This window comes from Carassius auratus, chromosome 16, assembly GCF_003368295.1.
Source record: "Carassius auratus strain Wakin chromosome 16, ASM336829v1, whole genome shotgun sequence".
NCBI classification, from domain to species: domain Eukaryota; kingdom Metazoa; phylum Chordata; class Actinopteri; order Cypriniformes; family Cyprinidae; genus Carassius; species Carassius auratus.
Window position 1 is genome coordinate 1791464 of NC_039258.1, and position 247198 is coordinate 2038661.

General features: G+C 34.6%; 12 protein-coding genes and 1 long non-coding RNA gene across 17 annotated transcripts; 6 read left to right on the top strand and 7 right to left on the bottom strand.

Annotated features, from left to right (window-relative positions):
• Nucleotides 1-1988: 1988 nt before the first annotated feature.
• On the bottom strand, nucleotides 1989-116082 carry LOC113115704 (thrombospondin type-1 domain-containing protein 7A-like). The gene is made up of 30 exons (XM_026283256.1): nucleotides 116043-116082; nucleotides 107086-107631; nucleotides 68512-69355; nucleotides 60947-61195; nucleotides 56322-56503; nucleotides 52866-52934; nucleotides 50123-50278; nucleotides 48243-48446; nucleotides 43439-43633; nucleotides 37025-37256; nucleotides 31263-31378; nucleotides 30928-31063; nucleotides 30419-30522; nucleotides 28384-28578; nucleotides 26704-26967; nucleotides 18003-18181; nucleotides 16022-16027; nucleotides 15114-15247; nucleotides 14880-15033; nucleotides 13529-13670; nucleotides 12012-12127; nucleotides 10609-10726; nucleotides 8566-8711; nucleotides 7185-7359; nucleotides 5873-6046; nucleotides 4847-4927; nucleotides 4185-4267; nucleotides 2892-3105; nucleotides 2382-2469; nucleotides 1989-2240 (listed from the first exon to the last, which is right to left on the bottom strand). The coding sequence occupies exons 2-30, from the start codon at nucleotides 107216-107218 to the stop codon at nucleotides 2099-2101; spliced, it is 5031 nt and encodes a 1676-aa protein (XP_026139041.1). The 5' UTR covers nucleotides 107219-107631; nucleotides 116043-116082; the 3' UTR covers nucleotides 1989-2098.
• A 3320-nt stretch (nucleotides 116083-119402) lies between these two features.
• LOC113115705 (serine/threonine-protein kinase Nek6-like) lies at nucleotides 119403-122940 on the top strand. The gene is made up of 5 exons (XM_026283257.1): nucleotides 119403-119477; nucleotides 120491-120636; nucleotides 120721-120859; nucleotides 121553-121660; nucleotides 121962-122940. The coding sequence occupies exons 2-5, from the start codon at nucleotides 120491-120493 to the stop codon at nucleotides 122691-122693; spliced, it is 1125 nt and encodes a 374-aa protein (XP_026139042.1). The 5' UTR covers nucleotides 119403-119477; the 3' UTR covers nucleotides 122694-122940.
• A 14256-nt stretch (nucleotides 122941-137196) lies between these two features.
• Nucleotides 137197-138456, top strand: LOC113116795 (uncharacterized). The gene is made up of 3 exons (XR_003294069.1): nucleotides 137197-137305; nucleotides 138050-138113; nucleotides 138294-138456. It is a non-coding gene; the product is annotated as an uncharacterized LOC113116795 (long non-coding RNA).
• Nucleotides 138457-157962: 19506 nt separating this feature from the next.
• Nucleotides 157963-169502, top strand: LOC113115706 (RNA-binding protein MEX3B-like). Its single transcript, XM_026283258.1, has 2 exons — nucleotides 157963-158686; nucleotides 161217-169502. Exons 1-2 carry the CDS (start codon nucleotides 158275-158277, stop codon nucleotides 162320-162322), a joined length of 1518 nt encoding a protein of 505 aa, XP_026139043.1. The 5' UTR covers nucleotides 157963-158274; the 3' UTR covers nucleotides 162323-169502.
• A 447-nt stretch (nucleotides 169503-169949) lies between these two features.
• LOC113115707 (ras-related protein Rab-11A-like) lies at nucleotides 169950-179063 on the bottom strand. The gene is made up of 5 exons (XM_026283259.1): nucleotides 178666-179063; nucleotides 176316-176511; nucleotides 175151-175344; nucleotides 173302-173382; nucleotides 169950-172075 (listed from the first exon to the last, which is right to left on the bottom strand). The coding sequence occupies exons 1-5, from the start codon at nucleotides 178703-178705 to the stop codon at nucleotides 171936-171938; spliced, it is 651 nt and encodes a 216-aa protein (XP_026139044.1). The 5' UTR covers nucleotides 178706-179063; the 3' UTR covers nucleotides 169950-171935.
• A 1664-nt stretch (nucleotides 179064-180727) lies between these two features.
• LOC113115709 (ras-related protein Rab-25-like) lies at nucleotides 180728-187551 on the bottom strand. 2 transcript variants are annotated; one of them, XM_026283261.1, is made up of 6 exons: nucleotides 186829-187551; nucleotides 186547-186693; nucleotides 184432-184627; nucleotides 182145-182338; nucleotides 181122-181202; nucleotides 180742-180965 (listed from the first exon to the last, which is right to left on the bottom strand). In XM_026283261.1, the coding sequence occupies exons 2-6, from the start codon at nucleotides 186581-186583 to the stop codon at nucleotides 180838-180840; spliced, it is 636 nt and encodes a 211-aa protein (XP_026139046.1). In that variant the 5' UTR covers nucleotides 186584-186693; nucleotides 186829-187551; the 3' UTR covers nucleotides 180742-180837. The 2 variants fall into 2 exon arrangements, with proteins under 2 accessions (XP_026139047.1, XP_026139046.1); XM_026283262.1 differs by lacking the exon at nucleotides 186829-187551 and having other exon boundaries at nucleotides 180728-180965; nucleotides 186547-186818.
• A 247-nt stretch (nucleotides 187552-187798) lies between these two features.
• On the bottom strand, nucleotides 187799-189447 carry lamtor2 (late endosomal/lysosomal adaptor, MAPK and MTOR activator 2). The gene is made up of 4 exons (XM_026283263.1): nucleotides 189268-189447; nucleotides 188597-188759; nucleotides 188226-188315; nucleotides 187799-188140 (listed from the first exon to the last, which is right to left on the bottom strand). The coding sequence occupies exons 1-4, from the start codon at nucleotides 189333-189335 to the stop codon at nucleotides 188084-188086; spliced, it is 378 nt and encodes a 125-aa protein (XP_026139048.1). The 5' UTR covers nucleotides 189336-189447; the 3' UTR covers nucleotides 187799-188083.
• An 869-nt stretch (nucleotides 189448-190316) lies between these two features.
• LOC113115708 (ubiquilin-4-like) lies at nucleotides 190317-196868 on the bottom strand. Its single transcript, XM_026283260.1, has 11 exons — nucleotides 196722-196868; nucleotides 196021-196172; nucleotides 195736-195896; nucleotides 194880-195142; nucleotides 194534-194692; nucleotides 194175-194397; nucleotides 193760-193899; nucleotides 193580-193663; nucleotides 193371-193486; nucleotides 192424-192622; nucleotides 190317-191553 (listed from the first exon to the last, which is right to left on the bottom strand). Exons 1-11 carry the CDS (start codon nucleotides 196866-196868, stop codon nucleotides 191401-191403), a joined length of 1797 nt encoding a protein of 598 aa, XP_026139045.1. The 3' UTR covers nucleotides 190317-191400.
• Nucleotides 196869-197856: 988 nt separating this feature from the next.
• Nucleotides 197857-201374, top strand: LOC113115712 (uncharacterized). Of its 2 annotated transcripts, XM_026283264.1 has the most exons (7): nucleotides 197857-197951; nucleotides 198332-198559; nucleotides 199557-199673; nucleotides 199786-199842; nucleotides 200134-200352; nucleotides 200796-200915; nucleotides 201025-201374. In XM_026283264.1, exons 2-7 carry the CDS (start codon nucleotides 198386-198388, stop codon nucleotides 201085-201087), a joined length of 750 nt encoding a protein of 249 aa, XP_026139049.1. In that variant the 5' UTR covers nucleotides 197857-197951; nucleotides 198332-198385; the 3' UTR covers nucleotides 201088-201374. The 2 variants fall into 2 exon arrangements, with proteins under 2 accessions (XP_026139049.1, XP_026139050.1); XM_026283265.1 differs by lacking the exon at nucleotides 200134-200352.
• Nucleotides 201375-206514: 5140 nt separating this feature from the next.
• On the top strand, nucleotides 206515-210332 carry LOC113115713 (uncharacterized). 2 transcript variants are annotated; one of them, XM_026283266.1, is made up of 11 exons: nucleotides 206515-206788; nucleotides 207087-207288; nucleotides 207434-207523; nucleotides 207722-207808; nucleotides 207897-207992; nucleotides 208374-208415; nucleotides 208532-208612; nucleotides 208766-208822; nucleotides 208899-209096; nucleotides 209195-209314; nucleotides 209391-210332. In XM_026283266.1, the coding sequence occupies exons 2-11, from the start codon at nucleotides 207115-207117 to the stop codon at nucleotides 209451-209453; spliced, it is 1008 nt and encodes a 335-aa protein (XP_026139051.1). In that variant the 5' UTR covers nucleotides 206515-206788; nucleotides 207087-207114; the 3' UTR covers nucleotides 209454-210332. The 2 variants fall into 2 exon arrangements, with proteins under 2 accessions (XP_026139051.1, XP_026139053.1); XM_026283268.1 differs by having other exon boundaries at nucleotides 206516-206788; nucleotides 207114-207288; nucleotides 209391-210331.
• A 2765-nt stretch (nucleotides 210333-213097) lies between these two features.
• tmem176l.1 (transmembrane protein 176l.1) lies at nucleotides 213098-216793 on the top strand. Its single transcript, XM_026283269.1, has 7 exons — nucleotides 213098-213238; nucleotides 213779-213996; nucleotides 214113-214226; nucleotides 214831-214887; nucleotides 214977-215174; nucleotides 215469-215588; nucleotides 215692-216793. Exons 2-7 carry the CDS (start codon nucleotides 213823-213825, stop codon nucleotides 215761-215763), a joined length of 735 nt encoding a protein of 244 aa, XP_026139054.1. The 5' UTR covers nucleotides 213098-213238; nucleotides 213779-213822; the 3' UTR covers nucleotides 215764-216793.
• Nucleotides 216794-222093: 5300 nt separating this feature from the next.
• On the bottom strand, nucleotides 222094-244107 carry LOC113115716 (uncharacterized). 2 transcript variants are annotated; one of them, XM_026283272.1, is made up of 3 exons: nucleotides 244001-244107; nucleotides 225267-225327; nucleotides 222094-224360 (listed from the first exon to the last, which is right to left on the bottom strand). In XM_026283272.1, the coding sequence occupies exon 3, from the start codon at nucleotides 224330-224332 to the stop codon at nucleotides 223163-223165; it is 1170 nt and encodes a 389-aa protein (XP_026139057.1). In that variant the 5' UTR covers nucleotides 224333-224360; nucleotides 225267-225327; nucleotides 244001-244107; the 3' UTR covers nucleotides 222094-223162. The 2 variants fall into 2 exon arrangements, with proteins under 2 accessions (XP_026139057.1, XP_026139056.1); XM_026283271.1 differs by lacking the exon at nucleotides 244001-244107 and adding an exon at nucleotides 227098-227318.
• On the bottom strand, nucleotides 240623-243689 carry LOC113115715 (uncharacterized). The gene is made up of 2 exons (XM_026283270.1): nucleotides 243379-243689; nucleotides 240623-242383 (listed from the first exon to the last, which is right to left on the bottom strand). The coding sequence occupies exon 2, from the start codon at nucleotides 242337-242339 to the stop codon at nucleotides 241158-241160; it is 1182 nt and encodes a 393-aa protein (XP_026139055.1). The 5' UTR covers nucleotides 242340-242383; nucleotides 243379-243689; the 3' UTR covers nucleotides 240623-241157.
• Nucleotides 244108-247198: the final 3091 nt, after the last annotated feature.

A 247198-nucleotide genomic window follows, 5' to 3' on the forward strand; every position in this document is an offset into this window, starting at 1 on the left:
TTGTCTTCGCTGAGGTTTCTTTGGCTTTTTGCTGAGGAAAAAGGAATGATGCGGTTGTCACTCTCAAAACCTTGCAGTGTGTAGTTTATCTTACACATTTTATATTACACAAACACAGTATATATTATATATGCATATGCATGTTATGACAAATTATATGAAAATGAAATCATGAAATATGTGAAAAAAAAACAATGAAAAATTATGATGATCAGTAATGACTTATGATGAAATATGATCGGTGCAAAATGACGTGTAAAGCAGTTGGACTTCATTAAAGACTGCACTGGCCTAATTTGTTTACAGCATTATTGCAACATATAATCATAAAAAAAGTTGCTGCTCCAAAACCTAGTGAGCTGCCCCCACAGGAAACATTTTCAGGCATAATAGATGCAAAGTCTGTTCCAAAATGTAGGAAACATGATAATGCTGCCTATTGAAACACCTCATTTGGGCATAATTCAAATGTATCCATCACAGAGAAAGAATGCAATCCCCAAAATCATTCCGGAATATAATAATGACAGACAAAGTGGGTGAAATGTTGATTATGAATCAAGATAAAAATAGTTTACTAGAATTAAAAAGTAGGCAATTTGTGGACTTTCACTGATATACTATACATTTTATTATATTACTATTTATGCTATTATTTAACTATTTCATTTAAATTACATTTTTTTATATTTTGTTTTCATTTTAATTTTAGTTAAAAAGAATTCTATTTTGTTGTATCTGTGCTTAACATGTGTTTATAAAGGTTTATTTTATTTAGTTTTAGTTATTTTAATATTCCAACAAACTAAATGAAACTAAATGAAAATAAGAAATGTTGCAACTATAGCAGAAATAAGACATTTTTATTTTATTTTTTTTAATTTCAGTTAACATTTATTTTGAGCAGTGTTAATTTTGTTTTAGATTAAGTCTTCATTTTAGCTCTGTGTCAATTATTATTATTATTTTTTTTATCATATTAAGTCAACCTATCCTGTTTTTTTTTTTTTTTGTCAAGTTTCAACAGGTTAAAGTCTAAGAATTTTATTCTAGTTTTTGTCAAGGAAAATGTCATATTTTTGTCATGCTGCAAAATGGTTCAACAGATAATAACAAATATTTTTATAAAAAAAATCACAATCCTGACTACCGATCATAATTGTTGTCATTTGAGAAATTATATGAAAAATGTATTTCACCTACAAGCACAAATAAAGTGAAGTCAACTCCTACACATGGTTAAATTTACCTCATCTAGTCTCCTGATTTATTCAGTTATCATATAAATTTAAACTCTCTTCAGTCCACATTAAGAAAACTAGTCAAATTCAAAGCTTCTATTAAAAGCTAAAGCAGCAAAATTCCTAATAATAATTACAATATTTATAGTCAAGCATATATATAAATATATAAACACACACACATTTTCATTATTGTCTTTGCCAGATGGTTAAATCCCCTTGTCAGAGCTTCCACTTTAAAAATCCATAATACATAATACAAACATGGTCCATAATACCACAATAACACAAACATAGTCCAATCCATAAACATAGATCACAACTACAAAATTGTTAGCAAAGCAAACAAGATTGCTAACAATCTGGCAACCACAATAATGAAAATGTGTCTATATATGGATATATAGAGGGTTTTTTTTTTTGTTGTAAAATTTACGGTACATTTTGTCTTCTCATGCTTTTTTTTTTTTGTCAACTATGTTGCATGTTGATATAGTCAGTGTTTAATGTCAGAGTTGTCTTTACAATCGGAAAGAAAAAAAAAAGTTGTCACCAAATATTTTTGTTTTATATAAATTAACACTACTTTTGAGTAACTGACTGTTAATAATTGTAGTTTTAGCTACTGATAATAACCATGCTTAGAAGGCAGTATGTAGGCAGTAGGAACCAATTCAGCTCACTAGGATTTGAAGATATTTTGTTAAACCCTTTTCTAAACCAGTAAACCATAAATAAGCAGCCTACCCGGGCAGCTTGATGCATTTAGCATCAGAACGTAAGGCACAGACTGAGGAGGAGGCACGAGGCAGAGGCGGCTGAGATGTTAGGACATCAGGAGCCTGTTTCTCCAGCCTTTAACTGGCTCTTGACTCTTGACTCGGCTGCTGGCACTCAGGGCAGGTGTAGGTCAGCTCATGGGCATCTTGGCCCATCCATACCACCGTACCATTGGCAGAATCTGGCGTCCCGAGAGACCGCCGCATGGCACAGTAACTGCTGCTCATGAAGGTGAGGGAGGCATGGATGAGGGTGGGATACGAGTTAAAGAAAAACAGAACCAAACGAATGCATGGAGTGAATGAGAAAATAAAACGAGTGATGATGAAGCGAAAGCGTTGAAAGGGTTGTCTTTCGTACCATGCGAGGTAAATCATTGACACTATAAATACCAGGAGGACAAAAACACCTGCCGCCACGCCATACACCCACGTCTTCAGCTTTCCATCTAAAGAGGTCAAAAATATTTAGCATAGGACAATAAACAGAAGCAAAATGCAAAACTATATTAAGTTGGTTTGTATCTTAACGCAAAAGACTACAAAAGAGAAATTTCAAACAACTAACTCTGAGTTCTGGCAATTATAGTACTTATTTTTTAATTTTGAGGTGGGAAAAAAAACCTGAATTGCAATATGTAAACTCAGAATTCAGTGCAAAAAATAAAATAAAATAAAAATTGTTTTGTTTTTCCATGACAAAAAACAAACTTCAATAAAAACACAATTGTCATTCAATAAAACAGTGTTAAAAATTATTTACATTAAAAGTTTTTGCAGAGTAATATATCTTTTTAGACCTTTCAGCACAATTACATAAAATACATGTTTAAGAGAAACGGGACTAAAGAAATCGAAATGTAACGTTTACCTGGTCCAAAGGGTTGCAGGTACCAGGTGCGCCCGACACGTCCAGGCTGTACAGTGGAGGGCAGGGTGGGGTTGACCGCCCGGCTGGTCTTCACATCAGATTTTTTGTCCCCTGCGGTGGGGATTTCGAGCACAGGGATGGGTGTACACTGCTCCAGCATCCCCTCAGCCGTCAGCACCTCTGTATAGCCCTCCTCGCACATACATACACCCTCCTGCAGGGGGCAGCAAAGGCACTTAAATACCGTCACGCTTTCTGCTTCCTCTCAAAGCTTGTGACCCAGTTCAGTCCTAAAACAAAAATATTTCTGCACTCTGTTCTTAAAGGTCAATGTTTTTTTCAGTGGGTTTTTGGTTTAATGCACCTGAAATAAGGTCGGTGGTTAACACAAGCTCATTTTATTCTATGGCATAAAATATATCAGTAATTCGGCATGTCTATTTTTGTTGCTGAATATGACTACAGAGTTTGTCGGGGACATTAAATGTCATCACACTGAACAGATAAACTCATCTACTCATTAGCTGATTTAACAACGTTGCTGCACTTATAACCACGCTCTTGCAAACTTTCCAACATGGTACTTTTTTTAAGTAAACACAGAAGTAGCTGTTGAAGCTTAATTAATGGTGGAGTCGATGAAGTTGTGCAACTGTGGTGTAGTTCATTTATAGCCTAACTTTAGCTTTTTACTTCTGCTGATTGAATTTAGGCTTCACAATTCATAAAAGTTGTGCTCCTTTGTGAAGATCAGCTTGATGAACAAAACGTGTAAGATTCATAAACCTTTGCTAGTGGTCACAGAGATCATTTTCTGCAATAATCCAAAAGCCAGTGGAAAAATAATGCTGGGTTTTGGTTAAAGGAACCAGTGTGATGTTAACTTCTGGTTTGGCCTACAAAAAATATCTGAAAATAAATGTTATAACCCAACCCTAGTGAAAAATAGAGAACATTCGCACATTTTTTTTTTTTTATGTGTAAGGGGTTGTGTGTAAAATTATCCCCAAAACAATGCATGCTTAAAAAATCAACTAAAAGTATTTGTACAGCTATGACTTTGTATGCACTTCTTTTCTTAAGCTGATTAAAATGGGTCTTGCAAACACATAAACTAATTGAGCATGCTTCAGAAATATAGAGCAGTTGCATCCAAAAATAAAACAAAAGTACAGCTTATGACCATGATTTTCTGTTGCATTCATTATGATAATTGCAGCTGTAGCAACTGTCTGTAGTTACAGACTTTCAGGCTCAGAACTGCAGTAATCCCACAATCCTCTTGTGTCTTACCTCTGAGCAAAATGACTGTGGTTTGTCACAAGGTGGATCACATGACTGGTCCGTCCCTGGCAGTAGCGCTGGAGGGCATCCACCTGGAAGAAATAACAGGGTAGAGATCATTTTCAAGCTTTTGACAACAACTCGGCTTAGGACATTTAGAAATGTGCATACATATGCTAGAAAAAGGGCATCTTTTGCACAATATACATATTACACTATATACTGCATTCTGTGTGTATCATATGTTCTGTAGTGCGTGATGATAATATACACCATCTAAAAACACTGTATTTAAAAGAGAGCTCACATAATTCGTTTTTTAAATTATTATGCATGCAGCTTTCATGAGCTCATTTATTCAGAAGCTACAAAAATTCATTTGTCACACCACAGGACTATTACAGTAAATATGACCTCGTGAAGGCAAAAAGGCATTTAAAAGTGGCAAAATACCAACAGAACCTAAGATGTACTCATTGTTTTATACTGTACATGCATACATATTTTAACCTGAAATCTTGAAATTGATTGATGCATACTAAGTCTGTTAATTTTTTTAATGACCCATTAGCAAAGTGGCTCTGATGGTTTGTACTGGTATCTGTTATTCCTCACTGGCTGCTTATTCATGTGACGTAAAGAAACAGATGTGAAGCGGCGTAGTACAGCACCTGTGACGTTTATTCCATCCGAGCGCTGACACCAGATCAGCTGAGGATTGCCCATCCACTGGTACTCATAACACTCCCCATCTAGATGGAAATCAATAAGTAATGATTGATTTGAGTAAATATACATTCTGCGGCTGTACACTTTTAGACAGCTGTAGAGAGACTCGATAAGGGTGTTTTCATACAATCTTGTTTAAAAAATATATATATATTAAGATGGACCAAAATGTGAATCAAGTGCATGGTTGACGGTGGCCAAAGTATAAAAAAATAATACTATGAAAGTCTATGCATACCGTCAACTGTTTGGTTGCCAATATTCTTCAAAATATCTTCTTTTGTATTTGACCGAAGAAAATAACAGGTTTGCAACAAGTATATTGTGAAAAATAACAACACTTTTTTCATTTTTGGGTTAAACATCCCTTTAAAAGAGCATGCATTTGCATTTGTAACAAATCAACTGTATTTCATGTATAATTCCTAAATACATGCACATAAATATATGCATGCCCTTGTGAAAAGGAAGTATGTATAATTGTATTTAACGTGCACTTATAGTGCAACTTTAAATCTTAAAAGTATATTTTTGAAAACTGTACTTGCAGATAATATAATATTACTGCAATAAAAGGCACTTTCATGACTATATTTAAAGTATATTTTAGTTTTGCATAAATGCTTCATGTAATTATGAAATTAGATACAGAGATGTACTTAGATTCTACTTACATGGATCAAAAAAACTCTTACATTCAAATAATTGCATTTCATTTAAATTTAGACTATAATCATGTTATTACAATTAACATGCAATTAAGTATCCTGAAAGATCACATCACAAAGTATATTATTTCCATAACAAGTACTATTTTTAAAAGTATTCCAAACAAGTGAAGATGATGCCACTATAAAACAAATGATGTGTGTTCTAAAATGTTGAATTAATACAATTCTTCATGTTGAATAAAATCAAAAGTAGAGCAGAGTGTTTATTCCAATGAGATAGATGAGCATGTGTCTCACTGCTGCAGGGCCGGGTCTGCCACTCCAGATCGGGACACTGAGCGATGTTCTCCGGCTCCTGAGCGATGACGGCACGTGAACGGACCTGCACCGGAGTGAAGTCCAGACGCTGGCCCTTCACACACACACTCTGACACGGGCTCCAGTCGGACCACTCCATCAGGTAACAGTCACCTGAACAGATCAACACCAGAGATAACCAGCTCACTTCAGCATGAGAACAACAGAAGCATTGGAGAAGCTGTAAAACTCTAATTGACATGTAATAATTCACTTATAATTTAAAGTAGGTCAAATGTAGACATATCTACCATTTTAAGAATGTTATCTACAATAGAATTATATATATATATATATATATATATATATATATATATATATATATATATATATATATATATATATATATATATATATATATATATATATATATATAAATATAAATATGTATATATATATATAAACATGCTGGGAATTACATTGAAGCTATTAAAGGAAAAATATTTTAGATTATATATTATAGAACAATTCTCAGATATCTATATATTGTGTGTGTGTGTGTGTGTGTGTGTATATATATATATATATATATATATATACACACACATATATATATTAGTACTGTCAAACGATTCATCAAGATTAATCGCTTCCAAAATAAAAGTTTTTGTTTACATAATATATATATATGTGTGTGCAATGTGTATATTTAATATGTATATATAAAATCACACACATACAGTGTATATATTTAGAAAATATTTACATGCATTTACATGTATATATTTATAGAATTTATATTATATTATATAAACAAAATTTTTTCTTAAATATGTACATGCATGTGTTTGTATTTATATATACATAATAAATATACACAGTACACACACATATATTATGTAAACAATTGTTTTTATTTTGGAAGCAATTAATCGTGATAAATCGTTTGCGAGCACTATCCAATATTCAAAAGGAGTAAATTGAGATTTCAGGGTTGGGCTGCTAAAAATTCGGTATTGAAATGACAGGACTATATTAAAAAAAATGTATACATATATTCAAATAGAAAAGTTATTTTTAAATAGTAAAAATATACTGTTTCTGTGGACCAAATCAATGCAGGCTTGGTGAGCAGAAGAGACTTCTTTAAAAGAAAATTACTGCTAAAATACTTTTAACTGGTAGTGCATTCATTCAATATTACATGGACTTTATATTAAAAATAAAACCAACAAATCTATAGGGTTGCCATTCTTGGGTACTGTTTTTTTCTTAGTATTTTATGCTGTATGTCCCAATAAGAGTCTGTTACCAGGGCAGGGTAAGGTGCAGGTCTCCTCCAGAACAATATTCTTATCTCCATCAACGGCCTGCTCCAGTCCAGCACAGAGCTCTTCCTCTACAGTGCTGCTCTTCCCATCGACAGAGCCGTCTGATACAAAGCACGACAGGTTCCGGAAACGCAGGCCCACCCCACACACCACCTCCTACAACACACACACACATATACACACACGTTCAGATGTGAGCGCCGAGCAGTCATAAACACTTCCTAAATCCAAAGATCAAAAGCAGGATTGAACCGGAGGAGGATCAGAGAGAATAATAGAAGAGAAGACGAGGTTGACAGCGAGATTGGAAAACAAGGTGTTGGAAGAGCGAGGAGTTCCAGCGCGGGTCGTTAACGTATTCAGAGCGTGTGCCGTTGGGCGACTGAGGTGTTTCGCTCCAACCATTGTTCTGCTGTACAATACAGTTCAATAAATACTAAAACTTTCAATTTCATGAGTCACAATGGAGATTAGTAGAATATAGAAACTAAAGCAAAAGATTAGATGATAAACTTGTCACAGATTAGGGATGTACACAACTGTTCAAAAGTTTTTTTTTTTTTTAAGTAAAATTTAATTGAGCAATGGTGCATTATATTGTTTAAAAAGGGCATTAATATCATTTTAATGCAACGTAAAGAAAAATAAAATAAAAAAAAACTAATTTGTGAATAAAATTGTATAAATTCAATTAGGACAATTGAAAAATTTTGATGTAACCAGTCACTAGAAATTTTTGAGTTTGGAGAGTTTTTTTTTTTTTTTACAGTGTATTTATATTAATTTCTATCAAAAATATTAATCTTCTGAACCTTATATTCTTCAACGAATCCTGAAAAAAATTATAATTTCCACAAACATATTAAACAGCACAACTGTTTTTAACATTGATAGTAATAATAGATTTTTGTTGAGCAGTAAATCTGTATACTAGAATGATTTCTGAAGGATCATGTGACACTGAAGAATGGAGCAATGATGCTGAAAATACAGCTGTGCATCACAGGAATAAATGACATTTTAAAATATATTCAAATATAAAACTGTTATTTTAAATAGTAACATTATTTCCCAATTGTATAGTTTTACTGTATATTTTATAAAATAAAAATCACCTATGAACGTGGTACTATTGTAAACCTTAGTGTGGATTGTTTGACTTTGACAATTAAATGTTTTTTATTATTATTTATGAATGGTGAAATATGGTCTTGCCCTAGAACCTTTGCTAGTTCACAAAACATAGATTTTTTTCTTTGAATGTGAATGCATTTTCATCTTGCAGTGCTTAGGTTCAGATTTGATGACCTCGGATCTGTGAATTTACATTCAGCCGTTTGATCTATAAGAACTGAGAAAGACCTCGACACGGCACTCGGACCACGGGCCGTACTGCCATCTGTAGCAGGGTCTCACAGGACACGGCTTCCACTGCTCCATCTGAGACGGACACGGCCTGCCGTCCCCCTGAGACGCCTCAACCACCGTCCGTCTGCGATACATCTTCCCTGAGGAAGTGAGACATAAGACAGAGAATTGAGTTTGAGCTTCAGTTCCACAGAGAGCAACACCATCTAAAGATATAGCTGACCTCAAAAATCCTTTTCTATACCACAGTAAGAATATGCTAATATGACTTTTTATGTTGTTAAAAATACTTCACAATTATATCATTGCAAAAAAAAATATTATATATATATATATATATTTTTTTTTTTTTTTGCAATACTTTTAGAAGAGATTTTTCACACTACCAAGCAAAGGTTTGAGGTAAAAAAAAAATTTTTTATTAGAAGGCCCTGTCAACAAAAATGCAGTAAAAATTGTGATATTTTGAAATATTATTACAATAAAAAAAACTAAACAGTTTGCTATTTGAATATATTAAAAAATGCAATTTATTCCTGTGATCAAAGCTGAATTTTCAGCATCATTACTCCAGTCTTCGGTGTCACATCATCCTTCACAAATCTTTTTAATATGCTGATTTGCTGCTCAAGAAACTTTTTCTCTTGTTATCAATGTGGAAAACAAGTTGTGCTGCTTCATACGTTTTTGTAGAATCATGATACTTTTTTTTTCAAGGTTTCTGGATAAATTGAAAAGTTCAAAAGAGCAACATTTATTTGAAATAGACATTATACATGCCATTACTGTGACTTTTGATGAATGTGTTGTATCCTTGCATGAATAAAATGATTAATTTCTTTCCAAAAAAAATAAAAAAATTGCAGACCCCAAACTTTTGAATGATAGTGAACATTACGAGAGTGAAAAATAAAGTCACAACAGTTGAGATTTTTCAGAGTGAAATATGACCTGATCCTGTTTTTGACAGATTTGGTGCTCTGCTTGCGCACACACACACACACACACACACACACACACACACACACACACACACACACACACACACACACACACACTCATCTTTCAGTGTCTAGCTCAAGGCACGGCAGTCTCAGATAACTCTCTAGCTCATCCCACATGTGTTTAGCATAGAACTGCACACAATGCACCGCCTTCTGTCTCGCTCTGCTTTTTCTGTCTTATCTTGGAAGTGTTTGGCAGGCAGACTGTCAGTTTCTATCTAGCGCTGCCTCCATCTGTTTTTGTCGAACAGTACCTTCTCAAAGTCCACCATTTCATCTCCTGTTTCCAAATTCTAGCTCCATTCTTCTATGCTTCCTTTTTTCTCTTTTTCTGCATGCTCAAATTTACAGCCTACTGTACATACGTAACTAGCGTCAAACAGGTGAGCATGGCACCAACGACACCAAGACATTGTTTTGCTTTGCTTCTCTTTACTTTAAAGTTCCACTTAAGTCCGACATTTTTATTTTGAGCTTGCTACAGTGTTTGTGTTTTCCAATTTTGTGTTCAATTTATTGGGCTTTTTTTTTATTTTTATAATTGTATTCAGCTCGGATGCATTAAATTAAAGACAGATATTTATAATATAACAAAATATTTCTATTTCAAATAAAATCTGTTATTTTGAACTTTCTATTCATTAACAATCCAAAAAAAAACAACAAAAAAACATGTGGTTGTGGTTTCCACAAAAAATATATATTATTTGAACATTGATAATAATAATAATTATTATTATTATAAATTCGTCTTGAGTGGCAAATTGGTGTATTAGAATGATTTCTAAAGGATCATGTGACGCTGGAAAATTTAAATTCAGCTCTGCATCACAGGAATGTTAACATATATTAACATAGAAAACGCTTATTGTAAATAAGAATATTACTTCATAATATTACTGGTTTTTATGTATTTTGGTCAAATAAAATCAGGCTTAAAAAAATCGAACTGTCCCCAACCTTTTGAATGTGTGTAGCTTACAATTACCAATACATTTAATACAGCAGTAAGAATTCATTTTGTTGGCTTTACCTTCAAGACCACAGGTCTGTGAGCAGTCGGACCATGCTGACCAATCAGAGAGCTGGCAGTTGACTGGACACTCCACTGTACAGGAAGCATTCATCTGCCATTTCTTCTCTAAGCGCAGCTGTGGAATGAAATAAGCATTCATGAAATTTCGTCTTTTTTTTTTTTTAGTAGTTGTGTTCTACACTAGAGAGGTTTGTAACCCTGATATAAAGTGGGTTGGTTGAAAACTGGGTTACAGGGTTAATATGCCATGCATGTGATTTATCGCCCACAGGGTGCAATTAAAATGACCAGAGCTGTCGGAATTTGACTGATCTTTCGCCATCTCTTTTCACATTAACCTACAGTTTATAAAGATAACCTTGTTTCTTTTCAACTTGATCTCAAATTTATATTAGTAGATCATAACTGATTAAGAGACTTTAAACATTTTATTACATTTTCTTAACTTTATAAAGAGACTGAAACATTTTATTACATTTTCTTAATTTTTTATGTTTTATCAGTGCTAGCTACAAGGCATACAGTATTTTTTGAGGAATATACTGTTTACAAGTTTTGGGTCAGTAAGATTAATTTGTTTGATATAAACTGAAACTTTTATTTATCAAGGATACATTCAATTGATCAAAAGTGACAGCAGAGACATTTTTAAGTTACATAAAAAATTATATTTCACATAAATGCTGATCTTTTGAACCTTCTATTCATAAAATAATCCAGAAAAAACATACCACAGCTTCCACTACAATATTAAGTACAACTGTTTTCAGATTGTGCAAATCAGTATATTAGCATGATTTCTGAAGGATCATGTGACACTGAAGAATGATGTAATAATGCTGAAAACTTAGCAGAATACATTTTAAAATATAGTTTTACATTTAAAATGCAGCGATATATATAATTTTTATTTTTACTGTACTTGTGATCAAATTAACAATTAACACTTAGTCTTATGAGCAAAAGAGACTTATTTCAAAAACATGAAAATAATCTTCCTGAACCAAAACATTTGAATTGTATTACCTAATGTTATATACACAATTTAATATATATATATATATATATATATATATGTGTGTGTGTGTGTGTGTGTGTGTGTGGTTGTGTATGTGTGTGTTTATATCTATATATAATTACTATATTAGAATATTTGCATATATATATTAACATTGCACAGGTTTTTGCTTAACAACATAAAATAAAGCAGACACTGAGGGTTATAAGAGTCATGAAGCTTTTCATTAACACAGAATCAAAGTGCAAAACCCAAACGTTCCTAAAACTTTAACGCTATTCTCTTGTTGGTACTGGAAAAGACAACTCTAGCTACGCTACTTCTACTGAGAAGACAGTAATAATATTCACAAGAGGCAGTGTCTGTACATAAATGCACAAACCTCCTCGCAGTATTTGAGGTCAACAGATTTGCCGTCACTTCTAACGCAGTCCAGCATCCTCGTCTTGAGACCGATTCCACACACAGCGCTGGCACTTAATTGGCAGGTGCTCCAGTCTAAGTGAACACACACACACACACACACACACAGAGATGTCACCCTGCGGGCTCTCATTAAACTACACGTCTAGGTCAGAGGTTGCTTGCGTCCTCGTGAGCGGATGGTTTGAGGACACCGTCTCCACCGCTGCGCTTCACTTTGACGCTGTTGGAGGGCAATCGTGAATGAAGTCTGAGCAGATGGAGGAAGCAGCTCCAGTAATGATCCAAACTCTTGAATGATTCATTCATGTGAACGCTAGCTCAAAACAGTAAGAGAAAAGGAAGTGCCCAGACTACAAGAACTAAAAAACAGCAGGCAGCCAAAGAGAAGGACGAAAGTGTTCAAGTCAGCAAGAAACGGCATTCACAACCACCTTTACTGCAGTACTGTGGTGTATTTTTAGAGAGAAACAGGATGTTTTATGAGGTAAAAATACTGATTTCATTTATTGGTTTGGATCGTTAATGTCCCATTAACTTTAGAGAGGATATAGTTGGGCAAACCATTTGGGAAATTAAGACACAAATAAATCTGACTCTTTTACCATTTTAATGTAATATCAAATATAAAACTATTATAATTGTTATTTTTCTTAAATACCTGGTTTTTTATTTTTACAGTGAAATATTACAATACTAATATTTCTGGTTTTATATTTTAATAAGCAGTAGTAGTAATAATAATCATCGATTAATCAATTAATTTGTAAGGTTTGTAAGGTTGCACATGGCCTATATATATATATATATATATATATATATATATATATATATATATATATATATATATATATATATATATATTATATATATATATATATATATATATATAAAATGGCCTTGTTTTAGTGCTGCAGAGTTTGGCCAATAATAACAAAAACGAAATTATTACATAATAATAAGGATAATAATACTAATTTTTATTATTATTATTATTATTATTATTATTATTATTATTATTATTAGCCATGTGTGCTGTTTTCTTAAACCAAAAATAATAATAACAACATTTTTATTTATTATGATTATTGGCCATGCATGCTGCTTTTTAAAACTACAATTAATAATAACCACATTTTTAATTATTATTATTATTATTATTATTATTGGCCATGCATGCTGCTTTTTAAAACTACAATTAATAATAACCACATTTTAAATTATTATTATTATTATTAATATTATTATTATTATTTTAAAGCCATGTTGTTATAAAGTGTAAGCCAAAATGTTAGCCAAATTGTGCAGCCTACAAACAAGCACAGGAAACCTGGATTTTCTTTTTTTTTTATCATTTTCTTTTTTTTTTTTTTACATATTTACTTATTTTTCTTTATTTATTTGCATTCCATTCTATTTTTTCCTCAAATGAAGCAAACCTGTTTGGGGAAACACTGTGCAGTTCGGTCTCCTCACCAGTGATGTTGTAGCTGTAGTGAAAGCAGTTGTGGTTCAGGAGACAGGGCTCGGTCTGCATGCTAACTGGACAGTCCTCTCCCTCTTTAGGCAGACGCAGTGCAAACGCCGTCCTCTCTCGATCTCCTCTTCCAGAACACGGCTTTAAGAGGCCGATAAAACAGACTGCTGTTCATTCACGTTAGTGAGCTCATAATTCTCTCATATTTCTCCTCAAGCTGCTCACTTAATGTCTAACAAGTGACCTGCTCTCATTTTTTATGCCACTATTTATGCCTTAATGCAAGTTGGCTCTAACTGAAATATAATATCAGCCCAGGATAAAATGATGTCCCTGTTAGCAGAAGCCAAAAATGTTATTGCTCAGAATACTCAAGGGGTTTAAGGGATTTCTCAGATGTCTCAGAAGATTAGGAAAATAAAGAAATTATAAAAAAAAAAAAAAAAAAAAAAAAAAATGAATCAGTGTTGTTATTGATAATCAGTGTTGCTATTATTTTGGGGATTTAAATAAAGCTGTAATAAAATATTAATATTTTATTAAAAACGTTAACTTGAAACTAGAAGAAATAATGTATTTAAATCATTAAAGCTTAAATTTTAACTAAAGAAATACATTTATATAATAAATTAAACTAAAATGAATTAAAGATAAATACAATACTCACAAAAATTACAGTAACTAGCTTAAAATATTTTCCCCCGAAAAAAAAAAAAAAAAAACTACTAAAACTGAAATAACTGAATTAAATATAAATTAAAAAAAGAATAAAAAAAAAATGACAAAAACAAATAACTAACTTACTAAATTACTAAAAATAAGTTTAGGTTTGTGAAGCTGAAGTGGGAAAAAAAATCTGATGGAAAACTTAGAAATATTGCCTTCACAACTAACAGAAATAAACTGTTGTAAGTTGTTTAGTAACTATTACAATTCCTAAAACTAAATAAAAATAAAAATAACTCTAAACAAACTTAAAACTAAGAAAAATGACAAAAGCAAATAACAAAAATACTAAAACCTAAACAAAAAAGTGAGTCTTGAAAATGTAAAAATAAACGCCAATTCTAAATATTGCACATAATGCTAAAAAGATATCATCATACATATAGTGTATGGTAGCCAAGTTGTTTGTTCTGAGAAATGTTTGAGTTTATACTGAGATCTTTTGATTGAAGACTTTGCTCTCTTGGCAAATCTGATGCACTGAGACATTGCTGAGATCTCCTCTCAATTGTGACATTACTAGGGTCTTTTCAAAGAAGAAGTGAAATATTACAGAAATCAAATCATTGTGGAGATGCAACCCTAGTGTGAACAGGATTAAAATGAATTAGTGATAATCCTGACCAGGTCACATGGGGTCCAGGGGCTCCAGTCGGACAGCACACAGTCCTCGGGACAGGGCAGACGGCTCTCCCTCGTGCCCTGCGGCATCTCCTCTGGATCACACAGATAGTCCTCCACCGCATCAGAGGGACCGTCCACTGTGTTCAACATACACCTGCAGGACCATCAGAGATGAGCACAGTGTGATGTCAGTAACAGTAGAGTAATGTAAGGAAAGACATCTCTGACACTCACCTGACTCTTCTGGTCTGAACGCCCTCGCCACAGTTCTCCTTCAGATCCACGTTACTGACCTTCCACACGCTCCAGGGTTCAGCTACCCAGACATACTGACTGCAGTCACTGACGCACGGGACCACCTCATACACCTGCAACACCAGACCATATACACTCACACACTATCCAACACCTCTCACTGAAACAGATGAGACGCTTTTGAGAATAAGGAGTATAACATGTTCAGTGAAAGGTCAAACTAAATATATGCTTTATTTCCTATTCTACATAAACCTACTACATTTAATATGAATAATTGCAGTTTTTGGTGCTACTAAAATTTGGGAGATATATAAAAGCAGTTTAACAACCTGATTTCTGTGATTTTTTTAGTATATTAAAAATATGTATATATATACACATAAATCAATTAAAGTTAATAAAAATAAATCAATTAATTAATAATATTACAAATCAAAACAAAAACACTAGAATATTAAGTCAACATAATGTCAATTAGATCAATAACTAAACTGAAATAATTTTATATATACTGAAAGAATTGGGAAAATAAAAAAAAATAAACCCAATGGAATATTAATTCAACAGATGGTCATAAATAAATAAATACACATTAAAAGAAATAAAAAGCTAAATGAATACAAAAAATAAATAAACAAATCAAAGATGAAAATAAATAAAAAGGAAATGAAATACAATCAGGATATTCATTCAACAGATATATATATTTTTTAAATAAATAAATGCTAAAATAAAAAACATTATTGATTCAAGTGCACCAGTTGCCAGTGCCATATCTTTAATGTGGATTTTAAAAAATTTAAATCAACTTTGGAATGAGAAATGTAAAAATAAATAAAGAAAACAAAGAAATACAGAAAAAAATGAGAAGAAAGTGTTTTTACCTGTGCCTGTGGCCGAGCAGCGTTATTGGAGAGTGGGAGAAAAATGTCATTAGAACATCTGCGTCTAGAGACCAAAGCACCATAAAACATCATGTTCAGTTAAAAATGCACTTCTTATTGTGGTTTCTTTTTAAGAAATGCCATTGTTTAAACAGTTCACAAGACCAGAGATTTATGATATAATGAAAATAAATAGGTAAAGTTTTGATCTCTCATGGACAAAGTACAAAAGGCTGTGTAATTTCTTTCTCTAGACATGTTCAAATTTGTTTAATGTAATACTAAATGACCTCCCCCCTAATAATCTCTTAATTAATATAAAAAAAGCACTAAAGCACTAAGATTAAACCAATATCAAGGATACATATTTGACAGGAGCAAAGATCTCAGAAACACTTTGATGCGGTGTCATATATTTCTAGTAAATCTCAGTAAAGAAAATACATAAAATAAAAATAGAGATGAAAAGACAAGTACCTCTGAATAATTTAAGATTCACTTGGATTTTAAGCATGTGATTTTTACTGAATGATCAGAGTCAATGGTTCCAGAAATTGAGGGAGACTTTGTAATCGTTCCAAAGCCTAGTGAACTGCCTATGTAGGCAGTATTTTAAGATATCACAGGTGTGCTCCTATGCCTTAAGCAATGTCAAATCAGCATGCTTGCCTGCTGATACCTTCTTTTGGACAAATTTTAAGGTAGAACTTCATGTATCCTCTGGCAATCCCACAGTGCATTACAATACACTCTATCCAAACTACACCCATCCAAAATGGGGGATGAGGAAAGATAAATGATTTTAAAGGGGTCATCGGATGGCCATTTTCCACAAGTTGATATGATTCTTCAGAGTCTTAATGAAAAGTCTATAAGATACTTTGCTAAATTTTTTTGCTAAATGGTAGTGTAAAACAAAAACCCTTTTTACCTTGTCAAAATCAATTTTGTTTTAAGCAAGTCATTTTAAGTCCATGTTCCTTTAAATGCTAATGAGCTCTGCTGACCCCGCCCCTCTATTCCATGGAGTGATGAGATGTTCTCATGAGACTTTAATTAACTCGCTAACTATCACGTTATTAGGAAAAGCTATTTGCAAAGATTCATAAAAAAACTTGCACTTACTACTTCTGAAAGTCAAGCTGGATTATGAATGATTCACGCAAACATAAATGCATTTTGGTAAATTGGGGGTGCAATCCTTAAAAAATAAAAAAATAAAAACATACTCCTCTGCGTCTTCAGTGGCTCAAATGTCGGGAGTAAATGACAACTGCTATGTCCATTATTACATCCAACAACAGAACACACAACATTTTTTTTAAGTAAAATTGTTGAATCTAAATAAAAATGCACTATTTAATACATCATTTGCATATGATGTGTATCTTTTAGTGTTATTTGAGTGTCAAAGAAAAACTCTACTATTAAATATTTTGTTAATATTTTCAATTAGATTGTATTTTTTGTTGTCTTGAATTACTTTTAGATTTAGTAATTTAGTTTTTGCCATTTTATGTTTTTGGCTTTTATTATTGCTTATTTATCAATTTTAATTATTTTAGTTATTTTAGTACTTTATTACTTTTACTATATTTAAAATATAAATATAGTAAAATTTGAATATATATAGTCACATGTAATGTGAATCTGTATTGTAGGTTTCCTTTCAGTTAGTATGCTGTCTATGAAGACAGATGGAGTTGGAACAGAAATAGCAGGTACTTAATGTAGAATATATAGAACAATGTACATTAACACCTAACACCTTTAAAACTTAGTTTTAAGAGTTTTATTTAGCAGATTTATTATTTGAAACCCCTGAACCTCAATGGACTGTATAAAATGGACTGTTAAAAAATAATTTAACATCTTTTAATATATATATATATATATATATATATATATATATATATATATATATATATATATATATATATATATATATATTTCTCCATGCATATGGAAGTGTGGTGTTTACCTGGTTAAGGTGGTCCAGTTTTGGGCAGGGTCTTCCTCCATTGTAAGGCTTTTCTCTGAGCCATTTTGAGCGAACTTTGACCCCGCTGCCACAGGATTTACTGCATCGTGACCAGTTGGACCATTCGCTGAGTTTACAATCAGACGGACAGGGGACGATGCAGGCCTCCTCGATATACCCTAAAAACAGAATATATAAATATCGTTATTTTTGATGACCTGCAAGGGTGTAGCTTTGATTTTGACATTGGTGGGGACAATCAATATTACTGATAGGGACAATTTAGTAGGATAGTTGCTGGATTTGAGAACATATAAACAGAAATCTGCCTCTAACCCTCTTTTCTTTGTTTAAAGTGATCCAGACAAGTATTTGGAAACTATCCAAAGTTAGGGTAATCCTAAAGCAGTGAAAACGGCATCTCTATATTTATCCTATGTGTCCTCTCAAGGTGAAAAAACTAAACAAAACAAAAAAGCATGGTTACTACAGTTAAACCATGGTAACTACAAGTTAACCCTGGTTTTGCTGCAATAACCATATATTAACCATGGTATTTGCACTGTGGTTACACAAAAAAGGTTTAACATGGTTACTACACTTTTACTACAGAAAAACCACGGTTAATTTTCTTTTGTTTATAATTTTTGTTTTGTTTTTACTTACTGTACTGCCTTAATGGTTTGATTTTTGTGCTGTCTAAATAAAAAGAAATCAGAAAAAAAGATTTGCAAGAAGCATTCCTAAGTCCTGATGTGAATCAAAAGATTCACGAACACAGAGTCGTGAACAAAATCAATTGATTCGGTTTCTGCACTCAGAAGTCCCAATCTGAATAAAAAAAAACAAGCACGAACCCGCTCTGTTCGAGTCCTCCGAAATCAAACGATTCACGCTCCACGCTCTGAAGTCTCGACCTGAATCAAAAGGTTTGTGAACCATCTCTGAAGTTCCAATCTAAACCAAATGATTGGCGAACCATCATTTCAGATCAAGTTGCACCTCAAAATGCATGTCAGATGGAAACAATGTGCATGATTGAGTTTGTAGACTAATCCACTTAATAGTTTTATTCGTGCAGTTCAGTTAGAGATAGTTCATCTCATTAAGTGAATATTCAATTGATCAGCACTGTAATAAATATTTGTGAAATTATTTTTAATTTAGTTAATTTTAATGATCTATTTGTATTAGTCTATATACAGTGACAGTCAATGTAAAAAGAGCAAATGAGAGAAGCATTGAACTGTGCACATATGTCTTAAACACTTCCGATACCTTTTCAGTTTCCTAGCGTATTTTTCAGGAAATATCAATGGAATGATCTATTTCAGATGCAACTGAAATTACAACAATGGTTACACATATATTTAATTTTTTTGATCAAAATGATTGCTTGGGACAATTTAGAAGTCACTTTTTAAAGGGACATATCTCAAGCATCCCTACTAAATGATATGCCTTTGCTGGTTTAGGCCAGTCAAGGATAAACATGAGACTAAAACTGCCAGTAGGTGGCAGCAAGTCCCTGTCTTAATGAGTGATTCATTGAATCATTTATTCAAACTAATCTTTCAAAACCGTTGAATCATTTAGAAGCTCACGCACTAATATCTTACTTTACTATATAAATAATAAAAAAACAATTATTTCATAATTATAGGGTAATTCCTACTGCACTGTAATAGGCTTCATCATGCAGACATTGCTTAAAGGCTTTTAAGATGGGTTTTTGTTGCTTTCTTTATAAACGTCAGTGACATAGTCTATGCTTGATAACATCAGCTCGCACATCGTTAAAACAACAATTACGATAGTATTGCAGTCGATAAATATCATACAAACCCTTACTGAGATCTTTCTGGACAAAATGCTGCTCAAAATGTTCTTTTGTAACATCATAACCTTGCTAACCCAGGATCTTAGCAGCTTTTAACATTCCGTCAGCTATATATATTTAAACTAATATCTTGTACCAGCCAATGACCGTAAATAAGCATCCAGAAGCTATGCAAAACAAAGTACCATCAAACGTAGCTGGATATTCCTGCAGGGTAATGATAAACTGAACAGACTTGATGATTAAACATGCCGCTTTGAAGTGGTTTAAATCTTGATTAAAAATGAAAAGCAAGCTTGTACCTTGCAGAGAACATTATGAGGCGCATAAAAAGTGTAAAAGCAATTGGTATAAATAGGTATGTTTGGAGCGTTGGAGAGTTGGCTGCGGGGTCAGAGAATGTGATATGTTTTAGCAGCTAATGCTGAATTTTATTACTGCTTTTTGCTCAAGCCCTGTGTACTTCCTACTCATTTGGCTCAAGAGGATCTGCCTTTTCCAAGTACATACTGCAGGTCCAATAAACACGCATACATAATGTTGTCTCTGAGCACCATATCCTTCACAGCAGCCTTTCAAGAGCGGCCAACACTTGGCTCAAATGAAGAAATCGCTGCTTCCAAGATACTCTGGTAAATAATACATTATAAAAAGGATGCTTCTGGAAGCTGATTGGTCAGTTCAGTGTTCCAGTCATTCACAAGCACACGATTAAAACAGCTATGATGTCAAACATATGTTCACAATATCACAGCACAACACCCACAGAGATTATTAACCTCAGCTAACATGACGTGCTAAATCTTTACATTAATGTTGTAATGTATATTTGTCTCCCTAACATTTTAATTATTCACTAAGCATGCTGTATTTTAATACAGTCACACATAAGAATGCATATATACACAAACACAAATATAATGTTGTAACTTTGCTTATTGGGTGTTGAGTGCTACAAGCTGTGTTTTGATACAAAAATAAGAGAAACCTTGTTTTTGTTTCCTCAAAACAACCAATTGGCCAGTTTTTTTTATTATTCCTTGCCAAAACCAATTATTACAAGCATTTGGCACTTGCAAAGTGTTCTTTTTGGACTCTGCATGCAACTGTGTGAAACTACGGTGCTAATGATGACACGAGGATCATGCATCAGAAGAATTTAATGAGCAGACTATTCAACAAAATAACAAAAGAAAATGTTTAACTTGAAATCAAAGGGGAATTTATATATATATAGAAATTATGAAAGTAAATGTACATTTAAAAATGCATATCAAAAGTAATATAAATATATGAATCATAATAAATTACACGTTTTTCAAGACTTTTTGACTGACGAAAATATCAAAAAATAAAAGAAAACTTTTTTTCTAAATAAAATTGTTTCAACAATTATTAAAATAATATAAATAAAATTCTGAATTGAAAAGTCTTGTAAAGAAATTTACTCATGTTAAATTAATGTCACTATGCAACACATTTCAGAACTTAAAAGATCCTAAAAAAAGCTGCCAGTTTCCTATACATAACATAACTTCATATTTCTTTCTTAGTAAGAATAACCCAGACATGTTCTAGACAAGTTTTTTTCAGATTCCCTCAAATACCTCTCTCCTAATTTAGCTGAATACTGTTAAAAAGAACAACGGCAGTTCTACCTGACATTGAAAACTGCACATCCTGTGCTTCTAAAACACAGTTCGAACACAAGCCATAAAACGTGTACCTACAAGAGCTTCTAATTAAAAAATCAAAGCAATTATTCAGAGATGTCTAGGGTGGGTTTCACAGCATCGTGGTCGTCCACCTAAAGGATTGACCAGGATCTGACATGGTCGTGATGGACCGGAGGAAAGAAATACTGCAGCAAGCCATAATACCCTGCAAAGTCACAATGCATCTGTATAAAGCAGCTCTCCCGTCTCCTCTGCCCCTCAGTGTTAAGACATGTCAGGCCTGTTGCATGGCTAGCACAGAATAAAACAAGCGCTGACCCTTTGACCCAACAGGCAACGCTCTCGTGCCCTACAGCCAGTTCAGAGGTGGCCCTGCCTTCACCAAACATGGCACATCCCGTGTTACTCTTTTGTGCCTGTAGTGACCTCATTCCTTCAACACATCCACATCCTGTCTGAGATCTGACCCCTAAACAGCAACAACCACAGAAGCACACTAAAGGGTGAGTCATCAAGAGAAAAACAAGTTAGTTGCACAGTTTCTTACTCTGAAAGCTTCAGGGAATAGTTCAATTCTGCCAAAAACCGCCTGTTCCTGTAGACTTGGAATAAAGTGCACTAGTCATAAAAATATGGACTCATTTTATATCAAGTAAAGTCCCCTCTATTTCTATTATTTAGCTCATGTTCAGTGTTGTTCATGCTATATGCTTTCATTGTAATATGGGTGTGACAGTAAATAATTAGACAGGAGTTTGAGTAAATGTATGTACAGTATGTTAATTCTCCTGAGAACCAGTCTTTTGAATCAGACTCTGAAGAGTAAAACATGAACATTAGAAACCCATGGGAAATATATATATATATATATATATATATATATATATATATATATATATATATTAAAGCTTATATATACAGCATTAAACATTCATGCTAACAACATATTAAAACTTTATTTACAGTAAGTTTCAGGAAGTTTAGGGTTGGTAAATTTGTTAATGTTTTTGAAAGAAGCATTTGTTTGATCACCAATATAGTAAAATATTGTGAAATATTATTATTATTTCAAATAAGGGCTTTCTATTTTAAAATGTTATTTATTCCTTTGATGAAAGGCTGAATTTTCAGCATCATCACTCCAATCTTCAGTGTCACATGATCCTTCAGAAATCATTCTGACATGCTGATTTGCTGCTCCAAAAATATTTTTTATTATGATCAATGTTGAAAACAGTTGTTCTGCTTCATATTTTTGTGGAAACCATGATTTATTATATAATAATAATAATAAAATTGGGTAGTACATTTTTTTATTTAATTTTATTAATAATTTTCATGATTTCATTATCTATATCAATATTTGTCCAGTATTTCATAATTTACATCACTATTCATAAAATTTTTCTTGGATTATATTGCATTTCCTAATAGAGTGACCGGTTTTACTTACTGAAAGCCAATTTCTTAGCAAATAAGTATATTCCTAAAAATACTTTTTACAATGTTTTATAAAAACAGCGAATAAATATGAATATTTAAACACATAAACTGATATTATAAATAAAAGAATAAATATATAAACACCTTACTGACCCTTAAGTTTTGAACGGTAGTATGCGTACAAACAGATGTAATCACCAGAAAATGGGACACTCACACTTATACATGTGTTGCCTTCAAATTAAATGTCAGAAAACAAGCTGAGAAATAAACACGTATTTATGTTCTGCCTTCTTTTGGAGGAGAGAAGTAAGAGTATTTAATGATTCACTTAGTAGCCTGAGGCAGCATGTAAGACAGAGATTTCTGTTAAGAAGAGCTGAAGTGATTAACCCAGAGAGAAAGAAAGAAAGAAAGAGAGAATGGCTCCGTTCCAAAACCTAGTGAGCTACCTTCTTAGACAGCATCTTAACTGAGATGGAACGTCATAAGACGAAGTGACCGATTTTGAATGTTCTACATGACGTGTTACTCTAATAAGCATAAAAACACACCGCACACACAAACTGAGTAAAGTATTACATTTTTTCATTATATTTCATAGTCTGTATCAATAGCTGTGCAGTGTTTCATGAATTACATCACTTTATTTAGAATCAACATTCAGTTGTAGCATCTATATCGAGGCTGTTGTGAAGTATTATGAGATTGTCTTTTCTGTTGAAGCTGAAGAAGCTGCCTTTGGGGATACCTTTAAAATGCAGCCTATGTAGGCAGCTCACTGGAACAAAGACAGAGAGAGTAATGAGACTGAGGATGAGGGATCTGCTGATGACATCACAGAGCTCACGGAGGCTGGTGAAACTTCATCTTTCGTCTGATTTCATGTGAAAGTCCCCGGGAGGGCATTCGTGATGCCAATGACGGAAGTAGAGATCAAATTACGAGTGGGATTTCTGATGTTTTCTGGAAAATTAATTTGACTTAAATCAATTGTGGAGTCAAATTCTCAAGACTTTAAACTACTGGGAAATAAAAGCAGAGGAAGTAACTGAATAATACAAAATTTGAGCCTTTTGCCAAGATTATCTGAAGCCTAATCACATTTCTCATAAAAATCCCTTACCTCTACTTTTCATTTGACAACTCTCATCTCACAGTTTTGAAATGTGGGAATAACATCAGATCATCATTATTATCTGTATTCATTATCGATGTCTGCCCAGTCATGCGATACTATTAATATACGGCAGCTCATAGTATCATATAACTCATCTAGTAAAGAGATTCTGTTGCAATGTAAGTCTTAAAAATAAATCTATATGGCATTTACCTCAGAAGGGTTAGACATTCTGTCATTCTTCCAGTTCAAATTAAATCCTTTTTTTATGTTGTATTTCCAACTAAAAGTTACTAGTTACTGTAACTGAAAGAGACTGGTTTCATGTAGTCATCCATTTTTTTTTTTTACATAATTAATAACTTATACTTAATAATAAATATACTTAATAAATACAATAAATATATAAATAAATAAAATGTAAATAAAATAATTATATATATATATATATACACACGCACACTTTACATCTAAAAACACCTGTAAATCGATTAACATTAAACTCTTTAATTATACTTTTATTTTGCAATAATTTCAAATTCAATTTTTTAATTAATGTAGAAACAAGAAAATATATTTTAATATTTGCTTAATGCCATTTTTTTTGACTGAACGTAAGTATCACTGATACCAGCTGATGTCTCTATGAATTTTTTCCTAATATTTAACCATTGACAATAGTCATTCAACATTACAGTATATTTGAGAGCTATCAACGTTTATTAGACTTAACTTCTAATTTAAGTGAACTTTAAAGAACCTTCACATAAACCCATTATTATAAATGTCATATAGCTACCTGTGCCATTCAGCAAGAAAATATAGCCTAATTTAATAAAGATCTCAAACACTAAATTATAAATTATGTCTTAATTAATTAAATTTATTGCATTAGATGAGCTCGTAAAGATGTTCTGCGACTGGATAATCTATATATAATCATTTAGCAGTTGTGAGTGAGTTTGATTTTGTTAAATATTTTTAATGCGTTAAACAAAAAAAATTAATCGCCTAGTTAACATGCAAATTTTGACACCACTAATAAATACATTTACATTAAGTATGAAAAAAATTTATATTACAAATATAAACATTATTTGTATTACAGTATCAATTTCTAACCCTGATATCATGAAAATCATTCGTACATTCAAATAATTTTTGGAAATGTATTCGGCCTGAATAAGAACCTGTTCTCGCTTCCCAACCTGCAAGGGCTGGTCGCTGTAAAAGCGAGAGTATCTGTCAGAGGCTAATGTCAGCTCTGATTAGGCCGGTCCCGGGACAGCATGCGGTCTGTAATGAGGGCCAGAGATTTATACCTGCAGATCAGCAGGCCGCAAATGACACTCAGACAGAGGACGAAGTCAAGCGAGCAGAGCCTGGCACTCGTACCAGTCCGATCGTCATCCAAATAACAAGATTAAGTGAGCAATGCACCAAAAGATTCACGAACAGAGAGATCAGCTAAAGACAGAGGAGAGGAAAGGTCACGAGAGAGAGAGAGGAAGCTGTAGACAGAGACAAATTAATAGGGATGAAACAACACATGATCAATTGAAGGTGTGATTTATCTGTCCTTAAATGTCACAGTTTATAGCCAGACAAAAGCTGCAATTTGGACTTGACATTGCACTCATTTTCTCATACTTTTTTGTATACAACAATCTTTTTTATTTATAATAACCATGCTATAAAACAAAATAGTTTAAACCATGACTTAATTACAGTTTTATTTTGTATGGGTTTTTCATAGCTATGGAAACCTAATAAAAAAATCTTCAAAAAGCAGCTTTTATTTTTTAATTAAAATTAAACAAATACAATTATTTGTAAACATTAAGAAAAAAAAAATGCTGACACTTTAAATATTTCAAGCACTTAGAGTATATTATCAAATTTGAAAAAAAAAAAAAATATTATTTATTAAGTTTCAAAAGCTTAATTAAAGCACTTATATTACCAAATTAAATAAATACATACCATATTAAGACTGGTAATAAAACAAACAAGAAAGTAAAATATAAAGTTTTTTTTTTTAAGCTCCAATTTTTAATACGTCAAGCACTTATATGATCATAATCATTAAATACTATATTAAGACTGAGTGGACTGTGTGTATAAATACAAACATGAAATATAATATTTTAATGATTATATTATCTTACATTTTTTTTTATCAAGCTCCAGTTTGAAATGCTTCCAGAATTTATATTATCAAAAAACATAATCACTAAAATATATATTAAGACTAGGAATATTGTTTTATACAAAGTATAATATATATATATATATATATATATATATATATATATATAATGAAAATATTTATTACAATGCAGTGCCTTTTTGCTATTTTTTTTTTTTTGTATACAAAATACATGCTTTTTATATGTATAGCTAGATATATTTTCATAAGCAATATTTAAAATTGATATATTTTCAAGATTTTTCAAGCTGCTTTTTAAAACTCTGTGCTTAGTACATCTGCAAGGCCATACATTTAAACCCTCAAATCTTCACAGGTTGGGATTTTAACCCACGGCTTGACTTGTTGTCAGCTAACTATAATTAAATCTTGATGTCAACTCTATGCTCAGAGTCACATGATGAAGATCTTACCGTGACTGTTACAGCGTGAAGTCTCCACGAGCCTGTTGTCCTGGTCGTAGCACACCATGGCCTGGTATCGGTAGCCCTGTCCGCACTCCTTCACATCCCCCTGCACCTTCATGCCTGCGGCGTTCTCCACGCGGCCCTCGGGCAGGATGCAGTCAGACCAGTTTCCCACCGGCTGAGCGTTGTATTTGTCACAGGGGCAGTACTGGGTCTCGCTCAGCGGGTACATCTGGCTGTTCTTACACTTGTCCTTCTTCTTGCTTTTTCCTGTAATCAGAGGAAGTATGTGTTGATTACGGCGCTAATTAAACTCACTAATGAATGAGTCATGAGCGCTGAGGTCACCTCTAAACCTCCGCTGTGTCTTGCAGCTGCATGACTGGCTGGAACTAATACTTACCAAAATTATAATCACATTATCATGATTTTTGGACATGATATGAAGCAAAAACATGCTGTGCTCTATCAAGGTAATACCTCAGGTGGGGTTTTATATCTAATATTCATGAAGATGATTAATTCATTATTTTGTATATTTGAAAATGTTATTGTAAAAATAAACAGGTTTATAATATACCGCATTTTCTTCAGAAAATGTGTTGTTATATTGGTGTATATGAATAAAAGGGACTGAATAATTTATAATACTCGGTATATGTTTTTACAGAAATTAATACTTTTATTCAGCAAGGACACATTCAATTGATCAAGTGATAATTAGGTGATAATGAATTTATAAAGTTACAAATATTAATTTATAAAGTTACAAAAGATTTCTATTTCAAATAAATGCTATTATTTTAAATGAACTGAAAATAAATAAATACATAAAACTACACAAATCTGATATTGTACATACAATTCTGTGTTATAGTCATGATTTTTCTAGATTAACTTTTACTGCTAAATTATCCAATAACCTAGTTTATAATAGCATTTCTGTCATATATTATGATTTTATATTATGATTTGCTATTTTTCATTAAAATGAAGTTGTCTGTATTTAGCAGACTGTGTTCAACACACAAAAGATTGAGAATCAGGGCAACAAAGTAGTAGATAAATTCAGCATTTATTGTAAAAAAAAACAAAAAACAAAAAAAAAACCTGCACTGTTATTGGATTATATTGGTATCGGACAATATTCAGAATTTTCTGGATTGGATCTGATCAGTTCTGAAAAAAAATATCGTTGCATCCCTAGTTTTTGTTATTTTAGTACATCATTAAAATGAGAAATAGAATAATTGTAAAAAATTATATTTTAATTGATTTTTTTTTTACGTTTACTTACTAATATAACTACACCTTGGTGAGCCTAAGGGATTTCTTTAAAAAGTGTATATAAAAAATATTTCAACATTTTATTTATTAATTTATTTTAATGAATATTAACAATTGTATAAACATAATGAATACTGATAAAAATGTGTGTGTGTGTGTGTGGGGGGGGGGGTATATTGCCCAACCCACTAAACACATTTAAGTACTGTATTTTATGGCCTATGATAATGTGAAGTATATCAAATAATATATAATGGAATATATCCATATGCATTCAATAATGCCTTGTACTAGAAGTCATTTATCAGTTAGTGGAAATACCTCACTCCATTCTGGGATGGAACCAGCAAACTTTCATAGCTCAAACCACAGTGTTAATGATGCATATGTCCTAATTACCCACGAGAGCTCTCCTCCGTGTACGGACCCCTACACAGTCCGAGGTGCAAGGAGAGAACTTGGACCAGTTGGTGAGCTGGCAGTCATCTCGGCAAGGTAACTGGCAGGGCTGGCTCATAACCGGCATGCTGCTGGTAAACTTCAGACACTGAACCACATCAGCCACCGTACCATCCAGCTGCCTACACGAGATAGCTGCAGATCACACACACAAACACAGCGCTGAGACTCCTGCTGATTACACAGAGCACCAGACACCAGAGAGAAAAGGTGAACAGAAGATGCTTATTTATAGAAATGACAAGCGAGAGAGAAAGGGAGAGAGAGAGTCATGCTGTTCACTTTGATCACAAACCAGTTTAAATTATGCATTACATTTTTGTAGTTTTTATATAATACAATGATTTTTTCCCCCCATCTGTTCCGGATTACTATTATATATATATATATTTATATATCATTTTTTAGAGATTCTTGAGGTATATCTGCATAATTGGTATCCATTAAGACAATATCTAGCCATATCTTTATTATACAGCATTACATAACTATTTATATTCACTGTAGAATGTTAAATACATAATAAGCTATGGGCCCTACTTGTCATGCTTATATATATATATATATATATATATATATATTCCCAAACATATCATGATATATCAAAATTCTCAAATATGTTTTAGTAAATGCATTTTGCATCTTTATAGATTATTATTAATAATGGGCGATGGGCAATGTATCCTAATAGTGTAATCTATTAACTATGCATAAATACCCTGTGTGTCATGCCAGAAAATATTTTTAATATGACTGATTTTGTATTTAATGTAAAGTTTATAAAAAAATAAAATAAAATAAAAATGCTTCAAAATAAAAAGGGAAATTACATTAAACTCACGAATACAAAAAAAAAAGAAAATACAAAGAGCTAATAACTTTCTTAACATATGATTCATTATTTGACACATTATGTACATTTGTGTAAGAGACAAAAATATATAAAATAAATTATTGCAAAAATTTTAAATGCTTCATATTTTTTATTAGAAATTATTCATTATATTTAAATAATGTAATGATTAAATACTATATTAGGAATGTCTGGTACAAAATAAAATAAAATAAAATAAAATAAAATAAAATATATTTATAAGCTCAGTATTTGCACCACTATTAAGCTAGTTACTATAACTCTGTTTAATCTATTAATAAACAGTTACACTATCTCACTAATGTGTTCAACATGAGTGGTTCAGAAAGCTATAAAGACAGGCCTGTTAAGCTGTTGTCATTCCGGTCAAGCTGTGTAATCTATTAAGACACAGTCACATTGGTAGTGACGTGAAGACGAATAAACTGGAACCATCAGGTCAAACTTTAGGCCACTACAGAGTTCAATATGTGATGACGCCAACACAACAACGTCCTTCCGTGCTGTCAAGAGCAATCAGATCAAGAGTTTGAAGGATTGCTTCTACTCCTGACATGCACTGAAGGGCAAATGTGAAGTCTAGTGTGATGGAAGCCCCTGTCAGACCAATATCTAGATCAGGATAATACATAATAAAGTCTTTCACAGCCTCAGGAGTGACAGGAATGTCTAAAAGAACAGGACAAATAAAGAAAACAGCACCTAAAACAATTATGAAAACACTTCAACTGGAAAACTGAAAATAATAATACGTTTTTGAAAGCGACAGACTCTGAGGAATAAAGTAGAATGCAAATGAGAGCAAAGCAATCCACAGATTCAAGAGGAGATCTTGGATCAGATATTATACCAAATTTATGACCGTTGCATACGATTTCACAGCTACAGAAACAGCATTTGGACAATGTGCCCGGAAGTCACTAAGAATAAATTGTGCACACTCTGCCTCAGTTGCTTTAGCATCCGATTAAAGGAATTATGCAAATATGCATAAATTCTGTGTAGAATGCATTCTGCGCACTGTAATTCTCGACTGTGGGTGGCTAGTGAATAAGACTAGTGTTCAGTGACTGTGAGTGTGTAACATGACAGCTGATGTACCTCTAGTTTGGACTCCAGCTCCACAGTTCTCCTGAGCTCCTTTACTGTCTCTGCGGATGCTCCATGGGACCAGCTGACATTTACGCCACTTGTGTGTTTTCCACCTGCAATTTCAAGCGATATCATTGTATTTATTGGTAGAGGTTGATTGGTTACTGCACTGGAAATCCTGTGGAAATCCTTGAAAAAATATCAGTAAAACCTACTGTCTTGGAAAATGAACTCCTCTGATTTAACCTTCCTAAAATCTGATAACTGCTTTTTAATTAGGATTAACCATTTCACTACCAAAAAAAAAAGAAGCTGCGTACAGGTTTTGAAAGCTAAGAGGTTGAGCAAATGATGACCGAAACTTCATTCTGGGGTGAACTATTCCTATAAGTGAACACATCTTTATTTACTTGAGAAGGTCATTTTGAGCAAAAAATCTATCCTGAACGTCAATAAATGTGAAATCCAGCACAGAATAGCTGACGTTGCAGAGGCAGTACTCATGGGTGAAGCTGTACCTGTATCCCGGACACACAGATGGAGTCGCACAGTCTTTCTCTTCATAAAGAACGTCTGGACACTCCTGACCTCCATTAGCTGGCATCTGGATGATCACTCGATAGCGAAACTGTTTATTCTTCTTCCCATTCACACCTGTCGTTTTAAAAACAAATTTAACATCATGACAAATTATACTAGATAGAGTCGTTAGACAAAAAAAATGAACAAAAGACAGACAGACAGACAGATAGATAGACAGAAATATCCTCTTCTGTTCGACTTATTGTTAGTCAACTATTGGGGCAGCCCTAAAAACCATAGATATATGGATGGATGGACAGATGTGGTGTACCTGCTTCACAGGAAGTGGGGCACTCTGTCCAATCACTGAAGGGTGTGATGATACAGTCTCTCTTGCAGGGCAGCAGACAGGGTCTCACTGACTCCGGCCGAGGGGCTTCAGGACATCTGAAACATCAGCAGGACACTCAACACAAGAGTATCTGATGCACATGTGTTTTGATCACAGGAAGCAGGTGGGTAAAGAATGCCATGTGTCGCACTTTCAACCAAAGGCCCAATCATCTAAATGAGACTTAACTACTGCGGGTCACCTCAAACACATCAATTTAAACACTTTTACTTTACACCAGGCCAAAAAGCTCTTCTAATGGATGTTTGATAGAGTTATTTTTTCCCCTCTGAGTATTAGTCAAGGTTTTCACAACATTTTCTGCTGGTCCTCTCTTAACTTTTATAATGAAACAGGTCATTACTGCTGTGCTTGCACCTGTATCTTTGCATATGAAATGAGTAAAGGAGAATTCTTTTTACAATGTTGAGATCCAACTTGGCTTTCATACTGTACTATGGACAGATGAAAATAAAAATAATATAAACAAACAGGCATTTTATTCAAATATCTTGTCAATGGTATTCATTTTGTGGTGAACTTTCCATTTATGCCAACTCAAATCACATGCATACAATACATAAATAATGAGATATATATAATCAAAAGACTGGAAAATACCAAGATGCATTTCCAAAGCCTTCCTAGTTTCAGCTTTATTGGTTTTAGTTTTAATGCCCGGCCCAACTCCACAATGGATTACATCAGAATCCTTGTAGAGCACAGCTCAGCAGCATCTGTATCACAACAATGTTTTGTTTTTTTTTCTTTCTCAATCGTATTTTCCCTGCTCCACGGCTGCATTATGTACCAGCCAGACGAGGCAGATAAGGCCTCACATCCTGTTACAGTAGTCAGTCACTGGGTAATACTCTTCTTTTATCACTGCTACAGCTCCTCAATTTAAGATCAGGGGTTAGCTTTAATCTGCTCCTGTATTTTAAGCACCGCTCCGACTCGGTCGCATTCCCCGGGATAAAGATAAACAGGGATGCAGCAGTCCAGCAGAGCGGCATTGGGTAATCTGATCTCTGATCAAATCCTCCGGGCTCTGGTGCACTGGGATGCTAGCCGCCATGTGCTCCATGTTTCATGAGGGTTGCAAATCTGCCACAATATAATAAAGTAGTAGATATGTAAGGCTGATTCATTCGTAATACCAATAACAGAAGCAGTAAATCCTACCAGAGAAAAAAATCCGGTTTGGGTGTGTAGGGCTCTCCTGGAGATTGGGTACATTTCTGACAGAGTATTAGCAACGTTTCAAGACAGGCACTTGCTCAACTGTTTAATGCCTAGCCTGCTACAACTGGTTAAGAGTGCAATATCACATAAGGAAATGACTCATTAAAAATTTAAACTAAATTTGTTATTGTTGTGAACAGAAAGGATTAGAGGAATAAGGCTTGGTAATGTTCCAACAGCACCATTAAAAAACAGCTCATACATTTAACCATGAGGAAGAACAAATGCATCGTTCCCTTGCCCTCTCGAAGTTGCCATTATTTTTCAATTAGGATTAGCTGTCATAACTACCAGCGTGAAGAGAGGGATCACATTTCCTTGAAGGTTTTACTGAAGTAGCTCATTAGAGTTTCTGGAAATACTATTATAACGCTGTCGGGGCACTGTTAATCACTTCTAATAGGATATTCTTTTAAAGCACAACTTTTTTGACCTGATAAGCAAATAAAACAACCAGAACAATCTTGGAAGCAAGTCATACCAGTACAGCTCCTGTACTTCTTAAATGGGAGAAAAAAACTGTTTGCCACATCAAATCAGCAATAATATTTGACGACGAACCAATGCAGCATCTTCATCTTCAATGACAAGTGGATCCAGTTAATGCATATGCTCATTCTAGTCTTATTTTAGTTTTATTTATTATATAAAACATACATTTTAATTTTCTGAATTAGCTTTAATTTTTATAATTTCAGTTTTAATTTTAGTCTAGGTTTTTATTCATTTGTTATGTTTGTTATTTTTAAATGTAGTTTTCATTTATTTATTTCAGTTTGTTTGTTTCGGTTAGCAAATGCAGCATTTATGATATGTTTTCTAATATCTAATATTTAGATTTTATTTATGATTTATTTTAAATCACTGAAAATTAAGTTTGAGTTTTTGTTAGCAATAAAAAACTAAAAAGCTGCATGAGTGCAAATACCCCCCACCCCACCAAAAAAAAAAAAAAAAAAAGCTAAATCTCATCTATTTGTCGAACATTTTCATTGTTGTTTTAAATTTAGTTTAAAGTAAGTTGTATTTCAGTTTTAGTTCCAAAAGAGAATCTATTATTAATTACTTATTATTATTATTATATTATTATTATTATTATTATTATTATTATTATTATTATTATTATTATTAATTACTTATTTCAGTTAGCCAAACTAAAACTTACAATTTCTGTTTGTTATTACAATTACTGAAAATTAGGTTTAGTTGACAATTAAAACAAACTAATTGCAGTTTCATAAAAAAGCAACATCTCATTTTGCTGCTGATAAAACAAAGTCTATCTTGTGTGAAAAAGTGTTACAAACGCTCTTCATTATTGCAGTGTCTGTGTTGAGTGGCAGTGCACATTCTCTTGACGTTTGTTTCCAGCTCTTTGCTCACTATATACAGTAAGTATCCTAAAAACAACTAGCTTCTCTACGCTGCCAGAGTGAGAGATAAACCTGAACGGCAGCAGCAGTTGTCAGTTACTGTGAGGCGCATCAAAGGTCCGGGCTCTGAGCTTTAACATCACTGTCTGTGTGTCTGTGCGTTTTCTCTCAGTCTGACGCTGTGAGTGACACAAAGTGGCTCAGGGCAGAAAACCAGCGTAAGCTCTACCTGCCCTGTGCTTGGGCAGAAACATGATTTATGATTTACTGCGATCAGGTCTAGACGAGATATTCAAAATGAAATGCAGGTCTGAGAGAGGATGTGAATTTTGATTTTGTTTTGGGTCACATTAAATGCCTCTGAAGCCACGTAAACAACACAATATTTTGGGGGTGATGACTGCATACAAATGAAGTCAAAATGTATAATTTTAGTTTTGTATACACATTTCTGATCTTATATGCAATATAACGCATGCTATTCTATACAGAAGAAACAAGATTGTGATCATAATCATTCATCAAAATATAGTACCTCAGAATCTCTCTTTTTTTTAAATTCCACTTCCAACAACGTGAATACATACTAGTATACAGCATAACGCCCATTTATCACAATCCAGTCAATTTCCAAAATATTTCACAAAAGCTGCATGTTATAAATGAAGCACTGTGAAATATAAACGCACAAACGCAAGAAAAAAAGTAAGAAGTGAGAAAAAAAATATAGCAATTTCCTTTTTATCTCATGGCAACAACAACAAAAATGTTTAGATATAAACATGTAATTGCAAGATATCAAAGCAGAATTGTGAAACATAAACTTGTAATTCTGAAAGAAAACAGTCTGAATTGAGATATAAATTTTGCTAGTTGTCGACCGATATTTTTTTTTTTGTTTGTTTGTTTTTTTGTCAGCCGATGGTGATTAAAAAAGAAAACAATGGAGTTGTGAGATGCAAACACAGATTAAAAATTAGTTTTTTTTAAATGGAATTGTGAATTTTAAACAGAATTCTATGTAAAAAGTCAGAATTCTGAGTTTAAATCCCATAATTCTGAATGTGTAATTAACAATTCTGAGGAAATTGTGAGGAAAAAAGTAAGAATTGTGAGTAAAGTCAAAATTACTTCACGGTGAAAACAAAAAACTGAACTGTGAGATATAAACTCAAATTCTCAGTTTTAGATATAAACATGGAATTTCAAGATATCGAGGCAGAATGGTAAAGTATAAACTTTTAATTCTAAAAAGCATCTGAATTGTAAGATATAAACTTGCAGTTTCACAAGTCTGAAATAATTGTGAAATAAAAAGTAGAATTTTTTTTTTTTACTCTGTGGCAGAAAAAAAAACTGTTTGTAAATTGTACAAATTGTAAACCCAGAATTAAAAAAGGGAATTGCAAAATGTAAACAGAATTCAGAAATGTTTATATGAGTTTATATCTTGCACTTTTGAGAATATTACAAGAATAAAGTCTGAACTATTAGATAAACAGTTACAATTACATCATTTATTTTTGTCGCAGAAAAGTTCTTCCATTCATAACAGAAGTAAAACTCAGTAAAAAAAAATGACTAGTGTTTGAAAATTATTTCTTTTTTGCAGTCCTAAAATTTGACACTTCATCAAATTGCACTTTTGCAACCTATGCCGTCTAGACTAAAACACAACTTTCTGCTCCTTGAAGTGGTAAAAAGCGAGGGGAAAATGCAATATAATAGCTAAGCCTCTATTTGTCTGTGCCAAAAAACAAACAGAAAAAAACAACACTGCTATTGTTTTACAAAGGACTGTCAGGAGGACAACGTCTAAGTGGATCAATGATGTATTTTTAGGGGTTTGTTTGTGCTGAGCCTCAAGAGGCCCCTCATCTAGTGGTGATTAAATTGCATTAAAGAATCAAACCCTCTTAATTACCGCTATTATCATCAATAGGAAATTAGGCAGTCTGAAAATGACTGTGCTAATTAGCCTGTTTGTGACTCTGTGTTTATTGGGCTTTCAGCAGCTCGTTTGCCTGCAGTGGAATGATAGGGTTTGTGAGCACGCAGACATCTGTAAAGCAATTACAATCTGCCACTCAAACATAAGCAATCCATCTTCTTCTGAACAATTCTCCATCACCGCTAACCGAGACACTTGAGTCGAGGTATGATTCGTGCCATATGTGATAGATGGTAATATTGCATAACGAAATTGCAAAACATTAAGATTACATTCATGTCATGAATTCGGTCTTCAATATGTCCAGAATATTTCCAAAAGTACAAAGCAGAAATTATATTGTGTAAAAAGATTAATAAAGACTATCTTAGGACCAACTGAGCACCTATATATTTAATGGGTGAGAATTAAGCATCACATTGTAATCATGCTAACAAAACATTCTCATTACTGTAATGCAGAAAAATAAAATTATGCAGTACAGTTTTATTGTACTGAATATTGCTGTTTTTTTCACTGCCTTTAATAATTTGATAATTTAATAATAGATTTTATTTTAAATAAATTATTTTATATCTAAAAAAGAAAATGCTGCAACTATATAACTATATAATATGCAGTACATATAAATAACGAAAAACAAAAAAAAATTATACATTCATACATGACATATATGGGAATTTGTCATGAAAATAATGCCACATTAAAAAAAAAATTATGTAGATGTGTAAAATATGTGTATTATATATGTATTATGTAAAAATATGTACTTAATTGTTAATGTCATTTAACATTTTATTTCTTATGCACTTTTGACAATCTAAAAAAAGATGCACTGCCATATTAAGGAACTTCTCAACCATAAGTACAATAACATACAACTTGCCCATTTTTACATATTAACAGCTATCCAATGTTCTGAAACTTAGAACAACACCTCTGTAAAAAGGAAGTTGTTGGAGGATTATGCAATGCAAATTATATTAGAGCCAACAGCAAATCCACAGCCAGCCAGATTGTTACTCATTCCACATGCAAAATGATCATTGAATCATAAGAAGAAATTAACATACAGAATTCTACAAAGTAGGGATTACAAATAAAAATGGCCTAAAACGTGCACGCAGACTTACTTTTTTGGCGGCACCTGTCCGACGTTGACTTTTACGCAGATGACCTTGCGCGTTTGCACGCCCATGGTGCAGGTGGACTTGTCTGCGCTGGAGGAGGTATTGAGGGTGGATGTGGTGGTGTCCTCCACGCACTGTCCCCAGGGGCCCGTCTGCCAGTGATACACGATGCAGGGATGCTCATTACAGTTCCGCACCTCCTGCAGGGCGCTGGTGTTCGGACAGCTGGAACCTCCTGCAAGAGTGAGAAGACGTGCATTAGGTCTGACACGTGTCTACACTACACTTCATGTCACACCACCACAGCTCGAGGATCTCCACACCGGAAGTGTTCAAGATGCACATCAACTCAGGAAAAGAAACATAACAAATAACAACCAGAAATTCATGCTTCGGTAATATTTTGTATGTTTTCTCAGAAGTGTCTTATTCTCATCAAGATTGCATTTATTTGATAAAAAAAATTAAATTAAATAAAAAAAAATTGCAATTGAGAAATACTATTAAAGTTTCAAATAAAAGTGTTCTATTTTAATATATAGTAGTTTAAAATATAATTTATCTGCATGATCAAAGATGAATTTTCAGCACCATTACTGCATTCTTCAGTGTCACATGATCTTCAGAAATCATGCTAATATGCTGATTTATTAAATATTTTGTTAGAACCTGAGACACATTTTTCAGGATTCTTTGATGAATAAAAAGTTAAAACGAATAACTGGAAACGTTAAAATACATTGACATTAAAAATGATTTTGCATAGGCCATTTTAGTGTAACAAATGCATGTGAAAATGTCTTTTCTTCCTTGTTTTTTACTTTCTCGCTTGCGTTCTCTGGAGCGAGACGGGTCAAGTGTTCATTTTCTCAAATCTCAACATTACGCCGTCATCTCCAGTTGCTTAAACTTGTTGTAAATTGATTAAGATGAAACACTCCACATAATTGCCGCCTCCTAATTCCTCACGAGGGGCAGGTAGTCGATGCAGCCGGCGGAGAGCGGCGCGGTGTGTCTAAATAATTGCTGACATTTACAGGTTTGCAGATGACAGAGCAGCCCAGTGGGCCTGTGAATCAAAGCGCTCTCATTCTCAGAGGACAGCAAGAGCTTTATGAGAGGAAGTGAGCGAATATGTCTGCCTGTTTAAACATTATAATGCACACGGTATAGTTATTGGAGCTGACTGTCAGATCCATTAAACAGGTGATTATTGTGTTTATATTGGTCATTGAGTTGAAGGGTAATAATAGGGCTTTTCACACTTTCTTTAACTTTAAGCCCTAGGCAACCCAGGCTCTTTCTTATAATTTTGTGCCCTTATATGTGATGCCAAATCATATATGGATGATTCTTCAGTTCAAGGCACCTTTGAGACTTTGAAAAATCATACTTCTTTAAACCTGTTAAAACATTTATCACATGTCCTGAAAAAAAGATTTGATCATGGCTTTGATGTGGTCTCCAGGGTTATTATTATAAAGTAAAACTAATATGAAATAATTCTGATGAACCATAAAACTGATATAAAAAAGAACTATACAGATATAAAAATCCTAATAAAAATGACAAAACACTATGAAACTACTAATAAATAAACAGTGGATAAAAAGTAACAGATGAGCTTTTAACTTTCTAACACGTGGCCATCAATAAATTTCAATTCATAAAAACAGTGATTGATTTAAAATTCTCTAAGTGGTTTTGTAATGAAATCCAAAAATGCTGCTGACAGATTTCGTGATTTTCATGGCACAAACAATATTGAACACTGATGGCAGAGATGAGCTTATTGAGCTCCACTGTCACTTTTCATTTTCATCACAACCAAGTTTAAACATCTTTGGAAATATATGTTTGCTTTCTAAGATGGTAAAGGCCAATATATCAAATGAATAAAAAACAAATGAATCAAGTGTATATTTTTCTCATGAATGCTTTCAGAAAATCTATAAAAATAGAGATGAAGAGATAAAGAAAGTGAGGGTTGGAGATTTTCTGGCAAATGTAACCTTTTAAAAAGCGGGAAGAATTAAGCCAAACTAAAGCTACTGTAAACTAGATTTTAAAGCTATAGTGCATTCTTTTTATAAAAGGATTTACTGTAAAAGAAAATAATAATTCCACGGGACAGAAGAATTACGTTAAATGAAAAATGTCCCATATTCAGTATGGAAGCAATGCAGTTTAGCAACAGACAACCAATCATAAACCACCTCGGTGCTTAGCTCATAAAATATTCATGCACTTTGCATAGCTGCAGTAAGTAAAACTGTTCAGCATCAGAAGTAAACTCCTAAATCAATGTTATTAAAGTCATAAATATGCAGGGTTTACAAAAGTACCGTGTGAAACTTCAATGACCACTACCAGGGTTAAGTACAAAGAGTGTAAAACGCTGAACAAACACTAACGGTTAAGAATGAAAAAAGCAAAGTGTGAAAAGCCTAAATGAGTACTGTATTTATGGTCTTCCCACAGAAACACTGTGAAGCTTAACAAACGCCTCCACACAATCTTGACATTGAGCTTTTCAGATGATGTTCTGCGATCAAAGAAAACACGTTCTAGTTTTAGTGCTGTGAGTGTTTTTAATGAATTGATTTTTCATGAAATTAAACCTCATGGTCAGGTTTTAAGCCAGAAACACAAAAAGCAAATTATGCAAACATATATGAAAATGCTGGTAAATTAATTATTGTGCTACTTTTATGCTAACAGCAAAGAAAATTAAGAATGCAAATAAATCACTATGTGGGTTTTGTGGAATAATGGTCTAAAAAACAGAGACAAATAAAATATATGTAATTATATTTATGAGTGAACATACATATCCAATCAGACAATAAAGAGACAATATACTGTACATAACTAAAAACCATTTATTTTCACTGGCTATTGATGGCTTTTAATATTTTATTTGTTTCCATAATTTTTCCAGAAATACAAATTGCAGTTTTGTTTCTTTATGTATTTATTTAGAGGTTTTCTGCAATAAAATCACATTAAGCTGACCAATGTAGAAAATGTGGACAGTATGGTAGACAATAACTAAGGTGATAATTCATAAAAAAAAAAAAAAAAAAAAAAAAAATTCAAGTTTTGAATGTTTTTGAGAACTTCAATAATCAGCTTTAAAAAGAAGTTTATATTTAAAATCTAATTAAAATGAAAAAAAAAATGATTGTCCACCTCACGTTACTGCTTTAAAATGCCTGGACCATTAAAATAAATAAATAAATACAATACACACATAGTATATATATATATATATATATATATATATATATATATATATATATATATATATATATATATATATATATATATATATATATATATATATATATATATATATATATATATAATTTAACACAATTATTAAATACGGTATTAAGAATGGCTTGTGAAAATACAAAAAATACATAAAAAATGTAAGTAAATAAATAAATAAACTGTCAACCTCATGTCATTGCAATGCCTGGACCATTATATATATATATATATATATATTATAATTCTAGTAGCTTGATAAAAACATGTCAACTTCAACAAACTCAAGATCAGTTTTATTGCTCCACGATAACAGTTTTTGACCTGAAAGAGAAAACTGACCACAGAAGAAAACAGCTTACACTAATGTCCGCAATAGTGACTCATGCTACAACATAACAAAGCAATGCATACACCGCACTATGAACTGCATTCTGAATGCTCTCTCAACAATATGCTTATACTGTAAGTTTGCATAGCAAGAAGTGTTATTGTTCACATGCTACTGTACGAGTATGTTTCTGGCTTTTTGCAATGTGCTATATCAGTTTCATAAGAGACCCAGTCGACTATACATTTCATGTTTACAGTATGAGTTTTATCATTCTGCTGACTTCTTCACAAATGGATTCTCAAGGACATGCATAATTTACAAAGTCCCGCTGCATGAACGCTGCATTTGGCATCTTACGTCAGACGTCAAGCTGATGTCTTGCAGAGAAAGCATGGTGCATAGACTCATCGTCACATAAATCTATCCTCCTCCCAAAGGGCAACGCTCAACTCATCGCTCAAAAACGCAGTAACTTTAGTGGAAAATGGTGCTTAAAGCAAATGCATCCAAGCGAAAGATCTCACTTTCTTTATTTATATTCTTTGCAGATGCAACATTAAACTTGTAAAAACAAGACTAAGAATAAAAGCCTCCGCTAGCACTTTTTTAACCCCATACAAACTCAAACACAAGCTATTTATTGCACATCTAAGTCTACAAACTGCACACAAAAGATGAAAATAAAGCAATTATACCATAGAGGTCAGGAAACTTTGGAACCCTTGTAAGACCTTGAGAAAAAGCAAAAGTTATGAGCGCCTTCACATTTAACTTTAGTGAAGCAGTGGCAAGAGAGTTAATATTTCAGGATCTACTTGACTGGTTTGACATATTTGAGAAATGATAAAATAATCAACAGTGAGAAAAGACCAGACTTAGCGGCTACTTCAAACCATCCAAACAAATCTAAGAGGACTTCTACAGGAAAACTACTCTACAGGCCATGAAAACATCAGATGTTTTGATGTGTTACCCTCCATAACTGTAATCCATGCCACTACCATTGACGTCACTGTGGAGAAAGCACAGCAATAATTCAATATAGACTTCTCTGAGGAGTATATGCTACACAATTCACAAATGAGGGGAAAATGTGCAGCCTTTTTAACTTTATCATATTTAATACACACATTTCTAAAACCTCTAAATAATAAGCATGATCAAACCTTTAGTGAAAAACCTGTTGCACACAATGTTGTCGGATTGATTGTTCATACTTTCTTAACAAGCAAAGTATCCTTTTAGAATAATTGTAAAAATGTCATTGAAAAAACCCTCATCGTTACAAAGTAAACGCAAGAATAACTTTTATTCTGTAATTAATATTTCAAGATGAAAACTTACAAGGCTTACTTGATTATCCATATATCATTTTGTAGCAAAACTGTGCTAAAATGTGAGTATCAAATATAACGCATCAAGGTTTAAATAAAAACATTTATTTGTCATCTCTCAATAATCACTGTATTGGACTGCATGCATTACATGTTTTGCCACTCACAATAAAAAATACAAAGCTTTGCTCATAAAACTAAGCATTTCAATACCATCTTACTAAAACATTATTGGGAGACATAGGGTGAAAGCTAATATTTATATGCATTATGTGTCAGTAGTCTGCTATACTGTTATAAATCGTATTGATTTACACTGCAAGCTATCAGAATTTCATATTACCTTTGGGCAAATAAATATCAGCAACAGCAACAGTTTGCATATTGTTGCTTAGTTCGGGCTTCTGAATAACACTGAGCTGTTTTATTTTCTCTTCCTTGAATCTGAATTCAACATTTTCTTATATCATACTCTATGGGCGATAAAATATCAAATATAATACTCAAAAACATAAAACCAAACTTATATATAAATATATAATATATAATATATAGGTTCCATAAGCTAACAAACCAACCCACTAACTAAAGAAGATTTCTTCTGACAGTTATTTTATGCCATGGTCACATATATGGTTAAACGTAAACTAAAAAACATACTTTTCCATACTTTTAATGATGACAGAATTTTATTCAGACCCCTTTTTTTTTTTTTCACCCCGGCATGTAAGACCTACTTTAAACAAGGCTTTTAATTCCTGATGGATAATATTCACATTTGATGAATCTGTATGACATCTGATTACAGAAGTGAAGTTGTTTGTGAATTGTGTTTCATTTTGACTGGAGCGCTCTGTAGCCCCACTCATGTAAACTGACACTTGAGCCTCGCCGGAACAGATAAAGTGGATTTAAGAGTCTCGGAACACTGACTGTCGGTGATGTCACAGCTCAGGAGTCATCCATCAGAATCTCAGACAGTTTTAGGTTGAAACATTCCACCCTTCAAACTTTCCTTGATGGTTTCTTGTCAGCTTATTTAGGCTAATCTTATGCACTGCAGACCACAGAAAAATGCAGGGTTTTTGCATGTCGGCCCCAAAATGTAATTAGAAATGCATGAAGGTCATTGTGTTAGATACAAAATATGGCATGTGCAAATAAATGATACTAGAGCTTTACTCATGACTAATAAATATGGTAACACATAAGATTAGGGAACACTGCTTATGAGTTATGTTTAGGTGTTGGGTAGGGTTAAGGGATCTAGAATATGGTCATGCATTAATGTGTGCTTTATAAGGACAAATCAATAGCCAAAATGCTAATTTGCAAGATAATAAGTAACTAATTAATAGTGTTCCCTATTCTAAAGTTCAACCATATATATTACAATTTTATTTTATTTTTACCTAAAATGTGTCTTTTAAATCATTGTTTAGCAAGGTGTTTAGATTTTGATTGAATCTTCTGTACCTTCTCCTGCATTGTAAGCCAGTATGGCTCGGGTTCTCATCTGCTTGCCTTCTGCGGTTTTACTGGAGCAGGTCTGGGAGCAGGTGGACCATTCGGTCCAGAGGCTAAGAGCGCAGTCTTTAGGGCAGGGAACCACACAGGGCACAGAAGAAGGGTAGTCCTCATCCACACACATCTCCTTCTCCACCTCGCTACCTGAAGCACAAAACATTTGTGGGTTTACAACGTGCTTCTAGTTTATTAAGCACCATTTGCATGATTATTTTTATTGTACACTAGGCAAAACTTATATGTTGATGCATTTAAAGTATAAGCTGATTAAAATGTATGTATGCTTGTAAAACAGTATTTAAAAAATTTATACAGAGTCAAAGGGGGTCTTGACCTAACCCTGACCCACTTACAAATTCATATTTTACGTAATACTAACATCTGTTGTAGTTTCATTTGATTTCATATCTAGGTTACATACAGGCTGATGCAACCTGTCAAGCACAAGTCTGGGTCATAATTCACCGAAAATATCAAAAGAAGCAAGAAGGCAAAACAATCAAGCCTTTTTGTAAAGACTTTTTAGATTTTTTGCATGCATTAATTGCATCACAATTAGGTACATTTTTCTCATAATTCTTGCAATTCTACTATATTGCAATAAAGTAAAAACCTTTATTTTAAGTGTTTCCTGTGTATTATTATCTACTACATTTTCCTTGTTACATGTTTACATATATTATAATAACAATAGATTATGCATAATTACATGCAACTAGCCCTAAACCAAACTTTCATTCTAACAGTACAGTAAGTACAGAAGATTATTAATATTACTCAGCACTTATATGTATAATTACACAGTAACACAGACACCTTAATCACTTTAATGCAAAAAACACATATTTCTTATTTGTTCATACACCAAGGTAGTATCTGTTGAATTGCCTTTGATTTTTGATTATTAAAATTATTAAATATAATTTTTAAAAAAATGCATTTCAAACCACTCTGTTGCCCTAATCTGAAATGGTGCCATCCTAAAAACAGTAGAAAGCAATCAAACAGATGGTTCTGAAGGACAGGCAAAAACAAAACATGTGCAATTGTTATCAGCGTGTCCGTGTTTGGCAGCGTTCATCACCACGCACAGCCTCTCTCAAGGGTTTTCATCACATCTTTTACTTTGAGCCAAATCTGATGAGTATCAGCTTGTGTTTTGGCTGTAGCTCAGTGACACGCTGTAAAGAAAAAAAACACACACACTCTCTGCTTGAACACTGAGCCACAAACACCCAATAAATATTTCCATCAAAAGCAGGGACATTCCAAGTTTTCCTTGTAGCAGACAGCGATACAGTATTTACATCGATCTGTGTCAGAACCGTGGCCATTTGTGAAGCAATATTGTACGCGTCACTTGCCGAGACAGTCAGAGTGAAGCAGATGCCAAGTCTGGCTGTAAAAAACAACTAGCAGATCAATTTTAATCAGTGTGTGATGAAATCAATCTGCCAAAGCGTACGGCTACAGAGAGGCAGGTCATGGCAAGACGGGGGGCATTCGATTGCTCACACAGCAGATGCTAGAGAACATTATTGCACGTTATTATTATTTCATAGACGTCATATCACACGGCCACACAGCAGACTGTGAGTAACAGTGATCACGTGACAGAGGGATTTCTCGAAAACAGCAGATGTTTCCTTGGAGAGGCTGTGATGGTTTATCATTTTCAGACTTAATGTGGCAAAAGTTTCATCTGCAGTTTCTGGAAGCTTCCACTGTTATTAGCTTCAAACATTCATTACGATATTTTTAGATGAGTCTGACATAAAAACAAGCTCTTTTTACCAGCTTGCTTTGACACTAAGGGTTTGCAAGTTACCAGGTTGCTAAAACTGAATTTAGATCAGGGGTGCCCAAAGTCGGTCCTGGAGGGCCAATGTCCTCCAGAGTTTAGCTCCATCCTGCCTCAACACGCCTGCCTGGAGGTTTGTAGTCTGCCTAAGAGCTTGATTAGCAGGTTCAGGTGTGTGTAATTGGGGATGGATCTAAACTCCAGCACCCCTGCTTTAGAGTAAGAATTAATGAATTATCCAAATTTTCCCAGATTAGAAACATTGACTATTTGAAAGACACTGAATATATTGAGTTATGTCTATTGCTTTGGCAATCAGCTATTGCAAATAAACCTGCTTTATTTGCAATACTGGTTAACTGGTTACATTAGTCAGACACTTCATGGCCAGAGAAAACTGAGATTTTATGCACTTTTAAATATGAAAACTGTCCATCAAACATTATTTTTTGTTCCCCCACATTTCTGAGTTTTTCCAGATCAATTGCATAAAAATAATACAAGAAGCTGTCAACTTGGATTATTTAGCAGGACTAACAAGGTGTTTTAGACTTGAGAAACAGGGGTGTCAAGTTGTCAGAAGTGTCAGAACACTGTGACCCTGTGTCTGTCAAAACATTGCTCTGTTTGCTTTAGCATCCTGACACAGCAACTCTTACTCATCTGTTTACTCAGCCAGAGGCAAACGGTGGGAAACCAGTCTGAAAACAGTCATTATTCTCTGTGGAGTCTATTCTGTGGTGCAGAAATTGCATACTGATGATTTGATTGATTTTTATAAAAATTATGATTTATGTTTTACTAACCTTACAAAGAAGCATTTTTAAATTTCATTCAGAAATTATATAAAAATAGAAAACATTTATCTTTTTTGAGTTGGACATTACCTACAGTTGTCATTCCATTTGATTCAGTGAGCTCTGAATCGATTCATCGACCAATTCAGACTCCTACATGTGATTCAAACTGATTTGATTCAACTGATCCATTAAAAACAACTAAACCAATCAAATCTGACAGCACATTATGAATTTCATGACATAAAATAATACAATATCAAAAAAAGTACTAGATCTTTCTCTCAAAACAAAAGCGGCCTCATTAAGAGTTTTTTTCATTTATTTATTTTTTTTGCATTAATTACATCAAGTTGTTTTAAAGTGTCAGTTTGCCGATATACATAGACTCCAGTTTAAAAGTTTGAGGTCAGTAAGTTTTTTTTTTTTCTTTGAAAGAAATAATTTTTTCATTCAGCAAGGACACATTCAATAGATAAAAAGTGAAACCAGAGGCATTTATCATGTTAAAAAAAGATTTATATTTCAAATAAATGCTGTTCATTTTAACTTTATATTCATCATTCATCCACAAAGATATTATGCAGCCAGTTCAAATCAGCATATTACATTTATTTCTGAAGGCCATCTGAAGTAATGTTGAAAACTCAGCTTTGATCACTTTATTAATCACTTTTGATTGATAAATTAAATATTACAATACGCTCCTTTAGTAAAAGTTACTTTAAACTGCAATAATATTTCACAATATCACTGTTGATATTTTTTAAATAAATCAAATAAATGCAGACTTGGTGCACAGAGATTTCTTTTTAAAAATATTTAACGAATCTTGGCAATTTTTTTTTTTTTTTATTGGCAGTGTATTTTCCTAAATAGCGCTGAAGAAAGGCATCTCATCAACATGCTGCTGCTGAAGAGGCTGATTTACGAGCAAGTGCAATCTTTAGCTGGTCAAATATACAAGTGTCTCTCCAGGCACGGCTGAGATTGTCTTTATTGAGTAGCTGAGCTGTAGGAGGACACGATCACCATTAGCAGCATGTTTACACTCCTCTGCTCTCTGCAGCATTAACCCTGTGAAGAGCTCCAGCTGAGAGGGAAAATGTTCCGGACACACCAGCTGAGACACAAGATACGGCTGCCCTCCGCCAGGATAGTGTTTGAATTCCCAGAGGCTAATTACCGGATTCAAAATCAATCCTGCTTTTTAAAGACATCCGCCACAGAAGCTGTCAGAACACAAGTGAGGATCTACTGGCCTGCATTTGCGCTATAATCATTTGGCAAGCTTTACGCAAGAGATTTTAGCATTTTTTGGAAAAAGACCACATGCTCCAGTTGCAGTTTTCTTAAGCCCTATTTGGATTGGACTAGTTTCCCCTGAAGAGGTTTCACAGACATACGTGACTGTAATCCAGTTTAAACATGATTCATGATGCATCAATATAAAGATCCCAGTCCCATCTGAATCAACAAATGATAGACGTCATATTTTAACAACTGTAACTCAAACGTTGTTTAGGAAAGTAATCTCATCCGAATAGTGCTTTAGTGCACAGTAAAAAAGAAAAAAAAAGAAAAAGGCAGTCAAATTTACTTAAAAAAATAGCAGCGGCATGAAAAATAAAGCGAGCAACATTTTACGTTTTACAGACTGAAATTTACAGTAAAACAATAAATAAACAAAAAAACAAATAGGACTATAATAAATGAATAGGATTATATTAAGTAAACATTTGTTTAAATAAAATAAAAATTTTATTAAAATAAAAAATAACAAAATAAAATAAATAAAATTGATTGTGCTAACGTACTGATGCACATAACTGAAAAAATAAGAAGAAACAATTATTCAAATGAAAAACCATAAAATTTGAAAATGTTTACATTTTTTACATGAAAAAAATGTAATTTACAATTACGTTTTTTTTTCAATGTTATCTGTTAAATGTAAAATACTATTAAATGCACTATTTTTTTTTTTTTTTTTTTATCTTGAAATGACATTCATGGTCCCATTAGATCTATAACAGTTTTTACAGTAAGGTAGCCAGCTGGTTTGTACTGTAGCATTTTACAGTTTTTTCTTACTGTTAAAACTACAAATATAATAGTATTTCCAGTGTAAACCGGACTGAGATGTGTTTAATACCTTGGCTGTTGATGCAGCGGACCTGTGGAGTCTGTGTTCCCTCTCCACAGTCCATGTCTTCCTCTGGGATACACTCCTCTAGTTTGACCAGCTGCCAGCTAAAACAGCTGGGATCATCACACGGGATGGCCTCCACCAGATGAGGACAGTTTCCCTCACCACCCGTGGGGTAATTAGTGATTGTGCGTCGTCTGAACTTGAAACCTGCAAATAAACATGACACAAAAGGGCTATTAGTTGTCTCTATAACAACCTCTGTGAGTCCCAGTTAAAAATGCCACTGGATTAGAACAAAATATCAGTGACATCACTTTTGTCATTTTTAAATGACATTTTACCCAATTACTTTTAACCAACTTGTCCTGGGGTGATTTTTGGTGGATGTGTGACCTTTCATTGAATTTATTATTTTATAGATTTTTTCAATGGATCTCACACAACCCTCAAGAACAGGTCCAATTCACATTTCAGTCCAAAAGGAAAGCAAAGAAATGGTTTTCATATATATATTCATATATATATATATTAGGGGTGTAACGGTACGCAAAAATCACGGTTCGGTACGTACCTCGGTTTTAAAATCACGGTTCGGTTCATTTTCGGTACAGTAAGGGAAAGAAATGCAAACATTAAACTGCAGGTTGTTTATTACTATAAATTTCTTTTAACAATTTGTTTACACTTTTTTTTTTTTAACTTTTTTCAATAAAATATGTATAAAATTAAAAAAGAATAAGAAATAAAATACTGCTGCAAAGTTCTCCACTAAATAAAATACTCTCAGTCTCAAACCAATATCATATAATAAAATATACTGAAAAATATAAATAAATAACTATGATTAAAGTGCAGCATTGCCAATACCAGATTGTAGGTCTGCTCATATTTAAAATATATATAACTTTTCCAAAGTGTAAAGTGCAGCATGAACAGTTTCAGTTTTTAGACCTGCTCAGATTTCGTAATTGCGTTGGACCGATCGGAATTAAGAGCAAAGGTCTGTTTAAATGCAGACAGGAGCTGTGTTTGAATAACAATCGTTTTTTTCCTAGTTGTAGTGATGTTCACACTCGCGTGATGCCTTTTGAAAACCTTAGGCCGGTGACACACTGGCATATTGCACCTGTCAAACATAGTTTATTTTGCCGTCAATACTGTTGACGGTGTCCTTTATCAGTAGGCTTTATATTTATGCTCAACATGAAGTATAGATATTGTTGTCGTGAAGACAAGATCCTGGTCTGTGGACGGACTATCTCTATGTTACCTACAGTAGCAGCAGCGCGCCAGTGCCGCGTCAGACACGATTCTGGTGTGTAAAGACACGGAAAACGCGAAGCAGCTGTCACGCAACTGACACACAGCAGAAACGCCACGCTCCTGACACACAGCCAGTGTGTCACCGGCCTAAGAGGCTGCAGGGCGGGATTTGTGCTGAACGCGGAGACTTCCGCCACTTAATATGTTCGTTTGGAAACATGAAAATGTACCTATGTTCCGCACACAAAATATTGCATTCGGTACACACATGCACCGTACCGAAAGCCCTGTACCGAAACGGTCCGGTACAAATACACGTACCGTTTCACCCCTAATATATATATATATGTGTGTGTGTGTGTACAAATATCTAGGTTATAATATATAATACATAATATAATCAATGTAGAGTAGAGAAATATTAAGTCATCTTTAAAATACGATTTCAGTTGATATGCCATTATGCAGCATCTTGGAGAAATTATTTACGATGGTGGTTAAATCAAAAGGAAATATTCTACTCTGGCTGTAAAACAGCTCTATGCCTCAGTAAAATATTGTGTCTCAGTATTTGACACTTCCTTCTCAGTGAATATATTATTGGTTTATATTATTTTTACCTTTCTTCACCACCCGTTCATCGCAATTCTCAAAGGTGCAGGGCCCCCAGGCACCCCACGGGGACACTTCACACTCCACAGGGCACGGGATGTGACACAGCTGCGTGGTACTCGGAGTCGTTCCCTTGCAGAGCCGAATGTCTATGGGTCGTGATGCTACAATGCAAACACACGCATTAAAAGACTGAAGCAAGACTCCCACGTGAGCACCACACATGATGGACAATTAGCTTTATGTAACTGCAGGAAACAACAAATGGCAACATTAAACACGCTCTGAAGAATCCTGATGCCCTTTTGCATCACCGCAAAGGAAAAAACAGAATCTCCTGAGATTTCAGCATAATTTGAATGCACATCCTCAGCCCGATGTTGGTTTATTAAATACTTGGACTAATAAGTTCCCAGTTATAAAGAATCTAAAATACAACATATAATGAAATAAAATGACGAAAAACTGTATACATTAAAATAATAGGCATAAAAAAAAAGATGTATAAAATTAAGGCAAAATTGTTGTGTTTCGTTACTGGTAAATTTTGGAACTTTTTTTAAAACATGTTTTTTTTTTTCAGTAGAAAACATCCAAAATGAATTGACATACATTAAATACTTTTTTTTCTTTCTTTTTTTGTGCTTATTTTACTGCAATTTATATGGCAGTTTTATTTACAGTACTTATCTTTAAAGTTTGATTTTTTAAATTGTTTTATATATATATATATATATATATATATATATATATATATATATATATAAACATTTTAAGAAATCTCCACTTTCGATAACACTTAATCCCCCCAAAAATGGTCGAAATTATTATTATTATTTTTTGGTTATTGACAGTATTTTCTAATATATAGAGTTACAAAAAATGTTTGCGATGCCTAAATGTCGTAAAGTATGGTGATATCTATTAGGTGAATTAGTACACTGTTTACCTGGAATACAATACAATACAATAAAATACCAATTGTGAAATCTATGAATTACTCCTGTCCTCCTATAAGTCCTGTCATAAGAATAGTCCTCAGATGAGTGTAGAAAATGCCTATGGAAAAGTCTATGGATCCCGTCTGGGCCCAGCATGTGTGAAACTGAGATCTTTTTTCCCCTGGAACTATAAAATACTAAATTCAAAAACACAAACAAAAAGCAGTGCATTAATGTTTTAACACAGGATTTTGCTGTCGGCTTGATGGGTGACAGGTGACATGACTGCTGCGTTTGCATCAAAGCGAGGTAAACTCTTCTCGTGGAGCTCTCCATGCTGATATGTGGTGAGTTCTGCTCTCTAGAGATTTCCAAAACAAAATGCTCTCCACATGCACAGAAGACTAACTGTGCCAAAAAAAAAAAAAAAATTTGATTGAACTCTGGAAATGGGCACGGGAATGACAGTTCACCTCGTTCAACTCTTCTAGCGCCGCATGTTCCCCAAATTAATGGAGAGACAGATTTCAGTGTAATGCACCATCATCTAAGTTAACATAATACAGCACAGGTTGTCCTTGTTTACGTGCCAGATGGTCTAGACCTTCTGCGAAAACTTTCTGTCTAATAAAAGTTTGCGGTGTGTGCCTGCCTTGACAAACCCAGGCGGACAGACTTGGCTTCAAACATGAGAATGAGCTGGTGCTCAGAAACAGATCAGAAACCTAACGTGGCCCTGCTATTTATTCATTTACTCTACCTGTCAAAACTTTATTGTGTATGTTATCCTCACTAAAGCGGAATGATTTTAAAATAAAAAAATAGAGTAAAAACAGTAATATTTTTAAATCACTTTACAATTTTCTATAAGAAAATATTTTAAAATAATTTATTCTTTTGAGTGCAAGGCTGAATTGTTCAACAGAATTGTAATTTTTTATTAGGTTTTTAATTCATAAGGTCTTGCCCATCAGACAATTCTTATTATCAAAGCTAAAAGCCTGCTTCTTAATATTTCTGGATGAATAGAAAGTTGTAAAAGTTTTAAAGAACAGTATTTATTTGAAAATGCATATAAGTTCAATTGTATACAGTATACTTTACTTATTGAATACTTATCGATTTGCTCCATGTTAAAGACTTCATGAAATAAAAGGCAGAGGGGTCTAGTTTAAAAGGCCCTAATGAAGCAAATACAAACAAAATGCTTCTTTATTTCTTTTGAGGACGAGTGTAAAGTAAGGAGCTGTCAGAATGACTGTCAGTGTCAATCAATCTCTGTCAGTTGTCTGATGTGTGAGTGTTGCATCAGTATGTACCCTGGTAATGAGCTCTCCACGGACACAAACACTTATACAGAGAGTAAACAGACTAAGCAAACAAAGAATGTAAACATGCTTTAGGCAAAGAGATTTGATCAAACAAAGACCATTATGTCAGACTTAAAAGAGAAAGAGAATAAAAAAAAAAAAAAAAACATGATAGAATTAAATTGAATACTTTAATACAATTAATAAAACACATAAAATATGAAATATATTAAATATAATTGTTAAAAACTAATAAAATTATCAAATCAAATATCAAATAAATATAAAATAATCAAATGAAATAAAATTAAGATTATAAAATTACAGAATTAAAATGAATACAATATAACATAACTAAATATAGTATATATTAAAAATTATAAGTTAAAATGTAAAAAAACACAATAAAATAACAGCTTCTCTTTCGAAGATATGTTGGTGTATTTACGTTGAGGTGAAAGATTCCCAAAATATTCCTTTTAAGGGGTTAAGCATCTTACCTGAGATCTCATAGCTGATAGACAGGAGGGGAGGGACACTAGGCATCTGGCCGTTGGATGACTGACCTTCTACGAAGCACACAAACTACTGCTAGTAAACATCGTTCAAGGGAAAATTCAGATACAGTCACTATGAGCTCTATACTGTGACTACTTCGACAAAATTACAGCTTTAAGGGGTTAACGCAGGGCATAAACTGGTTAGCTTTAACTATCCTGAACTGTGATGTCAAAAGCAGCAGGCAAGGGAAAATATAACCATTCAACCTTTAAAGAGTCCTTCACAAAATGAAATAAAATGATATCCGTTTAATCACAATGCACAGGCACTCTTGATGTAAAATCATTTCCTGTCATTCTGATGGACTGGGTTGTAAATTTGCCGTCATGCTCTACTCTTACCTGTCAGTAAAATATGAAATACCTTTGTTTCTCTCCTTATATTCTTACTCACACCTCTCGCAGTCTACTTTAACATTTTATTTTCTAATTTTTCTTTACCCAATGCAATAGGCCAGACAACTTAATTCTATATCTGTCAAAACAACACAAAGCATTTTGAATTATCTGACAATGTTTTTACAATTTGGTAAGTGACAGAAAAAATGTTCAGTTAATGCAACCTCTGGTTATATCATTTACCAGCAGGGCCAAACTGCTCATGATAACCAGCCAAACCCATTGGTTTGTAAAGCCATAAATGAATCGCATCTGTCACATTCGCTTCTCCTATAAAGCAGTCATTTGTTTCATAGTAGACTCCAAATATAGCTCTGTCCAATCGAATGTCATGGCAGTTTATTCAGTGTACATCGCCTTCATTGACTTTCATTCAGACAGTAATGTGATAATGTGAGGTATAAGCTGGTTAGCTTTTACTTGCACCCAGATCTCAGCCAGTCAAAAGCCGCAGGATTCCTCCTACACTCTCAAAATCAAGCTTCTTCAATCGATTTTTGCAGCACTTCAGTAAAGAAATCTCTTCAAGAATCATGGTCATTTTCTGCATCATATGGAACTCAAGGATTCGCTATAAGGGACTATATTAAACTTAAAGATTCTCTAACAGCATCAAATGGGCTTTGAAATTATTATCTTATGGAATCTAATGGAACTTATAAATATTCACTTACAGCATCATAAGGAATTTACAATGATTCTCCTATATATCAAAGGGAAATTAAATAATCTTAAATAACCTTAAGGCATCATTTGAAGTTTATACGGAGTGTTTTATGAAATTAAATGGAACTCATAAAGATTATGGAGTCATGAAATTTACAGTAGAAAGTTTCTGTTATAGAATTATTTATAGTATTAAACTTAAACATGGAGCCAAATTTAACTTATAGATTGATTTGTGGAATATGATATGAAACTTACAAAGATTCTCTTGTGGATTCAAATGGAATATATGAAGATTCTATTAGGGAATCAAATTACATTTATAAAGATTCGCTCATGACTTCATATGAAACTTATATTCTCCTATGGAATCAAATAAAAATGATAAAGATTTGCTTTTGATTATGACATCATATGAAACTTTTAAAAAGTGTTTTATGGAATCATATGGAACTTTGAATTTTTTTTTATTTTAGAATCAAATAGAAATGACACAGATTCACTTACGGCATCATATGAAACTTATAAAGATTCTCTTATGAAATCAATTGGGAATGATAAAGATTTTCCGAAGGCTTAATTGGAAACCTAATAAGACTATTTTTTGGAACAAATGGAACATTCAGAATTGCTTATGACATCATATTTAATATTTAAAGGCTCCTATATAGAATCAAATTGGAAGTTCTCCTACGTCATCAAATCCTTTTGGAAACACTTGGTTTTGAGACAGTGAAGCCAGCTGAGGGAAATATCGTTCTGTTTGTGCTGTGAGTGTTGTGTTCTTAGAAGGAAATGTAAATGAGCATCACTTCCAGAAAGATTTGATGAAGGTTTCATCACATCAAAGAATCTTGAAGCTGACAACATCCTCCCAGGGCGAGAACATCACGACTCCATCAGTTGACTATTTTTCTCTTTAACTTTCTGCACTGTCTGCGTTCATGTATCTGCTGTTGGCAGAGCAGATTAGCCCCCAGTGAAGCGAGTCGTCTCCTGCACCACGCTGATAAGGACACAGATTTCCCAGCATACGCAGCTCCACCAGTGGTCTGTTCTAATAGTGCTTCTTTAACTGGAGCTTTTCATGCAGTCAGCGCTCATCTGCTCTAATGTACGGAGACATGTGCGTTACGATAAGTTTCAGTGTGCTCACCCTAAAGTTCTGAGCATCAAAAGAGCAAGCAGGAGGGAGAAAGATAAAAAAAGAAGGTATTTTCCATGAAGACGGGTGGGCCATTAATTGAGAAATGTTGTGTGTGTGTGTGTAGCATGCAAAGAAATGCTGATGCAATATATACAGTAGAGTACGAAATTTGTTTTAAGAGATGGACAAGGAAAAAGCTAGGAAAGAGGAGAAGCATGACGAATAGATCCAAGTATTTTAGGATTTACATTGTTCTGAGAGGTACAAAATTATTTAGCAAAGCAACATATAAATCACAAAATGTTATTTTATTATAATAGATACTTTGTAATAAATAAATAATTGATTCAATGTCTTTTCTCATAATAAACTGTTTTCAATTTCAGCATCACATGGAACTCTTCAATGGCATTATATTAAACTTAAGGTTTCTCTTATGGAGTCCTATGAAACAAATATTTGATTATGGCATGTTAAGGAACAAAGATTTTGTCATCATATCAAATGGAAACAGTAAAGATTTGTTTAGTGAATTAAATGGAATTTAAAAAGATTATATTATAGAATCAGCTTGAACTTATAAAGATTCACTTACAGTATCATACGAAACTCAAAGACTTTTGTAGAATCATATGAATCAAAGATTCCCTCTTAGCATCAAAAAGAACTATAAAGTTTATAGTTTATATATAAATATATATATATATATATATATATATATATATATATATATATATATATATATATATATATATATATATATATATATATAAGTTTATTTATTTAAATATATAAGTTTATATATAAATATATTTATATTTTAGTTTTTTTTTATGGAACCAAATGGAATTGAAAAAGATTTGCTTCTGGCATCATATGAATTTTATTAATATTCTTTTAAGCAATCATGTGAAACTTAAAAAGATTTGGAGGAGTGAGTGAGTAAGTGAATGAGTGAGTGAGTGAATGAGTAAAATCAATCAATCAATCAATCAGTAATCTTTATCACAGCTCAGGATAGTCACTTTAGTGAAGGGTTTGGGACTGAATACATTTTTGTTGTGCTATCAGCCAATCATGTTTTTCAGGTGACTCGCTCAAAAGTTTGTCCAGAACTGAATGTCTATGTAAAAATGTCATACTTCTGATTACTATACACTACACTGTCAAGCTGATACCTGTACCTTGTTTGTCTTTGTTGTTATTGATGTAGCTGAGCAGTTCTGCGTTGGCTTGGGCGCAGTACACTTCTCTGCTCTGAACACCTCCGCCACACAAACCCGTCTGATTCCCTCGCCGCCGGTCCTGCTGGCTGAGCAGCGCGTCAACACGACACTCGCTCCATTCAGTGCTCCGCCAGGCATAACTGAAATCAACATCAAATACAGGCTATTATGTTCTAAACCTGTTCTTTGGATCAACAATACTGTTGTAATAAACCATAAGAAACATTTACAAACAACAATGTCATTCCATTTGGATTGTGTGTCACGGTCATGTAAATTTTCACATTAAAAATGATAAACCAAGAGTGTCCAAACAAAACAAACAATAAAATGGATCTTGGAAGATTTTGATAATAAATGTCTGATATCACAATAACTAAACTTAAATGCATTTTAATTCTTCTTGAAACTGCAATAAAGATAGCAGTTCAGTAGCCTGTTTACCTACAAATTCAGGAATTTATTTGGAAAATAAAAGCATTTTGACTGGCGGACGGAAGGATGGACAGATATACAAGTAGACATGCAGGTGGGTAGGTACATTCTTAGATAGAAGGATGAATAAGTGAATTGGTGAATGGATAGAAAGTTAGATAAGCAGTAGGATGGATGAATGGATAATAGAAAGGTGGATAAATTGATGGATGGAAAGGTATATAGATTGGTAGGTTTGTAGGTAGGTTGTTGGATAGATGAATGGATGAATAGATGAATTGGTGAATGATAGGAAGGTAGATAAGTAGGTGGATAGATAGGCTGGTGGAGGGATGGCTGGCTGGATGGATAATAGGTTTGTGGATGGATGGATGGATGGATGGATGGATAGATGGATGATGGATGGATAACAGGTAGGTGGATGAATTGAAGGATGGATAGGTATGTAGATTTATTTGTTGGTGGGTTGTTGGATGGATGGATGAATGAGTGAATTGGTGAATGGATAGGAATGTAGATACGTGGGTGGATAGGTATGCTGGTGGGTGGGTGGGTCTTTGGATGAATGGATTGGTGCATGGGTGGATAGATCTCTTAAACCTAAGACATATTTAATTACTGGGGTATTTTATAGTCTGAAAAGACTTCAGAATCTCTAGTCAACCTCCATTTAACCTTATTTCTGTGTTGGAAAAAAATAGCGATATTATAGATGTCATTTGTGATTTCTCTTTCCCACTTTTGCTATAGTGCGAAACAGAATTGCGAAAATCCATTATCTTCTCGAGCTGCCTGTTCATAGTACATGGGAGACTCAGAAAGCATTGTGTGGCCTGTGACAGCATGCCAGTGCGGGCCATCTGTGAGAGAACGAGATTAGAGCAGCGTCACCGAGCTCTTAAGATCACTTCCATTTGTCAGTGCATCTATCTTGGCTCAGGAGCACAGAGCAGCCCGATCCGTCTCACCCCGTCTCCATATGCTCATGTGCTGACTCTCACTGGCACCACCGCTCACGCAGAGCAGGGGTCAAGAGGCTCCCGGCAAGGCCTCCCGCTCCACGCCGGCAATTCTCCATGAAGAGCAGAAAGCACTACTGTTCGTCATGCTGAGACGTGACTTCTGGGTTGTTGTTTTATTGCATTTGTTTCATGTACATGCCCGCAGGATAGGAAAATCCCAAATGAGATCTCGTTAACATCTCAATTTCTTCTCCTTGACAACAGAAGATTAAATTGATCGCAAATTAGCTTAGAGTGTTTCCCAGTTACACAGCTCTCCTGCAGCATGTGATTCTTCTAGAGATTCAAAGGATTCAAAGGAGATCTCGTCAATTTGTTAAGAAAACAATAAGAAATTTCAATATGAATTCAAATGCTATCAGACCAAAAAGTGGTCTGAGCTTCTATTAAAATTCATTTTCAACCTAAGCTGGAAAAATGTTGCAATTGTGCATCAGTATTATTTTAGCATCGCTGAAATACCATAGTTTTTAATTTCAGTAATTTTGTAGTGTTATGTCATTTTGCTTACAAAATATTTTATTATAATCTTTTATTAAAGGGGGGGTGAAATGCTATTTCAAGGATACTGAGTTTTTTACACTGTTAAAGAGTTGGATTTCCCATGCTAAACATGGACAAAGTTTAAAAAATTAAGCTGTACGTTTGAAGGAGTATTTTTGTTCCAAAAATACTACTTCCGGTTTGTCAAGTTTCGGAAAGTTTTTTTCGAGTATGGCTCTGTGTGACGTTAGATGGAGCAGAATTTTCTTATATGGGTCCTAAGGGCACTTCTGCCGGAAGAGCGCGCGCTCCCGTATAGCAGAGCAGACACATTCACTGATCAGAGCGAGAGCGTCACGAAATGTCACAAAAGGAGTGTGTTTTTGGTTGCAAGGGCAAGACAACCCTGCACAGATTACCAAAATAAAAAAACATCAAGGGACCAGTGGACGGAGTTTATTTTTACAGAGCATCAACGGAGTTGTGCAAGTGTTTTTGTTTGTTCCCCTGCATTTCGAAGATGCTTGTTTTACAAACAAGGTCCAGTTTGACGCCGGATTTGCACATCGTTTATTTCTTAAGGATAATGCAGTCCCAACGAAAAAGGGACACGATCGTGTGTTGGAACCGCAGGCGGTGAGTAAAACTGCTTCAAATATCTCTGTGTTGTTAACTTAGCTAACGGCGCGTAAGCACATCAAGTAAACCTCTTGTACACCTTTAAAGAAAAAAAAAAGACGACATAAAGTGGAACTTAGTCATTTTCCAAAACCAAAAGTGTAACGGAGGCCAGCGAGTAAGTTAGTGCTGTGCAGGTAAACCTCCCTGATCTCAAGAGACGCACTAGCAACAGACGCCAGTGGCTGTAGCCATTTAGCCTCCTTGTTAGAGGAGACCCGGGATCGAGCCCCGCTCGGAGCGAGTGCGAAGAGGGTCAGAAAGGACCCGGGAGAGAGGGGTTACATAAGCAAATATTTACAGTTTCAATACATACCACATAGAGACGCTGTTGAAGTTGTGCTGCTGCTGCTCTCGTTCAGTTTGAGCCTCTGGATCATAAATAAACGGCTGAATCTGACTGTTAGCCATGGTTTGTTTTGGATGATGTTTTTTTTTTTCCTCAAGGTAATGTCACAGCTTCCAAACGCTCTCAACGCAAAAGCCTACTCGCGCTCGTGATTCTTTAGCTACGCCCACATGTCACGCCTCCAGCGGCTTGTGTTTTTCCGGAAAAAATCAGCACAGACTATTGTTCTCTTATAAATATAATAAAACTAAAGACTTTTTGGAGTTATGAAGGATGCAGTACTATTCTATAGGTACTCAAGATTAACAGGATATTTAGTGAAAATGAGGATTTCACCCCCTCTTTAATGTTTTAATTATTCTTCAAGTGAAAATAAATAAAAATGTACATTTAAAATTAAATTAAGTTAAATTTAATTTAATTAATTAAAGTTTTGAAAGATTTTCCAGTGTGCCTAGGTTGTTCGTTTTATTGCTCTGTACTTTTACTGTATGTCAACGACTGTCTTAATTTGTTTTGCAACACAGCAGTGGTCTCTTACATCTACCACCAAGAAGCTCTGTACTCACGCCATTTATACAAACTAGTGTACCAGATTCTAGTGTGGTCCCAGGGAAAACTCCTCTCACTGAGAGAAACTTCAATGACAGGCACTATTACTAGGAACCACATTTTATCATTTGAGTTAAAAAAGAGAAACTTCTGAGCAACAATGTTTCCTCTGGGGTTGACACATAATGAGATATGACAAGATGACATCAATTTGTTGGTGTAACTCTCATAATATCATCACTCCAATGATGTGATGCATTTTCACACACAAAACCTTGAAAATGGAAACCTTTGATCCCAAACAGAGATATGACTGACTGTCATGTCTAAATAAGAAAGTGTTATATCTGCAACTCAAAAGCACTCACTCAAACTGACTGTATGAAATCAAGATTTTTTTATTTATTTATAGTCTGACCCTGTCGAGCCACTGGTTCATGTTTTACTCACCCTGCCAACATTTTTACTGACCCTGCAGCAAAAATAAAAAATAGAATAACATGCATATTTTTATACCAGTCAATCTCTACATTTGCAGTCTGACTAACCAGCTCTTTCCAATGAAAATAGTAATACTGTGAAATATTATTACAAATTTAAAATACCTGTTTTGTATTACAGTATATTTTAAAATGTAATTTATTCCTGTGATTTAAAGCATCATTACTCCAGTCTTTAATGTCACATTTTTATCAATGTTGAAAATAGTTGCTATGGTTAATATTTGGTTGGAAACCATGATAGTAATTTTTTTCCAGGATTATTTGATGAATTAAAAAAAAAAACTACATTTATTTGAAATACAAATCTTTATAAAATCGTATTATTCTTACTGACACTTTATTGAACAGTAGTGTGTGCATCTCATATAGTATAGTATGCATATAATTGTAGAAAATATATCAGTGTCTAATAGATATGTATTGAATACTGGAAAATTACACTTAAATTTTTAGTCTAATATAGCATGAGATGCAACCAGGGAATTTTTGAGGCTTGAAAAAAAACACATATTTGATGAACAAATGTATAATGTAGTGAGAACACATTTCTGTGGTACTTACGCAGCGCAGGGTGGAACCCCGTCCCCTTCAGGTTCACAGGCCTGGCTCTCCTCCAGCTGGGGACACTCGGACCCTCCTCCGGTAGGAAGTCGCATCAGCTGTCTGCTGCGGGAGCGGGAGCCCTGAGGAACACTGGGGTCCAAGCAGGTCTTAGAGCAGGAGCCCCACAGGCTCCATTCACTGACCAAACAGTCTTTGGGCATCAGGCAGGACAGGTACGTCTCCGGCAGACTCCAGTGGGGACACTGACTGATACAGGACAGACAAGTAGAAGGACTGGTCAGTTAACATCACAATAGAACAATTTTACAATTATCAAGTAGTTTTGTTCAGTTTCAATTGAAGTATTAAAATAACTGAAACTTGATAACCTAAAACTAAAATGTAACAATAATTACAGACATTTAAAAAAAAAGACACACAAAATGACTGAATCTTTGACCAAAATCAAAATGAAAACAGAAAATATAAAAATGTAGTATTTCAAAATAAAAATTCTATAACAGTATATCAATGCTGAAAAATATATCAAAAATGCTGAAAAATAAAATGAATGTATCTTGAGTAGAAATATTTTTTATTGGAGTGTTATGCAAGAGTTGTACCAAAAATGACATAAAAATATATATTATAATATACAAATATGCTTTTTAATTCATAAACTATTTTAAAGTCGTTTTTTTTTTTTTTTTTTTTGAAAAACAAATAATTACAAAATTCAATAAAATTAAATATGACCAATACTTAAATTAAATTAAATTAATTAATTTACATTTAAATTTAAACACAAAACTTCCAGGGGCTCAACTGACAAATAAAAAGCTGAGAACCCCTGATACCATCACATTACAGTATCACCGCAGTATTTTGTTTTTTAATACATTGATCACATGCTTTTGTTAACAAACTCAAATCGCAGCTGAACAGCTTTTGTGATTGTTTCAGTGGCCGGTAACTTAATGCTGATCAGTGTGAATGCACCAATTTCTCTTAGACTCTCATTTTCTCTGTAGGCAATGCAGCTGACTAGCTATTACAGCTAATCACAGGCTGCTTCCTTTCCAGCGTAGCTTCATTTAGCAACCGCTCATTTAGGTGCCGCGGCTGCCAAACTCACCTCAGGGCAGCACGGACTCTTAAACACATAAACTTCAAAGCTGGCACTGTTTTCCACCCACTTTAAACCTAGATTAAGACGTCTCAAAACCATTTAAAAATCTGGCAACATCATGACACCATATTGCAGCACAATAACTCTTCCTGAGGTCTAAAAACGATAGTAGCCATAGGTAAACTGTATTTGGCAGAAATAGAGAGCATGTCGGTCTGTTGCTGGAATAGCAGTCGTGTGCTATAAAATAAATGGGGCTATTATCAAGATTGTGACTAGGGCTGAGCAAAATTAAATGAATTAACCAAGCCAAGGAAAAAAGCTAAAAAGAAGTAACAAAATGGTCACCCTAAAAGTACAATTTTTTTTTTTTTTTTAAATGAACATCAGTGCTCATTTATATTCACCAGAGTAACCAGGCATGCCTGAAATCAGTGGCAATATTTTTTTTTTAAGTTGTAAATATTTAAACATATTTTATACAGGGTGAGTATAATAAGACAGCAGGTGCAATGCATACCAGGTTTTTGCTGAGGAGCCGAGCCGGTGAGCTGGTGAGCCGGTGACCCGGTGGCCCAGCGGTGGTACAGCAACCGTGGCGACGAAATTGGGATCCCTACCAAAGCGCCATGGGTGCTGCCCCTTCCAGTGCCCTGTGCGAGCCGCCTGCACCCCTATTAGGTGTAGGTCCACTCACCATTGTCAAAGCACTACCGTACCGGGTGAGACTGGATAAAACTGGGGAAACATAAGCATTACGCTTGGAACAGGGATGCTATGGAAGCCCCATCCTTCCCGAGTTTTCGGTGGGAAATACACATATAGCATCCATTTAAGTGTATATGGAGAAATTAGAGGTGATTAAAACCCTCTTAGAAAGGCAGAAGTCTGCTGGGGAAACAAGGGCTCTAAGGCTATACCATGGACTATACACATATGAGTACCCTCAGGTCTCAATATGGAACCCAGCCTTCCATGGTTCTCAAGGATTAATCATGAAGGCCTGGCACCGGACGTTCCGCTCCGTCCATCTCCCTTGGGTGTTTAGATCAGCTGGCAGTGAGAGGTCTCTGAAGAAGCTCCGAACCTCCAAATCAGCTGGCCCATCAGGGGATGGAGTCGGCATTCTCCCGGGAGAATTGCTCGAGACAGCTCGTCGTTGTACAGTTGAGCAGGCCCGGAATGTGAACATCACGAATGATGACATGACGGGGGCCAGGACGGGGGCCAGGACGGGGGCCAGGACGGGATATATTTATATACAATATTTAAAATTATAAATTTGTATATATATATTTTACAAATAATGTAATTTTAATAAAATGTTAAAATAGCCATTTAAACAATGTTTTAAAACTTTTGTTGTTATATGGGGAAGTCTTGGCCTAGTGGTTAGAGAGTTTGACTCCTAACCCTAGGGTTGTGGGTTTGAATCTCGGGCTGGCAATACCACGACTGAGGTGCCCTTGAGCAAGGCACCAAACCTCCAACTGCTCCCTGGGCACCACAGCATAAAGCCCACTGCTCCGGGTGTGTGTTCACTGCTGTGTGTGTGCACTTTGGATGGGTTAAATGCAGAGCACAAATTCTGAGTATGGGTCACTGTCATTGAGTATGGGTCATATATATATATATATATATATATATATATATATATATATATATATATATATATATATATATATATATATATATATATATATATATATATATATATATATATATATATATATATATATATGTATAAAAACAGATTTCTGATCTGATAGTTTTTGATGGGTTTTTTAAATGGAATTTATTAAATTTGTATTTATTTATGAGAATTAATAATACATAAGTGATGTTTATTAATTAATTAATAAATTAAAAGGACTGTGGCATATTTATTGTATTTATTAAATTTTATTAAATTATAAATGTACACTTTTGACAATTGGAACTGATTAACAGAAACAAATCACACATATCAATGCCATGTTTGCTAAAGTTTAAATTTCACATAAAAAAAAAAAGCTTCCATATCTTCCAAAATGTGATGTATATAATAGGATATTAAACAAGAAAATAAATCTATGGTAGATTTGACTTTTCCCGAGTGTCAAATTGGTTTCAAGCAGTGTTGTTCTGCTGAAATATGCTTTACTGTACCTCAAACATCCAAATATTACTGACATGCATTGTTTTTATGCACTGTGTTGCATATTCTTGGTAAGCCGTTATTTACAGCTGATCGATGGAATGAGGACACCATCATTTCCATTTAAATGAGAATGATGTTTCTCCTTTAATGTAAGAATAACTCAATTGTGGAAATTCAGGAGAGCTTCACTGCGGCAACAGGAGCATTATGAAGAAGTCCATCAAATTCTAAATAAAATTAGCAGGAAATACTCAATTAAACAATGCTATTGTATGCATAACACTGAGCAAAGGCATATGATTTACGGTCTTTGGTTTTTGAGGGCTTGTGTAAAGCCACAAACACAGATAATATCTCTGGGAAAATATTACACTAAGTACTGCTGGGTTTACTATACTGACAAAAGCAAAGTAAAGAAACAGAATGAGAATGGTGTGAACTGTTTGTTTGTGATGGTCCACTTGCTGATCACAGAAAAACTTATTTTTCACTTTCTTGAAGAAACAAAACAGCTATAAATATTTCAGGAGCAAGGAGAAGATAAATATTTATTCACCTGGAGGTATGATGGTTATTTTGCAATTCCATACATTAAATATACAAGGGTATATTTGTAGCAATAGCCAAAAAAACTTTGTATGTCTCAAAATTATTGTTTTTTATATATAATATTAAGTAAAGATCATGTTCCATGAAAATATTTAGTAAATTTCCTACCACAAATATATCAAAACTTAATTTTTGATTAGTAATATGCATTGCTACCAATGAATCTGGACAAATTCAAAGGTGATTTTTTTGCACCCTCAGATTCCAGATGTTCAAATAGTTGTATCTCGGCCAAAAATTGTCCGATCCTAATAAACAATACATCAATGTAAAGCTTATTTATTGATGTATAAATCTCAGTTTGGTTTTGTGGTCCAGAGTAACATTACCGTTCAAAATTGTGCGGTCAGTAAAATTCTTTAATTTTTTAAAGAAATTAATAATTTTATTTAGCAAGGATGCATTAAATAAATAAAAAAGTGATGTTTACAATGAAAAAAAAAAAAAGAAATTCAGATAAACGGTGATCTTTTTATCGATCTATTCAAAGAATCCAAAAAATTAAATATCATGGTTTCTACAAAAATAGCAAGCAAAACAACTGTTTCGAACATTGATAATAATATGAAATGTTTCTTGAGCAGCATACAGTATTAGAATGATGTCTGAAGGATCATGTGACACTGAAGAAATCTGCTTTGAATCACAGAAATAAAGTACATCTTACAATATATTCAAATAGCAAACATCTCACTTAAATTATAACAATATTAAATGCTTTAACTTCATTTTTAATAAAATAAACACAGCCTTGATGAGCATAAATGACTTTAAAATGTTTCCAAAAAATGTTGAATCGTGTATGTGACTTTGTGTATTATATGTGACTTTGCTGGGTTGCTTTAACCTTGAGGTTGGCTATTGAACTGTTTCCATGAACTTAACTTTACCTGCAGATTCCTCAGGCGGAAACGCTCTGAATGTTTTCCTTTCAACTGTTTCCATGTTCCTGAGCTCGAACGAATATCAAAGGCTAAACACTGTACGCCTGAGATACACAGACTATAAGGCTGCACCCAAAACTTTTCAAATAACTACAAAACTCTTGAACATTTAATACTCGGTGGAAAGTGCTGGCACAGATTCTTGCCGTGTCACACAATCTGCTGCTGGGGAATATACAGTTGTCATTTCTACCATTGAAAATAGACATCAAGCGTGGGAGAGCTTTGACAGCACAGCGGAGACCCAGACGAGTCACGCAGCCGTCATCCTCTTACTGTCAGCGGCTGACGGAGAGCACAAATACGCCGGGATCCCTACACTCATTTAACCGTTATTAGCCTGAAAGCCATTAGTGGTACAACAAAAGAGATGCAGCTCAGGAGAAACTAATATTAATAGAGTCTATTTTAACACAAACAGAAAAATTACCAGGGTTTTTTTTTTTATATTAACGGACAAACTGAGAAAAACTGCTCAGCCTTTGTATGACAAACTTTTTACAAGTAACAAATAATATCCTTCTTAAACTATCAAATAATTTTGAATTATAAATTTTTTTTAAATCTATCAGTCTAACTATTTATCTGTCTATCTATCTATCTATCTATCTATCTATCTATCTATCTATCTATCTATCTATCTATCTATCTATCTATATATATATATATATATATAAGGGCAGTTGTAATAAAAATAATAATTGCTTAAGATTACTAATAATTAATATGATGAATTAATATTGACTTAGTTATATGTATTACTATAAATATCAAATTTTTGTAGAGTTGCACAACAAGACATTTTATATCCTAAATTAATGAAAAGAAAACATTAAAATAAATGTTTAGCAATCCAATATGAAAAACAAGCTCATCGTAGAAGAGGTGAATCCAAGTCATTGCACAAATAGCATTTTTAATGCATTTTTTAATAAATGAATATATGTTAATTATTATTTAGATAATTGTTTAAATATAATAATATTAATATAATGATATTTATTAATTCATAAACTCTTTAAGTTTTGGAGAGTCGCACCATATAACATTTTACATCCTAAACTAACAGAAAGGAAATTAATATAAAAATGAATATTAACAATTCTAACATGCTCATCATAGAAGAGGTGTCTCCTAGGTATTGTACAAATTGCAATGTTTAATATATTTTTAAATACATTTTTATGAATGTTGATTAATTATAATAAAAAATATTTATTTTACAATTCTTTTCTAGTTCCCAGCATGCTTTGTGTAGTGATAGACCAGGAGAATAAATGTTGAAATTAAGTGCTGTTTAATCGGTTTTTGCTAAAAGGAAAGACATTAAAGTTTGTTTGTTAGTTATTTTTGACATTTAAAAGAGTTAATGTTTATGATTATATCTGAGGTTACCATTATGGTGAAGTATAGACTTTGTAGTTAGGGTATAGGCCACATGAGCTGTAATATACTAATGTCATGAGAACATTTTTACTTGTTCATTACTTGCATGCTACAAAAATTGTACTTAGTGTTATGTTGTACTAAACAAGTGTTATGCTGGCTGTTACATTTTCATAAGAATAAATATGAGAAGAGAAAAAAAAATCAGTTTGAAAGCCAGCACATGATTTACACCGTTTATACTGTCAGCATTTCTACCCTTCACAATCAAACTATCATAGAACATTTACATGTGTGTATGACACCTATTGACAACCTAAGCTCAAGCTCTACTCTTTACAACAATGGTAACCAAATAAACAAAAAAAAACATCCTTTATATGTTGTCTGAAGTCTTTTAAATGTTCAAAATAACTAAACATTAAAACTCTAACATGCATTTCCATTTTCATAAAAATGCATAAAACTCACGCAATTCTGCACAAAGGCACCAGTCTGAAGAGCAACAACACTGCTTGGATTAAAAAGAGTGAATTATGTCCAGGGAAATTGTTGTGATCTCATTTATCATCAGAAAAATATGGAGTGCCACAAGGATCCATCCTAGGTCCCCTTCTATTTTCAATATACATGTTGCCCCTTGGTAATATTATTAGAAAATACGGAATTAGCTTCCAATTTTATGCTGATGATACTCAGCTATATATCTCAACGAGACCAGATGAAACTTCTCAATTATCGAAGATAACAGAGTGTTTTAAAAATTTTGAAGATTGGATGACAAATAATTTTAACTAGAATTACACAAGCTCCAGTCTGGATCCAGAACACCTGAGAAGAGATGATGCTGACCCCTCAGAGGACCCCAGAGGATGCTAACCCTGAATCAACAAACAGAACTAACAAATATTGCTACAAGTGTGACTGCATCATATAATAATTATTAATTAATAATATTAATACTGTTCATCATCTGGCTGACTACGTCTTGTATTAATTTTAAAAAAAAAATCCTGTCAAAAGTGCACAAACTGACAGTTATTAAGTTCAAATAAATCCATTTAAATGTGTGGAAATGTGTGTCATAATTTTATTAAGTTAGACCAACAAGCTATTTTTTGAGGGCAGTAAAGTATTTAAGAAATAGATAGGGGAAAAAAAATGATCTAGCCGTTGACCTGTCAACAGATATGAGGCTGTTATGTTAACGGTGTTTACTTTTTAACTCTTGTTTAAGATACCCAGTGGGCAAAAAAAATCCAGAAACTATGTTTGTCAAAATTAGTTAGTTGGTAATACAGTTCACTGAACAGATCAATCTTCCGCCCCTCACAAGCTCATTGTTATTTATGCCAAATAAATAAAAGTCACTAACCTGAGTGACACCGTGCTTCCGTTTCGATGCACACACACCACTTGCCGAGACTGGTAGCCTATTTCCATATTCCAGAGGTCGTCCTCTAGTCGATTCAGCCTGTTGCGGTTCCTTTTGCTCTTGATGAGCTCTCGCATCTCCGGATCACGGTTCCCTTTCCTCTCTTTGCCTTTCCGCCGGCGGGCTTGGCGGGCGGTGCGCGAGGGGGCAGCCGAGGAGGCCGGAGGTGAAATTAAAGAAGGCAGCTTGCACTCGCTCCATCCACCCACTTTCAGACTGAACACCGTCTCTCTGCCCTCGCAGGCCCTCGGCACGCACGTCTGGAACTCCGTCAGATTGGGGCAAGGAAGCCCGCCGAACAGCGGCGGTGCCACGACGGAGCGGACGCGGTTCTGCAGACCCAGCCCGCAGGTCTTGGAGCACGTGGTCCACGGGGTGAACTCGGTCACCACACAGTCTTGAGGGCAAGGAATTAAACAGGCTTGTTCCTGTCGGGGTTTGGGCTCAAAGTACTCACAGATGGCGTGGTCCGCAGCCGAGCTGTCCGCCTTGAGCACACAGTTCACCTCCCGCGTCTGGATGCCCTCTTCGCCTTGCAGGCAAACGCCCGTGCGGCCGGTGCGCAGCGATATGGGAACACACTGGTTCCACCTGCCCAACCGCCAGTCATACAGATCCCTGTGCCAGTCGCAGACACGGAAGCAGCTCTGTTGGTTGGCCGGCCGTGTGGACTGAAGGCAGTTGGTGTGAAGGGTGGTCCAGCCTTCCACATGAGCGCACCACACCGCCCGACTCTGACTGCCTCCTGGACCGCACTCGCTGCCCATACATCTGCCCCACGGACCTGGGGAAAACACACCAGTTAGTCCCAGAGGAAATGCAACATAATGATGCTGCCTAATAAGATTCTTTTAAAAGTTAATGCCATAATGCAACAATAGATAGAATGATAGAACATTTACATCTATTCATTTAGCTGACGCTTTTACCCAAAGCAACTTACAATTGCTATATATGTCAGAGGTCGCACGCCTCTGGAGCAACTAGGGGTTAAGTGTCTTGCTGTGTTGCATGTGTTTTATCCACTGCACCAACACCACCCATATAGAACAATATATACAACGATATACTTTTGAAGCTAATTAAACTGCAAAATGCAAACTCTTTTGTGAAGTGCTATTTGTAAGTTGCTGCCTATGTGTGATGTTCCAAATCATTCTCTTATGAGACACCAAACCCAGTTTAGACGCTGCCTCTGAAAGCAACTGTGTATGTAGGCAACAGACAGTGAGTACTGAAACAGAGCCAGAGTGTCAGGTTTACACACTTTGAAATTTGAATAGGTTCACTTTTGTACCTGACTGATCCTTAAGGTGATGATCTGAGTGTTGGCCTAATTAACTATTTGGCTGTGAAGCAATTAGGCAATGCAAACGAGTTAATCATCACTCAGTACCTGCTGCTTTGTGCTACTGTGGCAGCATCAAACTCTAAATAGAGAACATCATGGGCTCTAGTTTTGGGATCACATCAAATACAACAAATTGTTGCCAAACATATTCTAAACAGACTATGAATAAATGCTTAACATCAGGCAAATGAAGAAATAAAGTACCAATGACATGGAAAACTGAAAAATAAAAGCTTATGCATCACAGAATGATCTTTTTAACATCTTAACCACAGCTTGAAAATTCCCATTTGAGGTTTAACTATTAACTTTGAGAAAATAGCTAAAAACTTCAGTAAAAATAGGTATGTCTATTAGTAAGTTTCTGTATAATCAAAAGAGAAAAGAAACTTACTTACTGCAATTAAAGGGTCATTACATTCATTTCACCTCCAAAAGCTTTTTTTATTCCTTTTTATGACAGTTGTGACTAATTACCCATTTTTCTGCCGTAATAATACATGAAATGCAAGCATATATAGCATATTGTACAGGCTGAAGAATCAGTGGTTTAACAAAAGCAGCTTAAACCAAGAATCCAGCGGGCGCAGACAGAAAAGCATGACAAATAGAGATCTGTAAAGACAACAAGGACCGTGATTGTGCTTCAGGGGCTCAATCTCACAGAAAATGAGTCTTTATTACCATTAATTTTCACTGTATTACATTAGCTGTGTCACCATAACAGAGTTTCCATCTCACATTCCCCACATTCAGCACCTCCTGCATGATAAATAGTGCTCCATGTAATGAGGCTAAATAATAATCCATCTCAGAAGGTTCTTTCAGCAAATGCATCGCATCAGGGCTCATTGTGTTAAAAAAAGAGCAGAGAGACTTTGTAAGGCATAGTATAAAAAAGGATTTGACAAGATTTAGCCATTTTCTGACACCGGTGTGTTGATATGCATTCAGTAGCTACTGCGATATTGGTGTTTACTTACTGACCCAAATCTGAGATTCTCTTCCTTTGTTTTTTTGTTTTGCCAGTTTTATTACCTGTCAGGTGAAATTACTGTAGTAAGTGTGCTTATTAACAAAAGTAATAGCACATATCCTATACAACCTGGAGTATTATTAGTTTCCATTTCAAAAATAATAATGAGGAAGAAGGACGAGTATCTTCACAAACATTACTAATAACATTATATCATAAAACCAACTGACCAACCACTTATTCCACCCACTCACTCGTTCTAATTAATATCATCTGATGAAGAGAGTGGGTGGCCAGCCTGTGTTTACTCTGCAGGTCACTATGTTTCATTCCGGCTTTTGAAAGGCAAAGAGAATGTCACAACAGTGACGCTATTGTTATCTAAAGCTGAAACAAAACATGAAAAAAACGTTTCAAGTTCTAAAATTACTGAAACTGAAAAATGAATGATTTAGTTACTGTACATAAAAACATAAAAAGAACAGTAATAATAAAATATTATTATGAAACCTATACTAAAACTCAAATAAAATCCAAAATTAAAGATAATTCAAAAAGACCTCAAATGTTATCAAAAGTATATCAAAATTACCAAAGCTTTACTAAAATGAAAACTGACAATATAAAAATAAAAGCTTTGAATCAAAATGCTATTATAGTATATAAATAATAAAATAACGGTAAGGACCAATTCTCTGTATTAACTATGCTTGTTAGCATGCATATTACAAGCATACTGGCTGTTCATTAGTTTTTATAAAGCACATATTAATGCCTTATTCTGCATGAGCATATTTTTGATCCCTTACCCCATACATAATCTTAACATCTACCTTACAAACTATTTATAAGCAGCAAATTAGGAGTTTACTGAAGCAGAAGTTAGTTAATAGTGAGAACCGGTCCCCAAACTAGACTGTGACCAAAATAACACTATTCTCATCAAGGTATCAGAAGCACATGCCTGACACAATCAGTACACACTAGGCAGAAAACTGTGACGCCTTCAGAGAAACCTTGATTTGGCCACATGCTAACATTAAAGGAGAAAGAGGGTTTGGAGTTGACATGCATTTAACACTGAATACAGTTCCGTGTAATTAAATCTGAATATTTCTATCAATATAAGCGTGACTCTATGAGGTGGTAAAAGTCACTTACTTTACTAAATTACCAATAACATCTAACCTTTTCAAGAAAGACTGAATACATGCTCTGAGGTGATGTTGCAGTTCTGTGTGAAGAAATATGTAAAACTGGGCAGTTGCTGTCTTGCAATCCACTGTGAGATGAGTTTCTCAGAGTGCTATTCGTGAAACATCTGAAGCTCCTTTATTCATGTAGAGCATTTCAAATCAGTCACTTTTCAGTTCCACTCCACTTAGGATGCTGTCTTAGATGGCAGCCGTCTAAGTAGGCACCTTATATGAAGGTAGCTCACTAAAAAGAGAATTACAGTGGTGTCTGCAGAGTTAAAATAAATCGTAATTTAATGCAAATAAGCAAACACTGTTCACAGAGCTAAAGAGAGACATATCACAGCATACATTTCTCCAACTATGTCACAGACTTAATGACTGTGTGATGTGCTTCCTCCAACGGTGGGAGGGAGCAGAACTGCTGTCGCTTACCAAGGCTAATCGTCTTTGGGAAAAGCAAGAATACACACAATCCCTACACAATGGCTTCACCGAAAACAACAAAACATTTCACTTTTATGTCTCCGGACTCCCCCGCAGGTTACAAAAGAGGATTTCAAGAGTGTCTGGGTCTGCGAATGTAAAAAGCTGTGACATGAAAAACTCCATAATATGCTATTTTAAAGATGCAGCAGGCCGTTTTGTAAAATACGTGTCTTGAGAAATTACATCTTGATTTTAGACTCCACAAATCTTAGAATTAAATAAGTTTTAAAAATGTGTATTTAAAAAGTTTTTTTTTTTTTTTTTTTTTTTTTTTTATGTGTATGTGTGTCAATATAATGGAACTTAAAACGACTTTTAAAATTAAAATCAAATTATTTTTTGCTTAATCTTCCTTGAATTTCCAGAGAAGCAACTCATTTGTGATGTAATATTCTGGTGATACTACCATCTGGCCAGACTGGGGTCATCGTGAGAGGATCAGGATTGATCAGTATCTCACACATCATTATCTCCTGTGCTCGGAGGAGATGCCAGCTGTCATGATAAAAGGTAATTCTGGCTGACAAAGAGCTGGTCCATCAGCGTCTGACAGGCGTGTGGGAAACAGAGTGCAGACAATTCAGACTGTCAGTCAAACGGACCCACAGCCCAGTTCATAGAGAGAAACATTTGATTAAAATACATCACCGCTTAAACCATTAATAACATCGATGTGATCATGAATTTGAGATAAATAGGTTAGGGATGAGAAAACAACAAAATAACCTTGATTTAATGGTGCTGCAAATGTAATGGTGCACAGAAGAGTGGCTTGTAGCCAATCAGAAACAATCTCTGTCAATTGATTCTGGTGTTTGGGTTTGAAAGGGCCGGGTTTTAAAGAGAATGCATGTGAAATAGTTAAAATCACTTGCAGCGCCATTAATATAATTAATGTTTCAGCAACTTTAGCAATTACTGAAAGCAGGAGTTGCTGAGATGCAACAAGCACGTCTGGTTAATAACCCACTGCACCACTGGAGACCAACAAAATGAGTTCGCTTATCTCTGATATCTCAAGTGTTTCTTCTAAACACCAAAGAGAAGAAGCTGGAAGCAAATGCCAAATGGAGACGTAAAATATATTCTAAACAGGAAGTATTTGTCTGATAGATAGACGGATGGACGGACGGACGGACGGACGGACAGATGCATAAGACTCAGCTGATGCATAAAATGAGCCACAACTGAGAACTCCTGAGCTCTGAATCTCTGATCAATTGTGCTCTGATCAGTCTGTTGAATAAGAGCAGGCCTTCATTAACAGCTCTGTGAAGTGATGCTTTTGTCTGATGCACTCAGAAGACAACGTGTGTTTGAGTGCAGTGAACCACTACATCACAGATGCTAGAAAAAAACTACATTAATATCCATAATCAAAATGTAAAAAAAGAAGGAAAAAAATCCTTGATTTGTATAACGCACTGAACTTGCACTAGGCATCTCTGATAATGTCTTTTAAGTCACTTTACATGAATATATTCCCCAGATCAGCTGCTCTTTGCATGTCGAAATGAAAAAAATACATACGTTTATTCTCCCTGTTCCAGTCAGCTTCAGAAGTCAGTCAATCAAATGCAAAAAAAGTGACCTCCAACTGTGAACTTCTTAGGACGTTCTGAAGATAAATCCAGTCATCCATGTGCCTTCAGCCTTTCAACATCCCGCGTTTGCACATTTCAAAGTAAATTTCCACCAGAGCAGTCCGATAGTGACACTCCAAAGGCAAAACTCACACATAATGCTACAAGATATGAAAGCCATTTTTATCCATCTTCATTTAACATGAGCTTTTGCCCTAACTAGCCACAAAGAGTGACATTTTCTACTTGTCTGTCCCTTCATGCCTGCACATCTCATAACCGCATTACACATCAAATGCACTTATTTTTGTTTTAAGTGAGGTCCGAAAAATTTCTAGTCACATGAAAGCGGTTGCGTCACTCCTGGTTAGGATGCGGTCTTCACACTGTGGCCATTTTTCAGCACTAAAAAGCTAAAAACACTCATCTGCCAGAAAAAAAGATGAGGGGCAAGACTGAGAATTTACAGTAGGAAGTCTGTATTTTTCGCACTTTCACATCCAATATTTCCTGATCGGCACTCCAGCAGTAAAATATCAAAAGGTCAGCGCGTAGCATTTGGTCTGTGTGTGCTCTGCAGGGTTGTAATAAAAGGTCGAGCTCCCAGGAAGTGAGCACCACGGGAGAACATCATAATGCAGTTTTACTAGCTGTATGATAAAGAAGGGGTTTTCAAACCTTTACTACAATATAAACCAGCTATATATTTTCATATTGTATACTGCTGAAGTTATGCGAAACTCTAAAGAACAATCATATCTTTACCCAGCATAAAAGACATGTAAATCATTTTCGCAGTATTCAAAGGAAGCTTTACAGAAAATGTAAAAAAAAAAAAAAAACATGTATTTTTTATAATTTTCATAAAAGAACTAAGGCTTCATTTATTTGATCAGTAAAACCAGTAATATTTTGAAATATTATTACAATTTGAAATAGCAGTTTTTTATTTGAATATATTTCAAAATGCAATTTATTACTGTGATAAAAAGCTGAATTTTCAGCATTTGCTGCTCGAGAAACATTTCTGACTATCAATGCTGATAACAGTTGAGCTGTTTACATATATGCTTATAATATTGCTTAGAATATATTTTTGGAAACCACAATACTTTTAGGGTTACCTGATGAATAGACAGTTCAAAAGAACAGCATTTAAAATATTTTTTTCTCTCACTTTTGATTAATTTAATGTGTGACTGCAGAATAATAATATACAATAAAAGTGTATATACTGTATAAATATAAACAATTAAAAGTATAAATATATATATATATATATATATATATATATATATATATATATATATATATATATATATATATATATAATAAAATATAAAAAAATATTAATAAAATATTAATTTAAAAATCAATACTATAAATATATGGGGCATCTGGCATGGGTAATTGTAAAATTGTCTATGGACCCCCAGTTTCTGATTTAGTAGCCACTCAGACTTTAGTAAACTAGGCCACTACACTATAAGAGCTGTATTCCAGACCACTTATAATAAGTGCTGCTTTCGTCAGTAAACAAGATCAGATTGAAATACTCAGGGCAGGAAGCCCAAATAATACGGTTTTGACAGGCCAGAGTATAATATGCCTCATGGATTTATCTGGCAAACACTGCGAGCAGCACCAACCTTCAGCACATCTCTCCAGTGTCACTGAAAGATTTATACAAGCCAATGTGTTCTACAGCACATGTTGTGATGGATCTGAAGGTGGGGATGTGGATTTCTCTCCGCATCACTCTGATGCATTTACAACAAAACTGAAAAACACAGGCTAAAAATCACCTGACTAGAAAAGATATTCAAAGACGTGTTGTGACTTCATCATTCCTTCAGCTACAGCCTTAAATGGAAATTACAAAAGGAGAAAGCAGATGAAGCAAGAACATTATGTTGACGTGGGAAAGGAGATCGGTTCCTTCTGGCTCTGCCAAAGCTCTCAGAGGAAGTTCATTTATTCAGCATGGCAATGAATCCACACTCAGCAGGTGAAATCTACGCTCATTTTTACTCTTTGATGAATAGAAATGTTCAATAAAAAGAAACATTAAAACAACATCAAAGAAACCCTCTGCTCTCGAGGCTGTAGATCAATAGGGAGGAACACAAGCAGCATGACCCATGATAGGAACATGAATCAACCGCAGCTTAGCTTGTGGAAAGAGAAAGCATTAATAGCAAAAACGAATATTAGAGTTTAATTCGTTTCAGGCATAAACACTTTAATGCTGTTTTTCTTTATTTTGCCCACAGGCAGAGATGAGAAGTCACAGCAGGACCTCGCTCCCCTCCGTACAGAAGTTAATATGAATACGGAGCCTGTGTGCAGCGCTTTGTTGATGGCCATCTGACATGCCACCTTCATGAGAAGCCTCGCTTGGGGCGGATGGGAAGCAAAAAGAGGTTTTACTGCCACAGAAGAGCCAGACCTGACCGTTGTGGCTTTTAGATAAAAGACTTTAAGTCTTGGGTCTGGAACGTGAGTGGCTTTGACTCGTAAACAGTGAGAAGATGCTCTGGGGGAGAATGTTGCATCTAAATAACAGACAGACCTGCAGCTATAGGACAAGGTGCAGCTTTAGTGATCTCCACCCAACTTTAAGTGTAAACTAGAGCCTCAAATATGTTGGATTTACTTATATATATATATAAATATAAAAAATAGTTAATGATAAATAGTTATTCAGAATTTTAAAAAGCTGTTTTAAATCTTACTTTAATCATTTTTAAATAAAAGCCATTTATTTTTCAGCGTTTTTATTTTATTTTTTCATTTTCATTTTCATTCAGATCAACACGAAAAGACCAACAAGTGATATGTTAGCAATATGCTAATGTTTCATGTTGATGTTAACATTTTTTTTTTTTTTTTTGATGATGATTTTAAGATTTGCTAAAGATTAAATTTAACAATCACTTGTATTTTAAACATTAACTGATTTGAGCTCTAGAGGACAGGAGATGTAAACAAATTGTAAAAATACATAGAAATATGTATGCAACATTTAAATAACTAATATAGTAATAAAAAAAAAGTAATTAAATATGGGTTCATTTCCTTGAAAAATAAAAGTGTAATGTTTTGAAAAAGTTTTTAGTTTGTTTACTACCTGACCATCCCTTCAAAGCAACACTCACTCAACTCATGGATCGAGTTTGTCCAGTCGAGCTGTTTGAAAGAGACATTATTTTCCCAATTCCATCTGGTGACGCAAAAAGTTCACCTTAAAGCAACCTCAGCCCAGAGCTGGAGAGGGAAACCAAATCTGATTGAACACTTGACATAAAACACACAATATAACCAACAGATCAATGGCTAGCTCTTCTCCAGAACCTGTTATAAGACCATTTCACCTGCTAGCCTGATTTACGTCTTCCTGAAGTGCCTTTAGGAGGTTAAAGTAAGGATAAAGCAGTCAGGCATATGGAGGTCTCCTATCTGCTCAAGTTATTCACCTCAAAGACCACATGACAGCTGGTAAAAGCAGCTTTGGGGCTCCTAAATAAGACGACAGATTTCCCTCAGGAGACGTTTTAAGGACAACCATAACACAAACACGCAGAGCAGGTACTTTTGGGTAGTTTAGTGTACTTACAGAGCATTATCTGGCAGATGTCAGGAAACCGTTCTTCAATAAAACAACACCATAATGCTGAAATGCTGAGGTCTAATACCTATTCAAAAGTCACGCAGGACTCAAGCTAAGGTCAGAAGGTATACAGATTACAACATCCTCTGGGAAATAAAGCCCAAGACACACTCGACACAAGCACATCAGCACAAAGACTATATGAGGAAATGTTCTAGACCACCACAACTCAAATTAAAATGACTAGGTTACACTTTTTAAACATATCTAGAAACTGAAAGCCAGTTACCAATGAAAATCTATTAAAAAAAATTTTGGTCAAATCAAGTATTTGAATATTTCTAGTTGTGCATTTTCAGTAAGTTTCTAGCCTAAAAGGCTAGACAAAAGATTGTCTAATTCACTCCGACCTGCTTTAACTGAAAGGTCACGGAGAACTTTTTAATGCGAGTCGGTGTGATTCCCTTTTCAGCATAACACACTGTTGATTTGATTTCAATACATGTATACACACATAAACGCACACACCCTGGCATTTGCAAATAGTCTTGTATAACTCTGCCATTTTTATTACAGAGCAATAAAACATACCTCAGTAATTTAAGTCTAATACATTCCTTGGCATTTGCAAATATTTTTAATCCAGACATTTTTTTTTTCTGTAACAACACAGCACACCGCAATAAACCAGAAAAATACACACAAGCCCGGTGACAGAGTGTGTAAATAGGGCACTGCTGTGCTGACTAAGAATGAGACTCGCAGGGTTTGTGCTGCAGTCTTCAGGCCAGCGGGGAAATCTGCTCGGCTGCAATGCAGAACCACCGACAGGGATGTGAGAACGGATGGAAACGGAGAAACTCACCCTAGGACTGCCGGCACGGAAAGCCAGAGGCACAAGTGGGTCAAGATGGAGGGGCTGATCACATCCGATTAGAGCGAAACAATCACAGCTCTGGGCTGAACTTCTCTGATCGTCTGACACTTCACATCAGCCACCGTTTGATTTTCAGTGCGGATGTAACATGACATTTTGAGGGAAGATCATTCACAAACCAGCCCAGAAATGTGAATCCTTTTTTAAAAACAAATGTCTCTTGCTTTCATGTGTTGTTATTTAATGCAAAGACATTTTAAGCATGACTTAAGTGTCTGAATATGTTTTTGGCCAATTTAATATGCAGTGTTTCTGTAAAAATAGCACACAGAGATATTTCTAGGCTGCTTTGAATGATTTCCAAATATTATGGGGTCACAGCATATTTAAGGAATATTCTGGGTTTAATATTCTGGAGTTAAGCTTAACCAACAGCACTTTTGGCATAATGATGATTTTTATGATGGATTTCAACAGTACAGCCACAAGACATCAATAATATGGGTTTTTGTTAACATGATTTTAGTGTGGAAAAACTGTGTTACTAACCTTTTCTGTGTAAAGTCATTAAATCTTACAACTTTGTCACTCTAACATCATAACACTGTCACCAAAAAATAGTAAAATGACAGCTCAAATAATGCATGTTTTAACAGAATTAATGTAAGTGCTATAAATTATAAATTATAAGCATCACATTTCTGCCTTTAAATCTTTTAAAATGAACTTGTTTACAGATCAGATAATAATTATGTATTATTTTAATATTTATTTAATAATTAACCATTTTATGCTATTTGAATATTAATATTAAATAATTAGTTTAATGATTGAAATGTGAAAACTAATAATTGCATAAAATACAAATTAATAATTTCAGTTTTCTAATTGTTTTGTTAATTAAATTCAGTTTTGTTCTGTAAAAACCAGGGGTGAATAAAAAAAATTGTAAACAATATCATGCTACAAATATTAAATTAAATTATATTTAATAATATATTATTAATTTGGTTTAATATCAATAATTTAATTTTATAAATAATCATTTAATATCTGTAATAATTGTTTGAAAAGTCTATTAAAATATTTGCTTTATAAATACATCATGTCACACATATTAAATTAAATGGAATCATCTTTAAATAATTAACATTTTATATTTATAATTTAATAATAATAGTTATTATTATTTAATATTTTGAATAATTATATTTCAAGTTAATTACTTGAAAAATTACTTAAAAGAGACTCAATGTCATTCTATAAATGCTGTTGAATGATCTTAACTTGTACTGAATCCAACATTTTCCTTAAAATTATGATCAAAAGAACTATAACTACAACTACAAGACAGCTTAAAACATTTATGCAATGAGACACAAAGGCAAAACACTCCGTGCTTGACTTCTGAAAAGTCTAAATAGCTTTGCAAAAGATGAATCTATGTGAAAGGTTTTACTTTTATCACTTAAGACAGTCTAAATTATGGGGAAAATGACAGTAATTTAAGGATTAGTCTCTCATCAGCCGTGTCAGTGAGATAAGGCAACATTTCCCAAGCTTTCCCTCTCAAACAGAGACAATCACACCGGCTCACGGGGATTACTGAAGACACTCTGTGCCTTTGAGCGACACATTTAAAGGTCAGTGCATTTCAGTCAGTGACTTTACATTTATATATACAGTACATAATATTAAAAACAAAATCTCACATCATATCAGATTGGCGTCACTGCGTGAATGTGAATGTATATCAATGAATGCCAGTGCATATATACAAACTGATTATAAATTCATACTGTGATATACACCACGTCTTCTTGCATTAGTGCAATCATTAGTCACACTTGCTTAAGAGGAAAAATAAAATAAAAAATTTGAATGCATTTTCTTCTCTCCCAACTATAGCATGTTCATCATGAATTGCTTACTTTACACAGTGCTTACTTTACATATACATTTAATCGTTTAGCAGAGGCTTTTATCCAAAGTTTATATTTTATCCTGCATATTATTTTTTAATAAATAATTAGTGAAAGTATACACAGTATGAAACAATGCATGCATGCAATGTAGTTGGGCCAATTCAGCATGCTAGTGATTTATACAGTTATTTGGCATTTTAATCTCATTTTATGAAAAATGGCTGCCATAGTACTCATACTTTTACTGCAATATGCAATGCACTTATGTATGCATCTACTCAATGATCTTTTATGTTACTCAAAAAATTCAGTACATAACAGAGCATACTGCGTGGAATCAATTAACTGGACCTTTCAATTCCAGTTCTTGATTCATCAGAATTAAGGCATTTTTACACAAAATCGCATTTAAAATGCATATAATAAAGTATTTTCAACTTGACATCTGGATGTCACTCAATGATAAACATGCATGCAAAGTCATGTATGGAAACCTGTTTCTACCATGTAATAAAAAACCTAAGACGTTCATGGTTCCATAAAAGATATAAACCATGCACACTGAACATTTCTGTACATATAGAAGGTCACATTCCCTACATTGCATACATACATAGTATACATTTGTCATATTGCAAAAATAGTATGAGAACTGCATGTTTGTTTACAGTCATCTCTCACATCAAAATAAACCAAACCCCAACCTGCACAGGGTTTGCTATTCTGAACAGCATCACTAACAGAAGACACAGAGGACCATGGTGCAATATATTAATGTCAAACACTGAAACAGAACACAATGGGTGAATAATTCATAATTGAGTGCTGCCGTCTCAATAGCTCATGAGTTCTGGAATGAGTTCTGGAATGATGAGTATCAAACCAAACTACTACGGCAGAAAGGTCAACACCAAATGTTGTTTTACTATTGCAATATGTTGCATTTATGAGTAAAACAGATTTATCAAAGAAATAAACAAGTGCCTGAATATTGATTGATCCATCAACAAAAATTTTGGAACACAAAAGCTGGATGTTAAATATTAGAATAAAGTTTTATATTTTCTTTGCAATGAAGTGCACCAATAAATAATATAATGTAATATAATATAATCATACTACACATTTTTATTTTGCAATTTTAGCAGGTTTCTAGCATAATACATTACTATTTCTGCAATTCATGCACAATTGGAATATTATGCAATTTTTCTGTATGCACAGAATATCAGCCAAAATATGAGTCAAACACTGTATAACACAATGCATAATACACAATTTTCCATTTCCTGTTGGACAAATGCATTGCATGTAAAATCCGCTTTTTAAAAGATCCTTTTATTGATTCACTGTGTGAAAGAACTGCCAAGAGTTAGAGCAATTCACCATAAAATTGAAACGGATAACTGGATATTTATTAATAAAGTCGATGCTAAAGGTCAGGTTTTATTTCATGTTGACTTTAAGCTTGTTTGAAATAGATTTACTACCCATATCTAGATCAACTAGATTTTAAAAAAGAAATCAATCTCTTAAGCTTAAAAGTGCTAAAAATGAACATTGATTCATTTACGCTTGTGCTTGGCAAGAAATAAAACCTGAAACACCTAAATGTCAAAAAAAGCAGCTTATTATTCCTTGCAGTGAAATGTTAAATGCTCCTGCTAATTTAAATCCAGAACGTGTTTATGTGTCAAATAAAACTGTGAACTTCGAACACAGCGCATCTGGTGATCAAAGCTAAATTAAGATGAGCATCATGCTTAAAAAAAAAAGAAGGAAACACACGCACGTTTCTTTTATCTTCGGGGGGCTCAGTAGAAATTAGTTTGAAGTGCATGACAGGCCTGTGATAAGCAGAGCAGATAAAAATAGCATCTCTGGAGAGCGTCTGGTGTTAAGATTGCGAGGTGGAGATCTGGTGTCTTTAGCCGTGTCCTCACCTCCTCTCTCCTAAAGAGGATGAAGGCTGATCAGAGCCGCTGACAGACACTCACCAGGTTCTTTCAGTCCACACTCAAATCTCTTCATTTGTCTCCAACGTATTCAGCTAGAAATGCACATTTATGATCATAATGGTGATTATGATTGGTTGCTTTAGCCTGGAAGAAACGCATTTTGGGAAATATTATGTCAATTTTCAAGAATCTATACAAACTCATTCAATGGCACAATCACTCCCAATTTCTGTGTTTAAAAAAATTATTTTTACATAATTATTAATTAATCACACTGAATTAACTTGTTAAATTTTTGCATATTTGATCCTGTTCCAGTAGTGACCATATGATTTTGAGATTGTCCTTTCACACTGACAAAAAATAAGGTAGTCATAGATAGGGCCGTCACTTTTATTTCGAAAATCGATCAATCGATCGGACCAACCAAAAAAGTTTCGTAAATGAAAATAGGGAATCAATTTTAACCAAATATGTGCACTATTAATTTTTAAATAATTAAACAATAAACAAATATAGATGTAACAAAACTCACAAGCAAGCAGAAAAAGAAAATAGAGAATTCCAAAAGTGCAGTATGCATTGCATAAGCTAGACAGAAAATACCAGCAATTTTACGCGCCTTTAAGACCCAGTGACGTCGAAAGCGACCTCTCTGCGTTCACACCAAATGCGAATAGAGCGTCTGGCGCGAATGATTTCAATGTTAAGTCAATGTAATGACACGTTTACATGCGTTTGGAGGTCTCGTGGCGCAGTAGACGCGAATTCTCCTCATTCGCGCATCTAGTTACAGGAGATTCTGAGTTATGAAAAGGACCATTGCAAGCTGACAGCGACCGGCTTTTGTGATGGAAAATTGGCAGTAATACCCCCACCTTGCGCAGCTGTACCTGAGTGTCCCTGGGACATCAGTGCGGTCGGAGCGCGTTTTCTTTTTGAACAGTTGTTTGAAATGGATTGAATCATTATTTAAAATTATCTTGGAGATTTTTGAATTGCCTAAATCATAAATGCAGCCGGGTTGAAGCCTGCAGTGATGTTTTTCTTTTGTTATGGCAGCCGCCCACTATGCATATATATTTTTTCGAGAATGTTGCACTCCTGTTGCTGTTTGTTATTCTGCACGAAACTTCATGCCAATAAATAAGAAATATTGCTCACTTGTGCGTTTCCAGCGCTCTCTTCACGTTCGTCCGTTATTTGACGTTGAAAAAGGAAATGTCTTTTTTTTAGACATGGAAAATCGATTTTACAATCGATTCAATGAACACTTATGTCTTAAAAATCGAAAATGATTTTTTCCCAAAAGTGACAGCCCTACTCATAGATAACTATTGCAAATGTTTAAAATATTTACTGATGCCCCAGAAGGAAACACAATGCATTAAGAGCCGGGGGGTGAAAACTTGTAGAATTTGAAGATCTAAATTTTAAGTAAATTTAAGAGTAAAGTAAGAGTAAATTGGACTTATTTTGTCTTCAAGTAAGCATATTTTCTTATTTTTCAATAAAATCTTCATTCTGTTCAAAAGTTTTCACCCCCCAGCTAATGCACTGTGTTTCCTTCTGGAGCATAAATAGCTGTTTCCATTTTTAGCTATTTTTATGCACATTTTGGAATATTGTAGTTAAAAAACGCTGGATTTAAACACCCATACACATACATTCGAAAAATGCACATAAAAACTTGTAAGCACAATTGAGTAGGACAAACTTTTTATCCATTAAGAAAAAATGTGCATAAACTATGATGTAAACATAATAAATTCAGTCATGTGATTTTGCGCTATGAGACGGGATAACTTGACTAACCAGTGAACCGATCTGTATGTTGATTTGGTAATTCTGAGATGCCTAAGAAAAGTCTGTCTTCAAAGTATTTGTCTACAATGACTGCTTGCTCTGAGGTGCAAGTAATTTATTATATGTGACAATTATTATATTCAGTGTCTGAATTATATATTAAATTTAGTGCCAGTTTATCAGGAAGTGATGATTTTCTTCTCTTTGTCTTATTGGATGGAAATGGTGCTTTATTCGCAAATGTTTTATGAAATGTACGGGTCCTCCAGGTGTCCATCTGTAAAAAAGCTGAATGAACCCATATTTACCGAACATCAGACCGTTTAACTGTTCAGGACCAAAGGACTCATGATCAACCATCACAAATCAAAACAGACATTACTCATCTAGGTAACAAAACACAGTTTCAAGCAAATGTAAACTTTATAAAATTAACTTTTACTTTGTCTTTTATACATCTTTTATGCAAAATATCTAATTCAGGACAGTGTTAAATTCTATTATATATATATATATATATATATATATATATATATATATATATATATATATATATATATATATATATATATATATAAAACAATGTGAGGTATATATGATAATATATATGATATGAGATATGATCCAGGTTTTGAATGACCATTGTAAACCAGTAAGGACAAAGTCAAAGGCTAAAGGGATACAGTTGCATCTTCCTTTGTAACCAATCCCCCTAAAAATACAATATATCCAGGAAAAGAAAGATACTGGAGGTCAAAATCAGCCTGTGTTTACGGTAGACTAACACAGTGCTTCAAATCAAGCACAACTTGAGTCATTGTAGCTGAAACACACTAATGGATGCGTCAGGCTTTCAAGTGCTGCAAGGGAACAACTTGAAAGAGAGAACAGGCATGTTGGGGGAGATCTCAGGTTCATAACACGCACGCCTTCCAATGTGTGCGTTCACATCAAATGAATTTGGCGCAGCTCTCGGGTTTTAAATCGGCTAGATTTCAGCATGATTTACATTTGAAAAGGGTCAGTATAGGGACTCTTCTTGCGCTCATTAATGGAGGAGTTTCGCACCGTTGTAAACAAAACACTTTGTTTTTCCTCTCCGCTGCGCTAAAAGGATTCTTGCATTCGATGATGAGATTATTACATCAGAGGGAGGCTCATAATCGCTTGTGCATCTTCATTATATTTTGGCTGCACCATCAAACTCCTCCTGACTTCCTTTGATTCTACAAGCTTTGCATTAGATTTGGTCTCATTCATCATCTTGTCTCATCATGTATCATGTTCAACGTGGGTGTGACAAACTGAAGGAATATTCCAGATTAGGTACAACATAAAGTTTGCCATTAGCAAACCATAATACTCCTGGAATCTGATATATTTCAATGTAAAAAAGTGCAAGTCGGGATTTTTTGGGTGGTAAGAATGTGCAGGTTGCCTACAATTGTGCATTATTTTTATATTTATTTCAAGTCAAGTTTATTTGTATAGCCCTTTCAACCATGCATATGGTTTCAAAGCAGCTTTACAGAAAATGAATCCCTCATTCTGTAAGTTATGAGGGAGATATTTTCAGAAGTGTTGCTATATTTAATGTTACTTATTACAAAAACATAAAAAAATGAGAGAGAACAGAGTATATGAGATTAAAAATACAGAGACGCATAGAACTGAGCTCAGCAGGCGAAAACATCTAAGACGCAGAACACCAGGCAGTCGACAAGAACAATAACAGGCTAATTATACTAGCACTCGTGACTCTATTTCAACCCCTTGCAGCAAAGCAAAACGTACATTTCATGCTTTCAAGAGCACAGGTAATCAACTACTGCTAAAGGAAACCAATCTAATTTATAGACTAATTTTCAGAAGTTTATATATATAATAAAAAAAAAAACTTGTATTTACCAATAAAATTCATTAAATTAATAAATGCATTAAATTGATCAAAAGTAACATTATTTACATTAATTTGTTATTTTCCTTTTTATAAATGCTGTTCTTTTGAACTTTCAACTTTCAACATAAAATGGTTTTCACAAATATATTAAGCAACTGTTTTTAAAATTAATAAACTTAAGAAATATGTCTGATTTCTGAAGGTTCATGTGAGTTATGATGCTGAAAATTCAGCTTTGCATCACAGGAATAAAACCTGAGAGAAACGACCAACGACAAGTGCTACTCTACACCAGCGGTTCTCAGTTCCAGTCCTCACGCCCCCAAGTTTTGCATATTTTGCATGTCTCTCTTTGTTAACAGACTTGATTCAGATAATCAGCTCGTTAGAAGTTAGCTTCGTGCATGAACTGTGTTCCAATTGACATGGTCCCTACATAGTGTTCATTGCTCCCTACTGCTGGAGCAGGGGAAATCTGTTGAAGTTTACCTCACTTCGGAACAGTCGTTCACGGATTTGCACTGCGCAAATACAATATAAATTCACGTCTTGCACACTTCAATGTACTTTGAATGGAACATATGTTCACTTCAAACTGGAATCATGGCAGAATATCCAGTGATGTCCACTTCGCAGGGCACTTACATTCGAACACACAACTCAAAACACTTCAGTGGCCACATAGCAACGCCCTAACGATTACCCACAACACCACTAACATTTTCTTCAGAAAGCCTAGCCTGAAATCAAACGTCCTGAGCTTTAAAGAGACACATGTGCAGCTCGCCTGGAGGCTGGCTCTCCTCTGAGATGACACGGCCACTGGGCTGTGATCACAGCGGGCGGGGGCACAATGAACACTGCCGTGTTCTATTAGCAGGAGGGCAGGATGAACGAGCACACTTCTCTTTATTTTCCCATGGCCTGTGATTGCTCTTCTCCTCGAGCCCGGGCAAACACATTTGAGGAAAATAAAGACAGAGTTTGCGCAGATAACAGGCCAGCTTGTTGCATATGGAATCACTGGTTTGGTAAATTATTTACATCCGGAAATGAGCAGAAGATAATTATGCTGAAAAGAAAAATACTACTAGTTCTTTTGGCACTCTATACTGCACACGCAGCTCTTCGGCAAGCAAACCGAGGAAATAATCATACAGACTTTGAGAGAATGCCTTGTTTTCGCGCTCATATCTTGCGCTGGGAAGTCCAATCCATTTTAATGAAGTAAATGAAGCGGTTCAAAAACACGACTGCCTGATTAAATCGAGTTCATTTTTTTCTACTCTTCTAGCTTGGCTCTAATTTAACTACTTCCAACCAATGCGGATTCTCTCAGAACTAGGGATGGAAATCATAAGGAATCATCTGGTTCAGATTCTGTTTATTTCCTTAATGATTCCATTAACAATTCTATTTATGCTTCAAGAATAATTGTTCCAAATGATATATGGTTCTAAACAAATATATGACAAAACAATAAAAATATGCTCTGAATGCATTTGGCTCTGGCTGCATTTATTTGGTCGAAAATACAGTAAAATTTTCAATTACTGTTTTCTATTTGAATATATATTTTATAATGGAATTTTTAAATGCAAAGCTGAATTTTCAGCATCATCATTTACTGCGATAGGTTTTTGTTAAATTTTTTACTTTTATTTTTTTCTTAGGTTTTCCAGTCTTCTTTTTATTTGTTTATTTGCAGTAAACATCTTTTGTAACATTATAAATATCTTTCCTGTCACTTTTAAACTATTTTATGTATCCTTGCTGAATAAAAGTATTTGTTTCTTTTTAAAAAATTACAAATAAATCTCACTGACCCACTTTTGAGCAAAATTTTTATTTTTACTAATACACATTTTTATATGAACAAGTTCATTTCATAAAAGGTCTCACAAACACAGTAAAAGTTACCAGTTTACAGAAATATTGACTCAGTAAGTGACTATAAAACACAACAAACTAATTAATGAGGCTTTATGACAGATTCTTTATAACACATAAAATTCCTCTTTTTATATCTAAAAGTGATACTGGTTCTAAATAAGGATTGATTCTCAGTTCCCAATACACTTTCGGACAAATTTAAATCATCTAAATGGAGCCCTAAAATAGACCAACAGGATTGTGATACTTCCCGCAGATTAAATTCAATCCAAGAGCCTCATAAACATTCTGGGCTCAGACGCTGCGAGCCGCCGGTGATCAAACGATGTAATCTGACCCAACACATCGAGCGGGCAGAGAGAAAGAGGCAATCAATGAAGCACAGCGGTGGAAAAGCAGGGATTTATCTCAACAAACACACACCTCACATCCTCTGCAGCCATCCCGACATCTGGATTTCTCCGACATTTTTCCCATTTAATCGCGCTTAAAGGTTGAATGAGTGTTTGCTGAATCCGCCCGGTTGGGATTAGAGCTGTAATCGGGATAGGAGGGGCTCTGTGATGGTTGGGACACAAATCAGGTAAAGCACAAATCTCTTCATGAAAACTCGTGTTGAGTCACTGTCCTGAATAAATCTCATGATAGCTACACTTTTAAAAGCAGAGGTCACACATTTTGCTTGGACCCTGCAATCAAAAGTCAAAGATCACAATCTGAACTGTTAAACTTCTCATCATATTCTCCCAAAAACAAATGATCTCAATAATTGTCTGATTCATGGCTAAATGGCTAGAATTAACTCAATAATTGTCTGATTTTGGTCTAAATGTATAAAATATTTAAAAATTTTCAGATTTGTGTATTAATGCCTAGAATTATCTCATGTGTGTTTCATGGGTGTCTAAATGCAAAATGAAACACTTAAGTCTTCTGAGCAATAACATTTTCCTCTACAATGCTTTCCACCTTCTCATAAATGAAACTAATATCTCAATTGCTTCTCAAAGACAGAAATTGGAGACTTTTGCTTATGATCTTAATGTTTATAAGCATACATCTATTGTAATGTTAATATTGGAGTAGATCATTTAAAAAAAAAAAAAAAGATTTGATTGAATTTGGCTGAAATATCACATTAAGATCTTAAGCAAAAGTCTCCAATTCTGTATTTGAATCAATGGTTCCATGAAGAACATTTATACATTTAGCAGACACTTTGGATAAGCGACTTACAGTGCATTCAGGATATTATTTTTTCTTTTTATCAGTATGTGTGTTCCCGGGGAATTGAACCCAGGACTTTTTGCGCTAATGCTAACGCAATGCTCTACCACTGAGCCACAGGAAATGAAGAACAAGAACCTTTAACATTTACGGCACCTTTCCATTCCACCAATGGCTCTTTATAGTGGATTGTTAAAAAGTTAATTTCTCTAACAAAAAATCCTTCTTTTAAGGACTGTTCACTGAGGGGATCTTTGGGGAACCAAAAATGGTTCTTCTGTGGCAACACAGTGAAAACCCTCTTGTGGAACATTGGTTTTTGCAAGTGTATTTTTATTTCTCCTGAGAATTTTTGAACTGAAACATCTCAGACAACACTGACACTTCATGAAACATGTCTGAAAATGTCATGAAGTTTCTTGAGTTATAAAATATATAACAAGGAAGACTAGAGTATAAATTATGGAAGTCCATTTCCGCCAATGAACAAAAATAAAAAGATAGTTGTGACTTTTTATCTTAATTCTGACTTTTTTCCTCACTATTTTAAGTTTACAAATGTGATTTTTTTTTTGCTTCTCAAAAATGCAAAATATGAACTCAAATTAAGTTGTAAAGTCAAAATTGCATGATATAAAGCCATAATTCTGTGTTGTAAATTCAGAATTGTGAGACATAAGCTGAGGTGCTACAGCGATCTGTCATGTCACATTTAAGAGCCACAAAATGGCATTTACATTATTTGAACTTTACAAAATTTGACAGCTTAGACTTTACCTCATACCAAAAGTAACCTGCCCTGTCACGTCTGTCGGCATGTTGTCAGTTTTTTCTCTTTGCTCCGTGATTTATTTTTCACTGCATGAGAGCATGATGTGCAGCGTGAGAGTGCTATCTCTTGCTGGACAAAGCAACAGTAATGAAGGGGGATGGGACAGTTGCGAAAGAAAAAAGTGTTTAATATTAACTCGCAATTCTGAGAAAATAAAAAAAATCACAATTGCCCTTCTTTATTTTTTCAGTGCCGGAAACACACTTCCATATAAATCTCTGTATAAGACCCTGAATGTGCAAAATGTCGTCCTGTTTTAAGCCTGAAGGTCCTGCAGATGATTATGGAGTACTGGTGATCACCAGGACAGTTTATCTGCAACAGAAGATGGAGCTCATCTGTTCTGTCTCTGGAATTGCTCAGACACAGTTTGTGGGGTTTATCTCTAAAGCGAGACGGATGGGTGTATGTCGTCCTCGGCTCTGACGGGTCAGCAGACTCAAATCCAAAGAGCTGTGTTCAAAGACCACCCCAGCAGGAAGCGCATCAAAAGAACTCAACCACCGCCCCGTTCCAAAGAGCATGTTTTCTCCAGATCAGACACTGACGCATCCTCTAGTCAAAATGAGGGGAATTGGAAAAACATGAAGCTTTTTTTATTCCTCTGGTCAGGTCTGATGTGGATTCAAAAATCAGTTTACATTGTGAGAAATGTGGTTCAGAACATTGTTTTCAGACAGGTTTCTCATACTTGCACATATAATAATAATTGCATATAATATAATAATTGCATGCATTAAATTATAAATTATTTAAGACATTGCTTTCATATTTTTCACTATAATAAATACAATAAAGTGTTTTCATTAAATATAAATGTAAATATAAAATTTCCAAATAGCTTAAACTCTGTGGGACTGCAGGGTTGTTATTTATATATAAAAAAAATATATAATATTGTTCCAAACTCCAAAGATTTATTATTTTATGACAAATGATCCTTCAGAAATCATTCTAATATGTTTCTCAAGCAACATTTCTTATTATCAAAGTTGCAATCAGTTGTGCTGCTTCATATTTTTGTGAAAAGCATTTATAGAACAGTATTTATATAAATGATTTTTTGTTACATTATAAATGTCTTCACTGTCATTTTTAACTAATTTATTGCATCTTTTCTGAATAAAAGTATATATATATATATTTTTTTTTTTTTTGACCCAAACTTTTGAATGGTAATGTATTTAATTTGATTTAATAAATAAATAAATAAACAAATAAAAGACAATTAGTAGCAGCAGCAGCAGCAGTATTCTATATATTTATATTACACATATTGTACCACGTTTGGCATTACATTTATAGTTATCGGCAAATAAACACTTCCAATCTGCCTCATACTCTCATAAAAACTTTGCAGGACAAACTTTTCTGCACTTGAGATGGTGGTCTCACAGCAAGCTGAATGGGAGGACTGAAGAACTCACTTCTGTCTCATCCCTCCGCATGCTATCTACTGGCCAATCTGTGCTCATGTAAATACCAGCTGCCTCGGTTCTCTGAGCCATGGCAATACACACCCACACACTTCACGGCAGTCACATGATGCCACATTCAATGCATTAATCATATAAATCTTTCAAAAACTGTCACTAGCTAATGCAAGATTCCATCTGTAGCCTTTTTCACACTAGTTACACCAGCTAGCAGAGATAGTGATGCCGTGCAAGACTGCTGGGTTTATCAGAAGGATAGCGAGAGAGCGGACTGACCTACATACAGCACAAGCACACAGACTCACAGTCAGGCACGTGGCTCCACTACTGCAAATACTCTACGCATTAAAAAAAACATACCTAGAGCCATGCTGTTTCCTGCATGAGCTATAGTATATTGGAAGAAATGGAGAGAACGGAGACACCATCCACATTGTTTTCAGCATAACAATGTGCTTCCTCCATGTATGGAAACTGTAACAGGTTCAATATAACAAGAGATCATGTCAGGATACACTAGGGCTGTACGGAAGGGCGGTTTTGACAGTGCATACTGTACAGTATGATGCTAGAAATGTGTCAGCTGGTAGATTTCTCTATAACCTTAATACTTCTGTAACCTTAGCTGTTCATTTGTCACACGTGTGAAAAATGCCAAAGTTTTACCAAGTCAAGACCATATAAAACTTTTGACAAGAAAAAATAGGGCAAGATATAGATATAGTCTGTTCAGAATGTATTGGATTACAAAAAAGTGTGTGTTACATGGAGCCAGTCCAAATGGAGCCAAAGCTATTTAGCAATGAGATCTTATGGCATAAACAAAGTCAGAAATAAAGCCATTGAAGGTGCATTTTGATTGAAGCGATTACAAACTTTTTCCTTTTTTTTCTATTAATAATGTGCACTAATACTATACAGTCACAAAAAAAGGTAATTAAAATTTATTGTTGACATTGCTTTGCCTATTTATAATAGCTTTAATAAATTTTTGTAAATTTCACAAAAAAATTTATTAAAAAGAAACAAGTCACACTGAAGTAGTGAAAATTTGATAGAAACAGTTAAGTATTTTTGCAACAAGTTAATTTCTTGTTAAAATGCACTCAAATATTGTTTCATTAATTACTATATATATATATATATATATATATATATATATATATATATATATATATATATATATATATATATATATATATATAATTTTTTAACTCTATAAAAAGAATAATTAAATTAATTTGTATGATTTTTCTATATATATATATATATATATATATATATATATATATATATATATATATATATATATATATATATATATATATATATTATATAGAAAAATTATACAAATTAATTTAATTATTCTTTTTTATGGAGTTAAAAAATTATCTATATATATATATATATATATATATATATATTATTTTCACAGTGTATTCGTTTCCACAAACCATCTGATGCAGTAAATTTTACCCCAACACTGATAATAATAAGAAAAGAGATAAGAATTTTTTCAAAAATAAAATAAAAATGCCAACCGGAGAAAAATAACTTCTTTTGAATGAATGTGTACTTTTCCCAAGCATAATTCAGAAATCTCAATTATGACTGACCTGTTTTCAGTCTTTTCAACCCTAGTGTTTCATAATGTGAAGCTATTTATTTTTCCATTTATTTAATCATATCTTTTGCATCTACAACGGGGAAACGATCGAATTTGAATAACATTTTATTTAAATTTTCATGCTTACATTGTATTCAACTGATACATTTAATTAGTTCATGCATAAGGAAATCAAACTCATGAACTTCCTGTTGCTATAGCACCAAACACTCTGCACTGGAATGATTTGTAATTTCACAATAAAAAATAAAACATCCTGATGATATATACTGTTACAGTGATCTTAAATGACTCACACAGGATTTTAGTCACACCGCCCACCCCTAATAACAAAGTGCTTCCTCCACATAAGGAAACTGTGTAACACGCTCAGTTTAACAGAAGCTGGTGTCAGGAACCACTGTAGAAACACATTTAAAGGAAGCAGATGCAGAGTACCAGAAGAAAGAAGCTCAAAACGATGCTATGCCTAATATAACACCGTCGTCACGGCGTGGTTGCTATGGCTGCGGTTGTCAGCATGGCACAGGGGGCTCGTGCCATGACTGACAGCTGTGACAGCGATGTAATCCAATCCCCTCACTGCAAAAAACAGTCTTCATCAGAGCCCGACTGCACAGAGATCTCGACATGAACTGAGTGGGAGAGGAGCGCGTAGGCATCACAGTGGAACGCCGCCCGGTGCATGCAATCATATTCTGATGGAGGAGAAATTCATGAAGAAGAAGAAATGATCTGGTGGGATGTGAGGGACAGTGACATGGCAAAGTATCCAGATCAACAATATATGATGACAAATACACTTAAATATGAGTATGGCCCCAACAGTGCTCACTGGAATGTTCAGAAATCCAGAAATCCTTCTGTAACCAATGCCATCAGTATGTTTTGCGTAAGGTTATAATAAGGTTGCGTAGGTCTTGAGAGAGCTCTTTGCTCTTACCCATCATGAAATGTTTCTTGTGTGACACGTTGGTCATGAGACACCTTTTTACAGGCCATCAGTTGAGACTGAACCAACTAATATTAATTTCCACTGACAAGGGGCAGGATTGTTTTCTAATTACCGAAAGATTTCAGCTGTTGTCTTGGCTTTCCATGCCTCTTTACACCTCCCTTTCTTTATGTGTTCAACACTTTCATTCCACTTTGTTACACAGAACTACATTTCTGAACATATTTGTTTTTTTTTTGTATGGATGGATTACTTGCGTGGTTACCGACATCTGGTGAAAATTTCATGTCAACATAGCACCTTAAATATATTTACTGAGAAAAATCTCTGACCTTAAATCTGTCCAAAATAAAAGTCGGAATACAAATTCTCGCAAAAATGTGAAACAAACCTAGAATATAGTGCACAAGCTGCATGGACTACTTTTAAGGTTCTTTAAAGCAGTAGTTCACTTCCAGAATGAAAATTTACTGATAATTTACTTTATTTAGTAATGCCCTATGACATCCAAGATGTTCATTTTGGATTAAAAAGTATTTAAAAAATTATTTTTCTTAGAAAATGACTGATCGTTTTACTAGATAAGACCCTTATTCCTTTGAAGCTGCATTGAAACTGCAATTTGGACCTTCAACCAGTTGGCCACCATTAAAATTCACTATATAGAGAAAAATCATGGATTGTTTTCCTCAAAAACCTTCATTTCTTTGCGACTGAAGAAAAACATGAACATCTTGGATGATATGGGGGTGAGTAAATAAATGATCAGGAAATTTTCATTCTAGAAGTGAACTACTCCTTTAATGTTGTTTTGTAGCCCTTGTTGGAGCGTTTGTAGCAACTGTTGTTGTCTGTAAACGAGACACATGAAAATTCTTCTTTTATGATCCAAGGAAAGAAATAACAGCATATGGGTTTGGAATGACATAATGAGTGAGTACATAATGACAGAATTTTCATTCTTGCAATCTAGAATATGAAGCAGATGCCCACCTATATGGGTCACAGAGATAGTAGCCCTCAGCCCGCTGCTCTCGAAAATATCAATAGCTCATCAGCACAGTGTCAGCACACTCCACTGACGCACGCGGAGCTGAAAACATGTCGTTCTGACACAGGAAGGCAGGTACTGAGTAATGAAGTTGAGTAATTAGAGAAGATGGAAGACATCAGTATTGGCATTGTGTCAGTAAATGAAGTGAACTATAACGGGAGGTGCGACAGAGCTATAGCTCACGCCCGCTGTGCCTTTAGAAGAGATCTGAAGGCGTCTGTGCCGGGGTGTAAATGTGGAGGTGCTGCCACAGAGAGAACTGGCACTGCAAACAACACCCACATCAGAGGACAGAACTAAATTACTGCACTAATTAAGTTTTACACAATGGTACAAAACTGGAAGGGGGAGAAAGAAATACATAGAATATTTTTAACAGATCTCAGTGATTTTTCTGTTATACACAGCGAGGAGATTAAATAAAGACGTTTGGTTAAGGTTTTTAGAATCTCATATGAGGTTCACTCAACAATGTTTCAAACTAAGCTCATAAAAGGTTTTATTTGGATAGGATGAATTAAATTGATCAAAAGTTACAGTAAAAACATGTATAATGTTACAAAGGATTTCAAGCAAATGCTGTTCTTTTGAACTTTCTACTAGTCAAATAATCTTGAAAAAGATGCATCATGGTTTCAACAAAAATATGAAGCAACACAACCGTTTTCAGCATTGATAATAATCAGTAATGTTTCTTGAGCAGCAAATCAACATATTAGAATGATTTCTGAAGGATCATGTGACACTGAAGACTGGAGTGATGATGCAGAAAATTCAACTTTACATCAGAAAAATAAATAGCACTTTTTAGTACTATTTAAATAGAATACTTATTTTAAATAATAATAATAATATTTCACAAGATTACTGTTTTGCTGTATTTTCTGATTACTACATCAATACATCCTTGGTGAGGATAAGATACTTATTTAAAAAAAATGTCACTCTTGAACGTTAGTGTATCTTTATTCTTCAATTTTCTAGCTCTAAACTCTTACTTTAGGATTACAGTTGTGTCTTTTAAATGAAACCTAAAAACCTAAACTCATCAAGCCTCCCGAGCTATGAATGAGTAATCTCACAAACTCAGGTTTGATACTGAACACCAAAGACTAGAAAAGTTGAGAGAGTTGCAGGAAATGAGCTGACCAGCCTGCAGCCCTCAGATCCAGAAGCCTGTCAAACATGATTATCTGTAGTGAGAGGCTTTACTCATTGAGTTTGACGGGGAAAGTTCTGGTGAATGTGCTTATTGATGTGTTGCTGGGTGCAGGTTATGTGAAATCACATCAAACCAAAACAACAAGCTCCTGGAACAATGTAACCTAATCGTCCAGACCCTTACCTAACCCTAAATTCAGAAGACAATGATGATTTCAATTCATGTTTTTATTAATTGTTCATTGGACTCTCATTGGAAAATGTTCTGTAAATTTTCTGCCATTAATTTAACAAACAATGAAATAAAATGCAATGCAGAGTAAAATTTATAATACAGGCAAATCACCTGTAAAAAATAAATAATAATAATAAAAAAAAAAAAAATTCAAATACAGAAAATTCCTTCGTATTAATACAGAACATTATGCCCTTTTTTTTTTTTTTTTAGCATATGCTTCCTTTGCCCAATTATCCACAGGAACAATGACTGCATTTGCCAACTAAATGTCACTGCACTTACAAACGGAGTCCATTTCAATCAATGCTCTGAAAAGCTGTTGCTTTACGAAGATGAAAGAAGAGCTCTTGAGTGTACATTGTTGAGGTGCTCAGGGCTGGTTTTCTCTGGGTGAACACAGGCGGTCTCTTTCATTCGGCTCTGGAGAGTTCAGAAAGCATCCAAAGCAGGGTGCATGTGAAGTTAGCTGACCTCTTTCAGTCGGTATTGTCAGAGTATTAAGTATTTTCATCCTCTTGCTGAGAAGACACTTGAAAAGATTTGAGTCGTTCGGTTCAGCCTTAAAAAAATCTATGTATATGCAGATAATCCGGCTCCGTTATAAAACCTAATGAACTGCCTTCTCAGAAAGCAACTGAAATGCTCTACATAGGCATACAAATATCATTCATCACAGGAAGCGCACATGAACAGAATTTACTCATATTTGATTTTAATAAAATTTGGGGTGATATGAGTTGCTAAATATTATGGCACATTATGAATATTGTTTACTCTGGATTAAAGCATTTCTTAAATTCTTAAACGTAAGTTAAAAGCACAATAATCTAATAAGCATAAAAATCACAGCACATAAATACTGTGTAAAATATGGCATTTTTATTTATATTGATCTGATTCCTTTAGATATCCTTCAGTATTTAATTAATAATTAAAACATTGAATATTTTTAACTGAATAGTCTTTATTTTAATCTAATTAAGATACTATTATAGTTTAAATATTTAAAAAATATATATATTTTGTTTTTATTTTAAATGTTAGTTAAAATTGTATTCATTTTATTTGTATTTATTCATATTTTTTTATAAATCTATACAGATTTTATTACAATTTAATATAAATTGTAGTTGTTTTAGAACAAGTTAAAAAAAAAATTCTTGATAACTACCTGAAAGAAAATATATTTCTAAATATTTTATTTCGGTTAACTTTTTGGTAAAACTAATGGTTTTAGTTTTAGTTAACTACGAAAATACTCCCTATGTAGGCAGATTACTAGATATTTGAAAACTGATAAAGCTTTATGGAGAAAAAATATTTTTTTTCAAAAGGATCTTTATTGGTTTTCCATGCAAGATGCTTTGTAAAGTCATAATCATACAGTATGTGGTTTGGCAGTAAGACATTGTGGAACATGGTGTAAAGGACTAATCCTCTTATGCCATACTAAATAAACTTTATGGATCTAGAATAATCTTTAATCCACACAACACAACCATATAAGAGATGCCTTGGTCTTAGCGTAAGCCCTGCCATTTAGATTAAACAAATACCATTTTCCCAGCAGGACCGAGACCACACATACACATCTGTAAAGGGCGACCTATTTCATAAAAAGCAGATTTCTTAAAAGAAACTATAATGCTGTAACACATTTACTGATCCTTTGAGACAAAAAGAACTGTTATGTAATATTATAATGCAACAACTGTATGCCTTCACTATAATGCAACAAACCTAAGGTTTTACTTTCTTTAACTAAATAAAGACATTAAAACACAATATTCCTCGAAAAACTGCATCTTACACTATACCAGGGTCAGAAATGGGTTTTAGAAATGCTGTTTTTAATACTGGAATTTGGGCTGAACAATCTAGAATATGCACAATACATCCATGACAATATATTTTAATAAATGCAAGCAGTATCATGAATACTACAATATCTGTAACATGCTCTCTATTTGTCATTAAAGAGCCACACAGATGGGAAATCAAAAATTAGCTGTATTACAGTGTATGATGTAGCTGTCCATCTGTGTAAACAATGTGCAAAGTAATTAATACTAAAAGTACACGATTTATAAAGTTATTGGCTTCTAAAGTAAGGAGTCGACTCTGAATCGCTGAAACAAGTCGTTATATATTTCAAATCTTTTGCCCATCTCTATGTACGTCACTAGGAGCACTTTGCATAATAATCTCCGCCTACCTTCTTGGGAGAAACGGAACTCTGACCTGCCCCACCCCCCCAAACACAGACACACACACACACACAGACGCTCTGTTTGGTGGGAGAGCATCATGTCGAGGAGACAGTGTGTTTTTAATTGTAAAAACAAGCTTGTTTTATTTTCACTGCCAAAGAATGAAGATCAGAAGAACCAATGGCTAAAATTCATTTTCACCACAATACCAGAGCAGCACAACAAATCCCTTTTGTTGTGTTCACAACATTTCACTGATGACTGCTTTTCTAATCTCGGTGAGTACAGCTGGATTTTCAAAGCGTTTGGCCATAAAAGATGGTTCATTACCAACTTTATTTAGAACAACGAGCATCTCCGAATCACAATGCGAAGTATGATTATGAAGTTATGTGTCTGTTTTCTCCCGAGCATTTTATCAGTATGTGTGCTGGCTGCTGCCTTTGTCTGCACTGATCGTCATGTACAAACACGTCATTAAAATTAAGTGTAACTCCGTGAATACTCAACGAAGAGACATGAGAGAGATATCTATAGAAAGCTTGACATGTCTACTTTAAAACTAAACAAGTGCTGCCGAACAGTTATTCTGTGATAAAGTAATCCATATGAAAACAACCCTTCTTTATATCCAATGTGACCATGCCCCCGCGCTGAACGCACTATTCAGATTCAAACTGAAGCGCGCGGCTTGAATACACCCACACAGAAGAAAAAGCAGCGAGACTGTTCAAGTTTTTTATTTTACTGTTTGCTTCGTGATGAGAGGAATAAGACATAATTCACCCCAAACAGATGCTAACGCATAGTTTACCGTGGAGGTGTGTGCGGAACAACCAATCCAAACTGGTTATGTTAGTTGACCAATCAGAACACAGTATGCTACCGAAAGGTGGGGTTTAAGGAAACTGAATCTTTTGAACAGCTTCGCGCGAACCGTTTGGGGATCTCTGACAATTGAGGTAATTTTAAAATGATATTTTGACAAAATGACAATGTTTTTTTAACCTTGGATGGATTTAAACCTAATGTACAGGACTTATAAACAGTGATAGGAAGCTTAGAATTTTCATCTTACTGGCTCTTTAAGCTTCCTTAAGACCACATTACCAACTTCTGCTAATATGGGAGCATTAAAAATTCAAAACTCAAATGCAATACTCATCTGACATTTAAAGAAAGAAAAGAGTGAATATTGATTGCATATTTCTAATTGATCGTAAATGGCTTTTGAGAAAATATAAATATTTGCATTTTAAAATAATGAAAACAATACTAATACAATTCAATAAATAATTAAATTAAATAATAAAAAAAACATCAAGAGCATTTTTTGAGTCATTTATAAGTGGATTTTTTTTTATGTTGTATTTATACATTTTAAAATACTTTACAAAAGAATAAAAAAAGAAAGAAATCATTTTGCAACAATATACTATCTTTTAATCTTTTTTTTAAGAAATTAATACTTTAATACTTTTATTCAGCAAGGATATGTTAATAGATAATAAATGAAAAGCAAAAACTAATATACTTCTTATAATACTGTATGTTTAAAAGAAATGTAATTTTCAGAAATATTTTTTTTAGCTGTATCAGGTAAATATACAGAGAGCTAAAAATCTCCCAAAAATTATATAATAAAATTGGCTTTGACTACACTCCATAGAGTTGATGTCTTCATTTAACCATACTATATTGAAACTACAGTATCATCACCTGGACAAAGAGCTTAGTTTTGTGAGACTTACACAAATCTCACAGAATCGTACTCCTTACTCCTTGTGAGAAACTACTGGCATCCGAATAAGAAAGTAACATGTGACAGCAAGAGGAAATTATGTAATAAACATATTGAAAATGCTTTAGCTTTAAACCCACAGTACCTCTGCAGCACTTAAGAACATGCAACCCAGGTCACATTTCATCCCAAAGGAATATGTGGTATAATTCAGCGGTTAAAGCGTGCAGGGAATAGGATGCGCTCCATTTAGTGAAGATGAGCACGATCAGACTGCTTCTGGGATGTTCACACTCTTAATGCGCAGTACAATTAGGACTGCAGCTTTCTTAAATTAGAGCCAAATTTAGCTGCTTCAAAATAAGCAGAAATAAAAATCAATCACACAAGGGAAATGCATTTTCCAAACTGTTAAAATGCCATTAAACGTTCCATGAGAATAATGTATTCAGAGGAAACCGGCCTCGTTTGTATGCGTGTCCTAAATATAAAGCCCTTTGCCAGGATTCTTGAGTAGTTTTCAACCAATTATGGTCGTGGGGTTTGTTTGCCGGTAGGTCCATATGAAAATCAGGGTCACATGGGGTGACATTAAAATGCATTCCCTGAAATGAGTTCAGAAATTCACTCGGCAAATTTCCTTATCTGCTTCTTGGAAAGAAGGTGACAATTAAGTCACCTACCTTTTTTGCTCCATTAAATTTTCTTGAAATAACATTTCGGTCTTTTACACAGAACTTATCCTTACACTCCACTTTAAATAAAGCCTCTTATTTTAAGACAAGGGATCTTCAAACAGCTCCAGGACCTCTTAAAATAGCAATTATTTGGACTATAAGTGGCCTCTGATCCCGTGCCCTTAGTTTGAACTCCACAAACTTCAAAGTATTTTGGGAGTTTAAAAAACACTTCAGTAATATTATCGAATTGACTGTACTCACACTATTGGATGAGAACAAAACCTGAACTAAACTGAGCTGGATAATGACACTGTCTTTTGTGGAGTTGCTTTACAGCTGAATCAAATTTGTTTCAGAATTGATGGATTTTAGAACACTTATTCAGCTAAATTGAATCACCTGAATCGAGCTGAATAATGACAATTATTTACTTCTGTATTGAAAAAATAAATAAAATAATTTATAGCCTGAATGCACTGTAAAAGTGTCTGCTAAATACATAAAACTGTAAATCTAAATAATGACTACTATCTTCTGTAGAGCTTCTTTTAGTTGAATAGAGTTTCCAATGTTTACGCTCTTATTGAACTAAACTGAATAAACATACTAAACTGAGCTGAATAATAACACACTATTGTCTTTTTAGAGCTTCTTTACAAGCTTTAAATCATGTATAATTCGCTATTTATAAATAAATGTGAAAAATAACATTTTGGGAACACACAAATCCTGCATGTTCAGTTGTGTGTGTGTGCGTGTGTGTTTATTGGGCGGAGCGAAGGCAACCTGAATGCTCTCGCTTCATTAACAAGCCTTATTATAGTAGGTAACGTGGTGTGAAGTGTGAGTGGATCTGACAGCACATCTTTGTACCTTGGGGATTGTGTGATCAGGAGACAAGAGGCGAATCCCACGTAATCTGGCTAATCTCTGCTCTAAGAGTGGATAAACCCTGCTGAGGCGAGGGCCACACACAAGAGTTCAGTCTGTATTAACTGTTCCTATTGGTTGTGAGTACTGCCAATAGTTCTCACTGTGTTAGAAACAAGCATGATGCAATACTAGAAAATATATATAGACAAATTTGGAGTAGACGTCACAGTTACGTCACAATATAACAGCAACCAAAAAACTTGTTATGTTTGGAGATTTTAACTAAACCACTTGTCAATAGATCCATCATGATTTGTTAACGTTTGGAAAGCTACTTCACAGTGCGCTCTAGAAGGGTTGCAATGATCTTTGGGATTGTTGTTTGGGTTTGGCTCATAATGCAATCCATTTTAAACTTGAGAGAAAAAAGATAAATGTAATTTAGGCAGGTGCAGGATGTTTAGCATGTGGCTTATTTTCAAAATTACACATTTGGGTTTATGGGGAAAAAAAAAGGTTTGCAGAGTTCCACACTCTGAAAAAATAGAGGTTTTATCTTAAAAATAAAGTTTCTCAATTGGCATCTATATGGTTCCATGAATAAACTTTAACATCCATGGAACCTTTCAAATGCACAAAAGGATCTTTATAGTAAAAAGATTTTTTAAGGTCATTAAAATGTTCCTCACATTACGAAAAAAAATTTATTTTAAGTACTGTCCACTGAAAGGTTCTTTGGGGAAACAAAAATGGTTGTTTTATGGCCAAGTAAAAACATCCATTAGGAACCTTTAAATATACTTCTCGGAGGAAAAAAATAAAAAAATCTATGAATAGATTCTTAAAAAATCCAGAACCCAATACACTCCTCTGAAGATCCTGGAAGGTAACAACAAATTAATGAATCTCCAAAGATCTATAAAGAAATAATAATAATACTGATTTCACAACAAGGCTTCTTTGGTCAACCAGCATCACTAAAAAAGTCAGCTAGATCAGCACTAAACCAGAATAAACTGGAAGATATAGTCTTTTCAGTTTGATAAGAAAAGTATTATAGCTGAACCTGCAAAATGAAATCCATAAGAGCATACTGATCATTTCATAATAATGTGGCTGAAATATCACTCATAGAACATGGATATTACACTCATAGATTCATTATGAAACCAGCATAACATAAGCAGAACCCACTATTAAGGTCTCTATGCTTGGCCACGTAAACCGTGTCCTAAAGTGCACTTTGGATCTCACTGAATCACATGGGAACAGCTCCGAGCGATGCCTTCAGCATGTAAAGGGAAGCGCTGTTTCTCTAACAGAAAGAGTACACACATCTTCAGTGGCATCAGCGTGTCATCACTAACTCTCATGTGACTTTCTTTCTATTGTAAAGCATAAAGGAAGATATTTGATAAGTAAGATATATATCAATACAATGGAATTATTGAGCTCTGATGCTGTTCAGATACCAATGTTCTTGAAAATATGTGTCTTTTGTGAAGAAAAAATACATACGGTTTTAGAACAACATGAGTGTGAGTAGGTGATGACACAAGTTTCATTTTTGCAGGACTATTCCTTCATATAGTTATAGTGAACAATATGCTTTTGGAATGTGAAACAGAAAGCAAAAGAAAGCTGATGGTGTGTACTTCAGTCGATTCACCTTTTAAGGAAAGCACGTTCACTGAGCCACCATCTGGGTAAGATAGAGTTCAGCAATTACTGAGTGATTGAATATAATTGTTTTTATTACAACAGAAATAAAAAACAATTATTTATACTATTTCTTATTTTGTATGCCATACCTAAGATATTAATATTAATGAAGTAAAACAATACACATGTATTAAAAAAATGCAGACTATGCCTCTATCAAAATTGAAAATTTTGAGCTACTGATAGAAAATACACAATACAAAAGCAGAGGCTGACTAAGAAAACATGCCATTATTTCTTCACACATATACAGCCACTTTCAGAAATTCTCACACTAATAACGATAAGCTAGTTCTGCAGGTGAAGTGGTTTATCCACTTTGCTTCATGCCTAAAAACTCTCCTTGCCTATGTAAAAATCATTGCAATGGACAGCCTCTGCTGGACTCTTAATAATCTCTCTGCCAAATTATTCCTCTTCATTTCTGATGCTACTCACTATTTAATCAAGATCACAAATCAAGGTTACAGTAACCCACGTGGTCAATTTTGGCCTGTAAATTAATTCATTAAGAATCCTTCTCGAGTCAATATTAGCTGGGTTTGAGACACATGGGAGCCAGGGCAGAGATGTGGAGCGGTGAGGGTCAACACAAGACTGTATATTGATAAAATAAGAAAAGAAAGAGTGCTTCTAATTGGAGGCTGAGGCATGGGGAGATATGGGAAAAATTGCTCCGGTCTTCTCCAGGGATATTTGAACATCAAACCCACGTTCAGACAGCAAACATGGAGGGAAATGTACAGGGACAAGTGTGCCATTTAATCCAGCCTGCTTATTAGAAAGAAAGTATTCCAGCTCTATCGATTGCAACAAGAAAAACACAGCCATTAAGAATCACTTAATGAAAAGCTTGTTGGTTTTAACCATCATTTCAAGGAACGCTGGTTATTCTCTTCTACAGCACTTGTGTTTCCTGGCCTGTTATATGAACATCTCCATCATGGGAGGATATCAGCCCTAGACAGCAGATTTATTGCTCTTCTGTGAAGCCAATAAACAGCAGAAATGTGAGCCAATTTCCCACAGGTTGAAGCCCCAGCTCTTCTACGGTCAGATTCATTATGCATACAGTACATCATACGTCAAAACTAAATTTCCCTCCCCTTGAGCGCTCTAGAAAGCACAATAACATTATCGCACCCGAGCGATATCGCAGTCAAACTGCACACTATCAAGCATCTGCCCATCCAAGATAGACTCTCCGCATTTCCACCAGATGTTTTTCAATGAAATGAGCCAATGATCTGTAATTACTGTGACCTACAAGAGAGAGAGATATGTAGGTTAAGTTCGCCTGCCGCTCCGCTTCTTTGCATGCATGTCCCAGGGACGTTTTCAAAGTATAAATCCCAGCAGCTCCTTTAATCTCCTTACGCACTTACATCCGCTTTAATAATTCACTAACACAGTGACAAATGCACGTTGACTCAGGACCTGGCTTTGGCCAATAGAAGAGTCCAAACTGCACTTTTAGACTTTCAGAGAATAGATACAGGTTTGCAAATAAAGCTTTGATTTAAATGCATTGTACATATAGTATTGATAGCATAAACATTTCACAACATCAACAATACAGCAGTATATTTCATTGTACACATGGGGTACTTTTTTTCTCTGTGTTCACCAAACCCATCTTGAGTGTTTGCTGCTAAAAAGCTCATTTTTTAGTCTCATCTGATCATAGAAGCCAGTCCAATTTGAAGTTCCAGTCATGGCTGAAAACTGAATATGCTTTAGATTGTTTTTGAATGAGCTAGCAGCATTTTTATTGTAAACCCTCCCAAACAACATGTGTTGATGTAGATTCTGTTTGACAATTTTTTTAAAGGTTTTCTCAACCCGGACTCAACTATTTTCTGCAATTCTCCAGCTGTGGTCCTTGTTAAGTCTTTAGCTACTCAAACTCTCCTTCTCATCACACATTAGGATGAAATAGACACACATCCTCTTCCAGGCAGTTTTGTAACATGCTTGGAAATTCTTAATTATTGCCCTGATGGTGGAAATGGGAATTTTCACTGCTCTAGCTCTTTTCTTAAAGCCACTTCACCAATTTGTGAAGCTCAATTATCTTTTGCTGCACATCAGAAATATATTCTTTGGTTTTTCTCATTGTGATGGATGATTAAGGGAATTTGGGCTTTGTTTCCCCTCCTCTTTATATTTCTGTGAAACAGGTAGCCATGGCTGGATGATTTCATGTTTATAATCATGCTGGAGTGCTCAAAACTGTGAATATGAATATGAATATACTTCAGAGATATTTTCCTCATAAGAATTTCTAGGGCTGCCAATAATTGTGTCCAATGAGTATTTGAGAAAAAAACATTCATTTCATAAAAATATTTCCCCTCCATTTTAAATTCTTATAATCCAATGAAAGGATAATTTTTTGTGAATTTGTTTAATAAAAAAATCAAAAGGATTAACAATGCAGATTAATTTTCACAGCCTTTTTTGATCATATTTACCAAGGGTGCCGATATTTTTGGCCATGAATGTGTGTGTGTGTGTGTGTGTGTGTGTATATATATATATATATATATATATATATATATATATATATATATATATATATATATACATGCATTACAGTAATGAGAATTTGGAGATTACAACATAATATCAAAAATATTATGGTCCTAAATTTAGGCTTCATTACCTTGTAATTTAAAACACAACATAAAAATGTAATATATAACAAAAACTTATAATATTATTTATTTATTACAATGTCACACAGTATAATATTTTTTTTTTATACTATAACAGATGCAAAGAAGAGGAGACTGTGAAACATGGCCAAATTTGCAATCAAAAGTCAAATAACTTCCAGTACTTTGTAACTCAGAGCTCCTTCCATTACTGTATAGTGTCAGATTTCATTCTAATAATGATACGGCTGTTATCTAGGACAAGAAATCGAACAATCAGCTTGGCAAAATGACTGTGCTAAAATGGGGACATGTTTCAAAACCGTACAGACTTTGAGAATCAGAAATTCGGATGATGGGAAATAATTCAAACACTCTACGCAGAGCCGTTTTGAAGTGAGACCGAAGAGCTTTAGTTGTCCTTTTTCTTACCCCAGATAATAAAACAATTGCAATGCAACTTTGTGCAAACAGCCAGTCTGGAACCTTCACATTCCACACACATCCATCAAGGTACTTATGGAAATAGCTGTATACCTGTCTCCCAGAAGTACAGCGACTTCCCATCTTCTGACGTTTGGGTGTAAGCGGTCCAGATTCCACTGAGTAGTAAAAATAACCTCCATAAACACAGGAACGCTGTCCTTGCACCCCTAACCCCAAGTCCCATGGCTCCCCTGAGTTGCGTAAAATCCACTCGGTCAGGAGGAAGAGAAACCCCAACGAGAGCAGAGAAAGAAGTTCAGTCGTACAGACTGAAAGTGTTTGTGTGCCTCTTCAGTTAGTGTTCCCCGAAGGAAAGGCGCATGTAGCGGACCTCCTGGGCTTCTGCTCCTCTGGTTGGCTGGAAAGGAAAGAAGAACGTTCTGGCTGAACAATAGAGAACGGCAGCCACTGCTGCTACTGCTGCCGCTGTCCTCTGCCTACTGCAGCTGACTGACGCTGCATCTCCCCTCCCTCTCTCTCTCTCTCTCTCTCTCTCTCTCTCTCTCTCAGCTCGAGCTCCAGCGTAGGGCACAAGGACGCTCCTTCGCCATGCTCCTGTGACGCTAAAGAAGACAAGATACGAGGGGAGTGCTGTCGCTAAGGGAAGGAGGGAGTAAGAGGGAGATTTATGAACTGCATATTCCACATTTTCTGTGTCTGCATGCTGAGAGTCTGGAGTTGCATTAAGCTAGATGAGTAAATGAAGGAAATTAGAAATACGGTATTAATGAAAGATTCAATTCAACTCCATTTTTTTTTTATTTGGAACAAAATAATGCAAGTCAAAGTCAAAACCCATCCCATTTACATTTTGTATACATGTTCTTTAGTGTTTTGTGCATAATGTGTATGCTACTTGGAAGAAATAACAAGTTTGTTTTTAATATAACTTCGAAATGCAATACATGCACGCTCTCTCTCTCTCTCTCTCTCTCTCCTATTACAAAAACAACTATATACTGGTTTAAGTTATAAAAATTGTAATCAATGTATTTGCTGTACTGAATTAATGCATTTACAAAGAGGGAGATTTATGAACTGCATATTGCATGCTGAGAGACTAGAGTTTCATGAAGCTAGAAGAGTAAATTCTGAAATATGGTATTGTCTAAAAGCATGAAATCAAAATAAAAATTGGACCCGTTTACTGGGTGTTGTGTGTACAATGTGAAGTTACTTCACAGAAATGAAAAGTTTGTTTTTAATATATCTTCAAAATGCAATACTTGCTCTGTCTCTTAAAATATATTCCTTTTAGGAAACATTACCAAGGAGGTCTAAAAATCATTTCATTGGTTTACAGCAGGAGTTGTCTAATCTGTGTTCATGCTTACTCAGATCTAAATAAAATTATTTTTGAGCCAATCACCTGAGCCATATTTGTATCTCATTCCTCTGGAGCAGGGTTATAGCCTATAGTTAACTATAACATGTATAATAATGTTATAATAAAATAAATAAATCGCTATTTGAGATGAATGTTAACTGAAATAAAAAAATAAAACATTTTATTTCAGCTGGTTGTCAAGGAAACATTTAGCATTTTCATTTCATTGAACTTGATGGAATAAAAAATAAACTACAGATCTATAAAAAAAAACTAATAAAATGAAAAAAAAAACACAATTAAATTACAAAATAAATATAAACATAAAAACGAATTCAAATTTTTAATATATAAACTATACATACCTCAATAATACTAACATTATATTTAATATTATAAAAATACACTCATAATACAAAAGTACAACGGTATTTCAGTTTGATTTTAAAATGCATTTTAAAGTGTTTTTTTCTGTATGTTTTTTTTACATTATTTTAAACCATTTCTGCCATGAACAAACAGTAGGAGCAAATGATTTTAAAAACACAATCGTACTGTACCCAACATTCTCAATACATTGACAGTGGATTGTGATGTCACTGCGCAGAGGCAGAGATCACTAAATCTTAATGACTGTCTTGTTAATCCATTTTCCTAAGCTCAGTAGCTCAGGTCATGATCTTGAGTGGCAGACACTGGCACTGGCATGAGAGCAGACGAAACATCAGTGTGTGACGTGATGCTCAAGACTCAACTTTCACACTACAGATTTTGGTGTGGATTTGAGTCTCTGACAGCAGAGTTTAGTTTATTTGGTTGGAAAAAAAATCTCAGCTAAACTCTGTGAAATATTTTTTTTTAAGAGTGCAACAAATTTGCTATAAAAAAGTCACTAAATACATCCAGACGCTGTTTTAGATGCTCAATACTGGATATAAATCTATCATATTTTTGCTGCTGTGCACACACACACAAAACTGAACAACTAAAATGTTTTAAGACATTTCTCACACAAAAAAAAAAAAAAAAAAAAAAAAACAATTAAGATATTGCCTCCTCAGCAGGTTTTTAATTTACTTTTTCCTTTAAACTTCCTAAATCAATCCACTGCACAATTATTTTTAAAAAGAAGCCTGTTTAGGGGACAAAAACAGTAGGTACATTTTTTTTCAATTATTAAAATAATTAAATAAGCTCTGTTAAAAATAAATGTAAAAAAGAAAATCAAAAATCTATTTCATTTAAAAAGCATCAATAAAGGGAAAAACAAAAAATGATATAGTCTCTTATAATTTCTCCTCCATTTAAACTGTCATATCAAACATATAGCCACTAGACCATGTGACACATCAGCTCATGAAAATCACCTTTGGTCATGAGACATACAAGAACAAAAATAATATGTGAGTGAGTAATATCACTTGCATTCAACTTTCAGGCAAGTAAAGAATTTTTGGGTGAACTATTCCTTCAAACATTATTTAATCAGAACAGCTATTCTTTAAACTAAATAAATGTGTTAATGAGGGAGGGGGGCTCAATATAAGTGCATCAACATTTTCAAGGACCACTTATATAGCAAAAAACATCTAAAGTCTATCCACAAATCTAAGTAGCATATATCCAAATGCATGCAAACACAAAAAGGCATACATCTCTGATACATCAAGAAATACATCTCATTCATTAAAAATGTGTCTGGGAGTTTGTAGGAGTGCAGTGGTTGGTAGTTTTATGAATGACAGTTGAACCCTGCAGGAGATCTTCTCTTCCACTCCAGTGGTCAGACAGGCCATGAGTGAAGCCACTCAAGCAGAACCTGTCCTGGTCAGGGCTAATGTTCACTCAACACCAGCGTGAAGCTCCCTGAGCAGAGGTAGAGGCAGAGCCCATGCCAACATGGAGATGGACTACAACACTAATCACTCTGCTCGGGACTTCAGCTGTCAGTTGAATCTAAAGGAGATTGTGGTCTGTTTGTCATTAGCTGCGTTTCCATCCATTTCTTTTTATGCAAATTTTGGAATATTGTATAAAAAACTCTGGATGGAAATGGCAAGACGTGGATAAAATATTTAAATGAAAGGCAGATTTTTTTTCCAGTATAGGAAAATGTGCCTAACTATATGGACAACATATTTACTCAGATTCCTGAGTGCAACCAAAAAAATAAATTAATTAATTAATTAATTAAAAATAAAAAAAATCACATGACTTTGCCTCAACAGACAGACGAGATAAAATTGGTTATTGCATTTTATCAGCTCACAGGTTTTACCAATGGCAGCAACATTTTATTTCTTACACTTTGCGCCAGTTTCCCAGGAAGTGTAGATTTTGTTCTTTTGAACATATTGAATGGAAATGGTGTTTTTTCACTAATGTTTTATGTGGCATTCCAAATTTTGGCACAAATTAAATAAAAAAATTTGGATGAAAACATAGCTAGTGACAGAAGATATTACAATTTGCCCACAACCGATAATAAACCTTCACTTTTAAGCAAAATAAAAAGTGCATCAGTCAATAGTCCTACAAAAATTTATTCAGCAAAGTACTGTAAATGTTTTTTTTAATCATCTTACAAAAATATAGTCAAAAATCTAAGGTATCAAGTTAGAAAATCCGAAATTTGACTTTGAATAATATGCAGCATGACAGTCAGGACTATATGCGCAAACTTTGCACAAATCCTTCTTCTGTTTTTTCAATGAATCTCTATGATTCAGGTTCAAATCCAGGTCATCCCCGTTGGGTTCTGCATCATTGCTTACAGCATTCTAAATGGAACATTAATCAAAGCCATCAATTTAATCTTCTCTAACCTGATGCATCATAACTGAGCAGAAATCAAAGGTCACGAAGAGATGATTGCACTCAAATCATGCATTTGGATTTCTGACCTACCTTCACGCTGAAGTCACAATATTTTATGGCTTTAGCATTTAAGGAGAAATAGTGGGGTGGGGTGGGGGGGGGAAGCGATAAATGGCTGTTCCCTGAATTTTTTGGTAAGTCTAAATCCGCATGGGCTGAGAAGTACAGAACACTGCCAGAAGAGGATGACAGTTTGTCTGGCCGCAGTGACAGGCCTGCGTTAGATTAGACTGCTGTCCGTGAGTCACAAGGCAAATGCGATGACAGAAGTGGCATAGTCTTGCAGGACTGACAGTCCCCGAGTCGCCATAGTGATGCCTGAAGCCAGTGACTCATGTTCACAGAGGAGGAAGAGTCCAAAATAGACAGTCGATGCTAACGGTTCAAATGACTGAACGATCACAACACTGATCCTGCCGCCTGGCACTCACAGCCTGATTACCATATATTCATGTACCAAGGTATTTAAATAAATGTATTGGGTAAACATGGTAATGTACATCACTACTTGAGTCTGACTACTATTGTAAATGGACAACATCAAATTCAAACACATAGGCTACCTGTTGTGCAAAAGTCTCCGAAGAAAAAAACTGTTTAGGTCATGAAATAGTCACAACACTGGTAACTATAAATAAATACAATTCTATTTCATGTAGTTAGTTATTTATGTAGTTAATTAATGAATGCATGTATTTATGTATGTAAATAAATACATTTGTTCTATATAGTCACAACACTGGTATACATGCATACCTGTATACATAAATACAAACATTATTTAACATTCTAATTGTTTTACCCCCTTTGTTAGACCAGCATCCAAGCATCAGATTTGATTTATTTTGATCAGAGTTATGTGTATGCATCTAAGTGTGTGTGAGAGTGTGTTTTGTGGGAGGGTCTGTGCTGGATTATGAGCTTAAATCATCCAGTTACCTGTCTCTGTTGACCTACTCTGAGCTCATAGATGGGGAAAACCAATTAGTCTGATGAGATTCTTCAAATGCTTTTCTGCTCTCCAGAAGTGATGTGATTCTTATCCACATAAATGCCTCATTTTTATTCTCTTATCTGATGACCAAAACGCTACAAAATACAGAGCATCTCCGCAAACTCCTTCTTTCATCCATTCATCTTCATCCCAAACATCTTCATGAAACCAGCTTAAGTGTGCCCATACACGTGATTAACTTGATCCAGCAATGCTGTAATTCCGGTGAAAGCTCAACAGAGCACAATGGCAATGTGCCCTTGTTCAGACAACTCGGGCAAACACAACGACAAACACAAACAGTGCTTTGCTTGCAGCTTTGAATGGCTCCCAATGTGTAATGTATCCTCCCTATTCAACAGTATAACCACAAGCTACTGATACCTGAAGTCAATAAACCCTATTTAAAATATAAGCAATTGACAAAAAATAAAAATAAAAAATATCAACATAAATATATATATATATTTTTAAGAAGTATCAGTTTATAAATATCTGCTAACATAATTAATAGTTTAATTGGAGCTGTATTTTGGCACAAAATAATGAGCCTTTAAAGAATGAACCTCAATTAAAATGATAGCTTTAAATTATATAACATATTAAATTTAAACAGTAAACACAACATTAAATCATTTACAGCGCTTGGTAGATTATGAATTGTAGTCCACTACTAATCACAAATTGCATGACGATAATTGCTCTAATCTAAATTATGAATTGCGTGAAAAATAAGTTATCATGTCCAAATAAAATAAAACTTATCTTATTATGAACATTTACAAATGCAATATACTCTAATTACATGTACTTAATTTTTGGAATCTGATTGCATGTAATAATTTACTATATGGTGATATAAATAGCTTTAGTTTAGTGATAAGATCTTGTTTTTGGAAAAGTAGAAAAATGTGAAGTATCGCCAAGCCACATACTTAGCTACTCCTCAAAACTGACTCTATGCTGATTGACATTGGACTTCAAACTAAATATCACTGTAAGCCTAGATGAAGTTCTTGTTGAACTTAGAGTAAAACAGCACTTCCCATTAAGGGAATTGTTTGTATCTGTGGATTTTACACATTTGCCATTAGAAAAAAAAGATTATCTACCCATTGACTGCTCTCTGAAGTGAAAAATCCAAATGTCAGATTTGCATACCAAACGCAATGAAAAAATCATTTTCTGAACCATTATTTTTTTTTTATTCTTTTCGGTATATCTAGATATGCTTAAAACAAGATAAATGTACTTGAGAAGCAAAACTGTTCATAAAAAAATAAGACTTGTTTTCAGTGGATATATCATGATTTCATGTTCTTTTTTTTAATCTACAGCATGCAAATGTAAATAAGCACACAGAAATGTAAATCTGACCAGATATAATCCATCCATAAAGAAAAACTAAATCTTTTTTTAAAGGCATTTCAGAGCAAATACATAAATATTGAGATGTTATTAATGTTGACCATAACCAAAAGGCTAAAAAACACCTAGAGGATTTATTACTTTTCAGACTTAATATTCACTAAATAGCTAGCTGTTTTTAGTAAATATATAATGTTGATGACTAGCTATTATAAGAAAGGAGTGGCATGATTTGGGGATTTTAAAAAGATTGGTTATCAGGTACAGCTGCATGTAAATAATATGCAAATTCAGTGAATAACATCTTGCCACTTCTGAGGGTGCCGGGAGGTTTGAGTTCACTGAGAGTATCAAAGTAAATGTGGGTCGACAGCATTAAAGTGAACCGACAACAGAGCTGAGAGAGAAACAGGTCAGACTGAACTGCAGTGCTTGGGATTAATCTGTCAAATCAATAGTGAAAGATCCAGCTGCCGATTCTTGTTTTAACTACATTTAACACAGTTTCAAAGACAGTCAATTCTGGTTTGTTGAACAACAGAAGCGACGGTCGAGATACATGATCGGTGATCAGAAGAGCCTCTGTATCGTTCTGACTCACGTCTATTTAAATGACCAACAAAGGAAGAAAAATTAATACGTAAATGACTCATGTTGTCTTTGAGGTTCATTTGTTCTTTAAAAGACTAATTTACTCTGTCTGGGGCTGTGATACAATTACAGAAAACACTCTTTGCCTCTGACCTCTACTGTACCTGCCTCGTTAGGAGATCTCATGAGCAGCGGGACACGCCATTCGTTATCACCGCCATGGTAAGAAACACTGACAGTTGTGTGTCATTCATCAAAGACTCCCCGTCACTTAGGCAATTCAATCAAGGACACAATATCAAATGCTTAATGTCAGCAGAAGGGAATATCCATGAAATTTAGAGACATCGGAGACACCAAAATTTAATGATTATTGCTTGAACAAAATAAAACTGTATACAGACATGCCCACAAAACCTTGAAGCCCAAAATTTCAAACCTCACGAAAAAATAAATAAATAAATGATGCATCTAATATTTTATTTGACCTCTCGTGCTCATCATTCAACATTTTATGAATGTTAAAATAAAGATGTGGCCTTTTCACTCACACAATTTGTTAAAAAATCTGTATGCCCAATTTATTCTCTATTCATGCAACGTGTAAGAAACAATCTACAATCAAAGAAGAACAACCAAGTACCACGCAGTCACATGTTCCCCTTAAAATCACATTTTTGAATACAAACTAAAAGACTGTGAGAAACACAATGTCATAATTATTTAATAAAGGGGCCTGTGTCAATTCAAAATGTGAAATTTCCAGACTCATTCCAAGTACTCCTGGTGGCACTCTATTCACCAATGCTTTAGTTTCGATTACCATTTATGAAAGCAGTTTGGTCCTAAAGTCCTCTGGCTAAAGTGAGCTTGTGGAGCACGTGCACATCAACACAGGGATGCTGGGCCTCGTAGATCGTCTGCTTCCAACAATCTGACCCACAGCATCCACCGCTTTACAAGCCTGCCAGCTCAATGTCCCTCATCACCATCAAACCACACAGCAATCTGATAAACTAAAGGGTTATTTTGGAGATCAGAGTATATAGACCAGAATTCAATCCCATTTTCTGTTATGCTTTGGCCGGCATCATGGGGAAACATGTCATGCTTCATAAATGTCTAAACTGAAACATGTTTGAGGCTGAAATAAGCATGGTAATAGCAAGCCTGCACATCTGGTCTAGAAGTTTTACAGAAGAAAATATTGTTCTTCTGCCATTCTTTCCATATAAAACAAACAAAAGGACATTTACATAATATTTTAAGAAGGCGAACTGTCCGTTTTATATTACCAATTCAAAATTGGTCATATGAAAGTGGTAGTAATTGAACGAACAAATATGCAAAGTTTAGCAATCAAGTTCTCTATCAACAAGCCTCATGTTGATTTTGTTGCACATCTGTTATATATAAATGATCAATTTTAACAAGACAAGAAGCTACTGTCATGTAATTCTTTTAAAGGGTGGCGTCTCTTTAAAGAGAGAGACAGACTAATGAAAAGACAACCTCTATATTAATACTCCAGTAGCACATGCTATTATATTAAATATACCATTCAAAATTAAAAAGGGCCTCATGTAAGAAAATAAAAATTCACTTTATTACAACACTGCCATCTGTTGGTTTCATTACATTGGGCTCAACAAATACTCGAGCCGAGTTTTGTGTGCTAGTTTTTTGTATCTTCCAGGAAATGTTCCAGGAAATACGTTTCTAGGAAACGTATTATAAATTGATATTATAACTTATTCCTGTAATTCTATCAAACGTGACAGATGTTTTGAAATAACAGAAACCAATTTACCATAAACCATCATAAAGCTCAAAGTCATTGCAAATACTCACTGATGGCCTATTTGTGCTGTTGTTTTCCCTCCAAACAAACGATATCACTTCCTGTAGGGTGATGACGTGAAGGAAACTGGTTTGTTTATAAAAGGGATTTTACAAAATGTTAACAGGCTGGAAAACGATATTGAGAAATAGGGGAAAACCTACAAATAATTGAGAAATATTTCTAAGAAAAGATGTTTTATTTTAAACATTAGTTAAGAAATATATATATATATATATATATATATATATATATATATATATATATATATATATATATATATATATATGTATGTATGTATATACGTATATATATATATATATATATATATATATATATATATATATATATATATATATATATATATATATATACGTATATACATACATACGTATATATATATATATATATATATATATATATATATATATATATATATATTTCTTAAATATATATATATATATATATATACGCATACATATATATATATATATATATATATATATATATATATATATATATATATACAGTGGAATTTAAATAAAACAATCTAATATAATTTCAATTTTTGCAATAAATAAAAATCAATTAAACAAATACAATGGCAATTAGAAGGAATAATACACATCTGTCTGTCTATACAAAATAACTTCTAAAAACTAGTCAGTTCCCCACTAGTCCTAATAACATCACAGAAACAAAACAGATTATAGATGATTTTTTGAGGAAACTAGTCTCTTCTTGCTCAACACTTAAAATAATCCCGTCTTGTTCTGACTTGACCGACATGACTCTTCTTTTAGGTGTGTGTAATACACCTAAAAAAAACTAAAACATATTGTAATCTGCATAAACTCAGATCTATTCTGGACAAATTGCAAAAATGAGGAAACATATTTAACCTACATATTGTACAGTCATTTCACTTTAAGTCTTTGTTTTTTTAAATACAATTTTTATATTTATGAAGAGGAGATGGTCAAGTATTGTAAGAATTTAAAAGGAAAAATAATAAATATTGTAAATTCTTTATAAATTGTGAATAATTTGTGTTTATTGAACAGCTGTGGTGGTGGTTATGGCATATATCTCGTACTTCCTTTCCATGATCTGTCGTCCTTTCATTCCATACAATAATCCGTTTCATTTTCAGAAGTTGCAATGATAGGAATATGCATGTCATCAATGGATCCAACCACACCAGAAATCCAAAAGGACACTCTAATTATTGTGTTACTTCCAGAGGTGGCAGTAAGATGTTATCAAGTGAACATCGTTTATCAGATGAGCCTCATTTAAACCCATTTCTACTCCACTGACCTACAGTTGAGTGAAACTCCACTTTGACGGATTTGTGCCCAGGAAAAGATTCTCATAAAGAGTGTGAGAGCGACGCACACTTTCCTTATCGATCTGCAAACTGCGGGCCTTACTAATGTGCCCTGTATCTCTGATGTTTTGAAGAAAACTACAATTTAAAGTGGTACCACTTAAATAATTATGCATATGAATATGGCAAAAAAAAAAAAAAAAAGGTAAATGTAGTTTTAATGCATTAATGCAGCCCCATCGTCTACGGCATCCCATATAAAAGGAGATGCATATTTTGCCATTTTGACCATGCCTGCATGATGAAAATATGCACAATAAATGAATATACCTGCACTGCAAAAAAAAAAAAAAAAATTCCTTTTCTTACTTTGATTTTTTGTCTTCTTGTTTCCAGTCAAAACATCTGAAGTTCCCATTTGAACGGTCTCTCCTGTTGCGTAACATGCACTGGGGAAAACTCATGTTTTACTCTGTACTGAAGGCTGAGTCGTTCTTGTTTAAGTAGCTGCACAAACCAATGGTGCTTTAGCCTGCCAGAAAGTGCAGAGCCGACCACTTTATAAGTCGGCTTGGAGTGCCATTCATCAGACCATTCTCCTTCAGCTAAGAGCATCATCTCTTCGCTGACTCTGCAAGGAAGCTGAAGAAGAAGAAGTCAAAAGAAGAAGCTCCACCTGCTTCTTCTTTTGACCAGCACACCCGGTTTGAAGGCCCATGCAGCAAATCCCTCCAAGCAATGCAGGAACAGCCTACCCGAATATTTTACTACTGTGATAGCGGACCCACATACTCAAAAGAGTAAATTTCCTCTTCACACTCTCTCACTCATGAATTTAGGCTCCCTGCCCTCCAGCGGACAACAAAGTTCACATTCTCCCACAGGAAGTGCAGACACTGCTTGCAAAAGGTGCGGTGGAGATGGCCAGCGAACAGCGAGTTAGGCCAAAAGAGATGGCGGGCTCAAACCCATTCTGGATCTCAGGCATTTAAACTACTCACTTATGCACTGGTAAAATATTTAAAGTCAAACAGATCCTTTCAGACATTTGCCCTGAGGATTATAGATGCGATAGCCTTGGCTTATGCCTCAGAATTCTTACAATTCCCCATAGGTTTGAGGGCCCACTCCACAAGGGGGATGGCCTCCTCCTGGGCATGATCTGTGTTGGTTAGATTTGTCCACATTTACCAGATTTGGCCAGATGCACTTCTGCCAATACGTGTTATGAAACAGGAGAGACCTTTTCGAAGGTAAAAAAAAAGGTTCTGAAGTAACCAGAATGATTCTTAAATCAAGATGCATTTTCTACATAATAAAAAATGGCAAATGGTATTTAGTCTTGTTTACATGGGGGGGGGGGGACTAATTTAAGTGCTTTTTTCTTATTTTGCTAATTATCGTCCAATGGGGTAAGAAAAATTTTTTTTCTTGTTTCCATCTTGTTACCATATGGCGGACAATTTTACGTTTTATAATAAATAAATTAAATGCTGTTGTTTTCCCCAAAAAAAACAATATTAAATGTATAATTTTACATAAAAAATGTATATAAATGCAATAATAATAATAAAATAAAAAAATATTCAGTAAGAAAACATTTGTGCAGTGTAAATTAATGAATGAAGGAATGAGGTATTTAAACATTGCTTACGTTTTCAAAAAAGGGAGGAGGCTTAAAGAAACTCTGGGTTTACCGAAGAAAACCTAAAGTTTTGCATCATGGGGTAGGTTTAGGTAAGGTGGTAGAAAATAAGGTTAGTACAGTATAAATACCATTACGTCTATGGAATGTACCCATAAAACACGTGTGTTATTGCAAAACTTGTGTTTTATGGGGACATTCCATAGGCTTTTTAAAAATGTACTCCCATTGACACCTCGCAGAATATTTCTTAAAAAGTCTCAGGTTTTCACTGTATGATAATTAGCATCTCTCTCTCTCTCTCTCTCTCTCTGTCTTAACTGGTTGGTTAAGTCATCTTCAGGTGTACTTTCTGTGTCGAAATATAAGGGTGTGGTTATAGAAGGAAGGTAATTAGTAAAGAAAATCACTGTTCCTGTTTTATTTGAGCACATTCATTGTCGCCATCAGCCACACAACCTGCTGATACAGGTAAGAGATTTCAGTGACCATTGAAGCAATCTCTTATTTTGATGTGTGTTGTTATGAAGATCAGTGATTACAGCTAGAGGTTTCATGTCAGTGATAGTGATGATAACGTTTCTGTTCTTTCTTCTGGTTCATGGTTATCAAGAAACCACTTCTTTTGTCTGTGTAATTGCTCTAGGGTATTTGAGATGGTTGGATAATCATAACACTGAGGATATGGTATGGGCGGAAACATACTTAAACTATTTTGTTTCCAGGGGATAGGGGGTGGGTAGGAGGGTAATTTAAGTGAACAAATATTCAGCCTTAAACTTAGCGGAAAGATGGCTTGATTGCATTTTTTTTGTGTGTGTGTGGAAGGGTTATGAGTTCTTTCGCAATCTAGATCCAGTTTGACAGCATTTTCCCAGCAGCATGTTCAGGCTTAATACAGCAGGTTTTGCCAAAAGGTATTATGTTAACTTGATTAGGTAGAATGTCAGGTAGGGTTTAAAGAAAAAGTGCATGACTTTATGACTTTACAACTAGATACAACATTTCAAAACTTATCCATGTGATCATATAAGTTGACTAACGGTGGGGATTTCCTGTAAACACACCAGATGACCTACATTACATTATGTTCTGTTGGTGATGACTTTTTCAAGACAGTCCTGTTTTGAGGACATACAGTTGCAAATGACAAGCACTAACATGAAGATACTGGCATGGAAATTTCTGACAGATTTCTGGCATAGATAGATAGATAGATAGATAGATAGATAGATAGATAGATAGATAGATAGATAGATAGATAGATAGATAGATAGATAGATAGATAGATAGATAGATAGATAGACGTTACTTAAAGTTACATATGAGCATCTAAATGGTTAATATTAGTACCTTTTGAAAGGGTATGGCCCCAGTGACAGCTTTTGTACCTTTTTTTTTTTGAGAGTGTGGATAGATAAATACGTAGATAGATGGATCGATAGTTCCTCATATCGATGTGTACTGTACTAATACATTACTAGATGGCATACTCCACACAAACACTGGCCGCAGGCTGCTTTGGGAAAATATACAAGGAGAAGTTTGGAGACACGTGGGCTGCTGTGAAGAGAGTTCCTATAGGAGTCATCAACAGACAACAGTTGGAGAGAGAATGCAAAGTATATCAGTATGTATATTTAATATTCCTTCATTTGTAACTATTTTAACTGAGGTTTAATTATAACCATGAAGCACACTTTTTTAACACCAGTAATGCTCGGCATCCAAACGTGGTGAAGCTTCTCGGTGAACCTTGGATAAAAGACTCCAAGTGGAACATTCCTTTGGAGTTCATCTTTGGGGAAGATCTTGAGACGACCATCTTCAAAGTACAGCTTTCTAAAATACAGGTAAAGATGTCTACCAGAGCTTAAAAATTAAAAATCTATCATCCTATACGTATCCTTGTATGATACCGTACTTGTATGATTTATTTCTTTAGTGAAACAGATTGAGAAGTTTAGCAGAATGCCCTGATTAGGTGCTTTTTTCCAATATAATATAATACTACAATCATAATATAATACTTTACAATCGCTATGGCAATTTTTCAATATTTTAAAATTTTTTACTGAACTCTTAGCAAAATATCAGTCTGTGTAGGCTATACAATTAATGAATTTCTTGTTGCTCTGACACAAAATGCATATAGTTAACACTAATTTAAAATGCTTGAACTTTTTTTACAAACAGCCTCAACCAAGACCAAAACTATGATTTTTTTTACTAGCAAATTTACAAATGCTTTCACACTGTAGAAATTACTATTCGAAGAGTAGATGACTTTTTAATTAGATGACTGTTTATTTATTTGTTCATCTGTGGCATTTAATGTTTGCATATTTTGTATTTTCATATAGTAAATGGTAACAATGTTTATTATATCAGGTTATAAACCTGGGTCTTTTCACATTAAATGACCCCTCAAGTGACACGAGGATGACTAATTGATGACAACTTTTCTTAAAAAACATCTTAAAAAAGTATTCTTTAGATTGTGTTAGTGGAGCCAAAATGCAACAATGTCTTCTTGTCTTCTTCAGTTGACTCCAGCGGTGAAAGCCACAATCATCACTGGCATGTGTGAAGGTTTGCTCTATCTGCACAGTAAAGACATCGTTCACCAAGACCTCAAACCTGATAACATCATGGTGAGACTGACACAAATGCTCCACAGTGAGCAAAGAATTGAAAATGTGTTTTTATTTTACTGTTCAGAGGTATCAACTGTTGTCTTGGATGTTGCTCCTTAAGTTACTTTAAAGGATTCAATGAGGAATGCTTGAGCTCATATTGAAATCTGTGTGTTTTGATTACAGACTTTGAGATTATATGTTTAAGTTTTCTCTCAATTACATTTCTTAGGTGTTATAGTAGAAAAAATACTAAAGAGCATCTTTCCCTTATGTGTGGTCATGAGCAATGACACTTGCTTTTTTCATTCTGTTTCAGGTGGAGCATCAAACCCATCGTGCTGTGATCATTGATCTAGGACTGGCAAAATTTTCCAGAAATGGACTCACCTCTGCAGAAAACTTGGGCAATGAAGCATATTCAGCTCCAGAGATCTTGCAGAATAATGGCGTTCGTGACAAACGCTCAGACGTTTGGGCCATGGGTAAAATCATAGCTGAACTCTGTGCCAGAATCAGGTTACCAACCCAATTTGTGAATCCTTTCAAGATTCGTGAAACTCTAAAAGACCACCCATACTGTAATCCAGTGTCCAGGATGGTGGAACCCAATCCCAATTACAGAAGTACTATGGCTGGGGTCATCACAGACATCAGGAGAGCTGCTTCAGCTCAACCAGCAGACATTAGACAAAAAGACATCCCAAGAGACATCACAGTGACACATGGAAATGACATAAGGCCAAATCAAAAGTGGTGTCCACCAGGACCTCCTGTTCCTAAAGTGGAGGTAAATAAACCTCCTATGGTATGTTATCGACAGGATCCACCTCAGCAGAGAGAGCTGGGAAAGGCAATGGTGCCGGTTAAAGGGGACGCCTTAAACCAGCATCTGTCTCTGATGTCATTTCCTTGCCCTCTCCCTGAAACCGGAAAAGTGACTCAGGAACGCTACATTGAGGAAAAAGGAGCTGTAGAATATAAAGAGATCGTCACGAAAGGAGGGAAAATCGTTAAATATGAGAAAGTGCTAATAACCAAAGATACATAAAAAAAACTTGTGACTATAATTGACAGAAATATTCTGAAAAACGTTGTTGAGCACTTTCATTTTATGCAGGTTGATGTGCAGGTTTTTTTTTTAGAAATCCCATCTGGAAAACTATTTTAATGAAATTTGTTTTAGGGTTGTTGTTGTCTGTTTTTGTTTCGTTTGTTTTTTTGTCATTGCTGTTATCCTTTTATAATCATTCAACATTCATTTTGTCTGATTTGAAGTATAAACCATTAAAATGTGAAAAACACCATTGTGTTTATCTACTTTTTCTGTCATTAATAACATGTGGTATGTCACACATTGAAATGTTTTTGCAAAACACTAAACACACTTCTCTACATTAGACACAGAAATCGAACCTAATGTCACTTTGCCTTTTCAAGACACTGCTTTCCAAAATACCACCCCTATAAACCAACTGATTAAATTTGGCCATAAGGTGTGCAGACACTTAGGTGCTTAACTGTAAACTCAACGATCAGGTGTAAGCACTATAAAAAGGGAAAAGGTGAGTTTACTTGTCTTCAACAGAAATGGAAGGCAATGTCACAGTAAGAGGAAGAGGAAAAGGAAGAGTTAGGATGAGAGGGGCAACCCATGGAGGAAGGGGGGTAAGGATAGGAAGAGGAAGAGGAAGAGGGGGAAGAAGAGGTAGACCTGGTGGATGTGGACAAAGAAGGACAAAAAACAACTTTTCTCTGCTAGCTATACGTAGTGCAATATATCCTACTATATGACCTCCATCAGTAGGATTCAGACAAACATCCTGAATGACCACACAGTTTAATGGCTTAAATGGTTGCCCACTGCTCCGGGTGTGTGTTCACGGTGTGTGTGTGTTCACTTCTGTGTGTGCACTTTGGATAGATAAAAAATTCAGAGCATGAATTCTTATTATGGGTCACCATACCTGGCTGTATGTCACGTCACTTTGTCACTTGTTTTCAATAATGTCCATCAGGCCTCTCTATCAACACTGAGGCTAATCCTACAGAAGAAAAAACTCTACAGTGCCATTTGCTGATCCAATCCCACATTAATTTATCTTTATAGATGAGGCTGGGTTTAACCATGCTTAAAGTAAGAAGAGGGAGAAACATCACTGGCCATCTGTTTTGAATGGGCTGCAATCAAACAGAATGGGAACCTTCACCACCATGCCAAATTGGATCCTTACAACATGGCCCACATTCTTGCATTGTTAGACAGACTTCACAACATTGTCACAGCAGAAGAACATATGGAGCAGCTGAGAAGCATTGTCATCTGAGACAATGTATCTTTCCACTGATCCGCTCTGGTCCATTACTGGTTTCATAATCATCCACAGTTTTCACTCCCAATACCTCCCACCATACTCTCATCTTCCTCAACCCCATCGAAGAGGGTTTTTTTTTTTTTTTTTTTTTTTTTTTTGTCATGGTGGTGGAAGGTTTACGATCTCCAGCCCTATGTCAGAATACCACTCATTCAAGCCACGGAGGAGGCCTGTGACCTAACTGATGCAGGGTCTGTGCAAGGATGGATTTGCCATTCAAATAACTCTCTTCCCTCGCTGTCTTGCGGGATAGGACATCTCCTGTGATGTGGATGAAGTGCTATGGCCAGATACAGTTAGGTTAGGTTTTCAGCCTTTTATTTAATTTTTTTTTACTTTAAACTCCTGATTTTGTTTTGTCTCCACATGTTTTTGTGTACGATATTGTATTTAGAATATGTTCTGATTTTCAGTGCAGAATGCAACCTTTGGAAAAGCATGAATGTACTGAATGGTTTCACAATCTGGTGATATATTGCCATCAATGTATACTGTTCTTGTGTACTTATTCATGTACTTTACTCTAACAAAATCTCTGAAAAAATCAAACCCAGACTATATCATTAGAAAAGTATAAAAGTTACAAAATTTTAAGTTTGAGCACAGCAGTGTGTAAATTAATCAAATACAATCCAACGGTATGAACCATGTGTGTGCCATATGGTACCAAAAATGTGTTTTTTTTACATTATTGTAAAATTTTGAATGAAGAGTGTAATTTTGCAAAAGATCTGAGGTGTTCTGTTACTTGGGTGTGTGGATCTGTGAATTGTGTGTTGAAGCAATTGTAAAAAACTGTAAATCATAGCCATCTGGTATCCTAAAGAGGAATGTACATACATTAGTGAACGTTGCTCTGGACTAATATTTTGGCTCCCTCTGGTGGACTGGAGAGGTGCATCCCTGAAATCATGCATTTACTTCATTAATTCAAATTTACCTTTGAAGTGTGCATGTATATCCCCTAGTTTTGCATTCCGTTTCAGAATTGCTGCTACAGTATATCAGGACAATAATGCATGTTTAAAATAGTCAGAACTGATCATGTTTTCTGCATTTTAAGTTCAAAGAAACATTTGTTTACTTGATTTTATCAGTGCACTAAAATGTTTTAAATTGCTTTATTTTACTTTAATTAAAAAATACAGGCTCTCAAATAAAACAAATGCTACTTGATTTTATCATTTAGAAATAATTTATGGATAGTTAATACAATTTGATGGTGAACATGAACTGAAACTTGTAATTTGCCAGTTTCATCTCATGTAAGTATAGCCTGCTATGTGTTGCACTATAAACTATGCACTTGTGAATTCTTGTGGAAATCAAGGCATTCAGAACATAAAATAATGGAGTGAACTACTCTCAAGTTGTCTGACCAAAATTAGAATTTGTTGTTTTATATACTGTAATTTCTTCTTACTAGTTTTTCCAATGTCGGTGTATTCAGTTTCATTTTTAGTACTCTTTCAAAGAAATCAGCATAATTAGTTACATTGTAGGGCATGTTTAAAAAAAATTTTTTACCAATAAACTGAAGTGAAACTAAGTAATTAAAGAAATTAAAGTAAAAGAACGAAAAGCAGCATGGTGTTTTTATTATTGTTGAAAGCCAAAATCAAAAACAAAACAAAAATTGTATTAACTGCACAGTCCTAGCAATCATATGGTGCAAGGAGGGCCCCTGTTGGTTTGGGGGTCCCTACGCAACCTGTGTAAGCTATAAGGAGGACTGGCAACTATACTGTATATTTGCACTACACTTTAATTTGTTATCACTAATAGTTTTCCCATTAAATCCAATAAGTAATGCCTTAAAGACTGGTTGCCCACTGAAGCTGAGCCTGGTCAGTACCTGGATGGTAGACCTCCTGGTTGCTGTTGGAAGAGGTGTTAATCAGGCCAGCAGGGGGTGCTCACCCTGTGGTCTGTGTGGGTCCTAACACCCCAGTGTAGAGATGGGGACACTATACTGTCAACAAGCACTGTCCTTCGGATGAAATGATAAACAGAGGTACTGATTTTCTGTGGTCATTAAAATTCCAATGGCACTTCTCGTAAAGAGTAGGGGTGTATTCTTGGTGTGGCTGCCGTCGCATCATACAGGTGGATGCTGCACACTGGAGGTGGTTAAGTGGAGGTGGAGTCAACCCCCAACACACACACACTGTAAAGCACTTTGGGAGTAAAACAATGCACAATAAAGTGCTATGTAAAGTGCTATATTGATTCACTGTAAATCTTTTTTTCTTTCTTGTGTCAATAAACTATGGCTAAAGTCCATAATACAATTATGTGCTGCCCTTTAAGCTTAGAATCGAACTTTAAAAAGATCTGTAACAGAGCAGGAATTCTTCTCTCCAGTCAAATATTGAAAAACCTCAACAAAATTTTCATTTTCAAATTTCTCCTCTCTTTTCTCTTCTTAAAAACAATGGTATAAGCATTAAATATAAACTTTTGGGATTTTGGTGCAATAAGCAGATATGATATCTTAAATCTATCTTTAAATCTAAAAAATATAATTTGTCATGACAGGAGTCCAGTATAGAGTCCTCTGCTTCCACACAATATTTTACAAAACTAATATTCCTCATACTTTCTCTTGGATAAGAAATGTGTTGGTTGCATAAAGATGTCTGTGGTCACACCAAGAAATGGGGCAATAACTCCACATCACAACAAATATTGAGAAAGGCATCTATGAAAAATGGTAATGAATTTAATGTAATAATGTAATAGTAATTTTGGATTTCTGGAAAAATAAATGTTTGGTGTGTCATCTCTACTGAAGTGAAGAATATCAAATTATGTCTTAATGCATGCCTCATCCAATTTAGATGGCACACTTTACTGATATTTTGTTTATTTTGTTATCACTATTCATACACATCATAGTTTTTTCATGATAAAAGTTGTGACAGATGTCACGCTACTCGTTATATTAAGTGTCGTTAAGTAAACTTTATGATTTACTGAAACTAGTTTCCAACAATATAGTTTTGTTGTTGTTGTTGTTGTTGTTTTTTATTTTTCATAGTGTAACTGGCTGACTGCATAATAAAATCAATGAGCAGGTTACCAAATGTGATGCTGTTAAATGAATGAACACTTCTGTAATCAAAAGCATATTTTAAAGGAAATGAGCAAGTCAAGTTAGACGTCATACTGACTACCACAGTTGTTAGTAAAAGTTGTTTTTTTTTCTTCAGATGAATGATAGGTATGTTGTTAAACAACAGTATTATCCACCGAACGCACATCCTCATTTAACATTCCTGTGAAAAATTAAATATGACAATAGCCAGACTAAGTGGCAATAACTAAGACCTATTGAAAAAGATGTACTGACATGTAATATTAAAACTAATTAATTTAATACATTTTTAACTGCGCCACAAACTCTTGCATTGTTTGGCAAATAACTATTGGTTTTGATTATTATTATTATTATTATTATTATTATTATTATTATTTTCCATACAGTAACTTGCATGCTTTGGTCTTCAAAAATAAAACATGATCTAACCTTTTTACAAACAAGATTGGTGTATAAATACAACAAAGAAGAAAAGTTTCAAGAATATATAAGAGAAGAAAGCAAATTCTTTCTTTCAGTTTCTTTCTTAGCAACCCCCTGCTCCTGTCAGTAGATATGTGGGTGGAGATGTACTGTATAAAAGGATCTCTGGTTATTCACCTTCACTGCTTTGAAGAGCTGCTTGAAAACCAGACAAAGACTTTGGTAAGCAAATATCATATTTGATTTAATTAAATTAATCTTACATAAAGTATATGTTTTTGTGCATATTTATGATATTGTAAAAAAAATACCTAAGCTCTGCTTAGCAACATATGTACTAAAAAAACTATATTGCATTAATATTAACTTTGTCTAGACACATTTACACAAATTAATATGCACCGCAGGAACAGTTACATTATATTGCATTCTGTTGTTCTGTGTAAATATAAAGTTAAAATAGAAAAGTGCTCATAGATAGTTTTGAAATGATTTCGTTGTTTCTAGCAGTTGTAGCATCTGCTTACCAGTAAAACATCTCCAACTATGAACAACAGCTGGGGTATGAATCCCAATAACCAGATGGTAACTTATGGGTAGGTATATTTGTACCAGTGGAAATATTGGAAAGGTATATTGTATAACATTTTATGAAAAAAAAAAAAAAAAAAAAAAAAAAAAAATATATATATATATATATATATATATATATATATATATATATATATATATATATATATATATATATATATATATATATGTATATATATTTTTACAAACATTTTGTCACCAAATTTCAGAGCCTTGATGCAATTTTTCAAAACTCTAGACACAAAATTCAAAACAGTCATTATTTGTAACACAGGCTGTCCAGTGTCAAAACATTGCATATTTCATTCATATCTTTAAAGAAGCCTTGCATTTGCAGAAGCATCGGGTCCATTGCAATGATTTTGCTATAGGGTCCCCTCAAAATCACATTCAATGGGGGTGGTCGGGTCCCCTTAGCGAACATCATTCTGGGCCACTCTCCTCCATGTCATGGCCAGGTTAAAGCCTGCCTCATCCAAAAATATGAATGGTTTTCATCAGCTTCCAGCTCTATCACCCTCTAAAAAAGACATTTACTTTAGGAAAAACAAATACCAATTATAATGATATAAAATTTTTTTTTTTACCTAACAACAGGCATCTTGAAACTGATCTGAACTCAACTCAGTATCTTCACTTTCATAATCTAAACATTTAATATTATTCATCATTTTCCACAAAAGCTATGCTTCAAGAGTAATGCAACAGTTTAGTGACTGTTGAGCAGTTGTTATCAGCTGATAGTTAGATTACTGTAATAAAATGATTAGACGATCAATTCAGATGAAATGCGAGTTGCATTTTGAAATAGTTAAGCCGTGTCATTTTAAACTGGTGATTTTTATTCAATGAACAAAAGATCTTTAGTTTATGTGTATTGTATCCAAGCGTTTGGAAAAAAGTGCTAAGTGTTTGGAAAAATGCATTTTGATCATCGGTTGTGAATTATGTTTCTAGAGTTTTGAAAAATGACATGAAGGTTCTGTTATTTGTGAAAACATTATTTAAAAAAAACCTGTAAATGTGTCAAAATCTTGATAGAATAATGTCAGTGATCAATTTGTCATTAAGATGTACTCATCTAAATGAAAGGTTTGGAAGACCTATCTATAATGATGATTCAGATGATGATGAAGCCTCAAATGCAATGGTTCTTGCACAGGTAATGTTGTGTGAATATTTTCTTTATAAACTGAGCATGTAAAAAGTTAAGTAATTCTATTGGACATGTTCTCCCCATGGTTTTGTGAAATGTGTTTGTTTGTTTTTTTTAGCAGGGAATTCCACCTCACTTCTTCAAGGGTGGTGCACCTTCTCTTCCAAGAGATGGCGAAGTGACTCGCTATTATCCTAATTCAGGAAAAGGTCCTTACAGCCAAAAAATTGTCGTAAAGAATGGCCGAATTACCTATGTTGAAGAAACAAAACCCAACCCAAGATGTTATGCACAACACAATTTCATTCAGAAATATAAATGAAATATTGTTCAATCTCAAAGCTTATTCAAATGTTGATTTGTTTCACTCTACTTGCTATTGGCTTTAAATCAATCAATTACTAGCATAATTACTATAATCCCATTTAAAATCTGTACTTTCACCCATCATACAGAATCATCAATTGAAAGTATGAAATTAATATCTATAATTATGTATAAGATTCACATTTGTGCAGTTTCTGAAAAGTCATTAAATGAAGTACTTGTTGGGTTGCTTTTTGTCCTCAAATTTTTAATCAATAAAAATAAATGTTCATCAGCATATGGTTAATGTTTATTCCATTCCTTTTCCTTGATGAATGCTTTTCAGGAAACCAAATTTAAAAGCATTTAGCCTTGATTAATATTGTTAAACATCCATTTAGCTTATGTGAAATCTCTCTCTCTCACACATACACAGAGAGAGAGACATTACAAAATAGCTTGAAATCTAGAATATGCAGGAGAATAATGACAGTTAACATGGATACACATACCTGTAGACCATATTTGGCCCTGGACCACAAAACCAGTCATAAGTACCACAGGTATATTTGTAGCAATAGCCAAAAATACGGCACAAATTATTAGGATATTAAAGATCATGTTCCATGAAGATATTTTGTAAATATATGAAAATTTTATTTTTGATTAGTAATATGCATTGCTAAGAAATTCAATTTGAAAACTTAAAAGATGATTTTCTCAATATTTTGATTTTTTTTGCATCCTCAGATTCCAGATTTTCAAATAGTTTTATGTCCTACTCTAAAAAACCGTGCGTCAATTCAACGCTTAATTATTCAACTTTCAGATTATGTATGACTCTCAGGGTCACATATATAGTCTATACACACTATAGTTAAAATATATTGAATATGATGAATGTTGGAGTTTTTTATGACTTATTTATATATGTATTTTATTAAGGTGTATAAACAGACAGCACCAAAGGTTAATGGAGTGTCCCAAACAAATGTTACGGTGAAAAAAGAAAAGAAAAAATCAACCTGTCTTAATCTAAAAACTCTGTTGCTACCTTAAATATTTCAGTATAAGCAACGTGCACAAGTTATTTAAACTTAATTTACACAAAAGTTAAAAAACAAAAATTGCCATGACATGCTGATCATATAATGTTTCACACACACACACACACAAACAAACAAAAGAAAGGTACAAAACTTGTAAAGAACCTTGAAATGTTATGAACACAAGAGTATGCGAGAAGTGAATTGTTGCTAAAATGCTTCATGTCAACTAGCATGAGAACTAGCAAAGAATTTGAACCATTTTGAAGTGAAACGTGTTGAATATGGCGAAATGTAATTGTCAGGTGAGTGCCTTTAAAAAAAATAAAGGGAAGGAAACTGCTTTTTGTCATCTTTTTTCAGCTCAATACATTCATGATTTTTGTTTGTTGTTTTTCAGAGTAATATTGCAACCTGTCAAAAAAAAAAAAAACATATGTACAGAAGTTTTCTTATTAATTTACATAAAATTGTTTCAAGTTGGATTTAATTAAAAAGTGTGATGCAAAAATGGTACATGTATATTTTAAGTAAACACCAGTGTATAAAGTAAAATAATACTTTTAAGAAACTAAAATGTTGAGTATTTTCTTGTTCCATTTTTTTATATATAAGTATTATCTATTATTTTATCAACTATTATGGAATAGTTTTTAGGGTTGGGTTTATGAGAAACACTATGTTTTTCTGCATTGTTTCCCATAAACAATGTCCCATTTATCATTCTTAAGTGTCATTCATTCAGAATCCTGTTTGACAACAGCTTTTGCAAATGTGGGGAGGTCTACCAGGAATAGAAACAAAACTTTAGACCTATTTTTGTACTTTTAGTCAAAGTTTTGATGCTTAGCCAACTTTTGCCTCCCACAAGCCAAACTCAGAAAACAGTAAATATATGACTTATTTTGCTATATACTTTCTTATGAAGCATAATCTAATAGAGTTGTTTGATAAAAGACACCTGTCAAGCACACAGTTACAAGCAGATCATCAGCTCTCTCTATTTTGATTTGTCGTGTATTTTCAGTCATTTTTTTGTCAATAAACTTACTGTTGCAATCAGCTTATTAACTGCAATTTATTCAGAAAGCAAAATGTGAGAAAGCAGCATTGCTCATTAAATGAATGAACAACCATGGAAAAGCTGCAGTTTGTCATGGAGAATTTTTATTGTGTCTTTTAAATCTGGCAGACATTTAATCCTCATTTTACAGGTTTTAGCATCATGGCATACCGTTTGTTCTTATAGTGTTCTTTCTTATTAACATGATTTTGAACAAAATATTAGCAAAATTAGACATATTTGCTTGTAGTCCTTAACCTGTCTAATTGTTATTTCTTGGTCCTATCAATAAAGGCATAAAATTACATAAAATCATCTGCTTAGTGTTGAAACAAATAGCTTTTCAGTGATGCTCTCAGAAATGTCAAAAAGAGCTGCTTTCAGTTTCTTTCTTGTCGCCTCATGAATCCAGCTGTTAGTGGGTGGAGTTGTTGTGTCCTTGTTCTTATAGATGTCTGATGCTCAACTAGAAACACTTTCATTGCTTGGAAGAGCTGCTTGAACACTGCACAAAGGCTTTGGTAAGGAAATATCCAATTATATTATATTTAATAAGGTCTTATATAAAATGTTTGGTATATATTTATGTCATATAAAAACACTGTATTCAATAATCTATAAAATACATACATTTTTAAGTCTTGAATTTATGTTTAATCAGAAAACCAACAAACTATTTAAACAATCACTTTCTTATTGCAGAATGTATGTATCAGTCTTTGTTAAGTGTGCTCAAGATACACTGAAACAACATTACATTGCATTCTGCTTTCTGCTAAAAGTCAGTAAAGCGTTCATTTATTTGAAATGACTTCTACTGATTTTCAGCTGCCAAGTCTGCTTACCACACCACTACAAAACATCTCCAACAATGAGCTTTGGTCCTTGGGGGATGATGAATCCTATGGTTCCCATGGTGCCTTTTGGGTTAGTATATATGTATTAGTTCAAAATAATTACAAAACAATTTACATTTACTGAGCTTCATTAAAACATATGATTAACATGACTCATTTATAAATGAAAGGTACGGACCACAGCCATGTTCCTGTAACAGTAATATGTCTTACCCTGTGATGCCTTATCCACAGGTAATAGTGTCTGAAACACTCTGAAATATTTACTTTATGAAGATTAATAATACCCCTGGTTTTAATATTCTGTAATTGAGAGATATCACTTCTACTGTACTATCGCCACAACCCAGTAATGCCATATGAATAATCTGAAACAAGTAGATGATAATAACTAGCCTCCTTGTTTTGTTCTTTCAGATGAATATGATGGGCCCCCCAACCCCATTCCAGGATGAAATGCCTTCCAATTCAACTAAAGTCAAGATTACTCGATATTTACCTGATACGGGAAAGGGTGCTCGCAAACAAACAATTGTCCTTAAGAATGACGAAGTTGTCTATGCTGAAGAAACAAAATACGGCTCTTCAAGATCTAATGCACAACACCAAATCATTCAGAGATATAAATGAATTATTGCTCAATCTCTATGCTTATTCAAAATGTTGATTTTTTTCCACTCTACTTGCTATTGACTTTAAAATCATTAATTTCAAGCATAATTACCATAATTCTATTTAAAGATCTGTACTTTAGCCCATCTCTCCAGAATCATCAATTGACAGTATGAAATTCAAATCTAAAATTATGTATAATTTTCACATCTGTGCAGTTTCTGTAAAGTCATTACCTGAAATTAATCAAGTACTTGTTGGGTTGCAGTGATTTAGCTTTTTGGGTCAATAAAAATAAATGTTGATCAACATATGGTTAATGTTTATTCCATTCCTTTTCCTTGATGAATGCTTTTTGGGAAACCAAATTTAAAAGCTGTGCGTCTAGCCTTAAGTGATATTGTTGAACATTTAGCTTATATGAAATCTCTCTCTCACACACACAAACAAATACACACACACAGAGAGAGAGAGACATTTCGAATAGCTCATAATCTAGAATATGCAGGAGAATAATGACAGTTAACATAGATACACATACCTAGACTATATGTGACCCTGGACCACAAAACCAGTCATAAGTAGCACAGGTATTTTTGTAGGAATAGCCAAATATATGCCAAAAATCATTAGGATGTTAAGAAAAGATCATGTTGCATGAAGATATTTTGTAAATGTCTGCAATTTGCAGAAAACAAAACTTGAGAAAGCAGCATTGCCCTAAACCAACAAACAATCTAAACAATCACTTTATTATTGCAGAATTGATGTATCAGTCTTTGTTAAATGTGCTCAAGATACACTGAAACATTGCATTCTGTTATTTCTGCCTAAAAATGAACTAAAAGTCGATAAACCGTTGATTTATTTGAAATGACTTCTACTTTTGAAGATGAATTCTATGGGTCCTTTTGGGTTAATATATATATATATATATATATATATATATATATATATATATATATATATATATATTAGTTCAAAACAGGGGCGATTCTAGGGTCAGAGCTTTAGGGGTGCTGAGCACCCAATTAGCCCCAATGCTACCACCCACCCTATTTTTACACAAAAACAAACAATATGTCAACTGTTCTGTCTTTCCATCCCTGGCCTCATCAGCCATAATGGCATACATATTTGCTCCCTTTATCTCAGTCTTGGTGGTCTGTATGTTGCACTCCCTCTGTCTCTTCATTTCTTTCACTAGTCAATTCCCCTTTCATCCCTTATGGACTCTCCCTGTTGTTTTCCTCCTCCTTTATTATGAAAAAATGCGGTGTAAAATAATGTTACAACAAAAATAAAATGTAATATAGGCTACTTAATGCCAATAAGTTTGTATAGGAGTATGAGTAGTTAATGTTTTGCTTGCCACTATTCACTATATGTCAACTTATTGTTGTTGTTTCCTCACCTGGTTCTTCCTGCATGCTCTCCCTTTCCCTTTCTCTTTCGCCATCTCCCTCTCTTTCCCTTGGCACTGACAATCATACACAAATATATTGTAGGCAGGAGAGTTGAGGTCAGTTTGTCATGTCACAAAAATGAGACCATGAGACCATTTACAGATTCTAATTATATATTCAAAAGGCACACAGAGGCGTGTCATTTTAAATGTCTTTATTGTTATTATTATTGGGCTTAACTTTTTTAAATTACAAATTCCTTTCACAAGAGAAGCTTGTGAGTTTGAAAATAATAATAATAAAAGCAGGGTACCATTGCCTAGATAAGTAATTTGATACAAAAACAGCTGGTTTGCATTATCTGTTACTTTAGGTTAACACTTTTCAGAAAAAAAAAAAAAAACAGGTCATTATGGACTGTCCCTAGTCTCTCACCTGAATCTGTCTTTTTTCTTTTAAAGAATTTTCGTATGTCCATTGCTCACTGCCAGGCCACAGACACACACACACACACACAGAGAGAGAGAGCGAGAGAGAGAGTAATGCTAGGAGTTCAGGAGTTAAGCCTGGTTCAGGTTAAATCCTGTGTGTGGTTAATGAATAAATACAGCAAAAAAAACATCAAACTTTCTTTCATTGTCTAGTTTGATAGTCAACCACAACTGAAAAATAACAGATATAAATCTAGGAACTGATAACAATTCATTAAAAAAAGCCACAGTGAGTGTTTTCAGTGATACGTCGTTTGTTTTCACTCCAAACGCCAGGGCTTCATGTTTCCATGCAGTGTTAATTTTGACACGGAATTTTAATTTAGTTTTAGTCTTAGTCTTTTGACTATAATTCTTTTTAGTTTTAGTCAAGTTTTAGTCATCTGATTTGTTTTAATTTTAGTCTTATTTTAGTCGACTAAAATTGCTTGGTATTTTAGTCGACTAAAATTGCTTGGTATTTTAGTCGACTAAAATTGCTTGGTATTTTAGTCGACTAAAATAAGACTAAAAATCAATAACAGATTTACTAGACAATTTTTTACAGCTGGTATAGGAAACAAACTTAAACAAAATATATAAAACACAAATTCAACTTTATTTCAACACAACTGTGTCTTTATTTCGATTCAAAAGCTTTCATGCAGCAACAAACACTGTCATGATAATGTAAACAATAACTAGCTGCCAATTGACCATCAATAAAAGAAAAATAAAGTTAGGTCCAGGACCTTAAAGCTTACAGCTGAGCTGAACAATAAGTGCATACATTTAAAGTAAATATTTAATAAGTTGGCAGCTAGGTGGATAAAAAAAGTAACAAGATTTTATAAGGTATTCATTTGTCTAGCAATATTGTATGTTTTAAATACTACAATATTGCTAGATTTGTATGTATAATGATAGGATGTGAACATTCATGTTTCACATGACTAATATAGAAATATTTGTGATATTGTCAACAAGTAGAACATTATAAAATATACTAAACATTAGTATTAATCAAATGTATTTATCATGATATTACGTATTAGTATTGTGCTCGCATCTAACTTGAAGAAGGGGCTATTTTACAGTACTTTTCAGTTCGTAATATTTAATGCTACAACATCTACGCACTGCACTATTCCAATTTTGCTTAGCTCAATAAACAAAAGAACATCGTTGTAAAATTACATTTGAGAAAATGTCCGGGTGGCTCGTCTGTAAATGTCTTTTCAAATTGGTTGTGTTCTTGCCACGAATGAGCGCTCTGCGTGCTTTACACTTTGTTTTGTTTTGTTCGTCGTCAAACGTGAAGTGAGCTGTGGACATTTTATCGCTCTTTTAGACAGTAGGGACTTTAAGCAACAGCTGCGAATGGAACGGCTACAGCGACCGGAAGTTTGCCGTCACACCGCTGTAGCCAAGAACGTAAAAGTCACTAAGCAACGGTAAAACAGAACAGCGCAACGCAGCATTAATTCATTTATTGAGATCCAAAAAAAATATATAATTTAAAAAAGCAAGAGAAGGATTGCTTTTGGCGTTAAATGACAATCTTTTGTCAGAAGAGGAGTTTTTAATATTGTATGATGTAAATAAGTCTAAAAACATAACATTTATTTACCTAACCTCTCACGTTGTAGCGACTCCGGCAAATCAGCTGTTCTCCCGTAGTAGACCGTTAAATTAGAACGTCACAAAGTAGCAGTTAAATTCGCGCAGGCGCAATACAATGCCAGAATGGCGTTGCCGTTCCACCAGAGGCTGTTGCTTAAAGTCCCTATCACCTCTTCGAATGCCGACTTCCCGGGAGCTCATAAAAACTGAAAACCTTCGCTTCACGTCTCAATAAGTCAGGCTCTGATTGGTTCTCTTCTCTCATGCAGTCTGTTCTGTTTTGCCGGTTCTTTTGCTCATTCCTCGCATCTCTGCCGTCTGCTGATTTGATTTTCGTCACAGTCTATTTTCGTCTCGTCCTTTATTCGTTGACGATAATGTCAATCAATTTAGTCATAGTTTTAGTCTCCATCAGTGCCTTCTATTTTAGTTTTCGTTTCGTTTTCGTCGGCAAAAATATATTCGTGACGAAAATAATGACGAAAATATTTAGTCAACGAAATTAACACTGTTTCCATGACGACTGACCAGAAAAGACGCACGTGACGTCATGTTTACATGATTCCCGATTGTTAAAATGAGTAACAAATTAAACATAAACTTTAACTACAGAGACACACGTACGCACTACACAGGTACGCAGTTTATTTGTCGCGCTTCTGTTTTTGTTTCACACTCTAGCAGTTAATAAACACAACTGCATGCGTCTTGCGAAAGAACATTGTAACCAGCGTTACTTCTCTCGGTTTATGACTATGGACGAGTCACCCAGGTCCTGTGCTACTCCACAGCGGCGGCGACCCGCCGGACTAAAATAGTCAGAAAATAAACACTTATTATAGGTGTACCACCATAGTGATTCAGGATGTTGACTCCAGTACTACTCAACGATATGGTTTCGGAATCGGAACAACTCTAGGTAAAAGGAAAGAACTGTCAGACACAGTTTTGGAGCAACTTAGTTGCATCACAAACGATCACAACACAACATCTCACTCTGCGTGTGTTTCGCGCTGGATGACGGTCGTGCTGAGCGGTGCAGGTACAGAAGAGAAGTAACGTTAGAAGAAGAGAAGAGGATCACACCATTTGCTATGCTGGGATGTTTTCATTTTCCTCCTTAACACATGCATTTTAAACCGCAAACTACGAAGTATGTTTTGGACATTATTTAACCGTGTAAAAGACGAACAAAAAAATTTAGAATAACAACATTTCTCACTCCAAGTTTTAGGGGTGCTGAGCTCCTTTTTAAGGGTGCTGAAGCACCCCTAAAAAGGGGCTAGCCTCGCCCATGGTTCAAAATAATTACAATACAATTTACATTTACTGAGCTTCATTAAAACATATGATTAACATGACTCATTTGTAAATGAAAGGTACGGACCACAGCCATGTTCCTGTAATGGTAATATTCCTAACGCAGAGATGCCTTATCCACAGGTAATGGTGTCTGAAACACTCTGAAATATTTACTTTATGAAGATTAATACCCCTGGTTTTAATATTCTGTAATTGAGAGATGTAACTTCTACTGTACTATTGCCACAACCCAGTAATGCCATATGAATAATCTGAAACAAGTAGATGATAATAACTAGCCTCCTTGTTTTGTTCTTTCAGATGAATATGATGGGCCCCCCAACCCCATTCCAGGATGGCATGCCTTCCTATTCAACTAAAGTTGAATAAAATGTTTTGTATGCTGAAGAAGTCAAATATTAATAATCTCATCAACATTATTCAATCGTATAGCAATCATTATTTCTTAATAAATGTTTCTTTCAGTCTGCTTACTTTTTTCTTTTTGGGTTGCTGTTTGCCCTCATGGATTTAGCTTTTTTTGTCATTAATCTGAGGTGAAAATCAATAAAGTGTCTTTAGGCACAGCAGCGTATATATATTTATAAACATCCTTTTAGAAAAATTATGTGACAAAATTACACATTAATATCATGGAGCTAATAGCAGCACAAATAATCTTTAGTGTAAGTGAACATATAAATACATATATAACTACAGAATAGTAATAAAACAGAATATATGAGTGTGTGCTTCCCTGCCTAAAACCTGAGAAAATTATTTGATGGATATTTATTTGGTTCAATGCCAGTATGAATAAGGATGTCAGAGATAGAGAAATGTGGTTTTCATTTTACTTTACAGTAAATTCACTTACATGTACTTAAAGTAATATAAGGTAACTAAATGGGTTAAGTTTAGGATTAGGGTTAGGTTCAGGAGTAGTACCTTGCTATTACCCAGTTATTTTAATTAATATAATAAGTACACTGTATATACATGTGGAACAGGACTTTAAAAAAGGTGCTACTGAAATTAATTCCAAGTTCAACAGAAAATTAAATGATAGCCTCACAACAAGAAGGTCCCTGGTGTGGGCCACAGCTGAGCCGGAAGGTCTTTCTGTGGGGAGTTTGTGTGTGTGAAATGTGTCCATGGTGGCACAATAAATAATGTTATATTAATGGTATAAGACCATTGTTTTTCATGCTATTTTTCTATGCTCCATTTTAAATAAATCAAACTGAAACAGAGACATTACAGTAATAAGCTTCTGTTACTGTGCATGATGGGCTGTTAATGTATCATAGAGAGAAAAACTAAAATAATTCAGTATTGACATTCATGTGTATAAAAGACATCTGAGAGAAATTTGGATAAATAAAATAAAATAAAATAAAATAAATACAACAATACTTCCGACACAAAGATATGTCCCAACGCACACATTAGATAGTGAAACCACATGACATCTATAGATGCTGCACTAATGACAGCTTAGGACATTCCAGGTGTTCTTGTGGTGTTATGATAAAAACCTTTCTGCCTGTGTTGTTCTGTTAAATGATTGCTTTTGTCAAAGAACAATGCTGTCTGACAGAGACCTGCACTTCAAGCCCAAATATGTAATCTAATATCAGTCATGTATCTCTACCATCTATTATGTTGCTTTTCCTTTCTGTTTTACTGATAGAGATTAGCTCACATCAATCATATTAACGCCTGATTCAAGTTTTCAAGATTCAAGAAAATTGGACAGATGCAGATGCACTGCTAAAAATGGTCAATACTGTCTCAGTTACACAATGGTTGAGTTTATAATTAAAATGATTTTATAGAAAAAAAAATTGTAACATATCAATGCTTATGATTTAAAAAAAATTAATAGAAAAGTAAAAGAGCTCTATGGAATGTTAAAAAATTGTGGTGCCTGTTTGTAGATTCATATTCATGCAAATCATTAGAAATTATTGTATGGAGTTCATTTACTGTTTCATACATGTCTTTTTTATGCATTCGCTCTCTTGATTGAACTGACAGTTCAACATTCTAAGATATGTATAGAAAACCAAACTCTGGTATAACTGATCTTTTTCTTGTCATTATCAGCCCTTTAATCCAAAACAGAACATAATTCTGACATCATTACTTGAAAATAACACAAACTGATCTGCCAAATAGGGGCAAAATCAACCCTGGTTGGAACTATATCAAATCACTCGAAGATTTTGAAGATTTGGGTCATAAATATTGTCCCTTTAGAAAGAAGCCTCCAACATTAGCAAAAAAAAAAAAAAATGAAAAACCACACACATACTAGATGAAAAGCATCTTGGAAATTGTTTTCTACGAGTGTACGCATACAAGCTAAAATAAATCACTTTATGAATTGACTGCCTGTCTGCTAATCTTCAACATTTTTACCATTAAATATTTTAATTATCATGTCTGAATATTACAGGAAAATAAATGTTGTTTCATAAAAAAAATCACAAAAAATGTAGCTCTTATTTCAGTTTCATTTTATTTTTGTGGTATCTGCAAATAAAGAACTGAAAAACTGAAAGCAAATCACTGATTTAGAGTAAAAGTTAAAATCTAACCTAACCAGTGATTTTGATAATCTGGTTTACTCCTTGAGATTTATAAAACTTTCAAAACCAGATAGAAAAAAAGTTAATCTAGCACTGCTGATGCTCATTACAAAAATAAAAAGGAAACATAAAATATGAAAGAGGATAATGAAAGGAAAGCATCAGTTTTTAATGTATTTGAAATAGTCTTTCAATGCAAACTGGTAGCATAAGTATATGGCAATATCCTCATTGTGAGGAACTCATAACCTAAAACAAAAAGGAAATATTTGATCCCCTATTATCAAAAAATGCTAATATAATAATCAGATAACAGCCATTACAGTCTGTCTCATTCACACATGTGGGCCATCATAACATGCTCAGACCGTTGAGATTTTCCAAGGAAAGACGAGGACTCGTATTGCCCACACATCTGCATTTTCCTTGAAATTTTCCAGCTTTAAAAGATTCTCAAGATGACTCTAACTATAAACTATAAACTGTAAAAGTCAAGATATAATAAATTACCACAATTAACACAAAACATGCATGTGTCACAATAACATAAAATGACACAGAGGTCATGTATAAGCAGGAACAACAGAAAGTCAAATGATGGAAAAAGGTGAGTAAACAGGTTCACAGAATGAGCTGGATCAGAAACAGGTGGCGGGTGTGACTGAAGTGATAGAAGACAAGATGAGGACAGGTAAGTATGACAAAGTGAGTCATCAGGTAGTTCTAGATGGAACAACAACACCAGACATGTGATGTGAATTTTAATATATTGGTTGATTAATACAAGGATTAATTACAGGTTTGTTCCAGTCTTCCTAGTTGATATACGCATTGTTTGAAGTTTCACGCTCAGAACTTACGAGATGTTACTGCGCAGAAGTTCATTTTTCATGTTCAAAATCTCATGTGTGTTTTTAACTTTTACATTTTTTACTTTACAGTCTCTTAAAAGAAAGTGGAAATGTGGAATGTGCCACATTGCAGTTTGTTGTTTCACCACTTGAGGAATCACAAAAAAATAAGTTATAAAATGTTCTTACAATTTGTTCTTTCACAAATTGAATAACAAAAACACAGTATCAAAAGGTCTGATTTTAACAGATCTGTATGCTAACATTGATCATAAGCACTCTGATGTCCTAAAAGATAACAAAAACACTTATGTAAAATATCTATCTATCTATCTATCTATCTATCTATATTATAACTAGAATGAACTATTTTAGCTACAATATTTGTCAAACTGCGCTGCTGTGTTTTTCTAAGGCATCTTCTAATTTTCTTGTCATGTTAAAGAAACTTAAACAACATTCTTAGGTACATTTTTGTTTCCTTTCAGTCGGTCACTCTCAATCTCACGTTGGTGACCAACGAAATTGGGATATTGCTTCGATAGACCAATCAACTTTGAGTGTAAACTAAACAAGTCAATGCACATTGACATGCTATTATTGCATCCAGCAGCTGCTGGTCACAGCGTGAGTATAAGAAGGCAGCAGGTGCAATGCATATACCAGCTTTTCACTTCGGAGCCTAGCGACAGTATAATTTTGCTCTGCAGTGAACGGTGAACTACGTGTTTAGCACACTCTCGGAAGCTTTCTGTGATGGCGAGATGAAGCTTCAGCGGCGGTTATTCTAGTGTCAAGTGAACACTGTCATGTTGGAAGCGGCCATCTCCCCTGTGCACCTCAGCACTAAAAGAGCAATTTCCTCTAAAAGAGCTCTTTCTGGATGCGGTCATTACCTGTCAATGGGTGATGGTCAGGATTGCTGCCTCACATGTCTGAGTGTCAAGAACCCTGAGGTGGCCTTTGTATATGCATCATGTTCCCATTGCGGGAAGTGACCATCTCGTGACCAACCAGGCATCCGCTACCTTCAGGGGGGCCGAGTCCCAGAGATGGCAGTTATGCTTTCCCGGGCCACCAAGATGGTAGGGCTTGAGTGGAATCCTCCACCGCATCCTGAGCCATCAATGCTGGATGATTGGTTTTTTGGTGCAGCCTGCGCTGGTTTTCAGTGCCTGCAACAGTGCCTTTACTCCCGGAAGTGCATGATGAGCTCACCAAGTCATGGAAGGCACCTTTAACTGCCAGAAACAGGCACACATTCTCAACCAAACAGTCGATGAACTGTCTTGGGCAATGCTCCTGAGAGAATGGCGATTCCATCCCCTGATGGTCCAGCTGATTTGGAGACAGTTCAGAGCCTTCCCCCAGTGCGCCTTCTCGCAAACACACTGTGCAAAGTCCAGGAGGACGAGGAGCAAGTCTTGCTAGTGGCGCCGCATTGGCCCACTCAAACTTGGTTCCCCGAAGTAGTACTCCTCACGACAGCCGATTCCTCTGCCTAAGGTTCCCACTACACCCTTCAAAGACCAAGTGGTGAACCTGCAAGTGCTGCCCCTGGAGGAGGCAGACCCAGCCCTGGCTTTGCTCTGTCCCGTCCGAACATTGAGATGCTACGTAGACCGGAAAAACAAAGCTTCAGGACCTCAGACCAGCTCTTTGTCTGTTATGGAGGCCAGCAGAAGGGGAATGCAATCTAAAAGAGGCTGGCCCACTGGATTGTGGATGACATAACCCTGGCTTATAAGGCACAGGGTTTTTACCTCCCTGTTCAGGTTGCGAGCTTACTCAACTAGAAGTGTTGCATCCCCCTTGGCACTGGCTCATGGTGTCTCGCTGACAGATATTTGTAGAGCTGGGGGCTGGGCGACCCCTAACATGTTCACTAGGTTCTATAGCCTTCGTGTAGAGCTATTCGTATTGGCTTTTTTAAGTCTGATGTCACGTAGCACCACTTCCGTGTGCAAATGCTCTATCAGATACCACAAGAAAACAAAAAAAAGGTGCTAATATACACTTATAATGTGATATAATACTACCGAAAAAGTTATAATCCTAACCTTTAACTCCATACTGTAGTCCCAGACAGTCAGATAATGAAAATATAAATAAATATAAAAATGATTTGTGTTTGGGATGCTGTGAGCACGGAGACTGTAGTGTACACCGTAAGTTTGAAAACGTTTAGCTTAAATGATTAATATGTATAAACTTTGCTCATAAACGGCTGCTGAGGTAGTATTCTCAAATGAAGTGAGTTTGAGACTTGGACACGGAAACAGCGCTTCTTACGTCATCACTTAACAACTGAACCGTTCATGGCCTATATTTCCCCGGCAGACTTCAGCTTCTCAGTTAAGCAGATAAACAGGCTTTGAGCCACCAACAAAGAGGACACTTGTGACACCTGACAGGAGATCAATACTCATGGCATCAGATGGATAAGATCTGTTTGTGGGCAGCACGTAAAGAAAACCCAACCGGGAGCACTCTCGCCGACATCTGACATGAGCACAATACTCAACGGCATCAGACGGGTAAGCCTCGCTGGCCGGGGAGCGAGGAAAGGAAAACCCCGACTCCGCAGGCTCTCGCAGCACCGATTGGAGATCAGGACTCAGAACATCTAATGGGTAAGCCTCACCAGGCGGGGGGAAAAGATTTGGAGAGAGTTTGGTGGAAGGTCGAGACTCTTGTCGTCATACCGAGCATCGTCACCCATCAAACAGGAACGAAAAGTTAGGTGGCCGTGAGACTCTCGCCGACATCCAATGGGAGCTCAGGTACACCAAACGGGTAAGCATCGCCGACCGTAGAAAGGAAAAGGTAAGGTTGTCTAGCTGGGAGGCTCTTGCCGACATCCGATGGGAGCTCAATACTCAAGGCATCGAACAGGTAAGCCTCTCCAGATGCAAGACGGAAAGGGTAAAGTTGTGTTGCCAGGAGGCTCTTGTCGGCGTCTAATGGGAGCTCAATACTCAAGGTATCGAATGGGTAAGCCTCGCTGACCGTAGGAGGAAAAGGTAAGGGTGTGGCCTGGAGGCTTGCACAAGCATCCCATGGGAGCTCAATACTGACAGCATCGGATGGCTAAGCCTTTTTTTGAGCAAAGGATGAAAAAAGTTGTCTAGCCGGGAGACTCTCGCCAAAATCCGACAGGAGCTCAATACTCACAGTGTCGAATGGGTAAGCCTCGCCGACCGTAGAAAGGAAAAAGTAATGTTGTCTAGATGGGAGGCTCTCACCGACGTCTGATGGGAGGTAAATACTCATGACATCAAATGGGAAAGCCTCTCCGAATTTTTTTTTTTCTTCGTCTAAAATAGAGGTTCATGGGAGAATTGCGTCTGATAATTTCTAAGGAGGAGGTATTCGAAGATGGACTAGTATGGTTGGATTGGAGAGGACAAAGTCAGTTGTCTAGCCAGGAGGCTTTCACCGATATCCGATGGGAGCTCAATACTCACTGCATCGAACGGGTAGCCTCACTGATGTAAGACAGAAAGGCCAAGATTGCTTAACTGGGAAAGCTCTTTGCAGCATCTGATAGGAGTTTAATACTTGCAACGTTAGATGAGCAAGCTTTGCTGGTTGGCAAAACGATACTGACTCAACGGAATAGGCAAAGGTTGGCTCAACCAGGAGCACTCTTGCAGCACCTGACAGGGGGTTCAATAATAAGAACAATTTGGTTGTCTAAAGGGAAGACAGGTAGGCTAAGTCAGCTGTATTTATACCCTAAGGTTGATTATCTTAAGTGGCTCCACCTGTGCTAATTAGGCTAAGTATCTGACGTACTCCTCTCGAACCTTGTTATGAAACTACATGCTGTCAAAATGAATGTTTAAAGGGGGGGTGAAATACTCGTTTTCACTCAATATCCTGTTAATCTTGAGTACCTATAGAGTAGTACTGCATCCTTCATAACTCCAAAAAGTCTTTAGTTTTATTATATTCATAAGAGAAAGATAGTCTGTACCGATTTTTCCCGGAAAAACACGAGCGCCTAGAGGCGTGACGTGTGGGCGGAGCTAAAGAATCACGAGCGCCAGTAGGCTTTTGTGTTGAGCGCGTCTGGAAGCTGTGACACAGATCCAGAGGCTGAAATTTAACAAGAGCAGCATCAGCAAAGGCTTCTCTATGTGGTATGTACTGAAACTGTATATATTTGCTTAGCGGTTTTGGATAATGACTAAGTTCCACTTTGTCGTCTTTTTTTTTTTTTTTTTTAAGCTGTACATGTGGAAAATGCAGTTTGATAACAACATCGCATGTTGTTAACTTGATGTGCTTACGCGCTGATAGCTAAGTAAACAACACAGAGATATTTGAAGCAGTTTTACTCACCGCCTGCGGTTCCAACACACGATCATGACCCTTTTTCGTTGGGATTGCATTATCCTTAAGAAATAAACGATGTGCAAATCCAGCGTCAACCTGGGCCTTGTTTGTAAAACAAGCATCTTCGAAATGCAGGGAACAAACACAAACACTTGCACAACTCCGTTGATGCTCTGTAAAAATAAACTCCATCCACTGGTCCCTTAATGCTGTTTCTCTTTTGGTAATCTGTGCAAGGTTGTCTTGCCCTGGCAACCAAAAACACACTCCTTTTGTGACATTTCGCGATGCTCTCGCTGTGATGAGTGATTGTCTGTGCACAGCCTCTCTCTGCTCTGCTATACGGGAGCGCGCGCTCTTCCGGCAGACGCGCCCTCAGGACCCATATAAGGAAATTCCGCTCCATCTAACGTCACACAGAGCCATACTCGAAAAAAACTTTCCGAAACTTGTGACAAACCGGAAGGAGTATTTTTGGAACAGAAATACTCCTTCAAACGTACAACTTAATTTTTGAAACTTTGTCCATGTTTAGCATGGGAATCCAACTCTTTAACAGTGTAAAAAAATTCAGTATGCATGAAATAGCATTTCACCCCCCCTTTAATCCAAGTTAACAAATGTTAATTTATTCAAACCTCTCACTACCGAACTACCTACAGTAGCTTAATTTGCGAAGAAAGAAGAGAAAGCACCCATTTGATAAAGATAAAGCCAGTAGTGAGAAATAATACATTTTAAGAAAGAAATTTTTGATAAATTAACCCAACACTGGCTATGTCTTTGATGTGTGATGTGTGTCATGTGCAGGTCCGATGTGCTGTGTCAGAATGGTATATGTTTATACTTCTCATCCAACCACAATCAAATTCACTCCATCCGGATGGCGCGATTTATCTGGATAGGTTGTTTTTTTTTTGTTGTTTTTTTGTTGTTTTTTTAACGATGACAAGCCGGAAAGACAACAAGCCTGAAATGAAGTAGCAGTAATTAACCTATTTTTAAAATGTAAGGAGTAGAAAGTACAGATACTTGCGTGAAAATGTAAGGAGTAGAAGTAAAAAGTCGGCTGAAAAATTATTACTCCAGTAAAGTATAAATACCCAAAATTTCTACTTAAATAAGGTAACAAAGTATTTTTACTTCATTACTTGACACCTATGGTGGCAGCTGGATGCAATAATTGCATGTCAATGTGGATTGGCTCATTTAGTTTACACTTGAAGTAGATTGATCTTTCGAAGCGATATCCCAATTTCGTCAGTCACCGACGTGACGTCTCCGTTCCCTACTTCAGGGAACAATTCAATTCAATTCAAGTTTATTTGTATAGCGCTTTTTACAATAACTTTTTTACAGAAAATTATGTTTCTACAATATTTAGTAATAGCTTATAAGTGGTGACTGTCAGTTTGTGCACGTATGACAGGAATTTTAGAAAAATTAATACAAGACGTAGTCAGCCAGACGATGAACATTATTAATATTATTAATAATTAATATATGATACAGTCACACTTGTATTTGTTAGGGTTACCATACGTAACCGAGAAGTTTCTTGTTGTTCCCAACCTGTTTCATAACATTTCTTAGAAGTCAGTCAAATCAATCTATCAATCAGTGACTTTTCTTTAATTTGTTAATAAATATAGATAAAAAAAAATCATCTTTTTCCGATTCATTTACCTTTTCAGTCCATTTAACATCTGTTAAATCAAATGCTACTTTACTTTTAATGTTTCACCCAAACCATTCCAGTTAAATCCATCCAAATCCATCCATACATCCAAGTTAAATACATAATGGGCTTATGTTAAGTAAACTTTAGTCATTGAGAAAACAACCAACATATATATTTTTCAAAAGAATCATCTGGGAATTCCTGTAGAAAGTCAGTATTTACATCAGTGTGTTAATTCATCTGAATGACATGAAAAAAAATTCATATTTGAACCTCAATGATATTTACAGTAAGTTACTGTAGTGTCTTAAAGATCTTGTCCATCACTCATCTGTCCATCAGCAGGGACGTCACAATCATCATATCTCACCTTTACAAAAACACTTCATTCTTTATATACATACCTAACATTTTTAAAATGGCATGTTATATTGTGTGTAGCTTTCAACCCCTCTTGTTATCAGAGCATCTCTGTTCTAAATTAAACTTCAAACAGTATTTACAGGAAAGGTTCTTGTGTAAAAATGTTGCCCCTCTTGTTCTTGAATTCACGTCAGCATATTTGATGTTTCACAGATTAGTTAATGCTGCACATCATACAGAATGAAGTGTTTTGAAAATCTAAAAATGCAGAAAGTTTTCTGTCAGGGTAGATTTAGGTGTAGGTTCAGGTGATTATTCCCCTACAAATACAATTTGTACAGGAGAAAAATATTTTATGTCTGTGGAATGTCCCAATAAATCATAGAAACCCAATGTTTGTTTGTTTGTTTATTTATTTATAAAGCACACAAATTACAGCAACACTGCTGTCCACGGTGCTGTACAAAACAATTCCAAAATAAATAAAATACAATTAAAAAAATTGAAAATTTAGATATATGATTAAAAATGTAAAAAGTTACAAGACTATACAGTCATCAAGTAGTAGAAAAAGCTTTTGACAACAGATAAGATTATGTGAATGTGTAGAAATTGTGTATGTAAGTGAGAAATTATAGGGACAAATTGGATGACAGGGACCTCTGCTGGTGAAACTGAGTATTAATGAGGGAACTGGAACATTTTTAAATTGTGATTTCGTTGTTTGGAAAAAGTAATAATTAAACAGAGCCATTATGAACAATGTGCATTAAATGTAAAATAGCTGAAAAGCAGTTGAGTTGCCTAATAACCAGTGGAAAGAAACTGATCTCAAGACTGAACAGAAATCATTACAAACTTAAAACTATTTTAAAAGACACAAAATGATACGCGTTACAAGGAATTAGAAAGGTGTGTGTGAAGAATGAGGGGAACAAATGGGATGACAGGGACCTCTGGTGGTTGATCTGAGAGTGCATCTTTGAATTACTACACTTAACATAAAGTATGAAGTACTGAATTGCAACAGACATGGATTAATTGTAAATAAATAAATATATCAATTTTATCCTTTGATCACTAAGAACTGGAAACAACTTTATTGGTTTAAAAGTGTGGAAGACCTGAATGTAGCCTGGGACTATAGAGAATTAAAGCTATCACAAGACACTTAACTTTAAATGCACTGAAATTTTGGTTCCAGTAAGATTAGTCTATAGTAAAATCATAAATGTTAGTATAATAATGTTAGGACAGGGTTCATTTATTAAGTTTGTTAACATTCAATAATTACTTTTCTTTAAATCTATATGAACTATAAACATACCGGGTTCCTTGTATAATGGATAGAAGAACCAATATGGCTTAAAAATATCTTTAGAAAAAGAATGTTAATATATTTTTAAATTAACGTTTTTAATGAATAAACCTTAGTCAGGTTCGACACCAATTTAACACGGATGAAAATAAAGGTTGTTAGACAGACTTGCCTCTATGCATTACTAAGCTGTTCTGTATGTTTCTCCCATAAAAGTATTCTTTTCCCTTTCCGTTTAATTTCTAGAGACATTTACTGCTGACTGATAAATTTGGTGACCCTCTGGTGATCAAGTGTGGGGTTTTCTGTTTGTCTGACTGTAAATTTCAAAGAGTCTGATTATGATTAATATTAACATTGTATTTTTTTTTTTTTTGAATAGCTTGGAACATCAGTTATACATTTTTTATTGCATTATATTTACACTCACACATACACACACACACACACACACACACACACACACACATGCATAAATTGTATATGTGTTATGGTAGAATCAGATGGAATTAATTGCTCATCTATTTTTGATGTTCTGTTATTGGTAACTTTGTATGCATACATGCTCTTGATGTCTATATATTTCTATAATTTAAAAATCTGTGGGGAAAACACTTTTTTAAATAAAAAATAAAAGTCTTACATATAGGGACTTTTAGGGAATGTCTTAGAAATGATAACATTTACAGCTACTACAACTATAATGGTTTTATATATATATATATATATATATATATACAGTATTGTTCAAAATAATAGCAGTACAATGTGACTAACCAGAATAATCAAGGTTTTTCGAATATTTTTTTATTGCTACGTGGCAAACAAGTTACCAGTAGGTTCAGTAGATTCTCAGAAAACAAGTGAGACCCAGCATTCATGATATGCACGCTCTTAAGGCTGTGCAATTGGGCAATTAGTTGAATTAGTTGAAAGGGGTGTGTTCAAAAAAATAGCAGTGTGGCATTCAATCACTGAGGTCATCAATTTTGTGAAGAAACAGGTGTGAATCAGGTGGCCCCTATTTAAAGATGAAGCCAACACTTGTTGAACATGCATTTGAAAGCTGAGGAAAATGGGTTGTTCAAGACATTGTTCAGAAGAACAGCGTACTTTGATTAAAAAGTTGATTAGAGAGGGGAAAACCTATAAAGAGGTGCAAAAAATGATAGGCTGTTCAGCTAAAATGATCTCCAATGCCTTAAAATGGAGAGCAAAACCAGAGAGACGTGGAAGAAAACGGAAGACAACCATCAAAATGGATAGAAGAATAACCAGAATGGCAAAGGCTCAGCCAATGATCACCTCCAGGATGATCAAAGACAGTCTGGAGTTACCTGTAAGTACTGTGACAGTTAGAAGACGTCTGTGTGAAGCTAATCTATTTTCAAGAATCCCCCGCAAAGTCCCTCTGTTAAAAAAAAGGCATGTGCAGAAGAGGTTACAATTTGCCAAAGAACACATCAACTGGCCTAAAGAGAAATGGAGGAACATTTTGTGGACTGATGAGAGTAAAATTGTTCTTTTTGGGTCCAAGGGCCACAGGCAGTTTGTGAGACGACCCCCAAACTCTGAATTCAAGCCACAGTACACAGTGAAGACAGTGAAGCATGGAGGTGCAAGCATCATGATATGGGCATGTTTCTCCTACTATGGTGTTGGGCCTATTTATCGCATACCAGGGATCATGGATCAGTTTGCATATGTTAAAATACTTGAAGAGGTCATGTTGCCCTATGCTGAAGAGGACATGCCCTTGAAATGGTTGTTTCAACAAGACAATGACCCAAAACAAACTAGTAAACGGGCAAAGTCTTGGTTCCAAACCAACAAAATTAATGTTATGGAGTGGCCAGCCCAATCTCCAGACCTTAATCCAATTGAGAACTTGTGGGGTGATATCAAAAATGCTGTTTCTGAAGCAAAACCAAGAAATGTGAATGAATTGTGGAATGTTGTTAAAGAATCATGGAGTGGAATAACAGCTGAGAGGTGCCACAAGTTGGTTGACTCCATGCCACACAGATGTCAAGCAGTTTTAAAAAACTGTGGTCATACAACTAAATATTAGTTTAGTGATTCACAGGATTGCTAAATCCCAGAAAAAAAAAATGTTTGTACAAAATAGTTTTGAGTTTGTACAGTCAAAGGTAGACACTGCTATTTTTTTGAACACACCCCTTTCAACTAATTGCCCAATTGCACAGTCTTAAGAGCGTGCATATCATGAATGCTGGGTCTTGTTTGTTTTCTGAGAATCTACTGAACCTACTGGTAACTTGTTTGCCACGTAGCAATAAAAAATATACTAAAAACCTTGATTATTCTGGTTAGTCACATTGTACTGCTATTATTTTGAACAATACTGTATATATATATATATATATATATATATATATATATATATATATATATATAAAACTATAAAAAGTTATCATCACTGATTTGAAGTTTCATAACAACATCTACATGCTTTTAGGAATTCAGAAACAAGAGGTGTAACATTTTTTTGTTTAGTTTCAGTTCAGTTTCAGTGCTTGGAGTTTTTATTTAGATGTTAAAATGCTATAATCAGAGCACTTTGAAACGTAACTTATGTATAAAGAATATAGATAAGTGAAATATAATTATGTTATGTTATGTTATGCAAACAAACTTTTTTTTTTTTTTTTTTTTATTGTAAAAAACTTATATTCTAATCTTAGTCAAACACAATAGTTGAAATTCAAAAAATGTTTCAATTAAAATTGCTCCATGAACTAAAAAAAAACCTAGCTATTAATCAATAACTGTCAAGTAGATAAAATATTTAGTGTATCACTTCTTTTATCTCTGTGCACAAAATGTAATTTACAGCTCAACCCACAGCCTTTAATGATATACTATAGTCTGGCAACATCAGCTTGAAGCTTTTTCTAGCTGTGAGACATGATTTCTGATGCGTGTGAAAACAAATCAAATACACTATGTTAATAAAGTTGAGCACTTTTCATATAATATTAAGTTAACATACAAAACTGTAACAATGTTTACTGTTATTCATAACATTCCATATGTATTATACCACAAACTTTGTGCTTAGGTAAAATATGAATAAATTTCCAGAGCAGATTAGACTAAAACAACAGCTATGCTGCTTCATATTTCTGTGGAAACCATGATACACAACCATATGAGGTAGTACAATTGTTTTTTTGTTTTTTTTGGTAACTGTATTTTTTTTTTTTTCAGATTATTTAGTTTTACTGTAATTGTTCTTGAGATTTATACAATTTTAAATCATACAGAACATATGTCGTATATTTGTTGATTATGATCAGTGTCAGATTAGTGGAATAAAGTAAAATAAATTAGTGGGGTGTTGTTCATTTTAATATTTTGGTTGATGATGCATAAGTAGATTTCAGTATGAAAAGGTTTGATTTTAATGATTGAGTTTCTATGTTTTAATTTTCAGATTGTGTCATTCTCTTGCCACGTTAAAGAAACATGTTCATTTACAAAAATACATTCTTTGCTACATTCCTGCATGTTTCTTGTTTTTCTCAAACTGTCTGTGACATTTCCCAGAAGTCAAAGAGGCCTAAAACATGTTTCTAGTACACAGGAAAAAGACTTACTGCTTATTTTTCATAAAATGAGAATCTTAATGAATCGATCAATCATTGACTTTTCTTTACCTTATTCCAAAGCAAATCGTCACCTTCAGTGAGAGCATGGAAAATGTAACTTTTCCATGTATATTAGCACTGAATTAATTTATATTTGCACTTTATATTAACTAGTTATTTCTATAGCATACATACAAGGTGAATTCAGTGGCATTTATTTTGACTGAAACAGGCTCAATTTATTTCACTGTGGTTTCTTAGTCTTGTGTTAAATGTAAAATGTATAATGTGTTTATGAGTTAATATGTAGTTATTACATTCAGACATATTGGTTTTCTATAATCCCACGACAAACAGAAATAATGTACAATATGATTAGATATATCTTAAATGTTACAATAAATTAGGACAGCACTAACAATTTTGCAGTAAATTCCATTCTGTACTGTACCATTTGAGTATTTGCAGTTCGTTTTTCCCGCCAGCAGAGGGTGTGTGAGAACCTTTGTAAAAATCAGCGAAATACTTTCAGCTTAAAGTGCATTCCTTTGAAAGAAGATATGCTTATTATCATTGTATTTATGTGTGAACCGTATAAAATAAATTCACATATATAGCAAAATAGATTAATGTGATCACATTTAACAAAAGTAATGCAACTGTCTGCAGTGGAAAAGCAACCTCTAACCTCGACAGCACGTGCTGCACCTGTGTGACACAAATCACTTTGAACGCTAAGTCACATTTTTGGACATACTTGAATCTTAAAAACGTTAAACGATTTAAAGCCTTGTGCTCAGATGCATGAAACAGAAACAGTCAAATATAGGCCCCTAAACTGAAATGTATAATCATATAATAAACAAATAATTCTGCATAAAAACTAGCTACATGGTAGCTTATATAAATTATTTACATAAATGTAGTCTGGATTTATATTTGTTTGTCATTTCAACTGATGTGAAGTTTTCTAGAAAGATTAATTGAAAAAAATAATTATTTAATTGATTCATTGATTCATTGATTCATTCCAAAAAGAAAACTAATACATCTAAATCGAACCTTAACTGATTTTTTTTTTTTTTTTTTTTTTAAGAAAGATAATCAAAATGTAGGTGCAGTGGTTTTGTTGTCAATGAGCCATCTGTACAGTGAGATCACCTGAAGGTGTGAGCATCATGTGACAGTGAGAATCTGAATCATCAGTGGGGTGTGTCATCGGTGAAGCACCTCTAATGATTGGCTCACAGAGGAGAAAGAGAGACAGAGAGATATACATTACATCATAGCACAGGAAAAAAGATGAGGTCATACTCACCTGACTCATATTCCCAGCGCAGAGAAGCATTTAACATCAATGTAAACCCCAAGTGTGTGTGTGTGTGTGTGTGTGTGTGTGTGTGTGAGAGAGAGAGAGAGAGAGAGAGAGAGAGAGAGAGGAGGGGTAATCATAGAGATCAATGCAGCAAGACCTGATTGATGGCCATTGATAATAATATCTCTTCAAACATAATTGATAAAGCACGAGAATATCAGCACTTATTATAGAGGTGATATTATATATATTATTATTATGTTATTGTAATTTACAAATAAATAAACACTGATCATGTAGTCCATATTCAGTGTGATTAATTATTATAGAATTTATATATTATATAACATTATGTATTATTATATATATTATATACTGTATTGTATTATGCATTAATTAATTATTAATTAGACACACTTAATATGGATTTTGTAACTTTCACAAGCCATATTAAATTCATAACTATTTGTGCTTAAAATACAGAAAAAAACAGCAATGAATTGACAAATATTAGATCAAAAATATAGGTAAGTGGGTCTTTTTTAATCATTTATTTGTTTTGCCATGCTATTATTATTAATATTATTATTGTTGTTGTTGCTATCACTGTTATTTACAAATTATGTAATCCATATATTATTATATTATATATAGGACTTACATAATTCTGTATTAATTAAGTCTTAAATAATCACACTTAATATGGATTCTGACAATCAAGTAATTCTTATTAAGTGCGATTAACTAATACTGAAATTATATCAATCATAATTTGTTCGCATATAACATATTTATATCATATATGTGAATGAATTATGATTTATTTATTTTTTTATTAGAATTCTGTTGTGTATTAATTCAGCTTAAGGTATTAAGGCTGACTTATTCATGTCATTGTTATGTGACACCACATAACGGCATGCGTGTGTACTGACAAATCCTCTGCTGGATGATGTCATATTAGGTCATTATTTACAGAATGTGGGTGTAGTGAGTACTATATGTGTATATGAGTATATGCAAACACGTTGGCTCTGCCAGGAAAGAGAATGTTCAGCAAAGACTTTGAAAGACGCTTCCAATGACTAGACGCAGATTTGACTGAAACAAGCAAAGTGAATGAGCAGAAAGACAAAAGGAGGACAAAAGACCCAGGCCCACAGACAGACGGCACAAGCAGGGAAACATGATCTGTTATCCATAGCTGATATTGATTTGGGCCTTGGGCTCCCAGTGGAGACCATTAATGGAGGCAAATGACCTTTTGGACATACTGACTGTCACTAAGGTGCTGGCATTGATCCAGAAAATATGAGAAAGACCCGTTATGTACATCTCTTATTAGTGCTGCCATCTGATCAACTCATGCTGAAGCAACTTTAAGTGTCCAACTGTCTGACTGACCAACGGACCACACTGGAAAAACTTAAAATGCAAATGAGAAGAGGCTGAGTGTAAACAATCGGCTCTATATTTTCCATAAGCATTTCCTAAGAAAACAGTTAAGTATGCTTGCCTTTGATGGTAAATAAATATGACATTCTGTGTAGTCAATATGTAAATTAAATCAGTTACTACACTACACGTGCATGTCGTCACCATAACCACATTTTTTTTCAAAACTGATGCATTGCATCCATTTGTAAGTATACACCTGCATTTCATCCATTATATGAATTATTTCAACACGCACACACACACACACACACACACACACGCACACCTTTTTTTTATTATTATTAGTGTTTAAACTGTTTTGTCTAACCCTAACTAAACTATAAATAATATATTTAATTGTGACAACTTACCCCATGTACTGTGACAAAACCACTTTAAGGTCATTGTATGATCAAATTAAATAAAATAAAAATATATATATTAGATATGTACATGTATTTTAAAAATATATATTTTTTATGTTCAAAAGTTTTTTAGTTGATTTTGTATAGGTTAAATATGTGTCAGTACAGAGTCTGATTTTCCAAAATAAAATATGAATTACCATTTTAGTATACAATAAGACAAGAAATTAATATGTTTAATATTTAATATAAAAATCATATTTACATTTTTTTTTATATATTAATTGGTAAAAAGTGTAACTACTAGTGTTATCAATTTGCTTAATATAAATAATATATTTGTTAAATAATATTTAATGTTTTAATACTATTTTATATATCAACATCTAGTATCAGTTCTAAAATTCAAATAATATATTTGTATTAGTGTTAGTATTATTGCTGCTGTTGCTGCTGTTGTTGTTCCAGATTTCATCTTTGCCGCCAGGCGTGGCATCATGAGGACAGTATATCGTCTGAGGTGGAAACACGAATGCTCTTTGTTCAAGGTTTGCCTGAGATGTTGCTAGACACGTGCTCGCTCTCCTCTCTCTCTCTCTCTCTCTCTCTCTCTCTCTACCATAAATGTGCAGTGCAGATCCTGCAACGTCTGTCTGATAATAACTCCCCGCGTCTCTTCTCAGCGCCTCTCAGTGCGCAACGGTAGTCCAAACAACAACTCAGTGACCCTCTGCAACCAACGGCAAACAGGGTGGGCGGACCCCAACGTTAAGTCAGTTTGATTATTTCAGTATGGATAAAATATTGGGGCCAGATATTTCAGTTCCTCGACACTCGCTGCATATTCTCGGTCATGTTACGACACTCCGTTGATCAAACATCCCACCAGAAGTGCTGCTGTTGAGATGCATGCGGCAGCTGCATGGTGTTGTTTTCAGGCGCACATGTGTGATCATTCTGGCACGCCTCTCCTCACAACACAACACAATGAACTATGATGTTGTAGCCTAATATTTACGGCATAAAATTATGTTTTAGATTATTCATTAGAAGTGAGTTGCTGGTTGACAAAGGAGTCTTAAATGCAACGGGATGGATGGATGCGTGGATGGATAGATGGATGGACGGTTACTGTCTCAGCGAGGCAGGGCATGGCAAGCTGTTTGAACATTTATTATTTTACATCAGTAGCTTATCCATTTTAGAAATAGAAATAAATAGTTATTTAACAACAACACTAAAAATAGCGATTATTTTTAGTATTATTATATAAGTTATTAATAGAGACAAGTGTATTTCTCATGCTTAAAGGATATACAAAGTAGACTAATATAAATTTTACTAATATACAATTTTCTTAATATATATATTTTTTGTGTGTGTGTGTAATGCTGGTATTCTTTACTGGTGTTCATATTAATACTTTTTATGAATAATGATGACTCAATGAAGGTGATTCAATTACCATGCAATCAATCTATAAACCAATCAACCAACCGATCAATAAAAACAATATGTTGTTAAATGTCCCATAATTGTAACTGGATACGTATTACTACAAATAATACATCACAACAAAACAATAATACTAAAATATGTATAATGTATATTGTTTTTATTTTTTTATATATAATTAATTTTTATTACAAGGTAGAATTAAAACAGTGTTTTTTGTTTATAGTTACTTTATCATTACAGTCATTTTGAATCAGTATTACTTTTATATAATTTATATAATAAAAATTATAAAAATTAATTTAGATTATCTGGATACACATTAATATGATAAATTAACATAATAACATAATATTAAAATATGCATAGTGCATATTATGTAGTTTCTTTTCTAATTTTTTAACTAATTTGCTTGTTATAGTTAGATTAGTAGAGATTCTATTATAATTACATGAAAAATATCCTAAATAATAATTTAATTACAATTTTCTTTTATTGTTACTTAAAATAGGTTTCTTTCACAAATCGGTTTCTATTTAATTTTTGTAAACACACAATATATTATACAAATACGAAATTAAAAAAAAAACATAAAAATGTATTAATTTGATTCAATTTCTGTGTAATATTTTAACAAAAATGAAGCTGTATATTTTGTAAGAAAAATACAAACAAGCATGCCCCTAAGACATAAAAATAGACTGATTCTGGTGAATACATGCAGAAGAGGCTTGCCATAGACGGGGACTGAGCGAACCAGACGGGGTGGAGCATTGCTTGGCCTGGCCCCTCTCGGCGCAGACATCCTTGTGTCCCGATCGCCTTCTGCGTTTCGGAACCGGAGAGGGGGCTGGTCTGTGGGAGGGACTAGCGCAAAGGGGGACTAGGACCAGGAGGGGGCGGGGTGGCGGCGAGGGTGCTGTTTCTCCAGTCTCTTACCAGTGTCTTTGTCTCACACTCTTTTGTTAGCCATGCCTAGCTTGCTGGTTCTAGCAGGGATAATGGAGAAAAATGGGGGCTACGGCGGGGATTTAGCCGGCTCCGGCTTCGGCAGCGAAGGTCTCCTGGTGCCAACCGAGGAAGAGGAGGACGATTCCCGAGCCCTTAGAGTTGCGCTGGGCCAACTGTCGCTGCTGGGTCTTGGAGAGGGCGAGGACCGGGCTCCTGCGGGTGGAGGTGGTGGTGGTGGAGGAGTTCAAGACAGGAGTAACGATAACCACCACAATCACATCCAAGCCGATCCAGGGATGTTACAAGGGAAGAACAAGTTGTGCGCCCTGTACGAGAGCTCGCCCACCGAAACCAAAGGACGGGGCTGCAACATAACGGAGTGCGTCCCCGTGCCAAGCTCCGAACATGTGGCCGAAATAGTGGGGAGGCAAGGTAAATACAACGATGCGCACTTTCACATGCTTTCCAACTCGTTGTTCTCCAGTGTGCACGGCTCAAACTAAGTGTGGAGCTGTCTTGACAAAGAAAAAGGGAGTGGTGATGTTTTTAACGTTTCTGTTTTAGTCACAATTCAAAGAACTCTGTTTCAGCGCGTACATGGACATTTCCTCTTAGCTTTAAGCAAACTTATCAGTGGGTACGAGAACAAAGGCTTTATTCCACATCCACGCCTTCAGTGTCAGCACGCTGCTTTCCCTTTGTCGTCTGAGCGCGCGTAATTCTGCTTTTTGAAACAGAAAATTGAACGCGTGTGTGCTCGCTGGATACAATGTAACAGTCAACGGTCTTTGTTGACTGGATACATTGTGTCATCGCTGCTTCGCGCGCCTCTGTAGTTCCTGGGGGCTCTCATATGCAGCACCACGTTGTTTTTGTCAGGCTACATCAGACAAAGAGCACTTGTCGGGTAACTTTAGTCCACCGCTGGTGTCTCGTGAGCGTCTAAAAGTACTGAAATTCTGAACGCGTGCTCAGACAAAGAAGTAAAAGTCCTCGTGTGCTTTGAGGGCAGAGCTATATAAATGTGTCTTGGCGGAAAAGTTGCGTTTTGTGTGTGTGATATTTGCAATAAGTTAATGAGGCAACTGCGAGTTGTTGGATCACTTTGGTGATCCTGTTGTCTCAATAAGTCACTTGGTAAGACGTTTCCAGCATCTTGGAAAGCCGTGTTGCATTTGGTCCTGGAGAGACAGACTGTAAAGACTCTATATGAGTCACGCCCCGTCTACCAGTACAGCAGCCCTGCACTCAGAGCAGGGGGTCAGGAAGCATCCGCTGTCCATTCATTAAGAGCAATATCTCACCCAGATGAAATATGCACTAGAAACATCCCAGCAAGAAGGTTCCCTGCATATGACGACTTTGTCGAGTTGTAAAGTGTCTTGCGTGCTTTCAGAATACAAATGGGGCTAAGTTGGGAATGGGATGCAATGAGCATGTGGCTTGGAAATTGCTGATTAAGAGGATTCGAAATGGGGTCTTTACCTCTTTAGTCACTGATAGTACAGCCACATCCTGTGACATTCATTTGGCCTTTATTATGCTAATTTAATTGCATTTTTCTATGAATAGATGCATGCATTTGGCCTCATAATAACAAGTCAAAGTGATGGTGAAAAAAGCAGCACACTTGGGCATCCTTGTTTTCGCCATTAGTTGGCACTTTGAGCTGTAAGGTTCCAGTGCTTTGTTCACCTGCAGTGGCTGCCATGCAGCGAGAGGGACGATTCAGCGGCGGGAGGGAATCTGTGCTCCCTGCTGTCAGTGCTAGACAGTCCATCCAGGTTATTTTTTTAGCTTCTGCCATACACATTGAGGCATGAGACCAGTGTGCAGAGATCTATACATTGAACAGGCCCCAGGGTGGAGAAAGTCACTCTTGATAAGACGCCACTGAGGTGCTAATAAATACTCTGGGGCTGAACACGAGGCAGATGCTGTGAAGCACCACACCTTGTCATGAATTCATATCTCAACAATAACTTTATGAGGGATTCCACATGCTTGCTTTGTCCTCGAGTCAACTCCTTCTGCAGAATAACTGAGAAATTACATTTCAATTTGGGTTTCAGTGTTGAATATCATAGTACCTGTAACTGACAGTTAACTCATGGCACTGTTGCAGAGGAGGCATCCTTCAGACAACAGTGATTTTTAACCGTTATTGTATTGACAGGTTTTTTTTTTTTTTTGCATCCTAATAGGATACGTCAACACAGAGTGGATAATTATTTATATGGGATTTATTATGTAAATACTTTAGAGAATTAAAAGATGAATTTTTTTCTATATAATGAATGAAACAAAAAAATGTGTAATGTAGAATTTTTATGTATTTGTACATTTATCACAACAGAGAGAACGGTTATATCAAAAATTCACTTGGAGCCTCAAACACAAGAAGAAGAAATTATCAAATATATTATATAAATGTATTATAAAATATTTTTCACAAAAAAAGGTCAGACAGACCAAAAAAGTATCATTTAACATTTTCTACAAAAACAGCAAAATAATCAAAAATATATATTTACTATATTTTGTGCAAAAAAAAAAAAAGAAGCAATACAATGCTCATTTTTAAAAATCAAACATTTTATTTTGGTATATATTTTGTGTATAGGTTACAACAGAAAAAGGCTGAAACCAGCCCTGACTTGTGCAATGAATCTGCAGAATTCTGTATATTTAAGCATATAAATTGATGAAACAATGGCCAATTTAAACAGATTAAATTGTGTTAAATAGAATAAACAGTACCATACTTGTACTGAAAACTGAAATCACAATCAAATGATTCAAAATGTTTATACTAAAATCAACACATGAAGAAGTTTGTGAATGAGTTCTGCTGCAGATTCTGTGCATGGGTGACCTTTTGACCTGGAAACAAACAAGCAAAATAAGTATTATCTGACAAATTTGAGTACTCCTACTACTATAATACTCCTTCTCTCAACAGGTTGCAAAATCAAAGCTTTGCGTGCAAAGACAAACACCTACATCAAGACACCCGTCCGAGGCGAAGAACCAGTCTTCCTCATCACCGGCCGCAAAGAGGACGTGGCCCTGGCCAGGCGTGAAATCATCTCAGCTGCGGAGCACTTCTCCATGCTGCGGGCCTCCAGGAACAAGCTGGGTGTCTCTTTCAGCGGCTCGCCTCCTGCACCGTTACCTGGCCAGACAACCATACAGGTGCGTGTTCCCTACCGCGTCGTGGGTTTGGTGGTCGGACCGAAAGGCTCAACTATAAAACGCATCCAGCAGCAAACGTGCACTTACATCGTGACTCCGAGCCGTGACCGTGACCCCGTCTTTGAGATCACCGGCTCCCCCGGGAACGCTGAACGGGCAAAGGAAGAAATCGAGGCACACATCGCCTTCCGCACAGGTGGCCTGCATGACCACAACAATGAGAACGACTGCTTGGGACCTGACAGCGGCAACGGGGGTCTGGAGAGCCGTCTGCAGCAGGTGTGGGGGCTACAGGGGGCCCCGCGCAAGCCGCTTGCCAGCAGCTACCGCCAGAATTTCTCAGACGTCATGGTTGGAAGTAGTGGAGGAGGAGGAGGTGGGATTTACAGTAAAGGTGACTTTACCAACCATGGCAATGGGGACAAGCCAAGCTCCTACTTCGGATCTGAGGGCACTCAAAGCTGGGGCGATCCCGACTATCCCAAACAGGTGGCTTACTACACCCAGCAGCGCTCCAAAAGCTTTGGAGGCCTGCCTCTTCCTCTGACCAGACTGTCGCCGGGACTGCCTGAACCGTGTGGCACCGGAAACTCAAACGCCGTGGTGTCTCCTCATGCTCAGGCGCGCCGTGCCCACAGCGAGCCCACCACCATCACCGCCGCGTTCACCGGACGTCTCCCCGTGCCGGATTCACCACCTGCCATTGCTCGAGAGTGCATGACCTGTTTTGAGAGCAAAGTGACCGCCGCTCTGGTCCCTTGTGGTCATAACCTCTTCTGCATGGAGTGCGCCATCCGAATTTGTGAGCTAAACCATCCGGAGTGTCCTGTCTGCCACACCCTGGTCACACAGGCCATCCGGATATTCTCCTAAAAAGTTGACTTTTTTTTTCTTTTGCTTTTTTGGGGGGGCTCGTTTTTACTCTGTAGAATCAGTTCACTTTTTACCTTTTTACTTTTCTTCTTTTTGGTCAGTATTCATTTTTTTTTGTTTTTTTTTTTTTCAGAAAACACAAAACCAAAACAAGCAGATATTTTAGAACACACTGCTTGGTTTACTAAAAAAAAAAGGAAGAAGTATTTTCAGATTTTTCTTTTATATGTACACATATATACATATATATTTTATAAAAGTTTTTTTAAAAATGGAAAGAACGTAGTTCTTAGCATGTTGGTTTGTTTTGCTTTATTTTATTTAATTTTTTACTGGTGCTGTTTTTTTCTCCACATGCTGTGTGTGGACAGTAACAGAAGAAATAATGTGAACATTTTACACTTTTCCTTTGCTGGGGAGGTATATTATTATATAACAAAAGTTTATTTCCTAAGATTGGAGTATAGTTTTACATCCCAGCATCTTCTGGAAATGAGCGAATATTCTTTTTCTTTTTAAGGCAAACTAGAATCTTAAATCTTTGCACCTTAAAACTGATGTAAAGTGATTGTCGAATAGAAAATTACATTTCTACATGTCTATCTGAAATAGATGGTATAGAAATACGGACTGATGTATGACCTGAAGGCTTTAAATTCGGATCATGTTCTAAATGACAATTACCGATGTAGTATCTGCTTTGCAAATCAATATTCGAACGGGTAATTGACGTGTAAAACAGGGAGTTTCTTTTTTTTGTTTGGTTTTTGCACCAGTGAGCCTATTATGTGATTCATCTAAAACGGAAAAAACTATTTGAGCAAACTGATTGGTCAGCTCAAAAAACCTTGGAACGCATCCAGTGTTCTGTTTAAGAGGATTTCCCGGGTTTTTTCAGTAACGTTTTTAATTCTCTTTTTTGCACTCAGTATGTTATGATCTTTTCTTTTCCACATTATTTAGTAAAACGCTGAGCATAAGGCATAAGATGAAGTACAAAAAAAAAAAACAGCAGAGGGGGCGATTGAGGGGAGGGGGTCTGTAATCTGATCCTGAATAGACCAAACAGACAAAAGCAAGCAAGACTCCGATGTACTATGTAAATCACTTGTTCCCGAGGTGCTGCATCTGAGTTGCAAAGCGTCCTCTGACTGTCCGTCTGTACTGAGGCAGGTGTTGCATATCGTACTTTAGATTACATTTTTTATTTTCTGAGGGCTGGGCTTGTCGAGGGGACTGTGCTTTAATTCTACGACCCACTCATTCGCTGTAATGCCTCCAGAGCTCCTCCCTGTGAGTATATAGTTTTGTCGCAGTGGTGGTACAATCCCCGGAGCGCCCCGACATGGCCTGCCCTAGGAGGAGCTGATAATTAGCCATACATCAGAGTCCAGGTGCAAAGCAACTGCTGTAGGAAGGAGGGGTGGCATACAGTGGTGTGAATGAGGATGGAGACACCGCGCAGGGGGCTAAACTAGGTGCAGCTGGGGCCCCTCCTGTTGATCGCTTGCCCGCTCCCGTTCTGCTATTCCCATTGGGGAGAAATGGGGCCTCTTTTGTCCTGCCGTAGGGTGAAAAAAAAAAATCCAAGAGCAGATTTTATTTCAAAGAGAAAAGCTGGCCATTCTGGGTAGAGAGTGTGACTAGATAGACCCAAAGCATTTTTCTTCTGAGATTTCTCATTTAATGTGCACAAGAGGCAGGCTGTCGAAGTTTCCATGGAGTCTTCCTTCATGAGCGGGACATCCTGCCGTGACCCCCTTGAGACATGCCTGCCAGCGCACGGTCACGAGCAGCCAATCAGAGAACAACCTTGAACTCCACAATGAAATCAGACAATTGTAATTGACAAGAAAGCGGGGGGGAAACGCCCAATTCGGTGGCCGCTCATTCTGAATCAAATTACACACCCATTGCCTGTCTCATTGCAGGCTGGGGGATTTCGGGATAGGGAATTGAAGTGTTCGGAGTTTGGGAAACCGTTTTTTTCCCCCCTTTCGCTAGAAGGCCACTACAAAAGAATGGAGCCACTGAAAATGCACTCAGTTTGAAATGGGTCAGTTTTTCCCCCATCGAGCCTCTCTGCGCCATTGCCACGTGCGCGGTGTTAGAAGATATGCTAGGGTAAGCTTGTGATTGTATTTAACTTACTATAACGATTTACCTTTGAGCCATTAGCATCTTCAATATTAGTTCTTAAAAACCTTTGACTGTTACAGTAAATATACTTAGTCGTTTCTGAATTCATGTATTATAGCTGCAGTAGCGCCTTGTTTTGCTTTTGTTTCTATAAGCATTATTGTAATAAGGTATTTTGTTTAACTGAAATATATGTCCCTTTAAGTAACTCAGATTTGAGATAGAAAATAAAAACTGAAAAGGCTTAACAAATTAAAACTATTTAAAGCACCTTAAGTAAGCAAACAGCATTTGCAATCGTAATGCATGTGCATTTATCAACAGCGAACTCAAATGGCAAATATTCCTGTTATTATTGCACTTGGGTTATATTTTGGGTTAGTATTTGCACGGATAGCGTATTTTGACACTTAACGGTTTTTCTAAACATTGCAGTCTTTAGAAATAGCATCTTAATTTGCTTTAAAATGAAGTGACAATGCGATGGTATTTTCTAGTTCTTCAAATCCCCAGCACTGATCAGGGACAGACGCCCGTCCATTAAAGGGATGTATGTTTGTGCGTTTCGGTCATTTCTATAAAAAACCAAAACCATTTTTAAAATAGGATCAATTATGCAAACTTTAATAGCTCGGATTTTAGAATCTGATTCAGAACAACAGTGGTCTGTCTAGATGCCATATTTTGTTCTCCTGCCTCCTTTAAGGTCACTAGGTCAGCGTATGCAGGAAACAGCAATAACTAGTTAATTCTTATCAAAAAATGCACTGTCAGAAAAATGCTTCTAAATGGTTGATAACCCTAAGAATTGTTTAAAGCCATGCACATCGTATTTTCCCAATTAAAGCCCTTTGTGAGAAAACAAAAACAGTAATGACTTTCCCAATTAGAAAATGCAGCACTTCAAAAGTTTAGTTTCTTAACCAAACGCCGCAACTTCGAATAGAGTGATGATATACTACAAAGAATGTAGGCTGGATCAGTGGAGAATGTGCTATTCGAGTATTCAGCGCGAGATATTATTCAATGTAGACTTTGTTAAAGACTTTATACAGCCAATCACAGCAAAACCTTTTTTGAGTATTATTTATTTGATAGGAATAAGACTATTTATTGACATTTAGGGAGATATATAATAGAGACTGACTATGATAGGCATATCATTAAATATATTTCACTATATAAGCAATTCTGAAAACATTGTAATAGTCTCTAATAGCCTACTTGCTAGTTTGTAATATTGTGTAAGGTGTCATCCCAATAGATATTAAATAAAGTGTGATGTTATTGATGCCCCAAAATCTGAAAGCTCTTCAGAAAGTACATAACCAAAAATTAGGGTTATCACAATCAATAGGTGAAAGAATCCGTATAGTTTAGTTTGTACAGCATTTGCTTTGACTATACTGATGCATACGGTTATACAAAAAATATCTACACACCCTATTGACAGGATTTACTGCATGTAAAGCAGCTCATAAGAAATACAGATATATTTACAAATGCATATCAGAATGGTCTAATTCACCATTCAAATCATTTCAGATGGAAAGTTCCTTTATAATTTCAGAATGACAAGGGTACTATTATTATGCCTAATCCAAAATAATAACTGCCCGTGCTAAAAGCCATTCTGATTGAGAAGGGGGAGTGGTCACAACCTACGACTCCAGATTAACAATGAAAAGTGGTCCGGTTTGGAGTCTGACAGGTTTAACAAGAATGTGTTGTCTAACGTAAAGCTTAATATTAAGAACCACTGTGAATCGTTTCCGTTTCTGCTTCTTTTTTCCAGTAATTATTATGTGGTGTTGTTAAATAGTTGCGGTTCAACAGCTTCTCTTGCTTTTTGGTTGTGCATGCTGGGAAATTATTTTACAGAGCATTATTAACCTTTGAACAGCCTGTGTAGATAAAATATAACAGAGCCACTTGTACTACAGAGATTTATAGTGAGGACTACAGCTGGTGTTTAATGTAATGCTGTACAATGACACTAGTTTATTTTTCCAAACATATTTCTCTTACCCAATATAAAGTATGTAATGCACAAATACCAGATAAATGCTCATATGTTTACACACCCCAAGCAGAGTCTGTTTAGAAGGTGCTTAGCATTTAAAAAAAAAAAGAAAGTATTTTTATTTTTAGTACTGCCCTGAGGATGCCATATATGAAATAATTTACACAAATCATTTATTCCGTTCAGAAGTTTGCATACCTTAATTCGTAACGCTGCGATTTCTCCTCAAGTGTCAATGATTGTTTGCAGCCTTTTGTGAAAACTCGATTGTCCTGAGTCTCAAAGAGATCAACATCGTATAGCAACCGTGGGGAAGAACTCAAATGTGCAAAGAGCATGCTGGGAAACCAAAGAACTTAAAGGATGTTTGTCAAGAACAGTGGGCTGCTTCAGCTAAGACGACAAACTAGAGACTCAAAACTACCACACAAGATAAAAACGGTCATTGACACTCGAGGAAGAAACATGAATTTAAACAAGGCATGTGAACAATTTTATCTTGTGGAATATTAAGGCGAGACACTCCAGGTGAATAGGGTAAAAAATTTACTAATAGATTTAATAGATTAATATATTAAAGTTTGTTTTTTTAAATATGCAAATTACCCATTATCATATTAAATATACACAAATTTGCATACATTTTCAGAACATAAATCTAAACACTGGATAGAGCCAGATTAAAAATTCTTATTTTATATTACAGTTAATAGACTTTACTAAGGGGTGTGTGTGTTTTTTTTTTTTTTTTGAGGATTCATTTTCATCATGTTCTTAGGAAAAAGCGTTAATGATATATCAGCAAACCCAGCTGTAAAACAGCTCAGAATATACATAGGAATAAAACCGTGACGTACAGGAGAAAACAGCCTAGGAAGATATTATAATTGAAATCTACAGATGCAAATAGATAAAGTGCAATACAATAAATACTCAAATGTGTAATTTGCACGTTTTCGTCCCTTTAGTCTGAAACTATGTATTACATTTGGCCTAAACTCTCAAAAAATTGACCAGTGCATGGAAAAAGCAGTGTTTTCATCTGAAGTGTCTCGCCTCATTTAAATAAAAACTGCGAGGGATGTACTAAAAATAAAATAAAACGCGATTTAAAACTTCATTGAGGGGTTTGCAAACTTTTGAGCTGAACTGTACCCTGCATTCCCATAACGGATATATTTGCATTTTTAGTCTTGTTGATATTTGAGTTTTTATGCGCCCGCTTAGGCGAACAGTAGATAGCAAAGCTGCACGTATTTATCTAGAACCGCTGAAGCGTCCATTCCATAGAATCACCAGAGAACATATACGTGATGCACTTAAGCAATTATAATGCCTTTCAGTATAGTACAAAGGGCAAATAATGTATTTGAATGTAAAAATGGCCACCCAAACAATGTCTAATTTTGCCTTTTGTTTCTTTATCAAAAGTGAGCTTTAAGTTGAAAATCATGGCTAGAGAAATACCACCATATCTGTCTAGGTTCTTCCTCACAGCATTTATACAAAGCAACTTAAAAGGGAACTTAAAATGTCTTATAGCTGTTTTGTAAGATTCTATTTTGCTAACATGCATTATTATTTCATAGAGGAAGAGGTCAGTATCTGGATGTTATTTATGAATATCTTTAATGAAGCAAACATATTTATAAGTAACTTCAAGATGTTTTGTTTTTTAATTAAATTAAAAAGTTAATATATTTCTAAAACGCATGAAGTTGATTTCTACTAAAATTATTAAAACTATAGAATTTTTTTATTTATGAAAGTTAGAAAAATCCACACTTCTGACAGCATAAAAAACGAGTGGGGTGGGGTTTCAAAGGCTTATATTTTAAAACGTCAGATACGTAACGTGTGCATTAACAATGGGATAACGGCAGAAATATTTTATAGCGTTTGGGGGTATTTTAGTCACCTCAACTTTGTGCCTCAATACCACGTTTTTGCATATTAGAAGAGCTCAGAAGTGTTGTGTACTCATCCTTTAACACCTCATAGCTGAGTGAATAAAGGGGTCCCTTCCTTTTTTAATATTTTAAATTGCTTTGGTTTTAAATGCAATTGTTATGAAGCGATAACAGGCTCAAGTATAACAGGGTGAAACAGAAAAATTATTGCGCATAGTACACGCATACAGTAGTAATAATTCAAGCAAAAATCAACTACATGTAACGTCGTTCCGATTTCCAATCGCTTAAAAATATGCATGACAAAAAAAACATTACAAAAATAAATAAAACATTTCCGCAATTCAGATGTTCCGTTATCATATTTGTTTGCAGATTTGTGGACAGAATTCAGATTTTGAGCACACCGCTATTTGCATGTTACTTCTAAACAACATGTTTTGTCACATACAAAATGAGGCTTATATACGAACTACACTCAAGGGCTGATGACTGCGTTTCATTATTACCGAGAGTGTTTCAAACATGTCAAAGCGGTGAACTATTGTTTACAAGATTACACGCAGAAGCATAGTCTCAGTACTTCATGGTGAACATGCATTTCGACTTTGTTTTGGCTCTGTGGTGGCAATGATAGTTGTGTAGTGGTTTCAATTTCAGTCAGACAGGAACATGGGGTGGGGGGTGGGGGGGTGTTTAGGACGGTCACTGACGTGACCTCGCTTGGGATGAGTTACTCCGGTCCGACAGTCTGTATTTGGTAGCTTCCAGCACAGTAGAAGTGTTTCATACAGCTCTCATAGTGGTCTTAGTGCATTAGTTTGGTCAAGCATCTCCTGGTACTAGTGTTCAATTTATTGTTGATAAACGAGGGGTTTGCCACATCATAGACGAGGCTAGCCGATACTCCACGAGTCGTTTTAATTTCATAATTCAGTATAGTGTCTACATGGGGCACGCAAACTGCAGGTTTTTCCTTAGAACATGTTCTCTGTGACTTTCATTTTTGATATTCGATCAATGTATCTATGCCATACTAGTTTTGATTTTTGGGTTATTTTCGAGAAATTGTATTGTAAATGTTTCTAATAAAACAAACTGAATAATGTCACAGCTCCCCTGAATTCTGTTGCTCACACACCTGATGATTCGAAACAAAACTGATTTTATTTATACGTAAAATCCTGGTAAATTCCACAAGTATAAAAAAAAAAAAAAAAAAAATGATAAAAATCACTAAGTTTAAAAGGTTCCCACAGGCATGGAAGTATCAGGGAATTTTAAAATCGCCTGGAAAAGCCATGGAAATTAATAACATTTCAAAAAGCTCATAAATATTTCATCAACTAGAAATTGCTCTTTGTGGGTGCAATCTCTATACGATGAATTGTCCTTATCCAGTATTCAAGAACGACTGGAAAGGTCATGCGGAAGTCACTGGTCAAAAGATGTGGGAACCCTGTAAAATACTCAAGTTTCCAAGTTTCTATTTACCCAAGTAAAAAAAAAAAAACAGCTGAAAAACATTCACGATCACTGAACAGGTATAAACCTATTTGCAGTATTCAGAGCCTTTATTCAGGAGTCCCACTGGGAGAAGAACAGGCACGATGACAGAATCTTCCCAAAGCAGTAATTATCAATGACTCCAGCTAAACGCCTGATATTCAGCATAACAGATTGATGGCATTAGCATAAATCTTACAGGCAAGGCATTTAGGGAAGCACCTCATGTCTTTAATCAAATGACAAGACAAAGCCAAAAACACGACCCCAGCTGTTCCATCCGGAGGATCTAAATGTCGCAGAACACATATGAAAAAGATAATACCACACCAAAAGCAGTAGAAGACAGAAAAGCCAGGACAGAGAGGGAGATCTCAAGAGACCAGCTGCTCTTCGGGTTACATGTAGCAGATAACAAGGGTGGCCAGTGAGGAATTCACTTCCAGTAAGAAAACCTCAGCAGTACATCACAAGCCATCAGTTTCCCTGCCTTGCGATATAATATGGTCAGTGTACCCAATCATAGAAGCTCCTCTTTGTGAACTGCATCCCACCTGCCGCTCATTTTCCAAGCAGAAAAAAAAAAGCTTTTAGCCAAAGACAACACCCAGAAACCAGCTAAAGCAAAAATAATTCTTCAAATTTCCATCATAATAAAGTCATAAAGCAAAAAAAATAAATTAAAAAAATATCTGACCCACATCGGTGCTCCAAGTAGGGATGGGAATCGTTGTGATTTAAAGAAATAGTTCATACAAAATCAAAAATTGTGTCCTAATTGGAGTAAATTATAAGACAATATGATTGGATGAACTATATCTTTATGATTCTAAGCACTTACTTTTAGTAATTTGAAGAAGAAAAATTAAGAATGGAGAATGTTTGGAACATGGAACAATTCATAAATTTATATAATAATAACAAGAAATAATCATATAATTTTTAGGGGAGAGAAAGCACCACACAAGTGACAAGTATACCACAAATGGTGTGTTTTCATACTTTTAAATGTTTGGAAACAAAAAATAATATGCCTGAAAGGTCAATGCTGATTTTAACACAGCTGAGAAGAAATAGGTTGCTTCATTATGACAACAAAAACTTTAAAGTGGTTCTATTTTGCATATTTTATCATAAGAAATAACAGACTTAGAATGCATATGCTCAAGAACCGTTAACCGAATCAAGTGTCATAGAAATAATCAGATACTTTAAGAACTAGTCAACGATTCCCAACCCTAAATCTGAATATACTATACTCTTATTAAACACTACAGCCATTAACATTACTCTGATCCACAGAAAACACTCCCAGCGCTTGTACAAATGAGTGCCATGACTGGAAGGAGAAACCCTTGAGAAATTCCGATCAATAATCTAGTGATGGATAAAAGCATGACAAGAAAAGAAAGCAGAAAAAAAAAAACACAGAACAACAAGATCATATTTGCGTTCAATAAATGCAAGACATGCCGTTACAATGTAAGAATTGAGCGAACAGGTGGCTATGATGACCACAGTTTGAATTTCTCAGGTGTTGAGATGCATGGAAAAGATGTCAGACTACTTCTGCGCTGGCCCACTAAAGGAAAAAAAATATGAATTCACAAGTGAATCCCCATTGTGATCAGAAACCATTCAAGAGATACTTAAATGAAGCATTATGCATTCTAAGCACTTTTTCTTGTTCTTCAGCCCATTGTTTGTAAGCAGAATGTCTGAGGCAAAAAGTGCAGGGATAAAATAAAAAGAGCAGCCACGTCTGAGCATCCCAGCTAACTGCTCATTTCTAATTAGTCTGAAACATGAAGCATGGCCTCTCAGTTCTGAGAAAATCCTTGATCCATTCAATTTCAGCATCTCTTGTTCTCCAATTTTGAAGATTATTAATCACTTATTCTGGGCATAACTAAGCAAGTCCGTTACATATGTTAAACACATCACGCAGAGGGAATACAACTGTCATGGTCAACCTTTCAGCCCAGCCCAACAAAGTTGCCGATTTTCCCGGATCCCATGGTGGCGCAGTGGCAGCTCAGTTATTCTGACAGCAGGCGCCCTGCTTGCCCGAATTCTGTGTGGGCTGCACGGTAATGGGAACCACTTTTGAGCTGGGGGAGAAGCCATCATCGCTGCGCCCTGACATCTGCCTCTGGGACACGATACGGTAGATTTCTGTGTGAGAGAGAGGCAGGATTCATACATCGGAATGGTGGAGGCTTGCCTGATTAACGTGATCTTTCAGTGTGTTATTGACAGTGCAACAACTTCAGCTACGGTTGATTATGACGCATAGAAATGAACAGTGTAACTGTGTAACACGGTGTGGCTGAAGAGAGGGATTTCCCAGGCCAAAAGAAAAAAAAAGAGAAACTGCAGAAAAGCAAACCACTATTTCTGCGTGGCAAACTCTCGAAGTTTGACCTCAAAACACAGTTTCATTAATTTACAGGAGAAGGAGAGGATATCTGTGGCGTGGAGTTTGACGCCATCTAGAGGTTATACTTAACATACAAAAACACCCTGGAACCTCACAAAACTGTTAAGAAATGACTTATGTTAAATAGAAATTTTTCCTTAAAAAAAGTAAAGTATCTTGTTTTTTTAGGTCACTTTTTTTTATTAAGGAGATTCTCCCAACTCCAAACACTCATAACTGTAATCTGACAAAATAACTATTATTTTAATTATTTTGAAGAATCGTATTTATGCTTTATTTTTGGGTGTTTTATTGTATTACAACACAAGTGAGAACTGGCTTTTTCACATTAGTTTTTTCAAATATTTAAAAGAATAGCTTAAATAAAAGGGACCTAATTTGAATGATTTTAGTAAATCATGACAATTTTGATTTCTGGATGAAATTTCTTTATGATTCTAGTTACCTTAATTTTTTTAATTTGTAATTTCAAGGAAAAAATTAATTCTGTCATAAATTAAATAATAAATTAATAATATACAACAACAATTTTGTTTAGTTTTTGGAAAGCATCAAATTTCAATCACTTATACCACAAATGGTGTAATTCAACTTTGTAACATTGGGAAACAAATCACGTGCCTGAGTGTTTTTTTTGCTGATGCATATATTGTACTGATATTTAGAATGCATGAGCTGAGCAGAATTTAATGTCAGAAACGTCCAGTTAATAAACAAACAACTAGATCACATTTCTCTCCAAAATAAAAAATACACAATGTTTGAAAATGTGTTTTATATACTAAATTATGCATAAATACTTTGCTATTTAAATACGATTCTTGTCATTACAGTAATGAGAATGAGAATGTTCTTAATAAAAAAAAAATGACTGGTTCATGTTCTTCACAGTTTTCATGAGATTCACCTCTAAAAGCTGTGATAGAGATTTACCCTTCTGAATGATTTGCTCAGGACTGACCTGTAAGAATGGTCTGAAAGGCAAGTTCAACATTAGAAGAGTCCAGCGCTGAGGTTTCCAGAAAAGAAAGTCCATGTTTCTCTTTAAAAAACACACAAAGATATGAAATACTTTTTAAACATTATCATAAACACAATTTGTAAAAACATTTAGAAAGAACACAGACCAGCTAGCAAACACTATTTCTGAGTAGCAGGCACAATAAACAAACATTACTTCATTTAGTACTCAAGATAGCTAAGAAAAAGGATTACAGCAGCTATCACAAACCACAGCACCAGAAACAGCGAAGTCATCGTGCATCAAAGGAAACGTGTATCTTGAATGCACGGTAATTCACTTAGGATTAAAATATTAAATGTAAAGTAAATATAAACAGCATTGTGGTATGAAGCTACAACACAAAAATGGAGATAGCAGAACATGCAGACAGCACTGAGACTTTATTGAAAAATGGAATGCACTATACATAAATGAGTAATGCTAAATCAACGTAGCCTAAAAATAGCTGATGCCACATTTTATTACCAGTACTGCTTTACAATGTTACAATATAGAGTTCAACTTCTCCGACCCCAGAGAAATTAACACAAACATATTACAGTTTTGTTATTTTTTTGTTTTCTAACAAGCATTGATCATTACTGAAGCCATACGCAAGTCTATATTAAACAAACTGTACATCAATTAATTGCTTTCACACAAAATGCATTCAAATGACCACATTTTTCAAAATCCATTAACACTTTTGTAATTTATACTCCACAACCTGCGAAACACCATACATTTCCAGCACATTTTTAGAATGCTAACAGACCCCTTTCAAAACTGACAAAAGCACATTCAAACCAGAAAGATGTCATTTCTGCAGGAATTATATTGAAATATAAAATATTAGCTGAATATTTACTATGAAATGTAATAATTATTTCTAAACACATTTCAGCTGAAAGCCAGGCCAGATGTCCTATTTTTGGCCAGTCCACCACAGGGATGACAAATATGCACATATTCACACTCACAGTCTCCAGTTCTCCTGTCTTTAAATTGTGTGAGAAACACAGAGAACTCCACACAGAAAGACACGCGGATGCATTTTATTATTATTGCTTTTGGAATTCGTATTTAATTTTTTAAAAAGTACACTTTGCTATTTTGATGATTGGTTTTAGTTTTTTTTTTTTTTTTTTGTATGTAAAAAACAAATAGGGGGATATGCAGCTTTTCTCATTATAAAAGTAAAATGAAAAGATGTTATTCTGATCCTATAATATATAATGCTTATGTGACAAATCATTCAGACTTCAAAGATAAACCTTCATAGTTTATATAATGCTCCCTGTTTTTTGTTCAGAAATGCCAGTGTTATGGTGAAACAAGCTAATTTTGAGACTTAAGCTTAATTTCTATATAAAGTGTTTTGTTGGTCTGATTTTTGGTGGTGAGATCAAGTGTTTGGCCAAGATTCATGAGACATTAAAAATGACCGATCAGCAACGAGACCTGTAATGTAAACACCTAAACAACTTGTCTCGAACACTACCAGCACCTCTGTGACCTTTAAAGGTATAACAATTTAACAGTTTAACAATTATTTAGTTAACTCTAAACTTTGCAAGCAGTCTCCACCAAAGCGGCATATTAGATCTCATCTTTAAACTGAACTATTTAGTTAAATACAATTAATTACTATATTCTGACTCCTTTATTTAAATCTGGGTAAATTATATGAACAACTCTAGTGTTTTTATGTGCCATTCTATACATCTGATTTGCGAGAAAAATATCACTTATTAGAAACCATTGATTAATTACAGTGCACACTAGCTAATAAAGTCACAACACTAACCTGCAAATGCTTTGGCTTCATCCATAGGAACGGCCCGCAGATGACGCAGGTCACTTTTGTTCCCTACTAACATGATGACAATATTGCTGTCAGCATGATCCTGCAGCTCTTTCAGCCAGCGCTCGGCGTTCTCATAGGTCAGATGCTTGGCAATGTCATAGACCAGCAGGGCTCCTACAGCACCTCTGTAATACCTGTGAACACACACAGACACAAAACATTTAAAAGATGCATTAATTACTCAGAAACTAAAAGACACACAAACAACACATTTACTCCACAATCTAAGGTGCCTAATAAAAGTGTGATTACCAAAAAGTATTTGACTGGTCATGTGAAATAAAACTACTGCTATTAAAGTCATTATCTTATTTGAGTGTACATCATTAGGGGCCAAACAGGTTTTTTTTACTTTTATTATTCAAATACTTCCCAAATGACAGGAGTCTACATCCTCCCATTGTACTATACAGTAAAAAGGAGAGCTCAAATGATTAGAAATCTGGCACAATTATCCACCTTACATTTTAAATAAAAGAGGGGGCACAGCCATTTTTAACTTCAATGGGCAAGGTTTCTGGTATCAGTCGCTTTCGGTCATTTTAACTACAGTAAGCAACAACAACAAAAAGAAGAAGCATCTATATTATTTTTATTAATTATAATCATAAAAGCAAATGGTTTTAAAATGTACTGCACTTGAACCGACAGGCCTAGAAACTAAATATTTTTTTTTAAAATGAGAATTCAAATGATTCCGATTACATATTTTTTTTACAACCTCATTTTAAAAATACCAAACCACATCAATCTTAATAATTGTACCAGTAAAATAAAACCTGCTCAATAATTATGCATGTCTGAATAGACTTTTATTTTTATTTTTTTTACTTCCAGTTAATGTACAAAATGAATAGCGGTTAAGATTGACTGACTGATTTGAAATTGGTGAAATGTGCATGCACAAAAACAATACAAGAAAATTATTGATTTGCCTCTAATAATTATGCATGCACTGTAGTTTCTATATACATTTTAATAATTTTTTTATATAATTCATAAATCAATCAATATATAATATAAATTTTATACATTAATTGGTGAACAAAACAACTGGACTTCTTAAATGAGTTGATGTTTTAATAGAGTATTTGAAGACACTTGCGCTGATGTGATGGCTCTGTATCTCTCCTGTCCAGCTGTATCCCAGATCTGGGCCTTGACGGTCTTGCCCTCCACATGGATGCTGCGTGTGGCAAACTCCACCCCGATGGTGCTTTTGCTCTCCAGGTTGAACTCATTGCGGGTGAAGCGAGAGAGAAGGTTACTCTTGCCCACACCCGAGTCACCAATCAGAACCACTGTGGATGAAGAAGATATGAGTGCGTGAGATCAGCCGGCTCTACTTTATGATGCTTTTAAACGCTTTGGTATTTGCTATTGGCCCTGGAGACACACATGACACTGTGAGAGCACTTTCAAGCAGATTCCATTTGTGCGCTTGCAGGAACCGGCCTCCCTTCACCGCACAACAGCAATTAGATTTGAATATTTCAACACACAAAGGGTGTGTTTCTACAAAGCTTTTGACAATGACTGAAAAGGGCACAACTGAAGAGCAACTCCCTTTTCACCCACACAGACAGACTTATGAAATACTGGGAACGTCTGTGTCTCCCGCTGACAGAGGCAACAATGGAACAGATATTACTAGGAATTTGTTTTTTTAAAGAAAGTAACACTTTTATTCAGCAAGGATGCATGAAATAGATTTTTTTTTTAAACGACAGTTAAGACATTTATAATATAACAAAGATTTGTATTTCAAATAAATGCTGATCTTTTGAACTTTCTATTTTACAAAACAAATATTAAACAGCAAAACGTTTAATATTGCTAATAATAAATGTTTATTGAGCAGCAAATCACGATATTAAAACGATTTTTAAAGGATCATTCCATAATAAAGACTGGATTAATGGATTAATGCATTAAAGGTATAAATACATATTGAAATCTTATATTCTGAAAGAAAGTCATTAAAAGTTTTTTCACACAATATTACTGATTTTATTGTAATTATGATCCAATAAATACAGTCTTGGTGAGCAGAAGAGCCTTGGTTAAATAAAAGTAGTTTATTTTTCACACAGTAGTGTGTGAATTGTTTTTAATATTTTTATTACATCAGTACAGTCTAGGTGGGTGTACTGTAAGAGATAAGAGGAACACTTTCACATAAAATAATAAAAGATGCTTCAAGAACATGAAATCTAATTTATTTTGGTCTTTTTAATGTAAAAGTGAATAAGCAGTTACAAGTAAACAGTTACAATTAAAAATTGTATTCAACCAAAAAATGTAAATAAATTGGGTTAACATTGCCAACTCGTCAGCATGAAAGAATGAAATCTGTAACAGATGCCTCAGCTATTAATATCAGAGTTAGGCTGAGCTAAAGCTGGTGGACAGACATGTTTAAAGAGCAGAGCGCTGATTGAACAGCACGGATTGATTCATGGTCAAGCAGCGAAAGGTACAAGGACAGCATAAACACACGGAGGTCAAGAGCAGATCTTTGACTAATGGAAGTGTCAAATTCATGGACATAACCACTGCAGACATCAAAGAGGTCAGATTAGTAAAAATAACACCATTAGTATTCACTTTAGTAGTCGATTACTACAGGAAATTCTCAGACTTTTTCCATTTGATCTCCTTCAATCTCGAATAATTGGTTATATATTAAAATAGAACGAATTAATGATCCGAGTAATCTTACAAATCAGACAAGATTTGATTCATTAGATTAAAGGAGAGTTTTTAAAACCTTCTGAATGCAAACCCATCCTGAGTAGGACCTGATTTATACAGGTCTTACCGGTTTAACTGTGCTTGTATTGCAGACACAATAGAAGGAAAACTCTAAATCAGTTTCCACACAAAATACTTTTTTTCTCATTTAAGTGCATTAAGTGTCCAAATTGTTTGTTTCCACACCATAAATTCAAATGTATTATATGTAAGAGAATTCTAAAATAAAATAGGACACATTAGGAAAAGCCAGTCATTTTGTGCATTATATATATATTCAATTAAAAAAATGGCACTTAGAAATTATTAAAAAGTACAATTTCTATATCTGTTGCCCTGTTTAGGCATTTGGCCTGTTTGAAAATCCATATTAAGACGAAGTTAGCTGTGTTTTGGAAAAATGACACTTGCCCATGTCTGACCTAAGATGATCATTAGCTGGTTGACTTGCCACCATGAACCAAAAACCAGCTTGTCCAGCCAAAGACTGTGACCAGCTGGTTTTTTTGCTGGTCCAAGGTGGTCTAGCAGAGACCGGCCAACATGGACCTGCTTGTAACAGCTACGAATAACATATTGCATATGCTAATATGTGCTTTAGGATAGAAAATGAAGATATCCTATGACAAGGAAGACAAGCAACACATGAAGACGACATCGAAAAGTGTAGAAATGCTGAAAGTAACGTGGTGCTCACTCACCTTTAAATAGATAGTCATACTCGTCCTCTCTACCCGACATGGCTTTAATCTTCTTACCGGCTTATTAACAAGTCAGTGTTTTCAGAAATAAAGACGTTATGCTGTTCTGGAAAACCACACGGTGCTATTATATTTACTACGACGTCAAAAAAAACTTTGTTTGATGCATCAGTTGATCACGAGCGCTTCACTACTACGCGCTTCATGCGTTAAAGACTCCCAGAAACCAACAAATAAAAATACAAAGTGTACTTTCTTCTGTCGACGGCTATATATAAAGTTATCGTTTAGAAAAAAGGTACCGAGTTAGCCAAAATTACTGCTAATCAACTTTGATACGATGTTGCTGGGCTACGTCAACCAAGTTTCACCCTGCTGTCTCATCTTAAGGCAAACACTTACGTCATGATGTAACCCCGCCTCTCCGATGATCTTATTGGCCAACTATCCTGTCTATCACATGTGTAACCCGCTGGGACCCAATGAAATGCTTGAAGGGGCTTCCGTGAAGGTGTGTAGTAACAGGTGTGTCTTTTGTAGTTGTCAGGCAATATATTAATACAGAGTTTAATGATACAATCAATATATGTCTTAGAATACAAATATAAATTACAATAAAACACGAGGTAGCTGGTCAATACTTTCTGAAAAATAGCTCGTGTAAAAGGAGGCACGGAGTCTCAGGTGTGCAGGTGAGCTCTTCCACATTCCACAGCGTGACATCACACATGCTTTTCAAAGGATGATGGGCCTGAAAATGCCACGTAGGAGGTAATGAGGAGGCAGGGCTGTGCCTCATTCGGTGACTGAACGTGCCATTTAAATTCCATTTTAATGACTGGATTTAAAATGTAATTGCATCGATGTATCTTTTTTTTTTTTTATGGGTGTGAATTACCCATATTAGATGATTAGTAACCAGTGTTTGAAAATAGAAGATCACTTTGATATAAATTAAATTTAATGCATATTCTTTAAAAAACATTAAATAACTTTGGATTAGTAGTACACAGAAGTATCTTACGCTCACCAAGACGTTTATTTGATTAAACTGACCATAAAATAGTAATATAAGTAATATTTCACAATATTAGTATTTTGGTGGTAATTTTAATGAAATAAATGCAGCCTTGGTGAGCTTGAGACTAAAATTCTTTATAGTTCCAATAAAGATTTTTTATATATAGTGGTGCATTTCACAATTACTATAAATAATCATAATAAACCCAACATTTATGTTTGCAAAGAGCCCATTAGAATTCAAACTGGTCAAATCAATTAATTTTCCAAGTAATTGAAAAGCTTATTCTTAAATTAATATTTATTATTCTGTATATATTGTATCATGATGATTCATAAATGTCCATAAATGTTGTGTTGTTGTTAGACATTTTGCAAACTGCACTTGAGACTCATTGTGGAAAAACAAATCAGACATTTTCATCTTCATTTCTACTTTACTTCTTTTTGGAAAATGACATGCTGTATATATTTTCCTTATGCTGTGTTAACAGCAGCAACTGCTAATACCTGAAGCATTAGCATTCATCTATGAAGATACAAATCAACACTTTGTTTAGAAATGCTTTATATATAGATTGTAATTACACACAATATTTAATTAGTGCTGATTGGTTTTAAATAGTAAAAATTATTTTCTTAATCATATGTGAGGGTTCATGAGTGTTAAATAAAATTCAAAATCAAATTAAAAACTAAATAGTGAGCATGAACATGCAAATTGAAAAATATGCATCTAATACACTTATTAAAGTGATAAAGTTATTCCTCCAGCATCTGTTGTTTTCATAACTTCAGTACAATGAATAGCTTGTAGTATTCTTTTGTAATTTTCTTTGGATAAAAAAAAACAAAAAAACATTTGGCATGACATTTCATAAATAATATAAACAAAAATCTCCTACTGAGAGGTAACATTTAGGGAAAACACATTAAAATTATTTAAAATTGACAATCTTTGTTAAGCCCTTACAAATATTAAAATGCATTTTACTTGTTGCATAATATTTAACAATACAAATATGGCTGTCAGTCAATGAAATGGATTTACTTTTTATCATACTTGTTCTTTCGTAATGATAGCTCTACTGTACAAGCTGAATTCACAACTCTTTTAGGCCCCGGTGAAGTCCTTCTACACGGAATGTTCTTTCACAGATTCTTACAGCAGGCCTTTTTTTCCTCCTGTGCGTCATCTGCTGCAGCTTTAGGCTGGGATAATGTCACAGCATTGATAGAGCCTCGGGTCACTTCTTTGCTGCTCACCTTTTTATGGATTTCTGAAAGAAAGAGATCCAAAAATGACAGCATGATTATGATAATGAAGTGCTTACACTATTTCAAGCCTGTCTGAAGAGCAGCAACCCAGAGGGCAGGGAACACATGCAAAGTACATGTAAATACAGTATGATGTGTTCAGAATAAACAGTATCTACCTGTAAGCACAGTGTTGAACGCTGCCTCAACGTTTACTGATTCCAAAGCAGAGGTTTCCATGAACAGAAGACCATTCTTTTCTACAAAAAAAAAAAAAGATTTCTGTGCTGATTTATTTTTTTATTAGACCATCATTTGAACTATGCTTTGCATTTTGTAGTGTTTAAGTGTTTAAGGAAATGTCTGTAAATTTAACAGAAAATGTCATTTTAGGCAAGGATGTTATCCATTTTCTACTGATTGTTCCATTGTTTAAAAAACAAAGACTGGAAATGTATAATTTACATTTATTTACAACTCTGTTAACTCTAAAACACAATGCACTGCAAAATTCAAAATAGAGATAAACACTTTCAAAGTTCCCTCATATTAGTTCAGTACATTGTACCTGATTTACAGTACATTTTTACTGAATTTCCTTAGAGTAAAGTGTTTTTATTTTTTATGACTGGACATTTATATGGATTTATAGTGGCTTATTTTACTGTCAGGAGTACATAGAATATAAAAATTAAATTACATTTATGCATTTAGCAGACGCTTTTATCCAAAGCGACTTACAGTTCATTAAGGCTAAATATTTTTACCTAACATGTGTTCCCTGGGAATCGAAACCACAACCTTGCACTGCTATGCTCTACCACTTGAACCACAGGAACACAAAAACTACACTAATGCTTACTATCAATACTACTTTTAATAGTAGTAACCAAATCAAATGATAAAACTAACAGTTTAGTTCATCTTTAAAAATATAGTAAAAAAAAATATTCCTTTAATATTTAATAAATAAAATTATATTTATCTTTTTCATTTAAAACATGGATGATGCCTTTTAATATTCCAACTGTGCACTGGTAATGTGTATATAATTTTATATTTTCTCCAATATGTGCAATAGTATTATATGCCTGTTATAATTTCTTCAAGTTAGGCCGAACTTTTATTTTAAAGGCTTTTGAGTTTCTCAGAGAAAATCTGTGTAAGCTTGTATAATATAATAAGCTGTCTTCAGTAATGACCTGCAAAGTCCTTTGCGTCCTCTGTTGGAACTGATCGTACTGCTGCCAGGTCCGTTTTGTTGCCCACAAGCATCACTACCATATGCGGATCTGCGTGATCATACAGCTCCTTCAGCCAGCGCTCGGCACTTTCATACGTCAAGTGCTTTGAAATGTCATAGACTAGAAGAGCTCCAACGGCTCCTCGATAATATCTGAGATACAAGAAAAAAGGTCAGATCAAATCAGATGAATCGATTTACTTCCTTTTTTTTTTAAATGAGAAGAACACTGTCATATAACATTATGTCATAAGCAAGATTACGTAATGAAGATGGTTTAGAAAAACAGGTGAGAAATTAGTTGGGTGGTGAAACATGATGTATTACATTTTTCTCAATTTGTTAAAGGGGGGATGAAATGCTATTTCATGCATACTGAGTTTTTTACACTGTTAAAGAGTTGGATTCCCATGCTAAACATGGACAAAGTTTCAAAAATTAAGTTGTACGTTTGAAGGAGTATTTCTGTTCCAAAAATACTCCTTCTGGTTTGTCACAAGTTTCGGAAAGTTTTTTTTCGAGTATGGCTCTGTGTGACGTTAGATGGAGCGGAATTTCCTTATATGGGTCCTGACGCACTTCTGCCGGAAGAGCGCACGCTCCCGTATAGCACAGCACTGAGAGCACAACAGACTTCACTGATCAGAGCGAGAGCGTCGCGAAATGTCACAAAAGAAGTGTGTTTTTGGTTGCCAGGGCAAGACAACCCTGCACAGATTACCAAAGAAAAAACAGCATTAAGGGACCAGTGGATGGAGTTTATTAGAGCATCAACGAAGTTGTGCAAGTGTTTGTGTTTGTTCCCTGCATTTCGAAGATGCTTGTTTTACAAACAAGGCCCAGTTTGACGACGGATTTGCGTATCGTTTATTTCTTAAGGGTGATGCAATCCCAACGAAAAAGGGTCACGATTGTGTGTTGGAACCGCAGGCGGTGAGTAAAACTGCTTAAAATATCTCTGCCTCCTTGTTAGTGCGTCCGCCTCCTATCGGAGACCCGGGTCCGAGCCCCGCTCGGAACGAGTCGTTGCTGCTGCTGTTCTCGTTCAGTTTCAGCCTCGGGATTTGATTCTGGATCATAAATAAACGGCTGAATCTGACTGTTAGCCATGGTTTGATTTGGATGATGGTTTTTTCCTCAAGGTAATGTCAGCTTCCAAACGCTCTCAACGCAAAAGCTTACTGGCGCTCGTGATTCTTTAGCTCCGCCCACACGTCATGCCTCCAGTCGGTCGTGTTTTTCCGGGAAAAATCGGTACAGACTATCTTTCTCTTATGAATATAATAAAACTAAAGACTTTTTGGAGTTATGAAGGATGCAGTACTACTCTATAGGTACTCAACATTAACAGGATATTGAGTGAAAATGAGCATTTCACCCCCCCTTTAAAGAATAGATTAATGGCAATTTACATACAGTCAAAAATGTATTTGCATTCAAACATATTCGGAGTATGAGCGAAGAACTTAAAGGGACAGTTCACCTAAAATTCAGTTATTCTGTGAACTTCGGTTCAGTTAAAATAAACGTCATCATCTCCTCACCAGACTGCTCTGGTCCAAACAGGGGACGTCGATTCTGTTTCTAGTTTTTAATAAATTAATATTTTTGCATTAGATTGAACGATAGTTTCCCATCTTTACAAAACATTTCTAAATGTATTTTTTTAACATTCTATTCAGTAAAGAATATTGAAAAAATTGTTTCCCAGTTTCAATTATGATAAAAATAAGAAATGTTTCTTAAAAAAAAAAATCTGTATATTAGAATAATTTCTTAAGGATCGTGTGACACTGAAGGCTGGAGTATGATGCTGAAAATTCAACTTGCATCACATGAATACATTTAATTTAAAAATATTTTCAAATAGAAAACAGTTACTTTAATTTGCAATACTATTTTACAATATTACTCTATTTTTTTTTATTAAATAATGCAGCCTTGGTGAGCAGGAGAGACTTTTTTTCAAAAACATAAAAAGACACAACCTACCCCAACAGTAGCGTTTATAATTTAAATTAAAAAATGAAAATGAAATTTTGATAATACAGTAAAATAAATCAAATAAAACATTTTCATTTGAGCTCACACCTGTGGTCACCATTCCTTCCACAGACACAAGAACACTACAAAACATGATACTGAATCATTTTCATAATTGTCAATTTTGGGGAACCATGGGCATTTTTGCTTGTTTTGCACCACTATTTATTTGGTATGTCAATGTTACTTAATGTTAAACTCACGCAGAAGTGATGGCCCGGTACCGCTCCAGTCCAGCAGTGTCCCAGATCTGAGCTTTGATGGTGAGGCCGTTTAGCTGGACAGTTCTCGTGCTGAACTCCACTCCGATTGTGGTCCGGCTGTCATGATTAAACTCATTCTTGGTGAACCGTGACAGCAAGTTGCTCTTACCAACGCCAGATTCTCCAATAAGAACCACTGCAATGAAAAACATACGAGTTTGGAAAAACTACCAACCCAGACTTGACTCATGCCAACCATCTGGAAACAACAGCCATGAATCCCTCCCCTGTGATGAAGGGGGCCCAAAAGTGTTCTCTTGGTATAGCTTAAGCATTTTTGACAGATCCCATTATTTTATTGTATTTTTTTTTGCAACACTATTGCTTGGTATATTAAGAAACACTAACTTGTGTAAAATCAGTGATTAGTTTCTGGATTAAAATACCAGCCACTCACAAGCTCATGATGTAACTTGTTACAATGTCGTGTTTGTCGACTTGGACTTTTGTGGCAAGCAACTCTTCGAGTGCAACATTAGGAGGCAAAGCATGTCACAAACCTGCATCCTTATTGCAAAATTGTCCAAGCTTGTTGTTCAAACTTGAGACAGAGACAGGTCTGATACTCATATTCGTGTGTCAAAACAAACCAACACTGGATGAACAGTACGTCCCAGTATAGCACTCCCTTATGAAAACCCAGCTAATCGCAGGTTATGACTCAAACATGTCAGGAGAAAAATCAACACTCCACCCATGAGGGGGTCATTTATCATATTATGCAAGGAGAAATGGCAATTATAGACATAAAAATGAAAAACAGTATTAGAAAACAAAAAAACATACAAGGTTTAAGCAGAAGCCTATAAGAAATATTTAAGAAATAGTTCACCCAAAAATTTATATTTGCAGAAAAAGTATCAAGACAATACAATATACAAGAGCTTGTTTCCTCGTCACACCAAATTTAGAGAAATTTTAGCATTACTTAACTTGCTCACCAATGGATCCTCTGTAGTGAATGGGTGCCGTCAGAATGAGAGTCCAAACAGCTGATAAAAACATTACAATAATCCATACAATTCCATCAGCTGTCATCTTGTGAAGTGAAAAGCAGCGTTTTTGTAAGAAACAAACCCATCAAGGCATTTTAACATTAAATCTTTGCTTCTGGCTAAAATAAGAGCTATTCAAAATCCATAATAACCCCTCATCTAGTGAAAGATCCATCTTCTTTTGTCCTTTCATGTCCAAATCCACCCACATATATGTCTAGAAGTGTCTAAAATAATAGTCTTAAATATTAATTTCTTACAGCTCACTGGAGTGGTGTGGATTTTTTTGATGTTTTTATCAGCTGTCGGCACCCATTCACTGCAGAGGATCCATTGGTGAGCAAGTGAAGAATGTTCAGATGAAGAAACCTACATCTTGAATCATTTGGTTTTTTTTTTTTGGCAAACTATTCATTTAACTCATGTACTAATATCTGTGTGTAATTTCAGATTAAACCATCAGCACTGGTGATAAGGATATTAAAACTGGCCCTCATTTAAATAATCAACTTGCATGTTTTAAATAGTTACTCTAAAAAGACTTCCTGTTCTTGTTGCTTCAGTTCAACTGTTATGAAACCAACACATAGTGCAAGTCACTTTAAGTAGTCGTTGTGGTTTGGTGTTGTTTGAGGACTGCTCTGGAGGATCAGAGTTTCACAACGGACTTTAACAGATGCAACTATTTTCCCTCCCATACTGAGTAACTTAACTGCGTAATCTTGTGCAAACAAAACCTTGTTGTCATGGAAATCAGATTTCAAGCAACCTATGGGACTCAATTTCTTTCTTTTTTTGGTAAACTGAGAGCTTTACAAAAAGGAGGAATTGAATTGCACAAGGTACTCTAAACCCAGCCGCTTTATATATTTCTCTATAACTGTTTACTCTCTTTTAATGACTATAGATACTAACCGATACTCTACAACTACTGCAAATGGTGTAATGACTGCTTGCAGATTATGAAACTAACTAAACATCATCTAAAAGAGTTTAAAGCTCCATCAGAGATTGTTTAATGTGCATGACAACTCAATCCCAAAAGAGTGTCAGATCTTACCTTTGAAAACAAAGTTGTAGGCCTCATCAGACCCCATTCTGTCACTCCTGTAAGCAGATCTTCCTTCACTAATTTAGATTAGTGCTGCATGAGTCAGAATCCCAACCAATTCCAAGGAAATCTGAGAATGAAAGGTCCTCCTGTATGCTACAGCGGAAATAGCAGAGAAACAGTAAGAAGTACGAATGAAACCCCACCATTTATGGTGGACAGTTCAGTTGTTTGTACAAGGAACTGGCCTTGTTATTTAGCCTGGCAGTTCCGCTATCAAATGTGCAGTACCTGGGGAAGGTGGGCGTGACTTTTGGTGCGCTCCAGTCAGGTCAAACAGGTAGGGCGAGTGCAGGTGCAGTCATATGATACTAGGTGCAATAGTGCACCTGTTCAGCCAATCAAACGACGACATACACACCATATGCAACCAATCACTTTTTTAAGGAGTTTCTCCCAAGATCAGGAAGGAATTTGCCATGGAAGAGCCCCTCCCATGGTGCATATTTTGGATTACACTGTTAATAATAGCTTGAAAGCAAAAATTAGGTTTTTTAAAGATAAATTTAAGCTTTTTTAAGACCAAGTAAACAAAATATAAGGAATAAATAGAATGGAACACAAAACATCGTTATGGTCTCTAAATGTGAATTATTTAAGCGTATGACACGAATGCATTTGCTCCCAACCACTAGAAATAAGTTTTACTGTACCTTCTGATCACGCTACAAAAAAAAAGTAATGTTCTTTATCAGTATTTTTGTCTATTTTCCAGTACAAATATCTAAAGGTTTTTAAACCAAGATACATTTACTTTAGAAGCAAAATGACAAAAAATGGAAATCTTGTTTTCTGAGAAATGGATCAAAATGAAGTATTTATGATTTAAATTAACTTAATTCAAAAGGGAAAGTATTCATACCCCATTGAGATATTTGTTCTTGTTTTAAACATAAACTCATTTAATTTTGTTCATTTTCACCTTCTGCTCTGATTTAGGATATTTTATGGATTTCATTTACAATAGTTTGACTTTAAACCTATATATATATATATATATATATATATATATATATATATATATATATATATATATACATATACACACACAAAAGAAAATGCATAAACCCAGGCTAACAAAGTAATATTTCATCTTCAGATACATTATTTTATACAATGTATTTTTGGTTCAATTAATATTATTATAGACATTATTAATAAAAAGCATCAATTTCTTGTGTTTTAAAAGTAAAACAACATGTTACAAAAAGAGAAATTTATTTTGTATTGTTGACACTAGACACAGCCTGATCACTGACTGCAAAAATCCTGAGACATAAAGAAAAGATAATAAAAGGGAAAATAAGAGTTCAAAAGTAATTATTAATGTGTATGCAAAGCATTATTTTGGGTCTAATAGCCACACAATTTGATATAGCAATCATACTGAGTATGCAAAATAAATAAAGCCATAGAAAATATATCATAAGGGTCTAAGTCTTCAGAAGTTTTTGTTTCAATGCACAGAAATACACAAAAGTACATCCTACGATGCTGCCACTTGTGTTAGTGGTTCCTCGAGGTACTGCACTAAAGCTTCAGCCTGTCAACAGAACAAACACAGTTACACGATTGTTCATGAAAATACATAATTAAATAAGAGCTATTTTATATACACCAAATCTCACCTTTGCTTTAAGCATCCCAAAGCCTACGGTCTCCTTGGCATACATGCAAAGCAACAAGTTTGCAACCCGTGTAATGGCCACCCTGCCCTCCTGTAAAGCCATAGAAAATGCAGCACATTGTAAAAGATTTTAAAACTATTGTAAAACAATACAGTAGCTCATCATGTAAGTATTATTTCTGGCATGGTGTAATTTAAAAAAAAGCACATATGTTTGGTAAATCCAGACATGGCCTGCCCTATAGCATCTGCTGAGCTCAATTCATGCATCTTGTATAATGCATATGTTACTGCATATATCATAGACAAGTATTCACAATCATTTACTATAACCCACAATCATATACTATAACTTTACAATGACATTCCTACCATACAATCCATCAGGATGAATTTCAGTTTGTCCTCATTAAAGGCCTGGTGTCCGTTTTTGTCGTAAGCCGCCCAGATGTTACTGGCAATGGCTGCAGTGACTCTTGCATCAGTGTCTCCATATCCAGAATACGCCAACAGAGAGCCTTCGTTATTCAATAACCTAAAATAAAACACACACACACAAAATATATTTATTTTAAATTATTTGCCCTATAAAGTGGCCAAAAAAAATCTGTAAACAAAATTTCTCTGAACTAATTTCACTTTTCTTCATGAATTTTTGCACAATGTACACTAGTTTATTAAAACTGAACAGATGTTTTGGTGTTTTCTATCATGTATGGAGTCAATTCTAACAGTTCTAAATATTAAATAACAAATTTATTTTTGTGTAATGATTGTGTGTGACACATTTATTTAAAATAATGAGATTTGACTTGGTATTTAATCTAATGACAAAGATATTCAAATATTTCTAAATATGGCTTAAGTCAATCAATCACGTTGGAAGATACTAAATAAATATGACATTTTTAATGGTTAACAAAATACCTTACTTTTAGCTCAAGAGAGCATGTTAATAACATAAATATACAACATATTGTTTACCAATTTATCTGCCAGCTAAAGCTACTGATAAGAACAAAGAATTAAATGTATATACTCACAGCGTGCTTTGTACGCCACTGGTGTTTGCTTGACTGAGTACTTGTGTTAATGCTTTAGGACGCAACATAATTTAAGGAAAAGCGGCAATAATACTAATACAATAAAAATGTACGCGAGATTATAGCAAGAACTTCCAGCAACCCAACAAGAACATCAGCTGACTTCGAACTTCCGCGCTGATGATTCATGGGAAATGTAGTGTCACGGCAGTGCATACGAACTACAAAAACGTGGCCTAAGCAAAAAGGACTTTGGCCTAGATCAAAACTGAACGTGATTCATTTTTCTTTTTCGGATCATTTATTTAAAAAAATATTAATACTTTTGAGATTTCTTAACCTTTTGTTTTTACTTTCTTTTAAGAGGTGAGGGCAACAACCCCTTAGGGTAAAATTATAAGGGTTTTATTATTGACGAACATTTTATCTTCATTCTTCAACTGGTTCACCCTGAAGTCAACATCCGGTTTATAAATATACCGTGGACTACATATGCACTCTTAAATATCAATGGCCTTTATTGGCTTCTTTGGTTCCACGAAGAACCTTTAACATTCACAGAACCTGTCAAATGCATTTATTTAAAAAAAGAATACGTTTTTTTATTATTATTATTATTATTTAAATGTTCTTCAAACCAAGAAAAAAAGTGGTTCTTTGAGGAAACCAAAACAGTTGTAATCACCATTTTAAATTTCAGTTCTCATATTGTGTTCAGTATATTTACAAGAACTTACTTTTTTTTAAAAAAGTTACGATACGATGTCTACCTAACGCAATCCTAATGACTAAAGCTTTGTGATTGTGAAATGAAACGGTTATATAATGCATCAACAAAAACAAATGACTTGTGTGACCTCCACATCAATTAGACAAGAAATACAAATATTGTGGTTATAAGAAGAAAATGATCATGCAATATTTTTTAAACTTAAGAAGTCAAATTCCAAGGTGTCATGCAGCCCAACATTGCAAATGTAAAAATAATAATAAAAAAACATTGGATTTAAGACAAAACCAGATGCTAGAAGGAACTACAAACCCCAGTGAATGTTGTTTTCTGTAATGTAATTCAAGTAGAATAAAGAATGGATTATGGACATACAGCAAAAAAAAATTAACATTTTAAATTCACAATATAACTGTTAGTTCCATTAGACAGCTGTTGGTTAGCACTGAGAGAAGCTAGCGTCACGATCATGCTGCAACCCATAGTTTTTTCGCCAGATCAAATTGAGGATGATGGATCCAGTACACAATACAAGCGTGTTCCAGGCACTAGAATACTTCTACGTCAAAGCATAAAGATATGGTCGAAACAAATGGTGTCTGCGTTCACCACTGCTGGTTAAGCTGTGAAATATTTTATTGACGCTTTGTTACAACCTTACCCATATGACAAGCCTTTATGGCCAATTCAGGTACACTCCATCCTCACAAAGGCAAAAGACTAAAGAGATGACTGAATATCTTTTCCAAATCTCATCTCCAAAACTCATTCCTTTCTAAAGCAGCTGAAGTATAAGATATCAGTCGAGGTGTTATAGTGCTCCAACATGTTCATTTCTATTAGATTTTGATTAACACATCAAAATGTCAAGGAACACTCAAATCAGAGTCAACTGAGGAGGGTGGAAAGGGTAAGCTCTACGTTTCTGCAATAAATACTGGTTTGATCAGGCAAGAATTAAGAGAAAAAGAGAGAAATTAAGGAAACCAAGCATTTTCACAGAAGACAAGAATCCCTCTGGACCTCGGAATTCAAGCAAATGGATTTTATTCCCCTAACCACTGAGTAGTGCCTCAGGTGAGTGTGTTCTAATTGTAAGGAATGGTAATTCAAACTTGGTTCAAGCAAATGTAAGCTTTGTCCCGTCTTACTAGTAATGAGGGGGTTAGTGTGATGTCATTCCACAGCGATTCTGGTTTGTTTTTGTTTTGTTTGTTCAAGGAAAAAAATTTGAAACCCTCATTGCTTTTTGATTCAGAGATTCACTGATCAAAGCAAAAAAAAAAAAAAAAAAAAAACACGATTAGAATAATTGGAATTCGGTCTATGTGGGGCTTGTCAGATTTTATGTGATGAGGACTGTTTGCTTCTTGTCTCCCTTCGCATGCTCTCAGTTGATGGAATTAGGAAGGCTGAGAGCCGAGCAGTCTTTCGATGGCAGCGTTGATGTCGCCCCCGGTGGCGATGAGGGCCTGAATGTTGGCTTCCCTGTTGATGAAGCCCATGGAACTCAGCTGCTCCAGCTGTTGCTGGAAACGCACTTCCGGAGTCTGAGTCTGCAAAGCGAGGTGAAAAGTAGTGAGTAGAATCAAATATACACAGCATACTCAGTGTTTCTCACAGGATTTGGGGATACGGCTTTTAAAAATGCTGCACATTTTACAGTCTACTCCAGCCCATTTACAGTGTCTAATCTGAATGGGGTAACGAGTCTCCGCAATGATTTGTATCTGGACTCGAAACCTCTTTTCAGTTCAGTCACACTGATTTTAGATATGCCAAAGAACTAGAATATAATAATGATTATTATTACAGTCTGAGTTTTATTGGTAAAAATAGAAATCAGTAATATATTATATCATTTTACTACAACTGCACTGTAAAATAAACAGAAGTGAAAATGTAATACTTCATAATAAGCTTATTTTACTTTACGACCGGGAAAATTACAACGGTTCCATTTGAATTTCTTCAATTGCGAGAGTGAAACCCTTCAGCTGTGACTTGTGGAAATCTGCCATTTCTGTGAAAACAGGTTCCCATTACAAATCTGTTGAAATACTGTAATCGTCCTACAAAAGTGTAAGAAATGTGGAACGGAAGCTGATCGTCAGCAAATGGTACTCCTTGCTTGGTAACACTTAGCACAACAGACTATACACTTAATTAAATCACAGCCTTTTACAGTTAGGGCACTATGACAGTGCGTTGGATTTTTGTTCACTTGACATGCTCAGCCAAAGAAATGGCACAAAACACATCGTCAAAGACATTTAAAAGTTATTATGAGAATGTAAAAATATTTGTTTCTTTATGAAACTGTGCCAGGACAGATTATACTGGAGCAGGCCACCAGAATACAGGTAATTCATGGGAAATACTGATAATGTTAACAACAACCACCAAAAAAAAAAAAACATAGGTACCGATGGATTCCCTCCAGCAAACATCTGTAGCATCTGTTGCATGAGCTGCTGCTGGGCAGTGTTTGTTCCAGCAGCAGGGGTGGGGGTAGGGGTGGGGGCCGGGACCTGGCCTGAGGGCGGAGGGTTCTCAGGAGTCACATTCAACCCTGTAGGCAGTGGGGCACCTGGGATACCAGCAGCCATCCCACCAGGTATCAGACTAGAAAGAGACAAGTCACATTTAAATGGTAAGGAGCAGATATTGCCACAGATATTGAGCCCAGATTATGGGCTCAGTCAACTAGTTAGAATAACTGGAATAAAACAAACCCATTTAATAAGCATGGAAATTCTAATCTAGAGGAAGCTGCATCTACTTGACGATAAAGCAAAGAGGGAAATAACTAGTAGAAAGAGGATGTGTTCTTGAGTTTTTACCACTATGTGGAGAATGAAGTAGCTAAGCGATATAAAATTCACAAAAAAAAAAACAAATCAACTTCTAATACTAAAAATACCTCAAACTATCCATTTCAATATATCAACTTCAAATTCTTATTCAATGCTAGTTAATATTTTTGTGAAAAATATGCTACATCATTCAAATGTGTGAATATAATAAAAAAAAAAAAGATATTACTTACTAACCAAAGATGCATTAAACTCAAGTGACAGTAAAAGCATTCGTGTTACAAAAAAGATTTTAAAAAAAATGCTATTCATTTTAACTTTCTCTTAAAACAAAAACAAAAAACAGTATCATAGTTCCCACAAAAACATTCCACTGATTATCATGAGAAATGTCAAGAATGATTTCTGAAGAATTATTGAAGACTGGAGTAATGGTTGCTTAAAATTCAGCTTTGCATCACATGAACAAAATACATTTTACATATATTTATTATTATAATAAATACATGGAGCAGTAATTAGCATAACTGGGACTAAAAGTGGAAGTGGAACTGCACCTGGGCATGAGACCAGGGGCTTCGGTTTGAAGGGTTTGCAGTCCCTCCTGGATCTGCATTAGTGCTCGCATGGCTCGAGGATTTGTCATTACAGAAAGGGATTCTGGGTTCTGCATCTGCAAGTGAGTCAGAAAAACAAGACAAGTCAGTTAGCAAATAAAAGTAAATAAAACCTAAACCCCATCTCCAACAATGCAAACTGGACACACCTGCTGTAGAAAAACAGGTAACTGCTGTCTCATTTGCTCCTGCAGCTGTGGATTTCCAGCAAAGAGAGGGTTGTTCATCAACACCTGAAAAAGGGTAAGAGTTACATATTAATAACAGAACATTATAGTAAATTAAAACTTCTATGAATGATGAACTTTTGGGAATGATGGTCCTGCTACCTGTGAGGCAATATCAGGACTCTGGGCCAGGGACTGCATCATGGTGCGCATATAAGGAGCAGAAAGCATGTTCTGCATAAGCTGTGGGTTCTCAGAGATCTGTTGCATTAAGCTCTGCATGCCAGGACTGTTGAACATACCTAATATCAAACCACAATGATTAGATTTAAAAACATAAATAAATAAATATATATATATATATATATATATATATATATATATATATATATATATATATATATATATATATATATATATATATATATATATATATATATATATATTAAAATAAATGTATAGTCTGCTATAAATGTGAACTCATATTATCTGCTTGAAAAATCTACTACAATTTATCCTCAAAATTCATAGACCTGGTTTTAAAATTAAAGCCAAATGTTTACATAAAGACCATTACCGTTTCCAAGGCTAGAGGCGTTTATGCCCAGAGGGTTGGACACACTGGGTGTTGTTGAGCTTGTGGTGGAGCTGGTGGTGGTAGCCGTCCCAGAGGTGGTGGTGGCAGCGGTGTCAGTGATACCCCAGGGATTTGGCAGAGGCTCTCGGTTTTCTGTCCTGGAGGGCTGTGTTCCAGAGTTATCAGCATTTCCACCCAATGCCGAGAAGGGGTTATTTCCAAACTGTTAAGATGATGCAATAAAGCATTTAATGTTGCCATTTCATAAGTGTCAAGACTTGATAGTAAATGACAAAATCAATAATAATTTTGGTGAAACCCTAAATAAATATTTTATTTAATCAATAAATGTATCTGACCTGTTCACGTGCAGCACTAAACATGGGCTCTTGAATATCTGTGTACATCCTCCGAAGGGCATTGTAACCCCCGGGAATACTCTCGAGGTTGCTAAGCGCGCGGTCCTGGTTACGCATCATCTCTTGCATCATGGCTGGGTTTCTTGCCAACTCCATTGTCTTTGACAAGCAAAAAAAGAAAAAATTAATAAAAACAAATCAGCAAATGCACACCTTTTAGATGTGTAAGTCAAAAAAAAGAACTTTCTGAAGACAAAATATAACTGCCTATATAACCTTTTATAATTGCAAAAAAATAAAAAATGAATCAAGCAAAATAACTTTTGGTACATGTCCAATAACATACCTGTCTCATGAGCTCTGGGTTGTTAAGCATGTGTGAAATCTCTGGGTTGCGCTCCATCAGGTTCTGCATCTGTGGGTTGGCCACGATCATCTGCCTCATCAGGTCAGGGTTGGACATCATGCTCTGCACAAGCGGGTTCTCCATGATCTGAGACAGCATCTCAGGGTTGGACATGAGCTGTCGCTGCATCTGCTGCTGAAGCTCCATGAAGTTGGCAGATCCCATCCCAAGGTTAGACAGGCCCGACAGGTCACCAAACCCAGCTGAAAACATACAATGAGAACCAATGTAAAGCAAAAGCTAAATAAAATAATAGAACTTACTTAAAAAGAACATAATAGTATTTTACTATATACATCTTTGAAACAATTATTTGTAGAAAAGGAATCATTTCAATTTTTTTTTTATACATGTATACACACACATATGGCAGTAAACTGAAGAAGTGCTTCATCACAACATAAAATACGTAAAATCACATTGGGAAATAAGCAGCAATCCACAATATAAAACTCAAACATTAATAAACATTTTTATAAACACACTATTTACTCATTAAGATGTGTATTTTAATATTTATTTGATCTTAAATTTTGTTTTAGTAATTTTAATACTTCAATACTTCCAGGTACCTGACAAGGCAAAATGTTTTTCATTCAATTTTTTTAGTTTAAGTTTGCGCTTTTTATCTAGTACTTACATTTTATTTAAATTAGGAAAAACCATGTTGATAGTATTGTAGTTAACAATAACAATACTGGTTGCAACACAAAACACGAACAATATTATGGAATTACAATTAAAACGAGAACAACGGCTGATGCCTCACATAAACAAACTCAAAAACATTACTCACCTAGTATATTGGGTGGCTGTGTCGGGGCTGGGGACGACCCACTGCTCTGGGGTGTGCCCAGGTTCCCGGCCGGGCTGGACTCAGTGCTTCCACTGGTGTTGTCCTGAGATGGCCCAGGAACAGAAGAGGCAGAAGTCTGCGAACTACCACCACCTGAAGTCCTACAAAAAAAAACTCTAAATGCGAGCCATCCATAAAGCACAGGCATTATCCTACAACACATTATGCCGGCTTTGCATATGAAAATACCAATTATGTTTTGACCCCAAAAGCAGGTCCTCTTACTTTTGTGCGGTTTTGATGACCAGGTGAACCGTGAGTCCATCTTTAATGCCATGCTGACCGAGCGTGTCTCCGTCCTTAAGGATCTTTCCGGCAAAAATCAAAACCAACTGGTCCTGCTGCGCCTTAAACCTTTTGGAGATTTCCTCTTTAAACTGTTAAGAGGACAAAACATACGGGTTATTTCTAACGTTACACGTGAAATCAGATCAACACACCCTCACTTTTGTGCAACATCACGGTCCCTTTCATTCAACCTGATCTCGTAGACATCAACATTAACCAGCGACTGGTTAAATGAACTAACAAACACTGCTAGCATCACCTCTATCTAACACGTTATTTAGTTTATTAATGTATTATTAAACATATTTCTGAAGTCAACAATACAAAGCAAAACAGAAAGAGCGCGAGCGAAGATGACAGACTAGAACCTTCTAAGCAGGCCGTTTCTTTAACAAAATCAGCGAGGTAGACAACCTCACCTTAAAAGCGTCTTAAACGACCAAAAACAGTGAATACGACACTCAAAATAACCTCATTTAAGTGATAGCAAGAGCAGAAGTTATTCTAAATATCCCCTGAGACGGTTTTCGGCATTGGGCTATTCGTCGTCAATCGTTAGCTCCTTGGCTAAAGCTGTTAGCCGCTGGTGTAACGAACGCCCGGGTGATACAAACAACAAGAAGCCACCAAACAATCACCTGTGAGACGGATGAATCCTCGGCGATGGCTATTTCTTCTTTATCCTTCGGTGTTTTGACGGTGACCTTAATGATAGTCGCGCTAGCGGCGGCATTTTCCTCAATGTTCGTCTCCACGGCAGGATCCGTGCCGCTATTCTCCGCCATCTTTACTATGCGTTTACTTCTTCATTACATCATCGCACCAACAAGCAGCGGGGAAAAGCGCTGCAAACGCCGATTGTTCCACAGCGCCCTCTGGCAGCGTGGAGTGTCATCGACTTGCCTTACTGCTCCCACTCTTTGAAATTACTCAAAAGTACGATGTTTGGCACTTTAACTGTATAAACGATCGAGGAAAAGGTCCAATGTTTCCAGTGTATACAATGTAATACACGTTTCCAATGCATTTATCACACTTTGGTTCCACTTGCTGCTCAAGAAAAGTAGGCATAACACACACATAAACAGCAGGCAATACCTTGTGCGAACAGAGTAGTGAACTACTAGCTTCTTATAACTAAAAGCAGGATGCATTCAATGCCAAAATACATGATGATAGCTTCTTAACACGTCCATTGCCAGATATCTTGCTTTGTAGTAGTGCATTTCAACCTTTTAAACATTACCTCCTGGTTTCATAGACAAGAAGTCTAAAATGCATGTCTGTGTTGTTTTTTAACTGAAAGAAAAATGCACTGACTGATCTTAAAATGTCAGTGCCATTATTTTTTATCAAGATGTTTTTATAATGTTTTTATCTTAAGCGTGTTTACAAAAGCTACTTAAATGTTCTAAAATGAACAAGCCTAATCCTGGTTTAACCTAAGAGTGTTCTCTGGAACTGGGCCTACATGAACTCGCTCTACAACCATAATACCAATATAGAAAAGATATATGGCACTGTTTGCATGTTTTCAGTAATCAATCATTTACAGACGCTTTAGATTCATCCTGACTGAAACCTTTTAAAATCTTTCTTTCATATGATTTTCAACATTTTGTAGCGAAGTTAAGTAACATTTGTAATTATAAAAAACTTCAATCTTCATTTAGGTCTATCAAACTGTAAATTAATTCATGAACAACATTCCTTTTATACTTGTTTACAGTCTATGAGGAAGTCACTGCCGGGAAAAATCAAAACTCCGCCTCCTCCTCCTCCTTCAAAAAGAAAGGAAAAAAAAAGAAGCCCACAGAGAGTCTGCCATTTTCACTCTTCTGTATTGAACCTGAGACGTGCCACACGAGGTGAGTTTAATGTAACATGGTATTTCATAAGTTTAATAACAATAATTGCATATACTTTTCATAGACTAGAACTTTAAAGATAATGAACAAACTGTGGTTAAACAACCTGCACCACAACTTCCTTATATGAAACAGCCAAGGTGGATTTTTGCATTGTTCTTTTATGTAGGCACCTACATAAAGTCAGCAAGGCTGTTTTGATAGTCAAATATACCGTGTAGAATATTACATTTGTGTACTATCCTAAAAAAACCTGTTTTAAGTCTTTAAGTGTTAAAGTTATTTTTTCCTCCTGATATTATGATAGAGGCCTACATGAAAACTGATTCTCCTGCAATAGTAATCATTTGCTGTTCTTATTTCATGCTGTTAACAAACAGGTTTGGCCATTGTTTCCTACTGTAAGTTTGAAGTCCATCACTTCCATCTGTAGCATGACTCTGACAGTGTCTCGGGGTGAAGGACTGACGGTCATCACTGTCACCTCAAACCCAAAGAGCAAATGGCCCGTACTGTGTCAGATTCTGGGTTCTCTCTGCTACAGTCCAGTGTGTTCTGTATCTCAGGGAATGAAAGGGAAGCTGAAAGATGTCCACACAGCTCTTGGAGTGAGTCAGACATTTACATGAATTACAAAATACTTTTCTGATATTTTCAGGTGATGTGATTTTCGCACACTTCGGATATTTTTTGGACAGAACTTAATAAACATTCTATGTAAGATGCTCACAACGCTTTTACGTTTCTTAATATTGCAATTTCCAGGAGCAGGAAATTTCTCAATTATAAATTAACAAAGTTTAGACTCTTTACTTTATATCTGCGAGTTTATATCTTGCAATTAATTTTTTTTTTTTTAATTCTGAACTATGCTATAAAATTCACAATTATTTTGTTTCTTGTTATGTTAAAAACCCAATGCAAGATATAACCCAGACATTTCTTGGAAGGAAAGTCAGAACTACCTCATAATTGTGAGGAAAAATGTCTTCTAAGAATTGTATTATTGATATTATTTGTAGCATTTTAGAAAAAAATAATTAAATTAGAACCTTGTAATTATAAGAGTTTATATCTTGCAATCCAAATTGTGAGATATGAATCTTGAGGAAAATGTCAGAATTTTAAGATAAAAAGTCCCAATTATTATTATTCCATGGCACAAACAAGTTTACATACTTTTGTATTTCAGTGTATTTGTAAGCAAACACAAAGTAACTTGAGGGGAAAGTAACACTTTTGTGAGAAAACTCAAAGTTATTGAAAAATATTTTTTCTTCCTATATAAATTTTTCGACCCAATCGGTATGTCCCCTTGGCTAAGGTGCTGTGTACAAAAACATTATGTGCAGTTTTTGGATTAGTTAAAAGTATTAGTTTTGGAAAATGTACATTTTAGTTGCAATTAGTTTTTTGGCTTGTGCAACTAAATGTAATTTATTAAAACAATATGAGGCATTTTTGAACTTTGTGCAAATACTCATTTATACCAATAAAAAAATGTCTGTTTGTCCACACTGACAGCAAAACATTTGATTGGTTGATTTTAAATGTCATTGTGCCTACTTGGTATATTTTGAACTATATTGTTCTCTTGTTCATCAGACTGTGCAGATGATAATTGGTGTCCTCAATATTGTGGCTGGTATTCTGCTTAAATGCCTCGGGTCATGGTTTGTCATGGAAAGAATAGGCCAGGGACCCTTTTGGCTTGGAAGTTTGGTAAGACTCAAGACTCATTTAGATATTTTTTATGTTTATAAATAAGTTAACGTTGTTTTGTGCCTGTCAAAAAGTATCATATGTTCAAAATCAAAAACACTTTTTTTTATAGTTCCTTGTAGTTGGAATTGTGTGCATTCTTACAGCGAAGTTTCCCTCTTCTTGTCTGGTAAGTGTCTTGATCTGAATCAAATGATTCACGAATTACGCGATCTGATTGGAGCACTTCAAAAACAATTAATCACATTGAATACAATTTCCGACATATTAAAAACATTTTATGACATGCCACCTATTATCTGTTACTTGGCTAAAAAGAAGGGGTGTCAACCTCCACCTATAGAGGTTTATACTCCCATAAAAACTTATCAAAAGCATTTGAATAATTATAAATTATTCAAATAAATTAATTATAATTAAATAATAATAAAAATATATATATATTCTTTGTGTTTCACAGCTGACAATTGGGATACTATTAAATGTAGTCGGTGCTGCATTGGCTATCACAGCTGTTGTGTTGTATTCAGTGGATCTTGCAAATGATCATTCATACGAAGACTGTGAAACCAGAAATTATTATTCTTCACGCTATGATGGAAATCCTTATAAAGAAACACCTTCCCCTGGAGATGATAGGAGAAAAGAGATGTGTCTGTACTACAAGAATCTCCAGGAGGTAATGATTATCTTTCTTTTCTTTAGATTATGTAAGACTTCAACAGCATATCAAATCTTCCAAACATGCTCACAGTTTTTACAAAAAGCAAAAAATTGTCCAGATTATGTGCTTTTTATCCAGGTTTTCTGAATAGGTATAGGGTAAAACATGAAAGGGAGCTGTTGTGTTTTATTGATTTACTGTAAATGTTTTTTCAAGGTTTAAAACATTTAAAGCCTTTTTAAAATGTTTACACTCTTTTTTTTTACTCACCCTTATTTGTATAGTTGTATTTTATATTTAATCTGTATATATCTGTATTTTTTATGCTCTACAGTTAGTGTTATCATGTGTATGCATTAAGGTTCTAAGAGTAACTCATTTTCAATTCTCTGTATGTATTTGCTGTACATGTGGAAGAATTGACATTAAGCAGACTTGACTTGACTTTACCCACCCAGATTTTCTTCAGAGGACTAGATATCATGATGATAGTGCTAGCAGTCCTTCAGCTCTGTGTGACCATCAGTTTCTGTGTTGTGACTGGGAAAGCTTTGTGCAAGAAGGATGAAGATGTAAAGGTAGTGTATCATCAGCACTATTACAACAATCAATCAGTCAATCCACTGTGATCGTGAGAGAGTTTCAGAGAGCTGCTCTGTGTGTTCATGACTGTTTGTGGTTTTGCAGTCGGTGGAGGATCCAGAACTTCACAAGCCGCTCCTGGAAGACGTCACTGCTGCTGCTGTGTGACACAGATAAACTCACAAAATCATCAAACGTACTCTTTGTGCTTGTAATGCAGTGGCACTTTGTGTCTCAATATTATAGTGAAATGATTTAAAGCAGATCTCCTCCATATTCAACACTGTTAAATTGCATGTTGATTTGCACTTGTTTTTTTCTTTTTACAAAAGTGTCATGGTTTATCTTTCTCTCTCTTCATGCGGATTAGTGGGTGTTACTTTTTATTGCCTTTTTAAATTGCGTTGTGATCTTTGGGATTGCTTGTTTAAAAATAAATGACTGCAGCACTTTGGCATCATCCCTTTTCATTTACAGCTTCCCTACTAAGTCTTTGTTTGTACAACAACTAATATAGATATATCCATACATATATACATATTATCGGAACACTTTGCAGGAAGGTTTCTTGAAGTGTCTCGGAGACATTGCCACAGTCCTTCTGGATTGAGTCTGTCTCAGTTTTTTCTGTTTCTTCATGTCATTCCAGACAGACTGATGATGAAGTGATCAGGGTCCGTATTCATCAAGAGATTTCCTAAATAGCAATAAAAGTTCTTAGCTAAGAGTTTTTTTCTTAAAACCCATTCACAATGCTGCTGAGACAAATTTTTTTCTAAAGAACAGACAGAAGTCTTAAGCTAAGAGTAAGGGTGGGTTGACCTCGTTGCTATGGATGATGTCAGCATACTTACTAACTATCAACACAGTGATTGTCCGATAGTCTCTGTCAAAGATTCATTCATAGAAATATTGTAGAGTGCAATATTATGTTATATTATGCATATGCCATATTCAAATAAAGATTTACTATTTGTATTTGTAGACAAGGCATGTTTATTTATATAAATATTAGTGCTTAAATATTAGTGAATAATATATATATGAATCACAAAAAGATACATAAAACTAGCTGTATGCTGTATTGTTAAATATTTGTTAATATCAGTAGTGTTTATTATGTCTTAAGTTACAGCCGGACTATACTGTAGACTCATTTACTCATAAGGTAAGTCTGAGTTTATTGTGTTTCTTAAGATCTGTAAAATGTACATGTCATTAAACAGAACAATGTAAATGGTGTGACTTAAATATCAATGACTACTTTCTAGCAAGCACACATCTGCCTTCACTTCTTACAGAAATGTTGATGCAGTCAATGAGAAAACAGTCAGCAATGCTGTTTAATAATCAGGCATGTTCTAGAAATTGTTTGTGAAGAGGAACAAAACGTTAGGAATTTACATAAAAATCTTTTGGGATTTGTGCTTTTTGGATGCTTGAGCCTTATCCTGTCTTTATCTTATGAGGCTTTGACCATAATAAATATGAAAATATATGAAAAAGAAAGAGGAGCTGACACACATCCACAGCTCTTGGAGTGAATCAGATATTAATAAATAAAAAAATAAAAAATTCAGGCCTTCTGATTTGAGAATGATTTGTATAGATTTGATTTGAACATTAAAAAGGTATAATATTTAAGATGCTTAAATTTTTTTGTCACAACTAGGTTATGATGCTCAATGTATTAAATGTTTTTTAAAACACTTATGTGCTGAAAACATGACATGCAATTTATGCATTTAGATCCTCAAAAATGATTAGAAGTATAGCTGTAACTTGTAATTCCTGTTTGAAGTTGCAAATGTTAATACAAGAAAATGTAATTAATGTAAACAATACATTGAAACTTATCATGGTTGTGGCCATTTAGCTTGTTAATTGTATATGAGTAAAAAAGATTATTCATATTCATATTGCATGTAACATTTAATTTATATTCTATCATAAAAGTAAAAAAAAACAAAAAAAAAACGTTTGATTCCATTAATCTATTAAAATTCTTCGTAAATTATTATTTTTTCTTCAATATATGATTGGATTCTCCTGCAATGGTAATCATTTGCTGGTCTTCTTGTTTCTTGCAGTCTAGAAGGTTTGGCTTTTGTTACCTACTGTCTAGCACATCTGTTCAGTGCTGTAGCATGACTCTGACAGTGTCTCGGGGTGAAGGACTGACCTTCATCACCGTCACCTCAAACCCAAAGAGCAAATGGCCCGTACTGTGTCAGATTCTGGGTTCTCTCTGCTACAGTCCAGTGTGTTCTGTATCTCAGGGAATGAAAGGGAAGCTGAAAGATGTCCACACAGCTCTTGGAGTGAGTTTGACATTTATATTAATTCCAAAATACCTTTCTGATATTTTCAGGTCTTGTGATTTTCGCACACTTTGGATATTTTTTGGACAGAACTTAATAAACATTCTATGTAAGATGCTCACAACGCTTTTACGTTTCTTAATATTGCAATTTCCAGGAGCAGGAACGGAGACCCCTGATTTAGATTACGTTAGTACAATGTTTTAAAAGCAATTTTAAAACACATATATTCACTTGCTAAACTGTTTTTTTTAACTGAGAAACTCTGTGTTTACTCACCAAACTTTTGTGTTCACCCAAGAAACTTTGCACCGTTTCCAACACAGGAAAAAAAAAAAATTTTTAAACAAGGTACAAAAGTGACTTTTTATCTGAACATTTAGGTTTGTTTTTTCTCAATTCAACATTTATATCACACAGTTGAGACATTTAATTTATAGTTTTTTTTTTTTACTTTTTAGTTTTTAGTTAAATGTTTTTCTTAGAAATTTTTTTTATTTTTTTTTTATATAAAAGTCACAAGTACCTTTTTTATTTTTATGTTAAAAACCTAATGCAAGACATAACCCCCCCCCACAATCTGAGAAGAAAAGTCAGAACTACCTCACAATTGTGATGAAAAATGTCTTGTAAGAAAGTCAGTTTATTCAGATTTTCTTTCTTCAGTATTGTGAGAGAAAAAATCCAAACTGTGAGGTATAAACTCAGAATTGTGAGAAAAAAGTAAGTTTAAAAGTCCCAATTACATATATATATATATATATATATATATATATATATATATATATATATATATATATATATATATATATATATATCATTTTTGTTTGTGTTTCACAGCTGACAATTGGGATGATTCTGAATTTAGTCAGTGCTGCACTAGAAGGATGAAGATGTAAAGGTAGTGTATCATGAGCACTATTACAACAATCAATCAGTCAATCCACGGTGATCGTGAGAGAGTTTGAGAGAGCTGCTCTGTGTGTTCATGACTGTTTGTGGTTTTGCAGTCGGTGGAGGATCCAGAACTTCATAAGCCACTCCTAGACATCACTGCTGGTGCTGCATGAACAAAATTTTTTCGTTAAATAATTTTTTTTTTTTTTTTTTTTTTTTTACAAAAATAGTGTTATAATTAGGGCAGATTGGGAGTAAACACACAAAGTGTAAGCTTCATGGTGAATATTTCTACATCACTCTTGTCAATGTAGACTTTGGCTTCAATAAAAAATGATCTTGACTTTCTCTTGTGGTTATTTTGGGGAAAAACATTTGGGGGCGTTTTTCCCCACTCTACCTTTAACCTTTCTCTTTCTATATAAAGGCTAGATTCAGATTAGTGGGTGTTACCTTTTATTGTCTTTTCAATTTTGCTGAGATCTTTGGAGTTGCTAGCTTATTAAATAAATAAATAGACAAAATGAATGACTGTAGCACTTTTTACAACTTCCCTATTGTTTCACATCTGACAACAACAACAATAATAATAATAATAAAAGAATATTTCAAATTATGTCAGGTTTTTTAAAAGCTCTATAGCTATGAAAGTCAACCACATGTTGTTTTAAATCTCACTATCTTTGATTGTGTGTATATAAGAAGTAGGATATCGATATTTCTTCAAAACATATTCGCTTGTCCTAAAACATTTAATTTAATTAACATCAGTTTGATTATCTAATAGCAGCTGATGATAACCCAGTTAAAGTTATAATAGGATTCCCATTTCTATGAAAAAATAAAATAAAATTCAATGAGTAATTAAAATGGAAAACATGTGCAAAAGTGGTTGTGTGGGTTTATAGGCCTACTCTTAAAATAACTCCAGGTTTGGTTTTGTATAGGTTGGAGAGTTGATGCCTCGTGAAGCATAGTCTCAGCCTCAGATGTCACACCCACGGACCATTGGCTCAACATCTGATGCATATGGGAAACAAAAGTCTTCACTTCAGGAGTGTCGAAGTCGTCATTGGATTGGTTGAATTCTACAGGATTTCAGCGAGACGTGTGTGTCGCATTCTTTAACGTTCCACTTGCAAACAAAGATACCATGGCACTAAACCCCCTCACGAAAGAAGAAAGCCATCGTGTTTACAACTGTGTTGACGAGCACTTATCAGGATCAGCTAAACGCTGGATTTTCAAAAGTATGTCAAATATTTAAAGTTTCCAGCACAGGATATTTTAAAATATGTGCGAGAATTAATTTTAAGATATTAATTTAAGATAAACACAATTTAAGATATTTTGGATGAAAACCGGGAGGCTTTGTAACTGTCCCATAGACTGCTAGTCACCTTAATTTATATAGTGCTTTATACAAAAAAGATTGCCAAAGCAACTGAACAACATTAATTAGAAAAACAGTGTGTCGATAATGCAAGATGACAGTTAAAGGCAGTTCATTGAATTCAGTGATGTCATCATCTCAGTTCAGTTTAAATAGTTTCTATAAGTTACACTGTCAAAGAAAGTTACACTGTCAAAGTCCAGAAAAGTATGAAAGATGTCATCAGAATAGTCTATATGCCATCATTGGTTCAACAGTAACGTTATGAAGCGACAAGAATACTTTTTGTATTCAAAAAAAGCAAAAATAATTACATAACATTATTCTGACCATGTCTTGACAGAGTAACTTAATTGGGGGTCAATGGGACAGTCATAAGCCTCCCAGTTTTCATCCAAAATATCTTAAATTCTATTCCGAAGCAAACAAAGCTTTTGGAAAAAGGGATAAGTGATTAATGACAAATTTTTAATTTTGGGGTGGAGTAACCCTTTAATGCATAGCCCCTAGGGCCTAGGCTATTCTTAATTCAAATGTATATAAATGGAAGAAAGCAGATGGGAGGGGGAAAATATATATATATATACCCCTTTGCGTTCTCTCACGAAGCACTTTCCGTGAAAAACTTCTTGTGGCAGAAATAATAAAAAGATTGAAGGAAAAACTATTTGGGAGTAAAAACATTTTTCGCGCGAATGCAAAGCTCGGGGAACCCGTTACTTCTGCAAGAGAACGTAAATGTTTTGCGGAGAACGCAGTTTTGCAGCACAACGCTGAAATACATTTTTATCTCTATCTCTCTTTTTTCTTCTCTATTACCATGTCCTCTTAGAGGAGTTATAAAACCCCAATCAAAAGTACAAAGAATTACCCAAAAAGTACAGTGTAACCTCCTCTCTTCAGAGTTCAACAAACCATCGGAAAACCAACCGCTGCAAACGTAAATGGAAAGTTGAGACGCACAGTACAGAAAGTGAAGCTGCCATCGTGTGATGTTTTTAAACTGCGGAGCTTCACTGAAAAATGTGCTGCGAAATCCACACATGATCATCTGTTTCATTGCCTACATGCTGTGGCTTCATATTGGTTAGCCGTTTCAACAGAGCAAAATACTGACGAGTTATGTAAATTTCAAGTGAAACAGGAAAATATGAAACCTTATCATTGACAGGAATCAGGCAAGGACAAAACAGCTTCACCTTCAACACATCAGGAAAGAGTCATCTTACAGACTTACAATATATACTAATACACTAAGGTGAGTATAACGTGCTTTCGAAAATATAAGAAACATTTTGAAAGTAAAGAACAAAAACAAAAGTAATTTTTCTAGGCTATAGCAAACAAGCAGGTGAATTCACTTCCTAGAAACGTTGATGCAGTCGACGAGAAACTGACACTCAGCAATGTTGTTTCAATAATTAGGCATATTTTAGAACTTGGCCAAGGAAAACAAACTGTTATGAATTTACATAACTATCATAAGAAACGGATCATTTGGGTCATTGTGATTTTCTGATGCATGAGCCCTGCTTGTTTGTTTATCTTGTGGAAAGGTTGAAGTCCATTTCTCCCATCTGCAGCATGACTCTGACAGTGTCCCATGAAGAGGGAATGATGGTCATCACCATCACCTCCAACCCAAAGAGCAAATGGCCCGCGGTGTGTCAGATTCTGAGTTCTCTGTGCTATGGTCCTGTATGTTTCGCATCTGAGGATATGAAAGAGAAGTTGACAGACACCCAGAGAGTTATTGGGGTGAGTGAGAGACGTGTACTGATTAAAATCTTGATATCATAAAAAAATATACATAAGATGCTTAGGTACTCTTAATTTTGCATATCAAGTTTAAAAGCTGGAGGTCTATCAACTATTAATAAAATATTGTTCTCTTACTTCATAGATTGTACAGATAGTAGTTGCAGTCATGAATCTTGTGTTGGGTTGCTTTGGCATCATCTTCTTTATTACTACCACTTCAGTCAACAGTATGGTAAGACAGACTGTTCATGTTTATGTTTCTAAATCAGATCATGCAGTTAAATGAACATTTACAGTACCAAAAGACTGCAACAAAAACACATGCATATATATGATTTCATTTAATTACCATGGGTGTGTTGATATAAAAATTCTCCTTTACTTTCCTTATGTGCAATTCAAAAAATCATCCACTGATCTTTTTATCTAGGTGCTGTCGGTTCTTCAGCTCTTTGTGGTTGTCATTTTCTGTATTTTGACCATAAAATCTTTGTGCAAGAATGGTGGGAGTGCAAAGGTACAGTGTTGTGCTTATAAAAGACAGAACATTATTTCTTGGTTTCACGAGACATGGTTTATGTTCATATTTGTCTGTGGTGTTGCAGTTGGTGGACAAAACAGCCTCAGTATCTAGAAGTGGAATAAGCCAACATTCACTTCCGTTTGGTTGCAGCTGTAGCATGACTCTTGCATCGTCTCAGGTGAGGGACCAACTGTTATCACAGTTCACCCAAAAATTATAATTGGCTAAAAATATGCTCACCTTCAGGCCATCCAAGATGCAGATGATTTAGTTTCTTCATCAGAACAGATTTAGATAAGATAAGCATCACTTGCTCACCAATGCATCCTCTCCAGTGAATGGGTGCCATCAGAATGAGAGTCCAAACTGCTGATAAAAACATCACAATAATTCACACCTCTCTAGTCCATCAAACATCTTGTGATGCAAAAAGCTGTGTGTTTTTTTACTATACAAATTTATCAAGACATTTTTGGGTGAACTTTTCCTTTAAACCTAAAGAGCAAATTGTCCTTTTTTTGTGTCAGATATGTGACTGTCCGATGTGTTTGTTTTTCAGGATATGAAAGATAAGCTGACAGACATTCACACAGCACTTGGGGTGAGTCAGATCTTTTAGATATTCTCAGCTTTAAGAAATGGTTTTTACTAGTATGTACTGTCATCTGAAACCTGCTACTAATATTGTACCAGTAATATTGTTCTCTGGTTTTATAGACTGTACAGATAATGGTTGGTGTCATGAATATCACAATGGGTTGTTTTGGCTTCATCTTTTCTTTTTGGATCGGTGGTGTGGTAAGAGTTGTTACTCATTCTCATCATGTTTCTAAATAAGTTCATGCAGTACAATGATTGAGTTCATACAAAAAGTGAATCATTGATGACTTTCAATTTGAACAAGCATGTTTGGATGGACCAATCTATTTATTTGATTGATTTGCCTTTTAGTTCCTTGTTGTTGGTATTACATCTGTTCACGCAGTGAAGTTTCCTCGTCCTAAGCTGGTAGGTGTGAATCAAGAGTTTTTTTCATTCATTCATTCGTTAAGCAACATCAATTTACATTGTCTGTGTTGTGCAGCTGCTCATCGCAGTGATTCTGAATGTAGTCAGTGCTGCACTTGCTATCACAGCTGTTGTGCTGTATTCAATGGACCTAGCAATGGGAAGCAGTTCAAGCTGTTACCGAGAACATGGTTATTATTCATCTTATAATGACTGGTTTACCCATAAAATGAGTAACTTTGAGTCCTGTATTTACTACAAGAATCTCAATCAGGTAACAATTTAATTTATTTGTCTTTTTCAGTGTTGTAAAACACATTTGTGTGTGTTTTATTACTATTTAAGAGTACACTGATGTTTTTCCACCTCTAGATGATCCTCGGAGGACTAGATATCATGATGATAGCGCTGTCCGTCCTTCAGCTCTGTGTGACCATCAGTTTCTGTGTTGTGACTGGGAAAGCTTTGTGCAAGAAGGATGAAGATGTAAAGGTAGTGTATCATCCGCACTATTACAACAATCAATCAGTCATATCCACTGTGATCATGATTGTTTGTGGTTTTGCAGTCGGTGGAGGATCCAGAACTTCACAAGCCGCTCCTGGAAGACGTCACTGCTGCTGCTGTGTGACACAGATAAAGATAAACACACACATTTACAAAGTTTTTATTTTTCCTTTCAATGGAATGACATTTCATCTCTCTTTTTAATAATGCAATGATGTCACTGTAGTAATATCCAAGTTACATCTTCATTCTTGCCTTTTAAAATGAATTGTTTCTGGAAAAGGGAACTTTTGGACTTCTTTTAGAAATAAAGGTTTTATTTTAATCAAGAAAAGCTGTAATTAACTCATTTGCATGTAGTTTTATTATGTCACATGAAATGAAATTTGTAAATGTTAAAAGTTGAATCCACTTGCTGTGGGACTACATTAATCCTTTTTGTTGTATCGACTAAAATCAGGCAGTTTTTGTTAGTAGAGGGAAAGACTTGTTAGACTATTTAATGCTTTCATGTTTGTTGGACTTTTTGTGGTTCCCATTGTGAGCATAGTGTTTGTGGTTATAGGCCGTGGGAGCTAACAAAAGTGCAAAGCTGCAAACTATGATATATGTTGCTTTCAATGAGTAAAAACTGTGATGCAAAATCCCCACTAATTCATTAAGTAGGCTACAAAAATTGCATTTCACAATTCTGTTATTAATGCACTCAACAATGTTAACACATCTATCATTGTTATATTCTATTTTATTTTTTATATTTAATGCTCTTCAGCAATTAAATTAGAAACGTACAGTTCACATAGTTTAATTTCAAATAAAAATTTTAATCTGTGTAGAATTACTCAAAGGTTCACCGAAAGATAAGACAAAACACTAAACTTTTTCATTAAAAGTGAAAGGACCCTGACATACAGTATAGCAAACTCCCAAATAAAGAAAGTTTAAATGTTTTGATAAAATGTGCAAGGAAAAAGAAATAAAAGTGTGTTAGAATTACATTAATGCAAACAGGAAATTAACTGACGCAGGTGGAAATAGAATTGTTAGTATATATAGTATATACAGCGCTGTTTTCCCTCCTCGTTGAGATGCTTGTGAGCTCTTCACTTACATTAAAGTAAGCACCCCTTCTTATAGTCCATGGGGTGCTGACACACACCGGCTTTCACACACACACTTACATATATATATATATATATATATATATATATATATATATATATATATATATATATATATATATATATATATATATATATATATATATGTAAGTGTGTGTGTGAAAGCCGGTGTGTGTCAGCACCCCATGGACTATAAGAAGGGGTGCTTACTTTAATGTAAGTGAAGAGCTCACAAGCATCTCAACGAGGAGGGAAAACAGCGCTGATACACCTGAAACCTGACATTGTACAAGAGACACACAGACGCAGGATACGGTAAGCTTTATCTGTAGTTAAACTGCCCATGGAATTTACAGAAGTGAACTGTTCATAAACAGGGTTATAATCGTTAACTGAATCTATTAAAAAAATAAAATAAAACTATAATTAGAAATTTTGCTTTGTCATTAAATAAAAATACATTTAACTTAGAGTAATATTTAAAACGAGCAAGAACTAATACAGTAGATATGACAAAAGCACATCCAATTATTAAAAAATTAAACAAAATTACAACTGAAAATAAAAAAATAAATGCTAAAAACTATAAAAATAAAAACAGAATAATATTTTGATCAACACATGATAAAAGCAATTGATAACATTAGAGATAGCGGACAAAAGCACTGGCAATTTGTTAAAAAATTAGAAATTGCTTATATGATGTGCACAAGCAGTGGTATGGAAGTTGAAGCCACTTTATTCTGATAAATGTACCAAAGCTTGAGAAAAACCTGTAAAACATTAAACCAACAACATGGTGATGCTACCATAAGAGCAACTTAACTCTGATTATATATATATTATTATTATTATTATTTGTAATTATTTTTGTTCTTTTGATTTTAACTGTCAAAAATCTAACTAACTATAAATTAATAACATTTGACCATTCTTTCCTCCATGCAATTCTTGTATAAATACATGTTGCCTCTGTACTGTATTTACAGCTCTTTGTAAATGCAGTTTTGTACTAATGAATTGTATTATTTTGTGCAAACCTCAGGCACGGAAGAAGATGGGAGTTCCTGGAAAAATTATTTGTGTCTTAAAGCTGTTGTGAGTATAAAATACTGAATTATTGTATTTTTATATGCTATACTGAGGTAATTGGGGTTTGGTTCATTAAGAAAGAAAACTACAACTAATAGAATGTTATTTATATATATTTATATTAAATACTGGTCAAGATAAAATATTATTTAGCATCTGAATGACACCACATATAAACAGAATATAGCTGATTGTGTTGTTTTAAACTATACAAGTGGCTAAACATCTCGATAATTAATTCAAGAAAACCAATCCTAAGCCTTGTTTTGGGGTGATAGCCATGGACTTTCCAGGCTTGGATTTGATTAAAAATGTTACTGAATTAAATTAGCAGATGTTTCTGACTGTAATTATTAAATTAATATGCTGCACTTCAACTTATTTTATATTCAAAATATATAAAAGCTAAATTTTTATTTGTGCCCTTTTCTTTAAATAAATTACTTAACTGGCATCACTGGCTTTTTTTTAAACACTATCTACATCTTTAGACACACTGTGTAGAATATACTTTTTATTTTTATTATTTAGATATTATTATACTTAATATTATAGGCTTACTGTTATACTTATATTAATATTTTCTTTATTTTAGTGTTTTTATACTACTAATAAGGTTTAATTTATTTTTATTTTAGTTATAGTTTAATTTGAGTTTTTTTTTTTCTGTTAAAGCTATTTACTTTTATCCCGTTTTTAAAGGATATGAAAATCAATAAGCTAGCCTACTTTTGTCTTTAGTCTAAATTAAGATAAGGGCCAAAATTTAATACAATAAAATAATAAAAAATATAAGTATAAAATATATATATATATATATATATATATATATATATATATATATATATATATATATAAATTAAGGGCTATAAAATCTGTCTGAAACGTTTGCATGATTTCACCACCAGGTGGCATGTATCACCATATGTATACAGTATGTATATGTATATGTGCATCACATACAAGTCAGATGCTGTCAAAAATTTAAAAGCTGAACAGAACCAGCGGATAAATGCTTAATAAATTTAAATGCTTAATAAATGCAAAAAAAAAAAAAAAAAAAAAGGTTAAAAATAAAACCTTACTGTTATAAAACCTTGTGTGCTATTTTTGTTATTATTATTAGTTTCAGGTATAAGGTTGTTGTTGCAGAAAATACCACTTATGTATAAGCAAGAATAATTTCAGTTTAACAATGTCAGGAAAATAGCTCCGCCTTATGACCGGAAAAACGAGGCTTCTAAATGTTTTATTTATTTATTTATTATAAACGGTTCATGTTAAAGAACTGGTTCACCAAACCGATTCAGTGATTCATTTGAGTCATCGCGCAATGCGTCACACAATGTCCGGGACATCCAGCATAGTGTAGCTTGTATTTACAGTGCTAAAATTAAAGTTTACCTCTTGGCTGAAAATATTTTTGTTTGTATTAAAGGTAGGATGTAGGAATTATTTGTTATTAGGCAGACTGTGTGAAGAAGGCTGTTGACGGTTCAGCGAGTCACTTTTGTGAGAACCGCTCGAAATGATTCAGTCGGTTCCATAAACGATTCTTTGAAAATATCCGAATCAAAAGAACGAACTGTTCATTGGGCCTGAAGCAGCTTATCAGAACCGATAGTTCTTTTCTCTGCTGCTAAAGTTTTGACATTTTCCTAAAATCCTGACTGCACTCTGGACTGTTATTCACAAGGTAAGTCTAAGTAGTTTCTTAAGATCTTTCTAACATATGTAATACTGCAAAAAAAAAAAAAAAAAACACATTCAGCGTCACAGGATTTAGATGTTTAAGTTAGTTTTCTTCCGTTTATTTTGGTTGAAAGGTAAACTTCCGCCATCCATACCTTGTCAATTATCAAAATTGTTCTAGAATGTCTGAGAACGATTTCTGTTAAGATTAACTTTAGTCCAAACTGTCACATTGTACCCAAATTCCTCTCTGCTCCATCAGATTGTAACTTGTCACATGTGCTTAAAATGTTGCACCTGAATATAGTCTCAGCGTCAGTAAGTAACATTGTGGCGCTTCATCCTTAAAAGCTTACTACATGCCCGCTATGTCATTATTTTATTTGTTAATTGATCTGTATCTTATTGTACTTCGCAATAGCAGTGTCAAGGCTTTTTTGGTGAAGCAGCTTTTTAGTTTCTTCTCTAAAGCTTGATTTGATATCTTGATGTATTTATACCAGTTGTGATGCACTAGAATGGTAATTGACTCGTCTTCACACAGGACGTCTGGCCTTCATCACCTGTTGAAAGGCTAAAGTCTGCAGCATGTCTCTGACAGTGTCTAAAGGTGAGGGTTTGACGGTCATCACCATCCCCTCGGACCCCAAGAGCAAATGGCCTGCACTGTGTCAGGTTTTGAGTTTTCTCTGCTGCAGTCCGGTGTGTTCTGTGTCTCAGAATATGAAAAAGAAGCTGACGAGCATCCACACTGCTCTTGGGGTGAATTAAACAACTATTCAAGACTTTCATTACAAGACTTTTGTTATTTAAAGTTGCTTTTTCATTTGTGAAGTGTATGAACAAAAATCCTGTTTTTTGTTTTTTTTATGCCATAGACTATGCAGATAATAGTTGGAGTCATCAGCATTGTGTTTGGGATTTTGCTTAAAAGCTCTTGGATATGGAATAACATTACAGAATCTGGGATTGTCTTCTGGTTCGGTGGAGTGGTAAGAACTTGTCTTATTTTGCTTATTTTGATTTTTCCAAACCGTTACATGTGTGATGAGTGAGTCTATATATCAAATTTATCTGTAACAAATTTGAGAGGATGAGAAGGAGAAATCTACTGTAAAATGCATGTGCACATTTTAATGTTTGTATTCATATTGGTTCATTTAATTACTCAAAAATAAATGCCTTTACATGGGAATTCACACATCTTAATAATTTTCAAATAAAAAAAAAGAGCGTAAAATGCACACACACACATATATTAGTAGTGGACATTTCTTCATCAGATATTAACGATATTTGAGAGCAATAATTCCTTTAAAATAATGTTTTATTAATTTTATTTTATTTTATTTTAGTTTTTCTTTATTTACACTACCTGAGCAAGTCGCTATTACATTTTTTGGGTCAGGAAGTGTTTATGACTTTTTATTTATGTATTTCAATTTAATTCGATTTGCTTGTGTTTATGTTATCAGTTGTGATGGATCCGATGCATTTTGATGCTTTTGTTTAGCATAATATGAAGCTCTAATGGGTCAAGAAACCTAATTTACACTCTTTATTTCAATGACTATGTTTGGACACTTATTTTTTTAGGTCCTTGTAATTGGAATTGTGACTGTTCTTGCAGCTAGGTTCCCCAGTCCTGTCCTGGTAAGTCATCTATCAAAGCCATGATAAACTTCTCAGTGTTTTTGGGAGTTATTCTGAGCATCACCAGTTTATATTGTTGTGTTTTACAGCTGGTCATCACAGTGATTCTGAACATAGTCAGTGCTGCGCTGGCTATCACAGCTGTTGTGCTGTATTCAATAGACCAGGGAACTGCAAATGGTCTATATTGTGACACCAGTTATTACTCGTCTTACTCGGATATAACACCTTCCCCTGAACAGACGAGGATAAACCAGATCTGTGTGCAGTACAAGTATCTCAATATGGTAATGTTTATTTTGTTTTGTTTAATTTATTAGATTGTGTAGGAAAAGCTATTTTAGTGTGTGGTTTCACATGCTATGTGTAATTCAAAGGTACTGCATGAATCTAATCGTTAGTAGAAGTTCTTAAAGTAAAAATGTCATAAAAATAAGTAACTATCGGATTACAAACTATCGGATCACAAACGGCAAGGGTACTTGAATTATATTATTTCAGATTGAATTAGAGCCGATGTTTGTACTGTATTTCATCTAGACCTTTCCTCAAATCACACTGTGATTTTTACCCACCTCTAGATGATCCTCCGAGGACTAGATGTCATGATGATAGCGCTGTCCGTCCTTCAGCTCTGTGTGAACATCAGTTTCTGTGTTGTGACTGGGAAAGCTTTGTGCAAGAAGGATGAAGATGTAAAGGTAGTGTATCATCAGCACTATTACAACAATCAATCAGTCAATCCACTGTGATCGTGAGAGAGTTTCAGAGAGCTGCTCTGTGTTCATGATTGTGGTTTTGCAGTCGGTGGAGGATCCAGAACTTCACAAGCCGCTCCTGGAAGACGCCACTGCTGGTGGAGAAGCAAAAATATAAAGCAACAAATATATACAGTACATGCAACACTGCTCAATATAGTAGCGAGATGATTTCCAATATTCTTTTATGTATATAACACCCTCAGACTATCCCAGATGTAGATGAGTTGGTATATTTACGGGAACAGATTTTTTAGCATTGTAAAAATGCATCATTACATAATTTACTCACCAATAGATCCTCTGAGGTGAATGGGTGCCGTCAGAATGAGAATCCAAACAGCTGATAAAAACATTGCAATAATCCCAAAGTAATCCACACCACTCCAGTCCATCGATTAATGTCTTGAGAAGTAAAAATCTGCATGTTTGTGATAAACTAAACCAACAATAAGACGTTTTAACTTTAAACCATTGCTTCTGGCCAGAATACAAGTCAATTTCCATCTAATCTGCTCCTGTGAAGAAACAAACTCATCTACAAATTTTCCTTTTTGAGTGAACTATTCCTTGCAGAAAAGTGCATCCTAAGAACACTGTTCTACAATTCAAACCTTAGATTTATATACATAGAGTTTGAATGTAGTGAAAATATTCCTGTTATTACTCATTTTCAAGGATATTGAAAGTCTTTTGCTTACATAAAGATATAAAACATTTCAAAACAACACTGACTTTACTAGTATTATCTTTTTGCACAATTTCACCACCAGGTGGTGTTAAGATGCTTTATGCAAACCATCTGCCTTAAAAGATACTTAACTTTGCCAAAGCTACCATACAGAATTTTGTGTCATCCAAAGTAGGAAGAAGTTCCACTGTTACCACTCAGAATTAAATATCGAAATTGAAAAGCTATTTCACGACATACAAGATCTAATTATCTACACATGTGATCATTCTTTCCATTTCTGTCTAGTTTTCTGTGGAGTTGCCATGTGTATATGCAAGCATTCTTTGAAGGCTGGGTTTACATTTAACTACATTTCCTGTCACTTCTGACACTGACAAGATTGTTATAAAATATATTGTATAATCACAGCACCTTATAGCATTATATAATAAACTGGCATTTATTTTGCAATGTTTTTTGTCGTACTGTCCTTCTTATTACAAGACTTATTAAAGATGAAACAAACAAAAAAATGCTTATCTGAGTTACCCGTGCTTCCTCTCGCACTCATTAGGTACTATTACTGTTACGTTTTAGATTTTTATTCCACAGTTATGTCTGCGGTTGAGCTTCAGTGGGATTACAGTGATGCTGAAACACTTGGAGGAAGTATTTTCTGCAAGCGTTTTCATATGGATATACAAAGGCATTATCCTTGCTGTGACTTAGTTTCCATGTTCAGTTCAGTTCATTCACATCTGTCTGGTACTTTGACATCTATGTGATGATGTAAAGATTTACACTGTATGTGCTCTGTGATCTTATTTATATAGTCCAGATGGAGTTTAAGTTGTTAAAGGTTTGCAGCAAGAAACAAATGTTTTTTCTTTGCTTTCTCATAGGCCATTTACTTTTCATTTAATCAGAATCAGCTTCTGTCGTTTGTGCCATAAGGGTCACCGTTTGGAAACACAGCCATTCTTAACACAGAAAGACAAAATTACAGTTAAAATGGCACAGAATAGCGTGTGTACTGTAAGTTTCAAAGGTAAGGACATGTTCAGAAAAATAAGCAAAAATAAATGTACAAAGTTTACATACTGCATTTTTCTAAACAGCACATTGGTGCTTGTGAAAAATATGACCTTTGAGGAAAAAAGGATCTTATATCTGGGATGCGTTTCCCAAAAGCATTGATTGCAACCAATGGAGCTATCAACTTAGGCTGGCGATGCTTTTGGGAAACGCATCGCTGGATGTTTTAGTTCACAGCATGCTGTGTTTCTATATTTTCATGGCATGACAAACCTATAAAATGTTCTGTTTGAAACAAAATGAGGGTGTGTGTGTAAATAATGCCGGGATTTTCATTTTGATTGAGCTATCCCCTTCAAGAGTGTGTTTAATGGATTGACTGCCTACTGATAGTAAACTTGATATTCCAGACTAAATTTAACAAAACTAATGACATTGATTAGTCAGTATTGATTTTGTTTTTCAAATCTAATGCTAAGTCTGTTTGCTTTTTGTTATGCATATGCTATATAACATCTTGAGTTCAGCCATTTGCAGATCTTCTGACTAAGAGCCATGGGTTCCTCTCAAGAAAAACCAAGTTCACTCTGTTATGGAGACATTTATCCTTTTTGTTTTCAACTTGTCAGACCATGAAGAACCTCAGGATACTGAGGATTTTCCACATCAGCATCCAATCCTGTTGGGTGAGCTTGGGAGTTATTGGAGCCACTCACCTAATTAACATTTATTGGATCTTTTTCAGGCTGAAATTGGCCCAAAATGAAATTATTTCAATGGAGAGTGCATTAAGGAAGAACCAAGGTAACATTGAGTGAATAAATGGCTTCACAATGTATTTTTGCATCTCAGGCGAAACCGTCCTGACACACGTGATGTTTTTCTGCGTTCCTGAGGTCACCTGATGGGGCCGGACTCAATGCGAGCCACTGTGGCCAAATCATATTCATGGAAAAGTCATTTTGGCCTGATTAAAATAATCTCTTAAGCTATTTACAAGGAGATGAAGTTCATGCTCCTCCCGAGGTTGAGCAGAGTGCACTTTTTTGTGATTAGTTGGGAACATTTCTAGAGGTATTTTTACTAATAGGAAAATTTTCATTTTAAAATTGACAAGTTACATATTGCCTCACTTATCTGAGTCAAATAAATCTTAAATGTAACTTTTTATACTGCTGCCGTTCTGTCGCTAGAGGTCATATTGAGGCCCTGTGGCCTCGCCAATGGAGTTGCATTAAAGCCTGGAAACAAGCAAGTCACGCTTATGCATCATGATGCAAGACTGCCCAGAAATAAAACCAGTGAACCAAAAGTCCCTTGGATCCCACATACCCTTTAGACGAGAAAAGAAAGGAAGTTAAAGGCAAAAGATCTTAAATGTCACATTTTTCTCAATGTGTAACTGCACACTCATTCATTTCTTAAATGAACATAAAGATCTCTGTTCTAAAACCATCTACGTTACATATACAGCATTTTAGGGCTAAGCCAGATTACTCTGCTTCAAACGGTCCCTTATTTTTAGAATGCACTGCTATGAACTCAGTCCCATCTAATACAAATATTTTCTAAGAACTTAAGTTTTTCCCAATGTTACCAGAAATAATATTTAGGAATTTCATAAATGTTATAATTTTGCAAATATTATGAAGGCTTTACTTTTGAATGTTGTCTGAATCATCCTAAACTAGTAACCTTTAGAAAACATTAGCCCTAAATTAAATTTTCATTTCATTCCAAAATACATTCCATGTCACAATGTATAAATACAATTTTTGTGCAAACATTATTAAAGACCGGATAACTTTGAACGAACATGCTATTAACATTACTGTTCATAACTTTGAGAAAATTTTGTCAAAATGTTAGCCTGTAAACGTACATTGCTGCTATATGGGGTGAAATCCAAACAGGGTGAGAGAATTGTAATGTTGATTTGAAGTATTTAAATTCCATTCTGTACTAAAAAGGACAGATAGTTCAGTCCTATAAAACTGCCCAATATTTGTGTATTTTTAGGCCATACCCTACTGGAGTTTATTTAATGATAGCTTAGCAAAATGCTTATGTTAAACTCCATGAAATCGATTGTGAGTCAAGTACAGACTCAAGAGTGCGAGGGAGTTGTTTCAGATTTGTCAGTCAAGAGGTTTAATGACTTGTTTCTGGCAAACAATTGTTAAGTGGCAAATCATGGTTTGTTGGTGTGTTTTAGTTGCACTTTTCCAAGTGTACATTGGTTCGCTGCAAAGGAAATGGATCGAATTTATTGATTTTGAAAGTGTCTTCATAGCTTTTGTCTTGTTATATGTGGTTTTGCTGGGCTGTGATGTAAGCCTAGGCTTTTGGCTGTAGGCCTACTGACACAAGGCACAGCTGCTGCAGTATTTAAGTTACCCAGATGCAATGATGAGGAGCTGCTGGCTGTGGAAAGTTCAAAACACCACAGATATCTTCCTCAGTGACCCTTCAGTGCAATACTGAAGCGTCCTGTGAATGAGACTTTAATGTGCACAATAGCTAACATCAAAGATGAAGGTTACCATAATTATCGCCTTGATTAAAGTTCTCCTTCTGTTTTTAAAGTAATTTAAGGTGTAATTTGTTAAATTAAATTATAGCTTATGTTTTGTCATAATTTGCTTTGCAGTCATCATTCTACAATTCATAATGTACTTTTCCCATATACACACTTACAGAAGTGGATAAAAACCTCTCATCAAAATCCTAAAACCAAAACAATACCCGTTCTTGTCTTAGGACAACTTTGATTCACTTTTTTTATCCACTTCAAATGTTGACTAATGTATTTATAACACACACACACACACACAATGAAATAAAGAAAAAGAAAAAAGGGCCAATAGCACATATTAAACTTTTTTTTTTTTAAGTAGAAAGACTGAATTATATTTTCATGTAAAACCTACTTCAATAATCCTGATTTAATTTAATAAATAAATAAGTGTACTTGTAATTTTACAGACATTTCCATCATGCAAAATTCAAAATAAAGGTAAAAAACCTTTAAAAATTCAATTCCTCCTTATACAGTATATTTTGTCTAGTTCTTATGATTTTATTTCCATTGATTCATATGAATCTGTAGTGTTCAACTTCAGTCATAATATTGTTGTCTTTGGTTTTAAATGTAAAGCATTGGGATTTTTGTTTTCTATTCTAAGTTTGTGTTTGACCACTGTTGCAGGGTGGGACAAATCCTGAGATAATAATAGATCCGTTTATGGCTCCTGCGCATAATTACAGGGTTTAATGGGTGTTTCACAGTAAATCTATTTCTACAGCCAGTGAAACAGGGAGTTGAAAGGAGGACGTACAAAATCACAACTGTCCAGCAATGACTAGTTTGTCTAAAAATGCATTTGGTAGAATTCCACAGTGGAATTTTTTTGTTAATATAAATTGTATCCTATAAAACAACCGATGCAATAATTGGATTGTTACTTTATGAAGGAAATATCACTGCTTACGAGGCAGCAAAAGAATAGTGCTGACATTTTCAGTAAGCTTGCATTTCAGCCTTGGCTCTGTGTAAATGAAATGCTATATCATTTCATATAATTAGTCAGCTGCATACGAGAATCAATACAGTCAGTGTACAGTGTAAGGATGGCTATAAACAGTATGCATGGAAGACAATACCAGTCACTATACAGTATGCACATCTATGCAAGTATACCAACTCTATTGGTCACATTTTTTAATGCTAAACATTCTATGCAAGACTTTAAGGCTTATATTATCTACAAAACATGTTGCTGATGTTTATTAGAACAAACCCTTAGCAGAATGTTTGATTAATTTCAGTACCACAGTATCAAAGACGTGCAGAGGAGATCACGTGTGAATGAAAATGGTGTCACTGAGAGCTCTTGTTATCAGATTTCAGAATTACAGAATCTTTGACGTGTCCAAATCCAATAATGTGGTGGTAGGGGATTCTGTATCTCTACAATGAGAACTTGAACAGTGATGAAGTTAAACACACAGACACATAAACATATATATAAAAAAACATTAGAATGATTTGTGAATTGTTTGTTTATTAAACAAATTCAAGAGAAAATGTAGGCTGCATACTTTTTCATTCAGCAATAACTTTGTTCTCAACAAAATGCAGATGTTTTCGCTATGCGATACATTTGATAGACATTTTTTTTAATAGTTTCATTTGGAATCAAATATTATAGTGAAATAAATATTTGATTTCATTTCAACTTGGATGCTCAGAAGCCAACAGTCATTCTGTTCACCAAGGCTGCATTTATTTGATCAAAAATACAGTAAAACAGTGATATTGTAAAATATAAAATGTTAAAATGTTTTCTATTGTAATATTTTAAAATTGTATTTATTCCTGCGATGCAAAGCTGAATTTTCTGCATCATTACTCCACTGTCACATGATCCTTCATAAATAATTCTAATATTCTGATGATTTACTGCTTAACAAACATTACCAGTGTTGATTCTTTGATGAATATTTATTTGATATACAAATCTTTTATAATATTACAAATGTCTTAACTGTCAGTTTTAATCAGCTCAATGCCTCATGGCTAAATATGTATTTAGTTTACGAACAACAGAGTACTCTGTGCTCAGTCAGAATCTATAATGGTTACTTGTGCAGGTTTTTGTCTAAGCCTTTAATGGTTTTAAAGTGAAATTTGTTCTGGAGTCACTTGTAAATTACAGCCAATAAATGCTTACTCAGACAGAAAGGGACCAGTCTGTATTGTAAGTGTTGTTTTGACATGCAGCTTAGGTGCGAGTAAAATTTGAAATAGAAATAAAGGACAATAATAGATAATAGTGGACAAAAATGGCAGAAAAAAATGGTGCAGAAGCCCTTGCTTAAAAAGTTAAAAAACAGTTGACAGTCAAAAAATCTGTGCATAATTTGCAATTATCAGAAGTCCATACAAATACAAAATGTATTAAAAGTTCAGACAAACGAAGTAAACTCAATCTTTTTTTCTATGCTTTGTTCTTTAATTAATTTTATTTGTTTATTCTTATTCCTTACTTCATGCATATATTAAGGTAAGAACTAAGGTAAGAATATATATATATATTCAGTTTTGCTTGAGAATTTCTAAATAACTTAGAAAGTACTTTCTGTCAAAAATGTGATATGATGTTAAAAACCAGGAAAACTTTGTCAAATATAATAATTAGCTCATCCTCACAAATTTTGAACACAACTGTGCAAACTTTTTGCATACAATCAGTGAACGTGGACGGTCTCGTTGGCAAGCCGCCTGAGACTGCCTTTTTCCTCTCTCTTTTTTGGTAATGATTTTCTTTTGTCATTTTTGCCTTTATTGTGACAGACAGGTCAGACATGAAGGAAGTGAAGTGGGGGGGGTGCAGGTTCAGGAAAGGTCCTTGGGTCAGGATTCAGACATGGGACGCCCGAAGTGCAATGGCGTTGTATGATGGCACGCTGCCCACAAGGCTATATCTGTGTATACCTATTTTAACAGCCTAGTCTCTAAAACACCACCATCACCCACCAAATACACTAATAAGGGAGTACCAAACACTAGGTATATTAAAAATACAAATCTGTTACATTGAAGTGTTCATTTACAGCTTTAAAACAAGCAGACATTAAGGAAATACTAAGAAAAAAAGATGAAAAAGAAAGATTGTAGAGTACAATAATTGATTTTGGTAACAAGTCAAACCCTTAGAGAGGCTATGTAGTCTAATTATAGTGGTTTAATCGAATATCATCCTACAACATCTGCTTAGCTGTTAATCTTTCTATTTCTCCTCCTTGTTTAAGCAGAATGAAGAAAGACACAGAAGCTCTTGAACTCCTCAAAGAAGTGCAGCTCGTCAGAGAAGCTGCTGGAGAAGCCCAGATCTTTGCATGAGGTCTTGATAGTGTGAACCACGCTAACAGGGATTGTCTCAAAAAGCAGTTCAGCCAAGGGCGTCATCGTGATCTTCTTCTGCTCTGAAATCAGGCTCTGTATCCGGGCTTTATCGAGGGGTTCAGGCGAGGCGCTGTAGGAGACCACAACGTTTAGCTTGTCATCTGACACCTGAAAGCGGCTCTTTCCCGTCAAACCGTGGAAGTCTTTCTTGTTGGTGAACAGGCCGGTGGGGGAGTTAAAGACACGGACTGACCAGCGCACCCAGTCGTACTTCTTTTTCAGGTGCTCCACCAGCAAGTCGGCCAGTTGCTGGTTGCTTTTGTCGCTTTGGTCTCTCACAATGCGTTTGGCGTCCAGCTCGGCCTGTGTCGGAAAACTGTTGATGCAGTCTTCAATCACGACGTTCATTTTATCCTGCACCACTTTCATCCTCTCGCTCCAATCTTGAAGCAGCTTCTCCTCATCGTCATCGCCTTTCAGTGCCGAGTGTCCCAGTAAGGCGATCAAACCGATGCAGAACAGTTTCTTGAGTGTAGCGCAAAACTCCTCCACTACTCTGCGGCTCTTCTGCTCGTAATTCAGCGTGATTTCCAGCACAGACTCTCCTGAGAAGTTATCTCCGGTTACAGCATTATAAAGAGTGTGAAGGTTTTTATCACCCCCTGTCCTGTTGTAGTGCTCCAGGAACGTTTTCTTTCTGACCTCTCTGAATTTAGGTTTCGCATTCAGGACGTCCATGAATTTGCGGAATTGGTTGGTCAGGTTCTCCTCCACGGAGAAGTAGGTTGCATCTATGCCGCTCTTCTTGATCTCCTGGTTTATCTGCTGGACTTCTTCAGAAACGACTTCCAGGCGATCACGCACTTTCTGGAACTGCTCCTTCATGTACTCGGCCTCTTTGCTTTCCACGTTATCCAGCGCCAGCTTCACGATCGGAGCTGCGATGGAGAACACGGGGAACAGATCACCAGCGATGCCAGCCAACACCTCTGCACCCTGCTCAAAGACTTCCATGACGGTCTCCACGACATCCTTCTTCTGTGAAACAAGTTTCTGCAGCTTATCGGCCATCTTTCAGTTTCAAAAGCAAAAGATGTCTCTGTGTAAAATAAGATCATTATATAAGTACTTGAAACACCATAATTTTATTTTGAGGAAGTTGTTTTTAGTTTAAAGGAATAGCTCACCCAAAAATGAAAATTTTCTGAAAATATACTCAACCTCGGGCCATCCAAGATGTAGATGAGTTCATTTCTTCATCGGAACAGATTTGGAGAAATTTAGCATTACATCAATGGATGCTCTGCAGTGAATGGGTGCCATGAGAATGAGAGTCCAAATAGCTGCTAAAAATATCACAATAATCCACACCACTCCAGTCCATCAATTAACATCTAGAAAAGTCCATAATCCATAATAAAGTTTCCTCCAGTGAAACAGTCCATCTTCTGTTGTCTCTCAGATCAAAATCCACAAGATGTTAATTGATGGACTGGAGTGGTGTGGGTTATTTGTGGATTATTGCAATGTTTTTATCAGCTGTTTGGACCCTCATTCTGACGGCACCCATTCACTGCAGACGATTCATTGGTGAGCATGTGATGTAATGCTGCACTTCTCAAAATCTGCTTTGATGAAGAAACAGACTCATTTACATCTTAAAAGGCATGAGTCTAAGTACATTTCCTGATTTTCTTTTTTCTGTGAACTCAGAGGCTCTGATTTACTAAGGCTACTAATTTGCTTGTGCAATCTAAAAAAAATTGCATAGTGCTTCAAGGTCATATTGCAGGTGATTTACTACATAATATACAAAACCACACCCATTTTTAAAGGAGGCTTTTGCATGTAATAATACCGAATGTTAGCTATGTAATGCATGTTTAAAAAAAAAACTATTTTGCAAAAATAGAAAAAACATTTTATTTTCTTAATTGAAAAACTAAGCCTGCTTTAGTAAGTGAGGTCTTTGTCTTCTGAGAGTGGTATATGGAAAGAAACTTACATGTGTTAGTCTTTGTTTCCTGTCAAGCTTTGAGTGGTCAATGCGAGTCAGAGTGGGCTTGCTGTAAAAAGATAAAAGAAATGAGAAATGTGTTATACAAATCATAAAAGCAGCAACAATATACACCAGGTGTATGTACACATGCTAACAGATGCTCGCTCTCCCCGACAACCACACCTACACATTCATGAAAGAAATGGGCCAGATGCATTCATTCAGTTCAAACATCCACTAAAAGAATGGTCAAATAATGTTTGAACACTTAGTCACAGTATGCAATGCATAAACAAACAGAGGACCGAAACAGTTCAAATGGATTTCCCCTTTTCCAAATGTTAAATGATGCAACACACAGTAGGCCAATATAAAGCTTTGCTTTTTTTGTTAACAGAAGTTCCTAGTAGATCATATGCACTACCAGTCCAAAGTTTGGACATACTTGACTGACTTAATGTCTTGTGATAAAAATTTTACAAATTTTTTGAGTAGGTGTGTAATATTAAATGAATGCAAACTATTACATAAGATGTCTGAACAAATGTTTACAAGTTACTATATAATGATACGATTATGACAAAATTCCCCTAAACAACTGAAGATTTTCCATTAACGTTTCTGGCTGTTGCCTACACAGGTGTGGAAATGATTAGAAGTCTAGTTCAACTAGCTGAGCAAGAACCTTTTTTTCCAAAGCACCTCAGTAACCATAGAAACAAGACAAGAAAAACACCCTGTCAGCTTCTCTGCAGACATCCACATCATGCTCTTTTTCACTGGGAAGTAGCTACAAAATCGCAGCGTTACAAGATGAAATCTCACTAATTTCGCAGTGTTCACCACACAACCAAAACAGACCTGTGTGCATATTTGAAATGCTGACCATTGTATAAATCTGTTGGCATGGATCACACAAAATGAATAACTAATTTAATACACTAAGTGTATTAGCTTATAGCTCCATTAGCTTATAGCCTCAAATGAATACATAACACACACACACACACACACACACACATATATATATATATACATAAATCTACAATCCAACATAGCACAATTTCAATGATAACAGATGATAAAATTATGTTTTTACAAGTTTAGCTGTCGTTAATGTACCTGAAAATATTAAAACTAGGCTACATTTGTCTGTTTAATAAAAAACTTTATATTGAACACTTTGTATATATATTTTTTTTCTATGTTTGTTTGTTGTCACAGTTGAAGTATAATACGTGGGACAGCGTAAAGTCATAAGAACAGTTGGCAATTTCGCAAAATAAGCAGCTTCTGAGAGACCTGACATCCCTGTCGCGGTTTATTTGGCACTGACTACGTCAGCCCGTACCTGCACCCCACCGACTTAAAGGTAGGTAATAATCAGTCCTTTTTTTGTCCCTGGATGCAGATTAGTTCATAACAAGTCCACATACACTTATGAAAAGAAGGGTGAGCGAATAAATGTCCCTTTGAGATAGGATTTACTTCAGATATCAGGTTGTAAAATTCCTTTTGACATAAGAAGCACTTCCTGGTTTAGTCTGCAGCCCACCGAAAAAGCCAAACAAACCCTAAAGAGTTCTCCAGAACGGTAACAAATGCGATTAAACTACAGAGAAGTTCTTTTTTTTGCGTGAAAAATCTATCCGTTATGGAACTCACTCGTGTTTAAAACGCAGTGATGTCTAAATGTCACAGACGGAGCAGACTGTGAATAGAAACGCCCAAAAACTTTTCATGAGAAAAAACTGAAACTACAGCGCACAGACCAACGGAATCATCATGTTTACTGGCGTTTAGAGAACAAATACGTTCTGTTATGAACCAAACTCACCTTCCAATCGATCTCAAATGGCTTTGAATAAAATAAAGCTAAACTTCACGTTATCTTTCTCGCTCAGCGTCTGATCATGCGAGTTCGGTAAAACTGGCAAGATATTCACAGATTCGACTTTTCCGGATCAATAACTCGCGAGCAAAACGTTTTTGGTACACGAATTATGACTCTTTTTACTCGTAGTGATGTAGTAAACGAGCTACAAGCGAGTTTGCCTGAAAACAAGCTTTCCTCCGCTCTGTACAAAATACGTTGATCTCAATGCGCTGGCGTCTGAGAGACAAGTCCTAAGGGACCGTCTGCAAAGTGCGAAACGCGAAAAAGGTTACTAATAAAATACTCAATAACTTCACAGTAACACACTGTAGTGTCACAAAATTCAGTTCACACATCACTGCTCTCGTGCTGCTTATACTACAATGTTGGTTTTAAAAATAGTTGCTTTTGCACAATTTTTTTAATTTTTTTTATTATGAAAACATTAATAACGTTACTGTAACACACTGTACTTTCACCAAATTCAGTTCACACATCACTGCTCTCCTACTGGTTATACTACAACACTTATATTGAAAATAGTTGCTTTTGCACAATTTTTATGATTTTTTTGTTATGAAAACAGTTAATAACTTTACTGTAACACACTGTACTTTCACCAAATTCAGTTCACACATCACTGCTCTCCTGCTGGTTATTCTACAACAATCATTTTGAAATTAAATGATGTTGCACATTTTGTATTATGAAAAATATTTAATAACTTCACCGTTATAGAACATAATAGTTAATAACTTTAATTTAACACACTGTACTTTCACCAAATTCAGTTCAAACATCACTGCTCTCCTGCTGGTTATAGTACAACTTTAATTTTGAAAGTAATTGCTTTGGCACATTTGTTTTGAATTTTTATTATAAAAAATAGTTAATGAATTCACCATTATTGGACATAATAGTTAATAACTTTAATGTAACACACTGTACATTCATCAAAATCAGATCACACATCACTGCTCTCCTGCTGGTTTTACTACAACACTCATATTGAAAATAATTGCTTTGGCACATTTTTTATTATGAAAAATAGTTAATAACTGTACTGTTACAAACTGTACTTTCACCAAATTCAGTTCACACATCACTGCTCTCCTGCTGGTTTTACTACAACTTTCATTTTGAAAGTAATTGCTTTGGCAAATGTTTAGAATTTTTATTATGAAAAATAGTTAATGAATTCACCATTATTGGACATAATAGTTAATAACTTTAATGTAACACACTGTACATTCATCAAATTCAGTTCACACATCACTGCTCTCCTGCTGGTTATACTACAACTTTCATTTTGAAAGAAATTGCTTTGGCACATTTTTTTAGAATTTTTATTATGAAAAATAGTTAATGAATTCACTATTATTGGACATAATAGCTAATAACTTTACTGTAACACACTGTACATTCATCAAATTCAGTTCACACATCACTGCTCTCCTCCTGCCTATACTACAATGTTGGTTTTAAAAATAATTGCTTTTGCACAATTTTTATGATTTTTTTTTATTATGAAAACATTAATAACGTTACTGTAACACACTTTACTTTCACCAAATTCAGTTCACACATCACTGCTCTCCTACTGGTTATACTACAACACTTATATTGAAAATAGTTGCTTTTGCACAATTTTTATGATTTTTTTGTTATGAAAAACAGTTAATAACTTTACTGTAACACACTGTACTTTCACCAAATTCAGTTCACACATCACTGCTCTCCTGCTGGTTTTACTACAACTTTCATTTTGAAAGTAATTGCTTTGGCACATTTTTTTAGAATTTTTATTATGAAAAATAGTTAATGAATTCACCATTATTGAACATAATAGTTAATAACTTTAATGTAACACAATGTACATTCATCAAAATCAGATCACATATCACTGCTCTCCTGCTGGTTTTACTACAACACTCATATTGAAAATAATTGCTTTGGCACATTTTTTATTATTTTTTATTATGAAAAATAGTTAATAACTTTACTGTTACAAACTGTACTCTGTACAAACTGTACTTTCATCAAATTCAGTTTCAAATTCAAATGCTTTCCTTCATTTTGAATGTAATTGCTTTTGCAAATTTTTTATGATTTTTTTATTATTTAAAATAGTTAAAAACTTCACCATTATTGAACATAATAGTTAATAACTTTACTGTAAAAGAGTGTACTTCCACCAAATTCAGTTCACACATCACTGCTCTACTGCTGGTTATAGTACAACTTTGATTTTAAAAGTAATTGCTTTGTCTCATTTGTTATGATTTGTTTATTAAGAAAAATTGCTAATAACTTTACTGTAACACACTGTTTTTCAACCAAATTCAGTTGCTTTGGCAAATGTTTAGAATTTTTATTATGAAAAATAGTTAATGAATTCACCATTATTGGACATAATAGTTAATAACTTTAATGTAACACACTGTACATTCATCAAATTCAGTTCACACATCACTGCTCTCCTGCTGGTTATACTACAACTTTCATTTTGAAAGAAATTGCTTTGGCACATTTTTTTAGAATTTTTATTATGAAAAATAGTTAATGAATTCACTATTATTGGACATAATAGCTAATAACTTTACTGTAACACACTGTACATTCATCAAATTCAGTTCACACATCACTGCTCTCCTCCTGCCTATACTACAATGTTGGTTTTAAAAATAATTGCTTTTGCACAATTTTTATGATTTTTTTTTATTATGAAAACGTTAATAACGTTACTGTAACACACTTTACTTTCACCAAATTCAGTTCACACATCACTGCTCTCCTACTGGTTATACTACAACACTTATATTGAAAATAGTTGCTTTTGCACAATTTTTATGATTTTTTTGTTATGAAAAACAGTTAATAACTTTACTGTAACACACTGTACTTTCACCAAATTCAGTTCACACATCACTGCTCTCCTGCTGGTTTTACTACAACTTTCATTTTGAAAGTAATTGCTTTGGCACATTTTTTTAGAATTTTTATTATGAAAAATAGTTAATGAATTCACCATTATTGAACATAATAGTTAATAACTTTAATGTAACACAATGTACATTCATCAAAATCAGATCACATATCACTGCTCTCCTGCTGGTTTTACTACAACACTCATATTGAAAATAATTGCTTTGGCACATTTTTTATTATTTTTTATTATGAAAAATAGTTAATAACTTTACTGTTACAAACTGTACTCTGTACAAACTGTACTTTCATCAAATTCAGTTTCAAATTCAAATGCTTTCCTTCATTTTGAATGTAATTGCTTTTGCAAATTTTTTATGATTTTTTTATTATTTAAAATAGTTAAAAACTTCACCATTATTGAACATAATAGTTAATAACTTTACTGTAAAAGAGTGTACTTCCACCTAATTCAGTTCACACATCACTGCTCTACTGCTGGTTATAGTACAACTTTGATTTTAAAAGTAATTGCTTTGTCTCATTTGTTATGATTTGTTTATTAAGAAAAATTGCTAATAACTTTACTGTAACACACTGTTTTTCAACCAAATTCAGTTGCTTTGGCAAATGTTTAGAATTTTTATTATGAAAAATAGTTAATGAATTCACCATTATTGGACATAACAGTTAATAACTTTACTGTAACACACTGTACTTCCACCAAATTCAGTTCACACATCACTGCTCTACTGCTGGTTATACTACAACTTTGATTTTAAAAGTAATTGCTTTGTCTCATTTGTTATGATTTGTTTATTAAGAAAAATTGCTAATAACTTTACTGTAACACACTGTTTTTCAACCAAATTCAGTTCACACATCACTGCTCTCCTGCTGGTTTTACTACAACACTCATATTGAAAATAATTGCTTCGGCACATTTTTTATTATTTTTTATTATGAAAAATAGTTAATAACTGTACTGTTACAAACTGTACTTTCACCAAATTCAGTTCACACATCACTGCTCTACTGCTGGTTATACTACAACTTTCATTTTGAATGTAATTGCTTTGGCACATTTGTTATGATTTTTTATTAAGAAAAATTGCTATTAACTTTACTGTAACACACTGTTTTTCAACCAAACTCAGTTCACACATCACTGCTCTCCTGCTGGTTATACTACGACTTTCATTTTAAAAGTAATTGTTTTGGCACATTTATTATGATATTTTATTATGAAAAATAGTTACTAACATCACCTTTATTGAACAAAATAGTTAATAACTTAACTGTAACACACTGTACATTCAACAAATTCAGTTCACACATCACTGATCTCCTGCTGGTTATTTTACAACCCTAATTTTTAAGGTAATTGCTTTGGCATATTTTTTAGAATTTTTATTATGAAAAATAGTTAATAACATCACCTTTTTTGAACATAATAGTTCATAACTTTACTTTCACACACTTTACTTTCACCAAATTCAGTTCACACATCACTGCTCTCCTGCTGGTTATACTACAACTTTAATTTTGAATGTAATTGCTTTGGCACATTTTTTATGATTTTTTATTAAGAAAAATAGTTAATAACTTTACTGTAACACACTGTACTGTCACCAAATTCAGTTAACACATAACTGCTCTCCTGCTGGTTATACTACTGCATTCATTTTGAAAATAATACCTTTTACACATTTTTTATAAATTTTAAATAAGTAAAACAGTTAATAACTTTATAATAACAGTTAATAACGTTCTTTCACCAAATTCTGTTCACACATCAGTGCTCACCTGCTGGTTATACTACAACCCTCATATTGAAATAAAAAAAAAATTGCACATTTTTTATGATTTTTTTTATTATGAAAAACAGTTAATAACTTTACTGTAACAGACTGCACTTTCACCAAATTCAGTTCACACATCACTGCTCTCCTGCTGGTTATACTACAACTTTCATTTTGCAAGTAATTCCTTTGGCACATAATTTACCATTTTTTTATCATGAAAAATTGTTAATTACTTCACAGTTATTGGAAATTATAGTAATAACTTTACTGTAACACACTGTACTTCCACCAAATTCAGTTCACACATCACTGCTCTCCTGCTGGTTATACTTCAACATTTATTTTGAAAATAATTGCTTTTGCATATTTCTTTTTTATGATTGTTTATTATGGAAAATAGGTAATAACTTTGTAACTACATAACTTCACGATGTAATAAAATTACTTAATTTATGGACTTTGTTTCTGCACAATACAAACATGTATCTCAACTCCGATACCTAATGCAGTTTACTTTTTAGTTAACTGTAGAATTTAATAGCACATAATGAAAATAAGAATACTTCACACAAATGATGTTGTTACCCACCTAACATACTAGATACTCTCACAATGTCATTAAGTTTACAGTAACTTATTTTAATAAGAAAAAATATAATAAGAAATATCATAAAAAATGTGCCGGCACAAATATTTTCAATATAAGTGTTGTAGTAAAACCAGCAGGAGAGCAGTGATGTGTGAAATGATTTTAATGAAAGTACAGTCTCTTACAGTAAAGTTATTAACTATTATGTTCAATAACGGTGACGTTATTAACTATTTTTCATAATAAAAAAATCCAAAAAAATATGCAAAAGCAATTAATTTCAAAATGAGTGTTGTAGGATAACCAGCAAGACAGCAGTGATGTGTGAACTGATTTTGGTGAAAGTACAGTGCATTACAGTAAAGTTATTAAATATTGTTCATAATAAAAAATCATAAAAAATGTGCCAAAGCAATAATTTTCAATATGAGTATTGTAGTAAAACCATAAGGAGAGCAGTGATGTGTGAACTGATTTTGATGAAAGTTCAGTGTGTTAAAGGAAAGTTATTAACTATTTTTCTTGATAAAAATTCATAACAAATGTGCCAAAGCAATTATTTTCAATATGAGTGTTGTAGTTTAACCAGCAGGAGAGCAGTGATGAGTGAACAGAATTTGGTGGAAGTACAGTGTGTTACAGTAAAGTTATTAACTATTATGTTCACTAAAGGGGACGTTATTAATTATTTTTCATAATAAAAAATAATAAACAATGTGCCAACGCAATTACTTTCAAAACGAGTGTTGTAGTATAACCAGCAGGAGAGCAGTGATGTGTGAACAGAATTTGGTGAAAGTACAGTGTGTTACAGTAAATTTATTAACTGTTTTTTCTTATTTAAAATTCATAAAACGTGTAAAAGCAATTATTTTCAAAATGAGTGCTGTAGTATAACCAGCAGGAGAGCCGTTGTGTGTGAACTGAATTTGGTGAAAATACAGTGTGTTACAGTAAAGTTATTACCTATTTTGCATAATAAAAGTATATAAAGACTGTGCCAAAGCAATTATTTTCAATATGAGTGTTGTAGTAAAACCAGCAGGAGAGCAGTGATGTGTGATCTGATTTTGATGAATGTACAGTGTGTTACAGTAAATTTATTAAATATTATGTCCAATAATGAGGAATATATTAACTATTTTTATTAATAAAAATTAAAAAAAATGTGCCAAAGCAATTACTTACAAAATGAAAGTTGTAGTATAACCAGCAGGAGAGCAGTGATGTGTGAACTGAATTTGATGAATATACAGTGTGTTACAGTAAACTTATTAACTATTATGTTCTATAACGGTGAAGTTATTAACTTTTTTCATAATAAAAAATGTGCAACATCAATTCATTTCAAAATGAGTGTTGTAGAATAACAAGCAGGAGAGCAGTGATGTGTGAACTGAATTTGATGAATGTACAGTGTGTTACATTAAAGTTATTAGCTATTATGTCAAATAATGGTGAATTCATTAACTATTTTTCATAATAAAAATTCTAAAAAATGTGCCAAAGCAATTACTTACAAAATGAAAGTTGTAGTATAACCAGCAGGAGAGCAGTGACGTGTGAACTGAATTTGATGAATGTACAGTGTGTTACAGTAAACTTATTAACTATTATGTTCTATAACTGTGAAGTTATTAACTTTCTCAAAATAAAAAAATGTGCAACATCATTTAATTTCAATATGAGTGTTGTAGTATATCCAGCAGAAGAGCAGTGATGTATGAACTGAATTTGGTGAAAGTACAGTGTGTTACAGTAAAGTTATTAACTGTTGTGTTCAATAATGGTGAAGTTATGAACTATTTTTCATAATAAAAATTCTAAAAAATGTGCCAAAGCAATTTCTTTCAAAATGAAAGTTGTAGTATAACCAGCAGGAGAGCAGTGATGTGTGAACTGAATTTGGTGAAAGTACAGTGTGTTACAGTAAAGTTATTAAATATTATGTCCAATAATTATTAATTTATTAACTATTTTTATTAATAAAAATAAACAAAAATGTGCCAAAGCAATTACTTACAAAATGAAAGTTGTAGTATAACCAGCAGGAGAGCAGAGATGTGTGAACTGAATTTGATGCATTTACAGTGTGTTACAGTAAACTTATTAACTATTATGTTCTATAACGGTGAAGTTATTAACTTTTTTCGTAATAAAAAATGTGCAACATCAATTAATTTCAAAATGAGTGTTGTAGAATAACAAGCAGGAGAGCAGTGATGTGTGAACTGAATTTGATGAATTTACAGTGTGTTACATTAAAGTTATTACCTATTATGTCAAATAATGGTGAATTCATTAACTATTTTTCATAATAAAAATTCAAATAAATGTGCCAAAGCAATTACTTTCAAAATGAAAGTTGTAGTATAACCAGCAGGAGAGCAGTGATGTATGAACTGAATTTGGTGAAAGTACAGTGTGTTACAGTAAAGTTATTAACTGTTATGTCCAATAATGGTGAATTCATTAACTATTTTTCATAATAAAAATTCTAAACATTTGCCAAAGCAATTACTTTCAAAATGAAAGTTGTAGTATAACCAGCAGTAGAGCAGTGATGTGTGAACTGAATTTGGTGAAAGTACAGTTTGTAACAGTACAGTTATTAACTATTTTTCATAATAAAAAATAATAAAAAATGTGCCGAAGCAATTATTTTCAATATGAGTGTTGTAGTAAAACCAGCAGGAGAGCAGTGATGTGTGAACTGAATTTGGTTGAAAAACAGTGTGTTACAGTAAAGTTATTAGCAATTTTTCTTAATAAACAAATCATAACAAATGAGACAAAGCAATTACTTTTAAAATCAAAGTTGTAGTATAACCAGCAGTAGAGCAGTGATGTGTGAACTGAATTTGGTGGAAGTACAGTGTGTTACAGTAAAGTTATTAACTGTTATGTCCAATAATGGTGAATTCATTAACTATTTTTCATAATAAAAATTCTAAACATTTGCCAAAGCAATTACTTTCAAAATGAAAGTTGTAGTATAACCAGCAGTAGAGCAGTGATGTGTGAACTGAATTTGGTGAAAGTACAGTTTGTAACAGTACAGTTATTAACTATTTTTCATAATAAAAAATAATAAAAAATGTGCCGAAGCAATTATTTTCAATATGAGTGTTGTAGTAAAACCAGCAGGAGAGCAGTGATGTGTGAACTGAATTTGGTTGAAAAACAGTGTGTTACAGTAAAGTTATTAGCAATTTTTCTTAATAAACAAATCATAACAAATGAGACAAAGCAATTACTTTTAAAATCAAAGTTGTACTATAACCAGCAGTAGAGCAGTGATGTGTGAACTGAATTTGGTGGAAGTACACTCTTTTACAGTAAAGTTATTAACTATTATGTTCAATAATGGTGAAGTTTTTAACTATTTTTAATAATAAAAAAATCATAAAAAATTAGCAAAAGCAATTACATTCAAAATGAAAGTTGTAGTATAACCAGCAGGAAAGCAGTGATTTGTGAACTGCATTTGGTGGAAGTACCGTGTGTTATATTAAAGTTATTAACTATTATGTTCAATAATTGTGATTTATTACTTATTTTTCTTAATAAAAAAAATCATAACAAATGAGCCAACGCAATTACTTTCAAAATCAAAGTTGTAGTATATCCAGCAGGAGAGCAGTGATGTGTGAACTGAATTTGATGAATGTACAGTGTGTTACATTAAAGTTATTAACTATTATGTCCAATAATGATGAATTCATTAACTATTTTCCATAATAAAAATTCTAAACATTTGCCAAAGCAATTACTTTCAAAATGAAAGTTGTTGTATAACCAGAAGGAGAGCAGTGATGTGTAAACTGAATTTGGTGAAAGTACAGTTTGTAACAGTACAGTTATTAACTATTTTTCATAATAAAAAATAATAAAAAATGTGCCGAAGCTATTATTTTCAATATGAGTGTTGTAGTAAAACCAGCAGGAGAGCAGTGATGTGTGAACTGAATTTGGTTGAAAAAACGTGTGTTACAGTAAAGTTATTAGCAATTTTTCTTAATAAAAAATCATAACAAATGAGCCAACGCAATTACTTTCAAAATCAAAGTTGTAGTATAACCAGCAGGAGAGCAGTGATGTGTGAACTGAATTTGATGAAAGTACAGTTTGTAACAGTAAAGTTATTAACTATTTTTCATAATAAAAAATAATAAAAAATGTGCCAAAGCAATTATTTTCAATATGAGTGTTGTAGTAAAACCAGCAGGAGAGCAGTGATATGTGATCTGATTTTGATGAATGTACATTGTGTTACATTAAAGTTATTAACTATTATGTTCAATAATGGTGATAATAAAAATTCTAAAAAAATGTGCCAAAGCAATTACTTTCAAAATGAAAGTTGTAGTAAAACCAGCAGGAGAGCAGTGATGTGTGAACTGAATTTGGTGAAAGTACAGTGTGTTACAGTAAAGTTATTAACTGTTATGTTCAATAATAGTGAAGTTATTAACTATTTTTCAAAATATAAAATGTGCAACATCATTTAATTTCAAAATGATTGTTGTAGAATAACCAGCAGGAGAGCAGTGATGTGTGAACTGATTTTGGTGAAAGTACAGTGTGTTACAGTAAAGTTATTAACTGTTTTTCTTAACAAAAAAATCATAAAAATTGTGCAAAAGCAACTATTTTCAATATAAGTGTTGTAGTATAACCAGTAGGAGAGCAGTGATGTGTGAACTGAATTTGGTGAAAGTAAAGTGTGTTACAGTAACGTTATTAACGTTTTCATAATAAAAAAAATCATAAAAATTGTGCAAAAGCAATTATTTTTAAAACCAACATTGTAGTATAAGCAGCAGGAGAGCAGTGATGTGTGAACTGAATTTGATGAATGTACAGTGTGTTACAGTAAAGTTATTAGCTATTATGTCCAATAATAGTGAATTCATTAACTATTTTTCATAATAAAAATTCTAAACAAATGTGCCAAAGCAATTTCTTTCAAAATGAAAGTTGTAGTGTAACCAGCAGGAGAGCAGTGATGTGTGAACTGAATTTGGTGAAAGTACAGTGTGTTACAGTAAAGTTATTAAATATTATGTCCAATAATGATTAATTTATTAACTATTTTTATTAATAAAAAATAAAAAAATGTGCCAAAGCAATTACTTACAAAATGAAAGTTGTACTATAACCAGCAGAAGAGCAGAGATGTGTGAACTGAATTTGATGAATGTACAGTGTGTTACAGTAAACTTATTAACTATTATGTTCTATAACGGTGAAGGTATTAACTTTTTCATAATAAAAAATGTGCAACATCAATTAATTTCAAAATGAGTGTTGTAGAATAACAAGCAGGAGAGCAGTGATGTGTGAACTGAATTTGATGAATGTACAGTGTGTTACATTAAAGTTATTAGCTATTATGTCAGATAATGGTGAATTCATTAACTATTTTTCATAATAAAAATTCTAAAAAATGTGCCAAAGCAATTACTTTCAAAATCAAAGTTGTAGTATAACCAGCAGAAGAGCAGTGATGTATGAACTGAATTTGGTGAAAGTACAGTGTGTTACAGTAAAGTTATTAACTGTTATGTTCAATAATGGTGAAGTTATTAACTATTTTTCAAAACAAAAAAATCATAAAAAAATTTGCAAAAGCAATTACATTCAAAATGAAAGTTGTAGTATAACCAGCAGGAAAGCAGTGATTTGTGAACTGCATTTGGTGGAAGTACCGTGTGTTATATTAAAGATATTAACTATTATGTTCAATAATTGTGATTTATTACCTATTTTTCTTAATAAAAAATCATAACAAATGAGCCAACGCAATTACTTTCAAAAGGAAAGTTGTAGTATAACCAGCAGGAGAGCAGTGATGTGTGAACTGAATTTGGTGAAAGTACAGTGTGTTACAGTAAAGTTATTAGCAATTTTTCTTAATAAACAAATCATAACAAATGAGCCAAAGCAATTACTTTTAAAATCAAAGTTGTAGTATAACCAGCAGTAGAGCAGTGATGTGTGAACTGAATTTGGTGGAAGTACACTCTTTTACAGTAAAGTTATTAACTATTATGTTCAATAATGGTGAAGTTTTTAACTATTTTTAATAATAAAAAAATCATAAAAAAATTTGCAAAAGCAATTACATTCAAAATGAAAGTTGTAGTATAACCAGCAGGAAAGCAGTGATTTGTGAACTGCATTTGGTGGAAGTACCGTGTGTTATATTAAAGATATTAACTATTATGTTCAATAATTGTGATTTATTACCTATTTTTCTTAATAAAAAATCATAACAAATGAGCCAACGCAATTACTTTGAAAATCAAAGTTGTAGTAAAACCAGCAGGAGAGCAGTGATGTGTGAACTGAATTTGATGAATGTACAGTGTGTTACATTAAAGTTATTAACTATTATGTCCAATAATGGTGAATTCATTAACTATTTTTCATAATAAAAATTCTAAACATTTGCCAAAGCAATTACTTTCAAAATGAAAGTTGTAGTAAAACCAGCAGGAGAGCAGTGATGTGTGAACTGAATTTGGTGAAAGTACAGTTTGTAACAGTACAGTTATTAACTATTTTTCATAATAAAAAATAATAAAAAATGTGCCAAAGCAATTATTTTCAATATGAGTGTTGTAGTAAAACCAGCAGGAGAGCAGTGATGTGTGAACTGAATTTGATGAATGTACAGTGTGTTACATTAAAGTTATTAACTATTATGTCCAATAATGGTGAATTCATTAACTATTTTTCATAATAAAAATTCAAAACAAATGTGCCAAAGCAATTACTTTCAAAATTAAAGTTGTACTATAACCAGCAGGAGAGTAGTGATGTTTGAACTGAATTGGTGAAAGTACAGTGTGTTAAATTAAAGTTATTAACTATTATGTTCTATAACGGTGAAGTTATTAACTATTTTTCATAATACAAAATGTGCAACATAATTTAATTTCAAAATGATTGTTGTAGAATAACCAGCAGGAGAGCAGTGATGTGTGAACTGAATTTGGTGAAAGTACAGTGTGTTACAGTAAAGTTATTAACTTTTTTCATAACAAAAAAATCATAAAAATTGTGCAAAAGCAACTATTTTCAATATAAGTGTTGTAGTATAACCAAGTAGGAGAGCAGTGATGTGTGAACTGAATTTGGTGAAAGTACAGTGTGTTACAGTAACGTTATTAATGTTTTCATAATAAAAAAAATTAAAAAAATTGTGCAAAAGCAACTATTTTTAAAACCAACATTGTAGTATAAGCAGCACGAGAGCAGTGATGTGTGAACTGAATTTGGTGACACTACAGTGTGTTACTGTGAAGTTATTGAGTATTTTATTAGTAACCTTTTTCGCGTTTCGCACTTTGCAGACGGTCCCTTAGGACTTGTCTCTCAGACGCCAGCGCATTGAGATCAACGTATTTTGTACAGAGCGGAGGAAAGCTTGTTTTCAGGCAAACTCGCTTGTAGCTCGTTTACTACATCACTACGAGTAAAAAGAGGCATAATTCGTGTACCAAAAACGTTTTGTTCGCGAGTTATTGATCCGGAAAAGTCGAATCTGTGAATATCTTGCCAGTTTTACCGAACTGATCAAGCGTTGGTTCTTCTCTAAAGCGCGTGGCACACCCTTCTACACTCAGAAGGAATTTCAATGTCCTTTACCTTTTACAAAATGTACAACTGTAACATTTTTTCCCACCCAAAATTCGAGGAATGGTTTATGTGTCTGGTATAAAATAAAAATTTAAGTATAAAAATGTCAAAATGGACGTTTTGCACCAAATTAATATAAAACAACTTTTGTTAAAGATAATTTCATAGGCTAAGTATTGTACTTTACCCCTTAAAATTTATTACAACAACCACATTTTTCACAAAAATATTGTAGTGCAGTTTTAGAATTGAAGTGTTGTCCTTTAACTAATTTTATTATTATTATTTTTATTTTTTTTGTACTTTAACTATTTACAATATGGCTACCATAAGACGTTTTGTAAGGGGAAATCATTTAAAATATCTACATTCAGAATCTTTTATGAGTCTCTTATACATTACTTTTAAAATATGAACTTAATATTAACCTTGCAAGTGAAAACAAAACTGACGGATTGACATACCGTAAGTTTAAAGTATAAAAGTTGTCTTGAATATAGTCCATTTGGATGGCTGTTGATACTTTGAAACATATTTCTTGTTCATAGTTTTTTTATTTGTGATTACATACAATCATAAACCAGAAACGGACATGATTCTTGGGTTACAGAGTATATATAGCAAGTAAACTGAATGCTTATTATAGCATTTTTCCAGTAAAGACTTTTACTACAATCTAAAGTTGAAATGAAATGCTTTTTGATTGTAAACACCACGACTAACAATGAAATCCCATGAACCCGTTGATCGTAAAAGTTTTCTCCACTAAATCGCTCTTTCAAATGTATTCTAAACTACAAAACATACCATTTTTTAAAATCTAAAATGTACGCATTTATATTTGGTCACACACAAAAATGTATTTATGGTCCTTTTATGCACTAACATGCGAAAATAAAGTGAACCAGCAATAATATACTTTCTCATTGTAGATGCACAGTTACAATTCAGTCATTGTTTGCTTTATAATGTTCAGCTATTTAATACAATCAAAATTTCTAAACCAGAAGTATATATGTAGAATGCTGATTGCCAATTAAATTTTTTTTGCATGTCTATTCAGAATGAATGCACAGGTATGCCTTTTTGTGGCACCCAAAGTAGAAACATTCTGGCTGGAAGTTGTTTTTCTCTTCTACTTTTTTATAGCAGCTAATGCAATGGACCACTGTGTTGGGAAACATCTTCCACAGCGTCTGAGCCTCAGACTGCATGTTCCCCTTCAACTTTTGCGTCTCTATCTGATCTACAATCTGGCTCTTGTCAATCGGTTTGGGGTCTGCACTGAAAGACACCACGATTCTGATGTCGTTTGGGGTCAGAAGATCAAAAAAGTTGCCACCTCCACCACTTCCATGGTACTTTTTGCCGGCGAGCCAATTCCAGAAGAACATGCCACTGTGGTTGAAGACCCGAACTGACCAGGAAACCCAGTAATATTTCTTCGCAAGGATATCCAGTATAAATCCAGTGAACTCTGGGTCAACGGTGGCTTGATGCTCCAGAAGTTGACGCTCCACATCCGTCTTGGCTTGCAGAGGGAAATTCTCAATGCAGTCATCCACCGCCGCTTTCATGCGTGTCTCTACATCTTCCATGCGATCCTGCCATTTCTTCATTATGGCCTCGCCTACCACTCCCTCTTTGAGGGCGGCGTGACCCATGACTGCTATAATTCCCATGACAAATATCTTCTTCAGTCTGGCACAGAACTCCTCCACTGGCTTCCGGCTCCTTTGCTCTGTGGTCACCACCGTGTCCAACATGGCATCTCCAGAGGTATTCTCTCCAGTTACAGCATTGTACAAGGAATCAATGTTCAGGTCGCCACCAGTGTTTTCATACTGGGTTATAAATTTCTCCTTCTTCTTCTCCTTGAACTTGGGCTTAGCATTGACAAAGTCTTGAAACTTCTCGTACTGACTGATTATCGTCGCCTCATAGTCAAAGTTCTGCTTATTCATGGTCGTGCGCTGCAACTCCAAAGCGATTTGGTCGATTTCATCTCGAATGCCTTCAAGTTTCTGGTTGATCTTTTCAAACTGCTCAGCGAGGAACTTGGCCTCTTTGCCTTCTGGGTTTCCGAGGAGTTCGGCCGAGGCCAAAAACACGGCTTCCAGGATGGGGTGGAACTGTCCCACGGTGGCTGCTAAAACCTCGCAACCTTGCCCCATGATTTCCACTCCTTTCTCGATCTTGTCCTTGTTCTCCAAAACCCATTCTTCCACCCGATTCATTGTGGTTCAAAGCAGAGAAGCTGTCTTATCCTTCTTACCCTTGTCTGTAACAGATCAAGGCATATATATATCATAAAGTGGAAGCCACAACATAAAAATCAATACTAAAATCAATGCAGACATTTCTAAGGGTCATGTTTGTTTGCTCAGGATGGGACCTTAACAGTAACCTGAGATGAATTGGACAGCCAGACCACAGGGGCAGAAATACCAGAGTGTTTGTACATTTATACATGTTTTCCACGGGCTCGAGCCATTTGAAAAAAAAAAAGAAAAAGAAAAATTTCTGGTCTTGTTCGGGCATGTCCTGTTCCACCTTACACCCCGCCAGCTAAGTCTCGGCAAATTATATAACAATAGAGGCAGATCAGTGAGATCAGGTGCCTACTATAAGAATCAATAAAGCAAACATGCTAAAAGTTTTTGTGCTTCAAAGCACACTTTATTATTAGTATTGTGAGCACACGGAATTGGAGAGCGGTTAACTACCCTTCTTTAGGGAACAATTCATCATTTAAAACCCAGATGTATAGCAAAGCAGATGTTTTCAGGAGGGGTTGCTGGGAGAATGTATTTGACTGCTTTAGCTGTTAAGCATTTCAGGACATTTCTGGGCACTTCGATTACACAAGGGAGATGATCTCACACTCGTATCTAATTTCCCAAGACTCAATATACAGAAAAAAAGGCACACCCAGATCTGAGAAAATCTGTAACCAATACACTTGTCCTGCGGTGAAACCCTATTCTACACCATATGACTCAGATTTTTACATACAAAGTAAACACAAATAAAAATACAAGACTGAACCTGACATTTGATGAACATATTTCAAACATCAAACACTACATTTGGCTCTGTTGCAATAATGTCTCACAATAATGATTTAGTGGATTATGTGAACAATTATGTAAATTCAGTAGCTTTTATTATGAATGATAAGCATGTAGAACTCATATTTGGAATTTATGACTCAACAATGCATCTTTTAAAAGAGCATTCTGATCTCAATGGAATTAGGAGCAAAACAATACTTACTGAACAATACAATGATCCTGATTGTTTCAAGTCCTCCTTTGTAAGAATAATTAAGATGGCTTTGAAATTAAAACTCCAGGATGTGTCCGATTTGAGATAGAAAATGACTTCATAAGAAAATAAAATGTAGGAAAATAAGTTCAAAAATAAGAAATTAAGTCTAATGTTTTGTAACAGAAAAAAACACAGTTTTGATGGTTCTATTCGGTGGAACAAAAAGGAAAGGAACCAACCTACTGATTCTAAAAAAGAGGAACTGTTCAAGTTGAGAGCCACATCCCTTATTTCTATCCAAATGCTGCTTAGAGCTTCGTGGCAGTCAGTATATTGACTTTAGCACAACATCCAGTGTTAAATTCTTATAACATGGCAGGATGTTGTGCTTAAGTCAATATTGACTGGCATCTACATCACAATGATTCCCACAAAGTGTCTTATCCAACTCTTCATGACAAAAAGCATAGATCACAGGCCAGCTATTGTATTTTGTGACATTGTATTCAATGCTCTATAAAGTTTTTGAAGTTGTGCCAATAAAATAACAAAAAAAGATGAAAAAAGAGAAATGAAAAGATGATAAATGGAAATGGACAGACCAAAAAAAAAAAAAAGGGATACTCACTGTTAGTGTGGTGAAATGTTCAGAGGTGTTCTCTAGTGTTCCAACAGAGTCCAACTAAAAGAACCAGCCTCCCAGGGTCCACATGTATATATAGACTCTCTCCTGCGGCACTCCCCCTTCAGATTAACTCCATCCCCTGCCAGCATTCCTCTGAGCCCACTAGAAGAGACGAGGGACAGGCACACAGACTGATAACATCCTGTAAACATGCCTTCTTTGAGAAAAATCAGCATGCAGTGGTATAGTGCCAGAAATGCTTAAAAACGTCTTTCCATTTGAAACATCCTGCATGCTCTGCCCTTCTACACGTGTTGTCGTGGGTACAGATGCTCACAGTGGCTTCTCTGTGAGACGATATGACAAACCTAAATAAATTACATTTAAAAATTAAATCTCAAACAGTTATTTCAAATTGTAAGAATATATCACAATATTACTAGTTTACTGTATTTTTGATCAAATAAATGCAGCCTTGGTGAACATAAAAACTTCAAAAAAACATTAAACATTAAATAATTTTATTTACAATACATACCCTCTAATGCATAATTAATTAAATAAAAAAGTGAAAATGTTCTTGTTTTTTTCTTTAATCAAAACAAGAATATAATTATTCCCATTACACATTTGTCCACAGCAATTTGAATGTTGAATTTAAGCTGTGATAAAAATCTTAATAACATATAAAACTGATGTACCAGAATTATGTGTATGTCAAAAGATAAGTACACTCTCAACGGCCCAAACAATAGTGGACACCATGCATCAAAGGGTTAAATTCATTATTTTTATATGCTAATAAATAAGCTTTAGTCTTCACATTGTTCTTCTTTTAGGAGACTTTGGCGAGCAATTTGGCAATCTGAAATTCGTGTGAAAACAGCCCCTGTGGGCCCGATGCTTCTAGGTCACTTCCGTCACCCTGCTTTACATGCCAAAGAAAGACTCTACTGTTTTCAGCATGGCAGGCGGACAAACCCAGAGCCTTTGTGCTGAAGCAGTCGCTGGGACACTCTGGCATGCATTAACTCGTCTGTAGAAGAACAGTTGGGGGCTGTAGTGGATTACAGAGGGGCTAGCTTTAGCATTTCAAATCTTCATGTCACTGTTAGATCTCGCACTATGCAAATCAGTTTTGCCAATAAACAATGACGTACACAGTAATCCAGGGTGTGATCTCTGGTGCACATGCACGAAAAAACAGTAAAAAGGGCCCTAGAGTGTGATGTGGCAGATTAAAATCCATGCTTTCCAGATGCATCTTTTAGAAGTGCAATTAAATTACTAATGCACATTTAATTTTCTAACTTTAAGAATTAAACTTATCTTCCCATATTGTACAGGCTTGAATGATACTTCAAATTGTACTATTACTTTTCACCTAGCATTGACTTAAAAACCACCCAGAATACTATTGCAACACTCCAGAATTAATGAAAATGTAAGCATATTGTTTGATATTTTAATGTTGCCTTTGTCTAAAGCATATGAGTCGTCCACACACTATTAGGCAAAGGTGATCTGAAATATTAAAGCAATGAATGATTGACTGAAAACAGCTTCCATATCTTGTAGTGTTTTAAGGTGTGTCTTCTGAATAGTCCTTCACTGTATTTGACATCCCTGCCCATGCATTATTGTTTCTAATTTAGCATGAGTCATGATGTAAAGTTATAAAGAAAGTGGATTCAGTTTTTGCTTTGGTCTGAACAACAACAACCAACCTGTCAGATTGACAGTTATGCAAGGTGTGCAAGAAAGGGCAGCATAGTCCAGTGCATGAATTTATCATCAATAATATTTATTATGAGTGTTAAATTAAAGGAAATGGAAAATCTGAGATGTGATTTATGCACAACACAAGTTTATTGCTTACGCTTTAGGGGGTTTGAAAAGTCGGCTGTTTGAGCAATAGTGTTGCTTGCCTCAGCAACTGCCAAAACTACAAGCTTTTTTTGCCACATAATTTTTTTTTAGATCTTATCCTCGTATTAATTTTTTTTTTTTTTTTGTAAATTTAGTAAAAAATTTGATAGTTTGTGCATCTCATGTTCAGAATCTATCATATTTACTATGATTAGTGAAGTGCTTATGGATATGCAGCCACAAGATGTCACTTTGGTTCAGATGTAGTTCTCATTTTCATGAAGCAAAATACAGTATGATATAGTATAAGAAGTCAAGCTTTTCAATGTCCATTGTACAAATCTGTACTAGTATACAGTGAATCAGATTTTTTTTTCTACATGTAAACTAGTATTAGCATGCCTATTGGGGAAGTGTAAGAGTAAATTGTGGGAATTATTTTATGTGGGAATTAGCTGCAGGCCATGTTGACTAACTGTTAAGTAGAAATTATTCAGACAGGTTTGTCCTCTTAACTGAAACTAAAAGATCATTCAGTTGGGCCTGCCAAGAATCAAGAAGACATAATCATGAGGTTTGTCTTGGCTACCAAACTGAAGTGCATTCTGAATGTTTCGTTGGAATACTTTCATTGCATGCTTCATTGGAAATGTTCTAACGTCTGTCATGTGAAACAAACAAGATTTATTGTGTCTGCGAATGAGGAAATATCCAATGCAAATGTGCTGTTGAATATTATTTTTAGCACTTTAAGTTTTTAGCACTGGTCTCTTCACAGTTGTCATTTGGGGGAAAAATCTAATATAATAAATATAATTGTATTTCTTGCAGACTAATTCTCTTGAGTTTAATTCTTTGTCCATCTTTTCCTTTTCTAAAAAGCAGTGTCAGGGAACAGATGCTTCCGGATCGCAGGACGTGAGCGGAGAGCTTTCAGTGAATTATGGAAAAACGTCATTTGGCTTAAGGCAAAGGATGAGCAGACAGACCTGAATATCTCTGCTTCCTCTGGTCTGGACAAGCTTCAGAGGAAAGGACTGTACCTACAGTAAAAATCTCACAAAATGCCACTTTATTCCACATAAAATATTTGTTTTTCTTTAAAAGATAGCTGTGCTAATGCATCTTTTAAAAATGTAATTTCAAAACCACTGTACACGATACACTGGACCGAATATATTTCATAAGTGTTACACATTTTTATACACAGTAAACTAATTAAATAAAATTATAGTTAATAAATAATAATGATTAATTATTCTCTGTTGTACCTACTTGTGTGTGTGTGTGTGTGTGTGTGTGTATAGTAATAATCATTATATATATATGTAA

What these genes read in the sequence shown, in the direction of transcription:
- LOC113115704 (XM_026283256.1), bottom strand. Translation starts at nt 107,218, where the DNA reads ATGGGACTTGGGGTTAGGGGTGCAAGGACAGCGTTCCTGTGTTTATGG. An exon ending in CCCCACTTCCTGTGAAGCAG is followed by an intron (nt 31,064 to 31,262) that starts GTACACCACATC and finishes TTAAAACGACAG; the next exon opens with GTGTGAATGGGAAGAAGAAT. An exon ending in GTTCAGACCAGAAGAGTCAG is followed by an intron (nt 15,034 to 15,113) that starts GTGAGTGTCAGA and finishes ATGGTCCTGCAG; the next exon opens with GTGTATGTTGAACACAGTGG.
- LOC113115705 (XM_026283257.1), top strand. Translation starts at nt 120,491, where the DNA reads ATGGCATACTCCACACAAACACTGGCCGCAGGCTGCTTTGGGAAAATA. An exon ending in AGAGAATGCAAAGTATATCA is followed by an intron (nt 120,637 to 120,720) that starts GTATGTATATTT and finishes TTTTAACACCAG; the next exon opens with TAATGCTCGGCATCCAAACG. An exon ending in TACAGCTTTCTAAAATACAG is followed by an intron (nt 120,860 to 121,552) that starts GTAAAGATGTCT and finishes TGTCTTCTTCAG; the next exon opens with TTGACTCCAGCGGTGAAAGC.
- LOC113115706 (XM_026283258.1), top strand. Translation starts at nt 158,275, where the DNA reads ATGCCTAGCTTGCTGGTTCTAGCAGGGATAATGGAGAAAAATGGGGGC. An exon ending in CGAAATAGTGGGGAGGCAAG is followed by an intron (nt 158,687 to 161,216) that starts GTAAATACAACG and finishes TTCTCTCAACAG; the next exon opens with GTTGCAAAATCAAAGCTTTG.
- LOC113115707 (XM_026283259.1), bottom strand. Translation starts at nt 178,705, where the DNA reads ATGTCGGGTAGAGAGGACGAGTATGACTATCTATTTAAAG. An exon ending in TACAGAGCCATCACATCAGC is followed by an intron (nt 175,345 to 176,315) that starts GCAAGTGTCTTC and finishes GTGTGTTCACAG; the next exon opens with GTATTACAGAGGTGCTGTAG. An exon ending in CTTTCAGACCATTCTTACAG is followed by an intron (nt 172,076 to 173,301) that starts GTCAGTCCTGAG and finishes TCTCTCACACAG; the next exon opens with AAATCTACCGTATCGTGTCC.
- LOC113115709 (XM_026283262.1), bottom strand. Translation starts at nt 186,583, where the DNA reads ATGGGGTCTGATGAGGCCTACAACTTTGTTTTCAAAG. An exon ending in CTACAACTTTGTTTTCAAAG is followed by an intron (nt 184,628 to 186,546) that starts GTAAGATCTGAC and finishes TTTTCATTGCAG; the next exon opens with TGGTTCTTATTGGAGAATCT. An exon ending in GGACGCAAAGGACTTTGCAG is followed by an intron (nt 181,203 to 182,144) that starts GTCATTACTGAA and finishes TTTTTTTTGTAG; the next exon opens with AAAAGAATGGTCTTCTGTTC.
- lamtor2 (XM_026283263.1), bottom strand. Translation starts at nt 189,335, where the DNA reads ATGTTGCGTCCTAAAGCATTAACACAAGTACTCAGTCAAGCAAACACC. An exon ending in AGTGGCGTACAAAGCACGCT is followed by an intron (nt 188,760 to 189,267) that starts GTGAGTATATAC and finishes GTTTTATTTTAG; the next exon opens with GTTATTGAATAACGAAGGCT. An exon ending in TCATCCTGATGGATTGTATG is followed by an intron (nt 188,316 to 188,596) that starts GTAGGAATGTCA and finishes ATGGCTTTACAG; the next exon opens with GAGGGCAGGGTGGCCATTAC.
- LOC113115708 (XM_026283260.1), bottom strand. Translation starts at nt 196,868, where the DNA reads ATGGCGGAGAATAGCGGCACGGATCCTGCCGTGGAGACGAACATTGAG. An exon ending in GTCATCAAAACCGCACAAAA is followed by an intron (nt 195,897 to 196,020) that starts GTAAGAGGACCT and finishes TTTTTTTTGTAG; the next exon opens with GACTTCAGGTGGTGGTAGTT. An exon ending in GTCCTGATATTGCCTCACAG is followed by an intron (nt 193,664 to 193,759) that starts GTAGCAGGACCA and finishes ACCCTTTTTCAG; the next exon opens with GTGTTGATGAACAACCCTCT.
- LOC113115712 (XM_026283264.1), top strand. Translation starts at nt 198,386, where the DNA reads ATGACTCTGACAGTGTCTCGGGGTGAAGGACTGACGGTCATCACTGTC. An exon ending in CCTTTTGGCTTGGAAGTTTG is followed by an intron (nt 199,674 to 199,785) that starts GTAAGACTCAAG and finishes TTTTTTTTATAG; the next exon opens with TTCCTTGTAGTTGGAATTGT. An exon ending in AGTTTCCCTCTTCTTGTCTG is followed by an intron (nt 199,843 to 200,133) that starts GTAAGTGTCTTG and finishes TGTGTTTCACAG; the next exon opens with CTGACAATTGGGATACTATT.
- LOC113115713 (XM_026283266.1), top strand. Translation starts at nt 207,115, where the DNA reads ATGACTCTGACAGTGTCCCATGAAGAGGGAATGATGGTCATCACCATC. An exon ending in ACACCCAGAGAGTTATTGGG is followed by an intron (nt 207,289 to 207,433) that starts GTGAGTGAGAGA and finishes CTTACTTCATAG; the next exon opens with ATTGTACAGATAGTAGTTGC. An exon ending in AGAATGGTGGGAGTGCAAAG is followed by an intron (nt 207,809 to 207,896) that starts GTACAGTGTTGT and finishes GTGGTGTTGCAG; the next exon opens with TTGGTGGACAAAACAGCCTC.
- tmem176l.1 (XM_026283269.1), top strand. Translation starts at nt 213,823, where the DNA reads ATGTCTCTGACAGTGTCTAAAGGTGAGGGTTTGACGGTCATCACCATC. An exon ending in GCATCCACACTGCTCTTGGG is followed by an intron (nt 213,997 to 214,112) that starts GTGAATTAAACA and finishes TTTATGCCATAG; the next exon opens with ACTATGCAGATAATAGTTGG. An exon ending in TCTTCTGGTTCGGTGGAGTG is followed by an intron (nt 214,227 to 214,830) that starts GTAAGAACTTGT and finishes TTATTTTTTTAG; the next exon opens with GTCCTTGTAATTGGAATTGT.
- LOC113115716 (XM_026283272.1), bottom strand. Translation starts at nt 224,332, where the DNA reads ATGGCCGATAAGCTGCAGAAACTTGTTTCACAGAAGAAGGATGTCGTG.
- LOC113115715 (XM_026283270.1), bottom strand. Translation starts at nt 242,339, where the DNA reads ATGAATCGGGTGGAAGAATGGGTTTTGGAGAACAAGGACAAGATCGAG.